Source organism: Megascapheus bottae, chromosome X, assembly GCF_031878675.1.
Source record: "Megascapheus bottae isolate mThoBot1 chromosome X, mThoBot2.hap1, whole genome shotgun sequence".
Taxonomy (NCBI): Eukaryota; Metazoa; Chordata; class Mammalia; order Rodentia; family Geomyidae; genus Megascapheus; species Megascapheus bottae.
The window spans coordinates 71,657,023-71,924,448 of NC_143547.1; the positions used below are offsets into that span (position 1 = coordinate 71,657,023).

General features: G+C 40.0%; 4 protein-coding genes across 6 annotated transcripts in view; 3 read left to right on the plus strand and 1 right to left on the minus strand.

Moving 5' to 3' along the window:
• Positions 1-48,552: 48,552 nt before the first annotated feature.
• Mid2 (midline 2) lies at positions 48,553-144,553 on the plus strand. 2 transcript variants are annotated; one of them, XM_090326920.1, is made up of 10 exons: positions 48,553-48,628; positions 65,680-66,395; positions 82,484-82,579; positions 121,116-121,223; positions 122,268-122,416; positions 130,554-130,681; positions 132,475-132,618; positions 138,417-138,578; positions 141,046-141,253; positions 143,200-144,553. In XM_090326920.1, the coding sequence occupies exons 2-10, from the start codon at positions 65,736-65,738 to the stop codon at positions 143,600-143,602; spliced, it is 2,058 nt and encodes a 685-aa protein (XP_090183046.1). In that variant the 5' UTR covers positions 48,553-48,628; positions 65,680-65,735; the 3' UTR covers positions 143,603-144,553. The 2 variants fall into 2 exon arrangements, with proteins under 2 accessions (XP_090183046.1, XP_090183047.1); XM_090326921.1 differs by lacking the exon at positions 48,553-48,628 and adding an exon at positions 49,261-49,284.
• A 15,394-nt stretch (positions 144,554-159,947) lies between these two features.
• Positions 159,948-211,442, plus strand: LOC150041315 (NACHT, LRR and PYD domains-containing protein 12-like). Of its 2 annotated transcripts, XM_090325695.1 has the most exons (13): positions 159,948-160,016; positions 172,536-172,623; positions 173,851-173,895; positions 179,788-181,465; positions 183,846-183,935; positions 197,100-197,270; positions 197,389-197,559; positions 200,205-200,384; positions 201,091-201,261; positions 201,370-201,540; positions 202,062-202,232; positions 202,357-202,527; positions 209,859-211,442. In XM_090325695.1, the coding sequence occupies exons 2-13, from the start codon at positions 172,554-172,556 to the stop codon at positions 209,938-209,940; spliced, it is 3,171 nt and encodes a 1,056-aa protein (XP_090181821.1). In that variant the 5' UTR covers positions 159,948-160,016; positions 172,536-172,553; the 3' UTR covers positions 209,941-211,442. The 2 variants fall into 2 exon arrangements, with proteins under 2 accessions (XP_090181821.1, XP_090181820.1); XM_090325694.1 differs by lacking the exons at positions 159,948-160,016; positions 172,536-172,623; positions 201,091-201,261 and having other exon boundaries at positions 173,855-173,895.
• Tex13b (testis expressed 13B) lies at positions 189,904-191,464 on the minus strand. Its single transcript, XM_090325696.1, has 3 exons — positions 191,389-191,464; positions 190,757-191,250; positions 189,904-190,649 (listed from the first exon to the last, which is right to left on the minus strand). The coding sequence occupies exons 2-3, from the start codon at positions 191,213-191,215 to the stop codon at positions 189,933-189,935; spliced, it is 1,176 nt and encodes a 391-aa protein (XP_090181822.1). The 5' UTR covers positions 191,216-191,250; positions 191,389-191,464; the 3' UTR covers positions 189,904-189,932.
• A 37,057-nt stretch (positions 211,443-248,499) lies between the features above and the next one.
• Positions 248,500-267,426, plus strand: part of Vsig1 (V-set and immunoglobulin domain containing 1) — a 29,897-nt gene continuing 10,970 nt past the window's right edge. The window contains exons 1-3 of the mRNA XM_090326487.1: positions 248,500-248,703; positions 256,233-256,396; positions 266,505-266,703. Coding sequence (XP_090182613.1) covers positions 248,652-248,703; positions 256,233-256,396; positions 266,505-266,703 — 415 coding nt within the window. The 5' untranslated portion in view covers positions 248,500-248,651. The remainder of the gene's footprint in view (positions 248,704-256,232; positions 256,397-266,504; positions 266,704-267,426) is intronic.

The following is a 267,426-nucleotide window of genomic DNA, read 5'->3' on the forward strand; positions in this document are numbered from 1 at the left end:
GCCGCAGGGGGAGGGGCTAAAGAGGAAGTGAAGTGGCACACATATTGGGGAAGCTGCCTAGTGCCCTAGGTTATTATATCCCAACCTGACAGGTTATAGGAAGAAGAAGGTAGTTGCGGAGTGGACAAGTGAGAGACTTCTACAATGTTTCAGAACTTGGACATATGGAATGGGTAGAATGCATAAGATTTAAACATTATTGCTTTCTACAAAAATGTTAAATCTTCATTATAATCCGTTTTCATATTAAATTCCAGATTTCAATGAATTCATTTTCCCCACCCCCGTCACTCCTTTGCTTAATTCACAACCCATAGTACTTTAAAAAGCAGTATATACTGCCATCTTCTGGAGGAAACTTCTCCAAGGTGCTTGGGAGACACAAGAAGTGCCTCCTGCTGAATCCCATAGTGCATGGGTTCTGAGCATACAAGAGGGAACAGCAAAGAAATGGAGGCAAAACTCATCAGAGTCCCATTACCCAGAGGCCCAATGCCCATGTCTACCCTAGAGCTGCTCTCTTTTTAAATGCAGCTTCATTTGTCTAAGTCCCTGATGAATGCACTTTATAGACTTAATTTTCCTACAGGCTCCAGTGATTAATTAGGAAAAAAAACAAGGGTTGCCAACATATTCTTGTTACTAAAGGCCTGTGAGTGTTGTATGGGCCAAATCATGCACCAATGGGGAAAATGGCATACCCTTCATTAGAGTAGAGAGAGAAAAACAGAAAGGACAACCAAGCAGCATCCTTTGCTGGGGGTAGCAGGCGGAAGCAAGGCAAATGTGGCTTTCATGCCCACTGAGAGAAAATAGTGGAATGCAAAGAATGATCCTTGTTTTATCACGTACTGCTAAAACCAGATTTCTTTTCTCAAAAACCAATCATTTCCAGTCATGCTTCACTGGCTCAAACCTAGGATCCCTGCGTTTATGGAGATAAAAGTAGAAGGGTAGGGGAGGAGGGAATTACATAAAAAGCTTCAAAGTCCACTAGAAATAGAAAGGTAGGATAATAAGCTCAAGGACAGACCAGAAAAGGCGTGACACCCCACCAAAATAGGGTACAGGGACAAGACTCAAGACCACATACGAAAAACCCTGAGCGCACCCCCCCCAAGTAGGAGCAGGGAGGGAGCTCAAGCCTCTGCTTAAAAAGGGAGAACAGGTAGTACTGCCAGTGGAGTGGCTCAAACTTGTCATCCTAGCTACCTAAGAGGCTAATGTTTGAGGTCAGACTGGGCCAGAAAGTCCTTGATACCCTTATCTGCAAATAACCAGCAAAAAGCTGAAAGTAGAGCTGTGGCTCAAGTTCTACAAGGCCAACCTGAGTGTGAAAACTTAAGAGTCTGAGTTCAAAGCCCCAGCACAACCACAAAAGAAGATCTGGTTGGGTGCTACTAGTTCATGCCCATAATCCAGCTACTCAGTAGGCTGAGATCTGACTACCACAATTCAAAGTCATTCTGGGGAAGCAAAGTCCATAGGATTCTTATCTCCAGTTAATCATCACAAAAGCCAGAAATGGCACTGTGCCTCAACTGGTAGAGTGCTTGCTTTGACCACAGAGACAGTGCCCAGATCTCAAGTTCAAGCCCCATGACATACCGCACCCCCTCCCCACCAAAAATAGGATCTGGTGGTTTGACACAAGCAGTTCAGGACTTACCTAACAAAGTTTGGGTTCCCAAATTCAATACCCAATACTAGGGAGAAAAGGCCCAATTCTATACGTGTGTTATTTCTCCCTTCTTCTTTATTTAGAAATGTTCTAGGGAACGGCCAACGAAAAAGTAGAATATGAAATTTCATCTGCAATGTATAGACTTATAGACTGCTGAATTTTTTTTCTTTTTGACATCCTCTCAACATAGGTGCTGTCTCTGATCTCTTCAGCTCAACGCTACCACCCTATCCCTTGAGCCACAGCGCCACTTCCTGTTTTCTGGTGATTAATTAGAGATGAATCTCACAGACTTTAGTGCCCTGGTGGGATTTGAACTATGATCCTCAGATCTCAGACTCCTGAATAGCTACTTTTATAGGCATGATCCACCGTGCCCAGCTTGAATTATTTTTAATTACATTTTATCCCTTTTTTATAATAATTTTATATTAAGTATTATAATACAATGTATTAGATCCATAAATGTTTACTTAAATTGTGTATTGAGAAGTGCTAGGCCTTTTGCTCTAATATTTCCTTGAGTCCTCTTATCTTTGTGCATAACCTTGGGATGAGGTCCTGGTGGAAGTATTTTCTTCTTGGCATTTGGTACCATTAAATTCAAGATTTTGTCCCCTTGACATTTTCCTTGTAGTCCTTGCTCTCAAACACTATTGTTAATAATTCAGTACTGCTTTGCATTCCATATCAAGGCTGATCAAGAGCAAATATAATTGAGATATAGAAAAATCTAGATAGTTTAGAGGAAGAGTTCAGAGAGTTGTCATATGTTTGTGTACAGGTCCAACCTGTATTGACATATTGCATACCTTTGTGTCTGACTGGTCAGGGCCACCTTGGGTCTCTACTGTGAAGCCTTCCTGTGCTGACATATATTATGTTAGATGCAGAGACACAAAGCAGCAAAATGTTCCTGCATAAACTCAGAGAGCAGATGGGATGGCTCACTTCCAGACAGAACTGGGGGATTTTTAGGTAGAACTAAATTAGAAGAGAAGGAGCAACATCTTCTCAGATGAATTTTATTTAGTGTTCACTTATGGTGCAGTGCTAGGTGTAGTATTAGTGAAATTTTGAGGTAAGGCCAACACAGCTCAAGTCCCCAAAGAACACATATCCTAACTAGAAAAACAAAAACATAGACAAAGCACTATGCCTGGTAAGTGATAATAAAGGTTTGGTGGCATGGCAGGAGATTGTGGAAGAGAACTTTAAAAGGTTGATAGGACAGCCTACTGTAGATGCTCCTTGATTTACTTACAGCCATTTTAATGAACCCACCATGAGTTGCAAATTCTATGTCAGAAATGCATTCACTATGTCTAACCTACTGAGGGCCATCCTTCAGCAACATAGAGTGCCAGTCTTTTACCCTCCTACTCTCATGGCTTACTGGAGTTGCCCAGTATCATGAGAGGGTATAGAGCCTAGGACAAGATCTAAATTCAAAGTTTGAATTAGTTTTAAGTTAATGCATATTGTTTTTACACTATAATGAAGTTAAAAACATGCAAGGTGAATCAAAAGACAAGGGCTATTTTTAGATAGACTATAGTGTGTGTGTGTGTGTGTGTGTGTGTGTGTGTGTGTGTGTGTTTGAGGCCAGTGTGGATTAATTTTTTGTGTGTTTTTGATGAACCAAATGTGAAAGATGAAATATTCACAGTTGAGACTGAAAAGTGACTTGGGAACCATATCTCAGGGGATCCAATGTAAAACATTAAAGAAACTCTCAATACAATTGAAGTACTTAACATACATGCATAAAATATAATAATGAAACTCATTAAAATTGTTAAAATGAGAAAGAAGGGGGACATGAAAGAGTAATAGTGGAGGTAAGTTTGATCAAATACATTATATGTGTGGAAGGAATATCACAATGAATCCATTTGAATAATTAATATACATGAATAAAAAGAATTTTTGTAGAATTTTAAATTATTATAAAATAATGTACAGTGGGGTTACAGTTACAGAAGTCAGATTAAAGAGTACATTTCTTTTTGGACATCATCATCCATTCCATCACTCTCTCCCAGTTTATCCCTCCATCCTCACCCACAAGTTGTATAGTTCGTTTTCAACATAATGTTTAGTGAGTACTGCTGCTGCATTTGTTCATCCTGTGTCCATTGATTTTTCTGTGAAGAAATTAAAAGTAAAAAGAAAGAAACATTCTCCTGAGCCAGGGATGGTGGTGCACACCAGCCTATGCTGTGAGAATGTGGAAGAGAGTTCAGGACGTGAAAGCAGGAGAATCTCAAGGTCAAGGTCACCTGTGGGCTATATAGTAAAAACATATTTAGAATAAAGAAAGGGATGAGAGAGCAAAAGGAAGAAAGAAATCTCCCAACTTCATGTCTCCCTTCAATTTGGTAATTATTAATATTATTTTCTTTTGCCAATCCTAGGGCTTAAACTCAGGCCCTGAGCACTAGCCTTTTTTAAGTATGTGGTACTGAGAAATCAAACCTGGGTCTTTGTGCATGGTAGGCAAGCGCTCTACCACTAGGCCAAACTCCTGACCCCTTTTGGTAATAATTAAGAAAAAGAATAGGGAGGTGCTAGTAGCTCATGCCTATCATCTTAACTATTGAGGAGGCTAGAACTGATGATCGAAGTTCAAAGCCAGCCCAAGAGAAAAGTCCATGAGACTCATATATTCAATTAACCTGAAGTGGACCTGTGGCTCAAGTGGTAGAGAGCCAGACTTGAGCCAAAAAGCTAAAGGTCAGCACCCAGGCCTTCAGTTTAAGCCCCAGTATCAGCACACACACACACACACACACACACACACACACACACACACACACACACACACACACAAATAGACTCCAGGCTTCTGTAACACACACTTGTAAAATCAGCTACTTGGAAGGCAGAGGCAGGAGAATCTAGAATTGGAGGCCAGCCTGGGCAATGTTGGTGATATTTTTTTGCCATAGGGCTTGAAATCTGGGCCTGGGCACTGTCCCTGAGCTCTTCAGCTCAGGATGGGTGCTCTATCACTTGAGCCACAGCACCAATTCCAGTTTTATGGTGGTTAATTAGAGATGAGTCTCACAGGCTTTCATGTCCAGGCTGTCTTTGGATCGTGATCCTTAGATCTCAGCCTCCTGAGTAGCTAGGATTACAAGCATGAGCCACCAGCACCCAGCTTAATGTTGGTGATATCTTAATCTCAAAAACAAAATACAAAATATTCTTTGTTTTTATGGACATTTTTCTAAGAAGGTAGGCTTTCTATAGGTTTCTCTATACTGTCAAAAGTGTTCTGACAAAAACAAAAACAAAACAAAACAAAAAAACCAGCTCTTGGAACTGGTGCTATGGCTTAAGTGGTACAGCTCTAGCCTTGAGAAAGCCCAAGAACAATGCTCAGGCCCTGAGTTCAACCCAAGGACTGACAACAAAACAAAACTAAAGTGTCTATGACACTGGGGATATGGCCTATGCAAAGACCTAGGTTCAGTTCCCAGTACTTCAAAAAAAAGTCATTTATTGAGTCCTCACTATATATTACACACACACACACACACACACACACACACACACACACACACACACACACACATTTTTATTACTAAGAACAGCCCAGAAATTAGGTCTGACTTTAGTGATGCTATAGCCTTGAGAAAGTTGAAGAAGTTTTTGACTCATGTAAGTGATGGAGTCTAGATTTGAACTTACAACTTTCCAAATTCAAAACTTGTGCTGTCACTAGGTGACTTTTAAAGTAATTAATTGATGAAGTACCAACACTGGAGCACAGGAAGAGATACCCTCTATGCTAACATTTCAGTTACTTAGGTTCACTCAAGACACACAGTGATTTTTAGGCAAATTCATTTCCCTATAATCAATATTTTAATTTTATCCAACTTCCCTAATTGGGCTAATCAAATTTTCCTTCCTGAAAACTTGTGCAACTTTACTTGTGGGCTGTTAAAGCTGGTGGAAACTTGGATACTGGTGGCTTACAACTATTATCCTAGCTAGTCAAGAGTCTGAGATCCGAGCATTGCAGTTTGAAGTTAGCCTAGGCAGGAAAGTCCATAAGATTCTTATCTCCAACTAACCACCAAAAAGCTAGAAGTGGAGCTGTGATTCAAGTGATAGAACACTAGCCTTGTGCAGAAAAGCTCAGGTTCATTGCTCAGGCCCAGAGTTCAAACCTCAGGACTGATGCACACATTCGCAAATGTATTTACACACACACACACACACACACACACACACACACACAGAGCTGATAGAGATATAAAATCTGGATCAGGAGTTCATAATCATTTTTATGTGTGTCATAGACACTTTTGATTTAATACACTAACGTTCAGACTACCTACCTTCTCAGACTAATGTCCATAGATAACACAAAATGAAAGTGATAAAAAATCATAAAGGAAATTAGTTATATTGAAGCGCAATTGTTGAAATAGAAAAACAATATGGTATAGTTACATAAGTGCTTGTTATTAATGTAGTAAAATAATAAGCTTTGATAACCATGGTAACTTAAAAGTAAAAACTAAATATATCTAAAGGTATCTATAATAAGGTAACATGTGACTATCAGTAATGTCCATAGCTAATAGTACTGTGATCTGTTTTCTTCATTTGAAATGAAATTCAATCTTAAATTTGAAGTTGGTGAAAATAAAATGGAATATTTCTCCATTTCAGTTGTGATTGCCTGAACATTTCATACCTTCCGTTCCTAGGCCAACCCCTAATAATATGCTAAGCACTATGCTGTAGGCTTTCAGAGGATTTTTCCATTTACATCTCCTAACCAGCCCTGGAGGCAGGCTTGTTTTATAGCTCTGACAGATAGGGACTGTTTTCCAAGTTATACAACTGGCAAGTGGGAGATGGGACTGGCCCCTAAGTCAGTGTGATTCCAAGCCCCACCCTTGCTCTTAACCAAACTCCAAGCCTTAACGTTGGCAGGATAGCTACTTTAGGAGCTTATTTTGAAAACCCAGGAATTTGGGAACCTGTGTTACTATACTCCCACAGAGTGAGTGAATTAAGCAACGGAAATTTCTTTCCTCATAGTTCTAGAGGTTGAAAGTCCAAAATCAAGGTGTCTACAGGGTATGTTTCTTTTGAGGCCTCTCTTTGGATTGGGGATTTTTAAAAATTTCAAATAGTCATACCCAGAGTTTTCAATTTAGCATATATACAATTTGTCTTGAATCAGTATCATCACTTTCTCTGCCCCAACATTGTGTGTGTGTGTGTGTGTGTGTGTGTGTGTGTGTGTGTGTGTGTGTGTGTGTGTGTGTGTGTGTTCTGGTGCTAGGGCTTGAACTCAGGGCTTAGGTGCTGTCTATTAGCTTTTTCACTCAAGCCTGGCACTCTACCACTTGAACCATTCTGGCTTTTTGGTAGTTAATTGTGGCTTGAGCCACCAGCATTCAGCTTCCTCCCTAATAGCTTGGCTGTCCTTTTGAATTTTCCCAGTCTTTTCTTTGTATGTGTTTGTGTCCATTTTTCTTCTTAAAAGTACATTGGCCATTAGGGGTTTACCATAATGACCTTATTTTAAGTGAATTACTTCTTTAAAGACTGTCTCTAAACACAGCTACATTCTGAGGTCTGGGGACTTAGGACTTAATCATAGGAATGTTGTGGCCAGTGACACAAAAATTAGTTCATAATAGACCTCATGCACAGGATTCAGACTGTAAGTTTCATATGGGGAACAAGGTATGCCTGGTGATGCTTACACACTGCCAGGTTGCAGAAATTTTAGCTTCAGAGTAGGCTCTAACTAATCTCTCCCTCCCAAGTAGTTAGGAATCCCAAGTAACTACTCAGGAGGCTGAGATTGAAGATCACAGTTTGGAGCCATTCAAGAAAAGAACGTCCATGAGGCTCTTATATCCAATTAACCACCAAAAAGCTAGACGTGGAGCTGTGGCTTAAGTGATAGAGTCACACCCTTGAACAAAAAGCTAAGAGAAAGCACCTTGGACCTGAGTTCAAGCCTCAGTGTCTGTACAAACAAAAACAAAAACAGAGGGTGATATATATGTGGGGGTGTCACCAGAAGGAGGCGAGGTTTGGTGAAGCTTCCCTTTAAATATAGGAACTCTTTATGTAGGATCCTTGACTTCAATTGCAGAATAAGAATTTCTGGACAAGTCACTATGGTAAGAATATTTGGAAGAGCTTTACTCAGTAAATAAACAGGCAATCAAACAAATAGACAAAAAAAACCCAGACAAACAGAAGGGCAGAGGCATTCTCTTACAGAGTGTGGGTGCTTTCATGGGGAGATAGAGAAGCACACAGCTTCTTGGGCTGCTGGGGTACTGATAGGGTAAATGCAAAAATAGGTACTTTGTCTTTGTTCTAATTACACCTGGTGTTTTGAGTTTCCAAGTAAAAAAGCATCCTGCCTTAAAAGAGAGGCTTCAGACAAGGGGGAGCCCTGATACCTGTATTTTGGCCAGGTAACTTAAGTTTTCTCAAAAGGCAAACATTCTGTCAGCTGTTGTTAGGTAAGATATGCATCCTTCAGGAAGAAATGCATTCTGTTGTCTCTCTTTAAGCAAAGATAGCACTAAATAGCATAAATATCATATTTTTGAGTTGCCTTCACCAGGCCTCAGTTTCCTTAAGTTATCCTGCTTCATTTCCCCTAAAATGACTTCTGTTCCCTTAATCTTAAGGGAAATACGTGAAGGAATATCTCCTGTATTTGTTGTAAGCTGACTATATCTCATTTTCCCTAGTCTATCCAGCTTCATTTCCCTCATAATGGCTTTGTTCCCTTAATCTTAAGGGAAGTTGATGGAAAAACTTTAATCTTGGGTCTTTGCATCCCTGTATATCATTTTCCCTAAGCTATCCTGCCTCTGAGGTACATGCTTTTAATCCTAGCACTCAGGAGGAAGATGCAGGAAGATTTCCAGTTTGAGATCAACCTGAGTACATAGTAAGTTCCATAACAGCTTTGGCTGGTGCACAAAGTGAGACCCTGTCTCAAAAAGAAAGCAGGAGAAAAAGAGAAATCGAGAAAGAGGAGAATGCAAGTGATAAATATGTTAATTCACGGGTTGGGACTTTGGCCTAGTGGTAAAGTGCTTGCCTAGCATGCACGAAGACCCAGGTTTGATTCTTCAGTACCACATACATAGAAAAAAAGCTGGAAGTTGTGCTGAAGCTCAAGTGGTAGAGCTATGGCCTTGAGAAAGTCCAAGGACAGGGCTCAGGCCCTGAGCTCAAGCCCAGGACTGGCAAAAAAATATGTTAATTCACTTGGCTATGATGATCATTGCACAGCATACAGATATAACAAAACATCACTTTGAAAAGTAAAAACATCACATTGTATATCCCATATACAATTTTAGGTCATTGACACCAAAATAAAGCTAGGAATAAACCAACAAACACATATGTAAATGGAAAAAAAAACAAAAAAATGCAAAAATAAAAATAAAAAATAATTTTTTTTTTGCCAGTCCTGGGCTTGAGCTCAGGACCTGAGCACTGTCCTTGGACTTTCTCAAGGCTAGAGCTCTACCACTTGAGCCTCAGCACCACTTCCGACTTTTTTCTATGTATGTGGTACCAAGGAATTGAACCCGGGTCTTCATGCATGCTAGGCAAGCACTTTAACCACTAGGCCAAACTCCCGGCCCCCCAAAATAAAGAAATTTATTGTTGATTTCTGTCTTAGGAAGCTTCTGGGAATGCAGGCTCTGCATCCACAGGGAGCCCAGAGTTCTGAAGTTTCTAGTGTATGTGGCTTCCTTATACAGCTGGCTGAGTCTGATGTTCCAATCTGTATCCCTGTAAGACACTATCATGAAAGGGGTGTGCAAAATCCTAAGAACCCACCCTCTACTTAGGAAAAGGCAGCCAGAAGCGGTGGCACACGCCTGTAATCCTAGTTACTCAGGAGGCTGAGATCTGAGGATCAAGGTTCAAAGCCAGCCTGGCACAAAAGTTCCTGAGACTCTTATCTCCAATGAACCTCTGGAAAACGGGAAAAGGAGCTAAGCTCAAGGGTAAGGTGGTAGCCTTGAGCTGAAGAGCTAAGGGACAGCGCCCAGGCTGAGTTCAAGTCCCTTGACCCACCAAAAAAAAAAAAAAAGAGGCAGATATAATGTGGTTTCTGGAGCAGCCTCACATGCTGGATTAACAGTCACAGCTAATCTGATCTGAGTATTCTCACCTACTCCTAGAGCCTCAGCATGGACACTATGTCACAAAAGGGGTCACTGCTACATGGTGTATAAAGGCAAAAGGGATGAATGTAGAAGAGGTAGGATATCAGCAACACTACCTGGATGTTATTCATGCTCTTATGCTTGGAACATAAACATTCATATAGAAAAAAAAGGAAACTATGATACAACTTGGTCTTAGGGGCCAAGAGCATATCCTAGTGGTAGAGTGCTTGCTTAGCATGCATGAAACCCAGGTTCGATTCCTTAGTACTATATACACAGAAAAAGGCAGAAATGGTGCTGTGGCTCAAGTGGTAGAGCACTAGCCTTGAGAAAGCCCAGAGAGTGCCCAGCCCTGAGTTCAACTCCCAGGATTGGCAAAAAAGAAAAGAAAATTTGGTCTTAGGATAAAACTTTGGCACTTGGGTGGCTTAACTGTAGGTGTCTTGTAAGACTTCATTATATCAACCTGCAGTATCAGTTCTCTAAAATCACTTGGTATTACTTTTCTAATGAAATCATGTCTTTTATACTGGTAAAATGTACTACTGTTTAGCAAATGAGAAAACTGGAAAGTCTCCCTCCTTCACTCCTTGCCTCCAATACTAACCCCTCCCTAGAGGTAAACACATTCAACACTTTTAGTTGGAATTATTCCACTGGAGGATCTATTTTAATTTAAGCAACAGAAACATGTGTGAATTTTGAGAAAAATCTCAGTTGTGACAGAAGGATGAAAAGCCAGCTATGACAAAATAAATGGTTTAAAGAAGATTGAGGCAGGCCTCTCTGATAGGTATAACTTTATTCTAAAGTCTGTTCTCCCCATACAGAGGTGAGGGGGGAGGGGAGGGAGAAGAGGAAAAGAGGAAGAGGGAAGGAAGGAGATACAGAGGGAAGAAGGAGGGAAAAGTCCAGGAGAAGTGGTGTAGGCAGAAGGGAAGGAGGAAGGGAAGAGAAAGGAGAAGGAAGAAGAGAAAACATATTAGTAACAGTTTCAAGAAGGAACTCATTACTAGTATTTACTAGTGCTGCTAACTACTTCCTTTTCTTTTTGAATTAGTGTACATTAATTTACGAAGAGTTCATTGTGGTGTTTCCATGCCTTCTATTCTAATAATGTACTTTGATCAAATGCACATCCTCTGTAACTCTTTAATATATTTCTATTTTTATTTTTTAATTTATTTTGCCCGTCTTAGGGCTTGAACTCAGAGCTTAGACTCTCTGTCCATGAGCTTCTCTGTGCTCAAGGCTAGCGCTCTACCACTTGAGCCACAGCACCACTTCTGGCCTTTTCTGAGTATCTTACTTGAGATAAGAATCTCATGGACTTAGGGGGCCGGGAGTTTGTCCTAGTGGTAGAGTGCTTGCCTAGCATGCATGAAGACCCGGGTTCAATTCCTTGGTACCACATACTTAGAAAAAGCCAGACGTGGAGCCTTGAGAAAAATCCAAAGACAGTACTCAGACCCTGAGCTCAAGCCCAGGACTGGCAAAAAAAAAAAAAAAAAAAAGAATCTCATGGACTTTCCTGACCAGGCTGGCTTTGAACTGTGATCCTCAGATCTTAGCCTCCTGAGTAGCTTGGATTACATGAGTGAGCCACAGGCATCTGAATTCTACTTTTATTTTTTTAAATATCATCATGACAACCATTTATGGACTTTTATGATAAGTAAAGAAAATACCCTCAATAGAAATTAAGAAATTTGATACAAGTGCATATTTACACCTTTTCACATATTCCTCTCATATTAATATATAATCATATTCAAACACTATCTTTAGCAAACATAATGTCTACATGTAGACAAAACTGGTTAATTTCATCCCATTAAAATGAGGTCTTAGTTAATATCCATGTAACACTTTTGTGGGAGTTTGTTCCCTGTTATTTTTTATTAAAGAATTTATTAACATTGATTTTTACATCATATTTCAAATGACATGTTTAACAAACAAGTTTTCAAGAAGGAAATCTCTATGTACAATCTCTGACACTTAGTTTTTAGAACATAATCAAAATTAGGCTAAGGATTTGTATATCATAGATACATATTAATTTATGAAATAAGACATCATGTTTATAGAGTCATAGGTTTAAATTATTCTTTTTGTATACTCCAAAGGATGGAACCCAAGGCCTACTGCACCCTAGGCAAGCCCTCTACTATTTGAGCCAAGTCCTAAATGGGACCTTGTTACTTTTGTGCATAAAAAACTAGGAAATGCTCTGAAAATATGAAGGGATGGACATTGAGACTATCTGGCCCATCTTTTTTTTTTTTTGGTCAGTCATTGGGCTTGAACTCTGGGCCTGGGCACTGTCCCTGAGCTTTTCAGCTCATGGTTATTGCTCTACCACTTGAGCCACAGCACCACTTCTGCTTTTCTAGTGGTTAATTGGAGATAAGACTATTACAGAATTTTGTGCCCAAGCTGGCTTTAAACTGCAATCTTCAGTTCTCAGTCTCCTGAGTAGCTAGGCTTACAAGTGCGAACCACAGGTGCCCAGCTTGCTCCATCTTTTTATCTGAAAATATAAATGTCTGTCCTACTTGAAATCTTCAAACTGTATATTTTCTTTATTACTACTACTATTATGTAGTTCTACAAAGAGGTTTCAATTTTATAAGTCAGGTTATGTATACAATGCATTTGATCAATGTCATCCCTTCAATCAGTCCCTCCCTATTTTTTTCTTTTTCCCTTTCTCCCTTTGTCCCTTTCTCTTTTTCTTTCTTTCTATTCCTTTGCCTCTCTCTTGGTTTCCCTCTTTCTTTCCTACCTTCTTCCTTCCTTCCTCTCTCTGTAACTCTGTGACTTTGTGTCTCTCTCTGTCTCTCTGTTTCTGTCTCTGTCTGTCTCTGTCTCTCTGTCTCTCTCTGTCTGTCTCTCTGTCTCTTTCTTTCTCTGTCTCTCTCTCGGTCTGTCTCTCTGTCTGTCTCTGTCTCTGTCTGTCTCTCTGTCTCTGTCTCTGTCTCTGTCTCTCTCTCTGTCTGTGTGTCTGTGTCTGTCTGTCTGTCTCTGTCTCTGTCCTCTCTCTCTCTCTCTTTCTCTCTCTCCTGCCATTATTGGGACTCAGGGACTCACCCTTTCCTTTAGCTTTTATCACTCAAGTGTGACACTCTACCACATTTCCATTTTTGGCTTTTTGCTGTTTAATTGGAGATAAGAGTCACTTAGATGTATCTGCCTGGGTTGGCTTTGAACATCAATCTTCAGACCTCAGCCTCCTGAGTGGCTAGACTACAGTTGTGAGGGATTGATGGTCCCAAGGATAACTTAAAAATTCCCCATTGCACATCTCCATAGTTTATTTCCCTAGGGTCAATAAACTGACAAGCATTTACTGATAATTTACCATGTGCAAGCACTATCCATTGAAATTTTGGTTCTTTGTATGTATGTGTGAGTGTGTGTATGTGTGTGTGTGTGTTTGTGTGTGTAATATTCGGCCTTATAAAAGAAAAAATATGTTAGGTGCTAGTGGCTCATGCCTGTAATCCTATCTACTCAGGAGGCTGAGATCTGAGGATCAAGGTTCAAAGCCAGCCTAGGCACAAAAGGACCTGAGACTCTTATCTCCAATTAACCTCTAGAAAATGGGAAGTAGGGCTTGGCTTCAAGAGTAGGATAGAGCTCAGGGACAACGCCCAAGCCCAGGGGTAGGGTGGAAGTCTTGAGCTGAAGAGCTCAGGGACAGTGCCCAGGCAAAGTTCAAGCCCCATGACATCCCCTACACACAAAAAACCCCAGCAAAACAAAACCAGGAATCTGGGACATATGTTGTGAGGGAGGAGGTCAAGGTAGGACAAGGTGAATGGAAAGAGGAAGGTGGACGAATACAGTTATAATGTTTAATGTACATATGTAAAATACAACTAGGTAAATTGAATGCATGGGTGGGATTGGGAGAGATGGGAAAGAATGATGAACAGGGTGAGTGACATTGATCAAGATGTATTATAATCGGCGCCAGGAGTTTGGCCTAGTGGTTAAAGTGCTTGCCTAGCATGCATGAAGACCCAGGTTCGATTCCTCGGTACCACATACATAGAAAAAAGTCGGAAGTGGTGCTGAGGCTCAAGTGGTAGAGCTCTAGCCTTGAGAAAGTCCAAGGACAGTGCTCAGGCCCTGAGCTCAAGCCCAGGACTGGCAAAAAAAAAAAAAGATGTATTATAATCGCAATTTGACATGTCGAATCAAAACTTTGTAGAAGTACTTAAGGATAAAAAAACAAAAATAAGCAGCAAAAATAGAGCTAGAGGTATGTCACAGTGGTAGATTGCTTCACTAGCAAATACAAGGCTTTGAACCCAAAGTCTGAGTACTGCCCAAAAATAAAACTTGAAAAAAATTGAATCAGGGTCTCGCTTTGTGAGTCAGGCTGGCTTCAAACTCAGCATCCTGAGTAGCTGGAATCATAGGCATGAGCCACCACACTTGGCTTTCCAGAACGTTTTCAAATGACATTTACTTACTGAGATGGTAGATTATGAAATTAAGTATCTAGCATATAGTAAGTGTCCAATAAATGGAGAGCAGTCATAATTACCTGACCTTTCTAAACAAAATTTCAATGACAAATTCTATTTGCTATGAGATATAAATAAAATAAAGCATGGCATGTAAAGTACTTAGTATAGTGCGTGGCATATGATAATTGCACAGCGAATGGTGACAATAGTGTTAATGTCAGTGCAATTATTATTTTTAGGTTCTGGTGGCTTGAGATGGAATTTTCTGCTCCAATCTCCTAAGTCATCTGACTCTGCAGTTTGTTACATTGCATTATTTCATATATGATGTCTTAAAGCATGCTTGTGTTTAAAGCCTCTCCTGATAACAACCTTAGGCCTTAGCCACCACTACCAACCACCATTACCAGACATTTCCCATGCTCAAATTATAGTCTCTAAAAGAATATAAAAAATAGAGAAGCTGATGATGGAAGGATTGCAGCAGAACTCTGATTATCTCCAAAAATAGTTTCTGCCTAAGTACATATGAGACACTGGTTTTCTTATCAGTTGCAAAGCTTAAGATAGCTGGAAGAAGTGAGTTCTACCAAAAGATTATTCCATTTTGCTTGAGCACTCCCACTGTTTTAAATAGAGAGTAGAGTAGAATAGAGTATGGATTTGAAGTATCCTCTTCAGTCAAACTCCATCCCTCCAAAACAGCTTGCAGAATTTCCTTCCCCACTAGTAATGGGTATCACTTTCCGCCCCTCCCCCCCCCAATTTCCTACACTAGTAAAAAATAATTGTTAGTGTCTTTGCAGAACTTCCTGGATATTGTAGTGGTCATTTGTAAATGGTAGTTTTTCAGACAGTGCTACTCAGAGTTTCCTTGGCTATAAGTGATCTTCTTGCTAATGGCCTCAGTGAGAAGGCCCAGAAGCCCTGCATGTCTTTTACAGCACTTGTAGCTTTCTCTCTTCATCCTGAGAAATCTTTGACCAGCCATCTAATTTTATCCAAAACAATCCTCTTCCTTTTGATGTGGAAAAACTCTTATACTTTCCTGACATCATAATCTCTCTGCGAAGAAGGAAGTCGATAAAGTAAGTTGGCTGAATCTGAGGGTTGAGTATGGGGATAAAGAGGTAAATATCTTCCTCTCTGAGCTGAGAATCCAGGCAAGATGCAATAAGTAGAGCAGAAAGAGGGTGATCATCTTGGAGAGTTAACTTAGACGGCTTGTGGTATTGTTTGTAGATCCCAGGCTACTGATTAGGGACCTCTGTCCTAATATAGTAGAAAAATGGTTTGTGTTGTCATTGTTGTTCTTTTTAATATCCTTCCCAAGGCATTTCTCTCTTCCTGCATGGGCTTTCTTAATCTTGATACTGTGCAGTGAAGATTGATCTTTTTGCCCTACTTTATACTTGTAGAATTTCTTATTTGCTCTTCAGTCACCTCTGAAATTGTGGACGTAGTTTATCTAGCCTTTTGTGGCCACTCCATATGTTGACAGACAGGCAGCCTCCACCTTAAAGGGAGAGTGAGTTCTCAAAGTTCATTCTCAAGTCAATTGTTTGGAAGGTGACATGCATTTTTCCATAGGAAGAAAAATGTTATAAATGGAATTATATTTCCAGGCCAACCCACAGAAGAATTTTTAGCTGTAATGTACTAGAAGTATGCACCATTTGTAATGAAAAAAATAGGAAATCTTGGTAATTCAGCAAAAAACAGAAGACAAACCAATGGAATAAGAAATACTTTCGCTTGACTGCTGGCACTGCATTCCAAGTCAAGAATTGGACAAGATAAACAGGGCTTTCTGGAATCCTGAATTCATCTCCAAAAGACAAGGATTTTGAAAGGCTACAGAGGGTCATAATAGTTGTTTTTTTTCTCAGTCCTGGGACTTGAACAATGGGCCTGGGCGTCATCCCTGAGCTCTTCAGGTCAAGGCTACTTCCGTGAGCCACAGCACCACTTCCAGTTTTCTGGTGGCTAATTGGAGACAAGAGTCTCACAAACTTTATTTAGTGCGCGGGTTGGCTTTGAACTATGATCCCCAGTTCTCAGCCTCCTGAGTATCTAGGATTACAGGCATGAGCCATTGTGCCCGGCTGGTCATACACAGTTCTTCTGAATTCCTAATTTCATGCCAAAATGTGTGTGTGTGTGTGTGTGTGTGTGTGTGTGTGTGTGTGTGTGTGTGTGTGTTGGCACTAGGTTTTGAACACTGTCTTCATTCTTGCTCAGCTTGACTTTTCTACTTCACACTTGAGTTATGCCCCCACTACTAGCATTTTGCTTCTTAACTGGAGATGTCACTAAAATTTTTCTACCCAGGCTAGCTCTGAAGCAGATCCTCAGATCTCAACTTCCTGGTTAGCTGGGGATATAGGCTTTAGCAATTGTTCCTGGATGTTTTTTTTTATCTAGCTCTGGGACTTGAACTCAGGGCTTACACATTGTCACTGAGCCTCTTTGTGTTCAAGGCTCTACCACTTAAGCTACAAAGCCACTCCTGGGTTTTTTTGAGTGGTTTTATTGGAGATAAGAGTCTCAAGAACTTTCCTTCACAGGCTAGCTTTGAACCACAATCCTCAGTTTTCAGCCTTCTGAGTAGCTAGGATTACAGGCATGAGCCAGCAGTGCCCACTTGGATAGTTGGATTTAGTGCTTATTATATACTGAGCACCAACCCTGTGACAGGTACTGTGCTAGGCTGGTAACATAATTTCACTTCAGTTTTCCAACAGCTATTAAATCTTTCAGTGTCCTTCATTTTCATATTAGGAGACTAAAGCTCAGAAATGTTAAAGAGCTGGACACATGGATAGCACATGAAAGCTAGTCACTACTTTTCCATTATTCAACCAGTGCTTTATAGCATGTACTTGGCCATACTTATGTTTATCTAGGTATTTCAGGAAACCTACTGCTAAGGCTGTTGACCATGATTAGACTTGTTTGCTAGTTCATTAGGAAACAAAGATCAGAGAAAACAAGAGAGGTGGAGGAGGTGAGAAACATTTTACTAGGCAAAAGTTCAACTAGGAATCTACATACAATAGTAATTCTCAAACTTTAATGTGTATGCAAATTACCCAACCCTTGTTAAAAGGCAGATTATCATTCAGCATGTAAGAGGAGAAGCCTGAGATTCTGCATTTCTTTTTTTCATATATTTTTATTGTAATTATATTCACCAGGTAGAAGGTGCATTACTTCACAAACATTGATACACTTTCTCATGTCTTAGTCCCCATTTCCCTCCCCCAACCCCCAGAGATTCTGAATTTCTAACAAGCTCTCAGGTAACTTGCTCTGCTTGATAAAAGGACAATACTTTAAATTGCAAGGCATGAAATGCAAGCAATAAAAATCCATTACTACATGGCTCCTAATTTAATTGAAATCAGGTTCTACACTACACAGTTATTTCATTTTTTTCCTATGGGCTATTCTAGGGCACTGTTTTTGCTTGGTGCTGCCAGTCTGTTTCAGCTTATGTTTAATTACTCATTCAAATGCAGGTATTAAATATATATGAGCATTTTCTCTCATTCTAAGTTCTAACTGGTCCACAATTAACTAGGCCATTTAGAACTTAGACATTATCTTTTGACACAAACTATATCTCTGACCATGGAGTTCCAGGCCCCATTAGTTGCACTCTTCTGTTTCCTGGTCTTCCCTCCTCCCTCCATCCCCTTCCTCCTTCTCTCTTATATGGGGTAGTCTTATAGAAGTAAGGCATGTAATACTACTATCCTAACTATAATTTCCTTTCTCAGAGTTCCAGCTTTCATCCAGAGCAGAAAACAGCCTAGCCTTTTAAAGAATCCAAATCCTTATTCCTTTCACATAGTTGAAATGATACCAAGCATTAGTTTAAGGCATTTGCTTTTCCTTGCCACCTTCTCTCTTTGCTTCCCATAGGATTTTGACTGTAATAAATTCGAGCCATTCTTTAAGTTTTCTTCTATTTTTGGAGTCTATGACTAATTCTTCCCCAATAGTAAGACTCAAACTGGGCTCTAAACTCCAACCAAGCTCTTCTTTCTGGTAGGGAAAAGCCTTTTACAATGTTTATGATGTTTACAATGTTGATGATCTGTGGTCCCCAGTGACTGGATTGTTTTTCTGTCTTCCATTTAACCTTGAGGGAGAGATTAAACTTGTGAGGTGGCCTTTCTAACACCTTTAGCAAGTGGCATATATTCCTCACTCAAACAGACTAGGTAAGTTCACATTTCATCACTGGATGAATTAAAATATGAGCTAACTAAGAATGACAATCATTGTAACTTCTGTCCATTAATCCTATTTTTACCTTACACACATTAATGGTGCCTCAGATAGTTCATGATAATTGTCATATCTTCCTTAGCCATGTTTTCTAAATATTAAATGTACCCAATTCCTAATAAGCTCTTGGTGATTTCTTCTTTCTCTCAATTATACGCTTTTCCTTCCCTTTCCTTTCCTTTCCTTTCCTTTCCTTTCCTTTCCTTTCCTTTCCTTTCCTTTCCTTTTCCTTTCTTGTCCCAATCCCCTTCCCACTTCCCTCCTTTCCTCCATTCCTTTTTTAAAATTTCCTTCTAAAATCCTGGGAATTAAACCCAGGAATTAGCATAAGCTAGGCAATTGCTGCTAAGTGCTCTTTGTTCTTTGATAATTTCTTAGTCCTTTTACTTATGCACTAAGGTTTGCAAATATTCACCATAAAATAAGACCCCTAGAGATAAAGCATACTCTGTGTGTGGTTTGGCCAGTGCTGAGTGCATAGGGGACTTTAACTTCCTGTGTTTTTTCTTAAGCAGTTTTATGAGCATGTGTAAGTCATTTCTATATATGTTTTGAGCACCTACATTGGATCAGGCCTAAGATCTACCAAGTAAGTAACTTTCCTTAATGTTCCATAGTAGAGAATGTCTGGTTTTGTTTTGTTTTGTTTTTGTTAGTTGTGTGGCTTGAACTCTGGGCCTGGGTGTTGTCTCTGAGCTCTTCAACAAAAGGTTAGTGCTTTACCACTTGAGCCACAGCACCACTTCCAGTTTTCTGGGGGTTAATTGGAGAGTCTCATGAACTTTAGTGCTGCCCGCGCTAGCTTTGAACTGCAATCCTCAGATCTGAGACTCCTGAATAGCTAGGATTACAGACATGAGCCACCCCTGCCTGGCTTGTCTGCATTTTTTTTTCTTACCCTTATGAGACTAGGAGTGAGTACAGCCACTTTCCTTTTATCTTTTCTGCTGTTCTCCAGTTCTTTCATCTACAGAGGACTTTAGCACCTCATTTATTCTTTATCTATGTCCTAACTCTGGCCACCATCCTGAATGATTTCACTATCATTCTGGGTGATCCATCATATACTTTATTCTTTCAGTCATTTTTACCTCTCCTGTACATCACCAGGCTGTTCTCATGATCCTCTTTATTCTCCACAGATGACCTAACCTCTTATTCTATTCTAAAAATCTAGGCCATCACATGCTAATACTCATTCTCCTACTTTCACCCCACCCTCCCACATTGTTGTATTCCCTACATGCCTCAGCCTTTGTGTGTGTGTGTGTGTGTGTGTGTGTGTGTGTGTGTGTGTGTCTGTGTGCATGTGCATATGCATGCATGTGTGTGCATTGCTATTATCGCTTGAAATCAGAATGTGGGCACTGTCCTTTAGCTTTTTCACTCATGGCTGGCACTCTACCACCTTAGCCACAAGTCAACTTCTGACTTTTTTTTGCCAGTCCTTTATTTGAGCTCAGGGCCTAAGCACTGTCTTGGACTTTCTCAAGGCTAGAGCTCTGCCACTTGAGCCACAGCACCACTTCCAGCTATTTTTGAGTGTATGTAGTACTGAGGAATCGATCCAGGGTCTTTGTGCATGCTTGGCAAGCAATCTACCACTAGGCCAAACTCCTGGCCCAACTTCTGACTTTTTGCTTAATTGGAGAAAAGAGTTTCATGGATTTTCCTGCTTGGGTTCGCTTCAAATTGTGAACAGTGGATCTCAGCCTCTGAATTAGCTAGAATTATAGGAGTGAGTCATTGGCACATGGCTGCTTTTTTGTCCTGAAGGAAAAGACTTATTTGGTGAGCTGGGAGTGTGGCCTAGTGGTAGAGTGCATCCCTAGCATGCACAAAGTCCTGGGTTCTATTTCTCGGTACCACATACACAGAAAAAGCTGGAGGTGGTACTGTGCTAGCCTTGAGAAAGCCCAAGGACAGTACTCAAGCCCCAGGATTGGCAAAAAAGAACAAAGAGACCTGGCTCACTAGTCCATCTGTCTTTGCTTGCGAGCCTGTGACCTCCCATCTTCTTGGGGAACTTTCTTTCTTACCTTCTTTCTCATTTACAACTTCATCCATTCCTCTTTTTGTTAGTTTCTTTCCAACATCATTTTGATATGCTCAACTTTTATACCTTAAAAAGGGACAAGCACAACTGTTCTCAGAATATATCCTCAGTTGCTATTCATTTTATTTCTTATCTTCCATGTTCATAGAGGCTTTTCTGAAGTGGAGACATTTGAACCATTTCTACATTTCCTTTGCAAAACCTTGCCTGTACGCTGTCTTTTCTATCTCCAGAGCACCAATGTTACTCTGGTTAAAGGAACTAATGATATCTTATTTACCAAATCCAACAAACAATTTGAAGTATTTTATTGGGGACTTTCCCTCTGTTGCATGGAACATTATTAATCAGTTACCCTATTTATGCCTTCATGCTTCCTTTGAATGTGCCTGTTCTTGGCTTTCTTTCCTGAGTTTCCTCATTTTTCTCTGGTTACTGTTTTCCATCCTGTTTTGGTGGAATCTTCCTCTGCTACCCCTTAACTGCTTTCCTTTACCAGGATTTTTCTCATTCTATGCCTTTCCCCTAAGTCTTTTCATCCATCCCTATGCTTTTATTAACCAAGGCATTGATCCTTAGATCTCTTTCTGAATGTCCAGGGTTCTCTTTGAGCTTTAAATTTTGTATGTTCAGTTGATATAGAACATGGTATTATTCCATAGGAACCTCTAGACCAAATTCAATATGTCCCAAATTTATCTTCCTTACTCAGATCTGTTCCTCCTTTCTACTCTTCTTCCCCATTTGAGTGACTCATACCTTTAGCCACATAGTTTTCTAGGCCTGAAACTTGGAAGTAATCCTATATTCCTCATTCTATCAGTCACCAAGATCCGTTAAGTCTGTCTTCTAGGTATTTTCTACTAGGTATCTCTTCTATGTCACTGTGACATATTAGTCTTACTTTTCCATCCTCTCTTATAAGCTATTCAAATAGTTTTGGAATTGGTCTCCCTGCTTCTTTGCCTACTTACCTTAAATTTGTCTACATTGGTGCTTGGATGCTTTTTTCTAATGTCAATTAGATCATATCCTTTCTGTTTAAAATCTTAGAGTGGCTCCCCACTGCTTAATATCCAGGCAGTTATACACGCCTTACAAGTCCCTTTACAGCTGGGCCTTGTCTACACTTCTGATATTATCTCTTTCCATTCTCTACTCTCTTTTTCCAAATAATGTCAAGTTCAACACTCCATCATTCCTCTAGACCTTTGTACACACTCTTCTCTCTGCCTAGAATGGTCCTTTGTGTTCTAGCCAAACTCTTATTTTGGTTTCAAAGTTATAGTATGTCTGGAGAGATACATAAGAAATTAGTGACAATAATTTGTCTCTACAGAGCTGGGTGGCTGAAGATTTACTTTGCTTCTCCTTTGTACATTTTGTACTTTGGCCCATAAATGTGAATTAGTCATTCAAAAATTAATGTGATGTTTTTAAGCCTTAAGAATTACGTCCTGTAGAAAGTTGCCTCCCCATTAACCTTCTCTTCTACAGTTTTACATGCCTTTCTTTTCTTCTTTTCCCCTCTGTCCACAACTAGAACTCAAACTGGGTACCTGTGGCCAGTTTTGCTAATTGACTAGTGTTCTGCCAAGCGATCTATGCTTCCAACTCCACTGCATTCCTTTTTATATGCTGTAGAGATTAAGCCCCATGAGACTACTACTTGCACCTAAATAATTGTCTTGTACAGTAATGTATCTCTTTGGGTTTTTTTTTCTTTTCCTTTTTCTTTCTACTTTTTGGTGCTTGTTCTAGGGTTTGAACTATGAGCTTCCCGCTCTCTTTTGTTTTCCCTGTAGGATTTTTCATTTCTGGTTGAGGCTATTCCACTTGAGCCAAAGCCCTACTTCTGACTTTTTGGCCGATCAGTTGAGGATTTGTCCTTCTGGGCTGGCTTTAAACTGAGATTCTCAGATCTTACCCTCCACAGAAGCTATGATTATAAGCATGAGTCATAGGCACCTGGATATCTACCATTATAATTTATCTTAAGTTGCCTGTCTCCCCTATTGTGAGTTTATTGATGAAAACAGTTGAAGCTTATTTCTTATTATTTCTCCAGAATCTAGCACGGTACTCCATCTAAAATGGTACTTCATCCACTCCACCGAGTGGATGAAGAAATGAGTGAATAGCCAGGTACTGGAGTCTCACGCATGTAATTCTAACTACTCAAGAGGCTGAGATCTGAGGATCATGGTTGAAAGCCAGCCTGGGTAGAAAAGGCCATGAGACTCATCTCCAATCAACTAGTAGAAAACGGGAAGTGGTGCTGTGGCTCAAAGTAGTGGAGCACTAACGTTGAGTAAAAGAGCTTAGGGACACATTTGTAAGGAAATGGAAAGACTTAGAAAAAATCATATTAAGTGAAGTAAGCCAGACCAAAAGGAACATAGGCTCAATGGTTTCCTTCATTCATCATAACCAGTAGAAACCTTGGGCTCTCCTAGAAGAGATTTACAATAGAGCAAAACCTAGATACATAAGGCCATATAGTATGACGCTAAATGAAAGGACCTCTAGGATAAGGATATAGAAACAAAAGCCATATAATGAGTGATTGTTTTCCTTAATGTACTATGTTATCTTTCATGTCTTTTGGTGTCCCTTGGTTATCTCATATTGTTACAGTATTTCACTTTGTTATCTGATATATTGGATAAATGCGTATTTGGTTATTTGAAGTTGGATAGGGAAGGGGGGAAAACAAGATGAGGGGTGGGGGTGGGGGGGAGGGAAATGGGGACCAAGACATGAGAAAGGGTATCAATGTATGTGAAATAATGCACCTTCTATCTGGTGAATATAATGTAACCCTTCTATTAATTACAATAAAAAATATATGAGAAAAAAAAAAGAGCTTAGGGACAGTGCCCAGGCCTCAAGTTCAAGCCACATGACTGACCAAAAAAAGAAGAAAGAAATAAAGAAACGAGAGAATAAATGTATGATGTATAGAAATAATCCAGTGATATAGGAATATTACAGTTATATAGGAATACTTCAGTTATTAAAATATATCCCTAGCCTGTGTTCTTTCCATACCTTTCTCACTCAGTCCTTTCCCATGTGAAAGTGTGCTGAGTTTAAAAATAATGCTTTACACTTATTCCTAAATATTACTCATCGCCTGGTTAGTTTAGGCTTGACAGTTTAGACTAAAATTACCCAGATTATTTCAAAGTCCCTCTTACCTTTGTGTCATCAATATATTTCTGATGTATCTGTAATGTCTTATGTGGCGTTACTAAATCAGAATAATTGGTATTTATTGAATACCTACAGTATATCAAAGAGTGTTTCATGCTTTTATATACATATATATATATATATATACATACAATGTCACAGTGCCTTTTGCTTCAGGAAGGTATTTTGATCCCCAGTTTGTAGATGAGGAATGAAATCAATATCATTAAGTGCTTTGCTCAAGGGTCCACTGATGGCAAATGGTGAAACTGAGATTTGAACCAGAGACCTTTGATTTCAAAAGTCATGTTTTACTCCTAATTCCACCCTGATTAAAGAGAGCCTATCTTAGGGCTGCTCTGATCACTTAAAGAAAGTCTGGTTACAGTAAGATACAATTACAACAGGGCTTGTCCAAGAACAAGTAAGGTTGGTTCTCCAGTGAACTTCCCTTCCAGGTTCACCAAACTCTTCTTTGACCACAGTTGTTCAACTAGTTACAGGCTTATCTCAACAAACAGCTCGAGCATTCCGTATGTATGTATGTATGTATGTATGTATGTATGTATGTATACATATATATATATATATACATTTTGCCATTTCTTCTATAAGGTAATTATGGGAAATCTTATCCAATGCCTGAATGAAATGAAATATCCTGTAGCTATCATATACTGTGATCTGTCAATCTAGTAACCATCTCAAAAAAAAAAAGGAAATGAAATCTGGAAGGCGTATTTGTTTTTTAACAGGGCAATTTGTCAGTGACTCAAGGTAATGAGTTTCTAGTGGCATCCTTTCAGAGAGCATTGATTGGCTGTCAAGAAGATGGTTTGGGGGGTCAGTGGGCTTCCTACTGTGCTTCAAGTAACATCTAAATAGACAGGGCCTCTCATTTTCACTACTTTGAATTGAACACTGATTGTGCCTTTTTAAAGCTTCCATTTTAGTTTTTCCTTTATACATGTTTCTTCTGCCCAGCTCATTCCCTAAACCACTTCACTGTAACACTCCTCCCTATAAAGCTCACCACCACCACATCTCTTCCTTGTCCTTTGAGAATCAGTCCATGCATCTAGAAACATTTCTTTCTTTTTTTTCTTTTTTGTGCTAGTACTTGACCTTGAACTCAAGGCCACTTGCTCTCTCCCTTGGCTTTTTCACTCAAGGCTGGTGTTTTACCACTCGTCAGAGCTCCACTTCTTGCTTTGAACTGGTTAAATAGAGTAAAGAGTCTTGAGAATTTATCCTCCTGGCTAGCTTTGAACCACAGTTATCAGATCGCAGCCTTCTGAGTATCTAGGATTACAGTATGAGCCCTCATTGCCTGGCATGAGTTAGAGTCTCTTAAGGGCAGGCTTCATGAATCTGTATTCTAATCTAGTTCTTTAGGTATTTCTTTTACATTATAATTTGAAAATCACTGTATAGGAGAAAGAGAATTAATGATTGTTTTTGAAAAGTGTGTCTGAAACCAAGCCATACACAATTGATTGGTTGTTTATGATAAGATCTAGATAATTATTCAGGACGATCTTAAATTCTTGATCCTCTCTTGCCTCTGCCTCTGAATACTTGAATTGCAGGATTGTATCACCATATCTGCCTCAGATGAATTATTTTTAATGTTTCTGACTTCTCTAAAACTTTAAGAAAACATTAGGTAAAATTCTCTATTGAAAAGTTGTAAAAGAATTGGCTAGGAATATTTATGTAATTAAATAACATTCTTTAGTCGAGCACAAGTGGAACTACTGCTAGTAAAATCTAATCTTAATTTATGTCAAATTTATATTACTAAAGAGTTTCCATTTTTATAATTACATGTGGTGTAACTAAACAATGCGCTATTTAGATTCAACAATATATATCATTATATATAGCTCAACAATGTTTGTACTTTGATACAAGCTATGTGTTATTTATCTGATATCTAGTCCTTAATCAAAGATAGTAGTTCTTATTGTCCATGAGAATTTGATCCATTGACATTCTTTATGCTGTATTTTCCAAAACTATGCTGGAGTATGTAGTGCACGTGTGTGTGTGTGTGTGTGTGTGTGTGTGTGTGTGTGTGTGTGTGTGTGTGTGTTGATTCTGGGAATTGAACTCAAAGCTTGGGCATTGTCTCTGAGCTTTTTTTTGCTCTAGTCTAATACTCTTTGCCTGAGATGACTTTGAACCAGTCTTCAGATCTTAGCCTCCAGTGTGGGCCTTCAGTGCCTTGGTTGGCAATGTCAGTTTTAAGAAGTGATCATCATGGGTCATACACTGTAATGGAAAGTTTAAAACACAGTTTCCTTTATCTTAGCAAAAACACTGTCCATCACATAAATGAGATCACATAGTAAGTGCTAGACTTGGAATTCAAACCAGAAGGAAAATAATTTAAAGCTAGTGACCTTAATCCCGTTACTTTACTTTTTCGTCCCCTTCCCTCACTCTGGCCAGTAAGTCAAAATTTCTCTCTGAGTTTCTTTTTTTATGAGGATGTAGTAAGGATTGAGGTGTAGTCAGGAAAATCAAATCCTCTCTCTCTCTGTGTCTGTGTCTGTCTCTGTCTCTCTCTCTCTCTCTCTCACACACACACATACACACATGCACACGCACGCGCACACACACACACACACACACACACACACACTCAAAAAAGCTTTTCAAGCGTGTTCCTGTTTCCTACTTGACTTTTAGTCTCTTAGATCCCACATCCACTTCCAACCAGTCACTGATGTCCTTAATCTCTGGGAGAAGGAAGGCCATCTGTCCTGTGTTTGGGGCCAACTTAGCTTACTCTGAAAACAGCAATGGAGTTACTGATTTTGAGTATCTCCTTGCTGAAACTTCCCTAAGGTAGAAAAAAAAATATTTTTAAAGTCACAAGACAAAATTTTGTTTTCATCACAAGGTGTTTAAGAATAGGTAACTTCTAGTGTTTCTCAACTACTCCTCCTAGTGGCTTCCCATTTGAACTGCTCCCAAGGCTGTCCCCTTAGGCTCAGAAACAGCTTCCTGTTGGTTAAGGAACTTTCTCACTGTATAGCTAGAAGATTCCTCCAGTAGTCATTACAATATACTCTTCCAATTCTTGCTAAGGCCATTAATAGAATAATGGATAAAAGCCATATAACCATCCCAATAGACTCAGGGTATTGAAAAAAATTCAATACTCTTTTTCCTGATGAAAACCTCTTAACAAACTAAAGAACAGAGCTTTTTCAACCTGATAAAGTGTTTTTGAAAAACCTCACAACTAATATTATCAGTGATAAAGACTGAAAACATTCCCCCCAAGGTCAGGAATAAGAGCGTTCCATTAAACATTCTACTGAAGGTTCTATCTAGGGTAATGAGGTAAGAAAATATAAAGAAAGAGCATTCAGTTTAGAAAAGAATAGGTCAAATTGTCTTTATTTACAGGTGGGGCAGTCTGTATATAGGAAACCCTATGGAATCTACAACTATTTGAATTAATAATTCAGCAACATTTCAGAATACAGTCTATCTACATAAATCAATTGTTTTCTTTTTTGTGGGTCATAGGGCTTGAGCGCTGTCCCTGAGCTCTTCATCTCTAGGCTACGGCCCTACCCCTGGGCCTGGGCATTTTCCCTGAGCTCTTCAGCTCAAGGCTACCTCCCTACCCTTGAGCCAAGCCCCACTTCCCGTTTTCTAAGGGTTAATTGTAGATAAGTGTCTCAAGTCTTTTTGTGCCCGGACTGGCTTTGAACCTTGATCATCAGATCTCAGTCTCCTGAGTAGCTAGGATTACAGGCATGAGCCAGCATGCCCAGCAGATCAATTGTTTTCTAAACATAATAAAAATCCAAAATGAAATTAAGAAGGCCATTTGATATAATAGAAAGAAAAATCCTTAAAACATTTTTATAAATGGCAAACATGCTTTTAAATACTACAAAATGCTGTTGAAATTAAAGAGCATATAAAGAAATGGAAATGTATTCCATGTTTGTGGATTTGTTGATGCAAAACTGGTAAGGGCAATACTCACAAGTTGATGTATTTATTCATCCAAGGATGGGGATGTTATCCAGTGGTACGGTGCTTGTCTGGCAGGCACGAACACTGTAAAACAGAAATTCCAGTGAGCATTTTGTTCGAAATTGGCAAGTCAACTTTAAAATTCATGGGGTTATATAGCCAAAATAATCTTGAAAAGGGACATCCTGATTTTAAACTTAGTAGAAAGTTATGAGACGTAGAGAGGCATGGTATGATATGGAGATAGACATGAAGATAGAACAATGAGATATGATAGAATTAAGAGTTCAAAGTAGCCATATGTATAGTTAGTTGACTTTGTCAAAACCCTTCAGTGGAATCCACAATAAACTTTAATTTTATGCACCTAAAGACGTCACAGGTGATTTTTTTAGTGGTATTGGGCTTTGAATTCAGGACATTAGACATGCTAGACAGGTGCTTTACTTGAGTTATGCCCCCAACCCACATTTTTGCCAGTCTTAGGGCTTGAACTCAGGGCCTAAGCTGGGCTTCCCTCAAGGCTAGCACTCTGCCACTGAAGCCAAAGCACCACTTCCAGTTTTTCTACATATGTGGTACCAAGGAATTGAACCCAGATCTTCATGCATGCTAGGCAAGCACTCTACCACTAGGTCAAAGTCCTGGCCCCCATCTACACCACTTTTGTTCTGGTTACTTTTTTTCCTATATTTTTATTGTAATTAATAGAAGGATTACATGATATTTGCCAGATAGATGGTGCATTAATTCCCATACATTGATACCCTTTCACATGTCTTGGTCCCCATTTCCCTTCCCCCACCCCCACCCCTCATCTTGTTTTCCCCCGTTCCCTATCCAATTTCAAATAACCAAATACAAATATATCCGATATATCAGGTAACAAAGTGAGATAGTGTAACAATATGAGATAACCAAGGGACAGCAAAAGTGATGAGAGATAACATAGTACCTTAAGAACAACAATCATTCATTATATGGCTTATGTTTACATCATATTTTAAATGACAAGTTTAACAAACAAGTGTTCAAGGACGGAATCTCTAATTACAATCACTGGGACTTAGTATTTAGAACTTAGTCAAAATTAGGCTAAGGGTTTTGTATGTCATAGAAACATTAATTTATGAAATAAAACATTATGTCTATAGAGTCATAGGTTTTTATGTCTATATAGTTATGTTTGTATTTCCATTACCATGTCCATAGCTTTGGGTATGCAGTTATTGAGTCCTCGCTCTTGTACTCTTTGGATTTAATAGCCGCATATTAAGGATACCATGCGCCTTTTGTTCCTTAGGTCTTGACTTGTCTCACTCAACATGATTCGCTCTAGATTCATCCACTTCCCTGCGAATGCCATTGTTTTATCTTGTCTGTTGGCTATGTAGAATTCCATTGTGTATATATGTTCTGGTTACTTTTGAAACAGGGTCTTGCTTTTTGCCTAGGATTTCCAGAGCCATGACTCATATAGTTTCACTTCCCATCATAGCTGAGATGAAAGGTGTGAACCATATGCCTAGCTTTTCTGTTGAGATGGGATGTACTAAACTTTATTTTATTTATCTATTTACTTTTTGCCTTGGCTGGCCTGAAACTGTACTTCTCCTAATCTCAGCCTCCCAAGTTGGTAGAATTATAGATATGAACCACTAGCATCCAGCTTGATTTAGATATTTTTCAGATTTGACCTAACAGTTTTATGTAGGACTGGCCTTGAATCACACTCCTTCTACCTTGATCTCCCACCTACATGAGATTTAAGGTATATATCACCATACCTTGCTTATTTGTTAAAATTGGGTCCTAGTTTTTAATCCAAGATAACCTTGAACTGTCATCATTTTGATCTCCACTTTATGAGTAGCAGCTCAGCCTATTGGCAATGGTCCCACACCCCTTTTTTTGCCTTTTGAAGTAAGGTCTTTGTCAAGCAGCCTTGAACTTCTGGATTCAACTGATCTTCCTGTAACGAGGAAAAATAGCCTTGTAAGCAAACTGTACAAAACTGGATATATACATGATGGACATGCTCTGAGTCTCAATACTTGACTACATAGGAGAAGATGAAACTGGTTGCGATAACTCATTCCTGTAATCGTAACTACTCAAGATCCCGGCATCAAGTAAAACAAGAGACCCTATCTGAAAAATAACCTAAAGAGAAAAGGGTTTAGGACTTTGCTCAAGTAGTAGGATCCTTGTCTAGTATGCATGATCTATGGAGGGAGGGAGGGGGAGAAGCGGGAAAGAGGGAGAGAGGGATGAAGGGAGAGGGAGAGAGAGAATGCAGAGAAATAGAAATATCCGAACTGGGGAGAGAAATTCTTTGTCTTAGGCTTTGCTTGTACTAGTTTCCCAGATTTTAGAAAAGATGAAACAAAAGCCAGGCCATGTACACATGGTGGTAGTCTCTCTCTTGGCCTCAGGGCTCCTGCAGGTGGGCGGCCTGTTCTCACTCATAGCATGGAATTTCCTAAAGGAATCCTAGTTTCTGGGCCATTACACTAGGACTTGCTCAAAGCCAGATGGAAATGGTCCAGAGGAGAGAAAGAATAGATGTTGCCAAAGAAAAATAAGATAACTAAAGGAACATTTTTTTTAAAAGAGAGAGAATGTTGGAATAGGATTCAGAGTTCAATAGAAAACCTGAATTCCTTCTTGATGTTTAAGTTCGTGTGTGTGTGTGTGTGTGTGTGTGTGTGTGTTTATGTGTGTGTGTGCACCAGAACTTAAACATAGGGTTTCATGTTCTCCTTTTGCTTTTTCATTCAAGGCTAACTTTTTATCACTTAGACGATACCTCTACTTCTGTCTCTTTGCTGCTTAATTGGAGATAAGAGTTTCTCCCAGCTGGGTAGGGAGAGTTCTTCAGCTCAAGGCTGAAGGGATAGTGCCCAGGCCAAGAGTTCAAGTCCCACAAGTGACTTTAAAAAAAGGAGTTTCTCCAATTAGCTTAGGCCTTTGACCCTCAGCTCTCAGCTTCCTGAGTAGCTAGATGTTGTATGTGTGAGCCACTGGTGCCCATCAGTTCAGTACCTTCAAGAGGGACAAATCAGATGGGTTATGTGCAAACTCTATGGATGTAGGTTCATCCAAGGCTGGAGTTTTGCTATTAGAGAAAACAAAAGGAACAATGGTCAAAGGAGCAGAATATAACTGTGAGGATGAAACCTGCATTCAAAAGTGCTTGAGGAGTAGTCACAGGGAGGTTAATGAAAAGAGTAACAGGCAGTAGATGTGAGGTCTTACACATGACGCCATGTATGTGACAATGGTGGTAGGAGAATGAGATAGTCAAATAAAAAATGGCAGAGGTGATAGAATTTTTTTTGATGACAAGGTCACCATGGGAACAGGTAGCTGAAAAGGAGTTGAGATTGTGGGAGACAAATAGGTCAAGGAGCTGAATGTAGTGGTTCAGCTATGTTAAAAAAAAATGAAGCAGTAACTTTGTGGAGTAGGAATCAAAGCCATTATAGAGGGTGAGCCAACTAATGTGTTTGCACATTTGCAAACTACAGGCTTTTGCACTTGAATTTTAACTCTCATGAACATTGGCAGGATGCTAAACAGTACTAGATAATTCAGCATCTACCCAATTAGATTCTTTGCCCATCCCTTACATCGGTTATTTTCATTGCATACTTCGTTCTAAATAGGATACTTCTCCTCCCCTGTCCTTATAGTTCTTGGCTGACCTTGTCTCCTATTGTATAAGTAGGCCATCCTACCAATCCTTGCTACATAGACACTTACCTACATAGGCATACTTCCATGTTTTCTATCTTTGAAAAGGAAAACCTATTCATTCTCCTTCTACAAGTATACCCAACACCAACAATATCCCCTCTGTAGTATCTGTCTAGTGTGTGTGTGTGTGTGTGTGTGTGTGTGTGTGTGTGTGTGGTGAGGCTAGAACTCTGTAGCTATGTGCTATACTCAAGCTTTTTTTGCTGAAGGCTGGCATTCTACCAGTTTAACTACACTGCACTTTCAGCTTCTTGGTGAAATTTCAACTGTAGAAAAGAGTTTCATGGACTTTCCTGCCTGTGTTGGCTTTGAACAATGACCCTCACGTCTCAGCCTCCTGAGTCACTAGGAGTCATGGATCACTGAGGATTGAGACTGAAGTCAGCCTTGGCAATCAAATCCAAAGCCAGAAGTGGAAATGTGATTCAAGTGATAAAGTGCTAATCTTGCGTGCATAAAGCTTATAAAGAGCCAGAGGGCTTGTGTTAAAGTTCCAGTACCAAAAAGAACCAGGAGTGTAATTCAAATGGTAGAGCACTTACATGACATGTGCAAGACCTTGGGTTCAATCTGTAGTACTAGAAAGAAAGAAAAAGACAATAGCAGTAATTTCATGCCAATCCTCTAATTTCAATTCAACATCACAGATTCATTCTATCCTTTCTCTGCTTTATACCTTGACTTTTTCATCAACAATGAGAAATCTGACTCCATTATCCATAACCTTTCAGGTTCATTTGTGTCTATAAAGTTCTGAGATTTGAATTTAACACTTTGGGCTTGTTCTGTGGGTGTCCTACCACTTGAGTCACACATCTAGCCTGTTTTTCTCTGACTTTTTTGAGGTAGAGCTTTGCTTTATCCAAGGCTGGCCTGGACAGTAATTCTATTTCTGTTTCCCACTGTAACTAAGATGACAAGCACATGCCGTTATACCCAGCTTTTTCTGTGAAGGCCTCTTGAATTTCTTTTGTCTGGGGCTGGCTGGCCTGGAAGCACAAGCCTCTGGATCTCAATTTCCCTTGTAGCTATGATGACAGATGTATTCTACTGTACCCAGCAATTGTTTGAGATGGGGAGTCTCAATCGTTTTCATCTAAGCTGCTATTGAACTGGGTTGTTCTGGATGTCTTTTTCTCCAGTGGTTCAAATTACAGGCCTGAGTTATCAGTGCTCGGTTATAGTCACTTCTTTTTTGAAAACTTGTTTTTACATTTCTGTCATTAAGTAGTTGTACCAAGAGGTTACAATTCCATAAGTCAGGATATGAGGAGAAGGCTTCCAGATGGCCGTCACTACTTCCATTGTTCTCCCCTATTTTTCCCTCCTCCCATTCCTACCTGCAATTTATATAGTTTAATTTTTGTGTGATACACATTTGTCATCACTTCTTAACCTACAATACTCTGGTTTCCACCCTGCCAATTCATAAAACTTAATATTGCTAAAACCACAATTGTTTATAGTAACGAAACACAAAGACCATCATTTGTTCCTGATATTCCCTCGCTTCTCCCTGATTCCACTCTTCCTTGAAAGTCTCCACTTCTTTAGTACAGTCAGCAGAACAATGTTTTCCCAAACATGTTCATTGTATCGTCACAGGAGTTTGTGAATGTGTTGCTTTATATAAAAGATCACACTTTATGGGCTGGGAGTTTGGCCAAGTGGTTAAAGTGCTTGCCTAGCATGCACGAAGACCCGGGTTCGATTCCTTGGTACCACATACATACAAAAAAAAAAGCCGGAAGTGGTGCTGAGGCTCAAGTGGTAGAGCTCTAGCCTTGAGAAAGTCCAAGGACAGTGCTCAGGCCCTGAGCTCAAGCCCAGGACTGGCAAAAAAAAAAGATCACACTTTATGTGATTAAGATGAGATACTGAACAAGGGAAGTTATTACAGAGTATTTGATTGGACCTGATATAATCCCAAGGAATTAAGAGGGAGGAAGGAGGGCAGTCAAAGATGATGTGATGACAAAAACAAACATGATGGAGATTCAACAGCAATATATCTCTGGCTCTGATGGGACAAGGGCCTATGACCAAGAAATGCCATGTGTCTCCAAAATCTGGTAAGCGCATGAATATGAAGCGGGGCACCGGTGGCTCATGATGGTCATCTCTGCTACTCAGAAGGCTGAGATCTGAGGATAACAGTTCCACACCAGTTAAGACAGGAAAGTCCATGAGACACTTATCCCCAATTAACCACCACAAAGCCAAAGTGGATCTTTAACTCAAGTCGAAGAACACTAGCCTTGGGTATGAAAAGCTAAATGATAGTACCCAAGCTCTGAGTTCAACCCTAAGTACCAGTGCCCTCACCCAAAGACATGGATATTAATCATTTTCCAGAGGCTCTAAAAGGAACCAGCTCTATTGAGACCTTGACTTTAACTGAGAGATACTGATTTTTGGTCCCTGATCATCAGGACAAGAAAATTCAGTTGTTTTAAATCACTACATTTATCATTGGAATCTAATACAGCTAGCTTCCCAGATACGCCACTGTCCAACTTTTCTGCCTCTCTGCCTCCTTCTTGTCTACCTCCTTCCAGAAATCCTCTTTCTCTGCCATCCCTTAAACGTTGATGTTTCCCCAGGACTGGCTCCTCAGTACTTCTCTCATCTCACTCTGCAGCCCCTTCCCAGGTAAACTTACCTTTTCTCAGAATCCTAGTATACTTTCTCAGGGTCTGCAAATCTTTGTCTTTCAGTCCTTATCTCTCTCCTGAGTAAATCACCTACATTGACATTTGTCTACTCAGCATTTCTGCCTAGTTACTCCATAGTCTCAAACACAAGAAGTCCCAAAGTGGTCTCATTGTTCTTACCCCACATTTCTCTATTCCAGTTTCCCTTGAAAGCCTGCTCCTCCTGCATTCCTTAGAAGTTCATGGCACCACTCTCTCCTAAACCCAGATAGAAATCCCACTATTTCCTCTTTCACGTGTTTCATCACTTAGCTCTGTTCAAGTTTTCAAGTGCCTCAAATGTAATCTTCATTTTGTTTTGCTTAACACATTGCAGTTGTTTCCCTCCAGCTCTGTTGCTTTATGCTCACCCCTGCAAATATATCCTTCCTCGAGTATTCCAGGAAGTTTTCTAATATGCAAATTTCATCATGACTCTCCTCTATTTAATACAACTCAAAGATTTGAGTAATGTTCAGAGTCCTTGGTACCTCTTATGGAGCTTGTGTGATCTATCCTGGGGTTACCCCCATCAGTGTCCCTTCACTGTGGTTCACATTCAGCCTATGTACTTACAATATTATTACTTTACTGAAATCACTACATTATTTCTTTTGTCTCTGTGTTATTGTGTTGTGATATCTTTTTGAAATGCCCTTTGTCCTCTGGATAAGTTCTACACTGATTTTCAGAAACATCCTTTTCTGATTACCTTCTTTGTGTAGGGGAGGGAGGTGTACATGTGTGGGTGTGTACATGTGTGGGTATATACCGGTACTGGGCCTTGAACTCAGGACTTCTCACTCTCACTTGGATGTTTTGCTCACAGCTGCTCCACTACTTGAGCCATGCCTCCACTTCTGGCTTTTTGCTGGTTACTTGGAGACAAGAGTCTCTAGGATTTCTTTCTACCAGCCGGCTTTGAATGGTGATCCTCCTTAGTAGCTAGGATTACAGATGTGAGCTACTAGACTCCAGAGTAGCTAAGAATACAGTCATGAGCCACCAGCACCAGTTCTAATAACCCTTTTTACCAACTGCACTGTCTATTATGTCCTGTATTTGTCATTTCTGAGTACTTTATTAAAGCTTACTGTTATCATCTTTCTACTGTCTACTAGGTTGTGGTCTCCTTGAGAAAAGGAACTCAATTTATATTGGGGAATTAAATTCAAAATAATGATTTTGATTTCTATAAGACACCCATGAAAACCAGTCAAGTTGTTTTTGTGTTCATAGGCTTCTATCTTATGTTATTATATATGTATACTTTGATAATTCTTTGAAATAACAGATTGATATATTATTTTCATATATTTTCTAATATTTTCATTTGGCCCATTTGGACTCTATTTTCACACTTTGAAACATATTTTTCTTAGGAAACTTAAAGTCCTTTCTAAATGACTATCTCCAGTGAGCAGGTAGATAATTTTCTATAGTTGCACGTAACTGAGTTCTTCATCCTGTCTTGGAAATGTGTCAAAATTAGACTCACAGGGCTGGAAAAAAAATCTATCTAGGCCTAATTTTCCAGGTGTTCTCAGCCCTGATAGCTCATATGAAGAGCCTGTAAATATACAGATTCTCAGTTCATATACCAGAAGCACAGTGCAGTACAAACTGATATAAATATTTTGAAAAAATTTCCTCAATAAATTTATATTAATCACATTTTTGTTTGTATGTATATTTAATTTTATTGTCAGGGTAATGTACAGAGGGATTACAGTCACAAATAGACGTGAATAAATTTCTTGTCCAACATTGTTATCCCCTCCCATGTTTTTTTTCCCACTTGCCCTCCTCTGTAATCCCCCCTCAAGTCATAAAATTCATTGCCAATATATTCTCTTATGAGTATCACTGTTGTATTGGATTACCCTTTTTCCTTTGTCTCAACTTTTTTTTTGTCAGTCATTGGGCTTGAACTCAGGGCTTGGAATCTACCTTTGAGTCTGTCTGTGCTCAAGGCTAGTGCTCTACCACTTGAGCCACAACACCACTTCTGGCCTTTTCTGTTTATGTGGTACTGAGGAATCGAATACAGGGCTTCATGCATGCTAGGCAAGTACTCTACCACTAGACTATGCTCCCAGCCACTCTCAAAATTTTGGTATTAGAGATTGGACTCGGGTAAGGCCTCAAGCTTGCTAGGGAAGTACTATAACACCTGAACCACATTCCAATTCGTTTTACTTTTAGTTTGATTTTTAGATAATACCTTGTATTTTTGCAAAGTCTCTCCTCAAACCATGATCTTCCTCTTATTGCCTACCTAGTGCTGGGATTACATGCTCAGCTAATAACCCATTTTTAGAATGTTTAATCTACTTTAGTTATTCTTTCAGGCCTGAATTATAACATACATAATTCCTTTTCAATTTTATTTTGCTAGTCCTGGGCCTTGAACTCAGTGCCTTAGCACTGTCCTTGGGCTTTCTCAAGGCCTAGTGCTCTGACATTTGGGCCACAGCACCACTTCGGACTTTTTTCTATGTATATGGTACTGAGGATTGCAAGCTGGGTCTTTGTGCATGCTAGGCAAGCACTCTACCACTAGGACAAACTCCCAGCCCCTCCTTTTCAACTTTAAAACAGATTTTCATAGTGGTCTGGGTAGAAACCTGAGGTTTTTGCATTTCTGAGGTTTCCTGCAACATGATGCTGCTGATCCTTGGACTTCATTTTGGATAGCAAGGGGATTAGAAATACACAATAATGGATTCAGAAAAACCTGAGGTGGGAATCCTATTTCTACAACTTAGTGAATATATACCTTTTTTCTTCACTTGTCTCATTCTTACATTCTCCATTTCTGAAAGAAATATAATAAAGAGGAAAAGAGATGTGCTAATGAGTTGCTGAGCTATTGAGAGCGGTGTGTGTGTGTGTGTGTGTGTGTGTGTCCTGGGGCAGGAATTCAGGGACTAAGCCCTGGGCTCTGTCCCTGATCTTTTTTTTTTTTTTGGTCGGGGTGAAGTACAGAGGGGTTACAGTTACATTCATCACGTAGTGGGTACATTACTTCGCGTTACCCCTTTCCATGTCTTTCTCCAACTTTCCTTCACCCCCAGAACTTTATTTATTTATTTTTTTTGCTCAAGGCTAGCATTCTATCAGTTGAGTCACAGCTCCATGTCTGGCTTTTTGGTGATTAATTGGAGATAAAAATGAACTATACAATTTGTGGGTGGGGATAAAAGGGGGAAAGTAAGAGAGAGAGGGAAGGGAAGACATTGTTAAAAAAGATATGTACTCATTACTGACTTATGTAACTGTTACCCCTCTGTACATCACCCTTGCAATAACTATATATATATATATATATATTCATGTAATTTCCTATCCTGGCTGGCTTCGAATCGTGATCCTCAGATCAAAATTTCCTGAGGTGGCATGAGACACTGAAGCCCTGCTAGCAATAGCTTTTTTAAAATATTTGATTTTGAAAAATGTCAACACAAGATAGGATAATTTAAATGAACTCTTATCCTCCTTCAAGGCGTACCAATACGTGCTCAATATTGTTACATCTGTATATCAATCCTCCTGTTCTTCCTCTGAACTATTTGAAAGCAATTCCTGGAATCCATATAACTTCCTCCATCAACACTGCAGTGTATATTTCTAAGGCATAAAGTATCTCTTTTTCCTTCTCTTTTCTAATCATTTTACTATTGCTTTCATATAAAACGTACATAAATTCGGTAGTATAAACAAATATCCAGCCAGCATTCAAAAATCCTCAGTTGTATCATAAACATCTTTTTGAAGTTGGCTTGTTCAGGATACAGGTGGTAGTTGTGTTATTATTAATATTATCCTTACAATCTCTGCCAAGCACATCTCTAATATATACATGAATTTCATGTGATGAGGAGCTTGCTGGTTCCCTGCAGCTCATTTTAATCTTTGGATACCAGGTCTAGGAAATTTCCATTCAACATAAACTATTTCTATCTCCTCTACCTCATATGCATTAAGTCTTACACGAAATAAAAATTGCTCCCTCAGCTCCATGACAGCTTGTATTAATATCCTGTGCCTGCCATAAGAAAGAACCAAAAGTTGTGTGGCTTAAAACAACTAAAAATTTAAAAACCAGGCATCAGTGGCTTGCACCTGTAATCCTAACTACTCCGGAGGCTGAGATCTGAGGATGGCAGTCCAAATCTAGGCTGGGAAGGAAAGCCCATGGGGCTCTTGCCTCCAGTTAACCACCAAACAGCTAGAAGTGAAGCTCTAGATCAATTGGCAGAGGACTAATCTTGACCAAAAAGTTCAGGAATAGCATCCAGGCCCTGAGCAGAGGCTCCAGGACTGTCACAAAAAATATTTCTTGTAGTTCTGGAAGTTAGAAGCCTGAAATAAGTTGCTGACAGGACTCAGTTCCTTCTGAAGGCTCTAGGGAAGAATCCTCCCTTGTCTCTTCTACTTTATGGTAGTCATGTTTCCTTGGTCTGTGACAGTATATTTCAAATCTGTCTTCATCTTCATGTTCGTGGTCATTTATTTTCCTTCAATATAGTTCCAAATTAAAATTAACTAGAGTAAGGGTCCACCCTAATCAATAGGACTCATTTTAACTACTCACATCTGCAAAGACCTCAGTCTAAATTAATGCCACATTCTGAGTTTCTTGGAGGTTTGATTTTCAGTTATTCAGCCTATAACATAGTTCTTGAAGAATTTGAAGGAAATCATAAAACCCTTCACATTTTTCTCTTATTCTTGCAAAATATTCCCTGTTCCTTCAACGATTTCTGAGAATTGGCTTATTTTCTTCCAAACCATTGAAATGTATTGAATGATGGAATGTACTCTTGTTAGAGTATAGTTTACTGACACGGATTAGATCCATACTATCTCTACTCTGGGTGCACATAGACTAGTTTTATTTTCAAAGTCAAAGTTGAGTTGGCACATTTTCTGTATTGTAAGGATAATATTAATAATAACACTACAGCTACCAACAAAAATAAATAATCAACAACAGCATTAAATACCATGGAAATATTTACTATTTTTAATCTTGTTTAATTCTTTTTTTAAAATCCAAAGAAATAAAAATTATACACTATTGTATGTAGTCTCATCAAAGAAGGAAATCAGGTTAATGTGATTTATACATAGTGCATACTGTCTCCCTTCAATAGAGTGTCAGCATTTTATTAAGTTAACAAGTCTTGATTGAGCATTTATTCCATGGAATGCTCTGTTGTAGGATCATCAGTAAATAGGACAAATAAGATCCTTGCTCTATGAGCACAATGGCTATGAACTATCAGCTAAGCTATATGACCATGAACAAACTACTTAATCTCTCAGCTTTCATTTCCTGAGCTATAGAATGAAGAGATTAAGTAAAACCTTCAGGAGGTTATTAGTCAGATTAAAAGATTCAATGCAGGGCCAGGAGTTTGGCCTAGTGGTAGAGTGCTTGCCTAACATGCACAAAGGCCTGGGTCCGATTCCTTGGTACCACATATATAGAAAAAAGAAGGTGGAAGTGGTGCTGTGGCTCAAGTAGTAGAGCACTAGCCTTGAGAAAAGTCTAAGGACAGCACTCAGGCCCTGAGTTCAAGCCCCATAACTGGAAAAATAAGATTCAATGCATGAGAAGCACTTAGAACAGTACCAAACATATAAAAAAAGAGGTTAATGAGTACTTTTATTCCAAAGTGGTATGTTTGTATATGTGTGTTGGGGGAGGGCAGTAAAGTCAATGAACAAGCAAATACAGTTAGTGCTAGGTACAATGGAAATTATTAAAATAGCAAGTAAGTGCATAGCTGTTTTAAATGAGGTCATATATTCAGAGACAATGATTTGAATTGAATTCTGAACAAAAAGGATTCTCCAGACTGAATCATTGTGGCCCTTAGGCCAAAGTTGATTCATGGTCTGATTTTGACAATAAATTTTTATTGTTTATATCTTATTTATGGCTACTTTTGCACTAACAGCAGAACTGAATAGTTGGAAGAGAGATCATATGGCACATAAGGCCTAACATATATACCACTGGCTTACTACAGAAAAAGTTGACCAATCTCTGTTCTAGGAAGAGAGAACAACAAAGGTCACAGGCATAAATGAGTACAAATAATTCAAGGAAGTGAAAGAGGTACTGAAATGGATGAGAACAAAAATGGTAAGATGTTGCTTTCAATCACTATTTAAGTCAATTGATCTTCCTTTGCAAAATCCACCTTTCCTCTTTTGGAAAGCTGCTCATCTGCAGCCTTTGAATCTGATATTGATCCTTCTCTTATTTGTATGTTTTTCCAAGGATCACTGACAGCACTTCCATCGATCTTATATGTAGGTTCTCAGTAGCCTAGGGGTAAGTCAGTGAAGCCAGAATACTTGAACTGATTTAGAGTAACACTTTTCACCCGCAGTAGGCCAGTTCTCTCCTGACAGGTCGATATTGGAAGGATGCACTGTCTCCAATCAAAAATTTATTATTTATTTGCTTGTTTATTGTCGACACTAGGGCTTGAACTCACAGCCTTATTCTCTCAGTGGATGTTTTTTGTTTTGTTTGTTTTGTTTTTTTCTTTTTTCTTTTTTTTTTGCCAGTCCTTGGCTTGAGTTCAGGGCCTGAGCACTGTCCTTGGACTTTCTCAAGGCTAGAGCTCTTCTACCACTTGAGCCTCAGCACCACTTCCGGCTTTTTTCTATGTATGTGGTACCGAGGAATCGAGCCTGGGTCTTCGTGCATGCTATAAAATCACTCTACCACTAGGCGAAACTCCCAGCCCCTGTTTTTTCTTTTTATCATGGGTCATGCGCTACCATTTCTGACTTCTTGCTTGTTAATTGGATTTAACAGTTTCGTGGGCTTTTCTTCCCAGGCTGGCTTCTAAACTCAATCCCAGATCTCAGCCAAGTCATTTATTTTAAGCTTGCCTCCTACTCTTCTCACAGGTGAATATTTGAGTTGGAATTTATTCTTGTGAAATCTATCTATCTATCTATCTATCTATCTATCTATCTATCTATCTACCTATCTATCTATCTGTTTTTGAATGACTGGAGATTAAACCCAGAGCCTTTAGATTGCCAGGAAAGGTTTCTGTCATTTCAGCTGTGCCTCTGGCTCTTTTTGTGTGTGTGTCGGGGGTGGGGGGGGGGAGTCATGTAGCTTGAACTCAGTCTGGGCATTCTCCCTGAGCATTCCAGCTCAAGGCTACCACCCTTCCACTGGGCATTGTCCCTGAGCTCTTCAGCTGAAGGCTACTGCCCTACCCTTGAGCCAAGCCCACTTCCCATTTTCCTAGGAGTTAATTGGAGATGAGTCTCAGGTCCTTTTGTGCCCAGGCTGGCTTTGAACCTTGATACTCAGATCTCAAGTCTCCTGAGCAGCTAGGATTATAGGCATGAGCCACTGTGCCTGGCTTTTTTTTTTGCCAGTCCTGGGCTTGAGCTCAGGGCCTGAGCACTGTCCTTAGACTTTCTAAAGGCTAGAGCTCTACCACTTGAGCCTCAGCACCACTTCTGGCTTTTTTCTATGTATGTGGTACCAAGGAATCGAACCCGGGTCTTCAGGCATGCTAGGAAAGCACTCTACCACTAGGCTAAACTCCCGGCCCCTCTGGTTCTTTTCTTTTTATTTTGTGTTTGGGATAGGGCTGGCCTCCAACTCATGATGCTATTGTTCTACCTACTGAGTGAGATTTATGGGCATGTACTACCACACCCAGTTTGTTGCCATGTGTCTTAAGTTAACTCTGAGTAATATCCTTCACACACATGTACATTAACCTTTATCTCTGTATATTTATGACAATGTTTCTCAAGCTGTTTTGAGAAAAGCTTGTGTTCACTGAGATATTTAGTAAATACAATCTAAATGTGCCAGGACAAACGTATTTGAGAAATTCTAAGTGACCTTTCAATAGATTTTATTTCTAACAAGTCTTCTTAGAGCTTTAGTATGCTGATGGGTACTGCTGAGTCTCAGCGAGATTCAGTCTGCAGCATTTCCTACACATATTTGATCCAATCCTTTTTCCTCAGAAAGCCAATTTATATCTTCAGGGACACTAGTTGTTTTAGAGCCAGTTTAAGAATTCTTGCTGGAATAGAGGAAGTTGAAGCTCTGAGTAATGTGTCTGGCCTTTTAGCATGAGCCTGTTCTGAATGCATTAGTTCTGCCAAGAGATCCTCTCCATGTGTGATATTCTCATTACAGATTGAAGTTTGTGGTAAATCTATGTTCAATGGCAAAGGTTATTTCTGGACCATAGTAGTTCTTGTATTTACTGTCATCTATCCAGCAAATATTAGCATGTACTATGATCCAGTACTGTTCTAGGTGTTGAAGCTATACCTGTGATAGGGACAGATGGATGCATGCATATATGCACACAGGCATATAATAAATACATATAAAAAGAATAGGGTATTAAAGAATAACGCAGAGTGGTTCGTGAACTCAGGGTCTAGTCATTGTCCTTTCAGTTTTTCTTTCCACCAATCTAGCACTCTATTACTTGAGCCACAGCAACATTTTGCCTTTGCGGGGGGGTTGAATTGGACATGTGAGTCCAAGAGACTTTCCTTCCTGGGCTGCCTTTGAACCTTAATTCTCCAACCTCAGCCTTCTGAGAAGCTAGGATTACAGGCATGAGACACCAGTGTCGAACAAGAGTTCTCTTTGTTAGCGATATCTATGAGCCAGCCAAATGGAGATGTCAAATAATTGAGTAAATAGGCAAGTCTAGGAAAAATAAAAGATAATCTGAGCTAGAAAGATAAAATTGAGGTCCATCAGTTTGTGGATTATCCCCATCCCCTGCCCTCCAACTGAGTTAGTGTTGAGAGAGAAGGAAACCAAGGCCTGAGTTCTAGGGTTTGCAAACCTTTAGTCATAGCAAAACAGGATGAAAAGGAAGAAATAGAGTCTGAGAAACAGGCGGAGAGACAAGAGGAAAACTAGCAAGATGTGTCACAGAATCTATAAAAGTGAAATGACACAGATGGTAAGGAAGAATTGGCCAGTAATATGCTTTAAGATTGGACCTGATGACACATTAATACTCCAGAAAATATTGATCAATGTAATGCAGATATCAACATACATGTTTATTGTAACAAACACTATTCAGATAATTGATAAAAGTAAAAGGATAAAAATCAGAGGAGAATAAAGTGTCCAGGCATGCTTTTTCTCCATACTGGGAATGTATTTATTTTGAGCCACTCTCTCTTAAGCAGCCTTCAGGGCCCATTCACAACTTGTGTTTTAGAACAATGTCTTATTGGTGAGTTCATGCCAAAAGTGCTTTTCTTCTCACCATCCTGTTAAGAGCCCCTTTAGTTAGAAAAGCCTTTGGTCAACCTCTGGATTTCAGACAACTAGCTGCTTCTTTTCAGAGTAGTATGAAGGTCTCCTTCTGCAGAAGCAATGATTCTCTTGCACAACAAAATCAACCTTCTGTGATTTTTTTTTCTTTCTGGAACAGACTGGGCTCTGTGCTTCTTTCTGTAGAAAGTATCTGGAGCCATTCTCCCCCCTCCTACATTCTTAGCTGGAAAAACTAGTTCATGAGCTGTCCCTTTCATAGTGTGGGCCTATGGTGTGGTGAGTCTGCCTCAGATTAATTCAATTAAACACCTCAAGTTGATTCTGTCAAACATCCTTTTTTTTAATGGGTGAGATTTATTTTGCTAATAGGATCAACATATGTTACATACAAAGGTAACCATTAAATAATTATAAACAAATATTTCATCACATACTCCCAGCCAATTTTGCATCTCCTGCCAGATACAAAACATTTCTTTTAATAAATTTACAGGGTGTAATTTACATAAAACCGTTGAAAGTGGGAATATTTTCAAAGCAGCTGCTTATGTGATGTGATTAGCAAAATCACCCCATCCCCCATCCCCACCCACACAAGCTATTAGTCATTCCTTTGAATTAATACATTGAAGGCCTCTGTTAAAATTAAAATATTATCTACTAATAGAGAGACAAATGAAGCTATTAACATTTACCTCGAATAAGTTGATTGAATTCCTTAATCACTTAGCAAAATCCTTTGTGAAAGAGACCCAGAAGCAGTTAAGTTTGGAGGATGAAAGAAAGGGGTCTAGAACTGGATTGCTGTGTGGGGAGGGATGATAGTGGTGGGGCGCTCTACTGTAAGTCAGGGACTAGTTCAAAAGCACTAGAAACTCAGGTGGAAGGGAGTTGTTAGAAGGTGAAGCATATGATAGTGAAGGATGAGGAAGAACATGGAAAGCGAATCTCCTTTACTGTTAGTTCTTCCAAGAGGTAGCTAACTTTGTTCCAATATGTCCCTGATAAAATAATCACTCCTTGGGCAGGGAGTTTGGCCTAGTGGTAGAATGCATGCCTAGCATGTATGAAGACTCAGGTTTGATTCCTCGGTACGATATACATAGAAAAAAAAAAGCCAGAAATGGTGCTGAGGCTCAAGTGGTAGAACTCTAGCCTTGAGAAAGCCCAAGGACAGTGCTCATGCCCTGAGCCCAAGCCCAGGATTGGTGAAAAAATACATTATAGAATTTAAAATAATCACTTCTTTACACTTTAGGAAACTCTTAGTGGAATCAAGTTCTTAATGAGGTGCCACGGGATACACCTGTAATCCTAGATACTTAGAAGGCTGAGATCTGAGAATCGAGGTTCAAAGCCAGTCCAAAGTGTATGACACTCTTATCTCCAATTGACTAGCAAAAAAGCTGGAAAAGGAGCGGTAGCTCCAGTGGTAGAGTAACAGCTTTAAAAAAGAAATCAAACAAGAGAGTGAGGCCCTGAGTTCAAGCCCCAGTATCAACATAAAAAGAAAATTATTTAGCTGTCTGTGGGAATTATATCAGATGTAACTGAAGAATTCTCGGGGATCAATTGACTTTCAGAGTCAATTTTGGGTTCAACATTGTGGGCTTTTTTTTAGGTATTTTCGTACCTTAAAATTTGTTTTAAGTTCATTGCAAACATTTAGTTATGAAATAAATAGAATCAAATCTAAAGATCTCAAACATCGACCTGGATTCCAGGGCTGCACTGTTAATGATATGCTATCAGGATCTTTTCTATGCAATATTGGCATCTATGTTAGATGGTAGTGTATTATAGTACATATTTACATTTTAATAGGTGCATATATATTTTTCATCTTACATAAATACAATCATCTACACTCTGCCTACCTCTTCCTTTTTCTCTTTTATTATGATAAATATGTTACACACTATTTACTCTTTTTTTTTTTTGCCAGTCCTGGTCTTGAGCTCAGGGCCTGAGCACTATCCTTGGACTTTCTCAAGGTTAGAGCTCTACCACTTGAGCCTCAGCACCACTTCCGGCTTTTTTTCTATGTATGTGGTACCGAGAAATCGAACCTGGGTCTTAATGCATGCTAGGCAAGCACTTTAACCACTAGGCCAAACTCCCGGCCACTATTTACTCTTTTAATCAGTTTTATGTATACAATTCAATGGCACTATGCCCATTAACAGTGCTATATAACATTACTTTCAGAAAATTTTCGTGCAGACAGAACGTCTGTATGCTTTAAACAACTATTCATTTCCTATCTCCTGGTAACCTCCATTTTGCTTTCTATCGCTATGCTTCTTGCTCTTTTACATTTTTTGAAAAAATTAATCTATAAACATTGAAGTTCAAACAAGGGCCTGGAGCATAGACTAGTGGTAGAGTGCTTGCTTAGCATGCACGAAGCCCTGGGTTCAATTCCTCAGTACCACATATGCAGAAAAAGCCTGAAGTGTTGCAGTTGCTGAAGTGGCAGGGCTCTAGCTTTGAGTAAAAAGTATCCAAAGACAGTGCCCAGGCCCTGAGTTCAAGCCCCAGGAATGGCAAAAAAAGTTCAAACAATACAAACCAATATACACAATATTTCTCTGCTATGATTTGGATCTGAAATGACCCTCAAAAGTTCATGTAATGAGGTGAGCCCTTTGGAAAGTGTTTGGATCATGAGAGTTCTGACCTCATCAGAAGGGTATTGGGAGGTTTTGGAAACTACTAGGTAGAGTCTAGTTGGAGGAAGTAGATGTGGTTTTGAATAGTGTATTGGGACAACTCATCTGTCCTCTCTGTTATAATGGGGTCAGCAGACTTCTGACTCACCAACTTAAAAAAATAACCAAAGATTTTATTGGGGAAAAAGTCACATGACATAAAATTTATCCTCCCAACAAATTCCAAGAATTACAGTATAATAATGTCAACTATGTGCACATTGTGCAGCAGGTCTCCAGAACTTCCCCCGTCCATCCTGAATGACTGAAATTGTGCACTCACTAAAAAGCTATTCCTCACCTCCCCCAAGCCCCAACCACCATTTTAGATTCTTTTTCTATGAGTATGACTATTTTAGAGTCTTCATATGTGTACAATAATGCAGTATTTTTCCTTTTGTGATCGATGTATAATAATTAATATAATGTCTCAGGGTTCATCTATGTTGTAACATGTGACAAGAATTTCTTCTTTTTTAAGGGCTGAATATAGTATTCAATTATATGTGAACACATTGTTTTAATCCTGTATTTAGTGAAAGGACAATTAGATGGTTTTTATTTCTTGTTTATTGTAAAGAGTGCTTCATAAACATGGGAATATAGGTATCTCTTTTATATGCTGATTTCATTTCCTTTCAATACACACCTATAAATGGGCCTGCTGGATTTTATGATAGTCCTACTTTAAATTTTTGAGGAACATCCACATTGTTGTCCACAGTGGCTACACCAGTTTACAGTTCTTTGCTAAGTGGTGGCAACATTTTACAACAGTGAGCATTGGCTCCAGTTTCTTCACAACATTGTTAATACTTATTATTTTTTATCGTGGGTATCGTGTTTTGAGTTGCATTATCCTAATGAATATTGATGTTGAGCATCTTATCATCTAGTTGTTGGATTTTTAAATCTTTAGAGAACGTCTATTCAGTCTTTCGCTCAATTTTAAATAAAACTGTTGTGTTATTGAGTTGTAGACATTCCTTACATATTCTGAATGTTAACTCCTTACTAGATATATTGTTTATAAATATTGTCTCCCATTCTGCAGGTTGCCTTTTAATTGTGTTGATTTTATCTTCTGTGATGCAGATGCATTTAAATTTTATGCAGTCCCATTTGTGCACTTTTGCTTTTGTTGACTGTGTTTTTGATGTGACTCATTAACTTTCACTTGTCTTAAGGTTGGACTTTCATCAGGGCAGCCTGGTTGTGATTTTTGCTTTCATTTTCCACCTCAGTACTTTCCAGCACATTATTTAACATGGGTGTTGGCTGATTGCTGCTGGTTCCCTGACAGGATACACCCAGAGCTACCTTAATTTTTCTGGATTTGTTCCCATGTACAGTAACTGAAAGCCTGTGAGATGGATTACTTTCTGGTTTCTTTCTTTTCCCCTTTTGCTTAGTGTTAGAGACAGTCTCTTCTGGGGCTTTCTTTTCCTTGTCTAATACATACACCTTGTATGTCAGGCAGTGGTCTCTGAGCCAATGATGGGCCTGCAGGAGGGCTGACTACAGACCAATGGGAGGTTCCTGAGTTCCAAATGGACCAATCAGCTTATTAGGGAGATTGAATACCTGGATAGCTAGCATCTGCCCATTGTCCTCTTAGTAATGACCCTCTTGTTTTGCCAATCAAGGATCGGAAGTCGCAAAAGAAAATCCCCTTTGGTACCTTTAATCCAGCCACACAACTTCTGTCCAAGGCCCAATAGAAAATAACCATTCGGCCTTTGTCAAAAAAAAAAAAAAGAGGGGTTGGGTTTCCTTCAATTGTCTGCCTTTTTCTGTCTCCTCTACTATTTTTGTTGTGGTCTGTAGTTAAGTTTGCATAGAGTGGTTACATCAGGAGGACCTGTGCGGAGGAACCAGGCACTCGTCTCATTGACAGCTGCAACGACCTTTTCCTTGTTCGAATCCGATGCTTTGGAGGGCCACGGGGGGGTGACACTGGCTGTGGGAGAAGAGTTTGACTATAGTCTGTCCTCCTTCTGTATTTCACACACGTCCTGTGGTCTCTCTCTCTCTCTCTCTCTCTCTCTCTCTCTCTCTCTCTCTCTCTCTCTCTCTCTCTCTCTCTCACACACACACACACACACACACACATACACACACGCGCGCGCGCACACAGACACACACACACATACAGACACACACACACTCCCACTTGCTCGTGGTGTGTCTCGCTCAAGATGACAGGGCGCTGGAGGAAAGGCTGCTGGAATCAGCTGGTAGGTACAGTAGTAACCCGAACCCCACCCACCCCACTGCCCTCGCTTGCTCAGGTTTCACCGGTCACTCCAGCCAGGGGAGAAAACGTGTAAAAGCGCCTCCAGAGGAGGGGCTAGGGGAGCTGGGAGGGGCTGGGGTGGTGGAAGGTGAGCTCGGGAAGGTAGCCCAGCACCCCTTCTGCTGGGGCCACTCCCAGTACTCCCTCGGGGTGTCAGTCTCAGCCCATTTGCCCCTACTCCACACTCCCCCCCCCCTTCGAAGGGATTGCCTTTTTTTTTTTCCTCTGCGGCGGCGGAAATGACAGTGTGGTGCTGCCGTGGTGTCATGGTGCTGCCTCTGGACAGAGGGACGAAAACTCTTTAAGTTTAGCCTGAAAGACCCAGTGGTGGTAGCGTCGCAGTCACCGTGCTGTCCCCTGCGGGGCGCGCGGATCCTGGTAGCTGCGCGGCGGCAGCGGCGTCGGCGGCAGCAGCAGCGGCGGCGGCAGAGACTGCGAAGGCGGGCGGCGGCCTAGAGTGGTGGCGGCAGCAGCGGCAGCAGCGAAGGCGGCCCGGGAGCTCGCTCTGGAGCCCAAGCCAGCTTGCTGCGGAGGCCGGCGAGCGCCCCGCGCTCCCAGGCGCGCATAGGAGATGGCTGGCACCCGGGAATGCTTTGGGTAAAACGCGCCCCCTCGCCGCGGCCCTGGGGCTCGAGCTTTGCCGCCCGCACAAGGCTCGGCCCGGGCTCCAGCTGCTTTTCAGGTGCCGCTGGGGCTGGCTTTGGTTGAGGGCACCCGGGCTCGGCGGGAAGGGGTGACGGGAACCACCAAGCTCAATGCGGGGGCAGAAGGGGCCCTGATCGGGCCCTGGCTCTCGGTCACGCCGTTAGGGCCCAGGTTCCTACCCTGTCCCTGCCCTCCTGGGACAGAGTTTGCACTGGCGGGTGCCGAGCGGGGACGGCCCGAGGCCTCCTGTGCGGCCGGGCGAGCGAAGCCGGGCAAGGGCAATCAGGCAGCTCTCCTGGCGCCGGGAAGCAAGTCTGGGAAAGGGCACGGCCACCTTCCCACGCTCCCACGACCAGCAGCGTCCTCGGCCCGGGCGGTGCCCCTCAACCGGCTGTCTGCCGGAGCTGGCGCAGCTGGCAACAGCGAGCGATGCGTAGAACACCCTGTCGGTGCGGAGGCCCTGCGAAACTTAATCCCTTTTTTGCTGGGGGAGCAATCCTCAAGTCTCCGTCTGGGTGGTTCCTTATTTCTGGCCTAGCTGCGAAAGCAGCTCTGTGGGGGAGAGGGAAAACTTACAGATGTCCTCAGGACACACTGCGACGGAATCGGGGAAAGGTGATTTTTTTCTTCTTTCATTTCTGACTCGTAAGAAATAAGTAAATAACGGCAGGGCAGAGCAGATTTTAATAATATGTGTAATGATCGGGTTTGGGTTACTTCACAATTCGTGTGCCACACATTTTTTTGGACAAAATTATTTCTTCTTGAAGCAGGAAATTGGGATCCTACGGTGGTTGGGCTCATCACTTTCTCTCTGTCTCTGTCTTGGTCTCTCTCCTCTCTGTCTCAAATTCACCGCTCACCCTGTTCCTGCCTGCTTCATACCACGTACTTGCCCACCGAAATCTCCCTTCAGAATCCCTCTGTCCCAGCCTTTCTCCCATAAACCTGTGTGTACTTGCAGCTACGCAGCTTCTAGCTTCTCAGCCACGTTGCCTTTTTTGAGGATTTCTGAGTGTAAGGCTGGTGAATGGTGAATGTGTCCCTGGGAAGGTATACTTAGGAAGGAATATGTTGGAAACTGTAAACAGACAAATATGGGAGACATTAACTCATCTTACTCTTAAGTTGGGCCAGAAAGACTGCCTTTAACCCCATTGTGTTCCCTCCCAGTACTTGAGTCAGTTCCCCGGCAATGTTCCAATGGAAGGGGGTTGCCAAATAGGGAGTTCTCCTCCCTTACTTTTCTTCTGTTTGGGAAGCTTTAGCTCTACCCTAGATGATTATCCCTAACTCATCCTTCTTTCTACCTCCTCTTCATTTACAGCCCCGAGGGAGAAGGAGCCTTTTTATATATTCTTGCCCAATCAATTAACTTAATGCAGATTTATAATGGAAATTAGATTTCTCTTGACTGTTCCTCACAATTGGAATTATGTGGTTGAAATACAGGTTTAGGAGCCAACATGATCAGAGAGTTCGTCCCAATGACCTTTCTTTCATAGTTGGTACACTTGTATAAAAGACTTAATATTGTGTACTGAGTATTGTGACTATTGGCTTGGTCCTTTGAAGATGAAAGGATTCTATAAACACTTAGCATGATGTGGTCTTTTTTTTTCAAAGAGAGCACTTCATTTACCTTTTATTGGGTGATGGAATTGATTGGGTGTAAGTAGGTTTATGAAAACTTAATTTGCCATTATTGGTCCCCCTCGAATCCAAATCAATCATTGTGTTTAGTTCTTGAATCTGTTTTTCTCCCCACTGAATGAAAATGTATATACAAGTAGACAGAGAACAATGGTGATGATTTTAAGTTCTGAATTATGTCTGCTGTACTCTAACCTATCTGAGTCAGACTCATTTGAATACATAACCTCACCCATTTTTTAGCCTGTGTGTGGGGAACTTAGTTGATTTCTAATGAAAAGTGGGATAGATAATTTTAGGCCTAGCAATTTCAGCATGATGAATATCCTATCTAGTAGCAGTGAGTCTGTAAGTACCTATAATATGCAGAGTCTTGCTGGATGCAGTGGCTCATGCGTGTAATCATAGCTACTCAGGAGGCTGAGATCTGAGGATCAAAGTTCAAAGCCAGCCCGAGCACAAAAGGACCCAAGACTCTCTAATTAACCTCTAGAAAATGGGAAGTGGGGCTTGGCTCAAGGGTATGGCAGTAGGCTTAAGCTCAGGAGATCAGGGACAGTGCCCAGGCAGAGTTCAAGCCTCATGACCCACAAAAATAAATAAATAAATAAATAATTTTTAAAAAAAATGCAGAGTCTTTTGCTGGCTGGACCGAGTCCCTACACTTGGCCCAGTATTTTGGATTCAGGCTTGTTTTAGGATAGACTCCATACCTGAAACTCCAGGATTAGGACAGGAGTTGCTATATGGGACAGGAGTAGAGGCTGAAGATTTGACAGGCTGGGTTGCTCCCTCCAATTTATTTTCATGACTACTAGAATTCTCATCTAGCATGTTGTACCTTGTAAGGCCACCTCAGGGAAGTACTACTACAAACCAGAGAGACTTGGTTGTTTCACAAACATATCATATGAACAGTGCAAATTGATGTAGATAAATTGGTTTACTTAATTTCTCCTCAGAACTGAGCAACGTGCTCTAGCTTGCAGATGTTAAAATAGTGCCAGTGGCGTCTCATAATTGCATCCAAATATTGCACTGGGTAACAAGCCTGTTGATTCCTTCATTCCTCCTCCCATAAAACTTGCTGACACCACAACTGAGGGAAAAAAAAAACTACAGAGCATGTACATCAGCAAACCTCATTGGCTTGGTGAAGAAGAGAGAATGCTGTTTCTTCATTTTCCTCTTGGAACTTTTTCTTTCACAACAGAGACATAGAACACTATAAAGGTGAAGACAGGTCCGCCACTCACCATATATCTCAAATGACTCTACTTGGAGGTACCTCTTTGGCCTTGTGTGTCTGTCAGGGTAAATTTCAGGGCATTAGACAGTGCCATTCAGCTACTGTAGGAGACCCGAAGTTGCTCCATTTCCTTATAGCATAAGTTTGTCCTTTTTTCTGTGTAAAAGAGAAAAATGAGAGTTTGTGTTTATGATGCTCCTCCTTATTGAAGCTAGATGTCTTGACTTGGAACCTTGCATCATCAAAACATGAGATGTGACATGTTTGTACTTGATGTACCATAGTTTAGGAGGGTTTATAATTATTCACATTTTGGTAAATGAAACCTTGGTACCAAGGCAGTATTACGCTAATGTTTGTGTTTTATGACTCTCAAAGCAATAACAGTAATAGAACAAACACCAATGTGTTCATTACTTGTCAGTGTATAGAAGAGACTAGCAAAATGTTTTTCAATTAATGTGTAAGATCACACTATCATGTAAGCAAATCAGATAAGTAATGCTGAAATTCCAACTTCAGTTACCCCTTCCCATCCCAATTCAGCCTGCTAGTCAACTTTTGTTCCCTCTTCCCTTCCAGAATTTATCAAAATTATGATAAGAGTTTTTTGTGGACTATAAAAGTCTCTGCTCTGTAGCTTTTTATACATCTTACTCTGCTCTTCTCCTTCTTACTAAGTAGAGGCATGTGACATTTTTGGTAATCTCCCAGATCCTGCATTTTTCCTTAGAAATCCTACAAGCTGGTAAGACTCCAATATAGTAGAATATATTTGACAATATAGGCAGTAGTGGGATTTTGAGTAATATGCCAATATCCTATTGTTCCCCTTTGCATGTGAAATTCAATTGAATATACACTAGAATGTTGTTTCACTGTAAGTGGGTTATAGCAAAGTATCATCACTGCAGTGCTCCGACTGCCTGACCTCAGGCATTGTCTCAGCCTCTTTTCTGCAAGTCAGATACCTCTGGTTCATGAATAGTATCCCTAGGCTCTCAATCATCTTCTTACTAAGACCAGATGATATGATAACAAGTCCATTATATAATGGAAAATCCTTCTAAAACATATAATCACAGTATTTGGAATTTACTCTGATTGAAGCATAGTGTATAGGCATGACAAATAATGATAACTTGGGGCACCGAAGTGTATGACTATATACTATCTAGTTTACAGATATCAAAATGGTGTAAGGTCGAGAATCCTTAATCATTTTGTCTATGGCCCTTTCTTTGTTCAACGTTGCTTGGATCCATGTGGTTCCCTTGAGAGTAGAAGCCTGATTTCAAAAAGGCCTCTGTTCTCTGTCCCTTGTTTCTGACCTGAACTTGGGGTCTTCTCAAGCCTAGTATTCAGAAGCATGTCCTGTATACACATATTGGCAGTTTTATTTTGTAGAAGTAGAGATGAATATCCACACGTCTAGACTACAGAACGCTTAAAAATTCACAGATAATTTCATTGGGAAACAGAGGCTTGGAAAATAGTCCTAACTAGAATAGATGAAAAACTGGATTGGAACCTGGTGTCTGTGGCTCATGCCTATAAACCTAGCTACTCAAGAGGCCTAGATCTGAGGATCATGGTTCAAAGCCAGCCCGGACAGGAAAGTCCAGGAGACTCTAATCTTCAAATTAATCAGAAAAAAAAAGCTGGAAGGGCTGGGAGCGTGGCCTAGTTGTAGAGTGCTTGCCTAGCATACATGAAGCCCTGGGTTCTATTCCTTGATACTACAAACACAGAAAAAGCCAGAAGTGGTGCTGTGGCTCAAGTGGCAGAGTGGCTAGCCTTGGGAAAGCCCAAGGATAGTGCCCGGACCCTGAGTTCAAGCCCGAGGACTGGCAAAGAAAAAGCTGTGCAAAGAAGAGTAGCTGTGGCTCAAGTGGTAGAGTACTACCTTTGAACAAAAAAACCTCAGTAACAGCACTCAGGCCCAATGTTCAAGCCACATCAATATAAAACAAAACAAAATGCTGAATTGGTAGCAGCATTTGTTTTCCATTTTTTCCCTAACCTTACCACCTTGCCAATGTAATGTGAAATAACATGAAGGTGTTATGAATTGTACTTGGGATTCTTGCCAATGATGTTATCTTGGCAAGTCTGTTTCTTTGTTACTTAATTTTAGCATTGTAACAGATTCTTTTATTTTGATATTCACTTTAATGTATATGATTACTACATTGTATAAAGATACACCAAAGGGCTGGATTTAGGTACTAAATACTGAAAGGAAAATATCTTTATGTACTATAAAATATTAAATATCCCTTAGTGACTGATAAGGCAGGAAGTGGCTCTGGCTTTCTCTGGCAGTCAGTAATCAACCTCCAGAGATTATGGAGCCCTCCCACTGTATGATGAAAGCTTGAGAGTTAAGAAGGGATAGTTCTTTTTTTATTGTTGGTATAATGTATAGACGAGTTACAGTTACATACATCAGGTAGTAGGTGCATTACTTCTCACACATTGATACCCCCTCTCATGTTTTTTTTCAAGATTTTTATTTAATATTTACTAACTTGACTACATATAAAATTGTATTAAAGCAGATTCAATGCCCCTCTCATGTTTTTGTCCCCATTTCCCTCCCCTGACCCCTTCCCAATCATCTTGTTTTCCCCCTTCAGTTAAGGGATAATTTTCACCTTAGAAAGAACTAAAAGAGAAGATACATGAGCATAAAAAAAATGCCATAGTCAAGCTAGTCATAGTGATGCATGCCCGTAATCCCACCACTAGGAAACTAAAGTTTGAGGCCAGCCTGGGCTATATAGGAAGACTGTCTTAAGCTAACAAATTTTTTAAAAGAAATATCACATTCAGATCCATGGTCTTCCAGAAATCTTGAGGAAAAGTGGGATTTTCCTCTCTCATGTCAACCATGTGTTTGAAGTGAATTTCCAGATTGTTCAGATTTTTTTTTTAAACGTGCTTCATGTTTGTATTGTGGAACAGGTTACAAATCCTGTTACAAATGATACTTGGCTAACCAACTTAGATTACAAACATATTTGTAAAACAGATTAATATTTTTGTTTTTTCCTCATCTGATTTCCACAAGAGCCTATAAAATGTGTGGGGCAGGTATTTTTAATCCAATAGATGAGTAAGCTGAGACCTCAAAACTTCAAAAGTTTTGAGACCTCAAAACTTTAAATGTCTTACCAAAACTTCTTAGCTAATTTGGTTTAGATCTAGGACTACAGTCAGGTTCTATTATGAGAATAAAAAGAGATAAAGGCTCTGATACGATTTGTAAAGTATAAAATGCTATACAAGTATAGGGTCATTATCAATATTCATTATGAGTATTGATCACTGAGCCCCATGACCTGAGTTTCTTTTTTCAATCCTTATCATACAGGATGAGAATACTATTGTAATGATTACCTTTTATGATCCCAAATGATTGTTTTGAACTACACAAAGCCCTTTGATAACTATAGTGTTCCGGGATTTAATTGTCTTCTTTTTTAGTTCCAAAAAGTGTTCTAATTACTTTTTAGTTACAGTGGCTTCCCCTCTCCATTAGTTGCCCACTGGAACATTCATTGTATCTTCCTTGAGATACAGCAAGCAAAACCATCCACTGTACTTCAGCACCTTGGCTCAGAAAAAGGAACTCTGTACATTTTGTTTATGCTGACTTCCTTTGGTAATGCTGTCCATCAGTTGGTAACTTTTCTGCCTACGCTAATAAATAAGATTTGAGCTGGGATTCAGTGATCCATACCTGTAATCCTAGCTAGTCTGGAGGCTGAGATCTGAGGATCAAGGTTCAAAGTCAGCCCAGGCACTAAAGACCATGAGACTCTTATCTCCAATTAGCCACCAAAAAACCAAAAGTGGTCCTGTGGCTCCAGGGGTAGGGCTGTAACCTTGAACTGAAGAGCTCAGGGACAATACCCAGGCCCAGAGTTCAAGCCCCACGCCCCAAGATTGACATAAATAAATACATAAATAAATAAAGATAGATTTGAGATTTTAGGAGCTAGTTTGCAAAAAATCCAGGTGTCCTTCATATGTGGCAATAGATAACAAGAGATATGTATGAATAGGATGTCAGATCTAGACAGCATCTTAAAGAGATCTAGTGATTCGAGTCTAACTTGAAAATGTTTACACTTGAAAAAACAGTGTAGTAAGCCAACATCTGTTTGTTCATCCTACAAGGAAGGGGGAGAATTTTTACTATCTTAAGGAATATCCCATGGGAGATTAATGTTTATATTATGAAAAACATTTATTTTGTATTAATTAAAAAATGAAACTCCAACTCTATTCAATTCTCAATCTATAGTCTAAAGGTCAGGCTTGGTTTCATATAATTGGGTTTTTCTGGGAAGAAAGGGAGACTATAGCTCCTTAGGGAGATGGTGAATGCCCAGCACTACACTTGGCAAACCTAGAAGAGGAAAACAAGATAGAATATCAGCTATTGAAATAAGTGGAAATTTAATTATGTTCAAATAGCATTTGAAATAATAGATTCTGCCAAATGCAGATCACAATTTCTCTGGATCAGAGTTAGCTAATTCTGGATTTGGAGAGCATTGTTGAGATTAGTCTTGCCCCTTATAAGAGTATAATGCATTATTTTAAGAAAATTGGGAGCAGAGTGTGATGGCTCATGCCTGTAATCCTAGCTGAGATCTGAGGATCAAGGTTCAAATCCAGCCCAGAGACTAAAGACTGTGGAGACTCATATACAATTAATCACTAGAAAAGGAGAAGTGGGGCTATGGCTTCAGGGGTAGGGTGGTAGCCTTGAGCTGAAGAGCTCAGGGACAGCAATCAGGCCCAGAATTCAAGCCCCATGACCCCCCAAAAATAGATTGGGGCCGGGAGTTTGCCCTAGTGGTTGAGTACGTGCAGGAAGACCCAGGTTTAATTCCTCAGTACCACATACATAGAAAAAGCCAGAAGTGGTGCTGAGGCTCAAGTGGTCGAGCTCTGGCCTTGAGAAAGCCCCAAGGACATGCTCAGCCCCAGGACTGGCAGAAAAAGAATCTTGATCACTTTTATTGAAATTCTTAAGGGTTTTTTCTCTTTGTACCCAGTCACAGAGCTTTCTGATGCCTCACTGATAGTTTTTCTCAACGCTTTTTTTTCATAAGCCTCAGCCTGAATAGGAGTATAGGATGAAGATAAACCATACAGAAACAATAAGGCAAATACATAAATAATGCAAATATGTATCTTACTATACATTAACAACTAAATTTCAAAATAAAATTGAGTGTATTCACATGTATCCTTTCTTCTTTTTTTCCTCCCTTCTTCCTTTCCTTTTCCCTTCCCTTTATTTTGGCATTCAGGATTCTGCACTAGGCAAGCAGTTGCTCTACCATTCGATTTAGGCCTCAGCATGGCTATTTATTTCTTAGTATGTTGATTGGTTCTACACTCCCACAAAACTCATTAATGCATTTCAATCACTACTCTGGCTAATGAGTTTTTATTGTACTTGTCTGTTCTGCGTAGAGCAGTGACTCAAAAAGCTTCTGAAGGGGCTGGGAGTTTGGCCTAGTGGTTAAAGTGCTTGCCTAGCATGCATGAAGACCTGGGTTCGATTCCTTGGTACCACATATAGAAAAAAGCCGGAAGTGGTGCTGAGGCTCAAGTGGTAGAGCTCTAGCCTTGAGAAAGTCCAAGGACAGTGCTCAGGCCCTGAGCTCAAGCCCAGGACTGGCAAAAAAAAAGCTTCTGAAGTTGCCACTCTATCATTGTTTAATTTTTGTAATACTACTTCTTTCTGATGAAAATATTTGGAAGTATAGCAGTCAAATGATTTTCAGGAGTCACTTAAATAATTTTAAGTAAATAAAGTGTCAAATTGAGAATTTTCTGATACTTGTTGATCATTGCAGGTATTTCAGAGCATAGCAAAACCTAGACTGGGAATCACTGACCTAGAAATACAATATAAAGAAGTAAGCAATCAGTTTATAAATATTATGTAATTACACAATTGGCAATACAGAATATTCGTTAACTATACTCTGGAATCAAGCAGACCTGAGTCCTTTTGTGTGTGTGTGGGGGGTGTCATGGGGCTTGAGCTCAGCCTGGGCGCTGTCCCTGTGCTCTTCAACTCAAGGTTACCACCCTACCCTTGAGCTAAGCCCCACTTCCTGTTTTTCTAGATGTTTATAGGAGATAAGAGTCTCAGGTCCTTTTGTACCCGGGCTGGCTTTGAACCTTGATCCTCAGATCTCAGACTTCTGAGTAACTAGGATTACAGGTGTGAGCCACTGTGCCCAGCTGAGTCTTTTTATAATTGAGATGTATTGTACTCATTAGGTGATATGTTGAATGAAATTGAGTTATAATTCACATATCATACTATTTACCATATTAAAGTATACAGTTCGGTGATATATTAACAAAATTCTACAATTATTACTGCCATGTGATTCTAGAACATTTTGTCACTCTTCTTCCAGTTCCTCCCTGATCCTTGGCAACAATTAATCTACTTTCTATTTCTGTGGTGCACCTATTCTGGGCATTTTATATAAAGCAAGTTAACCTTCCATGATTGGCTTCTTTCATTTATCATAATGACTTCAAGGATCATCCGTGCTACAGTATGTACAAGCATTTAATTCCTTTTACATTTTCTGGGCTGGTTCTGGGGCTTGAACTCAGAGCCTAGGGTGCCACAGTATGCCACACTACTGGCCCTTTTATGTTTTAATTTTTGTTATAAAGTCATTGTACATAAAGATTACAATTGCATAAGTGAGATTGTGAGTACAGTGCAGCCTTGATCAGTGTCACACTTTCCATCATGCTCTTCCCATTTTTCGTTTCTTTTAATAGCCAAATAATATTCTTTTGTGTAGTCGAACCGTAGTTTGTTTATCCATTAATCAGTTTATGGAATTGGGTTGTTTCCCTTTTGGCAGCTACCAAGACTGTTGCTATGAACATTTATGTGTATGTTTTTGAATGAGCACATTTTTCAATTCTTTTGTCTGTATATCTAGGAATGGAATTGCTTGGTCATATGGTAATTCCAAATTTACCATTTTGAAGATGTGCCAACTATTTCCTGAAGCAGCTGCACCACTTTACATTTCTAATAGCTTTGGATGAGGGTTCTCATTTCTCCACATCTTGGCTGCTTTGTGCAACTTTCTGGTTTTTGTTTGTCCACTTTGTTTTGTTTTATTATAGCTATCTGTGTTGTAGCAGTATGGCTAATGATGAGATATTGTGTGTGTGTGTGTGTGTGTGTGTGTGTGTGTGTGTGTGTGTGTATGTATGTGCCAGTCCTAGGGCTTGATCTCTGGGTCTGGTCACTGCCCCTTTGCTTTCTTGCTCAAGGCAAACGCTTTATTACTTGGGCCACACCTTTATTCTTTGGTTTTCTGGTGAATAATTGAAATAGAATCTCAAGACTTTTCTGCCTGGACTGGCTTCAAATTAATCCTCACATCTCACATCTCAGCCTCATGGGTATCTAAGATTATAGGCATGAGGCACTCATGCCTGGACCATGCTGGATTATTTTTTATGGGCTTAAGGATATTTGTATATCTTTTCTGGATAAATGTCTACTGACATAATTTGTCTTTTTTTCTGTTTTTTATTTGTGGTTGTACAAAGGGGGTACAATTCAACATGTCAGGATATTTTTCCCTTGAGGCAACGTGTTGCTATGTTACCCTGGCTAGCCTGAGATTTGTGATTCTTTCCTGTATCCTCCCAAATGCTGGGATTACAGGTATGAATTTCCATGTTTTGACTCTTTTACCCACTTTAAATTGGGTTATTTGTGTTGTTACTGTTGAGTTGTAAAAGTTCTGCACATTTCTAGCTATTGAGACCTTTGTCAGATAGGAATTACAAATATTTTCTCTCACTCTGGGAGTTGTCTTTGTTGATAGTGCTGTTTGTCACACTAAAGGTTATGTTTGATAAAATTCTATTTTGTATTTTTGTGAATATTTTATTATCTTTCAGTAGTTGTACAAAGGAGTTTCCATTCAACAAAGCAGCTTATGAATATAGTGCATTTTGATCAAAGTTGTCCCTTTCAACATTCTCACTCACTCTTCCCAACCCTTCCCTTCCCTTACTTATCCTAATTTTAGGTTATATATTGAAAATTTTTGGCTTTTAGCAAAGCAATTTATGTGCACTGCATCTTGGTTTGTGTCATCACTTCAACATCTTCACCCCCTTCAACCCACCCTTTCCCTTATATTTCTCAGTTCTGTGGCATATACAATGAATTCTTGCCTGCATTCTCTCCTTCTTCTCTTCATTATTCTACTGTTCTCTTGACTCCATCCTATACTCTTGCCATGTACTCATTCCCTGGTACTTATTTTGTTGGGCTGGTTGCTTATGTGTTTTTGGTGTCATCTAAGAAACTGTGCCTAATCTAAGTTTATGAAGATTCACATTTCTTTGTTTCTAAGTATTTTATAGTTACAGCCTTTATGTGTAAGTAATTGATCCATTTTGAATTGCTAGTTTAAGGCCTCACTGTGCAAATGTCTTGCTGTATAGGAAAGTGTACCACTGAATTCTCAATTCTCCTGTCTCAGCTTCTCAAGTGTTGGGATTAAGGGCTTGAACCACCATGTCTGGTGTGAATTTATTTTTACATGTTTTCAATGTGGAGATGAATTGTTCAGTTTGTTGAGATTGTTCTTTCTCCATTGAATGATTTTTAAATCTTGTCAAAAGTATGTTCACCAGGGCTGGGAGTTTGGCCTAGTGGTAAAGTGCTTGCCTAGTAGGCACGAAGATCTGGGTTCAATTCCTCGGTACCAAACATACATAGAAAAATGCTGGAAGTGGTTCTGTGGCTCAAGTGGTAGAGCAATAAGGACACTGCTCAGGCCCAGAGCTCAAGACCTGAACTGGCAAAAAAGTATGTTCACCATAAATATGTGAGTTTATTTAAGGAGGTTTAAGTTTTAATATTACCGTTGCTAGTCATAAACAAGTATGACTCTGGACAAATTACTTTTTGTCATGCTTGTACCTACCAGCCTAAGCTACACAGCAAGATACTACCTAAAATATTTGTAGTTACCTTTTAGAAAATTGGACAAACTGTGAACTAATTCAGCAGTGATACTCATTAGATGCTATGTTGGAAATTAACTATACAACTTGGGGGGAGGGGGTCAGGAGGGGAAAAAAACCACCTGGGAGAAAATGAGGGAGATGTGACAGCATTCAAAAAGAAATGTACTCAATACCTGACTTATGTAACTGCAACCCCTTTGTACATCACCTTTACAATAATTTGGTTTTTGTCAGTGCTGGGTCTTGAAGTCAGGTCTCCTGGGCACTGTTCTTGAGCTTTCCCAAGGCTAGTGCTCTATCACCTGAGCCACAGCATGACTTCCACTTTTTTTTCTGTGTGTGTGGTACCAAGAAATTGAACGCAGGGCTTTGTGTATGCTAGGCAACCACTGTACCACTAGACCACACTCCCCGCCCTAAATTTTTTTAATGGCAGTATTGTAAAGGTACTTAGTTAATCATGGAAATAGAGAAAACAGAGTATGGTTAAAAAGATGATGAAACATCAGGAGTAATCAGAACATGGAGACCTCATAATGAGTAAATAGATGTTAGAAGTTGGAAAAAAGTATTCAGTTCTCCCAAATTTGCTAAAGCAGTTACTGTATGTTAACAAAATAAAACAGAAGAGAAACAGTACAGAAAGCTTACAATAAACAACAGACTGAAGTCATTATTCTATATGGAACTGAAGTCAGCTGAATGAGTTACTTTACAATACTCTTGCTTACTTTTCTGTCAAAAAATATTTTTTGGAAGGGAGGGTCCTGGGGCTTGAACTCTGGGCCTGGGCACTGTCTGTGAGCTCTTCAGCTCAAGGCTACCAGCCTACCCCTGGGCCTGGGCATTGTCCCTGAGCTCTTCAACTCAAAGCTACCGCCTACCCCTGGAGCCACAGCCCCACTTCCCATTTTCTAGAGGTTAATTGGAGATAAAAGTCTCACAGTCTTTAATGCCCAGGCTGGCTTGGAAGTGAGATCCTCAGTTCTCAGCCTCCTGAGTAGCTAAGATTACTGGTGTGAGACACCATGCCTGGCTCAAAGACTCTCTTAAGAAAGTTATAGTTGACCCTTTTCCTATATTCGACATATACGACATTCACACCACATTCCATGAACATTTGTAGGAGGTTCAGAAATCCCTGGTTAAAGATCTTATTTTGACTTTACCTAAAGCAATCCTGATCCATAGCATGTTTTCTCATGCTCAATTTTATAGTGAAGATCATACTGACTTGGGGAAAATGTTTTAGGCTTCAGGCAGAACTGAATATTTTTTTTCTGTATAAAAGAATGTATATGACAACCCTCCTAAAACACATCGCACTCTTCTTGATTTTGTATAGTTTTCAACACACAGACATTTCTTTTACCAATGCTTCTGAACAACTCAGGTAGCTTCCACCATAGACATTGAAAAATGCAGACATGCAGCTCTGGAACAGTTAGCAATAGACATTCAATGTGAAGTGGAGATGTGCCTAGAGGGAAGAGATATGATTCTGAAGGGGCTCAGAATGAGGTAGACAGATTCAGACAAAAATAGAAATGGAAACATGCCACTTAGAAACTCTCTTGTAAATAGTCAAGATAAACTTGAGTGATGGAGGTGGGATGACTGAAATAAGGTGTAGAGGAAAGAGCACAGACTCTAGAATTAAACCAACCTGTTCTCTGGGTATGTATGTACCTGGCTGATTTATTTATTGGCACTGAGCTCCACTTTCTTAACTATACAATGAGTACAGCAATGATGCCTGTTTACAGGCTCTCCGAAAGAGTTTAATGAAATGTATAAAGTGTTAATCATCATACTCAGAACATAGTAAATGAGTGCTTCATATTTGTGGTCTAAGTAATTATTGAAAACCTATTTGGAGGAGATGCCATACTGTGACTAAAAATACCAAATTGTTAGCTGGGCACATATGCCTCCCACCTAGCTACTCAGGAGGCTGAGATATCAGAATCCCAGTTCAAAGCTACCTGGGCAAAAAGAAAGTCTGTGAGACTCATATCTCCAATTAATATCCAGAGTCAGAAATGGAGCTGTGGCGAAAGTGGTAGAGTGCTAGCCTCGAGATTGAAAAGGCTCAGCAATATTGCCTAGACCCTGAGTTCAAGCACTAGAACAGGCACCAAAAATGGTTGATGCCCATGAGGAGCAGCAAGAATAGCTACAGATACATCTATCTATCTATCTATCCATGAAATAAAGCAGAATGTTCTAAAAGGCACTGGTGTTTGAAATGATAAATGAGATAACTCCTAACTTTCTAAGCTTGGGTGCTAATACTTACCAGGTAAGGAAATTTGAAAGTGTGATACATTTATTTTTATGGCAGTATTGGTGGTGTATTAGTTCATTTATGGACATGTTGAATTTGAGTACAGAAGGAAATAACTTGAAGGCAACATTTCTGCCTTCGATGAAAGTTGTGATTTTTCCCCTTTAAATACTCTTCCCTTCCAATTCTAGGTATCTATTCAATGCATTACATATAATGTTTTCACCTTTGCAGGTGAATGCTGATAGATGTTACTTGTCCTTATAACTTGTAAAATAAAAGCATTGAATGGCCCACTTTTTTTTATTAAAGTGGCTATACAACCTTTTGAACCTACTAAACTGAGAGTCATGGCTTTACAATGAGATCCTTCCCTATTATAGACAAATTTCCTGTAAATTTCATTAAATAGCTAGTTAGTTCAGTGCACATAAAATGTTTGATTTAGAAACAGCTTTTAGATTATGTATTCATTGTACTTTGCGTTGAATATAATTGTACTCCATCTCTATGCATCCCATAAAAACGTTATGCAGCTCTCACTGATAAATGGTAATATCTGAACAAATACCAACACTATAGTCAAGCTTTCAAACCCTGATGAGGGTTCCTAATGCCAGTGAGATGACAGATTAGAGCTACTAACAATCAAAAATGCTTTTCTCTTTTCCATAAATAGGATGAACATTCTCCATCAATATTTTTATATTTTTCTTAGTTAAGTCTAACTTAGGATATTTATGTGTATGGATGGAAAACTAATGGCAATAAGTATCTATGCAGATCAGTCTCGTTTTTAAGTTTATCTGCTTGGGGAGGGTAAGTAGGGGCCCAGAAAAGGTGGAACAAAGGGTGATCAAATGTAGCAGTGGTACTCACTAGACACTAGGTTGAAAATGAAGTAAACAGTTTGTGGGGTAGGAAGGAAAAACTAAGAGAGAGCTAAAGTAGCAATGAAACGATTCAAAATGAAGTATACTCATTACCTGGCTTATGTAACTATAACTCATCTGTATATCACCATTACAAAAATAATTATATATTATAAAAATTTGCATGGATGAACAGATTGGTTGACTGAATGCTTAGTTTCTTATCAGTTTTTTAAAATTTATTTTACCTTCTGATGCACACTAAAATGAATATTACCAGATCAGAAAAGTTCTAGCCTCTTGCCCTGCTAAACTCTATGTTGAACTTGACTTGTGTCTTGTAACCTAGAAAGTATGAAAAGACACATAATTTATCAGGCTTGTGCTCATTCAGCAGGCATTTAATAATGACACCAAACTGAAGCCACAGATAATATGACTTCATGATTGATCAGCAAATATTGCTTAGTAAGTAAAAAGAGTTAAAAGTATTCCTCATTCAGCTCAATGAAATGAAAAATTTTCCGAAGGTGAGGGAAGAAAGTGAAGGTGAAAACTATCATCTTTTCTCTCTAGTAACTCAGTTTACTAGAAATGAGATGGAACAGAAATTTCCACATGTGGTAATAGGAAGTAATTTAAGTTCACACTCTGGAGAAGAACTTATTATCTTGCACAGAGAACTGAATTTTTCAAAGCTCTCTCTCTTTTTTATGCAGACTCTCAGGATGGAATCATTTCAGGAAGTAGTGAGTTAGTTTGAAATATGGCTTTGTTTTCCTTCTACTGTATGTGAAATAGGAGCAGCCCTTATACTTTCCTTGAAGTGAAATAGAGAACAGTGTTGGACAAAGGAGATTGAGAATTTTGCAGGGCCTCTATCTCATCACAATCCAGGAGAAGAGATGTCAGTGGAGAATATGTGAAAGAATGATCCATACCAATGCTGTGAGCTGTAATGGTAATGTTAATAAGGAAACAGATTCAGAGGTGGCCACTCAGTTCTATTTATTAGTGCAGGAAAATAAACTCAAGCATTTGTCAAAAGCAAGATTTGAAGGAGGAAGAAAGGCTTTCTGACTAATACCTAAATCTCTTTTCTATTGCTCAAGCATCCCTAGGGAGTCCAGCATATATGGCCTTTATTGGTTAGAGTACAATTAATTCTATATCCACTTTTCCTTTGAAAATGCTTAATGACTCTTGCTTTGTATTCCTTGTAGGTGAAAGCCCAGCCTCTGTGGTTCTTAATGCCTCAGCAGGATTATTTTCACTAAAGATGGAAACACTGGAGTCTGAATTGACCTGTCCAATCTGCCTCGAGTTGTTTGAAGACCCCCTTCTGCTCCCTTGTGCTCATAGCCTGTGCTTCAGCTGTGCCCATCGCATCTTGGTCTCAAGCTGCAGTTCTGGTGAATCCATTGAACCTATTACTGCTTTCCAGTGTCCTACGTGCCGGTATGTTATCTCGTTGAACCACCGGGGCCTGGATGGCCTCAAGAGGAATGTGACCCTGCAGAACATTATTGATCGCTTCCAGAAGGCTTCAGTTAGTGGGCCCAATTCCCCAAGTGAGAGTCGCCGGGAGAGGACCTACAGGCCCAGCTCCGCCATGTCTAGTGAGCGAATTGCTTGCCAATTCTGTGAGCAGGATCCACCAAGGGATGCTGTGAAAACATGCATCACCTGTGAGGTCTCCTATTGTGACCGTTGCCTACGGGCCACTCACCCCAACAAGAAACCTTTCACCAGCCATCGCCTGGTGGAACCAGTGCCAGACACACATCTTCGAGGGATCACCTGCCTGGACCATGAGAATGAGAAAGTGAACATGTACTGTGTATCTGATGACCAATTGATCTGTGCCTTATGCAAACTGGTGGGTCGTCACCGAGACCATCAGGTCGCCTCCCTGAATGATCGCTTTGAGAAACTCAAGGTAAGACTTCTGAGGAATATCCTTCACATGACTGACTCAATGTAATATGTAGTTAGTAAGTTCCCTAATGGATCATGAGTGAGTTAACTCAAGTTGTTTTTGTGAGGCATAATCTGCTCACCAGAAGCTCTTGCCAGGATCCATCTCATTTATTGTATAAACTTGCTTTCATTCATACACTTCTGGAGAATTCTGGGCTGTTGGAAAATGACCAGATCCACTGGAAGTCCATTCATTGAAGTAGCAGCCTTTCTCCTGTCAGTAATATAGTATACATTATCTTTTGTATTATCATTTCACCTCTTCTTTTAAGTATGTGAATACCTGTGTAGGTGTACTGCAATTAGCATAGGTGATGGTTTGCATATGCTAGGGTGTGGCACTGTGTAGGTGTGGGTGGAGGTGTCTGAGTGTATTTTTGTAGATGACAGATTTTCGTGGATGATATTAGTGTATGTTTGTGTTTTCATACTCAGTTTAGTAACGAAAGAAATGTTTGTCATTGGTCATTATGGTCTGCCATTAAGCACTTAACTCAGGGCTAAGCCAAGCCTGCCTTAAAAAAAGAAATTTCAGTACATTGCAATAATGGGAGTTATAGATGAATATCCAAAATAAAAATTTAAACTGAAGATAATAAATTCACCCAATATCAAAGTTTGTGCTCAAGTTGAGTGTTGCTGGATTACAGGCTGAAGAACTTGCTTAAAATTCTCACTTTGAAGGTCCAAATCTTTCACTTATTTTCATTGGGCAGCTTTCTAAAGTTGTTGTGATATATAATATTCTTCCTAGTCTTTTTTTTTGTGGGTCTGTGGGGCTAGAACTCTGGGCCTGGGCGCTGTCCCTGAGCTATACAGCTGAAAGCTAGAAATCTACCATACTGAGCCACAGCACCACTTCCTTCCTATTCTATTTTTGGCATGTTAATTGTACAAAGGGGCTTTATTGTGATATTTCTATATGTTTTACCATATAATATTTATGTTCAAATCAAAATGGCTAGTTTTAAAGTCTCCCTACCTCACATTGATGTTAACAAATGTCAGATCTACCAAAATGTTTTATTCTCATTGCCTAGCTTCTTTGTGGCATAATTTCCCTTAAGAAGGAAGCCAATTAACAAAGATTCCAGAAAAATAAAACCTTGAAATCAATACTAAGATTACCACTCCCAAATACTATCTGTATACGTATGCCAAGCTAGAAGATACAGATAGTATGGAAGCAGAGAAAAAAAGGAAATAGAGATTTTCTTTTTTCCAGATTCTGAAAAATTTTGAACTCATGTAAAATGTTGGTATTGGGGATAGCAGAATTCAGTATAGCATGTATTTTCCTCTGTAATTTATTGTAGGGAATATTAAGAATAGTAACATTGACAATGTTTGTGCTTCTTTTGGTAACTATTAACATACAAAGTAGATAAAAGTCAGTGTTTATTTTTTTTATCTCACTCAAGGTGACCTGCTCATTTTTATCAAGGCTGAAGAGGGGAATACTCCTATTGACCTCAATTCTTAGAATCAAATATGGTAGGCTTTAGATCTGGTCTAGTCAAATGGGCTTTGATAGGTTGTTCCGTTAAAGTCACAAAATTGCTTGGAGAGAACTGTAACTGAAATTCAGACTCTAGATAGTGACTGTCCTTTCTCTTGTAGCCTGCTATCACTTTGTTTGGGACCTAAATTTTTCCCCTGAAATGCAATTTAAAACTCTTTTTTTCTGCTCCTGCAACTGCATATTGCATTGGTTGTAATTAAATGATCAACAACCTCAAGAAAAGGAAATATTATATAGATTTACAGCTACATGATGGCAAAAAAGGGTGGGGTTGCAGGAAGAGTAAGGGATATGAACAGGATGAAACTATCTGCCAAATATTTGCAGGTGTTAGGACTATTACAAGGCATTGGCCTTGAGAAATATTCCAAACAGAAATCTCTTCATCCTTATGTACTGTCGAGATAACAAAAACACTGCATGGAGTAGGCCTGTGTCTATTTGGAAACATCTGAAAACATGAAAACACTGGATGATTGATTGGACATTTGGCATCATGTACCTATAGCCATCATCTCCAGAGATGGAAAGAACAGAAAAGTATTTTATCAAAAGATACTTTAGTCTGCAGCTAAGCAGTAATTTTTGGAGGAAAAAGGCCAGATTTTAAAATAGTTTCCCTTTAATTTTTAAGGATATGTGCAGAAAATTCTGATTATAAATTAAATGGAAACTATTTTTCGCTCATATTTAGATGGAGAGTGGAAACATATGAATCACTTCCAAATGTGTGCTTTCTTATATCGTCTGGAACATCTTGGACATCAGAGAGGAGAAAGAGGTTCTGGGTTTGTGAGTGTGTGTGTGTGCATACATGTGTGTGTGCACATGCATGCGTGTGTGTGGTGCCAAGTATAAAAGGATATTAATTCTCCACATTAACCACAAAGGAAGTCTGACTTTTAGTGTTACATATACTCAGTTCTTTGCATTAATTTTAAATTAGAAAAGCATTTAAGATACTCGATATGCTTGAGTCTTTTCTAAAGAGAAAAGAGACTGCTGAGTGACAGAAGCTCTGTGTGTGTGTGTGTGTGTGTGTGTGTGTGTGTGTGTGTGTGTGTGACTGAGTATATTTATATCAAGGATGTTGATTCTTTGGTCTGTGTCTGAGGTAGTACTTATTTTTATTTATATATGTTTATTTTGACTTGAATTTCATTTAAAATTTTTATTGTAATGAGGGTTACAGTTACATAAGCAAAGTAATGAGGTCATTTTCTTATTTTCTCCCATTCCCTCCCAAACCTCCTCCCCCCAAGTTATAAAGTTCATTTCAAACATTGTGTCTACTATCACTAAATAGCCTTTTAGGTGTTAACCTCTCTTATTAGGATTAGTAGTCTCTAGTATATACACGTTCAACAAAGAGTAAACCAACTGCATTATAGGAGAAGGGTCAGAATTGCTAGAAGTTGTCTCTTTAACACATATTCAAAAGAGATACACATCGCAAAAGAAATGAGAGCCGGGAGTTTGGCCTAGTGGTTAAAGTGCTTGCCTAGCATGCACAAAGACCCGGGTTCAATTCCTTGGTACCACATACATAGAAAAAAGCTGGAAGTGGTGCTGAGGCTCAAGTGGTAGAGCTCTAGCCTTGAGAAAGTCCAAGGACAGTGCTCAGGCCCTGAGCTCAAGCCCAGGAGTGGCAAAAAAAAAAAAGAAATGAGAGTGTTTAGGGTATTTACATCCTATTTAATTTTTTAGTCTACCTATAGTGTTTAAATATAAGAAACACATCCTTCAAAAGACTATAACTGGTCAATTAATTGTTTGATTTAAAAGAATACTAGTGTTCCTGTACCATAAGGCCTATCAGAGTATTTATTCTATCATTACTCTGTTTTTCTCAGTATGTATGTATGTATATATAGTCAAAATAGATGCCACATTTCTTCAGCTGCTTCACATTTCAGAATTTTCAGCATCACATCCATGTTTTCTCTTCAAAAAAGACTGTTATTTGTATTAATAAATAAATACTGGCTTCATAAATCGAGATCAACTTTCTGAGGCTCTCTGTTGCTGATAGACTTCAACTTTATATTCTAAATCTGTACAGATTAATTTCTGTGATGTTCCTTTCTATTTTCCCTTACTACTCTCAAATATTCTACTTTCGTCTACCTCAGTGAGTCTCCTGTCTGCTAAACATTCCACTCACTTTTTGTTTTTGTTATTTTGTGCTGCTCCTGGGGCTTGAACTTGGTCTGAGCACTATCGCTGAGCTTTTTTGTTCAAGGCTAATAGTGCTCTACCACTTGAGCCATGGCTCCCCTTCTGGCTTCTTAGTAGCGAAAAATACAGTTGTGAGCCTTTGATGCTCAGCTTTTACTTTTAACTTTTACTATTGCTGTTCATCTGGCCTACTTAGAAATTCTGCCCATTCTTTAATTATCAATTCAAACTCCACAAGAGACTAGATACCCCCTTCCTTTCCAGCCCTGCCCCTCCCCTCCCTTCTCCTACTCTCCCCTCCCTTTTTCTTCGATATCTGTTGTGTCTGCCTGTATATCTATCTACCTATTTACCTATCTATCATCTATCTATCTATCTATCTATCTATCTATCTATCTATCTATCATCTATCTATCTATCTATCTATCTATCTATCTATCTATCTATCTATCTCTTTCTACCTGCCTACCTAGGTTCCCAAGCTCTAGCACACCTAGTATGTATTTAAGAGAAATCCATGGACTGGAAATGTGGCTTAGTGGTAGAGTGCTTGCCTAGCATGCATGAAGCTCTGGGCTTGATTCCTTAGTACCACATAAACAGAAAAAGCCAGAAGTGGTTCTGTGGCTCAAGTGATACAGTTCTAGCTGTGAGCACAGAGAGGCTCAGGGACAGTGCCCAGGCCCTGAGTTCAAGTTCCAGGACAGACCATGGAAAAAAAAAGAAAAATAAAAAGAAAAATCCAAATAAATTAAGCTGTCATGATTGTGGGTTTTTTTTTTTGCCTTTTTTGGTGCTAGTGGGGTTTGAACTCAGGGCCTTTTGCTTTATAGATAAATACTCAGCCATGCTCCTTCTTTTTCAGGCAGGGTCTTGTGCTTTTTGCTTGGGTGAGCTTCAGACCTTGATCCTCCTCCCTAATGCCTCCTACATAGACTGTTTTGGGTTTTTTTTGGGGGGATAAGATTTTCTTCTTTAGTTCATGTTGTCTTGGAACTGCCCTCAAACTCAAAATCCTCCTGCCTTCACCTTCTGCTTGCTGGGGTTATAAGCCTATACTACCTCACCTAGCTTTGTAATAGTTTTGCAGAAGGTACATTAGCTAGCTTTGGTTCTCATATTAGAAGATATAAATCAGACTTGCCATTATGAATACTTTAGAAGTCTGAAAAATGCCTCCTGTGAACGACTGGCAATTTTCCAAACCAGAATGTTAGCAAAAGTATGGCATAACTTTAATTTTAAGTGCCTATTCATTCTGATTGCTGGATTTTCCAACTCTCTAACCCTATGGTGACATCTGTATAAATCAGATGTGATTATTACAATTCTCATTGAGAGTGATGCCCTCACATTTCCATGCCCACAGCCTGCCAAAAATAAAGCTGATGAAAATCAATGAGACTAGGGGAATTTCCTGAAAGAAATAAACAAGTACATTTTCTTTTTTCTCATTACATTTCCACAAATTCATTACTAATATAATTTTAAATGGAGTTATATGTATATATCAGGGACTTCATTGTTATAAAATATTACCTGGAACTAGAGTAGCTATTGCCATGGGAAAAAATACATGTGTGGGTACATACTTGCAAGCATGTACCCACATACATACAAATAGATAGTAAGACAGAGAGATAAAGGTTGACAAAGAAACAAGAAATATGAGACTTGGGGAATGTTCAAAGGAAAGTTTTGACAAGAGTTAAAGGTTCAAAAATCTGATATTCTAGAATCTTATCGCAGTTGATTACTTGCCCTTCCTGCTCACTCATTCTGTCATCCATTCTCCCATTCTCACTCAGCTGCCACCTTCTCCCAGTCATTTGTCTACTCACCCACTTGACACCCACTTCTGTTGGCTAAGACAGGTACCCTCTTAATTATGTGTCAGTGATCATTTGACTATTTCTAAATCAATAGGAATATGAACAAAGACTTAGTTGCTTAGGGAACAGAGAACAGTCACGAATTTCTGCCACCTGGGAAAAGTCCATAGAACCCTATCTCAGAAGCGAAATATGAAAGCAAATGGCTAGAGGAGGTATGACTCAAGAGGTAGAGTGATTATCTAGAGTTAGGGAAGCTTTGGGTTCAATCCTCAATACTCCCCCTCCCATTAAAACAACATCTTTAGAGTCAAGGCATGGTAGTTTACACTTGTAATTCCAGTACTAAGGAAGCTGAGGCATGAGTTTGAGGGTAGCCTGGGCTGATTAGTGACATCTTTTTTTGTTAGTCCTGGGATTTGATCTCAGGGCCTGGGTACTGTTACTGGGCTTTCTCAAGGCTAGCACTCTACTACTTGAGCCACAGTACCACTTCAGGCTTTTTCTGTATATGTGGTACCAAGAAATTGAACACAGGGCTTTGTGAATGCTAGGCAAGTGCTCTACCACTAGGTCATACTCCCGGCCCTTTAGTGACATTTTGAATGGTTTCTAAGAAAGAAAGACAGAGACATAGACAGAGAGAAACAGAGAGAGAGAGATTTTCATGAGACACAGGGTTGCAAGAGGATATCTTTGAAGATATATGTATCATATATAAGCATGTACATTCATGCATGTACATTCATGAATCAGTGGCAAAGAAGGACTCTGGGGCTGTATATCAGTGTGTCCATAAATGTGTGTCATTGTATGGTGAGATGAGAAAGTGTGTACAACCTACTAAGTCAGGATATATGTGTAAGGCAAACTTGCTGGGGGTGCCCTTGTTGGGGGTAGAATTCTCTCAGGAGAATTTGCTCTAAAGCTAGGCTAGAGATCATTTTAATAAATGAGTCTTATTATATATACTCATAATAAGAAAAATCTTGGGGCCGGGAGTTTGGCCTAGTGGTAGAGTGCCTGCCTAGCATGCATGAAGACATTGGTTCAATTCCTTGGTACCACATACATAGAAATATCCAGAAGCTCAAGTGGTACAGCTCTAGTCTTGAGAAAAGCCCAAGGACAGTAATCAGGCCCTGAGTTCAGGCCTCAGGACTGGCAAAAAAAAAAAAAAGAAAGGGCCGGGAGTTTGGCCTAGTGGTTAAAGTGCTTGCCTAGCATGCATGAAGACCCGGGTTCGATTCCTTGGTACCCCACATACATAGCAAAAAGCCAGAAGTGGTGCTGAGGCTCAAGTGGTAGAGCTCTAGCCTTGAGAAAGTCCAAGGACAGTGCTCAGGCCCTGAGCTCAAGCCCAGGACTGGCAAAAAAAAAAAAAAGAAAAAGAAAATAAAGAAAAAACTTTGGTGGAGGCCAGCTCGTTTTCTCCAAGTGAAGGAACAGAAAAACATACTTTTGACTCTTGTTCATTTAGATAAATGTAACAAGAACAAAATATTTGAATCCAGATTTGTACTCTCTCAACTATGGAGATTATTGTGATAGGCATTCGTGGATAGTAGTGGGACCAACAGCTGTCTGGCAGTCGATGTCTCAGCTAAACTGGCCTTCAGATCATAGTCATAATGTCATTATTGTGGGCCAGGAGTTTGGCCTAGTGGTAGAGTACTTGCCTAGCACGCACAAAAACCCAGGTTTGATTCCTCAGTACCATATATATAGAAAAAAAAAGTCGGAAATGGTGCTGTGGCTGCAGTGGTAGAGCTCTAACCTTGAGAAAGCCCAAGGACAGTACTCAGGCCCTGAGTTCAAAGCCCAGCATTGGCAAAATATAAAAATACAAATGAAGTCATTATTGTTTGTAGCACTGCCTTCTCTGCTCAAGAATTGATCCCTGTTACATCTGTGTATAACCCTTAACATGGCCCTTGTATGTGTGTGTGTGTGTGTGTGTGTGTGTGTGTGTGTGTGTGTGTGTGTTGGGGGTAGGTGAAACAGTTCATTTATTTTCTACTCAATTTTCTCAGGTTCAATTGAATCTTCATTTTTTTTCAGGACTTCTGTTGAATTTTCTGGTTCTGCACTTAGTATCAATAGAACCCTGTGTTGAAAGATGTTTTCTGCTGCTGCTTTGGTTTGAGAGCAAGTTCAGCAAGTAGATATTCTTATTATATGTGCTTATATCTTTCTGGGCGTAGGTTATTTTGTCCCACATCTTCTCATCAACACGTGAAAGTGGTAAAGATCATTTGTTTATGAACAAGCTGCAAAATGTTGATTCACGTTGTTACTTCGTTGATGAAATTCCTGTCTGTCTGTTATTGTTAGGCAAAGAAACAAAGTACAGAAATGTAATATAGGTGAGGAAAGATTAAGGAAACAAGGATTATTGAACTCAACACAGTGAAGTTTAAGGGGGAAATGTGATAATGGCTCTTATGTTCATGGAAGATTGATATAATGAAATAATGCTTTATCCTTTGTCTACCCTGAAACTAGAACAGTCAATAAGTTCAACTATAACATAAGAAATTTACATTAGGGTCAGGAATGTGGCCTAGGGGTAGAGTGCTTGCCCAGCATTCACAAAGACCCGGCTTCGATTCCCTGATACTACATATATAGAAAAAGCTAGAAGTGATGCTGTGGCTCAGGTGGTACAATGCTAGCCTTGAAAAAGCCCAAGGACAGTGCTTAGGCCCTGAATTTAAGCCCCAGGACTGGCAAAAAAAGAAATTTAGGTAAATATTTCATCCATTCATTCTTTTAAGAAAAAGTAAACACTTTGTTTACAATTTATTTTGGACATTGTGGTAGGAGCAGGGATCATAGAAAACTAGACATAGTCATTGCCATGATCCATTTTGACTTAATAGAGGAGAGAGAAAAGTAATTCCAGAATTCATATGACAAGTTCTATGACGGAAATTTGAATAAAATGCTCTGAAGCACAGAGGCAAAGGGTGTCATCAAGCTCAAAACCAAGGAATCATGAATGAACTTGTTGGAGAGATGTCAATTAGAGAGTTCATGAAGAAAGAATTGGCAGGACTTGAGAATGAGTATACTGGTTATAGATGATGCTTTGACTTTACATTTGAGATCATTGTGGTTATGGGTCATTCATTAATTCATTCATCATTTATTGAGGACTTCTTACATGCCAGAAGAGGTGCTCGGATTACTGTGATAAAATACAGCATAGTGTCAGATTTGGTGGTGTTCTTTGCTTGGTATCAGGATTGAGAAACTAATGACACATTTATAAGACAGAATAAGCACAAAGAATCGTGAAAGAGTATAGAAGGGATAGTAGAAGAGACTTTAGGTGGGTTTGTGCAAACCCCAGTCAGGGGATATCAGTGGAGTCATGGTAGGGAGAGTTCTAACCAGGAGAGAAATTGTGCTCAAACACGTCAAAGAGAAGAAGCACTCTAATACTAAATACTCTAATACTAAATACTCTAATAGTAAAAGGATAAATGCTCTAGAAAGAACTGAAATTCACACTTCTCCAGGGCTAGAAAAATGAATTTGAATGTCTTCAGCACTGAGGCAAAGCTGTTCAGTAATGAGCTGAGGTGAGGTCATCTCAGTAGATTGAGTTTTGCAGAAGAGCGTGGACTAGAAATTAGACGTGAATGGAGATCAGATGAAAGCCAAAGAAGAGGATGTATATGAAATGATGGCACTAAAGATGAACAGTGCAAGTAGAATACAACCCATTGCCCCCAGGGAAAGAGTTGGCTTTGGCTTACTCTTCTGGGTGGGTGTAATCAAAATAAACACTGGATTTAGATTTTCTTTCTGGAGATCTAAATAATAACTTACCAAGCTAAGCTGGAGGTTTAATTGTTACATATACATCTAAAGTGGAGATAGAGAGGGTGTGGGATGGTTTAGGTAGCACTCTGAAGATGAAAAGGCTGGGTCTTTGCTCAAGAGTTGTAGAGACTTTCTGAAACATAGGGTATGCCAACTTGTTTCATTTTGGCTAAGAATCTGGCAATTTTCTTACAAGCCTCAAGTAGAGTAGACCTATATGATATACATCCAGTGTATCACACGCATCTCATTCTGGGATGTAGCCTGTGTCTATACAACAGCAAATAAATGTTTGGGGAATGAATAAACTCTGGCATAAGGGTGTGGGCTTCAGTTTGTGAACCAGATGGTGTGTTCTGTTGTTGAAAGGCCATATGTAACTGATACATAAAGTGACAGACTGAAGCAAAAGCAAAGTAAGTATTTTAAGACAGGCAGTTAAGAAAGAAGGTAGAATGTGACCCCCACCCCCCAAGAATATGATTTCTGGTTTTTGGAAGACTGGATGATATCAATGTGTAGATTGTATGTCAATAAAGAAGATACCAAAAGAGGAAATAAGGTCAATGATTCAGATTGTTTTTAAAGACGAGGTTATCTATCAATTGAGATGAGTGACTCATAAATGAGTATTCCTTTCCTTCTTCATGTTTCTCTCCCACCCACTACTCCAAGGTTCAGTTCACACATTAAAACCCCAAGATTAAATCTTGCCTAGGTTTAGATAATGTATTCCTGGTACTTTTTGGAAAGCAGGGGAAAATACAGGCATTTGATAACAATACTAGATGTTTCAGTAGAACAAACAGAAAAGCTGCATCCTTTTTTCAGCTTTAAGACTTAGTGTCAGGTCAGTGTGTATGTAGGTATGCAAGCTGTGTGGGAATGCATCTGCCTTCCCAGAACATGCAAAATGGAGATTAGAGTCCATTTTGTGCCATAAGAATAATGAGCTGATGTTTTGACATACAGCTAGGGTTCTTAATAGAGCCAATGAGAAAAGTTACCAGAAATAACCTGGGTCTAGAGAAGGGGAAAAAAGCGAGCAATTATTTGAGGGCTAGAGAGGCCATTTATTTTTTTAAATGGGATGCTGTCTGGAAGAAGAATGGCCTGTTCCTGGCTTCTCCGATAGCAAAACATGTTCATCCCTTGGAAAGATAACTACAGAACACAAAAGGCTGAATCTATATGACATAGATGAAATGGAACTTGGTAAAAACGGAATCAGTGCAGACTGCCAATTTAGTTAATGCAGGCATTCTAATATCTCAATTATGAAAGACAGCCAAATCTTCCTCTCATTTTGTGCTGTTTAGACACATGCACATTTGGTGTGATTGCTAGAATGGTGCCATCTGAAGGTGAACAGCTTCTCACAGTGTCATAAGCTAAAATGGCTTCTCTAGCCCTTACAGAAAGGAAGCAGAGAAGGACCCCAGAGGTTACCTCCTACAGCAGGAAATGGGAGCTTCATCCTGCTCACCCTGCCAATCTCCTGTCCTCATTTCCTCCCAGCAGATATCTCCATTCCAATCTCTCTGCCACTTTGACTAACTTGCTGTTACAATTTAGCTATTTTGAGAAAGTTGTACTAACCAAATTTGAACAGAGGGAATGAAGCCCAATCATTAACTGGACTGTACAAGAAGAAGAAAGCAAAACAAACAAATTCCTGAATAACATGTTTATTTTGTCATAAAAGGTTTTACACAAATTCATATGCAACACACACACACACACACACACACACACACACATCCTCAGCCACTGTATGGACAAGATAATTACTTGACCAAATCAATCAAGTCATTCATTCAAATGTAGAGTGGCCCAGAAATTTTAGTTCTGAATGATTTGTCTGTGCTAGGCATGATAAGGAATGGGTTGGGAAATAGACTACATAATTGCTTCAATTCTGCGTCCCTTTGCATATGTTCATTATTGAGAATCAATTCCAATTTGAGACAAGACTTTAATTCCTTGTAAATGAATAGAAAGTGAGTAAGTAAATATTCGGTGTTTTCCTCAAATTATGTCTCATAATGTAAGAAAACAGTGGCAAAAAGCCATCAACAGATGGTGTTTTCATTAGCCAAAGATCTATTTTTCAAAGCGTTTTCATATTAATGAAGCAAGGTTGAAATTAGAGTCATCTTGTCAGTTCTAGTTCTATGTTGTTAAAACGTGCTGGCAATCTGAAAATTGCTAGGAGGCCACAGCAAGCTAACCATTTGCCATAATTTTGTGATGGTAACCCAAGGCCCATAGTCTGACCAGACCCCAAATTATGTGTTCAGCCCTAATTTTTGCATTCAGTAGATTTATAAAAGCCATAAGTCTCAGTTCAGAGCCATAAATGAGGAACACACAGCAGGAATCTTAGCCCTGCTATGCACATGAATAATTCATAAAATATCAATTTCAGGACCAGTGTTGCAACAGGTTGCATGTACTTGTTAAGAACATCTTCCCTGTGGAATCCCACATTTGAATGGAAACATATTACAGTTGGCAACATGGATTTTCAATATTGTTGCAGCTCTGAGTTCGTCAATCTACATTCTCTTTACCTAATATGTCAATATAGTCATTTTGTGATACATCAAATTTCATTGACCTGGGAATTTGAATTCCTCTGCCAGAGGAAATCATTAACTGATTGGGTCTATTACTAATTCCCATTATCTAATTTAAGCTAGATTATTTAATTAGACCGAATTCTGTCATAGTCACCTAAGAAGAGCCACTTCTTTCCTTTCTCTCTCTCCCTCCTCCCCCCCCCACCTTTCTTTCTTTCTGCCAGTCCGGGGACTTGAACTAAGGGCTTGAACACTGTCCTTGGGCTCTCTTAAGGCTAGTGCTCTACCCACTTGAGCCATAGCATTATTTCCAGCTTCTTCTGTATATGTGGTACCAAGGAATTGAACCCAGGGATTCATGCATGCTAGGCAAGCACTCTACCACTAGGCCATGTTCCAGCCCAAGAGCCACTTTTTCTACTCCTTACATACTCTTAAATTCTGTGTAATATGGCAACTGTTTCTAAAACCATACTGAAATTCCCTTTTCAAAGATTACTGTGCCCTCAAATTACCAAATTCAGATGTCTTTTATCTATACACACCGTCTTTATATTCTCTTCATATTTCACAGCAGCAAATCCTTTCTTAAAACATGTCTTGCACTCATCCTCTTAAATTGGTCCAGATCTATAATAGCAACCACCTTAACTATTGCTGTCTCTATGTTTCCAACATCTCTGCTTCCATGTTTTCCTGTTTAAGTTTGCCACACATGCTACTGCTAGGGTAATGCTTTATATGTGTAATTGCCTTGTTTAACAGCTTTTGATAAGCCCCCACTACAAATAAAGGTACATATCCAAAGTCTTCATAACAGAGCTTTGATCCACATTTCTAGCCTGTCACCACTGGTAATAGTACTTTCTTGAAGCTGAGGGAAACTGCCATTTCTTGACCATGCTTGGTATTTTATTAACTTTTTTGAGACAGAGTCTTGCTGTATTGCTCAGGCTGGCTTCAAGTTTATGGGTTTAAGTGATTCTCCCACCTTAGTCTCCCAAGTAGCCAGGACTACAGATGAGCTAGTCATTGTGGCTGGAATATTTTGCCATCTTCAATTACTGCCCATTAAAATTCCTTTTCTACTATGCGAAGTTACTACAGCATCCTGAACAAAGTAGTTGTTCATTAAAACTTTTGTTGCTTTAAATCTCTGAGCTTCCAATTACTTTCTTCTCTGACATCAATTTAGCATACAGATGAAGACGAAATTATGACTGTCCTTCCTTTTTCTTTTTGTGGGTCTTGGGACTTGAACTCATCCTGACCATTTTCCCTGAGATATTCAGCTCAAGGCTACTGCCCTACCCTTGAGCCAGGCCCAATTTCCCCTTTTTTTCTAGAGGTTAATTGCAGATAAGAGTCTCATGTCGTTTTGTACTGAGGCAGGCTTTGAACCTTGATCCTCATATCTCAGCCTCCTGAGTAGCTAGGATTACAGGCGTGAGCCACTGTGCCTGGCTCTGTCCTTTTTCCTTCCCTCCCATTATGTTTGCGTAAGCCACTGTGCCAGGCTCTGTCCTTTTTCCTTCTCTCCCATTATGTTTGCTAGGGAGACCCACAGATTGAGATGGTACTAGGATAAAAGAAATTAGAGAGCTGGGTGTGGTGGCTCATGCCTGTAATCCTAGTTACTCAGGAGGCTGATGTCTGAGGATCCCTATTCAAAGCCAGCCTGGGCATGAAAGTCCGTGAGACTCTTATCTCTAAGTAACCACCAGAGAATTGGAAGTGATGTTGTGGCTCAAAGTGGTTAAGTGCAAGCCTTGAGCTGAAATGCTCAGGGACAGTACAAGGCCCAGAGTTCAGAGTTCAAATTCCACAACTGACAAAAAACCCCCCTATGATCACCCCGTACACAACAACAACAACAACAACAAATCACAGAGCTAGGCACCAGTGGCTCGTGCCTGTAATTCTTAGCTACTTAGAATGCTGAGATCTGAGAAGCACAGTTCAAAGTCAAACTTTGCAAGATATTCTGTTATTCTCTTATCTCCAATTAAATAGCAAATGCTAAAAATGCAATTATGCCTAAAGTGGTAGAATGCCAGCCTTGAGTGAAAACAGCTAAGGCTCTGCGTTCATGTCCTTATACACCTGCACAAAAGCAAATATATAAGATAAAGAAATCAGGGAGACATCCCCAAGCTGAGAAAAATGAAATAAATTGTGAAAAATTACTCCAATTAGGGAGAAAAAAATCAAATTAACCAAGAGCAGTCTGGCAAAAGTGAAGCAAGAGTTAAACTGGACTTCAGAATCCAGTTTAAGAACAGTGAAATCAGATTAGTCCATAGAAATACATTGGTGTGAATGTGAATAGATCCTATGTGACATCATCATAGGAACAGTGCCAAGGTTATTAGGAAACTACAGCTACTTAGTAGACAGGAAAGAGGAAAAAGCATGAGACTCTTCTCTTTTTCCATGTCCCCTTACTCCCCAGTAACTTTTCCATCCTCTCTTCCAAATGTATAAACTTTGAACAACTACCAATTACGGAACTGTGGAAATTGAAATGAAGCAATGAAGGGAAGGAATCTTGAATAAGGGCCAGGATGTTGGCATAAGACATTTGAAACAAACTTTGTAGGGTGTTGGAATGGTGAGTGTGAAAATTTAAGTAGACTACTAATAAATATATAATATTATCCGACAGGGGCAATGGCTCATGCCTGTAATCCTAGCTACTCAGGAGGCTGAGATCTGAGGATCAAGGTTCAAAGCCAACCTGGGCACAAAAGAACCTGAGACTCTTATCTCCAATAAATCTGTAGAAAACAAAATAGGAAGTGGGGCTTGGCTCAAGGATAGGGTGGTAGCCTTGAGCTGCAGAATTCAGGGAGAGCGCCTAGGCCAAGTTCAAGCCCCAAGACCCACAAAAAAAAATTATTCACAAAAAAGGCAAAAAAAAGCCCACCAGAATAACTAAGTTAAAATAGGGAACTGGAAACATAGACTCCAGTCCTAGCTTTGATGAATATTAGTTATATTACTATAAATCAATTAAATTTCACTCCAGTTCTCTCAGTAGAATGCTAATCTCTCCACCATGAGATGGTTAAAATTATTAAATAGTATGCATAGAACTACAATGGCAGAGTGGCAAATAGTAATCATCCAATAAATCATACTGTTCCTACTGCACTCACCTATAAAAGAGATGATAATGCTCATTTTTATAAGTTTTGGGATTGCTTGAAGGAAAAAAAAGAGATATTAACAAATGAAATTACTTTAGGAAGTCAAATTTAGTATAATACTATAAAAACACTAGATTGATTTAATGTCAGTAAGTTCTTATATCCATCTACAAAGTCATGAATATCATCTTTCCCTCAGTAATGGCAGTCTGGACCATCATGGTTAAGTAGTACCTACAACAGAGCTTGCTTGATGCATAGTGTTTAGAGACTCTTTGTAAGATTTGTCTAATGAAAGATAAAATAATGGCATTCGCAGGGAAGTGGATGAATCTAGAGCGAATCATGTTGAGTGAGATAAGTCAAGACCAAAGGAACAAAAGGTGCATGATATTTTTAATATGTGGCTATTAGATCCAAACAGTACAAGAGCGAGAATTCAATATTTGTGTACCCAATGCTATGGTATTGGAAATATAAACACAACTACATAGACATAAAAACTTATGACTCTGTAGACATAATGTTTTATTACATAGATTAATATGTATCTATGACATACAAACCCTCAGCCTAATTTTAATTATGTTCTAAAATCTAAGTGTCAGTGATTATATATAGATATTCCCTTCCTGAATACTTGTTTGTTAAACACGTCATTTGAAATATGATGTAAGAATTAATGTTAATAAATTATTTAATTTAAAAAATGAAAAAAAAGATTTATCTAATGATGCATAGTATTTTGTCTTTTGTAATATTTGTCTAATGGGCTCGGTTGAGATTAGTGATAGAGCACCTTCTAACACATGTAAATCTCTAGGATCTATACCCATCACTGAAAAACAAACTATCTACTGGCTGATTGATCATTACATTGGCTGTCATGCTCATTATTTTTGTCCTTTTTTTCTCTCTGTTTCCTGCTGGCTTCACACCCTCTACGATGACAGCAAACTCTGGAGATGAACCTCACCAACCTGGTTAAACGCAACAGTGAACTAGAAAATCAAATGGCCAAATTAATACAGATCTGCCAGCAGGTTGAGGTATGTAACAGGAACCCTCACAATTCTTTCAGAGGAGATGGTTTGGGTGATCCTTTGGGGGGAATTAGGTTTGGTCAAAGTATCATTTATAGTCATTTGAAGTGATGGATAGTCTACAAAGTCTCATTTCTTTATGGTCCTTATTCTAAGGAAAGGAACCAATATTTATCAGTTTTTAAGAACTATGCAGTGGTGATGGATTAGGGAAACAACAGTCTGAAGGACACTCCCTTCTTTCTAAGGAACAGGCATTAGGAGATTCTGAAAGGATATGTAATTGTTCCTTCCTCAAACTGGAAATGATCACCCCTTAGAGAGGTTACTGGTATATCAAAGGCAAGTTGTAAATTCTGTGTCCTTCAGATAGGTTAAGGTTCATTCAGTGTAATATTATTTTAGTAATAATATAATCAGGACTATCTTTTCTCTTCCTAGCCTCCTCTTTCTTCCTCCTTTTCTCTTCATCCTGGCCCTGTCTAGACCATGCTCTTTACCTAGTGCTTACCACCTTTCCACTTATTCTTGACATCAACAAGTCATATCTGTTAAAGTGAATTATAATTACAAGTGAAAGGTTTTTAATAAACTGTTACCAATTTGAATTTAGAGTACAGATTAGAAGAGGACTTAAACTCTGTTTCTAAGCATAATAAAAGAAAGATATTATACCTTTTTTCTCAAGAGCATGTGTGAAAATTAACTCTATCTGCTTAGTTTTGTGTGAATTTCATGGAAGAACTAAGGGTAAGGTCTAAAGTCTAAAAAGGATTAGAGAACACACTGTGTAACTCTTAGTGGACTTAGACTGGGTAAAAATATTTCTAATTCTATTTAGATCCCTATAGTCTAGTTCCACTATTACTTAGGTGACAGATAAATGTAACATATTGAGTTTATTGTGCTTATTTTGCTCTTCTTTTAAATCTGCGTTTATTTATTTATTTATTCTCGGTAATACCTGGGCCTAGAATTCAAGACATTGAGCTTTCAAGACAAGTACTCTCTCTACAGCTTGAGCCATACTTCTAGCCCTTGAGCTGATTTTGTTTTAAACAGTAAAATAACTTTATTGTTATTCCAGTTGATGATTCCTATTAAAGGACTGTGTAGAGTCTTCTATGAATAACTATATATTCTTTCCTCCCTCCCTCCCTCTCCCCCTCCCTCCCTTCTTCTTCTTCCTCCCTTCCCTCTTCCTTCCTTTCTTCCTTCCTTCCATCCTTCCTTCTTTCTTCCAGCTGCACTGGGGTATAAAAGCCTTGAAAATACTAGTCAAGTTACTCTATCACTTGAGCCAGAGATTGACCCTTTTTGCTTAATTTGTCTTTCAGATATGGTCTTGCATTTCTGCCCAGGCTTCAGTCCTTTTCCCTCTACTTCCCAAGTGGATTATAGATGTTTACTACTATACCAAGCTTGTTTGTTGACATATGGGTCTTGCTAACTTATTACCCAGACTGGCCTGGAATGAGGATCCTTCTATCTTTGTCTCCTAAGTAGCTGAGATTACAGGCATGATTCTTCATACCCATCCCTTATTTGGATTTGTTAAATCTGTTCCTTCCTGTTGAGTATACATACTTGCTCGATGAGTGTTTCTCAGCAATATAATCCCTGATTGTGCACTAAATTTGCCAAACACATTGCTTTTCTATGTAGAATACATAAAGTAATCATTTGGCAGAATGGGTAGGGGTTGAGAAGAAGCATAAGGAATGGGAAGGAAGAATATTAGAATGTAAGCTGGAAGACTGGGTTCTTGACCTACTTCTTCTACTAACTAGTTGTATGAATGTAAGTCATTTAGCTTCTTAGCTTTAATATCCTTTACCTACAAAACGAGCAGTTGGACTGACTCTTGTGACCTTCAATGACTTTGCAGATTTCATAGACTACAATTCTGTGAATAATTATTTTCTGAGTTCTGTTCCTTTTCTCCACTGCCTGTCTCATGCTTTCCAAAAGAGGAGGAACAAAACAGAAAGTATTTCTGAGTGGTTTTCAGCTCATCAGAATCTCTCATGTTCCACTTATCAAAGATTCTGATTAGGCTGTTAGATTACAGAATAAGAAATCCACACTACTGAAGGGACAAGGCAGTATTGTAAGTAGGAGACTAGATAAGGGATTCCTAGGTTTAGAATTTGCATGATTGAAGGTAAAGTAACAGCTAGAAGTGAATAAAAATATGACTAGGAATTTAACAATAATTTTCCTCATTCTAATCAAAAGGACATTAAGTACAGAGCAAGCTAGAGCCAAATAGCAAATCTAACAGTTTGATACTATTGTTCATTAATATTAGAGTCTCTTTTCCCCACTCTGGGAAACTCACAGCCCTGTCCAGCCTCACCTACACATAGCCCTGTTCCAACCTTTTGGAGCCTATTCTAGTAGCCAATCCCTTATGTTCTGTTCATGTGGCAAGAATTAGTCTCATAAAACAACTCAGCATCATGTTAGTAAAAGACTCACTCTGGTCTTTTGAGTAAATTTTTCAGTCATGGGACTTGAAATCTGGACCTAGGCACTGTCCCTGAGCTCTTCAGCTCAAGACAAGTACTCTACCAATTTGAGCCACAGTGCCACTTCTGGTTTTCTAGTGGTTAACTGGAGATAAGTGTCTCACAGACTTTTGTGTCCAGGCTGACTTTGAACCATGATCCTCAGATCTCAGCCTCCCGTAGGTAGGATTACAGGCATGTTCAGCCAGGTGATGTATTAACAGTGTCTTTCTGAAGGTAGCCTTCCTTCCTGGGCCTTAAGGAGGTGACACCAATGTTGTCACATATAAAGAAATTAGAAGAAAGAATAGGCTCATGAGAGCCAACAAAGTAGAAGCACCCTTAGGATTGTTTATTAAATCTAATCATGTAAATCACTGTCTTTCCTGGCTACACAAAAGACCAATGTTTACTAATATATCTTTATGCATGGCATTATGCAAGAAAAAAAATTTAAAGGCATGAGTACAGTATCTACTCTTTGAGGGATTACACAATGAAAAAAAATCCACCCAAATGTAGATATATTTATGTAGGAAATACTGACAGTGGAATAAAAATATGAAATAAGTCTGGGCGAGGTGGTTCATGCCTGTAATCTTAGCTAGTCAGGATGTTGAAATCTGAGGATCCCGGTTCAAAGCCAGCCCAGGCACTAAAGTCCTTGAGACTTATCTTCAATTAACCACCAGAAAACAGGAAGTGGTGCTATGGCTCAAGGGGTAGGGTGATAGTCTTGAGCTGAAGAGGACATCACCAAGGCCTAAAGTTTAAGTGCCACAACCAACATAAAAAAATATGAAATGAGAACTGAGAAAGAATAGTGAGATAATATAATAAGGTTGATCACAAGAGTGTATTTGGGGAGTTAGGATTTTGTCCTTGACAGGGACCCTTCAAGATGGTTTATGGAAGACTATTGCTGTCACTTGTGACATCATCCCTTCTGAATGGTTAGAGATGCATCTTCCCTTAACTTCCCCTTAATAATAGGATGAATCCAGCCTGCTTATTACACTCATTCAGCATTGAGCCTATGTGCCCAAAAGGCTTCAGGCAGTTTAAGAAGATGCTTAACATTTTGTATATGCTAACAAATACTTTATAAAATGAAATAAATAGAATGCTGTTAATCATGAGAGTCAGACATTGAATGGTGATTTGGGTTTTTCTTTTCCTCTAATCCAGGTTTAGGTGTTTACGGAATGGCTGTAAACCTTTTCATTTCACTTTGGGTGGGGATGAATGATACCAGCTAAGGCACTTCTGAGAAATCTACTTTCCTGCCAAACCTGTTCCCCTTCCTCATTGTCTGGGAATGTTTTTGTCACAGGTTGACTTTTCATCTAGAGGCCATGAATACTGCCACTCCATTTTAGTTCTTTCTCCCTGTTCTCTATTCTCCTCAGAAAGTAAACAAAGCTGCCGTCTTCCTATTATTACAGAAATAAGAGATTAAGATCGCCATAGATTTATTAGCTGAATTGTAGCTTATACTTGCTGCTCCACTTTCAGAATTCAGTAAATGGACAGTTGGAAATAATTTCTTTTGTGGCTGGAAAGCATGGGAAGGAGGTAAGAGGCAGACACAAGACTCCCTTTAATCTGGTTAAGGAAGGACACACTTCGACCTTGCTATTCTGGCCAGTTGATCTCTATATATAGTTCTTTGTCCTGGCTCATCAGGCATCCTTTGTTTATATTTCCAAAGGAAATCTCTGTATAATGCATATCTAAGGGAAAATGTATACCAGTAGATGGATACTTCCTTTTGGTTTCCAAGATTCCATGGTTTTATGAATACTAGGCATTCCTGAAAAATTGCCAAAGGGAAAATAACTAAATACTTAGTAATCAGTTGGTCAACAATATTTTTGGAGCATACAGTATGTACCCAGTATGTTGTGCAATTTCAAGTCTACAAAAGAATACTGTGGTTGAGAAGCCTAATGGTCTATTTAGGGACTGTACAGCCTCTAGGGAGAAAGAAGAGTGTTTATAAAGCAGCATGGAGATTAGGGATTACTAATGAATGAAATGTAGCCCTTCCAATTTTTTCTCATTTAGTTTTGTTCTCAGCTTTTTGAGTCCTGAAGAGACAAAAGCATTTTTCTGAATATCTGTTGTGCTGCCTTCATTTTCTCTTCCCCAGAACTGCTGCAATACAATGATTAATCTATCCAAAAATCTTCCTGGGCAGGTCAATATCTCTTTCTGGCTTTTCTGAAGCTTTTTAAGGGGCTGGAACTGGTCTTCAGCCCTAGGCAAAGGGGAAGTGGTAGAGAGGGACAATAGGAGAGGAGACAAGAGACAAGAGAGAGAAGAAAGATTACAATTTGAAAAGTAGCTTCCCATGCCAGGCACAGTGGCACACCTGTAATCCTAGCTACTCAGGAGGCTGGGATCTAAGGACTGACGTTCAAAGCCAGCCTGGGCCCTAAAGTCCGTGAAATTCTTGCCTCCCATTAAACACTAGAAAACTTATAATGGAGCTATGGTTCAAGGCGTAGGGTGATAGCCTTGAGGTGAAGAGCTCAGGGACAATGCCCAGGCCCAGACTTCAAGCCCCAAAACCGACAAATAAAAAAGAAAAAAAGAAAGAAAAGTAGCTTCCTTTGATTTGGGAAATTTACTCTTTCTGTCTTGTCACTAAGGCTTATTATCTTCATCATTTTTCAAAGCCTTTGTACATTTCAATCTTAAAAAATAAATAATTATTGTAAAGGTGATGTACAGAGGGGTTACAGCTACATGTCACGTGCAGAGTGCATTTCTATTTAGACAACGTCACCCCTTCCCTTGTTCTTTCCCAGTTTTTTCTCCTATCCCCACCCACAAGCTGTATAGTTCATTTTCAACATAGTGACTAATAAGTATGATGCATTTGTTCACTCTTTGGCTCTCCATTTTTGTGTCTCTATTACCCTTCCAAAGATGGATAAATGAACAAATAAGATGAAAAGAAAAGGTAAACAAAAGCAACTTCTTTCTATTTCCTGGAGTTAATTTCAGTATTGTTTTGTATGAATAGATCCACGTAGGCCTTGCACCTTTGTGTTGCTCTCCTAAGAGTTTCCTCCTTTGGTCTTACACTGTGTAAATGCCTGGAGTCCTGTATAATTGATCATATCCCAGTTCATTTTAGATCTTGCTTCCACATATGAGAGAAAATATGTGGAATTTGTCTCTCTGAGCTTGGCTTACTTCATTTCACATGATTTGTTCTAGGCCCAACCATTTCCCTGAAAATGACATAATACTATTCTTAGTAATGGCTGTATAAAATTCTATTATGTATGGGTACCACATTTTTGGAATCCATCCATCTATTGCAGGACATCTGGGCTGTTTGCACAACTTTATTGTGAATAGTGCAGCAATGAACATGGATGTGCAAGTGTCTTTATGGTGTCCTGGCTCATGATGTTCTGGATAGATGCCCAGAGTTATATGGCTGGGTGGTAGGGAAGATCTATGTTTAGTTTTTTGAGGAACCTCCAGAATGCTGGCCAGAGTGGTTGTACTAGTTTATATTCTCAGCAACAATGCAATAGGGTTTCTTTTCCCCATATCCGCACCAACATTTGTTGCTGTTCGAATTCACAAGGTTGACCAATCTAAGTGAGGTAGAATCTCAGAGTTGTTTTGATTTGCATTTCCTTTATGGCCAGGAATGTTGAGCATTTCTTCTTATGTTTCTTTGCCATTTTAACCTCTTCTGAGAATAGATTTTAATTTTTAGGGGGCTGGATATTTCTACTCTTATTGTTCAGTAGAAGGATATTTGGGTTGGGTAAGACAAGAATCTTTGAGTTTCTGTAACATATGTCAGACTCCTTCTCCAACTGCAAGAAATACATATGTCTTTAAAAATTAGTTATAAAGGCTTGGCACCAGTGACTCACTCCTGTAATCCGAACTATTCAGGAGGTTGAGATCTGAGGATCATGGTTCAAAGCCTTCCTGGGCAGTGAAAACCATGAGACTTTTGCCTCCAATAAACTACTAAAAATAATACAGTCTAGAGCTTTGATTCAAGTGGTAGAATGCTATTCATGAGGAAAAAGGAGCTCAGGGACAGTGCCCAGACCCTGAGTTTAAGCCCAAGGACTGACATGAAAACGTTATAAAATCTCAGACTACATTCAAAATTTAAAGTGAAAAGTTTAAGTTAGGAAAAAATAAAAAACATAAATAAAACAATTTTTGTCAGTACTAGGATTTGAAGTCAGTATCTCAAGCTTGCTTGGCATCTTTGCTTGAGTTAATTAGATATGGAGTCTTTTGGACTTTTCTGTCTGGGGCTGACTTCAAACCTCAGTCCTCCAAGTCTAGCTCCCAGAGTTGCTAGGGTTAAACATGTGAGCAACTAGTACCCAGTTAAAAAGTTAATTTTTAATAAAGCATTCCTGTGATGATTTTTAGTATGTGATGCTTGAATGTTTTAATTGGCTAGCTAGAAAGAATGGAGTGTCTAGCAGAAAGAATATAATCTAAACGATTCAAGCACAAATATATTTGTGGAAGACACCTCTAGAAGCACTGAGGACATGATAAAATGAAGGAGTGATTATAGTAAAGTGAATCAGGGGAATTTTAATGGAGAAAATGCATTTTAGCCAAACATCATGGGAAGAGAAATTAATTACTCCTTCTGTTGCAGCAGACAGCAGAGGTATTAATGATAAGTTATATGGAGAAAATGGTACCGTAAGACCCTACATATATAGCAATAAATAGAAAATGGTTGCTGCCTTCAAGGAACACACAGATAGGCTGAGAATCTGTTAGGCAAAATGACAAATGAAATGTGGAGTGATTGCTGTTTTAATGAAGATAAATACAAGATGACAAGCTAGCATGGAGAAAGAAACATCCACATCTGCTGGAGGGATTTAGGAAAGGCTGCAGAACGGAAATAAAAATGGAATTATCTTGAAAGATGAGCAGAATTTTGCCAACAAAAATTGGGGCAAAGGACTGAGAGAACAACACATAAGAGTACAGAAGAGGGATGAGCATAACAGTATTCAGAGAACCACTGGAAGTCAGAATTATTGCAAGAGCGGAATCTAGAAAAGTAGCTTGGGCCCCAGTAACAATGGGCCTGGTATACCATTATAAGTGTTTGGACTTTATTCTGGGGAGTCTACAGAACCATAGAAAGATTTTAAGCAGGGAGATAACTATATAAGAGTGATACTTAGGAAGCATTGCTAAGCTGGGCACTGGCGGTTCCTGCCTGTAATCCGAGCTACTCATGAGGCTGCGATCTGAGGATCACGATTAAAACCTAATCTGGGCTGGAAAGTCTCGAGACTCTTGTCTCCAATTAACAACCAAAAGGCCCAAAGTAGTGCTGTGGCTCTTGTGGAAGAGGAGGAGGAGGAGGAGAAGGAGGAGGAGGAGGAGGAGGAGGAGGAGGAGGAGGAGGAGGAGGAGGAGGAGGAGGAGGAGGAGGAGGAGGAGGAGGAGGAGGAGAAGGAGGAGGAGGAGATCGAAGAGTATAAAAGGAGAAAGATGGAAAGATGATAGGAGGGAATGGAGGAGGTAGTGGAGGAGGGAAGGAAGGAAGATGGTACATTGCTAAAGCTATAGAATGAAGGATGGAGCAAGAGTTAGAGTAAAGGTGAAGATTTTTACTGAGATATATGAAGACCCAGCCTGAGGCAGTGACTGTGGGATTAGGGAGGAGGGCATATATTCAAAACATTTCTAGAAATAGAATTAACATTACTAGATGCAATGTGTGAATGAAGGAAACTAACAGAATGACCTGTAGATTTCTTCCTTTAGTGCTGCCTTTAACTAAGAAACACAGAAGTAGATGTGAGGTTTGTGGTGCATGGCGACTTCCAGTAGAACCAACAGACTAGATCTAGAGGCCAGGAGAAAGGTTAAGAAAACTCATAGACATGGGAGGAATCAGTATCTAAGTGACACATCTAGCCACTTGAATATGCTGAAAGAGAAGAGGAGCTAGGACAGATCTCCAGTCTATATTGTTTGTCACTCAAAATGCAATAAAAAATCTGACCTTCCAAAAATAAAAGACTGTGGAGCTTCTGATAAGATTATGAAGTGTAGTATATATTTTAAGAATTAAATAGAGGAAGTAAATTATTCATTTGTGGAATTAATCAAAGGTTAGATAGTTCATCTGTAAAGATTACAATAGTAAGTGCCACTAAGGATTTCTCTTGTTCCAGGTAAGATGTTAACCCATTTAATCCTCACAAACTCTACGATATAGACACTATTATTCCTGCTTTATGGATAAAGAAACAGATACAGAAAGATTTAACAATTTCCCAAAGTCATGCTTCTAGCTAGTAGCACAATAGGGAACTGGATCTAGACACTTTAGCTCTTAACCAGAGCCTGTGTACCTAACTACTCTATTAACCTTCCTTTTCTAAAAAAGAAAAAAAAGAATACACAGCCAGGAGTTTGGCCTAGCGGTAGAGTGCTTGCCTACCAGGTTCAATTCATCGCTACCACATACATAGCTGGAAGTGGTACTGTGGCTCAAGTGGTAGAGCTCTAGTCTTGAGAAAGCCCAAGGACAGTGCTCAGGCCCTGAGTTTAAGCCCCAGGACTGGCAAAAAAAAGAAGAGAAAAAGTAATTAAAGAAAAGAATACACTACTTTATTGTCTCTCATTCATTACTGGTGCTTCCTGCCCATTTTTGAGCTATACTTGGGGAAAAAAAACTAGCTAAGTTTGGTGGCTTATGTCTGTAATCTTAGCTACTCAGGCTAAACCAAGAAGACTGTGGTTCAAGGACAGCCCACACAAAATGCTAGCAAGTCATCCCATCTCAACAAATAAGCTGGATGTAATGGTATACATCTGTGGTCCCAGGTACATGAGAAGAGTAAATAGAAAGATTATGATCTAGACTAGCAAGGGCAAAAAGCAAGACCTTATTTGAAAAACAAGAAAATCAAAAAGATTGGGGAGTGGCTCAAGCAGTTGAGTGCTTGCCTAGCACATACAAGGCCCTGAGTTCAAACCCCAATATTGCAACAACAACAACAAAACCCTAAAAGTCACATGTGATGGCATACATCCATAATTCAAGCTGCTTGAGAGACAGAAGCAGGCAGACCATGATTTCAAGGCCAGTCTGGGCAAAAGTAACAGCAAGGCCCTTTGCTAAAAACAAACAAGCAAAGAACATGGTTAGACTCATGACTCAATTGCTAAAGAGCTTATCCTGCATCCCCTGAGTTTAACAGTACTACAATAAATAATTATACATAAGTACATATAGGGAAAGAGGGAGAAGGAAAAGAAGAGAAAGAGAATGCCTGTTGTCTAGGCAAAGCTCAGTGACTGATGGTGGGAGGAGGAGAAAGAGGAAAGAAAGATGGAGAAGAGAGAAAATGGGCAAGAGAAAGATAACTCATAGGTAGGGATAGTTACTGGTCACATTACTGTATTAGTACTTATCGGTACATCTTTTTACCAAAGATTTCTATCCCTGACCATTGCTTTTCCAATTACATCTGTTATTATTTCTTTTTTTGCTCAAGGCTAGTGCTCTGCCACTTGAGCCACAGCACCATTTCCAGCCTTCTCTCCCTCCCTCCCTCCCTCTCCCCGCCCCCTCCCCCCCCCCCCCCCCCGCCATCCTCTCTGTAATCTTGGAATTGAACCCAGGGCTTTGCACCATTTCCAGTCTTCTCCCCCTCTCTCCCTCCCTCCCTTCCTCCATCCCTCCCTCCCTCCCCGCCCCCCTCCCCCCCCACCAGCCTCTCTGTAATCCTGGAATTGAACCCAGGGCTTTGTGCCTGCTGGGCAAGCAATCTACCAGGAGACCACACTCCTGGCCCTTCTCTTGTTATTTCTTTTTTTTTAGGATTTTTAAAAAATTTATTATAAAGGTGATGTACAGAGGGATTACCAAGTGTCAGATGAGTACAATTCCCCGCCCCACCCCCCACACCTCTGTCTCCCTCTCTCTCTCTCTCCCTCCCTCCCTCTCATTATTTCTGAGGGGAGAGAAAGATAGTAGTTCTCAAATTGTCCCAATCAATTTCAAATTTTGCATGTATGAATCAGAACTTTCCTTGAAAAAGGGAGGGATTATAAAATTGGGAATCTCAGTCCTAAGGCCCTTTAACAACTTACCAGTTACTTATGCAAAGGTGACAAACAATAAAAGTTTGTTTTTGTTCAGTGCACTGCTAGTCTTTAGTTTAAGTTTTACTTAGTAAGGAAAAGTTTATTGCCCTTCTGCAGGAATATCGAAAGGGTTCTTTGCATTGATACTCAGGTAAACTTGCCTATTATACTGCCCAAATTCCTCTCGATTACTGCTTCTAAGGAAAAGCAAAAAGTATGCTTTCTTCTCAAGTGGCTTAAAAAGGAGTTTTTTTTGAAATTTTTAAATGTTTGTTAGCAAAAATGTTCTGTGAATATTTTGTGGGAGATGAAAGAGTAAAGAAAATGCATTCAATAGCTCAGGAGAAGGATCTGGGCTACTAAGCACCTCGTGAGAATGAAATACCTATTTGGAAACCACTGTGGAATTGTAGGTGGAAATGGTTTTCATGAACAATGAAAAATAAGTGCATATTGACCTGGTCTATTCATTTATATTGCAGTAATGACTAATTCACTCTATTCCATTCAATCTTATTAAATATATAGCAATTGACATTTAATGTAGATGAAAAGCCTCAATCAATTGTGCAATCTGAAGTGTGGGCATAACCTATTTTTATACTAGAGCAGAAAACACTCAATAATTTTTCAGACACCTAATATGATTCAATCCTTTTTCAAAAATACTCTGTTACAATTCTGATAGCTACAAAATAACCATTTTTGAGGCCATGAAATATTTCAGTGAAAACATTTACAAGCTGTAAATGGGATAGGTTTTAAGAATAAAATAAGATTCAGGGGCTGGGAGTTTGGCCTAGTGGTAAAGTGCTTGCCTAGCATGCACGAAGACCTGGGTTTGATTCCTTGGTACCACATACATAGAAAAGCCAGAAGTGGTGCTGCGGCTCAAGTAGTACAGTGCTAGCCTTGAGAAAGCCCAAGGATATTGCTCAGGTCCTGAGTGCAAGCCCTAGGACTGACAAAAAATTAGATTCATGTTGTTTGCCTTCTGATCCTCCCCCAGATCTGCAGGACAGATGAGTTTTCAGGTATGGTCATGCCTTCTTAGCCTCAACAGTACATATAGATGTGCATCTGCAGTGTGTGTTTGCACACACCTTTTTTGATGAAACAAACCTCTTCTTATAGTTCCATGTCCCTTTGGCTGCCTTCCTCCTCCATTTCCCATTTCTCCACATTTAATTTTCATGTTGCACTGAGTGACCAGAACATTTGCCTAATTTTGCTCTCTCTTGCTGGCTCCAGTTTTCTCCATCTGCTCAGGTTCTCCATTCCCAGTGTATTATTCAAAAGTTAATGAATTCCAAGCGATTCAGCTTTAGACATATCAAACCTATCTTGTATGTTGGAATGCTTTTTTGTTGTTGTTGTTGGTCATGGGGCTTGAATGCTGTTCCTGAGCTCTTCAGCAAAAGGCTACCATCTTACCACTGAGTCACAGCACCACTTCTGGTTTTCTAGTGATTAATTGGCGATAAGAATCTCACACTCTTTAGTGCCCGAGATGGCTTTGAACTGTGATGCTCAGATCTCAGCCTCCTGAGTAGCTAGGATTGCAGGCATGAGCCACTGCACCTGGCTGTTAATTCCTCTTGTGTCTTTAATCTCTCTTACTGTCAACCCAATCAAAACAAATAACCAAGTAGAACCAAAAATCTTCAAACTTAAACTGAAAACAACCACTACCACACCACACACGTGCTGTTTTGTCACCCTTTGTATCTTATCTCTGCTAGTGGAGTAGAGTTCAACTCTGTAAAGAATATGGATATAGTTAGCAAGGACTGGGAGGGGGAGGGAATCATATTTGAATAATTTATTCTGGGCATTGTGCTAGAGGCATTCTTGTTTCGAATCTTATTTATGACGTCCTTGTGATACAGTTGGAGATATTCCTATTTACAAACGAGGAACTGAAGAATAAGAGCAATTAAATGCCTTTCTGTAGGTCACACATAGACTAAGCTGGGGTTGAGTTGAGTTCCCCATTTCTCCAGCTTCAAACTCCATATTCTCTAGACTGGAATCTGCAGCCTAGAGGATACCTACTGTTTTTTCTCCATTAAATCGCTCTGGTTCTATTTTTTACTTTCAGATATTTTTTGTTGTAATTAATAGAAGGGGTACATTTTATTCACCAGATAGAAGGTGCATTACTTCACAAACATTGATACCCTTTTTCATGTCTTGGTCCCCATTTCCCTCATCTTGTTTGCCCCCCTTCCCTGTCCATAAATCGCTCTAGTTCTTTAAAAAAAAAAAAAAAAAAAAAAAAAAAAAAAAAAAAAAACGAAAAAGAAAACCATCGTTTATTTAGGACTTGGTATCTGTGAATCCGTGGTAAGCTTCTAACTCCTCTCTTGTGTAGCCCATTATTGACAGCCCAGAGCATATCTCCACATTTCCACATCCTAACAGCCCTTCTTGGGGTAGGAAGGATAGGGAGAGCTGCTAGATTTGGCAGAAGGAAGTTGCGATGCTCACGATCAAGCATTTACTTGCTCAGATTATTTTTAGGCTATGTAGGTGGTGAAAATGAGGTAGGCAGCTCCAGGTAGCAGCCCTGTCATCAGTTCCACAGTCTGTTTTTTTTTTTCCGGTTATGGTACTTGAACTCGGCCTGAGCTCTTCAGTTCAAGGCTACCACCTTACCCCTTGAGCCATAGCATCATTTCCTGTTTTCTGGTAGTTAATTGGAGATAAGAGTCTCACAGACTGTAGTGCCCAGGCTGGCTTTGAACCGTGATCCTGAGATCTCAACCTCCTGAGTAGCTAGGATTACAGGCGTGAGTCACTGCACCTGGCTCCCACAGTCTGTTTTCTATGGGACCTGTCCTCCTTTACCTAAAGTCCTAAGGCTGGTCTTGACTGTGGTACAGGATTATGTGGTTTGTTTAACAACTTCCAAGAGTTTAGTGTTTTCTCCAATAAGGTCTAAGAGTGGGACACAACTGGAAGACTTGGCTCTTTGCTTCTACTGGTTAAAAGCATTGTCTTTTCTTTTTCACAGACAGAGAGCTGACTTTTCCTAAGGGGGGTTTAGTTCAAAAGGGAGACCCTTGCTTCAATCCCCTGTACTCAGAAAGAAATGCTCTCCAATACTCCCCCTACAAAAAGGAGAGCTGACGTTTCCCCCCTTTTCTGCAATATATTTTTACTTATGCTAGTACTGGGGCTTGAACTCAGGGCCGAGGCATTATCCCTGAGCTTTTTGGCTCAGGGCTAGGACTCTACCACTTGAGCCACAGCTCCACTTTTGGCTTTCTTGTGGTTAATTGGAGATAAGAGTCTTGGGGACTTTACTGTGCCTCAGATCTCCAACTTCTGAATGGCTAGGATTATGGGCATGACTTCCTTTCCATTTCCTTTTCTTGAGCCCATTTCAGCTTGTACTTAGTGAAATCAAAGGCTTGAAATAAGAATAAGATCTAAACAAATAAAATGTTAGCTCAAATATTATTCTATACTAACAGGGTTCTTTGTCAAATAGAGCCATGTTAAATCCTTCATGGCAATCCATAATTGAGTATGCACTAGCATAGAACAGCAGGCACTCAACTGCCAAAAGTTATCTTATTAGAAAAATCTCAAGTACACAGGCAATCCCAGGATATGAGAGGAATTGCAGGAGAGTATAGCAGTGGAGAAGAAGAGAGTATATGAAAAGAAAAGAGAAGCCAGGTACTGTTGCTCACATCTGTAATTCAAGCTAATCTCAGGAACTGGAGAGCTAATGATCAAGATTTGAAGCCATCCCTGGCAGGAATGTATTTCCCATTAATTGGCAAAAAGCTAGAAGTAGAGCTGTGACTCATTCGATAGGGCACCGGTCTTGAGCAGAACAGCCAAGCAAGAGCATGAAGTTATGGGTTTAAGCCCCAGTACTGGCATACAAAATAGGAAAGGCACCAAGGTGGGGATACCAGTTTACTCTGTTGCACATACTATGAAATGCTTGCAGAATTTGTGGGATGTGCTAGTTATTACGAGCTGTGAATCTTCAGATTCCCTGGGACTGTTCTGAGTTTCTGATTGCCATCTGGTCTTCAACCAGGAACTCTAAAGTATTTCAGGAGGGTTCCATTGGTTTTCTCTTGAAATAAAACTCATTTTATTTGGTAGCTCAGAGAGGAAATTGATATTTAAGAGCAAAAATCTGATATCACAGATGAGTAGGCAAATTCTATATGGTGTGCATGCCAGTGAGCAGAACTAAATACCTTTATGCTTTTGCACTCCATTTCTACCAGAACCAGGATACTGGCAGCAAACAGTCTGAAAGACATCTCACTGACCTACAGTTAGTACTGCCAAGTCCCATGCTAACACAGTGATACATCATTAGGCTGGAAAGTGAAAGCAAATGATGTCCCCAGGGTTTTGACATTTATTATTTATGGTCTATAAAAACCTACCCTTGCCTGGTGCTGGTGGCTCATGGCCTGTAATTGTAGTTGGCAGGCTGAGGCCTGGGGAGCATGGTTTGAAGCTAGCCAGGGAAGGAAAGTCCTTGACACTCTTACCTCCAATTAATCAGCACAAAGCTAGAAGTGGAGCTATGACTCAAGTGGTAGAGGGCTAGTCTTGAGCAAAGAAGCTCAGGGACAGTGCCCAGGCTGATTTCAAGAACCATGATTGGCACACACAAAAATGCTGTCTTTAAGCTCCATTGTATATTTAGCATTGTGCCAAGTGCTGCAAGGGATTTATTATTAGCCAGTCTTATATTCATGAATTTTAGATTGTAGTTATCATAATATATACTACAAAGGGACAGCAAGCAATACAAATAGGTGTTCTTTTTATATGGGACTGAAGAAGGCTAACGTTACCATCACCTGCAGAAGTTAACACTTGACATTTAGTTTGCACAAGGTACTATACTAAGAGCTTTACAAGCATTATCTTATTTAATTCTCTCCACTACCTCCTTGAAGATAGGCACATGGCTATATCTCAGAGGAGGAAACTCAGTTGAGATAAGGGGCTTATACCAAGAGATGGGATTAGAAATTCTGTGCGGAACCTGATCACAAAAGATCGTATAAGCATGTAAAGGGGGGGGTGGAGGGGAGGGTAATGGGCACCAAGACATGTGAAAGGGTGTCAATATATGTGAATTAATGCACATTCTATCTGGCAAATATCATGTAACCCTTTTATTAATTACAATTTAAAAAAAAGCATGTTAAGGAGTATAGAACTTCCCTTCACAAGAGAGAAGCCAACTGCAATTTAGCCCAAGCATTTTAAGCATTGGAATTTCATGTTTTTAAAACATGCTGCCTGCCTAGTAGAAGAATGTAGCAGGAAGGTACAAGACTGGACACCGAGGCATTCAAGAGGGAATGCTGTGGCACAGTGTTCAGCACACAGTAGGCACTCAGCATACAGTTATCCAATGGGCCAATTGATTTAAGAAATGGGTTTTGGTGGACAGATCTAATCAAGTAATTATAAAGGGATTAACTTGAATTACACTTAGTAGGTAACATATATGGCATGTGATGATTTACCAAATATAGTGGTAAGACAGAGTGTTAATAATGACAGTATTTCTGAGGAGTCAGTCATCCCCTACATTCATTTAGAGAACATGAGAGAAGACTCAGATCTAAGGAAACCATCTAAGAAAGAGAGGAATTCGACTTTGGAAGCACTGAGTTTGTGGTGCCTATGGTTGTACAAGTGAGAAAGCCCAGAAAACAATTAGATATATAGGTCCAAATACAAAGTTTTTTCAATTTATTTTAGGACATGTAGTTTTTTTTCTTCCAGGTAGTTAGCTACTATACCAAGGTCATTTATTAAAATTATAATTTTCCCCTTAATTCAATAGCTATGCTATTTTGCCATACATGAGTTTTTCATGTATACTTACTTCCAGGCTCCATTCTGTTTCACTGTTTTTTTTTTTTTTTTTTTGCCAGACCTGGGCTTGAGCTCAGGGCCTGAGCACTGTCCTTGGACTTTCTCAAGGCTAGAGCTCTACCACTTGAGCCTCAGCACCACTTCCAGCTTTTTTCTATGTATGTGGTACCGAGAAATCGAACCCGGGTCTTCATGCATGCTAGGCAAGCACTTTAACCACTAGGCCAAATTCCCGGCCCCTGTTTTCTTTTTTTTTTTAATTTAATTTAATTGTCAAAATGATGTACAGAGGGATTAGTTACATACATTAAGGTAGTGAGTACCTTTCTTCTAGAACCTTGTTACACCCTCCCTTATTTTTTTCCCCGCTTTCCCTCCCCCAACTTCCCTCCCAAATTGTAAAGTTTATTTCCAACATATTATCTTGAGAGTATCACTGTTGCATTGGTTTTAGCTTTGTCTTTTGTCTCATCATTTTGTTGTTCCCTTTCCCTTCCATAATTCAGATAAACATAGATAAACATATATCTGCATTTTCCATTTTATTTTGTGTTTTTTTATTTTTGAAACCCTTTAATGTTATTTTCATTCAAATAGTTACAGTGCCATTTTTTGTTAAATTGATTTCTAAGTTATTTTTTCTTTTTAGTTTTGTACCCATTAGGAATAAGTTACTTTTCTGTTTCCATTTTTTAAAAGCATACAGAAAAAGGTCTTGATTGTATGTATCTTATATAAAATAATCTCATATTAATAACATAAAATTTATGATAGTCTGGAGAGGACTTAAATGATGGAATTCCTTAGAAAAAGTAGCTAGGATTTTAAGTGTGAGCCACATGAACCTAACTTTTTATTTTTATTTTTTTTATTTTTAATTGTATTTTATTGTCAGGGTGTTGTATAAAGGGCTTATGGTTACATTTGTTAGTTAGTGGGTACATTACTTCTTGAACATTAATACTCCTTCCCATGTGTTTCTCCCACTTTCCGGACCCTTGAGACGTTCTTACTTCTTATTGGAGAAAAGTAGGTAGTTTTTAATAGATTTTTTTTCAATTGCATGTCATAAACCTATATTCCCTTATAATTAGTATGTACTTGTCAATGTACTTGAGCCAGCTGTGTGCATTTCTTCCCACCTTGGGTTTAAGCTATAGTGGTAGCTTGAAGTCCACCATAAGGGAACACTTTACACCATGGTCAGTGATCTCTATATATTGTGACTGATAATAGTGTTGTCCACACACAATTATCTCTGCCTATACGTGTAGCCTTTTTCCACTCAAAATATTGTATTTTTTCTAATTTTCTTTTTCTTTTGCCTTAATCAGGATTTTCAAAGAACCATGTTGTATTTTAATTATCTTTTTTGTGGTAATTTAGATTTTATTTCATTAATATAAGCTTCAAAAATATTCTATTCTAATTAATTTAGTGTATTTTATTGTCTTTTTCTAGCTTCTTAAATCAAATGATTATTTGCTTTCAGTCTTTACACATGGTTTTTGTTATCTTTAAGTAGTTGTATATAACAGTTGTCATTTTACAACACTGTATGTAAATATAATGAATCTTGGTCAATGTCACCTAATTCAACATTCTCACCTATCCCTCCCAACCAACCCATACACTCATTTTTCTTAATTTTGTAGGATATACATTGAATTCTTGATCTTATTCTTTCCCCTTCTCCTTTTCATTGGTCTGCCCCTCTTACGACCCTAACTTCCTCTCAACTACCTGTTTCCTGTTGTTGAGCTTTGACCTTGCTTTCTAAGACTTATGCTATTTGAGTTTTCCCTTCAATCTACCATCTTTCAGTTAATAAATTTGTATACTCTTCAGCTGGGTGCAGTGGCGCTACCCAGGAGGCTGAGATCTGAGGCTCGCAGGTCAAAGCCAGCCCAGGCACTAAAGACCGAGAGATACTTATCTTCAACTATGCACTAGAAAACCAAAAGTGCTACTATGGCGCCAGGAGTTGGGCAGTAGCCTTGAGGTGAAGAGCTCAGGGACAGCGCCCAGGCCCAGGCACTGTCCTTGGGCTTTTTCAAGGCTAGAGCTCTACCACTTGAGCCACAGAACCTCTTCCAGCTTTTATTCTATGTATGTGATACCAAAGAATTGAACCCAGGTCTTCATGCATGCTAGGCAAGCACTCTACAGCTAGGCCAAACTCCCCACCCTATACCACTTTTTTTGCACATCTTAATTAGTGCTTTGACTGAATCCCATAGACTTTGCTATTGAGATTGTTCCATTGTATTATATTTAATGAGCTAACAATCTTCAGTTTTGATGCAGCCTTTGAGTTCAAGGTTCCTTAGGAGCATGTTTCCTAATTTTCCAGTGGCTGACGATTTGAAGGTTATCTTTTTATAATTTTATTCTTCTACAGGATACTGATCAGAGATGGTAGATTGCAAACAAGGTTTTTAAATGTATTCTTTATGGCTGACTACTGTATGTATAAATTGTGAGTGTTCTGTGAATGTAAGAGAAGCATGCATATTTTCCAGAAGGTACAAAGTTCTATGCATAACTATTGCATTGATTTACTAATAATTTTTATTCAAATCTTTTGTATGCTCTCTTACTTTTTTACTTAGTCTCTTGGAGTCTATGACTGTATCTTTTTACTTGCTCCTTTCTTTTTCCTTGGTGGTGTTAGAATGGAACCCATGGCCTTAACCTGGTAGGCAAGTGTTGTACCACTGAGAATATTTGGTTCCTGTTTCCTCCAAGTGAAACTGTCAATGGAAAGTTATTAAGATGTATTGTTAACAATCTCTGATAACTGAAGTGATTTATACTCCCACACCATAAATATACTACGGAGGAGATGAAACTTTATTTTGTGTTTTACTTTACAAAGCAGTTACAAAATGCTGCTGAATTATTCAAGTATACCTTTGGTCACCTCTAATACAATCATTATTGAATGTGGCTAGTACCTTGAATGAGAGCTACAGCAGTAATCATTTATTAGAAATTCATGTGGTAATTTAAAAAAAATCAAAGCCAAAGTCAAGCACTGGTGGGTCATAACTTTAATCCTAGCTACTCAAGAGACTGAGATCTGAGGATCACAGTCGAAAGCCAGCCTGAACAGGGAAGTCTGTGAGACTCTTATCTTCAATTAACCAACAAAAGGCTAGAGCTGTGGCTCAAGTGGTAGAGTGGTAGCAAAAAGCTAAGCGCCAGTAGTAGTGCACATGTGCACACACACACACACACACACACACACACACACACACGAACCCAAGAAGGAAAAACTGGGAGAGTACAAGGGGAGGAGTGACATTGTCCAAAAAGAAATGTACTCTTTACCTTAACTATAATCCCTCTGTATATCACCTTTATAATAATAATAATAATTTTTATTTATTTATTTTTGTCATCCACAGGGCTTGAACTCTGGGTCTGGGTGCTGTCCCTGAGCTGAAGAGCTCAAGGCTAGTGTTCTACCACTTGAGCCACAGCACCATTTCTGGTTTTCTAGCAGTTAATTGCAGATAAGTTCACAGTGATTTTAGTGCCAGGACTAGCTTTGAACCGCTATCCTCAGATCTCAGCCTCCTGAGTATCTAAGATTATAGGTGTGAGCCACTGGTGCCCAGCTAAAATTTTTAAATTAATGAAACAAAACAACATGAAATAAAGCCAAATACTTCTTCATGATAAAACTGATGGATGTCAATCTTCCTGTGGACTCCCGTAACAAGGAATATTTTGAGTCTTTGGGACTTGAGAAAGCCAGAGAAATTAGAACCAGGTGATTTTGTAGTTGGTTTGGTTTTTGGCGGTACTGTGATTTGAACCCAGGGCCTTATGATTAAGCCTCTGCCATTTGAGCCATGCTCCATGCCCTTTTTGGTTTAGCTATTTTTTAGGTATTATCTTATGGCTTTGTCCTGGCCTACCTCAGACCAGGATTCTCCTGTCTATATCCTGCTTAAGCTAAGATCATAGACACGTGTCAATGTTGTAAGGAAACTCGGTCATGAGAAACAGAGTAGCCACATTTTGAGAGGTTGAGTTGGAGTCTGTATGAGAAAGCCAGTGACTACAGGTGGACTCCTGTAACAAAGACCTGCAGCCCCTGAAATACACTTAACAATATCAGAAAACTGAGCCATGAGAGCAGGAGAAGAAAGAAAAGCAAAGAAACAATACCAACAAACCAGATCAAATCCAATGGAGAGCTGAAGTGGGACACCATGGAGACCAGAGGAGAGCCAGGAGACAGTAGACACAGGACACAAGGCATTGGATCATGACGCCTGAGCTGGTCTGGGTCTAAGTAATGTCAGAGTCAGGGGATAGGGCCACAGGAAACTCTCAAGTTATCTAAGGTCAAGACACAGGACTGACAGTTATAGAAACTATCTCCTAGTTTCTGCCCTTGCCTTTAGGCATACAGGCATGCACATAACCTGGGAGGTGAGACTTACCTGCCTCTACTATGAAGATGGCACCAGGTAAACCCAATACCCTCTCATCTACCACGTGGCCAAGATGGCACCAGCTAGATCCAGTGTCCCTATTTCACCACCATGTCTGCCTTATTGATTGAATTAGGGTTTCACTAACCTTCTGCCTAGTCTGTCTTTGAACTATGATCCTCTCAATCTCTACCTCCCAAGTAACTGGGACTACAGGTATCAGCTACCATGCCCAGCCAGAAACCATATTTTGATTAAAGTACTGAATGACTCTTATACTGAAGAATTTCCCTGCACAATATCTGACATCCCTGCAATCCCAGAGTTTCTTCTTCTCTGTTCTATCTAGTAATGGCTTTTTCTTCTCCCCATTATCCACTTCACAACTTTTTTTTAGCGACTGCCATTTGTGATACTGTTTGCGTGAATGAAAACCATTGTATAGGAGTCTGCATTTACACAGAGGCCAAACATTCTTGAAGGTAGATTTTTTTTGTGGGGCATGGGGCTTGAACTCCAGGCCTGGGTGCTGTCCCTGAGCTCTTCAGCTCAAGACCACTGGCCTACTCCTTGGGCAACAGCCCCACTTCCCGTTTTCTAGTTCTTAACTGGAGATAAGAGTCTCACGGTCTTTAGTGCCTAGGCTGGCTTTGAGCCACAATCCTCAGATCTCAGCCTCCTGAGTAGCTAGGATTATAGGCATGAGCCACCGCACCCGGCTTCAAGGTAGATTTTAAATGTCCATGATTAAGGTAAAAGAGGTGCATACAAGTGATGAGGTACTGTATTGAAATAAATCAACAGTAAATGTATTTTCTTTATATAATTGGGAAAGTTAAATATGGAACAAACATTAAAGAAATGATTATTAAGGAATTATTAATCATTTGAGCCAGTCATTTGTAGTTTATACCTGTAATCCTATCTGCTCAAAAGGCTAAGATCTGAGGATTGTGGTTCAAAGTCAGCCCAGCTATGAAAGTCTGTAAGATTATCACCAATTAACCACCAAAACCCAGAAATTGAGCTGTTGTTCAAGTGGTAGGGCATTAATCGTGAGTGGAGAACCTAAGGGAGAGTGCCCAGACTGTGAGTTAAAATCCCAGGACCAGCATACCCCAAAACTGGGATTATGCAAAGAATTTCCTTTTGCTTTTGAGATGGAAACTGCAAAAGTAGGGATAAAATAGCACAATCTCTTGCATTTGCTTTCTAAAACTAGTGGAAAAGGGAGGGAATAGATCAAACACATAAAGAGAACTGTTTATGGCTTTTGAAGCTGAGCTTGGACACATGGGGTTTCATAATATTCTTTAGTGTTAAATATACTTAGACAATTTCATAATAAAAATGTTTAAGATGGTAATAATAATGTATTTTCACTGCAACCAGTAAAAATGTCAGATGTATAAAGCAAGCATTTTAAATCTTTCCCTATTCTCTCTTCAGTCAAAATCTACAGCATACTTTATTTTTTTGTCTACCAAATCCATTTTTATCAAAGTCTTATATCCTCACTCCTAGGACTAGCCCAGTTTTCTCTCTTGTCCAGTTCATCTTCCTTTTTGACATGCTGTTTGACACTGCTTGGTGAGGAGAATGTGATATCAGGGAAAGATCCAGGTGCAAGTTAAATCATGTGACTGTCTAAATTCAGCTCATGGGAAGCTGGCTGCTAGTAGATGCATCTTTTGTTAGAAAATGAATTTTGGATCTGATGCTGAGAATGTGAGATCTGAACGGGGTAGCCCTGAACTGAAGAAACTGAATATGTTAGCTCACTCTACAGATAAGGACAACCAGCCTTTTAGGTTGTAGTTAATTTAGCTTCAGAAGAAAAAAAGTGGATTTTATGTCATTTCTGAGTAAGTTTCACTTAACTCTCTCCCTCCCTCCGTTCGTTCATTCCTTCCTTCCTTCTTTCCTATCTTTTTTTTTGCTAGTCCTGGGGCTTGAACTCAGGGCCTGAGCACTGTCCTTGGGCTTTTCCCACAAGGCTAGCACTCTGCTACTTGAGCCACAGCACCATTTTTGGCTTTTTCTATGCATGTGGTACCAAGGAAGCAAACTTGAGTCTTCGTGCATGTTAGGTAAGCACTCTACCACTAGGCCAAACTCCTGTCCCTTCCCTTTTTTTTTAGAAACAAATTCACATATACATAGGTGTATGCTAAGTGTAAGTCCTAACCTATCTCAAATAATGAACAAGAGGTTGTGGCAGTATCCCTTGGGATGCAGCAAAAGTTGAAATGCACCAGGCACTGGTGGCTTTCACCTATAATCCTAGCTACTCAGGAGGCTGAGATCTGGGAAATGTAGCTCTAAGCCAGCCCAGGAATGTCAATGAGACTCTTATCTCCAATTAACCCACAAAAATATGGAAGTGGAGCTCTGACTCAAAAACAGCACCCAGGCTAACTTAAAAAATACCAGCCCTAGGGGATGTGGCCAGGAGGGATCACTACTACACTGTTGGTGGGAGTGCAAACTCATTCAACCACTATGGAAAGCAGTATGGCAGTGCCTCAAAAGGCTAAACATAGAACTCCCCTATGACCCAGCAATCCCACTACTTGGCATCTACCCAACTATCCAGAAACAAGGGCATACTAAATCCACTAGCACAACAATGTTCATTGCAGCACTATTCACCATAGCAAAGATATGGAACCAACCTAGATGTCCCTCAGTTGATGAGTGGATCAACAAGTTGTGGTATTTGTACACAATGGAATTCTATGCTGCTGTCAGAAAAAACGACATCGCCCCATTTGTTAGGAAATGGAAAGACTTAGAAAAAATCCTATTAAGTGAAGTAAGCCAGACTCAAAAGAACTTAGGCTCAATGGTTTCCCTCATTCGTCATAATCAGTAGAAACCTTGAGCTCTACTAGCAGAGATTTGCAATAGAGCAAAATCTTGATACATAAGGCCATATAGTATGAAGCTAATTGAAAGGACCTCCAGGATATTGAAACAAAAGCCATATAACGAATGATTGTTGTCCTTAATGTACTATGTTATCTCTCATCTCCTTTGCTGTCCCTTGGGTATCTCATATTGTTACAGTATCTCACTTTGTTATCTGATATATTGAATTTATTTGTATTTGGTTATTTGAAATTTGATAGGGAAGGGGGGAAAACCAAGATGGGGGTGGGGGGGTGGGGGGAGGGTAATGGGGACCAAGACATGTGAAAGGGTATCAATGTAAGTGAATTAATGCACCTTCTATCTGGCAAATATCATGTAACCCTTTTATTAATTACAATAAAAATATATTTTAAAAAATTCCAGCCCTTCTATGATACAGTAAAAGCTGTGAATAGATAGATACATGAGTGAACACCTGAATTTTTGCTTTCTAGAAAACAAGTGTTTACTGCTTTCAGAGTGGCATAGTAAGTTGAGGGGGTGAGAAGTGGGAAAGGAAACTCATTTTACTCAGTTCTTACTATATTCCAGAGTATATACATTATTTACTTGCATTAACTCATTTGCTTTTTACAAACTCTTATAATATTATTTCTATTTAAATGATCTTAAAGATAAGCTCAGAGATGTTAATGGTTGTGACAAGGCTAGACTAAATCTTAAGCCCGTTTGACTTCAAATTTAGAGTTCTTTTTGCTATATTCTGTTGCCTCCTGGGAGACAAAAAATGCTGAGAAGGAATGGAAACTCAGAACATGAAAATCCTCAAAAGAAAGAGAGAGTGGTTTTCCTCCAAATAGCTTTTGCAACAAAGAGAGTGATCAAATGGCAGGGCTACTTTGGTGGTTTGTATGGAACATGGATAAACTGCAGGAGATCTGGCCTTGGAGTTAGGCAGCCCACTTTGGTCTGTGACTCTCACACTTGCTAGCTTAGGACTTTGGCAATTCACTTTACTTCTGGATTCCATTTCCCTTATCCAAACAATACTGACAGTCATGCTTACCTTACCTCAAAGGGTTGTTGACAAGATCAAATGTATTTGAAAGCACCAGGCACTGATGGCTCACATCTGTAATCCTAGCTACTCAAGAGGCTGAGATCTGAGGATAGCAGTTCAGAGGCAACCCAGGCAGGAAAATTCCTGAGACCATTATCTTCAGTTAACCACTCAAAAGTTGGAAAAGGAGCTGTGGCTCAAGTGATAGAGTGCTGACCAGTGCCCAGGCCTTGAAAGTACTCTCAGGGCTAAATTACAGCAATTCAACAGCAATTATCATTACACAACTTAATTTGTGAGACAAGTGCTCACTGTGTATTCAGGTGGGCCCTAATCTTCCGGCTCTTCCAACTCAGCCACTTGATTATGGGCAAGTGTTACCATGCTTCGGAAGGAAGGAAGGAAGGAAGGAAGGAAGGAAGGAAGGAAGGAAGGAAGGAAGGAAGGAAGGGAGGGAGGGAGGGAGGGAGGGAGGGAGGGAGGAAGAAGAGAGAGAAAGAGGAAAGAAGCAAGGCACCAGTGGCTCATGCCTTTAATCCTAGCTATTCAGCTGAGAGGATCATGGTTCGAAGACAGGAAAGTCTGTGAAACTCTTATTTAGAGTTAACTACCAGGAAACTGGAAGTGGCCCAGTGGGTCAATGTGGTAGAAGGCTAGCCTTGAGCGAAAAAGCTCAATGACCACACCAAGACCCTGAGTTCAAGCCTCATGATAATGATATAATGATGCAGTTATATTATTGGATCTTTGGACTCAGAGTAGATTTCTCTAGACTCTGTTGGGCTTTCCAAAGTGGGGAACCGTAAGCCACAGGAAGAAAGTAAGGGCCTGAAAGATATAATACCCTATGTCCTCATGCTCTCCTTGGTTAGATATAATTGAATCAATTTAAGGTAACATTAAAGGAAGATTTGTCTTGGAATGAGACTCTCCCAAAGCTAGCCTTTAGGGGGTAGGGGGACACAGACTTGCCTGTTTTCCCCTAGTGATGGAGAAGAGGGTCTTGAATACATAAGCACTTATGCATACATAGGCAAGCCTAGCACTTGTCAGCATCAGGCAGCACCCATCAGGATCCCTGGTGGAGCCTGTGTAATCTACTGACTCTACTTTTTTTTTCACAGTACCAAACTTCTGCCTATTTTTTTCCACAAATGTCACTTCTCCACTGTTAACAACAAGCAGGCTAATAGGTGGATACCCTGTTATACAGAACAGATATTGGATAGGGGAAGATGCATATACATTAATGCATGAACAAGTGTTTTTTTTTGTTTGTTTTTTGGGGTTTTTTTGCCAGTCCTGGGCTTGAGCTCAGGGCCTGAACACTGTCCTTGGACTTTCTCAAGGCTGGAGCTCTACTACATGAGCCTTAGCACCACTTCTGGCTTTTTTTTCTATGTATGTGGTACCAAGGAATTGAACCTAGGTCTTCATGCATGCTAGGCAGGTACTCTACCACTAGGCCAATCTCCCGGCCCCATGAACAAGTGTTTTAATGAGCCTCCAGTGTACAGAGATCTACTGTGCTTGGAACTCAGAGCACAAAATACTCTCCTGGAGGAAGCACCATAGAAGAGAATAGAACTGAATGTAATTGTGTTATTATAGATTTTAAAGGGGGGAATTGTGGCGTTAGATATCTTTCTTTCACACCTATTTCTTCTAGACTCAAGCTAACGCCGTTTGGGCTCTGAGCCTGAGAGACAGTGTTAATTATGGGGGAAACTCAGAGCAAGAAAACAAGCTCAGGCCAGCCAAATTCCTTCCCAGGCAACCATATGAAATGTAATCTGTGTTTTGTAAGAAATCAGCAGTTCACCTCCCTTTTGACATTGACCTTCTAATTTTGAGTGAAAAGCAGATGATGATGTGGCTCCTGGTAGGAAGAGCATCCATCTTTTGTGTAGAAGCAGAGCTAACTCTGCCCAGCAAGGAGAAATGAAGTCTAGATGCTTAGATGGGGAAGGTAGAATAAGAGAAGGGCATGGAAATCACAAGGAAAAACAAATCCATGATCCCAGTTGCAGAAAGCAAACTATATTGAAAAAGTGAAATCAAAAGTAATACCGGTGATTTTTTTAAAAAAATACTTGTAGTCGGGCACGGTGGCTCACACCTGTAATCCTAGCTACGCAGGAGACTGAGATCTGAGCATCACGGTTCAAAGTCAGCCCAGGTACTAAAGACTGTGAGGCTCTTACCTCCATTGATCACTAGAAAACTGAAAGTGGGGCTATGGCTCAGAGGTTTAATAGTAGCCTTGAGCTAAAGAGCTCAGGGACAACACCCAAGCCCAGGGTTGAGTGGTAGCCTTGAGCTGAAGAGCTCAGGGACACCACCGAGGCCGACTTCAAGCCCCATGAAAAACAAAAAAAAACTTTTGTTGCTTCTATCAAAAGCCCTAGTACTATATTGATAGAAGTAGTAGTTGTCATCATTGTTATGGTAGTGGAAATAGTTAAACAAAGCAAAGTAAATGAAATGACAGTTATTTAACACCTATCATCTAAAATTACATTAGGTACTCATGTTATCTAATTTAATCAATGTGTATAAAATTAGTGACATCTAATTGAATCAATATATATTAAATAGGTTTTTGCATTATCATCCTTATAAGAAAGGGGATGGGCTGGGAGTTTGGCCTAGTGGTAAAGTGCTTGCCTAACATGCACAAAGACCCAGTTTCGATTCATTGGTACCACATACATAGAAAAAAGCCAGAAATGGTACTTTGGCTCAAGTGGTAGAGCTGTAGCCTTGAGAAAAGCCCAAGGACAGTGTCCAGGCCCTGAGTTCAAGGCCCAGGACTGGCAAAAAAAAGAGAGAGGGAAAACAGATCACTTACTCCAAACTGGGGTAGGCAGTTAGTAAGTAATGTATAGAGGGGTTACAGTTACATTCACCAGGTAGTAGGTGCATTACATCTCGCACATTGATACCCCTTCTCATGTTTTTGTCCATTTTCCTCCCCTCACCCTCTCCCAATCATCTTGTTTTCCGCCTTCCCTTCCCTATTTCAGATAAATAAATAAACGTATATACAATATACCAGATAATAAAGTCAGATACAGTAACAATATGAGATTAACCATTTAGGCAAAAAAAAGAGAGAAGAGAAATAACATAGTATATTAAGAACAACAATCACACAAGATAAACCTCTTGTTTCCATATCTTAGAGTTCATTTCAGATCTTGTTCTTTCAACTATTCCAACTTTAATTTAATTTTGACTTTTGACTTAGTAAAGATAGATCCTCCCTGGGCCCCTTGGCCTTGACACTTTCCTTAGGAAGTTTGTGCTAACAGTCCCTGCTTTCCCCTCGTCCCTCTCTCCCTTCCCCCTTCCCTCTTCTCTCTCCTAACCCATCCCCCACCAAGATAATCAGCCCAAGAGCATTAGTCAGGATCCCCTCACTTGTGGACTTTTCCCTCATAAGCATTCCTTAGCTCTAGTCTTCTTGACACATGAAGTAGTTGAGACCTGTGGAACTATGTCCTCAAGGTATCTTGCTACCTAGTCACAGATCTGGAGATTATTCTGAGCTTCCCTTCCCCCTGATGCTCTCATACAGAATGCCCAAGTCTTTGTCCATGGGTTATTTCTCAGCACTTCTCTCCTTACAACCTTTCCCTTAGCACCCTACTTCTGTAGCGCAGGTTGTATTTTTATTTCTGTTGTCAAAAATCCTGCTTCAGATTGAATGTTTTCTTTCTCAGAATGCTGCTTTCCTTGAGAGTGCTTTGTATGTATAGATTGTAGCAGGATTCTGTATCCATCTCCTAGAAACAAAGATCTTGAGGAATATACTTCATATAAGTATATGAAAAGAAGCTATATTTTTTCCTGCAGCCCAGTTAGAGACTAAAGAACACATATTCTGTGACCTCTCATCTTGTTCCATAATTCTCATAATTCTGTGGCTATGGAAAGCAATGGAAAGAGCAGTTTTGGGAAACAGTTGCTAAGCTAGGAATCAGGAGCCTGGGTTCTGTCACTGGCACTGCTATCTATTAAGCGCCTGAACTTAGGCAGAGCAACCAGTGTACATTTGTGCTACTCTATTGTATTGGAAATTCTTGATTACATGTTAATTTCTTATTTGGATTGTAGCCTTCCTAAAGGCAGTGGCTACAGATATGTCACATTCATTTTCTAAACCATAGTTCCTAAATGTTCTTTCTGATCCATTCTATCACCTCCATCATCCATTTTCTACAAGCTGTGAGACTAAGCTTTGAAAATTCGAAGGCCCATTATCATGTCCCTCCTCTTCCACAAATCCCTCAATGGTTCTCCATCATCTGTGAAATACATTTTTATAAGACCCATCTTACTTAGCACTCCAGCATTTTATAACTTGCTTATTAGCTTTGCAAACAAGAAGCATATTTCTGACTTGGACCAGGCACTGGGAACACAAAGGTGGGCATGGAACTTGTCCTCACAAAGTTCGTTCTTCTGGCTGACAACTACTGTCCTATAAGGATCAATTCAGGTGTTACCTTCTGCCAGAAATCATGATGCATATGTCTCCATTCCTGAGGTGTCTACTTCCTTGTCGCTGTGGTATTCCTTATCTCTGTATTATAGCATTTCTCTTTCTTTTTTTTCCAATTCAACCTGTCAGTTTTTGAGTACAGTACATCTTCATAGCACTTCTATGTACTGACTTTTCTCTCCACCATAATGAACTGGGTATTGTGTCCTGTACATTTTTTGCCAGTCCCAGGGCTTGAACTCAGCGCCTGAGTACTGTCCTTGGGCTTTCTCAAGGCATAGTGCTCTACCATTTGAGCCACAGCACCACTTCCAGCTTTTTCTATCTATGTGGTACCAAGAAATTGAACCTGGGTCTCCGTGCATACAAGGCAAGCACTCTACCAGTAGGCCAAACTCCCGACCCTGTGTTGTGTTTTTATACCCAGCACATGGCTTGATACACAACTTACACTGAGAAAGAATAATTGTATAAACAGTACCCTCTAGTGGCTGGGTTTTGTAAGTACAATATTTTATACATCTAAAGGGAACTTGGCTTTCTTTTGACAATAAGAAACATTTTAGAATATGTGGTCTCCTAGCACCTAGGTTTCTATTCCAACATCTCTCCAAATTCTTCACAGTTCATCAAACAGTTATGAGATGACACATCAGATGAGAGAAAACCATTTTGAATAACTGTGTAGGAAGCAAGTGAGCTGGGCATGGTAGCTCACGCCTGTAATCCTAGCTACTCAGGAGGCTGAGATCTGAGAATCATGGTGCAAAGCCAGCAGAGGCACTAAAGACCAGACCGAGAGACTCTTATCTCCAATTAATCACTAGAAAACAGGAAGTGAGGCTGTGGCTCAAAGGGTAAGGCTGTAGTATTGAGCTGAAGAGCTCAGGGACAGCACCCAGGCCCAGAGTTCAAGCCCCATGACCCACAAGAAGAAGAAGGAGGAGGAGGAGGAGGTGAAGGAGGAGGAGAGGTAGCAGCAGCAAGTGGAAGGGATAATTGTCATATTTGTGAAGAAATCAAGTGTTTAGTCAAATTTCCCCACTATTTTCTTGCATGCAATAGACTATGAAGAAGAGAGTAACTCGCCCTAATTAAGACTATAAAGGTTTGCTGTAATCCCTGGAGAGAAGTATTCCAAAACCAACATGGAATATCCATTTGGTAAAAAGAAACATTCCTAAGGCAGATATGCACAACAGACAAACTTGCACCAATATTTTCACTAGTGAGACTAGACTGAGGCAAATATGGACTGTGCTTACACAAACATATAGGCACACTTTTTATATTTTCTAAATACATTACATGTATTTTCATACTGGTAAGTCAGAAGAAAATACTTAAAACATTTGCAATGGCTAATTCTAGGGAATGTTATTACATTGAGATAGAAATGTAAAAGGAAGGAAGTGGCACTGTGGCTCAAGGTGACAGAGCACTAGCCTTGAGCTGAAGAGCTCAGGGACAGTGCCCAGGTCCAGAGTTCAAGCCCCATGACTGACAAAGAAGAAAAAGAAATAAATCTAAAAGGAAGAGAATCATATGTATGAATATAGATTTTGTCTGTTACTTTCTTCTCTCGAACACATAGAGAGAGAAAGAAGAAGAATTAAAAATCATAAACATCTGAGGCTCATGATTCAAGGCCAGCCTATCCAGGAAAATCCATGACACATTTATCTCCATTTCCTGGCCAAAAAGCTGTAAGTGGAACTACTGCTCAAAATGTTAGATTGTTATTCTTGAGCAGAAAAGCTCAGGGACAGTGCCTAGGTCCGAGTTTAAATCCCAGGACCGGAACACACAAACAATTATAGACATGAGCCAGACTGTCTAGTTGAAAAGTTTGGCTTTGACATTTATACACACTTGGGCAAAGTTCTATAACCTCTGTGATTTTTAGTTTATTTTATAGACCAAGAATGGTAAGAATTAAGTATAGGAATTGGAGGCTTGGCTCAAGTAGTAGAATGCCAGCCTTCAGAAAAAAAGCCATGTGAGAGCATAAGGCTCTGAGTGTAGGCCTTAATACTAGCACATACAAAAAACACAAAGCAATTAGAACAGTATCTAGAACATGGTCCATACTACTTGTTCCATAAGCTAACAGGAACTTTGTCAGTGTCTGGAGACTTTCCACAGCCTGAGGCCATTTTTACACTGCTGGCTATGACTTAAGAGCTGCTTTAGTTGTCACTCCTCCATCCTCTTTGAATCTCACAAATTCTATTAAAGGGCTATCTCTCCCTAATCTAAAAAATTGGATCAGACCAGATAAAGAAATTTCTGCTCCCTTTTGTTATTTTTATTTAAAGTTGGTTCTATCTTTGAAATTCCATGGTGTCTTGAAAATAATCCTTTTTTCCTTTCGTTTAATTCATTTGAACCTTCCTTCTGCTTCTGATAGTGCCTTGTGAGTGTTCACATACACCTTGTGCAATCTGAGTTAACACTTTAGCTTTGATGCATCCACAGTGACTGTTCTGTCTGCTTCACAAACATGGAATTTTCTTTAAGGCATCATTGTAAAAAAGTAATGAACTTTTTGCAGCTTAGTAAGATGACAAAGCTGTTCATAACAACTTCTCAATAATTCATCAGCTGTCCAATTTACTTCTCACTTTTCTTTTTCATCTCTCTTGCACAGAAAACAATTTCATGTTGAATGAATTCCAACTCAGCTTCTCTTCTAGTGTTACAACCAGAACGAGATGTTGGTGTGTCTCCTCTACGTCTTTGAGAACTGTGCCTGCTTTCTCTTTCCACCTTGTTCTTAACAATACTTCAGGTATTATTACAGTGCTAAGACTTTGACATTTTTCAGATAGGATTTTTGTGGTTTTCCTAGAGAAGGACTTGTACCTCCACCTCTTTTTTTCCATATATTTCTATTGTAATTAATAGAAAGGTTACATTATATTTACCAGATAAAAGGTGCATTACTTCACAAACATTGATACCCTTTCTCATGTCTTGGTCCCCATTTCCCTCCCCCCTCCACCACTTAAGTAGCTGATTTGAAGTGTGGACCACAACAACTGGCTTATTTTTAGATAGAGTGTAACTAACTTTTGCCCACTTTAGCCATGAACTATGATTATCCTATCTCTTCCTGTCAAAAAGCTGGGATTTCAGACATGTGTCAATTTGCCTGGGCCTGGGTTACTTAAACATCAAACACTGTCTCTCCCAAGGTCTTTTTTGAGGTGGATAGATTGACAAGATTTGCCTAATGATTTTTGTAAGGAAGATCTATTTTTATATAGACATAAAGCCATCTATTAGTGATTTAGTTAAATCTATTAATTCTAATCCAGAGCAGAGGTTAAATAAGGAGATGGGGTCTTTCACAAACCAACTAACTTGATAATTCCAGTTGTTTTCAAGTTAGAGTTAAAATACATGTGAAATATCTTACAACATTTTCAAACAAAACTGCAAACAAAACACTAAGGGCCTTCAAGTACCTTCCAGGCAATTTGAGTTGTTTTACTTGCATCGTCAAGACAGTTTTTCCCTGGAGTATTTCATATTCAGAAAACACTTCAAGACTCTGTTCTTTCTAGCTGCTTCTTGACATGGAAAGATTTTAATGTCACTGCTTTACCTTTAGCTAGGGATTTTGCCTCTTCAACCAACTTTCCGCTCTACTAGTTCTACCTGGCTGTGCTATATCCTCAGACATGACTGTCCACAACCCCCTTTCCACACTAGCTCCCACACTTCCACTTACATTTTCTCTACATCACTACAGAAGGGATGGGGAGTTTGTGGAGTGTTGGGGGAGAATGATTCAAAAGGTGACATTGATTCAAATGCTTTGCAGTCATAAAAACCCCTTTGAATATCTATTTGTATATAAAAATTATAATAATGAAAATATATCACTATAGCATAGTGTCTAAGGCTTGCCATTTCTTATTTTGATATTTTATGGTGCCAAGTCAATCAGCAAATGTTTCACAAGTGTTTGTTGTGGCAGGCACTTTGCCAGGTGCAATGGGAGAAATAACTTCTCTTCTTGAAGCTTGCTGTGTAGTTGAAGATTTTTGAGCAAGGGAAGACTTCTACTTGACCGTTCCTTTTTGTTCTTCCTAGCCTCCTTGCCTAGGTCATGAATCACATTATGTGAGCCTCCTAAGTTGTCCTCAAGCATACTAATATCCCATCAAGTCAATCCCAGTTCCAATTTTTCTAAAAGTTAAATGGGTAACCCTCCCCTGTTCCTGCCTTCTCTCCTCCCCATTTTTTGTGAGTCATGGGGCTTGAACTCTGGGCTTGGGTGCTGTTCTGAGTTCTTCAGCTCAAGACTAGTGCTTTGCCACTTGAGACACAGAGCCACTTCCGATTTTCTAGAGGTTAAGTGGAGATAAGAGTCTCAGGTCCTTTTGTGGCGGGGTTGGCTTTGAATGTTAATCCTCAGGTCTCAGCCTCCTGCAAAGCTAGGATTATAGGCATGAGCCATCAACATCCAGCTTCCAAAAATATTTTTAATTAAAAATACATTACATTGCCAGGGGCACAGTAAAATTCCTTTAGTCAGTGTAGGCTAAAATTTTAAAAATATTTTCAAAGATTTCAAAATGCCTATCAAATACAGTTGGAGAATGTGATATCTTATACAAACCGTATTGCGTGGCTTGAAATGTCTTTCACTTCTACCTTTGAAATCTAAGTCGTATTACATCTTTAAAGTTTAATGCAAGTTCGGTTTCATCCATGTATCTATTTTCTGCTTGTTCATAATATGATCTTCCATTTCAATTTCTGTGATTACAGTCTACATGACTCAATTGCTGTTTAACTTGTGCTACCCTGCCTGGCTTGTTTCATAGGTATATGGTGCTTCACAATCTAGATTGCAAATTGATTGAGGTCAGGGCCCCAGCAAACGCATCATACAAAAAGATGCTTTATACATGTTTGCTGATTAAGATGAGGATGATTTTCCCTGGCTTCTGGGTCAAGGAAGAATTGTTCAGATGCATGACAAAATTAAGATTCTAGACATAGGGAGATTAATGAAGGAAGCTTTTAAAATAATAATCCAAAGTGTAATAAGAGTTATTTCCTGTCTTAGATCCTCATTGTATTACCAGAAGAGCTTTAGTAAAATCAAAAAGGAAAGAAGGGGGAGCCAGGAGTTTGGCCTAATGGTAGAATGCTTGCCTAGCATGCACAAAGACCCAGGTTCGATTCCTCGGTACCACATACATAGAAAAAATCTGGAAGTGTTGCTGTGGCTCAAGTGGTAGAGAACTAACCTTGAGAAAGTCCAAGGACAGTACTCATGCTCTGAGTTCAAGCCCCACGACTGGCAAAAAAAAAGGAAAGAAGGGAAGAACTTTGGAATTACTGTGAATTTATGTGGCTACTAAAGAAGACACAACCAGTGTTACTGAACCTGAGGAACTATAGTAATAATAGTAGCATTAAAAAATAGTATACCAGAGGTGGAGGGCAGATTTAAAGAGAAGATAATATGTTTTAAAATTTGGTGTACAATAGTTTATTGGAATGTAAGTAATTCAGTGGCATGTCTACCAAGCAATAAAATAGGTTTTCACGATTCATTAAAATGTAAAACTATTTATTTAACATATACTATGTTCAAGTCATCATGGTGGAGATAGACAAATAAGACAGTCTTTCCACAGAGAGAGAGAGAGAGAGAGAGAGAGAGAGAGAGAGAGAGAGAGAGAGAGAGAGAGAGAGAGAGAGGGAGAGAGAGAGAGAGAATCTCCAGAACTCATGTTTAAGAGAGGAAAACAGATTAACACAATTACTGTGTTATAAGTTAGTAAACAATATTTCCAAAGAAGGTGCTCTGGAGACCCGAGATTTGGCCTGGCGGTAGAGTGCTTGCCTAGCATGCATGAAGACCTGGGTTCAATTCCTTGGTACCACATACACAAAAAAAGAGCTGGAAGTGGTGCTGTGGCTCAAGTGGTAGAGCTCTAGCCTTGAGAAAACCCAAGGATAGTGTTTAGGCCCTGAGTTCAGGCCCCAGGACTGACAAAAAAAAGGTGTTCTGGAGATATAAATAAGGGAGCAAAAGATTGAGATGTTAGACATGACGATCACTGAGTAGGGCCTTGAGAGTTAAGTAAAATATTGTTAAATAATGAGGAAATGCCTTTTGTAGTGAAAGAATGATCTCAGGTAAGCATATAGGACATGATATTTCGTGGGAAAACAACAGAGCCTGAATTAACTAAAGGAAAAGGGATATCAGAGTAAAGAGATGGTGAAACTGAAGACAAGTACATTCTCTACCATACTGAAGAGTAGGTATATATAATGGTAAAATGTGGACCTTTCAGTTAAACTCCATGGATCCAAATCTCATCTCTGTCACTACTAGCTATGTAGCCTTGGGTAAGTCACTTAATCTCTGGGCCTAACATATCTGTTAAATGGGGAAAAGGATACCTGCTTCAAGGGATTGCTTTAAGGATTGAGATAGCTGGGATATATAAATTGATTATTATGACTACCATACAATAAGTGCTGTGTAATGGTTAATGTAGGGACTAAATTACAGGGAACTATACCATGTGTAGTACACACCAGTACCAACACGAAAAAGAAACTGTACATGGAAAACTATAATCTCTGCTTACAAATACTCTAATTGTTGGGCCAAGGAAAACTAGATAACTCTTATTCTCAGAGGAGTGAGAATTACTTGAGATGATGATATGTCTATCTTGGTAAGGTAGCGCTGAATTAGGGGAAGAGAGAGGAGGCCGAGGGAAAAAAAAAGGAGAATGATCAGAGAAACTTTATTCAGAAGAAAAACTCTCATTTGGATGTTCTTCCTGGAAAATGAGAAGGTAAAATAAGGCTGCCACTCACCAGAAAAAGTATTTTGTTTTAGTAAAGTAAACAAGAGTATAGTAAAGTCACCCATACAAACTTTGTTTACTGAAGCACTGTTCACCATAGCCAAGGTATCGAATCAGCCCAGATGCCCTTCAATGGATGAATGGATCAAGAAAATGTGATATACATACTCAATGGAATTTTACTCATCCATCAATGAGTGATATTGTAACATTTATAAAGAAATGGAAAGAATTGGAGAAAACTATGTTGAATGAAATAAGCCAGGCCCAGAAAAACAAAGGATCCATGTTTTCCTTTATATGTGCAAGTTAGATTTAGCTTACAAACTCATGGATGATATGTAAGTATATAGAACTGTATTTAACAGAACTCTGGTGAATTCAAGGGAGAACTCAAAAAATATAATTCCTTAGTCAAAGTTCAGCAAACATAAAGAACCAGGAAATGGGTAGAGCTGTGGCTCAAATGGTAGAGTGCTAACCTTGAGCAAAAAATCTCAAAGACAGTGCCCAGGCCCCAAGTTCAAGCCCCAGGACTAGCACGAATAAAAAGAAAGGAAAGTATCTATTAAGGACTTTAAGAAGCAGAGAGGAGGCAACATGGTTCAGAGATGGACATTTTACTGGGCTTAAAATATGTACAGGAGGCCAGGAGTTTGGCCTAGTGGTAGAGTGCTTGCCTAGCATGCATGAAGTCCCGGGTTCAATTTCTTGGTACCACATACACAGAAAAGGCCGGAATTGGTGCTGTGGCTCAAGTGATAGAGCTCTAGCCTTGAGAAAACTCAAGAACAGTGCTCAAGCCCTGAGTTCAAGCCCCAGGACTGGCAAAGATATATGTACAGGAGGCCTGTGAAGAGAGATTATGGCTGAAGATACAGCCCTCCCCTACTAATGAAGCATCCAGCCCCTTGAGTTTGAATGAGTTCAAGCAATCCATTCTCTATTCCTCAGCCTTCTAGAGCTCTACTCAAGTGGTCCTTGAACAGACTCTCAGAATCATTGTGCTTCTCTTTGTGACTGCTCTGTGTGCTGCTGCAATAAAACTGAACCTCATCTGCCTCCTCAGCCAGCCTAAGGGTTTCACCTAACACAACTCAGTTTGAATTGTAGTTTTACCATTTATCCGGCTATATGACTTGAAGTAAGGCACTGAAATTCTCAGAACCTCAATTTCTCTGATTTTGAAATGAGAATAAATGTGGTTACTATGCCAGGTGCCAGTGGCTCATGCCTGTAATCCTAGCTACTCAGGACATTGAAACCTGAAGGATTGCAATTCAAAGCCAGAAAGGGCAGATATACCTATGATATTATATATCCAAGTACCAGCAAAAAAACAGACTGGAAGTGTGGTTCAAGTGGTAGATTGCCTGCTGTGAGCAAGCAAGCCCAGCAAAAGTTCAAGGCCCTGAATTTAAAGTCTAGTGCCAATAAAACAAAACATGATTGTTGTATGATACAGCTAGAATGATAATTTAATTACATTAAGTATCTATAAAGTGTCTGGTATGCTAAGTCCTTGCCTTCCTTCCCTTTTATATTTAGGAAGCCCAGAGATTTGTTTCTCTAAATTTAGTCCCTTCCTGGATGCTCTGTACCATGGATTATCGGTAACAGAGGGATGGGAGAAATCAGTTTGGACTAGAAATGATGAGTAGAATATCTCTACTCTGACTTTACATTAGAGATATTTTTATAGAGCTAGTATTGCAAAACAGGAAAGGTAGTCAGATACCGAACAACAATACCAGGTATGAAATACCAGTAAAACGTATCACCTTTCTGAAAACAATACCTACACATTTGTATAACTAATGTAAAAATATAGCTGCACATTCATGTATTTGAAATTAGGAAATAACAAGGAAAATGGAAAAAAATGTGAGGACAGTAGAAATATTATTATTGTGTCTGTGGAGGGGCCTCTCTTCCTGACATTTGTAAATCTCCTTTCCCTCGTTTCAAATGAACAACAGCAGGACAGGGTGCTGGAGTAAAGGGAATTGCACAGTGGGAATAACATGCCCCCATCTCATCTGTCCTTCTGCCCAGCCTTCCATTAACCATCATGATCTACCAGAGGCCCGGAGAGCTTCCTATCTGTGGTGCTTCAATGCCCTTGCATCATTAATATCATCATCTCTACTCTTCTTCTAGGAGTGGATCTTATCGAGGGAGGTATGGAAGAAGTTGTGCATGTTTAGCTGTCAGTCCAAACCTTTTAGAGTCAGCAGGGGACAAAGGCAACAATCACTGTGTAATACTCTGGACTTTCTTGGCAGGTGAATACTGCTATGCATGAGGCAAAACTTATGGAAGAATGTGATGAGTTGGTAGAGATCATCCAACAAAGGAAGCAAATGATTGCTGTGAAAATCAAAGAGACAAAGGTAAAGTATGGCATTTCAATGAGGCCAAGGAAGAGCTAACTTTTCTCAAAAGGTACATTGTGATCCTGATGATTACAGTTTGAACTTGGGTCAGGAAATCAGAAGAAATATAGGGAGACAGGTAAAGAAGCAGAGTTTGGCCTAGTGTTATGAATCCAATAAATATGATGACTTAATGGAAAGATTATAAATTTTGACCTAGTGGTTACTTACATGGACATATGAATATGAAATATTCACTGATTTGTACATGTAGGATTTGGGTGTTTTGCTGTAGTATGTCATCGTTATAAAGAAAAAAAATGATGGTAGATATTAAATATGAGCTAGGGTTGTAGACGTTTCTAATCAGAAAGCTGAAGAATTATGGCCCAAAAGGTCAGGTACGAGCATCCATACAGATATAAGATTTTAGGCCTGCTGGTCAAGGTTACTGTTTATAAGTTCATGCTGTGGGTGCAGTGTGAAACTTTATGAGAACCTGGTTTGATGACCAGCACTTTATACCATGCTGGGCACTTCCAGCTAGCACAGAAATTGAAATTTCCAAGGAAATAGATTTGGAAACAGCATTATGAATAAAGATACTTACAAATATGCATACATGGAGGGGTTGCTAAAGATAAAGAAAAATTGATAAAGGTGTTGATAAGGAAAAATAAGATACTTTTTGTTAAATGTATGGACAGTAAGATGTAGTAAGCAACGGTGATTTCTAGCTGGTAGAATTTCTTTTTTTATATATTTTAAAATTTTCTATAGTGAGCAGGGATTGCTTTCATACAAAATTAATGTCATTAATACAAACATAACAGCATATATGACTATGCAATGTAAGTGAAGGAGCTATAAATTGGAGAAGGAAAAGTTGGCAGGAGAGACAGTGGATACAGCAAGAAGTTAAGAGGTTATTGCAGGGACCGCGTGACACTAAGAAGCCTGATTTTTAGGATCATTGTAGCAGAGCTCCTTCATGATGTTTTATTGTTTTTAATTAAGCACTGTATGGTTTATCTTTTCTTTTCCTTTACTAATTCCTTTAAGGTTATGAAACTGAGAAAGTTGGCACAGCAGGTGGCTAATTGTCGCCAGTGTCTTGAGAGGTCAACAGTCCTCATCAACCAAGCGGAACATATCCTTAAAGAAAATGACCAGGCACGGTTTCTACAGTCTGCAAAAAATATTGCTGAGAGGTGGGTTCCCTATATTCTTTTGGAAATGCCTGATCTTATAAAAAGGGCTAACTTTAAGCGAAAGAATTCTGTTCAAGTATATGTATCGAAGCTGCCACCTGAGGACTTTACCAGCTAGGTAACTATGGAGCTCTGGGGCTTTACTCTGTGGGTTTCTAGACCGTTCTCTTCATCTTTTCAGCCTGCCAGTTCTTTTAGTGTTCAGCCCAACATGAGGCCTTTGTTCCTTGCTGTTTACGCAGGGCTTGTGCTCTCTAGATGGTGATGGTGTAGGGAAACACACAGTGACATTGATAAAGTGTACCTTTCCTAAGTCTGTGTGCAATTCTTATTGTTTTCATTTAGTTCATCTTTATGTAGATTCTTTTTTATGTTTTCCCCCCTTCCCTATCCAATTTCAAATAACCAAATACAAATAAATTCAATATATCAGATAACAAAGTGAGGTACTGTAACAATATGAGATACCCAAGGGACAGCAAAAGAGATGAGAGATAACATAGTACATTAAGGACAACAATCATTCGTTATATGGCTTTTGTTTCAATATCCTGGAGGTCCTTTCAATTAGGTTCATACTATATGGCCTTATGTATCAAGATTTTGCTCTATTGCAAATCTCTGCTACTAGAGCCCAAGGTTTCTACTGATTATGACGAATGAGGGAAACCATTGAGCCTAAGTTCCTTTGAGTCTGGCTTACTTCACTTAATATGATTTTTTCTAAGTCTTTTTATGTAGATTCTTTACAACAGCAATTCTTTTACTTTTATTTTCACTCATTACTTTGAAAATCTGATGAAAATCATAAAACATTTCTTAGGTAGCACATAGGTAATTTTGTATACAGCTTCAGAGGACTCCTGAATTCTTAGAAACCCATCCATAAACCATAGGCAAAGAATTCATGGTCTAAAAGTTCAGTAAAATTACGAAGGCCTCTGAGGACTGAACCAGATCATTAAGCCAGACTTGTCCTCCTTATAATGCCCTCTCATCCATTGAAGACTTGGGATCTAGGCTCAGATCTTTTTTTTATTGTTCTGATATCATTTTGGTTGACTTCAACAGCACCCATGTAGCTGACCCATATAATACTCTACCAAGCTAACCTCCTAGACCTCGTTTCATCCAGAGACTCTCAACTGTGTACCACTTCATCCACTCACTTCCATGACACATTCAGAGCCATATCATCACCCAGCATTGCAGTGAGATCCCAAAACAAGGCATCCTACTTTTGAAAAATCACCACGCTTGTAAATATTTGTATTCAAATGCATCTAACTTTAGCTTTATTGTGATCCTCATTCCTAAAATAATTGGTTGGTTGCTTCATAATGAGTTTAATATTGGTACTGTAAAACTTTCAAAACTAGAAATCCAGTTCTAATCTTTTTAAAAAAATTCATCTGAAAATGTACACATCTATATTGAATGTCCCTGTCCCTTGAGGATGGTGAGAGGATTACCTTAAGATCTCAATTTCCATGCAAAATCACAGGTGTTTACCACGGGATTTCTCATAAGTTTGCCTGAATTGGCCTCAAACTCATAATCCTCCTGCCTCTGCTTCCCAAGTAGCTGTGATTAAAAGGCTGTGCTAGGGGCTGGGAGTTTGGCCTAGTGGTAGAGTGCTTGTCAAGCATGCACGAAAACCCAGGTTTGATTCCTCAGTACAATTCAAATAGAAAAAAAGCTAGAAGTGGTGCTGTGGCTCATGTGGTATAGCTCTTGCCTTGAGGAAGCCCAAGGACAGTGCTCAGATCCTCAGTTCAAGCCTGGGACTGAAAAAAAAAAGGAAAAAGAAAAAAATAAAATAAGATAAAATTGTTATTATAAAGGTAATGTACAAAGAAGTTGCCATTCCTTTTTGGAAAATATCATCCCATCCTTCACTCTGTTCCAGTTTTTCCCTTCTGTCCCCACACACAAGTTGTATAGTTCATTTTCAACATAGTATCTACTGTGTCCCACTGCTGCATTTGTTCATCTTTAGTCCCTCCATTTCTGTGCCTCCTGACCCCCCCCCGCTTTCATCAAAGAAAGGTAAATGAACAAAGACAAAAAGGAAAAAAATGCCTCTTGTTTCTATTTCCTGGAATTCACTTTCATAAATATTATTTTATATGATCAGAGGCACAGAGGCATTGTGCCTTTGGGTTCCTCCCTTAAGAATAGCCTCCTTTGGTCTCCCTGTGTGTGAATGTCTAAGAATCCTGCATAATTTATCATGCCCTGGGATATTATAGATCTAGCTTCTACATATGAGAAAGAACATGTGTCATTTATCTCTCTGAGACTGGCTGATATCACCTGACTCCTAACTGTAATTAATCCCTCTGTACCATAACCTCTATAATAATAATAAAACAAATTGATATTTAAAAATTCCACTGTTCATGGGTACTACTATTTTTTAAATCCATTCATCTATTGTAGGACATTCGGGCTGTTTCCATAACTTGGTTATGTGAATAATGCAGCATTGAACATGGATATGGTAGTGTCTTTACAGTATCCTCGCTTATGATGTTCTGGGTAGATACCCAAAAGTGATATGACTGGGTTGTATGGAAGATCTATGTTTAGTTTTCTAAGGACTGCTAGACAGAGTAATTGTACTAGTTTACATTCCCAACAACAGAGCTGGTTCCTTTTCCCCACATCCCCACCAGCATTTGTTGTTGCTTGAATTCTAATATTGGCCAATCTTTACTGCGGTGAGATGGAACCTCAAAGTTGTTTTGATTTGCATTTCCTTAATGGCCAGGGATGATGAGCATTTCCTCATGTGTTTCTTTGCTTTTTGCTTATTTTTAACATTTTATTGGTTTTTTTTAATGGACACAAACTATATGCTTGTTTTCCAGAGAATATTTTTTTTATTTAAAAAGTTTTTTTTTCCTTCAAAACTCTATGTGCCTTCTGTTTTAGTTTCTATCCTTCGATTCCCTTATCTGGTAAGTTTTTGCTTACATTTTAAATTTTTAATCACTAAAAGGTGTTTGGGAAGCTCTCACTAAAGTTGGGACAGACTTAAAAATTTAGAATACTCTGTGTGTGTGTGTGTGTGTGTGTGTGTGTGTGTGTGTGTGTGTGTGTGTATGCCCGAGTATGCATGCATCATGCACGCATGGTCTAGTATTGGGGTTTATACTCAGTCCCAGACAGTGTCTTTTAGCTTTTTCTGCTCAAAGCTGGCACTTTACCACTTGAGCCACAGCTTACCTTCTAGCTTATTGGTGGATAATGAGATGAGAGTCTCACAGATTTTCCTACCTGGACTGGCTTTGAAGCACAGTTCTTCAGATCTCAGCCTCCTAAGTAGCTAGGATTACAAGCATGAGCTATTAGCGTTCAGTGAAACACAATTTTTTTCTCATTACTTGGTAAGAAGTGGAGAATAAGGCCTGTCTGCTAGTATTCTGGGAGCCAAGCATGGGGAGCGAGCTGATGGCTTTAAGACAGCTTTTAGTATAATGTTGAAACTTCCAAAAAAGTAAACCTCACATCTGTTGCCAGAAAGTGGAAACACAATTTTGAGTGGATCTGGGGGTCTAGTTATTTTTCATGCAAACTTTCAACTCTGTGCCATTAAATCAGCTTGATGCTGTTGGCTTTCTGGTCCAACTTTCTCTGTTCTGTTGTTGATTACCACACATTCATCCAAACATTTGTTGACAATCTCTTAATTGCTGGCATCTCCCTTTTTCCATTTTCTTTGTCTTTGTGGGGTTTATGACGTCTCATTCTTTGTCATTTCAGAGGGATTTCATAAAAGCAGAGCTAAAACATACAATTAAACCATTGTATTTAATTGTTACCACTCAATCTTTAACCCTCTGAAATATTTTTCCCACCTCTTTGAAAGTTCTTTTGAAAGTCACCAAATAAAGACCTTGTTGCTAAACAAAACAAATTCCTTTGTTTCATCTGTCCCTTTCATCTAACTTTATCCCTCTCTGTAGTATGTTTCCTGATTGACCATTTTTGTTTGTTTGCCAGGCCGAGGGCTTGATTTCAGGGCACTATCCCTGATTTAGTGCTCTACCACTTCATCCCCAGGTCCACACTGTCTTTTTGATAATTAATTGGATAAAAATCTCACAGACTTAGCTTCCCTGGGCCCCCCATTCTTCTGATCTCAGCCTCCTGAGTATCTATGATAGTAGGCATGAGCTACGGACACCTGACTCTAATGGACCATTTTCACTTGCAGTCTTTCTGCTCTTGTCTTCTGTGAACACTCAAGGTTTCCTTCTTATCCATCTGATTGCCTTTGCCTTTGTGATCAACTTTTCATTGATCTATTTCCTTTTTTTGCCAGTCCTGTGCTTGAGCTCAGGGCCTGAGCACTGTCCTTGGACTTTCTCAAGGCTAGAGCTCTTCCACTTGAGCCTCAGCACCACTTCCGGCTTTTTTCTGTGTATGTGGTACCGAGGAATGTAATCTAGGGCTTTGTTCATGCTAGGCAAGCACTCTACCATTAAGCAACACTACCAAGCCCCCCAAAATCTTCATTTCATAGATTCAAGGAGATGGATTAGATGACAATCTATGCAGTCTGACGAGAATTACATAACCAAACTAAATATCTTTCTCACTGGTATCACAGAATTGAGACTTCCTCCCTACCATTCATTTTCATTGTATTGTGTTAAGACATCATGATTTCAGATAAAATGAAATTTTATGTCCCATTCCCATAACAAATGGCATTTATCATATTATTCCTAGCAGAGACTGCAGCAAGATGCTAATTTTGTGTTTTTCATAAACACAAATATACAGACAGATGCAGGAGGACTGTGTACATATGTCTCACAATGTCACTTTTAATTCATTCTTAATCTTCACAGCCACATTAGCATTTGGGAGCACAGAATCTCTATCTTCTAATTATATATATATGTATGCATATACACACACATATAGATGTGTGTATGTGTAATCCTAATGTATATATGTGAATATATGTACATACATATTTCATAAACACAAGGCTGTTCTGTTTATTCTCTATTCTGTGTTACATTTGGAACATAATTTATCACAGAACTTTCCCCATATCCTTGTAAAGTCTAATTTCCAATGACCATATAATGTTTCATATTTTGATGTATGAAACTTAACTTGGTCTTTATTGCTAGACAATTAGACAATTAGGTTACATATGAGATGTCGAGTACCCTTGTAGTTGTATTTGCATACATCTATTATTTCCTGAGTAAGAATTTTATGAAATAGAACTGTGATGTCAAGGAATATTTAATTTTAAACTATTTTGATATTTAATGTTTAATTGCCTTCAAAATGTCTGTTGATTTCAGTCCTAATAAAATGTGTAGGTATCATTTAAGTAGGCATAGAAAGTTCTTATATTACATTATTTATAATCTAATTGCCATCTCAATTTGTATTCCTTTGATTTCTCATGTAATTGGATTTTAAAATATATTTGTTGGTTGTTTTCATGTTTTTGGACTCAGTTCTTTCTGTGTTGTCTACATTCTTATTACTACTTCACTTGCTTCTTATTGCTTCACTTTTGACCCTTTCCCTTTTCCTTTGCTAAAATGATCTAGTGGCTCCTATTTTTCTCAGGATAAGGGTCAAGGGTTTGTAGGATAGCTTATAAGGCCGTGCATGACTACAGCTATAAAATTAGAGAGGATACACATTTGTATATCCCTTATTTAGATAATTGCTATTCATTAAACAGATTATTCTTAAAATTAACGTCCTTTGTAGAGAATGAAGGGGTGATGTTTTCCAAAATGAAATGTACTCATTAACTGACTTATGAAACAAATATTTCCTCTGGGGAGTTTATCATTACTTTCCAAGTCTCTTGTTCATACTCTATCCTCTTTATATTGGTTAATTAATGTATGTTTTTCATGGTCTGGACCACTGCGAGGGCCAGGATCATTATAAGAATCTATTTTCCCTGTGTGCCTCCAGTGTCTAGCACAGAGGCTAGTACATTCATTTTTTTTGCCCCTCCCTTCCCCACCTCTTCCTTCCCCTCCACTCTTCTTTTGTCATCTTTCTTCTCTTCTTTCATCTTCCCCTCCCTCCCTCACTATTCCTTTGTTCCTTTGTTTTTCTGTGATTCTAGGGTTTGAACTCAGCACCTCACTTTTCTTAGGTAGGTGTTCCACAACTTGAGTCAAGCCCCCAGCTCCTTCTAGACACAAGTTATTTTTGAAATTGAGTCTCGCTTCCTGCCCATAAGCACATATGTATTGTGAACTTCCTGTTTTTGCTTTACACTATAGCTAGAGTGACAAGCATATGCCATTACAATCAATCAAAATGAAATCTTGCAGATTTTTCTGCACAGGTTGACTTTGAACTATGATCCTCTTGATTCCAGCCTTTCATATAGTCATAATGATAGGTATACATAATGCCCAGCTATTATTTGAGAAGGTAGTTTCATAAACTTTTGTGCCCAGATTGGCCTCCAATCATTTTCTGGTAGATCTCAACCTGGCAAGTAGGTAGAAATATGGGCATGAGTCATGGGCATCTAATTATGTTAGTGTTTCTTATGGGATGGATAGATGGATGGATACATCATAAAAGAATGAAGATTAAGGAGTCTAGGAACAAATTTCATAAGCCATATTTCTTCCTTAAATTTTACTCTAAAAAAGTTATTTGCTTACTCATCTAATCCCAGAAGACTGAGTGTTCAGTGTGAGACCTTAAGACAAGTTTTGCATTTGTTTCTACTGGCTTGTAGTTTATTCTTTTAACAGCCGCATTTTTTTGCCAGTCCTGGGCTTAAGTTCAGGGCCTGAGCACTGTCCTTGAACTTTCTCAAGGCTAGAGCTCTACCACTTGAGCCTCAGCACTACTTCTGTTTTTTTTCTATGTATGTGGTACCAAGGAATTAAACCCATGTCTTTGTACATGCTAGGCAATCAGTCTACCACTAGGCCAAACTCCCAGCCCAACAGCCTCATTTTTTTGAACAGCCAAAAGTTGCGCATCTACTATCTTGCAAGATTGGAATATCATGTAACCCTTTTATTAATTACGATAAAAAATATCAAAAAAAAGATTTGGCTTATTCAGTATTTCATCCCCTTGCAACCGCTTCATCAGGAAAAAGGTTCCTTTCTGATCCTTTTCCATTTCATGCCTCCTTTTGCCATTCTAGCTTACATGTTGTCGCCATATTAGTTTCCTTTCTTGTCATTTTCATATGCATGATCTAAATTGGCTCTGATTCAAAAGGCCTGATACAGGACTCAACGATGAATATTTTGATAAAAGCTCCCCAAGATAATTCCGATGTAACCATGTGTAACCATGATTAAGAATTGATTAAATATACTGGGCATCGGTGGCTCATGCTTATAATCCTAGCTACACAGGAGGCTGAGATCTAAGGATCACAGTTCAAAATCAGCCTGAGCAGGAAACTTTCTGAGACTATCTTGAATAAACTATTTTTTTTAAAAAAGCCAGAAATGGCAGTATGGCTCTAGTGGTAGTGTGCTTGCATTGAGCAAAAGAAGCTCAGGGACAGTGCACAGACCCAGGGTTCAAGCCATAGGACCCAGAAAAAAAGAATTGCTGAAATATAAAAAAGTATTTTTAATAAAAGACAGAAGAACAGTATAAATGGATATAGGTACATAATTAGAATTAAATGTTCATGAATTCAATTATATCTTGCTCTTTACTAGTTGTATGATCTTGGGAAACTTACTTAACTTTTTAATGTGTCAAATATCTTATTACAAAATGAAAATAACATCTGACAGAAAAAAATCTTAAATTCTTAAATTGCTCTTACCAAGCCTTCAGAGGTCTAGTTTTGAGGCTGCCTGCCAGATGGAAAATGATGCAGAGAGGAAAAAATTCTGTATTTACTTCTCAAAATTGAGACAGGATGTGAGAGTGTGTTTGAGGGGTGAACATATGTGAGCAAATATGGTATAACTCTTAGTTGGTTCCTGACAATTAAAATTGAAATGATTTTCATTGTAAAAGAACAGATATGATATTTTCCCCTTGGAAGTCACTTATGTTCCTATTGTTAAACCAGAAATCAAACACTGGATGAAGGTTGCAAGCTTATTTTGATGTACATTGATGTTCTTTTCTCTTTTTTTAGGGTCGCTATGGCAACTGCATCTTCTCAAGTTCTGATTCCAGACATCAATTTTAATGATGCCTTTGAAAACTTTGCTTTAGATTTTTCTAGAGAAAAGAAACTGTTGGAGGGGCTAGACTACTTAACAGGTTTGAAACTATTGCACTTTCCTGCTTGTTTAAAATAATCTGAAAAGAACAATATTTATTATGATGTTTTTATAAACTTAGACATGATAGATGTATCTTTAGGTAAAATGTGTTTTAGTTCACCTCCATTATAACAGAAAAGAAAGATGATTCATCAAATATTTAACTCTCCAAAAGTTTCATATGAGGTGTCAGAAATAATAGTAGTCAGCATAAGTTTTCAAGACAGACTGCTGGTAAGAAGCAGCTGCCAGAGAGGATAAGGGTACCCTCACCAATCACATCAGTTCCCTCTTATTTGAGCCAATCATGGTAGTGGACAACATTAAGGAGGAAGACATTAACCCAGTTTGCTGGTTTGTTGATTAGCAGAAAAGAAGAGAGGGACAAAAGAATTCAATCCTCTGTTGAACATAAGTGCTCCCTTGGGTGGCCTGGGTTGGAAATGATCATTATGGTGGTTGATCTTTTTTTTGTTGGTGGTGGTAGTGGGGCTTAAATTCCAGGCCTGGGCACTGTCACTGAGCTTTTGTGCTCAAGGCTCATACTCTACCACTTGGAGCTACAGCTCCACTTCTGTTTTTTGGGGTGGATAATTGGGGTCGCACAGACTTTCCTGCCTCGACTGGCTTTGTACTATGATCCTCAGATGTGAGCCACCTGTGCCAGTGCCTGGCCAAAGTTGATCTTCTAATGAACCAAAACACCTTTCAAAAGGATGCTGCCAACAAAAGCTTACCAGTAACAGTATTAAACTGAAAAAAATATCAAAGTGCTTAAAAAACAAGTAACAAGAGTGAATGAGAAGCCAGGCACAGTAGCTCACGCCTGTAATCTTAGCTACTTGGGATGCTGAGATCTGAGGATCAAGGTTCAAAGCAACTTGAGACTGTTATCTCCAATTAAGCACTAGAAAACGGGAAGTGGTGCTGAGGGTCCTGTGGTAGGGTGGTAGCCTTGAGCTGAAGACCTCACAGATAGTGCCTAGGCCCAGAGTCCAAGCCCCACCCATTAATGACAAAAAAAGATGTGTACATATACATATAGTAATTATCATTCCCATTTTACTGATATTAATTTGCACTTCATCTTTTGTCAAATATGTATAATAAAAGTTATTTTGAAATAGAAGGAAGTAGCTGGGTACTGGTGGCTCATGCCTGTAATCCTAGCTACTTAGGAGGTTGACATCTGAGGACTATGGTTTGAAGCCAGGAAACGCACAAAAGTCCATGAGACTCCTATATCCAAATAACCACCAGGAAACTAGAAGTAGAACTGTAACTCAAGGTGCTAGAGCATCAGCCTTGATCAAAAGAGCTCAGGGACAGTGCCCAGGCCCTGAGCTTCACAACTGACAAAACAAATTAAAAAAGAAATAGAAGGAAATACATTGAGGTCCGTGTTCAATAAAAAGAGCATGTGACTATTTTGCTGTAAAGTGTACATATGTGTTTATATGGGCCAAATATGCAATGGCAGAAGTAATCACAAAAGCTAAGGCAAATATATTTGCCTTAAATCTTCATTATTGAAACAAGTGGTTCTGTCTCAGATTACATGGGTCTTGCATTCTAAAATTTCTCCCCTAAGACTTCTCCAGGACTGGAAATATATCTTAGTAGAATGCTTGTGAATTATGTGTCATTTTCTGGGTTTAATCCCCAGAATTGAGAAAAACAAACAAATGACTCCTCCACTCCAAGAGATGTTGAGTTAGAAAGAGCTAGGATTGTAAAATTCCAAAGAGTGAGTGTTTCTTACCTGTCTCTTCCCCCTATTTTTTCTTACAGCCCCAAACCCACCATCTATCCGAGAGGAACTCTGTACAGCCTCCCATGACACCATTACAGTCCACTGGATCTCGGATGATGAGTTCAGCATCAGCTCCTATGAGCTTCAGTACACCATATTCACTGGCCAGGCTAACTTCATCAGTAAGTCATGGTGTAGTTGGGGCCTGTGGCCAGAGATAAGGAAATGTAAGGAAGCAGTAAGCTGCTCAAGATTGGCCGGGGCGCCACGAGGCAAGTGTTTGTAAGACATGTTAGGTTGTTTAGTATAGTCTTTCATAGACAGTGTAAGCTCCCCGGGGCATTGTGAAGCTCTTACTGCTGGGTGATATGCAACTTGTGCATTTCCCTGCTTGACAGCCATTGAGCTCATTCCCATTTGTTTGTCACTCCACTGTCCCAAAGGAGAGCACTGCTCAGTATTTGTTCCTAGATAGCCAAGCTGCCATCATTTCTTTCCCCATGTGTGTGAGCATCTCACTCCCTGACTCTTCTTTCACTTCATTACCATGATATAATATATTATATTTCAAGAATATTTCTTCCTTTACCATAACTATAGGTATCAGTAAATATGGTGACAAGCCTTCTGCCTCTGTCACTCTTTTCTTTACTCCTTCCCTCTTGCCACAAAGAATTACAGTAATTTTTTTAAAAAATGTGTTAGCATCAGACCTAGTGGTGCATACTTATAATCCCAGCACTTGGGAAGCTGAGCCAGGTGGATCACAAGTGTAAAGCTAGTCTGGGCTACATAGCAAGACCCTCTCTCAAAAAAACCCACACAATAACAAAAACACTAAATTTTAAAAAATACTGATAAACTGGGCCAGGAGTTTGGCCTAGTGGTAGAGTGCTTGCCCTGCATGCACTAAGACCCAGGTTTGATTCCTCGATAACCCATACATCGAAAAAAGCTGGAAGTGGTGCTGAGGCTCAAGTGGTAGAGCTCTAGCCTTGAGAAAGTCCAAGGACAGTGCTCAGGCCCTGAGCTCAAGCCCAGGACTGGCAAAAAATACTGATAAACCACAAATTGAAGATGTTTAAAAAAGCAGTTGTTTAACTCACATATGAAGAAGAATTTAACTCCCAGTGCATTGGAGGAGAATAAGGCTGAGTAGGAATGTAACTCATTGATCAGCACTTGAAAAGCCTTGGAGGTTCCCTTCAAAGCAGTGGGGATCTAATCAGAATTAAAGCTAAGTTAAATAGTCATGTGCAAGTGGCCTATGCCTGTAATCTTAGCAACTCAGGAGGCTGATATCTGAGGATCATGGTTCAAAGCCATCCTGGGTAGGAAAGTCCATGAGACTGTTATGTCCAATTAACCCACTGAAATCCTGAAAGTAGAGCTGTGACTCCAGTAGCAGAGCAATAGTCTTGAGCAAAAAAACTCAAGGACAATACCTATGCCCTAAGTTCATGCCTCAGGACACAAGCTGAGTTCAAGACTGAGAGTGATTCCTACATTATAGTTATATCTGCATTGGTGTAAATGAATTACGACTCTCTTTTACCTTTGCACTTTTCATTTATGTTTGGCTTCACAGGCTAACATGAAAAGAGTTGCCCAACTAAACTCTCCTTATACACTTTCTTTCCTTTTTGTAATAGTAAGGGCAGAATTCTGGTTTGTGTCAATAGTAGAGAGGGGAGAAAACATTGGAAAGTCAAGCATTAAAAAAAAAAAAACACTTGCCTCGTGCAGCTCCAACCTAAGCCAGTTGGCCTAGGTAGCAGTGTTCCTGAGTGTTTTGTTTTTGTTTTTGTTTTTTCAGACAATAAAGTCACAACCTCTACAGCCTCATTCACATACTTTCTGTGTAAGTTCTGGCAAGTCCTAGAGCCAGTCAGTATCTGTGCTTCCTCCTAATGGGAGGAAGGCAGTTTTGTCTCAACAGCCGAGAATAAATCCAAGAAGTGACAATGATCAAAAGGTTGTCACCTCCATTTTCAAGGCCATATAGTCATTTGTAAAGAACATCCCCAAGTGTGATTAATAGTGATAAAAATCTTAGTGTCTTAGAGTTGAACTGGACCATAGGCATCATTTAGTCTAATCTTCTCTTCTGCCAGACGTGCAATAAATGCAGTAAATGAGCCCTGTCTGCTTGAGCATTGCCAGTAAGAGGATGCTCATTCTTAATAAAGCAGCCCATTGGTGGTTATATACTACTAATAATTGCCAGTGATTCATTATAAGAGGATTCTTTTTCTTAGTAAATACTAACAATTCAAATATGGCTATGCTTCACCATTTACAAACACATTATCTCATTTAGTCCTCATGAATATTTACTGAGACTTATGAAATAGATATTGATTCTATAGTAGAAATGAAGACACTGAATTTCAAGTTTAGTGAGTTTCCCAGGGTCACAGAGCTACAAAATGATAGAGAAGAATAGAATCCCTAGCCCATCAGATTCAAGCTTAATTGCTCCAGCTACCAGTTAATCCTAGGTCTGGCTTTCTTTGTTGCATTAGCAGGTCTAATTCATCTTTCACATGACAGTACTCTAGATAATTTTAGGTAACTGCTCTGTCCCTTCTAAATTTTTTTCTTGCTAGACATCACACAGACACACACACGCGCGCACACACACACACACACACACACACACACACGCACACACAAATGCATGCATACACACATGCACACAGAAAGCAGAGACCCGAAGGAAAGTTTTAGATAATTGGAAACTTACTAGCCATAAATGTTTTTGAAGACTCAAGATACCAATTTGACAAGTGGTTCATGCCTATAATCCTAGCTTCATAGGAGGCTGAAATCTGAGGATCATGGTTCAAAGCCAGCCTGGGCACAAAGATCCATGAGACTCTTATCTCCAGTTAACCACCAGAAAACTGAAGTGGCACTGTAGTTCAATTGGTAGAGTACTAGCCTTGAGCTGAAGAGCTCAGGAAGAGTGCCCAGGCCTGAAGTTCAAGCCCTATGACTAATAACAACAAAAAATACCAATTTGTCCTTCATGTGTCATATCTGGAGGCATAGGATGTCTACTTGTGCTTCATTGTTGTGTCAGTGCTAATTCTGATCACCTTGTCAAAAATGTTGTCTGGTTTCTTCATAGTGTATTTTCTATTTTCCGTTTGCTACTAATAAACAGTATGTTTGGTAATCCTTTAAGGTCCTGAAAATATCCTGCTTCCTCATTAAACCTATCTCACCCCATCTCTACCTTTGTGTTAGCATTACTGATTATTCTCATCCTGCCAATCTTCAGTATAATGATTATAAAATGATTGCTTTTCTAGTTGAGTACTCCCTCTCACATTTACATGTTTACAGTCAACCTACTGTAAGAACCTGCTCCTTATTTTTTTGTTTATCCGTATGAATTCCCCAATTCCCTTTTATCAATGGTTTATAATTCTTTACTGCCTTTATTTTTATGTTTAATCCATCCAGATTTAGTCAGGGGGAGTCTTTCAAGGTAGCTCTCCTCATCATGAACACTCACTGCTTTCTAGCCTAACAAAATGTGCTAGGCTTGTTTTGTCCTTAATCTGTCTCAGCCTGGAGGTCTGCCATTTTTTTAAAGTGGGAGAATGATATTAAAGACTCAGAACTTTCCATTTTTATTTATTTTATTTTATTTTTAAATTTGAATTTTGAATATGTTGATTTTGTTTCAATTTTTTTAATTTAATTTTTTTGCCACTCCTGGGGCTTGTACTCAGGGCCTGGGCACTGTCAGTGGGCTTTCTCAAGGCTAGAGCTCTATTGTTGAGCCACAGACACACTTCTAGCTTTTTCAGTGTATGTGGTACGGAGGAATCGAACCCAGGGCTTCATGCATACTAGGCAAGCACTCTACCACTAGGCCACACTCCTGGCCTGGAATTTAATGTTTATGCTAGATAAATAGCTCTTGAGGTATACCCGAGTGGTTTTCTTTTTAATGTTTTTAATGTTCTAAGAGAAGGTCTCAGTGATTTTGCTTCAGCTGGTGTAGAACTCAAGATCCTCTCTCCTCTGCTTCATGAATGACCAGCATTACGTGTGTGTGCGTGTGCGTTTGTGCGTGTGTGTGTGCATGTGTGTGACATGCCTGTCTTATATAATTTTTAAGGATGTAGCAAGATTCCTAAAGGGAAAATTATGGAAAAGGTGTAGTAAGACAAGCATTCTTCCCTCTCATATATTTTTGTTGTCTTTGTTTTGTTTTTGAAGTGCTGTGAATTGAACCTAAGGTCTTGCACTTAGTAAAGCCAGTGCTCTACCATCAATCTGTAGCAGTCCTCTCCCAAATGCTTTTAATCCTTTTTGTCTACTCTAATCCCCTGTAGGTAACCAACCTCATTCTTTCCTAGGTTATCCTTTCTGTTGTAAATCTAAACAAATACAGTTTACTTTCTTTGCATTTCCTTTCTTCCAGAATTATTGCATATAATATATACTCTCATGCAATTAGCTTTTTTTCAATTAATATGTTCTGGAAATCATTCCATATCAGCTCATGGAAATTGCTCTCCTCTTTTCTCATATTGTATTGTTACTTCATTGTGAACTTCATTTGTCTTTATCTGTCTTTTTATTGCTTGAAGGATATTTTGAAAACCATATTTCCCTCTTTGTATTAAAATTCCATGTGCAATTTGTGAGATATACTGTATATAGATACATAGATAGGTAAGATCTCAAACACTGTTCCTAGCTTTTATCCTTACTTGTTGATAAAAATCACTGAGCATCTCCACTAATTCTTATTCTTTCTGTAACACTCCTTCCATTATACTACTTCTTCTAGTATTCATTTAAGTTTTTATTCCACCTTCTCCAACTTAATCATTAAACCTTTTGAAAAACGCTCATCACATTATTTCAATTTTCACCTTCACTTAGTCTTTTATTAAAGATGCATGGAAGTGACAAAATCCACTGCTCATTTTTCTTGCCTTTCCCTTTCCACCCCGTTGGTAGGACTGTTGTGTAAAAAAATAACAACAACGAAGCAGATAACAAAAGAAATTTGTCTAGATAATCCAGTCTAATATGTGCATCTCTCTTTTACTGAAAACTGCCCAAATACATGCTTTTGGTTATGTGTGTCTTCTGTTTTAAGTCAATGTTTGCAGTGGAAAGCTGAAGCCTAGATGTCTGATCCCTTTCCTACTTGAGAAGGAAAATTGTTCAAGTTGACAGTGTGTTACTGAATCATTTGACCCCAGAAGAGATTGGGAATCAGAGCTAAAAAGGAGTAAAAATGTGCAGTATTATATCACCTTGATTCTGTTGGGTTCCAGAAAATGTGGGAATTAAGGATAACAATGAGGTAGAGGAGTAGAGCCATAAGCCCTTATTACCTTATACAGAAACAAAGGAAGCTTTCCAATCACCTCATGAATTGTGGTGTCATAAAGAGAATACTGGCCTAGGATTAAAAGATAGAAGTGTTCTCTCAGCACCATCATCAACTCTGTGGACTTCTCTTCCCTCTAGTCTAGTTTTCCATTTGTAAGATGAGGGAAGTTTGATATGTAGGTACCTGTTCTGCTCTGAATTTCCATGTTTCTATGCTCTGCACAGGACTGTTCCACTCTTACAAGGCCAGATTCGGCTCTCAGAGGAGTGGACATTGGGGTAATGATGCAAAGACTCCATAAGGGTGACCATTCTATGATTTGATGTACTGACTATTTCTATATTATATGGCACAAAGAAGACATACTGTAACTTCTGCTTAGTACCATTCATTCAATTGCTAGAAGCAAGGAGCCATGCAAAATCTTAGCTCTGTGGGATAAAATAAATAATGGTTTCACAATCGCTGGTTCATTTCATTATATCTCTTCTAAGACTCAAAACAAAGCAAAATAAATTTGTTTTGGGGAGGGAAGCTTGTGACTGAATTTCAATGTGTTTTTCTTCAGTTTCTTTTTGTTAATGGATATCCTTGTCTTTGCCCACTTTACAGGCCTGTATAATTCAGTGGATAGTTGGATGATTGTGCCCAACATTAAACAGAACCATTACACAGTACATGGACTCCAGAGTGGGACACGCTACATCTTCATTGTTAAAGCCATAAACCAAGCAGGCAGCCGGAACAGTGAACCCACTCGACTAAAAACAAACAGTAGGTTGTGGTGATCCCAACAAGAAAATCCTACTTCAAGCTCCATACCAGGGAGGTCCTTATCCTGAGCTGGCACACCATCAGTGCCTGAGGGCAGTGGCACTGGGTAGAGGAGTGTTGCTGCTGTGCTTTGTATTTTACATGAGGTATTTGTTGGTGTCCATGGGTGGGTAGGGGTGTGGGTTGAGTGTACAAAACCAAAACCCAGAATAACATAGGAGGATTTTAATGATGAGGTTTTCTGTGATTTTTACAACCAGGTTTGGGAGACCATTGAGTGAGAACATTATTTGTGATAATCTAGCAATAGGGACTATATCTGTTTTTTTGTTTTTGTTTTGGGGTTTTATTTTGCCAGTCCTGGTCTTGAGCTCAGGGCCTGGGCACTGTTCTTGGGATTTCTCAAGGCTAGAGCTCTACCACTTGAGCCTCAGCACCACTTCTGTTTTTTTTCTATGTATGTGGTACCAAGGAATTGAATCCAGGCCTTTGTGCATGCTACGCAAGCACTCTACCACCAGCCCAAACTCCCGGCCCTCTGTCTGTTTTTGACTGTAAATTAACAGAAAGTGCCACTTACATAACTTCACTTCTGTCTCATGTAGTAGGAAGTTTGTAGGCAGGCAATGAGGACTAGTGAAGCAGCTCTGTGATGGCAGAGAAGACACAGGTTCCACCTCCCTTGTACATTGCTTGTTGACACATGGCCACAAGATAACCACTATAATCTCCACATATCACATTGCTTTTTTTGTGGGTCATGTGGCTTGAATTCAGCCTTAGCACTGTCGCTGAGCTTTTCAGCTCAAGGCCACCGCCCTATACTTGGGCCTTGGCATTCTCCCTGAGCTTTTCAGCTCAAGGCTACTGCCCTACCACTGGGCCTGGGCACTCTCCCTGAGCTCTTCAGCTCAAGGCTACCATCCTACCCTTGAGCCAAGCCCCATGTCCCATTTTCAAGAAGTTAATTGGAGATAAGAATCTCAGGTCCTTTTGTGCCCAGGCTGGCTTTGAACCTTGGTCCTCAGCTCTCAGCCTCCTGAGTAGCTAGGATTACAGGTGTGAGCCACCATGCTCGGCTACATTGCTTTTTAAGATATGACATTTGGTATTCCTTTTATCAGAAAAATGGAAAGTTTCTGCTACTGTGATTTGTTTCCATTTTATTAGCTTACCTTATAAGGAAGGGAGGTTAGGAGATTGAATGGGAGAGATAAATTATGTAAAGGCGTTAGGTTGGCCAATAATGCCTATTACAGAAGCATTTGCCATAATAATGCAAATATTGCCTTCTCCAATATCTGACCTCAGGGAACATTTTTTTTGCATGCCAGTACTGGGGCTTGAAATTAGGGCCCAGGCATTGGGCCTGAGCTTTTTTACACAAGACTGGTGCTGTACCCTTTGAGCCACAATTCCTTTTCTGGCTTTTTGCTGGTTAATTTGAGATAAGAGCTTCACATATTTTCCTGCTTTGGCTGGCTTTGGACAATGAACCTCTTCCTACAGGTTGAAGCCACTGGTGGTCATTAGGGAACAATACTTCATTGTTTAAGTCTCTCTATTGTGAATGAGCCTATACAACAAATGTTTGTCTACCATTGATGAGGCAGTGGTCACTCTAATATGCTTGCATTCAAAATTTTAGAAGGCAGGGCCGGGAGTTTGGCCTAGCGGTAGAGTGTTTGCCTAGCATGCACAAAGACCCAGGTTTGATTCCTTGGTACCACATACATAGAAAAAAGTGCTGAGGCTCAAGTGGTGGAGCTCTAGCCTTGGGAAAGCCCAAGAACAGTGCCCAGGCCCTGAGCTTTACCCCAGGACTGGCAAAAAAAAATTAGAAGGAAAAAAAGAAATCAAGTTACTGATTCCTCAAGGTTTTTTTTTCTTTTGCTCTGCCACCAAATACTGTTAACTTCACCAGTGTCTCTCACTTTCTCTCACTAACACTCGTTAGAACCTACTCAAAGGAGCAGGGATGGGGAAACTGATGAAGGGGGGCAAGTATGATCAAGGTATATTATATGTATATATAGATGTCAAAATGAAACCCTCTCCTCTCTTCTACAAGTAAAATTGATGCTAATAAAAATGGACCAAAAAATCTACTCAATCTCCAAAAACACCCAATGAAATAAACTACAAATCATATTTGAGTACATGAGCGATCTCACTTAATTTGCAAAAATATGGTGGCAGGCAACTCTTGTATACAATCCACCTTTTCCCCCTAATGAGAAAGGAAATAGTCCATGGAGGTCATGCAATTGGTGAATGACTTCTGTCCTTACTTTCTTACACACTATGTCTGCTGGCCTGTTCCTTTTATATAATCTAAACAGAAGCCAGCTTGCTCTCATTCCAAAATGATTTTCCTCTTAAAGCTCCCTGCTGTTGTTGTTCCTGGAGGATTAAAAAGACCATTTTTTCAATGCTTTATCAAATTTCCTCTTTTTACCTTCTTCAGGTCAGCCCTTTAAATTGGATCCCAAAATGACTCACAAGAAGTTGAAGATTTCCAATGATGGATTGCAGATGGAGAAGGATGAAAGCTCTCTGAAGAAAAGCCATACCCCAGAGAGGTTTAGTGGCACAGGGTGTTATGGGGCAGCAGGAAATATATTCATTGACAGTGGCTGCCACTATTGGGAGGTGGTCATGGGTTCCTCAACATGGTAAGTAGATCACAATTTTCTTTTTCTTTTTTTTATTGTAATTATTAAAAGGGTTACATGATATTTGCCAGATAGAAGGTGCATTAATTCACATACATTGATACCCTTTCACATGTCTTGGTACCCATTACCCTCCCCCCCCACCCCCCACTTTGTTTTCCCCCCTTCCCTATCCAATTTCAAATAACCAAATACAAATAAATTCAATATATCAGATAACAAAGTGAGATACTCTAACAATATGAGATACCGAAGAGACAGCAAAGGAGATGAGAAATAACATAGTACATTAAGGACAACAATCATTCGTTATATGGCTTTTGTTTCAATATCCTGGAGGTCCTTTCAATTAGCTTCATACTATATTGCCTTATGTATCAAGGTTTTGCTCTATTGCAGTAGATCTCAATTTTCTTTTCTCTTATCTCCTCTGTTGTTAGTTTCCCCAGAGATTGGATTCTATAGCTATAGCACAACCCTAGTCAAAGATAAAATGTGTATGATGAAAAACAGTCTAGAAGATTTTGCCTGCTAGGCATAGTGGCTCATACCTATAATGCTGGCTACCAGGATGCTAGAGATTGGGAAGATAACAGTTGGCAGGCAACCTGGGAAAAATGTTTGTGAGAACTTATCTCAACAAACAAGTCAGATACAGTGGTTTACACTTGTAATCCTAGCTAGGGGGGAGAGGGGGAGAAGGGTATAGTTAGGAGGATTGTGATCTAAGGCTGACCCAGGACAATTGAACCTGATGTCAGCCTAGGATAAAATAAAACCCCTATCTGAAAAATAAGTAAAGTAAAAAGGGCTGAGATTGTAGCTCAAGTGGAAGAACACCTGTCTAACAAGAGCAAGGCCTTCAGTTCAAGTCCCAGTCCGACTCTACCAAAAAGAAGAAAAGAAGAATTTACCAGCACTTAAATAAAATAAAAATAAGCTGGATTCCCATGGCTCACACCTTTAATACTAGCTATCTGTGAGGCTGAGAATGGGAAGATTACAGTTCAAGGCAAGCATAGACAGTAAAAGTTAGCACAATTCCGGGGCCGGGAGTTTGGCCTAGTGGTATAGTGCTTGCCTAGCATGCACGAAGACCCGGGTTCAATCCCTTGGTACCACATACATAGAAAAAAGCCAGACATGGTGCTGAAGCTCAAGTAGTAGAGCTCTAGCCTTGAGAAAGTCCAAGGACAGTGCTCAGGCCCTGAGCTCAATCCCAGGACTGGCAAAAAACAAAAAACAAAAGTTAGCACAATTCCTTCTTAACCCAAAGCTGGGCACAGTAACGTACACCTGTAATCCTAAATTATATGGGAGGCTGAGACTGGGAAAATCAACATTCCAGGTCAGCCAGGGCAGATATCTGTGACATTCCCTCGCCATGGAAGGAAATTGGATATAGTAGTGTGTGTGTGTGTGTGTGTGTGTGTGTGTGTGTGTGTGTGTGTGTGTTTCTGAAATCCCAGAAACTACAGGAAACCTAAAGTGGACAGATCATAGCTCAAGGGTGCCACCTGTATGAGAAGCAAAGCACTATCTGAAAGTCAGCCCAAAAAGGGCTGGCTCACTGATATCACACCTGCCTGTATATCAAGTATGAGGCCATGAGATGAACCCCTAATACTGCCAAAAAAAAGGAAAGAAAAGAAGAGAGGAGAGGGAAGAGGAGTGGAGGATTGTGAGGGGAGAGCAGAAGAGAGGACGAGGAGAGGACAGGACAGGACAAGACAGAAGAGGAGAGGTAAAAGAAAACAGACCTGGCTAAGAGATGGAAATAATTATACAACTCTACTTACAATTTAAAGCTCTAGTGATGACGGTATTAAATATGTCTGAACTATTTTAGGAAGAAGCAATTTGTTCCATTTCTTATATATCCTGTGTAATGTTAAGCACAACAGATCGTTCATAAACCATGTCTCTGTCTTTCTCACTTCTCACAGGTATGCAATTGGTATTGCCTACAAGTCAGCTCCAAAGAATGAATGGATTGGCAAGAATGCATCCTCCTGGGTCTTCTCTCGCTGTAATAGTAACTTCGTGGTGAGACACAACAACAAGGAAATGCTGGTGGATGTGCCCCCACAGCTTAAGCGTCTTGGTGTTCTCCTAGACTATGACAACAACATGCTGTCTTTCTATGACCCAGCTAACTCTCTGCATCTTCATACTTTTGATGTGACCTTTATTCTTCCAGTTTGTCCAACATTCACAATCTGGAACAAGTCCCTAATGATTCTTTCTGGCTTGCCTGCTCCCGATTTTATTGATTATCCTGAGCGGCAGGAATGCAACTGCAGGCCTCAAGAATCTCCCTATGTGTCTGGGATGAAAGCTTGCCATTAAGTTTCCAGAGAGCAGAGAATTCACTGGCTCTCCAGTTCAGCACTTCTTTCCCTCTCAAACGTGGGTTAGTGCTCAATAATATGAGACACAAAGTAAAGTTTATTTGAAGCATCCAAAAGAGCTAGTTATTGTAGATTTAATTTTTGTGCACAAAAGCTTGTATTTGAATTAATATATTGAGTTTCTCAGAGCAAATTATCTGAGTAGTCTGGGTTCCAGCCACTGGAGAAGAAACTTAGACTATGCCTCCATTGTCACTGGAGAATTAAAAATTCCCAGTGATTTTAGAGTGCAAATGATAATAGAATGAATTAGAATAACTCTAGGTAAATAATATACAAAGATACTCTGAACAAGGAGCTAGCTAGCCAGAAGTGGGGCTGGTGGTCAGCCTTTCCAGTACTGGCCTCTTTGGCCAAATAGAATTTTGTAATAATTCTATCAAATTATTGCATATTGTATGTCACTTTGAATGAAAAAACTTACAATTGAGGGTTTATTGTAAGGAAATCATGTGTGTGTATATAATATATAAATGTTGTTTTATATATTATATATGTACAATTAATTTCTTGATTTGCTCATTTATTTTAATCTCCTCAAAGAAACATCAAAATAAATATTTCTTGCCATCTCTCCATCCATCCTCCCTTTTCTCTTTCTTGTCACATACAGTCAAGGCATAAACAGGGCATGGAAAATGAGAAGAGCTCTTGATTAGATTAAGAGAGAACTGGGAACAAAATTGCAAAAGAAATACTGTTGGTAGATAGAAAGCTGATCTAGGTAGAAGTGTGGCAGTTTCATTGAGGCTCTTAATGTTACTTAAAATTCTGTTGCACACCTGCATATCTTTGCTCTTTGCTACTCTGTTCACAATAGCCAAGTTAGGGAAATAGCCCAGAAGCACTATAACTGGTGAATGGACCAAGAAAATGTGATACATGTATATGTAGATATATATATATATATATATACATATGTGTGTGTGCGGTGTGCGTGTGTGTGCGTGTGTGTGTGACACACACACACTAGACACTAGAATGCTAGTCATACATCAGGAAAATAAAAGTATATCATTTGCAGGGAATTTGGTTGCCTTTGAATATGAAATCATGTTGAGTGAAATTAGGCTCAGAAAGACCAAGAGTACATGTTTTCTCTCACATGCAGGTGGTAGACCGAAAATATAAACATATATGTAAACACATATATGTTAAATATACATGCATATATAGGATCAAACTGACTAAAATATGATATATATCCAGGAGTGAGATTCGATGGTGTAAACTTTGACCAATTAACAGCTTAGTGGAATGAATACCAGGAAACTGAAATGTATCTTGACTGAGGGGCTCTAGGAGCTATAAGGAGAGGGGCAGATGAATGGAAAGAGGAATGGTGGGAAAATACGATGTAATAGTCAATGCACATATGTGAAAATGGAACTATGAAACTTGAGTAGACAGATGGAGATGAGATAGATGGTAGGAGGAAAATGATGGAACACATGATTCTGATTAGGATTCATTAGATACACAAATGCACATGTTAAATACAAATCCTCTTGACAATTATTTAAAGACAATAAAATTTTAATTAAAATCTAAGAAAAATTCTAGCACAACCAGTTACCGGTATCTCACCCCTGTAATCCTAGCTACTCATGAGGCTGAGATCTCAGATCCTCAGATCATAATTTGAAGCCAGCCCAGTCAGAAAAAAAAATCCATGAGATTCTTATCTCCAATTAACTACCAAAAAGCTGGGAGTGGAGCTGTGACTCAAGTGGTAGATGAAAAAGGAAAGCGACTGTACTCAGGCCTTGAGTTTAAATCACACTACCAAAATTCTATCACAGGATGTTTTGAGGAAATATATTATTAATCTCAAGTACATCAGTTACTAGAATTATGCTAAAAGAATTGCATAATGGGGTTTCTTTAGAAAGTGGCTTTATTCAATCTTTAATAATGGATTGCTTCAGGTGCAATTATTCGTATATAAATGTACTTGTACTTTCACATAAAACATTCTGAAGTGCTGAAGAATGCCGAGTATAGTCTGTGAAACTCATTTACTTAGCCACTTCTTCATGAAAAATGCAGACATAAATCACATCCTAACCCTAGTTAGGGTTATAGAAGGCATTGAGCTTCCTGATCTAGGTTTTTATCAGTTCCATTGCAAAGATTTGAGATTTCAGTGAGCCAGAGCTTCTTCCCTTCCAGTGGCTAAGTGTGCTATAAGGAATCTACTCATTGGAAGTTGTGAAAGTATTTCTGGTGTGGGATTCTGAAGTGAAAACTGCAGCAACCTCTCTCCCAGAGAAGGGCTGTTACAATGTCAAATCGCTCCATCTTTCCTTTCCACCAGCTTGCTGAAATGCTTCTTCATTAATTTGTTTAGTAAACTATTAGATGCCAGGCAATCTACTTAATACAACATAGTCATGGGGCCGGGAATGTGCCTTAGTGCTAGAGTGCTTGGTTAGCATGCATGAAGCTCTGGGTGTGACTCCTCAGTACCACATACACAAAAAAAGCCAGAAGTGGCACTGTGGCTCAAGTGGTAGAGCAAAAGAAGCTCAAGGACAATGCCCAGGATCTAAATTCAAGCCCAAGGATAGGGAAAATAAATAAGTAAAGCATAGTCTTTGCTGCCAAATGACTTGCTATTTTGCAGAAAAAGACAAAGTTTATAAATCCTACCACATAGTTGTTATGTATTGTTTGTTTACCTAACATGAAAAATAACACTGATGGAGAAACAAAGGAGAAAAAAAATTGTTGTATGTGCTGAGGCCAAACCCTTGGCCTCATGCACACTAAGCATGGTTGTTAACCACTGAGCTACATCCCTAGCCCAACGCAGAGTACAAAGAAAGGCTCAGATAAACATATATAATAGTAGTCAGTTTTTGGCTTTAAAAAATTTGTGTACTTAACTAAGAATCAAGAAATGAGACCTGGACTTTGTGTCTTGTGTCTGTAATCTTACCTACTCAGGAGGTTGAGATCTGAAGATTGAGGTTCAAGGCCAGCTTGGAGACTTTTAAAAAAATCTTTTCTTAAAGTAGTTGTACAGAGGGGCCAGGAGTTTGGCCTAGTGGTAGAGTACTTGCCTAGCATACAGGAAGACCTGGGTTCGATTCCTCAGTACCGCATACATAGAAAAAAGCCAGAAGTGGTGCTGAGGCTCAAGTGGTAGAGCTCTAGCCTTGAGAAAGTCCAAGGACAGTGCTCAGGCCCTGAGCTCAAGCCAAAGAGTGGCACACACACACACACACACACACACACACACACACACACAAATAACATAGATGTACAGAGGAGTTGCCATTTAACAAAGCAGTTTATGAATAAAATATCTTTTTTGCCAGTCCTGGGGCTTGCACTCAGGGCCTAGGCACTCACTGTCATTGTACACTTTTTACTCAAGACTAGCTAGCTCTTAAGCCACAGTGCTGTTTCTGGCTTTTTCTGGGTATGTGGTACCAAGAAATCGAACTGAGAGCTTCATGCATGCTAGGGGAGCACTCTACCACTAAGCTATGCTCCTGACCCTGAATACAATATCTTATTATCTCCAATTAACTTTCAAAAAAACATTGGAAGTGGAGCTGTGGCTCAAGTGATAGAGTACTAGCCTTGAAGAAAAAATGGCCCTGAGTTCAAGACCCAAGTCCTGGAACAAAAAAAGAAAGAAAGAAAGAAAAGAAAAGAAAAGAAAGTAGAGCATAGATAAGATTCTGTAGTGCTCAGGCCTGGAGTTTGGCCTAGTGGTTAAAGTGCTTGCCTAGCATGCACGAAGACCCGGGTTCAATTCCACGGTACCACATACATAGAAAAAAGCCAGAAGTGGTGCTGAGGCTCAAGTGGTAGAGCGCTAGCCTTGAGAAAGTCCAAGGACAGTGCTCAGGCCCTGAGCTCAAGCCCAGGACTGGCAAAAAAAAAAACAAAGCAAAACAAAAAACTTCCAATTAAAATGACATTTAAAAAAAAAGATTCTGTAGCGCTGATAGTTTGATGTAATAGAAAGCTCAGAGCCTTGAAATTAAAATAATCCAGCAAAACACCAGCCAGTAATCATAGCTACTCCAGAGGCTGAGAACCAAGAACAGTGTTTTGAAGTCAACCCAGGCAGGAAAGTCCATAAGACTCTTATTTCCAATTAACTACTGAAAAGCCAGCAGTGGAGCTATGGCTCAAGAAGTAGAGGACAGTGCCCAAGCCTTAAGTTCAAGCCCCAAGACCAGCACACAAACATACAAAAAAAATGATGCATGTATAAACTGTTTAGCACAGAACCTGGCGTTTAGTTTAACATAAATAGTCATCTGCTCCTATAATCATTAGGGGTCAATAGAATGTTTTAGGTTAATTTTTAGGTTAATTTATCCACCTTACCTTTGCATGTTACCTGTCCTACCTTCTATCCTCCTTTGCCTTTCTCAACTAGATCTACTCCTGGCTTCTAACCTGGTTATGGGTTAGGTGTCCCTTTTTGGAGCTCCTCTGAGTGCTCCAGGCATGGCTTTCTCTCAGCAATAATCACACTGCATAGCAGTGTTTTCCAAATTGCCATCCTCAGAACACCAGTTAGAATCACCTTTGTTGATTCATTTGCTTCAACAATTGATTATTGAACCCCAGTCTAGATCTGTTTAATTTGGACATCTAGAAACATAGGAGGGAAATTCATATAATTTTGACAAGCTCCTCAGGTTACTCTGATGCACAAAGAAGTTTGATGTATAATGATTACCTTCCCTACTACACAGGGAATATGTTGCGAGCAAGGATTTTGTCTTTTATTATTGTTGTTGTTGTTGTATTTTAATACCTAGCACATTGCCTGGAACACAGTACTTGCCTGGCTAATGTTTGTGAGTGAATGTATGAATGAACAAATGAGTAAATCAATCTCTCTTATATGTTGATGTCCACAGTGATATTTCGTATTGGACAGAAAATGTTGGTTGCTTCTCCATTTGGCCTATATTGATACTATTTTGCACATGAACCAGAGCTCATACATAAAAATGAGCATTGTTCTCCTAAAAACCTTTTTTGGCAATTATCGTGGAGAATTACTTGTCTTCAGAACTAGTAACACCATTCTTTTCAATTACATTTCATTTTTTCCCCAAAATTTGGTCTTGGAAAGTGGATTTAATTTTTGATTGTAGGAAAAAAATGACTCAGAATTAAGCCTCCTGCATAAACTGGGAAGTTAAACAGGGTTTGAGGTAAGTGATGACATTTGACTTTAAATTCCCAATTTCTGAGCCAAATAAAGAAGTGGCTTCCAAAATACAATGTAGTGACAAAGTACTTAGTAGAGGTGTGGTGAGTCCCAGAGATTTACTTCAATAAACTAAAGACTTCCATACAGCCTTAGCCTTGCCAGGGATCTGGAGAGAAGTCACTGACTGACTACCTCTGGTGGAACTCACCCGCACACAGGGAATGGGACCTATAATTAACCCCTTTAAGGATGGGGCCTTCATAATCTTTGATGTTGGTGTACTCTGTTCTCCACAACTCTTTCTGCTAGAAAGTCATTTTCTGTCTACAATTTATGCTTGTTTCCACTTGTATATGTCTTATTGAAGAAAGCACAAAAATGTAAGCGTGTTTTGAGAATATGGAAAAAATCTGAAATGCTATGTTGAGTGAGGGTCTGGCTACTTGTAAGTAAGCAAACTGCATCTGGCTGTGTTTTTAATTATATAATCTCCTTGTGAAATTCAGATCGCAGTGAAATCACTTAGGCATTCTTTTCAGCTAAAATATTTTAGGGAAATTTTCTAAGCTTCCTTGGTTTACATATTTATATATGACTACCTGGATGGAGCAATCCATAGATGGACTTTTGGATAAAGTCGAACAGATATTTGAACCCTTTCTTCTAAGGAATGGAAAATAAGGCAGGTAGAAATGAACCTCTCCCACGTGTATTTCTAGCTCCTGAAGCCAATTGCAGCCTCAGAGCCAATGAGCTGTGTTTAGCTGCATATTTCAAGTTGGCCAGACTTACTGCCATTAGGTTAGACAAAATTGCCTTTTATGGTGTGGTCTGCCAGCTTCAGACATATGCTGTGTTATTGTTATTGGCTAGAATATTTATTAGACTATTGTTGAACTATTTTTTATCAAACGCTTTACCCCAGGCTTGTTGGTACTGGGAGCTCGGGACCAATAGTGTCCCTCTTGGTGACAGAAATATGAGCACCTCTGGATTATACAGTCTCATCCCTCTCTAAATATCCCAGCCTATCCAAAATGCTATATTATGAATTAAATAAATATATATGTATTCATGAGTTCTTGGTTGTCTCTCATTGGAATTTGGTTGGGGGAGGACTAAATGGAAGGTGCCCCTGAATCACTGGAATTGGGAATACGAATTATATAATAGGGTAAGAATTTGGGCAGTGAAGATCTATCAGATGAGGAACTCAAGATCCAGACATGAAAACTTAAGGAGCAGAACAAAATCAAAATTCCAAAGAAATGAATATATACTGATCCCAACTACATAGCCATTTTCAAGGACTGGACTACAATGGAGAAATTAAAGAAGAACAAATAATATCCATTGATATCCATTGGAGCAGGACCGCTGAGCAAGTGAGTTGACTTGCTGTTGAACACCTGAAGCAGGCCTGAAAGAGTTACAAGATCCTGATCCCTGACGGCTGGCATTTGAGTTGTTGCCCTCAGACAGGCTTATGCAACATGAAGTGAATCAAGGCACTTAGGAGTAGCCATTAAAGAAGTGACCTGAAACAAGTGATTAGACCAAGGTGTTCTAGCTCAAAGGCAAGAGGATTAAGTAATAAAACGGGAAAAAATTTGGCCTATCCGGGATTTAGTGGTACTATTAGTAGCCTGGACAAATATCAAATATGAGGCTATTGTTTTCAGCTAAGGTTTCAATATGTTTTTGAGTGTATAGTGTGATATTTGGAAAGCTCCAGGCAAGGTACCAACACATAGCAAACAGTATTTATTCACACACAAACCTGCCTAGGAATAGAGTTGACCTTGAAGTCCCAGTGAGGCTGAGCCAGTAAGTAGAAGTGAGATGGGTCTCAAGCACAGATGTGAGGAGTAACAGAGACCAAAAAGGCATTTCATATGTATATTGGAGTGTGCTTTGTATGACAGGTAAAGAGATTGACACCTCAGTGAATTTCCAAAAGGGAAGGATCAAAGTAATTTTATAACCATTGGGCAAATATGCAAATTATAGTTATCACTAGTATGTCTTGGTCATCCAAGAAACAGCCCCAGGACCTGCATGTGTACGTGTACGTGTACGTGTGTGTGTGTGTGTGTTTCTGAAATCCCAGAAACTACAGGAAGCCTAAAGTGGGCAGATTATGGCTCACGGGTGCCACTTGTATGAGAAGCAAAGCACTATTTGAAAGTCAGCCCAAAAAGGGCACACACACACACACACACACACACACACACACACACACACACACACAGACACACACACACACACACACACACACGCACTCCTACCCAAGTACTTTTAGGTCTCTGAACTCAATGAATTATTTGTATGTGAGTAAAGTAATATTTACCAAAGACAGAACAGTGGAACCTCTTACCAGGACCTAGTATGGATTCTTGATCCTAGTACATCTTAGGACATAGTGTTCCACAGGGCTAGCATTCACCAAACTACCACTTGTCACTGTTAAGACTAGAGTCCTCCAAAGAAAACAATTAGGAGACATAAATAAATTAATTATTAGCATATACTAAAGGACAGTCTAAAATATACATGTCTACCAAATACTTCCTCAGCCTCTTCCTTCTCTGAAAATAAAAAGACCCTCTACAAACAGCATCTAACCTAAGGATGGCAGAGTGTATGGGAATGAGGAATGGAGACCTTTGTATTTTCAGCTTTAGAAGGATCAGCAACATGTTAAAATGCTTTTAGAACTTTTTCTTTGCCAGTCCGGGGCTTGAACTCAGGGTCTGGGCACTGTCCCTGAGCAGAATGCTCAAGGCTAGCACTCTATCACTTGAGCCACAGCACCGCTTTTGACCTTTTCTGTTTACATGGTAACTGAAGAATAGAACCCAGGGCTTCATGCATACAAGGCAAGCACTCTGCTACTAAGCCACATTCCCAGCCCTGGAAACCTTTTTTAATTGTAATGTATAGAGGAGTTACAGTTACATTGGCCAGATAGTAGGTGCATTACTTCTCACACATGGATACCCTTTCTTACGTTTTTTCCCCCATTTCACTCCCCCCACACCTGGAAACTTTTTTTAACCAAGAGGAATGTTTCAAATAAAGGGATAAAGTTGGCTCACACCTATAATCCTATCTACTTAGGAGACTGAGATTTGAGAATTTCAGTTTGAAGCCAGCTCAGACAGAAAAATGTGTGAGATGTTTATCCCTAACCAGCAAAAAGCCAGAAGTAGAGGTGTAGCTCAAGTATAAGGTACCAATTTCGATAGGAAAAGCCAGGTTTGAATGCTAGGCACTCAGTTCAAGTTCTAGCAACAGAGCACACACAAAGTAATAATGGAATATAAATGCAAATTCTACTCTCTGTGGGATTGGCCTTGAATAGACAAAGAAGAATCTGCTAATTCTTTGGCTGGCTAGAAGTCCCAGAAAATGCAACTTGGACTGATTTTTCCTTTGGTGACTTTTTATCCAGTCATAAGGGAGGATATTGGGCAGACTAGAAATGTGAAATTCAAGGAAGTGGTTGTCAAACACACAAGACAAAGCTAAATCCAAAATTCAAGGTCTGACTGATTGACCCTGTAAAGAGAGGATGCATCACTTTTTTTTTGGCCAGTCCTGGGCTTGAACTTTAGACTTAGATGCTGTCTCTGAGCCTCTTTGTGCTCAAGGCTAGTGCTCTTTCTGGCCTTTTCTATTTATGTGGTGCTGAGGAATCGAACCCAGGGCTCCATGCATGCTAAGCAAGCACTCTACCACTAAGCCACATTCCCAGCCTCATGAAACACTTTTATATTGAAAATCTAGGCTGGTGGCAGACGCCAGTAATCTTAGCTACTCTGGAAGCTGAGATCTAAGGATGGTAGTTCAAAGCCACACCAGACAGGAAAGTCCCTGGGGCTTTTCTCTCCAAATTAACTACCAGAAAATGGGAAATGCAACTGTGGTTCAAAGTGGTACAGTGCTAGCCTTGAGCAAAATAGCTCACAGTGTGCAGGCTCTGAGTTCAAGCCCACAACTGACAACAATAACAAGAAAAAATTTCATGAGCTTTCCTACCTAAGCTACTAACTACTGTTCTCAGACCACAGCCTTTTGAGCAGCCAGTGGAAGAAAGTGTTTGTTTTTGGTTTGGTTTTGTTTTTTCTATCAAAGTAATTTGCTTCCTTTCTTTTTTTCGCATTTTTATTAAATTTGACATTGATTTTCACATCATATTTCAAATTGCTTCTTTTCTTGTGAGACTTGTTCTTCTGAAATTCTTACTTTGGCAAGGTGGCTTGTCCTTTGTTAATTACATTTTTTTCCTGCTGCATAATTAAGGTAGAGGCTAGACCCCAAGCTCATCCCAAGTTGGAATGAGTGAGATGTTACTTGTTGGAGGTAGATGGGGCGGGCTGGTAGGATGACAGGTCCAAACTGGTAAAAGCAGTGGTCCGGTGTGGTAGACTTCAGAATATTGGCTAGGACAGCAGTGATGAATGTGTAGGGATGAATCCTGTAGGAGTGGTCTTGGACCTACATGGCTGTAGAAGTATAGAGTATTAAGGTCTTCAGGAGAACTGAATAGCCCATTAAATGACAGGCCTTTGTTTGAGTGGAGGATTTAAAAGGCAGAGAGAGAGAGAGAGAGATAGGTATTGAAGGAGGAAGGGCAGTCTCAGTGGAGAAGCCTGGAGCCTGAAATGAGAGAAGTATATGTGAAATGAGAATTAAATCAAAAGGAAGTAAGTGAAAGGATTAGAAGGTGAGTGAAGAAGTGAATTTTAGAGGTGTTTATCAGGGCTCTTGTATACCCGTGAGGTATAATACCAGGTCAAACAGGTAAGCTTGGTTAGGTAGAGATCAGGTCATGGTCTGTGAGGTGAGCTAATAGGGATGGGGGAGCATTATTGGGGTAGAGGACAGGTTTCTCATTAGTTGGTGGGTGGTTGTCCTTTGGAACAGGAGCCACAGCTGATGTGCTGCCATCCTCCTGAGGAGATGTGTCTATAGTCCCTTTCAGGTGAACTGTGAGGGGTCCTATGTGAATTGCCTTATAAGAAGGGACATTGTTGGGCTGAATTTGGCTAGTGTAAATTCAGGCTGTTATATCCTTTAATTTGATTGCTGTGGGGGTGGTTAGAAGCCCCTTATCAGGGCCTGTCCATTTAGGCTGTGGTTCTCCTGAAGAGTGGGAGGAGGTAGGGAAAGTAGAGGCTAGATATACTAAATCCCCTCTCTCAAAAGGGGCTGTGGAAGTCTTTTCCCGGAGATGGTTGAGGACAGCGAGGAGGAGGTATGAGGGAATTGTGGGGAGTTGAGTGAGAATTCCAGGAGGACCATAGGGTGGCCATACATTATTTCAAAAGGGGAAAGGTTGAGAGGTTTTTCTTGTCTTTTTTGGAAGTGCTCAGAGGCACAGGAGGGCAAGGGGACGTAATTTTACCTGGTTCCAGTGGAGTTTTAGGGCTTTGCCAAGTGGGTAAAGGGATTATAGTAGACTGGCTGGGAGTAATCAGTCAGAGGCTAGGACTGGACTGGAAGTGCTTAGCAACTATTTTTCCTGGTCTCCTGGCTCTGATTAGTTTGAGAGGGCAGGTGTAAATTTATTCCATAGAATATGACATCACTTCCTTACTCCACTCCATGGTTCCTCATCATCAGGGCTGGTCTGGGGGTTCAGGAGATCGCTGCTGGGATGGCTTGTCCCAGTTGGCACTTATAGGAGTCAAATCTCCACTGTTCCCAAGCACTTCTGCTCAAGGCAAGTGACATACCACTCTGAATCACAGTGCTACTTTCAGCTTTTGGCTGGTTGGAGATCTTGAGGCCTGCTTCCAGCCTATTTCTTTGCTGGTTAGTTAGGAGATGGAGTTTGGAGAGATTTTCCTCTGCCCTGGCTGGCTTCGAACTACAATCAAAGGAGTCTTTGCTATGCAAGCCTTTTAGTTTGATTAAAGCAACAAGGAGACCAATAGGAATAGAGCTCACCTGGAATTAGTTTGTGATGAAAGATTTAGTAGATGTGTTGAAAGTTCTAAACAGCAAGTGATTAGGATTTTTATTTTTATGTTTTTGTTTTTTAGTCTGAGTTAACTCTTACAAAATCTTTGAAATAGGATAACATTTTTTTTAACTTTAAAGGGTTACAAGCACTAGCACTGTTCCAGAAATTGGAATTTGGTGCAGTTTGTTACTTGACATACCTGGCAAGATTTGGTATTTACCAAAATGCATCTAATTGTAAGATAGGATAGAAACCAAATTACATTTTTAATGCCCCCCTCTTGGTGTACATGGGGGGGGGAAATCAACATTTCCCACAGGTGGAAGAGAATAGGAATGAATAGTAGTTAAGGGGGGCAAGAGCTGGGATGATGTAACAGTCTCAGCTTTAACGTGCCTTTTGCCAGCAGGCTTTAGTCATGTGTGATGGAGACGGGCAGGGATCCACTTTTACCATGGTGGAGAAAGTCAGAATGGTCCCGGCAGAAGAGATGGGCTACATATAGGCGAGGCTGCAGTAGCATCTTCCAGTATCACTTGGATTGATTCTCATTCTTCCGCTGGGTTGCCTGCAAATTTCTAGAGACTGGTTAATGACATTTGAAATCAATCTCCCAGGATTTTCCTGGTTGCCTTCTCTAGGTGCACTGGATTTCACAAGCTGGTGTACTGCTGGTGAACTAGATATACATCAAACATAAAAAATGACATGCTGGTTTTATACCAGTATTTAAATCACAGTTAACTTAATAAGCTTCACCTTATAAGAACTTAAGATATACCCATACCATCTGATACCTACTTGAACTTTCTGGGGTTTGTCTTCTACCTTTGGAACAAACCTTTAAAACAATTCTTACTTTCCAAAGTCTTTCCTCAGTTTCCCTTTTCAAAGCTTTCTTTACTAACTTTCCTCTTGGTTTACATTTTCCCCAACTTGGTTTTTTTTTATCATAGCTGGTTAGGAACAGAGCAGGGTCTTATCTTCTCAGGGCTTGCTGGTGTCAGCAAAGCATTTTAGCATATGAAATAGTTGGAGGAGGGGATTTTTACAGAAACTGATCTCTTAGCCAGGCAGCCTGACTGCCTAAGCACATAGCAGGCTCTGATTTTAAATCACCGAGTGAGCCACTCCCACTCAGCATAGGAAGAGGAAGGGTGGGTCTGGAATACATCTATCTGCTCACCCTACCTCTTTAATTTCTAGATGGATCCATTTCCAGGTTTCTGAAACACATAAACATAAAACAGGACAGAGAAACTGAAATTTACTTCTCGAGGATTTTTGAGTGACTCCAAAAAGATTTTAGATACTGTTTTTGGCATTGGCAAGTTGGATGCTGGACTCACAGAAACGTTACAGGGCCCTGGAAATTCAGAGGGGGCATTCCTTCCCTGTTTCTGTACCACCAGCCAGTGGTTTTGAAGGACTGAATCTTGGAGGTTCTATCAGAAGGCTCTCATGACTGCATGGTGGAGTCCTGTCTAAAAGACCAGCAGCCTGAAAACACAGTTAGGAAATAGGCCAGACAGTAAGGAAAGAACAAGACAAATCTTGGTTCCAATGAGGAGCTGAAGTGGGATGCCACTGTGACCAAAGGACACAAAAATAAAGATAAATGCAGGAACATGAGACAAACAATAAATGGATGGCTCAACCAATTTTGAATAGACATTTGTGCACAAGAGTTTAGGTTTGGGGGCTGGGAGTTTGGCCTACTGGTAGAGTGCTTTCTAGCATGTGTGAAGACCCAGGTTTGATTCCTCAGTACCACATGCATAGAAAAAAGCCACAAGTGGTGCTGTGGCTCAAGTGGTAGAACATTAGCTTTGAGAACTCAGGCTCTGAGTTCAAGCCCAGGACTGGCAAAAAAAGGTTTAGGTTTGAAAACTGAAAAATCAGCCATGTAAGCTTTCTGGAATTCCAATGGTAAAATGGTGTTTTTTAACCAGTTTGATGGAACATGTGGTCAATGGTAGAAAATAAATAAAACAAAAAAATGGAGGGCAGAATTTTGACAAATGGAATTTAACAGGATTTTTATGGTTAGGCAATTATTGGTAACAGGAATAGAAAAGCCTGTCAACAATTTGATGATAAATCAAACTAGTATATGGTTTTGATCTTTAATACCTACAAGAGCAAAAAATAAAATAAGTCTTGTAGAAGAGTGGTGGGGTTGCAGAAAAAAACCCAGGCGGGTGTCCTTTGTCTCCTTCTTGGTGTTAGTCTCAAAAGCCTGTTGAGAGAACTGGGAGAGTGTGTTAGAAAAATGGAGGATGTGGCACTGAAAGTGAATGTTTGAAAAATTGGATAGAGCTATCAGACAGGGCAGAGACTGAGAGGGATTTTACCTTCTGCAGCCTCCTAGAGAAATTAAGAATTCAGATTTTTGATTTGAGTGGACTCAGGAAAGAGAAAAGGAATGGATTAGTGTCCAAGTATTGTTTGGGATATACTATCTAACTGCTCCCAGGCTTGAAAGAGGCAGAGGTTTTTACTTAGAGAATCCAGACCAGCTGCAGATAGGAGGGATGTAGTTATAACTGCAAGGATAGAGAGAAGATTTGGGCTTATGGAACTGCTGATACTGGATGGCTAGCGTTTAGGTGGGAACGTAGGGGAGGGTCGCTGGGACCCTGCCTGCATCTCACTCTTTTTTTTTTTTTTTGCCAGTCTTGGGCTTGCGCTCAGGGCCTGAGCACTGTCCTTGGACTTTTTCAAGGCTAGAGCTCTACCACTTGAGCCTTAGCACCACTTCCAGCGTTTTTTCTATGCATGTGGTATCAAGGAATCGAACCTGGGTTTTTATGCATGCTAGGCAAGCACTCTACCACTAGGCCAAACTCCCGGCCCTCTGCATCTCACTCTTAAGCGCACAGGTGGAAAGGCTGTCAGTGGAAATGGAAGAAATGTAATGGTAAATGATCTCTGGTCTGGAGGTCATTAGAGAGAAAAGGGGGTGAGATGTAGCTTGTTGCTAAAGGCAAAGAAAGTTCCGTTTCAAATGGAGATGGTTAGGAGGCTTATGATGGAGAGGGGGTTGGTAAGCAGGGCAGGCAGGAAAGTGTAAAGGCCATTAGGTCAAGGGAGGTGGGGGGGCTTTGGCTGGAGTATGGAGGCAATTTTTAAAGTGATCTAGTGACCAGAGGGCTGGGAGGAGCAGGAGAGAAGTCAGAGCCCAAGCAGCTGTGGTGACAGGGACTATGGGGGGAGGGGGACGAGGGGTGATAAAGAGGCTGGGACAGATTAGTATAGCAGGGTTTAAAGCAGCGGTTTTGATTCCTGCTGCTTGCTCAGCTGGTCAGTATGAGAGACAGAGTTTGAGAGACAGAGTTCTGGATAGGCCTGTAGGAAAAGAAAGAAGCTTGACTGTATCTGGTCTCACTATACCGAGCGCTCATAATATAGTGCCGTTAATTGGAGATTCAGAGAGATTTTCTAGATCATAGCTGTGTTACGCTGGAGTACATAGATAAATGGATTGCTGACGCTTAAGAGCCGGAGTTAAGTGGAGAGAGTGCATATCGGCCAGTGTGCACCTAAGGGTGAATCGGGTGAGATTTTATGTGGGAGGCTCTCATGGCGACTACAGACTAAGGTCAGGTAGTTCAGGCATGCCTGAATGTACTTGGCCTTAGGGAGAGAACGACTAGGCACAGTGGAAAAGGTCATCACCTTTACCTTTGTGTCCCAGACCTCAGGCTTGGAGTCTTAGGCCTGACTTTTGGGCCCTTGGTTGACAGGAAGCAGTGCCATGGCACTAGGGTTTTCAACCGAAGAGGAAAGCAAGCACTGCGAGCCAAAATAAACAACGTCACCATGGAGTTCCCAGTCCACTTACCCTGGGTGAATGGAGGCCGATGGAGTAGAGGCGGACAAGCGCTGGGGGCAGAGAGTCCCGCCAAGACCATTGTTGGTGTGGCAGAAGTCCGGGGGTTCGGGAGGTAGGTTCCTGGAAAAGCTCGGATTCTCTGAAGGGAAGAGCGAATTCCCAAGAGGACACTAGGCCCACGTTGGGCGGTAATGTTAGATAATATGCAGACTTTGCTAATAACCATGCAGGTGTCCAGGTAGAGGGAACAAAGGAAGAAGTTTAATGCCAGGGGGAAAAGGGGCCAACTATGGGAGTGGAGGCTCCTGGGCCTACACCACCAGCAGTATATTACTTGACCCAGCCACTAAAGGGATCCTTTGGCCTGTATCTTCCCCAATGGAGAACTTTTTTCCCCCCAAACTCTTCAAGATATACTATAGAGAGACTCTTGGTATAGCCAGTAGTCCAAGTTATGAAATACTCATTTATTTGTTTAATCCAAAAGTTTGATAGATTTTTCGTTTCAGGTGATAGAGTTTAGTCGTGATTAAGATACATAAATTTCTGCTCCAGGTGTCTGCGGCTCATGACTGTAATCGTAGCTTGTCAGGAGACTTGAGATATTAGGTTGCAGGTTTGAAACCATCGCGGATAGGAAAGTCCATAAGCGTCTTATCTCCAAGCACTAAAAATCCCAAAAGTGGAACAGTGGCTTAAGTGATAGAGCACCACTCCTGAGCAATAAAGCTTGGGGATAGCATCCCAGGCCTTAAGTTCGAGCCCCAGGGCTGGCAAGCGCGCTGGAGATGACCGTATAAACACACAGACACACATGTACACAGAAGTCACTATAGTCATCAGTGTGCATTTGTAATCGGAAGGGCTGTCATAGCTGAATTAGCCGGCTGAAGCTATGCCTAACGCCGCGCTAAGCACTCGAGTTGGGGGTGATTCATGTAACGTATCCTGCAGATGTATTAAAGACTTTTTACTGCTTTCCTAGCTCACCAGTAATTCCTAAGTCCTCTTGGCAGATCAGCAGATTCCTATTAGTTTGCCTAGCTGGGAAGGGTCTTAAGTCATAGCTGCCCCTCCCATGGGGACTAGTTAAGGAAAGCTCTAGAAGCTGCTGCAGTGAAGTGGGCGAGATTTGCCATTAGTAACATTTTATAAAAATCCTGGCGGGCGCGCATAGCTTTCCTCTCTTTTCCCCTCCCACTCCCCTGTGCCGCCTCCTTTCCTTCCCGGTCCCTCCCTCTGGGCCGCCTCCTTTCTAAGTCATTTCCCCTTCCCCGCCCCGTAGACCTTTGCTCTCTCGTGGAATCTCTTTCCTGCCGGCAAGGAGTGAAGAGCTTTCTGGCGTTGGGAGTCAGGTGAGTGCTTTCATAAAGGGAGAAAATGTCTCGGGGATTCGGTGGGATGGGAAAAAGAGAGGAAATTCCCTTGGGTCCGGCGTGCTAGCGATCCAGCCAGCTGTTGGGTATAGTGGCTAAGTGTGGGAGGTGCCATGCACGCGCCCGCTCATTTTTTTTTCTTCTTCTTTCTGGGATGCGGCCGTACCTAGGCACTCGCCTTCCAGAGCTACGGTGAGTTCGCAGAGCGGGTGCGGGTGTGGGAGAAGGATGGGGGGGAGCTCGGCGTCACGAGGAGGGACGTCGCTGCCCTTGGAACTGCAGGGCGGGGCGGGCCGCCCCGATTCCAGCCGTTGCAATGGGCGAGGTGTTGGGGGGGGGGCCGTGGATGCCTGCAGCGTATCGAGTGCAAGCGCGCTGCTTCGTGCACGGAGACAGTGAATGTGTGTGGCGAGGGGTAGACTGGAAGCACTGGTGTGGGGGAAGGGAGAGTCGCAGATTCGGGGACTTTTTCCGCAGGTGCCTCTGTGTGGGGGCGTGCACGTGGTAGCCGCGGCGCGCTTGGATCTCCAGGAGGTGTGGGTGTGTTCCCACATGGTGCTGCGTGGGAAGAGTGTACTTGCGTATGCGTGGGATGCGTGCGTTGCGTGCGCCGCGGGGGGTCAGTACGTGTGGGCTGCTGCGTGCGTGGGGGGAGGGGAGAACCGCTGAGAAGACTGACCTGCCTGGGGAGCTGGGACTGAGACTGCATGCTCGCGCAGGCGAGGTAACAAGGTCAGGGCAGCTCTTGCTGATCAGATCAAGCTCAAAGTTACATTTTTTTTCAACTCATTTTCTTTGAGGTTGGCAAGCTTGTGCACTTGGGTCTATTGGAAATGTGTGAATAACTATAGACTTTCATTTCCCCCAAGTACCCCTTCCTTTTTCTTTTTTTTTTTGTTTGCATGGATGTGTATTTATATATAGGCACAGAGATCGCCACTTGTAGACCCCAAGTTACGGTTTTTCAAGCGACGAACAAATACAAACAGGTTGCTTTCTTTGCTGTTCTATTAATATGACTTAGAAATGAAAAGGTAATGGAGATATCTAAGCAGTTTTTATTTATTCAGTTTTTGTTTTTTTTTTTGCGGAGGATGTGCTGGGTTTGAACTCATTGTCTTAGATTAGACTGACACCGTACCATTGAGCAATACCCCAGATGCGTTTTCTGTTGTTTAGTTTTACTATTCCGTGTAGGGCATATCTCATCTTGGCTGTCATCACAAGGTGTGTGTGCCACAATGTCCGGCTGCTCTCCTTTCACTCTTTTGCCTGCATTTATTTGGCACTGCGTTTTACTAACTGCAGCTTCTCTTATTTATGTACACTGACAGGCCCTTACTACTGTAACCAGCTGTAGCTTAAGAAACTCTCCAAAACTTTTCTACTTGGGCCAGCCCAGAGCCATGATCCTCTCCTCAGCCACCCCAGTACTTAAATTAAAGGCAGTTAACACTGTCTAACCTTGTGCCCTATTTTCGGTTTTGTATGGCTTCCTGCACTGGTGATTCTTTGGTGGGATGTGGTGTGTTCAATGACAGAATAAGTACACACGAGATTACGCCAGGGATAAGATTGCAAGCTGATGTCTTGAGGCATTCAGAACTTCACCTGATTGCAGGGTATGTCCTTTCCTTTTCCTAACCTGGTCCTGGGATGACACTAGCCTCCGGACTCAACTGGTTACCTGCTTATTAAATGAGGCTGGACTACATATTTGCAGTGTTCCCCTGAGTTGCACTCTCCATTTCTCCCACAGGCAGCATGCATTTGGGGTGAAGGAATGTAAAATTGGAACTTTGCTAGGTAAGGGACTATAAGAATCTTCCTGTGCCTAACTGCTTATTTATAAAAAAAAGAAATAGGATATCAGAGCAGGGCCCTGTAATCCTAGATACTCAGGACTAGGCTTCAAAGCCAGTCCATACAGGAAATGCTCTGTGGGGACTCTTAATCTCCAATTAATTACCAGCACCACCACCACCAACAAAAAGCCTGAAGTGGCTCTGTGTCTCAAGTGGTAGAGCACCCACATTAAGTAAAAGAACATCAGGGACATCATCTCGGCCCTGAGCTCAAGTCCCAGGATTGCCACAAAGAAATAGGATAATAGCTAGGTACTGGTGGCTCCTACCTATACTCCTACTCTGGCACCTGAACTCTTGACGATCATGATTTGAAGCCAGCTTGGATAGAAATTCAAGAGACTCTTAACCAAAAAAAAGTTGGAATTGTAGGCATAGATCTGGTGGTAAAGTAGCAGCCTTGAGCAGAAGAGTGAGAGTGTGAATTCAAGCCCCAGTACAAACAGAGAAAATGAAAGTTACAGGATTGTTGAAAGTGCAAATTACTAGAATGTGGAAAGCCTTTAATGAACTGCACCTTCCTTAGAAATATGTGTGTGCAATATAGATCCTCCTGCATATACAAAATGCATTAAAAGGCAAATCTTTGGATGTCCAAGTCCCTTTAAAAACAAATGTCTTGGGGCCGGGAGCATGGCCTAGTGATAGGGTGCTTGCCTAGCGTGCATGAATCCCTGGGTTCAATTCTTCAGTACCACATACACAGAAAACACCAGAAGTGCTGCTGTGTTTCAAGTGGTACAGCACTAGCCTTGAGAAAAAGCCTAAGGACTGTGCCCAGGTCCTATGTTTATGCCCCAGGACTGGTAAAAGCAAAACAAAAAACACCCAAATGTCATTAGTTGTTCAAAGGTGTGTGTGTGTGTGTGTGCGTGTGTGTGTGTGTGTTTATGCCACTGGCTTTCAAAAGCAACCCTCAGATCTGAGCTTTCTGAGTAGCTAGAATGTCAGACCTGGGGCTTGAACTCAAGGCTTGGGTGCTGTACCTTAATATTTATGCTCAAGGCTAGTACTCTACCACCTGCGCCACATGCTTAATTGGAGATAAGAGACTCACTTGGGGCCAGGAACTTGGCCTAGTTGTATGAAGCCCTGGGTTTGTCTCTGTTACCACATACACATTAAAAGCCAGAAGTGGCACTGTGGCTCAAGTGGTACAGTGCTAGCCTTGCATAGAAGCAGTTCAGGGACAGTGCCCAGACAACGAGTTCAAGCCCCAAGAGTGGCCAACAAAAGGGGGGCTGGGAGTGTAGCCTAATGGTAAGAGTGCTTGCCTAGCGTGTACAAAGCCCTGGGTTCAATTCCTCAGTAACACATACACAGAAAAAAAAAAACAGAAGTGGTGCTGTGATATAGCGGGTGATATAGTGTTAGCCTTGAGAATACCCTGACTTTAAGCCCCAGGACTGTGAAAAAGAATCTCACTGAATTTCCTGCCTGGGCTGATTTCAAACTGGGATCCCCAGATCTCAGCCTTCCGAGTAGCTAGGATAACGTTATAGTCGTTAAGTCACCAGTACTTGTCTCCACACTGTTTTAATTATGCCAGCTGTTTGATATTTAGCATTATAAGCCTTTTTCCCTCCCACTTATTTGTTATTCTGGCATATTATTTTATATAGAACTTAGAAATAAATTAGCACGCCCCTTGTGGAGTCTTACTGATATTTTTGTTGACATTGAATTGTGCTTACAAATTTATTGGGCATCTTTAGGTTGATGAGTCTTCCTTTATATGAATTACATGGTGTGGTTCTATATTGGCAAAATATTAATATTTTAGTACTATTCCATACTTTTTCCCATAATTGTCATGAACATATATTTTAGTATGTGTATATGCATGCACACATTCTTGTGTGCCTGTGTGTATGTTAGCTTGGGGCCTGAGGCAGTCCCCAAGCTTTTTTGTTCAAAGCTACCAATCTTGCCACATGATCCATAGCTTCACTTTTGTCTTTTTGGTGGTTAATTGGTGATAAGTGTCTTCGACCTTTCCTACCAAGGCTGGCTTCAAAACATGGTCTTCAGATCTTAGCCTCTTAAGTAGCTAGGATTACAGGTGTGGGCCACTGGTGCCTGGCTTCTAGATACTAAGTGTGTGTGTGTGTGTGTGTGTGTGTGTGTGTGTGTGTGTGTGTGTGTGTGTGTGTGTGTCTGTGTCTATCTGTCTATATATTTTTCCATATATTTTTACTGTAATTAATAGAAGCGTTACATTACTTCACATACATTGATACCTTTTCTCATGTCTTGGTCCCCATTTCCCTGTCTATATTTTTATTGCTACTATTATGATTTAAAAAAAATTTATGGCAGGGGCCAGGAGCGGAAAGTGTTCGCATAGCATGCTTGAAGCCCTGGATTCAATTCCTTGTTACCACATACACAGAAAAAGCTGGTAGTGGCGCTATGGCTCATGTGGCAGAGCAGTAGCCTTGAGCAAAAGGTGTCCAAGGACAGTTTCCAGGCCCTAAGTTCAAGCCCCAGGACTGTTAAAAACAAACAAAATTTATGATCAAATTGGTGTTAGAGTGTTAGCCTTGAGCTGAACAGCTCAGGGACAGCACCGAGGCCCAGAGTTCAAGCCAAATGACCCCCCCAAAAAAAAGCTAGAAGTAAAGCTATGTTCAGTTGGTAGAGAGCTACCCTTGAGCAGAAAATGCTAAGAAATAGCACCTAGTCCCTGAGTTAAGTTCTAGGACCAGCATGTACACACACACACAAAGTTGCTCTTTTTGCATATGAAATTTTGCTTAAAACTTTTTACTATATATTCTTTTCTAGTAGTTTGATCATAGATTCTATTGAATTTTCTTTCTTTCTTTTTTTTTGGTGGGTCACAGGGCTTGAACTCAACCTGGGCACTGTCCCTGAGCTCTTCAGGTCAAGGCTACCACCCTACCCTTGCGCCAAGCTCCACTTGTCTTTTCTAGAGGTTAATTGGAGATAAGAGTCTCAGATTCTTTTGTGCCGGGCTGGCTTTGAACCTTGATTCTCAGATCCTCAGATCTCAGCAGCACCAGCCCTATTGAATTTTCTAGGTAGAAAAATTGATTGTGTGAAAACAGTTGACTATTGCTTCTCTTTGTTTTTAGCCTGTATACTATGTGTGCCTTTATTGTCTTAATAAGTTGGCTGCAACTTGCAGTGTAAATTTGAATAATGGCAATGATGTTAGAATACTCTTCAGTGAGAATGCTTCTGAGATGTTATGTATTGTGTTTACTGTGAGTTTCTAATATGTGGGGAATAAGTGAATTTTCTTTAACATTGGAGCCTTTTTTTTTTGTACTAGCACTGGGCTTGAACTTTTATTCACAGCTGGCCCTTTACCCCTCAAGTCACTCTTACATTCTACTGGTTAATTGCAGATGCTATCCTTGAGCAAAAACATTGCATGGCTGCTGGGCAGGTGGCTCATGACTGTAATCCTAGCTATTAAGAAGGCTGAGGAGCTGAGGATCAAGATTTAAAGCCAGCCTGGCACAAAAGGACCTGAGACTTATCTCCAATTATCTTCTAGAAAATGGAAAGTGGGGCTTGGCTCAAGGGTAGGGTGGTAGCATTGAGCTGTAGAGCTCTGGGACACTGCCCATGCCCAGGGGTAGGGTGGTAGCCTTGAGCTTAAGAGCTCAGGAACAGTGCCTAGGCCAAGTTCAAGTCCAAAGACCCACAACAAACAAACAAAAACATTTCAGGGACAGTACCCAGGCCCTGAGTTCAACCCAGGACTAGTGCACACAACGCCAAAATAGGTATACAACTATTTTTTGACTTTTTTTTTGTTTGTCAGTCCTGGGGCTTGAACTCAGGACCTGAGCACAGTCCTTGGGCTTTCTCAAGGGTAGAGCTCTACGACTTGAGCCACAGAAACACTTCTGGCTTTTTCTATGTATGTGGCACCAAGAAATTGAACCTGGGTCTTTGTGCATGCTAGGCAAGCACTCTACCAGTATGCCATACTCCTGGCCCCCTTGGACACTTTTTGCCCAAAGCTCTCACACTGCCACTTAAGCCATAGCACCACTTCCAGCTTTTTCTATGTATGTGGTTATGGGGAATCAAACCCAGGGCTTCATGCATGCTAGGCAAGCCTGCTACCACTAGGCCACACTCCTGGCCCTATTTTTTTTTAATGAAGAGGTTGTGATTCCATAAAATCAAGTTATGAGTATAATACTTCTTGATCAATGTTCCTCCCCACCTTCCATCATTCTTCCACATTTTCTTCCTTCTATCCTCCCTCAAGTTATGGAGTTCAATTTTTATATAATATGCATTGAATATAGTGGCTACATTTGCTTACCATTCCTGTGTCCTTCATTTCCCTTCCCTCAAGTCATATAGGTATGACAGTTGCTTTCACATCTCTTACATTTGTATAGCTTAAGCAGTTTCTATTATGAATTTTTTAAAAGTCTGTGAGACTTTTTTCTTTCTTTCTTTTTGGCATTCCCAGGCCTTGAACTCGGGGTAGAGCTATACCACTTGAGCCACAGAACCATTTCTGACTTTTTTCTATGTATGTGGTACCAAGGAATCGAACCCTGGACCTCATACATGCTAGGCAAGCACTCTACCGCTAGACCAAACTCATAGCCCCTTTATTATGAAAATTTCAACATGTATACACCCCCCCCACATATCCATGCCTATGTTTTAGTAGCCATCGATATTTTGCCATACGTTGTTCATCTATCTCCCCTTTCTCTGTGTGTAAAATAAATCCATTAGTAATATCATGATTTTCCACGTCATATATACTGAATAGCATGATTGCATTTCTTCTCCTTTTTTGCTTTAAAAGCCTAAACCAAAGAGTATTTCCTTCCTTTAACTTCAGGCTGTTGTCTTTTTTTTTTTTTTTTGCCAGTCCTGAGCTTGGACTCAAGGCCTGAGCACTGTCCTTTGGTTCTTTTTCTCAAGGTTACAGCTCTACCACTTGAGCCTCAGCACCATTTCTGGCTTTTTTCTATGTATGTGGTACTGAGGAATCGAACCCGGGTCTTTGGGCATGCAAGGCAAGCACTCTACCACTAGGCCAAACTCCCAGCGCCTGTTTTATTTCTTTTTGTAAGGCCTATATTTCCTGTGGGCTGGTAATTGTATCTAAAGGCTTAATAAGATTTAGATTCTTACCTGGGCACTGGTGGCTCACTGGTGGCTCATGCTTGTAACCCTACCTACTCAGGAGCCTGAGATCTAAGAATCACGAGTCTATGCCAGCCTGGGCAGGAAAGTCCAGGAGACTCTTACCTCCAGTTAACCACCGGAGAACCAGAAGGGGCTCTGTGACTCTAAAGTGGTAAAGTACTAGCCTTGAGCAAAATGCTCAGGGACAGCACCCAGGCCCTGAGTTCAAGCCCTAGGTTTTGACAGAAAAAAAAATTAGATTATTTCACAAGAAAGATTTCATGGTTAATACTGTTTATTTTTTTACAGAGTACTATCAACTATTAATATGCTTTCTTTTGTAAAAACATCTCTTCAAGCTGGGAAATCAACACCTGGCTTGAAGATGTAATCTTACCTACTCAGGAAGCTGAGCTCCAGAAAATTGAGGTTCAGAGTCAACTTGGGAGGAAAGTCCCCAAGACTTTATCCCCCAAATATAATCAGCACAACCCAGGGCCAGAGGCACAGATGCCAGTCAAATGAATCAGCAAGCTAAGCAAGGACAAGGCCCTGAGTTCAAATCCAAGTACTGGCAAAACATTAAATTCTCTTCAATTTGAGTTTTGATTTGGTATTATTTTCTGCCTTAAAAACATATCAGTAGTGCATTGTGAGGGTTTTTTTCTGTGATTGTTGTCTTTTGTTTTGTTTGGTGGAACTGATATTTGAACCCAGGCCTCATGCTAGGCAGGCCCCGCTTATCAGTTGAGCCATTTCCCTCATCCCCCATCCCCCACATTTTTGGAGTACAGAGGTTTTTTTTTGTTTGTTTTGTCTTGCTTTTTTTTGCCACATTGGGGTTTAAACCCAAGGCCTCTACCACTTGAGCCATGCCCCCCACTCCATGCCTCTGTATTTCTCATAAGACATCAGTTCAGTCATCGCTGCCCCTAATGTAATGTACAGTTTTTCTTTGAGTGTTTTCAATTATTGTTGTTGTTTTTCAGAAATATGATGACTGTGATCTGTCTACACAACTTACTTAGACTTCACTGAGTGGATAGAAATCTGTCTTTCCTCATCCTTAGGAATGTTTAGCTATTATTTATCCATACCATACTAATGTAGATTATATATTTTTATATATTTTTTTGTTCTAGTATTGGTGTTTAAATTCAGGACTCTTGCTCAGCTTTTTCACTCAAGGCTGGCATTCTACCATTTGAGCCACAGCTCCATTTCTGGATTTTTGTTGTTTAAAATGCAATAAGAGTCTCTCAGGGGGCTGGGAGTTTGTCCTAGTGGTAGAATGCTTGTCTAGCATGCATGAAAGCCCAGGTTTGATTCCTTGGTACCATATACATAGAAGAAGCCAGAAGTGGAGCTGTGGCTCAAGTGGTTGAGCTCTAGCCGTGAGAAAGCCCAAGGACAGTGTTCAAGCCCAGGACTGGCAAAAAGAAAGGCTTTCAGATATGACTGTCTAGGCTAGCTTTGAACTTTGATCCTCATATCTCAACCTCATGATTATAGGCAGAAGCTACCAGCACCTAGCTTAAAATATTTTTTTCAGAGCCGGGCACTGTGGCTCATGCCTGTAATCCTAGCTGAGACTCTTATTTCCAATTAATCACTAGAAAATGGGAAGTGGCATGTGGATCAAGGGATAGGGCAGTAACCTTGAGCTGAAGAGCTCCAGAACAGCACCCAGGCCCAGAGTTCAAGCCCCATGACTGACAAAAAAAAAAGTCAGGTGAGGTGGCTTACGCCTGTAATCCTAGCTTAGGAGGCTGAGATCTGAGGATCGAGGTTCAAAGCCAGGTTCAAAGCCAGCCTGGGCACCAAACATGAGACTCATATCTCCAATTAACTGCTAGAAAACGAGAAATGGAGCTGAGGCTCAAGGCAGAGTGTGATAGCCTTGAGCTTAAGTGCTCAGTGACGGCGCCATGCCCAGAATTCAACCCTCATGATCTGTTCAAATGCATAGCTTGTTATATTATTGTGACACAGATGCATGCACACATAACCCACCAAATTGCAGGTTTTGTGCTGGTCCTGGGGCTTGAACTCAGGGCCTGGGTGCTATCTCTGAGCACTCTACCACTTTAGTCACAGCTCTACTTTGGGTTTTTTGGTGGTTAATGGGAGATGAGATTGACTTTAAATCAGGATCCTCAGATCATGAGGTCCTGGCAAAATTAGCCTTTTTTTTTGGTTGTGGGACTTGAACTTTGGGCCTGTGCCCCTTTTGCTCAAGGCTAGCACTCTACCACTTGAGTCACCACAGTGCTTCTTCCCATTTTTTTTCTGTGATAAATTGGAGATAAGGGTCTCGTGGACTTTCCTGTGTGGCCTAGCTCCAAACTGATTGTTAGACCTAAGCCTCCCGAGTAGCTGAGATTACAGGTGCCCGAGGTACCCAACAAAATTTTCCATTTTTAGATGTTGAGCACAGTGGCATTAAATAATTCAGTACTACAATCATCCACTTAGAGAACTTTTCATTTAACCCCAACAGAAAGCAATAATGTGGAAAACTTAGTTTTTAATTGTGCTTTTCCCCAGCTCCTGGTAAAAACTACTCTGTTTTTTATCTCCCCATATTTGATTACTCCAGGTATCTCATATGATTAGAATCATATAATTGTCCTTTTCTATCTAAATTATTTCACTTGTCATTATATCTTAGAGGTCATTTATGTTAGCATGTGTCACACCTTCAGTCCATCTGAAGGCCCAGTAATACTCCATTGTATGTATGTATACATCACATTTCATTTGTCCAGTAATGGATATTCAAATTGTTTTTCATTTTTTTCCTCTATGTGTGTATGTGCACATTTGTGCCTCTCCCTCAGCTTTTTCATTCAAGTCTAGCACTCTACCACTTGAGCTACATCTCACCTTCTGGCTCTTCGTAAGTCTTCATTTTTCTGTTGGGTTGGCTTCAAGCTGCAGTCTTCAGATCACAGCGAGGATTAATGGCTTGAGCCTTCACTCGTAGGCCTGAGAGGCTTGTTGTTATATCACCAGTGAACTGGTGGAATGCCATCCATGTTGGAAGTCTGAGTGAGAGAATTAGGCCCCGAGTTCCGGCTGCAGTACTGGCACAAAATAAAATAATATCACAGAGCAAGAGGAAAGTAGAATAAGCTAATAAAAGAAAGAAAGATAAATAAGATAAGGTCTGGGGACATAGCTTGTTTTTCTACTTTTTTGAGGATGAGTTTGCTATTGTGTGTGCTGATTGGTTCTTCCTGAATTAATTCCTGCTTCTGCCAGTGTAGCAGCTTCATCTAGCAGGAGTAGTACTCTGCCTCTTTGAATCTTGCCCTTTGCCCTGTTGAGGTTGCTCTGTGGGAGTGTGAGTGGCACCCTAGGGTAAGAAAGAAAGGAGGAAGTCTCTAGGTTTTTTTTTCCTTCTGGCATCTCTATTGAAATGGTGTCCATAGGGGGGTAGCCTCTTGTGTGACTTTTTATTCTGCTGCTAGATTTCTAATGTAGGGAGGAGGATTTTCTGCCTTAGGTTTGTGTTGGGAAGTTCTCCCAGAAATACACTAGTACATTAATTTGGAGGAAAGTACCTGCAGAGCGTTAGCTTAGACAGTCTTGTAATAATAGTTCCTGTGAAATTGCAGACTGAGAACTATCCTTGTCAGTCATCAATTGAGTATGACCTTATAGGATGTTAAAGGGACCACTTCTGTGTCTTACTGGAATTGAACTAAGGCCCTTTCTCCCTGCAGTGCTGTTTCTTCCTGAGACTTGGTTGCTCATGAATGACTTGAATCTCTGGGGACAGAAAGAAGACCAGGGCATATGAGACAGATTCTAAGAAATTTCACTTTATCTCTTTCCTAGGTCTGATGTCTGCAGAGGGTCTTGCTGTTCTACCTCCCTGGGAAGGACTAAACCTAGATGTATATATAGTAAACCTCATGTCCCGGAGGGAGAAGTACAGGGTAGATCTGTTTCTTGGTAGTGTTAGGAAGATCACCTGGGGAGCTTTTAGAAAAATCAATGCTATGCTTCATCAAAGATTCTGATTTGCCAGGAATATGGGGGTAGTCACTGGACTATTCTCTTCATTTAGTTTATTCAGTAAATATTTAATGTGCATCCAGTCTGTGCCAAACATTTTCTAGGAAACTTTTGTCCTAGCAAGATCTGTCAGTTAGATATTGCCACAGTGACATGTAATCCAAACCAAGATTTCTGTGTCATGAAAATTAAATACTTAGCACTTACTGGCACAATTCTGGAGGCTAGCCAAGAGCTGATTGGAAGAGCTCTGTTGGCAACTGATTCAGGTTGAGGTGCTTCTTGCTTTGTTTGCTAGGTTGGCTAGGCCTCATGCATTTCTCAGTTCTTTTCCAACCCAGGGACTGGGCTTAACTTTCTTGTGCCTTTTCACATGACAGTGATAAAATCACAAGATGGGACACTTCCAATTTGGAATATATGGTTAGTCAGAGCAAGACTCATGTCTGAGCTCAAAAGATGAGATTTGAAAATGAGTTCTACTTTTTTTTCTGTATGAAATTGCAGAGTTCAAGGCAAAGGCTCAGGAATTTAGTTTGTGAGAAAAGCAAGTCAAGGTGGGCACAGTGGCTCACACCTGTAATCTTAGCTAATCAGACGGCTGAGATCAGAGTATCAAGGTTCAAAGCCAGCCCAGGCACAAAAGGACCAGAGACGTTTATCTACAATTAACCTAGAAAATGGGAAGTGGGGCTTGGCTTAAGGATATGGTAGTAGCCATGACCTGAAGAGCTCAGGTACAATGCCCAGGCTCAGGGGTAGGGTCTTAGCCTTGAGCTGAAGAGCTCAGGGACAGTGCCTAGGCCAAGTTTGAGCCCCATGACACATGAAAAAAAAATAAATAAAAAATAAAGGAAAAACAAAAGAAAGCAAGTCGATTATTAGGTGATTATTAGGTGATAAGTTATATTGCAAGGAAAAAAGTAAGTCATAGAGGATAGTATGAAAATAATTCTACTGTTCAGGTAGGAATGAGAACTATGTTTTTGTTTTGTTTTATTTTTTAAGTTTTGATCGGTATTATAGGTTCAGATCAGAGGCACCAATTTTTTTTGCCAGTCCTGGGGCTTGAACTCAGGGCTTGAACATTGTCCTTGGGCTTTCTCAAGGCTAGTGCTCTACATCTTGAGCCCCAGCACCACTTCTGGCCTTTTCTATGTATGCCATACCGTGGAATTGAATCTGGGTTTTCATGCATGCTAAGCAAGCACTCTACCACTAGGCCAAACTCCCAGCCCAGAACCATGGTTTTAATAGTGGGAAACCTAGAAAGAGATCTAGATTAGCATTTCTTCAGCCATTTTGAAAATATTGAAACAGATCTGCGAAAGAGAAGAATCTTCCTCAGAGTTGATGGCAGATACAAACAAACCTATAGTCTAAGCCTCTTCACTTTCTATTCTCCCTTTAAGAATGGCACCCAAAATACATCATGTAATGGTATTATAGTCATTATTTGTGTTGTGCATTACAGTTCTCTACATTTTCTGAGATGTGTAGTCAGAAGAAAAGAAAAGATATGGAAGCTGCTTGTACCTGGAGTTTATTATCTGGGAAGAAAGGTAAGTAATTTAAAGTAAGAGAGCGCATAATCTTTAGTCCTACTCCTTCTCCACATGGCCTTTGGGTTGCTTCTGATTGTGTACATTTTTTTTGCCAGTCCTGGGGTTTGAACTCGAGGCCTGAGCACTGTCCTTGGGCTTTCTCAGGGCTAGAGCTCTACCACTTGAGCTTCAGCACCACTTCTGGCTTTTTCTATGTATGTGGTACCGAGGAATGGAACTTGGGCCTTTTGCATGCTAGGCAAGCACTCTACCAATAGGCCAAACTCCTGGTCCCCTGATTGTTTACATTTTTGGTAAATATCTATGTGCATTATTTGAATATAACATTAACTAGTTAAAAGTTCTTGAAACTTATGCCACAACTTTTATGTTATTTAAAGTGATGACAAAGACACATCAGTAAAGTAAAAACTGTGGGTTCTAATGGTTTGCATAATCTCTAAAACATTTGTCATCCTAAGGTGCTTTTTCTGTTGTTGATTATGGAGCTTGAACTCAGGGCTTAGACACTGTCTCTGATATTTTCTGCTCAAGGCTAGCACTGTACCACTTGTGCCCTAGCATCTCTCTGGCTTTTTCTGTTTATGTGGTACTGAGGGATTGAACCCAGGGCTTCCTTCATGCATGCTAAGCAAGCACTCTAGCACTAAACCACATTTCCCCCGGCACCCCACTAAGGTACCCTTAAGAGTCTCCATGGTTTTGACTACAGCTTTTTCACAGGAGATAACACAGAAAAGCAGATTCCTGTGGGGAACACAAACCAGTTTTTCTCCCTCAGTCTGTCCACTGCTTGCTTATTTCCAGTGACTGTAATTTCTGTCTCTCCAGATCCTGCTTCCTCCCCTTCACCTTCACCTCTCATATTTTGGTCACATCTTCTCCCCAACCATAACTCTCATGCTTTTGAAAGGTATGCAAATGGAAATAAACATTCTACAGGAAGGTAGGAGAATTCCAAATTTGAGGTCAATTTTGACTAAGTTAGCAAGTTCCAGGCTATCCTGGGCTTACATAGTATGACCCTGTAAAAAAGAGAAAGAAAGAAAGCAAGAATATTTTGTAGGGAAGTTAGAAAAGCTATGAAGTGATGTACTATTTCATATGTACTTCTGAGGCATAAAATGAATGAGTGTAGCAATGTTGGTAAATTTCTGTTTATGTCTTGTTTTGGTATTATGGTGTATTCGTGCTTCTCCCAATCTCTTTTCCTCTCACACACAGCTGCTTCAAGTTCTCTGGCTTCCTCTTCAATGAAGGATCCTGCAGGTAGATATCTTAATTTTTTAGATTATGTATTGTATTTTATGGCATTTAACAAAGCAGTTTGTGTACAATGTGTCTTGATCTGTGTCGTCCCTTCAACATCTTCACTGCTCTTTGATCTACCCCTTTCCTTATTTTTCTCAGTTCTGTGGTATGTATACAGTGCATTTTCCCCTGCATTCTATACACTTTCCCATTCATTTTTCTACCTCTCTCCTCTCCCTCCACCCCCCCCCATTGCAAATACCAAATTTTCCTGTTAACTTACTTTATTGGGCTTTGACTTAGTCTTTCAAAATAAGTATAGTATTTTTGCTGTCCATATAATCAATTATACTTAAGTGAATTCATTTATAAACACTTGCATGCCCATGTAGTATGTTTGTTTATAGGTTTATAGGCATATTCTAGCTCCCACAAATGAAGGAAACCATGCAACCTGTGTTTCTCTGGGTCTGGTTTATTTTACTGAAGTCTTTCCCATTTCCTTACGAATGGTACAGTATCATTCTTTCTGATTATTCTCTATTTCTCTTTGGGAATTTAAATATCTCATGAATCCAGCTTCTCACCCTCACCCTTCTCCATTTTCAGTATTCACTGGGTTAACAACTGCTGCTAGTTCTGTGGCAGTATCTATGAAACTCTAAGAAGCAAAAATGACATATAAAACATGTAGGGTATAGTCAAGTGAGTATTGAAATACTGGAAAGATTATTTATGGTGGTCATTAAGAGCAGATGTAGATTTTTTTTCCTTTTGTGCCAATCCTGGCACTTAAATCTGTCTGTGTACTATCTGGGTATTCTCCCTGCACTGTTTTTCTCAAGATTACCACTTGAACAACAGATCCATTTCTGGCTTTTTGTTGGTTAATTATATATAAAGTGTCTCAGGGACAGTTCTGTGTTTGCTGGTTTTTAACTGTAATTTGCAGATCCCAGCCTCCTAAGTAGCTAGGATTACAGGTGTAGGTGACCAGCAGATATAGATATTTTTATAGCTAAAAAACCCCCAATCCTCTTTAGGAGTAGTTTTAAATTAGAGCTTCTGAACAGTACCCAGTGTGCCAGACATCCACTAGTGGCCTGTTTCTATAAACAAGGTCTTCATGTAATATTGCTGCTATTCTTCTGCATGTTGTCTACGGCTGCTTTTATGTTACCATGTCAATATTGAGTTATTGAAAGAGACTGAAAAGCCCAAACCACTCAAGAAAATTTCTGGAAAATATTTGCCATGTCTTATCTAGATCAGCAGCCAAACGGAGTTTTCCAGTTTGCTTGGAGTTAATAGCTTTGCTGTTAGAAAAGTGTTCTGCGGTTGTGAGATCAGAAAGTACCAGATTAAACAAAGTTAAGCAGCTTTTAAAAAGCATTGTAGGAGAGTAAAGATTTTCATGCATGTCCGTTCAGATATTTTTTTAAGAGGATTGAAGGTGCATTCCCCCCATCTTACTTGGCTGCTAAACACTTTCTCAGAACAGCTTTCATGTTAATAATGTTAATGCCTTGCAGAGCAGTGTTCCAAAAAAAATGCTGATTTGGAAAATGTCAGCTTTGATAATTCTTTTTTTGGGGGGGGAGTCCGTGGGGCTGTCCATGAGCTCTTCAGTTCAAGGCTACGGCCCTACCCTTGAGCCAATCCCCACTTCCCGTTTTCTAGAGGTTAATTGGAGATAAGAGTCTCAGGTCCTTCTGTGCTCGGGCTGGCTGATTATTCTCTTAACAAGAGGTTTGAACTCAGTGACTTACTCTTTGATTTACTCAGACAAATCTAAATCCGAATTATGTCTGCCATTTAATATAATTGGATAAATTACCAAAGGCAATTAGCAGGAATGACTGTATCATTTGTTGGGATTTGAGTTCAAAATAAAAGTGCAGGAACACTTATTCAGTGATTTAAGAATTTCAGGACACTATCAGGAGAACATTAAAGCAAACATGGTCCTATTGAGCACAGAACGCTGTGACCAACTGCACAGACTGCATTTTCATGAAAGCAGCCCTGCTTGTACGCTTGAATATCCCAAAGCGTCAAGGGTGGAGCATACCTGCGTTATGCAATTATTGTACTTAAGTATGTGTGAAGTGCCAAGTTCAGTGTCTGATCCAGAATACACAATAATAAGTGACTTTTTTGAATGCAGAAAGATTTATAACCATAGTCAGTAAATAGTGAGGGTTAACTATGTTCTGGATGCCATGCTGAATACCCAGTGTATTATGGTACAACAGACAGGTAAGTCCTCTTGTCAGGATCCATAGTGTTAAAGAGACAATACAAACAATAAAGCAACAAACAGTATAGTTATAAACTTGCCATAAGGGCTAGAAAGAGAAAGAGAAGATAGGATCTGCTTTCATTATTAGTAATCACATATTCTTCTGGAAAGTAATTTTTCAGTTGAGGTCAGATGGTTGAGAAGGTGGTCTCTATGGAAAGAACAGGAGGAATTGTGCTTCAGGCAGAGAGAACATGCAAATTATTTTTTTTAAATTCTTTTTTATTCTTGCAAGGGTGATGTATAGAGGGGTTATAGTTACATAAGTCAGGTAAAGTATACATTACTTTTTGGACAATGTCATCCCTTCCCTCGCTTTCTCCCAGTTTTTCCCTCGTGTCCCTGTCCACAAGTTGTATAGTTCATTTTTCAAAAAAAATATATTGCTATTATAAAGGTGTTGTACAGAAGGGTTATAGTTTCATAAGTCAGGTAAAGAGTACATTTCTTTTTTTTCTTTTTTTTATTATTAATGGGTACATTTCTTTTTAGACTGTGTCAACCCTTCCATCTCTCCCAGTTTTTCTCTCCTGTCCCCACCCATAAGTTATAGTTCATTTTTGACATGATGAGTAGCACTAGTGAGTACCACTGCTGCATTTGTTCACCTTTGTTCCTCCATTTCTATACCCCCTTATCCCCCAAACACAGATAAATGAACAAAATAAAAGACAACAACAAAGTAAAAAAACTTCTTGGTTCCATTTCCCGGAGCTCATTTCAATAAATATTTTTATATGATCACATATAAAAATGAGCACATAGGAGAATATGGCATTTTTTTTTGTTCATCATGGGGCTTGAACTCAGGGCCTGGGTTCTATCCCTGATCTTCTTTTGTGCTCAAGACTAGGGCCCTCCCACCTGAACCACTGTACCACTAATGGTTTTGAGTGGATAAAAGTCTTTCCTGTCTACACTGGCTTTGAACTATGATCCTCAGATTTTAGCCTCTTGAGTACCTAGAGGTAAGCCACTGGTGCTTAGTGGATATGGCTTTTTTTTTTACTAGTGCTGGGGCTTGAATTCAGCCTGGGCACTTTTCCCTGAGCTTCCGTTGCTCAAGGATACACTCTACCACTTGATCCATAGCACTACTTCTGCCCTTTTCTGTGTATGTGGTACTGAAGAATTGAACCCAGGGCTTCATGACAGCAAGCTGATCACTCTACCACTAAGCCACATTCCCAGCCTACTAATATGGCATTTTTAAGACATAAAAGTAAGCTAATGTTGCTGGGTGCCAGTGGCTCATGCCTATAATCCCAGGTACTTAGGAGGCTGTTTGAAGCGAGCCTGGACAGGAAAATGTCTGAGACTCTTACCTCTAATTAACCACAAAAAAAAGAAAAGCTGGAAGTAGAGCTATGGATGAAATGGTAGCGTACCATCCTTGAGCACAAAAGCTAAAAGGGGCTGGGAGTTTGGCCTAGTGGTAGAGTGCTTGCCTAGCATGCACGAAGACCCGGGTTTGATTCCTCAGTACTACGTATACATAGAAAAAGCCAGAAATGTTGCTGTAGCCGAGTGGTAGAGCTCTAGCCTTTAGAAAGCCCAAGGACAGTGCTCAGGCTCTGAGTTCAAGGCCTAGCACTGGCAAAAAAAAAAAAAAGCTAAGAGACAGTCCTTAGTACCAACACACACAAAGTAGGCCGGTGTGACATTATCAGAGGCACTAAGAAGAGTGATTTAAAATAGGGCTTTGGGGAGAGGAGGAGGTTTAACTCATGAAATACCTTGTAGGATAAGGTAAGGATTTTAAATAGCATATCAACTATAATTAAAACTTTTAAGGGGATTTGGATGGGATAATGATAGTATCAAATTAATATTTTCAGAAAATCTTTTGGGTTTCTTGGAGTAAATGGACAAGAGGGGACAAGTAAGGGGCTGATTTAGCAGTCCAGAAAAGAGAGTTTGTAGAATTGGAAGGCATATTGGTACATAAACGAATTTTAAGGGCTCGGAATGCGGCTTAGTGGTAGAGTGTTTGCCTAGCATGCATGAAGCCCTGGGTTTGATACCTCTGTACCACATGCACTGAAAGAGCTGGAAGTGGTGCTGTGGCTCTAGTAGAATTTTAGCCTTGAGCAAAAGAAGGTCAAGGACAGCACCCAGGCCCTTTGTTCAAGCCCCAGGACCGGCAAAAAAATGAATTTTAAGCTTATTTTTCTTAAAGTGATTTATGAATACAATGTACCTATCCTTCCCAATCCATCCTGTCCCTCAATTTTCTTGGCACTTGAACTCAGGGCCTGGGCTCTATACCTGAGCTTCTTTAGCTCAAGGCTATTGCTCTGCCACTTGGGCCACAGCGCCACTTCTGGCTTTTTCTGTTTATGTGGTACTAAAGAATCCAACCAATGGCTTTATGTATGCTAGGCAAGTACTCTACCACTAAGCTACATTCCCAGCCCGTCTATTTTCTTCATTTTTTAGTCTATACATTGATTTTGAAGATGTAGGTGGTAGTGTTTCTTTGATACAGAAAGTTGAAAGTAATAATGAAAAGAACTACATTTTCAGAGTAACTAGTTAGCAGCACTTAACGGAGATAATATCTGGGTAGAGTTGTCTTGGGTATTTATGTGTACATGTGTATGTATGTGTATACGTGTTGTATGAAGAAGTGTTGAAACCATGGGCTTAGATTTAGATATACAAAAGTTTGTATTTTTTTTTGCCAGTCCAGAAGCTTGAACTCAGGGCCTGAGCACTGTGCTTGAGCTTTCTCAAGACCAGAGCGCCACCATTTGAGCCATAGCACCACTTCTGGCTTTTTTTCTATGTATGCAGTACCAAGGATTCGAATCCTAGTCTTTGTGTATGCTAAGCAAGCACTCTATCACTAGGCCAAACTCCTGGCCCCCTTATAAATCTTATTTTTTTGCCAGTCCTGGGCTTAAGTTTAGGGCCTGAGCACTGTCCTTGGATTTTTCTCAAGGCTAGAGCTCTACCACTTGAGTGTCAGCACCGCTTCCGGCTTTTTCTAAGTATGTGGTACCAAGGAATTGAACACTGGTCTTTGTGTATGCTAAGCAAGCACTCTACCACTAGGCCAAACTCCTGGCCCCCTGAGTTTTTTTTAAGACTAATACTACTACCACTTTGAGCCATAGCTTCCCTTCCAGTCTTCTAGTGGTTAATTGGAGATAAGAGATTCATGGACTTTCCTTCACAGCTGGCTTTAAACCACTACCCTCATCCTCCGAGTAGCTAGGATTATAGGTGTTATCCACTGGCATCTGACAGTTTGTAAATTTTTTGTGTATCTGGTCCTGAGGCTTAAACTCAGGCCTAGGTGCTGGTGCTGTCCCTTAGCTTTTTCACTCAAGGCTAGAGCTCTACCACTTAAGCCGCAGCTCTTTTTCCAGCATTTGTAGATAAGTCATAATAGATTTTTCTGCCTGTGCTGGCTTCAAACTGTGTTTCTCAGATCTTAGCCTCCTGAGTAGCTAGGATTTGGGTGTGAGCCACCAGCACTCGACTTGAAATGTATAAAATTTGAGGAGCCTTTGAAGCATCCAAGGAGAGAGATGGTGGTTATGGTTGTATAAGTCCTAGTTGTTGCTTTCATTGACTCTTTATTTACTCTTTGTTGCTATTAGATTATCGGGAAATATACCGAAGACATCTAAGAGAAAAATACCTAAAAACAGGACCTGATAAATGCTTCCACCATTGTAAACATATAGATACACGTTTACTTCTCGTCAAAGAGTATGGTATATCAGAGAAGACCTCCTGTGGCGTTCCTCAGCAAGATTGTTTTATGGAGATGGAGCACATGTTTGATCCTGATGAACCGGGCTGCAACTCCTCCAAGACAGTGGTGCTTCAGGGATGCCCTGGGAGTGGGAAAACAGCGATGGTGCACAAGTTCATGTTTGACTGGGCAGCAGGAATGGTTACTCCAGGCAGATTTGACTATCTCATCTATGTCAACTGCAGAGAAATAGGCCATAATGGTCCTCTTAGTGCTATTGATTTGATTGGCAATACTTTTCAAGATATCAAGGAGCCAATCCTAGACATTATCATTGAATATCCAGAGAAGCTTCTGTTCATTCTTGATGGGTTTCCTGAGCTGCCGTACATTTTCTGTGACCATGAAGAGGATCTGAGTGATAACCCTCAGGAGAAGAAGCCAGTAGAATCTCTCCTGTGTAGTTTTGTGAAGAAAACACTATTTCCTGAATCCTCTCTCCTGATAACTGCCCGTCTTACAGCGATGAAGAAGCTCCATTCTCTGTTAAAACAACCTATTGAGGCAGAGATCCTGTGGTTTAGAGATGCTGAAAAGCGAGCATATTTCTTGAGTCAGATTTCAGGTGCTAATAGAGCAATGAGTGTCTTTTATGACTTAAGAGATAATGAACACCTTGACATTATATCTTCACTGCCCATTGTCTCTTGGATGCTGTGCCGGGTCCTGCAGTCACAGGATGACGAAGATAAGAATCTGATGAAGTCACTGAATACCATGACTGGTGTGTATCTGTTCTATTTTGCTAAGTGCCTCCGAACCCTTAAGGGCATCTCGGTGTGGATGGGACAGAGTTGCCTGAGGGGCCTTTGCTCTCTGGCTGCAGAGGGACTGCAAAACCGGCAGGTTCTGTTTGCAGTCAGTGACCTCCAAAGACATGGGGTAGGAATTCATGAGACCACTTGTGATTTTCTCAATCACTTCCTGAAAAAAGTGGAAGGGGATGTTAACATGTACACCTTCCTTCACTTCAGTTTCCAAGAGTTCCTGACCGCTGTATACTATGTCCTGAAGAATGACAACAGCTGTGCGGCTTTTAATCAAGCCGGGAAGACATGGCAAGAAATATTCCACCAATTTGGAAAAGGATTTTCCTCACCTACCATTCAGTTCCTATTTGGACTTATACATAAAGGGAAAGAAGAGGTGGTGAAAAATGTTTTTGGAAGACAAGTCTCTCAAGAACTTGAAGAAGCGTTGTTGAAATGGACTGAGATAGAAATAAAGGATAAAACTTCACGGTTACAGATGGAGCCAGTGGACTTGTTTCACTGTTTGTATGAATTGCAGGACACAGAATATGCAGGGAAGATCGTTGATCACTTACAGTCACTTGTGCTGCTCCAAGCTACCTATACAAAAATGGACACACTGGCTATGTCGTTTTGTGTCAAAAACTGTCACAGTGACCTGTCAATGTCTCTGAAGTGTCAGCACCTTCTTGGGTTTGAAGAGGAAATACATATGTCAGTATTCATGCCATCATCCATGCCAACAGCGTCGAATGTATCATTTAATCAGTGAGTATATTCATATCTTTTCCTCATTGATGGCCTTCACAGACAGACAGTGGGGCACTTGGTTATGTCATATAACATCTAGCATTGTTGGTAAAGAAGTTTCTCTATTTTATGTCAGTCAGTACAATAAGCATGTATTGATTATCATGCATTGATCACTAGATAGACTCTGAAGGAAGCTAACATTTTTGAGCACTTATACCTGTCTGAACAAGCCATCATTTAAGTACGCATGTGCATATGTGTGTGTGTGTGTGTATGTGTATGTGTGTGTATGTGTATGTGTGTGTATGTGTATGTGTATAAAATCTTCATTGGCACTCTGTGAATGTGCTATATAATCATCAAGTGTTAGGAGCATTTAAAATTGTCAAGAATGTCGGTGAAGACTGTTCTTTTGGTGTAGATGACTGTTCTAGAAAAGATTGTAGACCTAACACCAGATTGGTTGTCAAATAGCCTCAAATAGCTTCAGGTTAGTATAGATCAGAATTACATTTCTGTGTATCTTTTTTTTTCTTGGTGCCAGTCTTATGATTTGAATTTTAAGGCTTATATACTATCCCTGAGATTTTTGTGCTCAAAGCTAGCACTCTTAACAGTTGAGCTACAGTTCTACTTTTGTATGTATATTTTATTGGAAAGTCTGGGATCTTTCCATGAGACCTTTTGAAAGGGACAAGTCTAAAGTTCAGAGACTTAGGTAAACCTCTTTTATAATGTGGACTGTATATTCTGTAAAGAATGATTTTACTGACTTACCGATAAAAGCCACAAAGGAATCTTATTACCTGTCTATCCTTAGTATCTGAATTAAGATAGGAAATACCTCTCTTAGTTGTCAGGCCAGGTGATTGGTAGGGATAAGTCGGAAAGGAGAGTGACACTGGTTGTAATGGCATATGTCTGCAATCCTAGCTACTCTGCAGGTGGAGGCAGGAGATAATGGCCACTTCAAGTCCAGCATGGTAAAGTTAATGAGACCCTATTTTGTAAAAAAAAAAAAAAGGAAAGAAAGAAAAAAAAACTAGACAAAATGAAAAGGTACATAGCTGAAGTACTAGGGCACTTTTGTAGGGTACAAAGGCTCCAGGTACTGCGAAAAGACTATTTGTGGACTGCACAAACCCATGTCTATCCTGTGGTTGTGTATCACTGGGCAAGAGCACAGAGGTGAAATTGAGCACTGTGAGTGTTTTAAACAAATGTGGAGGGAAATAAAGGTGAAGCAGTAGTTTGACATAGAACTGGAGGGGAAATGGGTTGGAGAGGTTCAATGGATGTAGAATTATTACTATTTTACCAGTCCTGGGGCTTGAACTCAGGGCTTGGGCACTATCCTTAGGCTTTCTCAAGGCTAATGCTCTACTACTTGAGCCACAGTACCATTTCTGGCTTTTTCTTTGTATGTGGTACCAAGGACTCGAAGCCAGGGCTTTGTGTGTGCTATAAAAGTACTCTACCACTAGTTCATACAGTCTTGACCTGCATTCAGAATTATGAAGGTCTCTTAAGCATAAAGACAGCTTCAATTTACCTGTATATTATAGAACAAAATAATGAGTAAATCAAAATATTGATTGAAAACAAAAGTGATAGTGATCTCTTCTCTTACTCTGTATTTTTTTTGAAAACTAGTATCCACCCTTAAGTTGGTTGGTTATGGGGTTTTTTTTGGTGCCAGTCTAGGGTCTTGAATTCAGATTCTGAACACTGTACCTGAGCTTGTGTGCTTAGGGGTAGTGCTCTATGACTTGATTCACAGTTCCACTTCTCACTAAGTTAATTGGGAGTTAAATAGGAGTCTCAGACTTTCCTGTCAAGGCTGTCTTCAAATCATAATTTTCAGATCTCAGCCTTCTGAGTAGCTAGAATTACAGGCGGGAGCCATCTTGTTCCCACACTTAACATCTTAATGTCTTCATGGGAGAGATTTAATTGCCTGCCCGAAATTTTACATAAAACACTCCTTTCCCAAGCATCCTGGTGTTCAAGTATAGACATGACTTCTGTTAGTACAGACAACACAAATTATGTTACGTAGAAAAGGTTGCTTTGTCATGTCATGACCTCTCAGACCATCTATACAATAGTGATTCTACTACATTATTGTGCCTACCTAGCACATAGGAAACAGCACAACTATAATCCTAAGCTTTTTTCTGTCTTAATTTTTTATTTATTTTTATTAAAGAAGTTATTAACATTGATTTTTACACCATATTTCAAATGACGTGTTTAACAAACAAGTATTCAAGAAGGGAATCTCTATTATAATCCTAAGATTGTAAGTGATGAATTATTACTAGTATGACAAAAAACTAAAAGGTAGCTTTTACTTAAAATTTAATACTAAATTCTGTTTTCTTATCTCTCTTAGCTCCTTTCAGCTACATAATTTGTATTCATCCCAGCTACATTTTCTCTGCCAAGCACTGCGTGATCCAGCCTGTAAAATCAAAGACCTGAAGTAAGTTGAACTTGGCTTTATTATTTATGGTAGTGAAAGTAAAAAACTAGGTCACTAGAAAGCACTCTCTCAGCTGACTGGACCTGATAACCAAGTATAACTAGTGCTTAGCTTGCCCTTATAGTGAAAGAGCAAATGAAAAGATGAGATGCTGCTTAGAAAAGGATGTAAGGAGTCACACACATCTCTATCCATCCCTACTGCCCTTTCTGCCTTAATCTGTAGAGTGCTTTATAGTGATTGATGGCTACTTGTAATCCTGAAAGATTTTTCCACTCCTGGGTACCACAAGATGAATCCTTTTATTTTTTTTTAATTTAAACATTGTTATTATAAGGTATGATGAATAGAGGGGTTATAGTTATGTAAGGTAAGGAAAGAGTACATTTCTTTTTCTTTTTAGTCAGTCATGGGGATTTGAACTCTGGGTCTGGGCACTATCTCTGAGCTTTTTCATTCAAGTATAGCATTTTACCACTTTGACCCACAGTGCCACTTGTGATCTTCTGGTGGTTATTTGGTGGTTAGAATCTCCCATATTTTCCTGTCTAGGCTGTCATGCAATCTTGACCCACAGATCTTAGCCTCCTTAATTAGCTAAGATTACAGGCATCAGCCACTGGCGCCAGGCAAGAATACATTTCTTTTTGGACATTGTCACCCCTTCCCTCACTCTCTCACAGTTGTCCTCTCCTTTCCCCACCCACAAATTGTATAGTTCATTTTCAACATAGTGTCTAGTGACTACCACTGCTGCATTTATTTATTCACCCTTTGTCCCTTCATTTCTGTGCTCCCCCCTTACTCTCCCCAAAGACAGAGAAATGAACAAATAAGACAAAAAGGAAACAAAATCCTCTTGTTTTCATTTCCTGGAGCTAATTTTGATAAATGCTATTTTATATAATGAGAGGCACATAGGCATGGCCACTTTGTAATCCTCTCCTCAGAGGATCCTCCTGTGGTCTGCTCTCATTGTGTGTGAATGCCTAGAGTCCTGTACAAATTTTTTCTTTTCCTAATTCAATTCCACCATCTTCCCCCCTACCCAAGTTTTCTTTCAGTTGGTTCTTACCCTACTTAATGCTGTGTGTAGATCCTCTCCACTCCTTACCTTCCACCCTCCCAGTTATTTCTATAAGTGCCCAAAGAAGCTCCTTCCCCACCCCACCTCTGACCTTGCCCTGGGTCCTCACTTTCAGGTCTTTGTCCCACCTCACAGTCACAAAAGCAGGTGTTCTCCTGGCTTCTTATTCATTTCTATACACATCTGTATCTATGTCCTTGTCCTTCATAATCCAGAGGAAGCAGTAGCCTTTCCAAACCCACTCGAATGAGGAAATTCGTTCCCTTATATAGTGAATTTTGTGGACATTAATTTTACCTATGTAATATAGAAATAGACACATAAAATTCATCTAAATGCCGTGTATTCCACCCCACCTCCCATTGCAGGCTCCCCATCTTTGGATAACACCTTGTTTACTAAATATGATTTTCATTTTCAACTCAAATATAAGGCAAGTAAAAGTGTATGTTATGGTAACCATAGGTATACTTAGAACTTTTGGTGGCTTTGTTTTACATGAAGGAAAAGTAATCTTGTTGCCAAGTACCAGTTGTTCACATCTGTAATCATAGGTCTAGATCTGAAGAATTGGGGTTCAAAGATATCCTGGGCTGGCTCAAGTGGTAGAGTGTCAGCAAGCCAAGAAATCTTGAGGCTTCTGAGTTTAAGCTCTGGTACTGGCAAAAACTTATCTGCCTATCTACCTACCTACATCTTACAAAACTACAGAGTATCCAGTACTACAGAGTATCCTTTCTGGGACTGCCAACTCCCTTTCCAATGCCCTTTCCTGGACCCCTGCAACTTTCCCAAACCAAAGAGGTTTGCTTCACGTGGTCCTATTTGAGTGGATTTGTCTGTTCAGTTTCATGATCCTTTCCTTTCACCTATCTATTCCTCAAACACATTTCCACAGTTACTTCAAAATATATCATCTCTTAGAATCCTGCATTCTGCCTCCTACCATGGCTACCATGGGGGTGCCTTGTGTGACATCCATGTGCAGTCAGGACTCTCCCTCCCTTCTTTTCCCACATGCTACACACACAATTGATGCCCTTTCTGTCCTAGGAGAACAAATACTCTTTCTAAGTTCATCTCAGCAAATAAATTTACATTTTGAATGTTTGTGAATATTTTATCTTTTCTTTTACAAAAGTGTGTAAAAGGTTCTATTCTCTTCCACACCCCTACCATAGTATCTTACTGACTCTTATCCTGCCTCTGAAACTACTCTCCCATTACCTCTAGACTTTTCCTGTGTATAAACACAAATCTATAAATATGTTTTTATATGTATATTATAGAGAATTTTATTCAGTTATTTTTTGTTAATCCTGGGGCTTGAACTCGGGGCCTAAGCACTGTCCTCCTTGGGCTTTCTCAAGGCTCTACCACTTGAGCCACAGTACCACTTCCAGCTTTTTCTATGTATATGGTACCAAGGAATTGAACCTGGGTCTTTGTGCGTGCTAGGCAAGCACTCTACCACTAGGCCACGTTCCCAGCCCAATAATTTATTTTAAAGGGATTTTTGTTTTTAAAGAAAGTGAAGGATGGGTACTAGTGTCTTGTCTCCTATAATCCTAGCTACTCAGGAGGCTGAGATATGATGATCATGGTTTGAACCTGACTCAGGCAGGAAAGTCCATAACATTTTTTTTTGCCACTCCTGGGGCTTGAACTTGGCCTGAGCACCGCCCTTGGCTTTCTCAAAGCTAAAGCTCTACCATTTGACCCACAGCACCATTTCTGGCTTTTTTCTATGTATATGTGGTACCGAGGAGTCGAACTCAGGTCAACATGCATGCTAGGCAAGCACTCTACCACTAGGTCAAACTCCTAGCCCAACATTCTTATCTCTAATTTACAAGCCAAAAAAAAAAAATACTGAAAGCGACGCTCTGCCTCATGTGGTAGGAGGCTAGCCTTGAGCAAAAATATTTGCTCATAGACAGCACCTAGGCCCAGAGTTCAAACCAAGGTACACATATAAAACAAGTAACCTTGTTAGATGACTTAAAAAGTGTTGTGAAAGAGCAGCCACACTGCTAATGTAATTCGCAAGACATTTCTTTCAGCCTTCACTTGAGGCTTCTCTAATGTTCAGAATTTCCTCTGTAAACCATACTTCTCTTTTCCTACCTTCACTTCACAGTCAGGTCCTAGAAGAAGAGCTCCCCTGGGGTCCTCACTTCTCCTCACTCTTAGTCCTGACAGTTTGGCTTCTACCCAGTCATTGCTCTGAATTTGCTTAAAGAGCCAAAGGATATGCCAGACCCACTCACTGACTTTCCACTCCTGCGTCACAGTGCCTCTCAGCTTCACAGCTCCATTTCTGGTTTTTTACTGAGTAGTTTATTAGAGGTAAGAGTCTTACAGTATAGATATGGGGCTAAAGTAGTAGAGCATTAGCCTTGTGCCTTGGCCCTGAGTTGAAGCCCTAGGACTAGCACACACAGAAAAATTATCGTTAGGCACTGGTGGCTTGCATTTATACTTCTAGCTAGTCAGGAGGTTGAGATCTGAAGATCACAGTTTGATGACAACCTGGGCAGGAAAGTTTATGAGACTAATCTTTAGTTAACTACCAGAAAACTAGAAGTGGATCTGTGGCTCAAAGTGGTAGTATGGTAGATACCGTTGAGTGAAAATGCTAAGGGACAGCATCCAGGCCCTGAGTTTTAGCCTCCTGACCAACAAAGAAACAAAGAATCTCATGGACTTTTCTGCCAGCCCCTCCACCTTGGCTTGGAATCTCAAACCTCAGATTTCAGTGCCCTGAGTCGCTAAGATTATAGGCATGAGCTACCAGCAGCAGCTGACCTTCTCTTTTGATTCTTGCCTATTTCAGCTTTAAGTTCTTCATTACCTTTCCGGCTCCTAACCTGGGGGGGGGGGAGACTGGTCCTCAAGTGGGCACATGGAACTATCTGGAGGCGTTTGTGGGCGTCATTAACTGAAGCAGTGGGGAGGGAGCACTATTGGCATCTACTGAGTGGAGTGTGGGGATTGTGCTGAACATCCTGCAGTACTCAGAACAGCGTCCCCAGCCCTCTGCAGCAGAGAAATCTCCAACACCTCAGGCCACGTGTACTGGGCTAAGGAAATCCTGTCCTCCCCACAGGGGGACATACAGGCCCAATGACATAGCTGGAAAATGCATGGTGGAGTTCTCACCCTCCTCTTTATGGTTGTTTACCCACAGTCAGCATGATAGTGGGCAGAAGGAGAGAATCCCACAAGATGGCACTATGCTTTGGACCAACAAGCACTCTGGGCACTATCACTTGCTGACCAATCCTGGCTGTGTTGCAAATTCCGAGATCTGTCTCGGGTTCTGCTGAGGATTTCCTGTGGTGAATCTCTACAGCCACAGCACTCCTCCCCTGCTGCGGGTGTTGCCATCCTCTGTCCACAGCCTCTGGCAGGGTTAGAGGTGGTCAATCTCGACCATGTTCACTTGGGTCAGGCAGAAAACTAAGGTTGCCCCAGTCTTATTTTGGTTCTTATAACTTCTCCCAAATGAGCCAGGTATCTAGTTAATTCTTGGCGACTCTTGGGATGCAGGAATCGGCATGGCTTGCCCTATTCGCCGTGACTTGCCCTAACATAGATACAGCATTCTTACTACTTGCAGTGTTTCCTTTGATGGTTCATTGATTGGAAACCAACTGGCCCTCACCTGAAATTGTAGCTGATAGGAGGCAGGAGTTGGAGCAGATCACTGGAGCAGGCCAGCTTGGGCAAAAATTTCACAAGACCTCAGCTTCTTTTTTTTTTTTTTTTGCCGGTCCTGGGCTTGAGCTCAGGACTTGAGCACTGTTACTTGGGCTTTCCCAAGGCTAGAGCTCTACCACTTGAGCCACGGCACCACTTCTGGCTTTTTTTTCTGTGTATGTGGTATCAAGGAATCGAACCTGCATCTTCATGCATGCTAGGCAAGCACTCTACCACTAGGCCAAACTTCTAGCCCAACCTCAGGGTCTTAACAGAAAAAAGCTAGATGTAGTGGTACATGCCTGTCATCCCACCTGTGGTGAGAGCATAAAGGGGATCATGCATGGTTCAGGAGATCCTAGGCAAATAGTGAAATCTCAAAAATAACCAAAGCAGTGAGCCAGATGTGGCTTATGCCATTTATATTCTAGAAGATGGTGGTTTGAGGCTATCCTAGGTATCAAAAGTCTGGTAGACTCAAATCTCTACAATAGCCAGCAAAAAGCAGGACTGGAAATATGGCTCAAAAAGAAAATGTTCTCTTGATTCCAATTTGCTTGCCCTGAAAAGGAATCCCAGTTGAGTTAGATTCTAAGTTGATCTTTCACTTGGAAGAAGCGAAAAGTTGCTGAGTCACTGCATTAACACCTGTGCTTTTCTGTTCATCTTCTTCCTAGTACCACAGACTGGTATCCTCTGAAAGATACCAGGGTCAGATGTGTGTAGCCTTATTTTCCTTGTCAGTGACCCTGATCCCAATCCCAAGTGACCCACGGTGTCATTACCCAACTCATTCCTGACCAGAATTTGCCTTGCCCTTGAGATTCTCAATCTGGCTGACTCAGAATGGGTGTAGTGACCACTTCTTCCCAGATCACCTAAGGCCCATGTGTATGATGAAGGTGGGGTTTTCTATACTAGCCACCAGGGTTCACCTGACAGCAGGATGGGGAGATGCAACACTTACACTCCATGACAGAAGCTCGAGTAGTTATAGGGTGTGGAATGCTTATGATCTAGAATAAGGAGTCTTGTTCAAAACATGTCTCCATTCTACATCCTCCCCATAGGCCTCTCCCATTCTCTTGACCCCATTCACCTCCTACCCTCCTTCACCTCCACCCAAGACGCCCATCTCCTCACACAAAAGAAACTTGGTCCCATTTGATGTATGCATGTAGTCTTGTCTTATTCATGTTCTGAATACATTAAGAACTTTGCAGCCAGATTCCCTTCCCACAGCAGATGCAACTTTCTCTCTGGGAAAAATTCACTTCTTTACACCATGGACAATCCCAGTCCCCAGGCTGGCGAAATATGGGAAGATTATTCTCTTGCTGGGTTTCAGTGTCTGTCTTGTCCTTTTGGAGTTCTTGAGTGTCATTTCCTGTAGCCCCCACATCAGAAAGCAGATTAAAATCAGAAGTCAGGAAATAGGAAGGCAGGGGAGGTAAAGGTGTTATGTCCCTGGGTGGGGGTGGAGATGGGGTGGACATTACTGGGAAGGGGTAGTCGTAGGAGTATGTGAATGATGCAGGGAGCTGGACAGTTAGGAATTCAGGGGAGGATGTGCCCTCTGGGGTTCCCAAGTGAGAAATGGTGGCCTTTTCAGGGGTTTTGACAGTTCCCTCCCTCTGCCCACCCAAAGGGAAATTTTTCCACTCCATAGTTCCCAGGAGCTGCTGGAAGCTTCCTCCTGGCTCCTGTGTGGTGTTGGTTGTCATCATCATTGCCGCTGCATCCTCTGCAGCAGCATCCTCTCCAACATTTGTGGTAGGAAGTTGTATCACTGCTATATCTTCCTTGTCGCTTGCTCCATTTATAAAACTTCCTTCCCCTCCACCAATGACAGAGGTAGTGGCCATGGCCATGGTCATATTATTGCCCAGGCCTGGCCCCTCTGCCATTGGCGGGGCACTCAGCTCCTGGAGGGGGAAGTAGACTTGTTAAAAAGCTGTGTGGGAGGGGGGATTTGGGTGAGGAGGGGGGAATTGGGTGAGGTGGCAGTGGGGGGGGGGAGTGGGGCTCTTACTGCTCGCAGTAGCTTCCACCTCAGCATGTCACGTTCCTTCTGCACCTCTGTCAGTTTGGTCTGAATCACTTTCAGTTGAAAGGCAGCCTCCCTGCGCTCCATATCCTGTTGCTCGGAGAGCTGCTTCAGGTCTGAGGCCAAGGCATTGGCCGCAGACTTGTGCAGTCTAGCAAAGTCGTGAAGCCACTGCACCCGGCGCCCATGTAAATAACCCTGCCTGCGAGCGAAGCGCATGCCCAAGGCCAGGCTGCTCCAGGCACAGGCCTCCTGGACCTCTCTGGACACTGTGCTGTCCTCTAAGATGGCCCTGAATTTGTCCTCTATCTCTTCCCAAGACAGAGTCTGGTTTTCATGATAGAACTGAGGCCCTTTAGCGTGCCTTGCCATTTGCTCGTTGATAAAAGCCAAGACGACGTCATGGTGAAACCCATTATTGGGGTCATCCGGTCTCAGGGTCATGACGGTGGAAGGATTCACTGGCTTTGACTCTGTCCCTGAGAGAACCCGGATTGAACCGTTGGTGGGCCTTCCCTTCCCGTCCCTTCTAGATAACGCCTCCACCCGCCCTAGACACTCCTCTCCTGTCATCTTAGACACACCCCCTCCAGGACACACCTCCCGCCAGGCCTTACCTGGCTGGCAGGGGACCACAGATAGTACAGGCCTACAAAGCTGTCTACTGTGCCTCAAGAGAGAGTACCTGCTGGCTCGACTGCTCCGGGGGAAAGGAAAGAACGACCCCTCGGGCTTGGAGCTTTATACTTTAGGACTGTTCCAAACCCACATTTTGGTGGGGGGGTGCGCAACTGCTCCAGAGGAACAAACATAAGTGTCCCCTCCATCCCTCTGGGAAGTAAGGAAACCCACTACGGTGAAAAATTCTTGAATGGGAAAAGAGGCAGGACTTGTCCAAAGAGACTAAGAAAAAAATGAAGTTCTTTTTAAGCCGCTCTATAAAGTCCAAACCCCACCCTAATGGTTTGCCCCATACCCAGCTGCAGATGATGGCAGGCACAGAATATTCTAGAACACAAGATGGATACAAAATAACAATAGCATCACAGGTTGAAATAAGCAGTCAAGGAACGGCTCTTTCCCCCACTGCTTTCAGAAGGAAACTATATACAAATAAGCTCCAACTTCTTTCACTTTCAAAATGTGTTTTGAATCGTTTTTTCCCAGTATCCCATCCTACCCAGACCCATCATTTCATGTGTTAATGCAGTCTTCTGACAAGGTCTCTAGCCTACCGAGTCATTAGAAAAAGACACAATTTGTCTTTTGTTTTTATGCTAGTCTTGGGGCTTGAACTCAGGGCCTGGGAGCTGTCACTTGGCATTTTCTGCTCAAAGCTAGCATTATACCCCTTGAGCCTCTGTTCCATTTCAGACTTGGCCGCTGTCATGGAAGTGTGATGCTCAGACCTCACACTCCTGAGGAGAAAGGATTGCAGGTTTGAGCCAGCGTCTCCCAGCCCAATTGTGTCTTAACCTCATTTATTTTTATTTTATTTTTTTGCCAGTCGTGGGCTTGAGCTCAGGGCCTGAGCACTGTCCTTGGATTTTCTCAAGGCTAGAGCTCTACCACTTGAGCCTCAGCACCACTTCCGGCTTTTTTCTATGTGTGTGGTACCGAGGAATCGAATCCGGGTCTTCGTGCATGCTAGGCAAGCACTTTAACCACTAGGCCAAACTCCCGGCCGCCTCTTTTTGTAGGTGTGTGGGTGGGGGGGGGCGGTCATGGGGCTTGTACTCTGGGCCTGGGCGTTGTCCCTGAGGTCTGCAGCTCAATGCTACCGCCCTACCCCTTCAACCCCAGTGCCACTTCCAGTTTTCTAGTGGTTAATTGGAGATAAGAGTCTCACGGGGCCGGGAGTTTGGCCTAGTGGGAGAGTGTTTGTCTAGCATTCATGAAGACCCGGGTTCGATTCCTCGGTACCATGAACATAGACAAAAGCTGGAAGTGGTGCTGTGGCTCATGTGGTAGAACTCTAGCCTTGAGAAACTCCAAGGACAGTGCTCAGATACTGAGCTCAAACCCCAGGACTAGAAAAAAAAATTAAAAAGGTCACACAGACTTTCATGCTTTGGTTGGCTTTGAACTGTGATTCTTACATCACAGCCTCATGAGTAGCTAGAATTACAGGTGTGAGCCACAGGTGCCTGACTTAACCTCACTTTAATGTCTATATGTTAAACTAGGGAGTTCACGATTGAGTCCTATTTTGCCAATTATTTGTCTTTCTGTCATACTATGTCTAAGTTTTAACCAGTGAAACTATGATGAAGCCTAATTATGGCAATGCATATAAAATTGAGATATTTCCTATGACTTCATTTTGTAAACAATGTAATGTATGTGTGTATGTGTTTGCATATGTTTCTATAATCTGAGATAGGGTTGGATGTAAAGTGAGGAGAAAGTTTTCAATTAAAAAAATGTATCCTTGATTTCACTGCAACAGCATAAAACTCTGCATCCATATATTAAAATACAGAAAGTTACATACTGGTGTTTTAGTAGTGATGGCGGGCACTAGGAATTCAGAATAAAAAAATTATATTTTCCTTAAAAGAATGTTCAGAATAAGTGTATTGATTTTGTTTTTTGTTTCTGTTGTTTGTTACTGCTTTTTGCTAGTCCTGGGGCTGGAACTCCGGGCCTGACCACTGTCCTTCAGTTTGCTCAAGGTTAGAGCTTTACCACTTGAGCCATAGCATCACTTCCAGCTTTTTTATGTATGTGGTACCAAGGAATCGTTCCCAGGTTATCATGCATACTAGACAAGCACTTTGCCACTAGTCCAAACTCCCAGCCCTCTACTGTTTTCAGTTGAAAAACAAAACTGGATTTATGATGGTTCACAGTAGTCTGCAGGCAGATATTTGAGAGGATCAAAATTTTAGGTCAACCCATAAAAAAAAGTTATTGAGAATTCCATCTCAAGCAATAAGTTGAGACTTGGTGATGCATATGCCTATAATTCCAGCTGCTTCTGAAGCATGATTTAGGAGGATCACTGCCTGAGCATGACCAATGACAAAAATATGAGACTTATCAAAACAAAAACCAGACAAAAAAATAAAGCTGAACATATTTGGGAATATGACCCAAATAAGTAGAGCTTGTTTTAAAGTACAAAGGCTTCAGTTCAAACCAAGACTTAAGATAGTATTGGCCAAATTTTTTATCTGATCATTTTAAATCATTCTCAACTTCCTATGAGGCATATATATTCCTATAATCTACCCTTAAAAATATCACCCTGGGGGAAAACCATTGTTTGATATATATCCTTCTGGTCTTTTTAAATTCCCTCCCTACCTCCCTCTTTCCTTCCCTCCATTCCTGTCTCTGTAGTTTTCTCTACACTGAGTGTTGAACTCAGACAAGCCCCAGCAATTTTTGTTTTTTTTTTTCTAATTAGTCTGCCTTTTCTCTTATTTCACTTTCTGGCCTTTGTGCAGGCTGCCCCATGTGTGTTGCCCTTAGCCTTTTCTCTTCTCTCTCTAACTAGGTCCTCATTCATTTAGCTCTGATCACTTTCTCTTTCTCTTACATAGGCACTCAAGTATCTTCCTCCATACCCAGTTTGGGATTAGGTTTGAAGTGTGCCACTTTACCATATCCCCACAGTAAATTCACACCCTTTCACAACACCTTTTTTTTTTCCATGCTGGCATTTGAACTCAGGGATTCATGCTTTCTAGGCAAGAGGTCTGCTAATGAGCCACATGTCTAACCATTTCTTCCACTAGTTATTTTATCTTTTTTTTTTTTCTTTTGAAATTAGTATTACGGAGGGGTTACTGTTTTATAAGTTAGGTAATGAATACATTTCTTTTTGGACAGTATCACCCCTTTTATGCTCTCCTAGTTTTCACTCCTGTCACAGGTCACAAGTTGTATAGCTAACTTTCAACATAGTGCACTGGTTATTTTAAAGAGAGGCTTTTAACTCCCTGGCCAGTGTACTCATGGACTGATTCTCTTTATTTGGTGTGCCAGTACTGGTCTTGGACTCAGCCTCATAGTCTCACTTGTCTGTTTTTCTCATGGCTGGCACCCTACCACTTGAGCAATGACTTCAGTTCTAGCTTTTTGCTGATTGGTTGGAGATAAGAGTCTCCAACAAGCCAGGTGCCAGTAGCTCATACCTATAATCCTAGTTACTACGGAGGTAGAGATCTGAAGATCTTGGTTCCAAGCCAGTCCAGGCACAGAAGTCAGGGAGAGTCATTTCCAATTAACTACCAGAAAACTGGAAATGGTGCAATGGCTCAAGCAGTAGAATGATAGCCTTGAACTGAAGAGCTCAGGGACGATGCCTAGGCCCAGAGTTAAAGCCCCATGACTAACCCCCCACCAAAAAAAAGTCTCCAACAGATTTGTCTTTCATCATTGCTTTTGAACTTTAGTCTTTAGAGCTCAGTCTCTGAAATAGCTATTGTATAGGTGCCACCACTGTCCTGTGAGCCTCATAGGTTTTTGCACCCCGTGGTAACTGGAATGACCAGTGTGCACCACCATATTTCTTCCATTGAGACGAAGTTTCTCAGACTTTCCTCCCTCGGCTGGCCTGGCACTGCAGTTTTCCTACATAGCTAGTGTGTGGCACCGAGTTCAGCCATTGGTTAAAAAGGGGACCCAAACTGGTTTTCTCTGATCTCAACCTTCTAAGAACCTAGGATAAGGCACCTAACTTTCTCTGCAATACGTTTCACACTATTATAAATTCTTGGTTTGATTTTCTTTTTTTATTTTTAGTGGGTATTACTTAAGGGTATATATATTTTTATTTTTTTCATATATTTTTATTTTAATAGAAGGATTACCTTATATTTGCCAAATAGAAGGTGCATTAATTCACATACATTGATATCCTTTCACATGTCTTGGTCCCCATTTCCCTTCCCCCACCCCCACCCCTCATCTTGTTTTCCCCCCTTCCCTATCCAATTTCAAATAACCAAATACAAGTATATCCGATATATATGATAACAAAGTGAGATACTATAACAATATGAGATAACCAAGAGACAGCAGAGGAGATGAGAGATAACATAGTACATTAAGTACAACAGTCATTCATTATATGGCTTTTGTTTCTATATCCTAGAGGTCCTTTCATTTAGGCTCATACTATATGGCCTTATGTATCAAGGTTTTGCTCTATTGCAAATCTCTGCTAGGAGAGCCCAAGGTTTCTACTGATTATGACAAATGAGGGAAACCATTGAGCCTAAGTTCCTTTGAGTCTGGCTTACTTCACTTAATATGATTTTTTCTAAGTCTTTCCATTTCCTAACAAATGGGGCGATGTCAGTCTTTCTGACAGCAGCATAGAATTCCATTGTGTACAAATACCACATCTTGTTGATCCACTCATCAACTGAGGGACATCTAGGTTGGTTCCATATCTTTGCTATGGTAAATAGTGCTGCAATGAACATTGATGTGCTAGTGGATTTAGTATGTCCTTGTTTCTGGACAATTGGGTAAATGCCAAGTAGTGGAATTGCTGGGTCATAGGGGAGCTCTATGTTTAGTCTTTTGAGGAACTGCCATACTGCTTTCCTTAGTGGTTGAATGAGTTTGCACTCCCAACAGTGTAGTAGTGATCCCTCCTGGCCACATCCCCTCCAGCATTGTGGGTATATTTTTGTCTTAAGCATCTTTGTGCTTTAAATGCCAAGCACAGTGATAAGTACCCAATAAAGTAATTGTCCAATGAGTTCAAAGAATTCGTTCCTTCTATACTGGTACTTTTCTAATATTTTTTTGCCAGTTGTGGGGCTTAAACTCAGGGCTGAGCTCTGTCCTTGGACTTTTTCTCAAGGCTAGAGCTCTACCACTTGAGCCACAGCACCACTTCCAGTTTTTCTTCTATGTATGTGGTACTGAGCAAACAAATCCAGGTCTTTGTGCATGGTAGGCAAGCACTCTACCACTAGGCCAAACTCCCAGTCCCTACATTTTAATTTTCAAGAGAGCCATATTTTCTTTTTACTTTTTCTTTTTTTTCGGTGGGTCATGAGGCTTGACCTCAGCCTGGGTACTGTCTCTGAGCTCTTCAGCTCAAAGCTACCACCCTACCCCTGGGCCTGGGCACTGTCCCTGAGCTCTTCAGCTCAAGGCTACCACCATACCCTTGAGCCAAGCCCCACTTCCCATTTTCTAGAGGTTAATTGGAGATAAGAGTCTCAGGTCCTTTTGTGCCAGACGTTGGCTTTGAACCTTGATCCTCAGATCTCAGCCTCCTGTGTAGCTAGGATTACAGGCGCGAGTCACTATGCCCGGCGAGAACCATATTGTCTTAACTGAATTTTTTTCCTTCATGCAGATTGATTTTCTGTCACCTCACAGATGCTTGTGGTAGAGACCTCTCCTCAGTATTTGACACCAACCAGTGTCTGACAGAGTTGGAATTTGTAAAGAATACACTGGATGATTCAGGAATGAAACATTTTTGTCATGGATTAACTCACTCACACTGTACGTTGCAGACATTGAGGTAACTCTTCACAGGGTGGTTTGTTATTTATGTTCATATTTTGTTTTTAGACAGTTTCAGTTTCTGTGGGTTTAGAGCCACAACTAAGATAGTTGGATTATTCTTTGGTTCTCTGCAGATTGTACCGGTGCCTTATTTCTTCTGATTCTTGTGGAGTGCTGGCTGCTGTTCTCACCACCAATCGGTGCCTCACTGAGTTAGAGTTTAATGAGACAAAACTGGAAGCCTCAGCTTTGCAGATGCTCTGTGAAGGCTTAAAACATCCAAACTGCAAAGTACAGAAGCTCAAGTAAGTATTTTTCATTATACAGTAAGGTTTTTAAAATAATACAACTTAACACTAATAACTTGTGACCAAAATTTACAATTCAAGGAGTCATAGAGAGGAAGGATAAAAGCAATGGTCCCTAAAATTGTCTCTAGGTAAACAAGCTTAGGATTAGAGTTTTTAAGTGACACTTATCAGCAAAAATATTAATAGCTCACATTTTTGTTGAGCTATTTCTGTGTACTAAGCATTATGGCGAATGCTTGTATAATTTCTTTTAATGTACAGATGAGCTCTAATAAGTCCAGATTATTATTTTGATTTTACCAAAGGAAGAAATGGAAGCATAACCTCATTAGCCTAAAGAAACATGGCAAAAACACAGCTCAAAACTCAAATGTATGTGACTTCAAAGCCCATGATGTTCTTAGTAATTTGTTATATATGTCATAGGGTTGTCCAGACAAAGAACCAGTAGAGTAGTGATAGGGGAAACAGAATTATTGTATTAATTCCAAAGATTGGCTTATGTGGTTATGGAGGCTGGAAGGAAGGTAAATTTGTAGGGTAGGCTAGAGACCTAGAGAAGAGCCTATTCTGCAGTTCAAGTTCAGATTCTGGCAGCTGAAGAAATATCCTCTTCTGAGGAGAAGTCTTAATTTTCTATTAAGGCTTTCAATTGATTTGACAAGGCCCACTTCATTCAAGTCAGCTGATTAAATGCTTACTGCAATCTGAAACATACCGTCATAGAAATATGTAAAAAAGTGTTTGTATATCTGGGAAATGTACCCTACCCAACTTGACATATAAAAGTAATCCTCACAGTCTTTATGTTTGGAAAAAAAGAAATAACAGTACCCGTGAATACGTGTACATATTCATGCACATACCAGTTCCAGTACCAGGGATTGAACAAGGGCCTTGGTTTTTTCACTCAAGTCTGGTATTCTACTATTTGGGCTACACCCCTACTTTATGCTTTTGTTGTTGTTGGTGGTGGTTGTCATGGGATTGAACTTGCAGCCTGGGTACTATATCTGAACTCTTTTCCTCAAGGCTAGTGCTCTACCACTTTGAGCTTCAGAGCCACTTCCAGTTTTCTGATGGTTGAGTGGAAATAAGAGTCTCATAGATTTTCCTTCCAGGGGCTAGCTTTGAACTGTGATCCTCAGATCTTAACCTCCTGACTAGAATTACAGATATGACCCACCAGGACCCAGCTACTTTCTGCTCTTTTGATAATTAATTGGAGATAAGTGTTTCATATACTTTCCTTACTAGCTTTAAATGGTGATCCTCAGAACTCAACCTCCTGAATAGCTAAGATTATAGGTATGAGCATTCAGTGTTGGATTTTCTTTTCCTTCTCCTCTTCCTCCTACTCCGTTTCCACCTCCTCCTCCTTTTCCTCCTCTTCCTCTGCTTCTTCTTCCTACTTTTTGTAATGCAAGGCTCTTCAGTATTAAAGTTTTCTAAAGATGAAAATTCATTGTATACAAAATGCTGTCTTTAAAATTGCTAAATTATAGCCAGGAACTGGTGGTTCATGCCTGTAATCATAGCTACTTAGGAGGGTGAGATCTAAGGATCTCAAAGCCATCCTAGGTGGGAAAGGCTATGCGACTGTTATCTCTAATTAAGCACCAGAAAACTGACAGTGGAGCTGAGGCTCAAAGTTGTAGAGTGCCAGCACTGAACAAAACAGCTCAGAGACAGTGACTAGGCTTGGCATTCAAGCCTATGAACGTTGCTAAATGCCAGTAGCTCATACCTGTGATTCTATCTATATGATAGACCAAGGTTGTTAGGATCATGGTTCAAGGCCAACCAGAAAACAGTTCTTCAGACCCATTTTGAAGGAAAAGTTGCAATAGGTGGTGTGCACTTGTTAGCTACCAATAGGTAGATTGTGGTAGATTGTGCAGGAAGTGAGCCTGTCTAAAAAAATAACCATACTGGAGATGTAGCTTAGTGGTAAGCGCACCTGCTTATTAGCAAGTGTGAGGCCTTGAATACAGATCCCATTACCACAACAAATACAAATAGGGAGATTATGAATATATCTTGAGTTTAGAACACGTTAAGAAGAAATGAAGCATTTAAATGCTGTGGTATCTAGAAATTTTTGCAGTTGAGGGGAAATGGTTGAAGGAATTCCACCACTTAATGTGGAAAAACAGGAAATGAGAAGATAGAGTAGGTAGTAAGAATAGCATTACTCTTCATGCCAAGAAGAGGGATTCTATGTGGGTGATAATGGGCTGAGTCTCTCTTAAGAATGGCAGAGTAATTAGTAATAAGCATTTAGATAGAGGGGAAAAAGATCTGACTATAACATTTACTAACAAATGATTATAGAATTTCCTTCTTGCAATTTAAAAGAAGCTGTGAGATAGAGTGCTATATTAATATAAGAATTTTAAATGATATTAAATGATCAGTATTCCCTCCTGACCCTTTTTTCAGGCAGTCAATATTTTTTTTGAGTTCCCACTGTAGGACACATTGTTTTGGAAGCATTTTACAAGTCCTTCCTGTGGTAAGAAGCTGGGTCATGCTCAAGACTGGGATCATGTATCTGTGGATCTTGATTTCTCTACTTATATATAATTGTGGAAATGAGCACTACACTTAAGTGTCCAATTCTTTCTCTGCATCTGTAGGTTGTGTGGTAGCCTTCTGCCAGAAAGCTCAGAGATTGTTTGCAAGTATCTCGCCTCTGTTTTTATTTACAATCAACACATCACTGAGTTGGACCTGAGCGAAAATCCCCTGGGGGACCAAGGGGTGAAGTATCTTTGTGCAGGTCTCAGAAATTACAACTGTAAAGTGGAAAAATTAGAGTAAGTTTCTTAGTATTTGATATCATCTAATAACTATTAACTTTGTTAAGTGTCTGCTATGTGCTTGGCACTTGCCAGGAGTCATCTCCCTTTACTCATTTCTTACAATAATCAGGTAAGGTAAGGTTCAAGCACAGGTGATTGCACTTCTGGCCTCAGGATGCCTAGGCAGGTTCTCTATCACATGAGTCATGCTTCCAGCCCAAGATGGATTTTCTTATCACCCTTGTCCAGGTGAAGAAACAGGATGGAGAAGAAATGACTTGTCCAGCACCACAGAACTAAGTGGTGCACTCATGACATGACTTCAAAAATCTGTCCTGTGTCTCCTATTATTTATAGTACACCACAGCTTAGCATTTATTGGGATGACATTAATTAAATATTAACTATAAAAAATGCCTGCTATGCACCCATAGTAGATGTGGGGCTAGCTGAGGATAAAAAAGTTACCAGAAGTTCTTCCAATCACAGAGCTGCCCTTAAGGATGTGTAGATTTGTACTCCATTCTATGAAATCATTTAAAAGTCATCAGATGAGCCCAAGGAAAAAGACAGATCACTGTAGGCTGGTGACCTCACGAGGAAGATGTATGAAGGACGTGGGACAGGAACTGGAACTCACAAGAAAGAGGCAGGGTAGAAGAATATCAGGAAGCCAAAATGATGGCAGAAGCTGATTTTTCTTCTCTTTTTTCCTGGGTAGCTTGAGCAAATGTTGCCTCACAGATGCTAGCTGTGTGGAGCTTTCTTCCTTCTTGAGAAGGAGTGTGACTTTAAAAGAATTATTTGTGTTTGCCAATGTCCTGGGGGACACGGGAGTACAGCATCTCTGTGAAGGTGTGCTGCATACAAACAGCATAATTGAGAATCTTGTGTAAGTCTCTGCTGATCCTTGTCCTTCTCACAGACATTGGCATTTGGGGGTCAGTGGGACTCAGTGCCACTGTGGTTAATAGCTACCTTGATGATTTTGTCCTTGCAGGCTTTCTGAATGTTCCCTCTCTGCAGCTTGTTGTGAGACCCTCGCCCAAGTCCTTTGTTTCACCCACAGCCTGACAAAGCTACTTCTTATTAATAACAAAATTGGAGATTTGGGACTGAAATTGCTGTGTGAAGGATTAAAACAACCTGACTGTCAGTTAAAGGATCTGGCGTAAGTATCACGGGCGGTAACCATAGGCAGAGGGTCCTGCCATTTCAGCAACTCCAAAAATTAAATGAGTATTTCTTGGCCTGGTGATTCAGGCTCCCAAGGAAATGAAAAATGAAGCACCAAATAATTCTCCAAATAATTTAGAGATAAGTTACCCTTTTTCCACAGTTTCTGCTTAGCTAGGCAAGGGCAAAGGTTATTTTTTTTCTTTTCTCTTTTTTTGAACTCAGAACCTGGGTGCTGTCCCTAAGCTCTTTTGCTCAAGGTTATTGCTCTACCACTTTAAGCCACAGCTCCACTTTAGGTTTGTTGGTGGTTATTTGGAGATAAGCATCTCAGTCTTTCTGCCCAGGCTGGTTTTGAACCATGATCTTCAGATTTCACCCTACTGACTAGGATTACAAGCATGAGATACCAGCCTGTGACTGATACTCTGATTTTTCTAATGGGCAAACACAGTTTTTAATGTGAACCAGTGCTAACGAAATGACTTCTGCCTTCTCTACCTCACTTACCCATAGGTTGTGGACCTGTCACCTAACCGGGGCGTGTTGTCAGGACTTGTGCAATGCATTGTACACCAATGAACACCTGACAGACCTTGACCTCAGCGACAATGCCTTAGGCGATGAGGGCATAAAGGTCCTGTGTAAAGGATTAGAACACCCTTCTTGCAAATTACAGACCTTGTGGTAAATGCCTGGAACCTCTTTGTGTAGTAGTGATTTTTTATTCCAGGATATGTATATGAAATTGAGGGCCACTGGGAACTTGGGATGAAGCTTATTTCTTTTTAAAATTTTTTATTCCTTCCAGGATAGCAGAATGTCATCTAACAGATGAGTGCTCTGGAGCTCTTGCATCTGTCCTCAACAGAAACGAGAGGCTATTATTGCTAGACTTAAGTGGAAATAACTTCAAGGATTTCGGAATACAAATGATGTGTGATTCACTGATCCACTCAAGATCTAATCTCAAGACATTCTAGTAAGTCACTGTGGTGAAAGGAAGTAGGGAGGGAGGGGCTTGAGACAGGTGAGTTGGGATTGGTCATACCCCGTTACATTGAAGGAAGAAAAGAAAACCTGTTCTTAAACATTGGGCATGGGACAAAGTAGAAAACAGGTAAATTGTACCTCATTGATAGGAGAAGCAACATCGTACAGGGAAAAAGAGCATAATATCTAGATTTATTTGGCCTGGCTCATATGGTTAAGTCTATGCTTACTGCATTTCCCTGAATGTATACTTAGCCTTGAAATAGAGCTAGCAGGGCTGGGAGTGTGGTAGAGTGCTAGAGTTCAATCCCCAGGACTGGCACAAAAAGGAAAAGAAATGAAAAAAAAAAAGAACAACCAAAAATAGAACCAAAAATAAAACAAAAAAAAAACAGGCTTACTATTACAGTACTGGTTCTTGACCACTTGAGGCTAGCATGGGGATTGAACTGAAATAGCAGTTGTACTTAGTTAATATAACTCTTAGTTTACCAAAAACACTTTATAAAATTAAGTCTTTCGAGTTCGCTATTATCTGTCAGAGGGTTTTGTGTGTGCATGTTTTTGTCTTTTTAAAAACAATACTTTTATTATCTTTTCATAGTTGTTTTAACGTTTGTATTATTATAGAGGTAATATACAGAAGGGTTACAGTTAGTATGGACATTTCAAGAGTATTTACATCTTAAGGAGATGAAGCCATAGTGGTAAATTTTCAGAAGATGGACGTTTTAACCCTCTCTTCTCTGATAAATGCCCAGCTGCCAACTCAGCAGACTGGCATGACACACAGAGTATTTGTAATTATAATACAACTCTGCTCTGTTGGCAGCTAACCAGTGGCTAAAGGCCCATTTGTTTTTGGCATTCAGAACTGGAATGCATAATGGAAAGTAAAGGCCAAGCACAAAACCAATCTGATAGTTTGAAGTGTACATGAAAACAGTATAAAAGCCTGATTCCAAATGTGGCTCAAACAGAAGCTTGTTTTGCTAGCAGAGTGAAGTCTGTTTCAGAACTGGTGATTGCTTTCCAATGCATCTTTCTTTCTTTTTTGTGGGTCATGGGGCTTGAACTCGGCCTGGACGCTGTCCCTGAGCTCCTCAGCTCAAGGCTACTACCCTACCTTAGAGCCAAGCCCCACTTCACGTTTTCTAGGGGTTAATTGGAGATAAGAGTCTCAGATCCTTTTTGTGCCTGGGCTGGCTTTGAACCTTGATCCTCAGATCTCAGCCTCCTGAGTAGCTAGGATTACAGGCGTGAGCCACAGCACTCGGCTTCAGATGCATCTTTCTTTTTTTCTTTTTTATGAGACAGGATCTCACTTATTTTGCCTAGCTGACCTTGAACTCACAATTTCCCTGCCTCTGAATCTTCAGTACCTGGGATTACATGTGTGCACCACCAAGCCTAACTTCACTATATATATATATTTTTTTTGTTTTGTGTCATTACTAGTGCTTGAACTGAGGACCTCTCAATTACAAGACTGGGAATCTTTTGTTTTCTTTGCCAGTCCTTGGGCTTGAACTCAGGGCCTGAGCACTGTTCTTGGGCTTTCTCAAGGCTAGTGCCCTACAATTTGAGCCACAGCACCACTCCTGGATTTTTCTATGTATGTGGTACCAAGGAATTGAACTCTGGTCTTCATGCATGCTAGGCAAGCACTCTACCACTAGGCCAAACTCCTGGCCCCTCAATGCATCTTTCTTAGAAAGGTATAGACACAGGTTTATTGTCAAGAGATTTCAAATAAACTTGGAGTCATTAGCATTGATAATCCTCCCACTATGTGTGCTACAGTATAAATTCTAAATAACAGCAAGGAGAAGTATCTTATAGGGGATGGATGGCAGGATATTATTATTTTGTGTGCTGACACTGGGGCTTGAATTTAGAACCGGCCCAGGCACTGTCCATTAGCTTTTTCAGCTTTTTCACTCAAAGCTGACATTTTACCATTTGAGCCACACTCCTACCAACAGATATTTTGAGATCAGATTAATGGAGTCTCTTGGGGACTTTCTGCTTGGTTTGGCATTACATCACAGTCATCAGGTCTCAGCCTCCTAGGTGGCTAGGATTATAGGCACCAGCCAACAATTTCACGCTCCTTATTTATTTTGTTAAATTAAAGAATTTATTAACACTGATTACTACATCATATTTCAAGTGACATCTTTAACAAACAAGTCATTATTTCTTTTGTAATTGTAAATTGTGGTACCATTTTCCGTTCTTTCTTGCTTTGTCTATAAACCCAGCATGCTTCCATTGTGCTTTCAGATCAACATTCACATCACTGTAATTTATCAATCAGTAAATTGGTAGTGTACAAAAAGAACATGGAATTCAAAGTAAAGGATAAAGAGTAGATACAATTTGAGGACCACAAATATGTTTTTACTGTTAGGATGTATGTAAGACATATTTATTTCAGTAAGGTGAAAGGAAGATGAAGATTATTTAATGTGATGGAGAGCAGTCAATCCAGGAGAACACCCAGGACGAGTCCTCTTGTGGAGATGGTAGTTCAATGAAGACTGGGAGTTTAGATATTCAGGGCAAAGGAAAAGAAGAAATTGTGTCCTTAAAGTGACAAAAGTTCACCCTCAGTTATTACCCAAACATAAGTGTCAGGAGTTATAGAAACAATAAGACTTGAGACATGTTCTGTGCTTCAGAGGACTCAGTACTAGAGAGAGGCAAATAAGTTAAGATGGCATTGAAATGACCAGTCCTAGGGTATTTAAGAAACTATGGCAGGATATAACCAACCTCACCTTAGGAGCTCAGAATATTCTTGGAGGAGACACCACCTCAATCACTTCCATCAAAGAAGATGGGTGGAAGAATGAAGAATGGTATGCCAATCCTAAGTGGTGACATGAGCAAAGGTACCCAGACAAATAAACATGGTTGATGATATTGGATGAAAATACAGGTGGGGAATCTTCAGGAAGATTAGTATTCTAAAAAAGAAAGACCAAAGCAGAGTATCAATAAATACTAATAAATGAAACTAGGAGGTAATCAGGATATCATATATGCCATGTGTGCCAATGAATAAGACCTGTTAGTCAAATTCCAAGTGAAAATTCAGTCATTTCACTTTCTTTTTTTTTTCTTTTTGCCAGTCCTGGGCTTGAGTTCAGGGCCTGAGCACTGTCCTTGGACTTTCCTCAAGGCTAGTGTTCTACCCTGAGCCACCACACCACTTCTGGCTTTTTCTATGTATGTGGTAACAAGGAATCGAATTTGGGTCTTTGTGCATGCGAGGCAGGTACTCTACCACTAGGCCAAACTCCCGGCCCCTCATTTCACTTTCTTACATGTCCTAGTAATAGGACCCCAAAGGTGGGGCCAGTTTTTCTTCCAAAGCTAGATGAATGTTTCTGCTACTTCTTGCTTCTTTATGGGCTTGACACAGTCCAACCAAAGCTTGTTGACTGGACATTGATGCCTTGGCTTAAACAAGATCCCTATACCTGTAGTGACACTGTATTTGCACTCCAAGGTAGATGAGTCTACACACAGAAGTGCAGTCATTATGTAAAGTGTCCTTTGTGTTCAGGAGGCTGAGTGCAGAATTCTGATGGTCAGCAATAGGTGTGTGTGTTTGCATGCTGATATATATAAATATGTGTACACATATATGTATACATACATACACATTTACATACACACATAGATATATGCTAATCCTGGCTATGCTCACAAAGAGCCAGACTTTAGCCAATGATAACACTAGAAGCTTCCTTTTGAAGGTGTGTGTGTGTGCACGCGTGCACCTACCTGCCTGCCAGTACTAGAACTTGAATTTAGAACCTCATACTCTTTTTTTTTTTGCCAGTCCTGGGCTTGAGCTCAGGGCTTGAGTACTATCCGTGGGCTTTCTCAAGGCTAACACTCTACCACTTGAGCCACAGCACCACTTCCGGCTTTTTTTTTTTGCTGTGTATGTGGGGTACCGAGGAATCGAACCCCGGTCTTCGTGCATGCTAGGCAAGCACTCTACCACTAGGCCAAACTCCCGGCCCGAAACTCATACTCTTGCTTGGCTTTTTTGCTTGTTTATTAGTCTCAGCCTTCTCTGACTGGGCTAGCTTTGAAACTCATTACTCAGATCTCAGCTAGGATTACAGGCATAAGCCACTGACTGGCACCCACCTCTTCAAGGTCATTTTATTTTAGGGGATTTGATACTTTTCTTTTGTACTTACTTGGCCTTATATAACTTCTTAGCCTATCCTACTACGTGTTCCTAATTCTAAATTTAGAAACACGGGTTTGAAAGTATCTAATTTAACTCTCAGAAGATGTCTGAGCTTAGCAAGAAAATTGGTCTAACTCCCCCAGTATACTATTTTTTAAAGATTTTATTAGCACTGATTTTTTACAGCCAATGTAATTTTTTTATATGAAGGGAAAAGGTTCCTTTTGCTACATTCCTCAAAAAAATCCTAAATATTTTATTACGCTTTTTTTGTGAGTCATGAGGCTAGAACTTGGCCTGGGCACTGTCCCTGAGGTCTTCAGCTCAAGGCTATTGCCCTACCCTAGAGCTAAGCCCCACTTCCCCTTTTCTGAGGGGTAATTGGAGATAAGAGTCTCAGGTCCTTTTGTGCCTGGGCTGGCTTTGAACCTTGATCCTCAGATCTCAGCCTCCTATGTAGCTAGAATTACAAGTGTGAGCCACCGGCGCCTGGCTTTATTACACTTTTATATCATTAAATTGTCACCTAGAATTATATAAATAACTAGGATACTTATTTACACTTGTCTAGATAAAAATTAACTTTTTTCCATTTAAAAACAAGGAACTGGAGACTTCCCCTCTTTGGAGCCCCTTCTCTTTGGGGAGTCTCAATACTTTCTTTTCACTTTCAATTAAACTTTTTTTTTTCTGCCAGTCCAGGCCTGGGCACTGTCCTTGTGTTTTTTTCCTCAAGTCTAGCACTCAACCACTTGAGCTACAGCACCATTTACGGCTATTTTTTCTGTGTATGTGGTACGAAGGAATCAAACCCAGGGCTTTGTGCATGCTAAGCAAGCACTTTACCTCTTGGCCACACTCCTGGCCCTTCAAGTAAACTTACTTTTTAAGTATTAAAAAAAATACTAGGGGGGCCGGGAGTTTGGCCTAGTGGTTAAAGTGCTTGCCTAGCATGCATGAAGACCCGGGTTCGATTCCTTGGTACCACATACATAGAAAAAAGCCGGAAGTGGTACTGAGGCTCAAGTGGTAGAGCTCTAGCCTTGAGAAAGTCCAATTACAGTGCTGAGGCCCTGAGCTCAAGCCCAGGACTGGCAAAAAAAAATACTAGGGCATTTCTACCCCCTCCCTCCTATGAAGGAGGCTCTTAGCTATTCAAGAGGCTCATATCTGAGGATCTTTGTCTGGGCAGAAAAAAGTTCTGAGACTTTTATCTCCAATAAATTACCAAAAAGCCAGAAATGGTGATGTGGCTCAAGTGATAGAGCAATAGCCTTGAGCAAAACAGCTCAGGGACAGTTCCCAGGCCCTGCTTTCAACCCCCCAGACCAGCTTCCGCCCCCCCCCCAAAAAAAAATCCCTGAACAAGCCCTAGGAACTGTTCTTTACTACATACTTGGAAGAGTTTGTACTTTACCTTTGTAGTCAGGATACACATACTGAGTTTGAAGTATCCATGTTCCACTTGGGGAAAGCTTCCTAGTAGGTAAACATTTGGATGTAAAAATGTGTACTTGGGCCAGGCTCCAGTGGCTCATGCCTATAATCGGTTACTCGGGAGGCTGAGATCTGAAGATCATGGTTCAAAGCCAGCCCAGGCACAAAAGCCCTTGAGACTCTTAGCTCCAATTAACCACCAGAAAACCAGAAGTGGTGCTGTGGCTCAAGGGATAGAGGGTAGCCTTGAGTTGAAGAACTCAGGGACAGCGCCCAGGCCCAGATTTCAAGCCCCATGACCAAGATAAATAAATAAATAAAATTTAAAAAAAGAAATGTGGACTTGGATGGAACACCTATGAAAACATAACTGTAGCTATGACCATGGATATGGTATTATAAAGAGTGAGGAAAGCCCCTGAGGAAATTTGTTTGGGACATATACCATGGTAGTGCCACTTTTAAGGTGGGGGTATGGAAAGGAAATCCACAGGAAGAATCGGGAGCGAGTCATGTTCTGAAATCCAAGGAAAAAGTGAATTTGAAAGGTGCCATCATCAACACTATTGAGTACCGAACATGTCTATTGGATTTAGCAATTCAGTTCTGTTGGATTTAGCAAGGCTGACTGGTGTGGTGGGGCTAGAAACTCAATATTTGCGTACCCAATGCTATGGACATGGTATTGGAAATATAAACACAACTACATAGACATAAAAATCTATAGACATAATGTTTTATTACATAGATTAATATCTATCTATGACATATAAACCATCAGCCTAATTTTAATTATGTTCTGAAATCTAAGTGCCAGTGATTGTATAGAGATTCCCTTCTTGAATACTTGTTAAACGTCATTTGAAATATGATGTAAAAATCAATGTTAATAAATTATTTAAATAAAAAATGGGAAGTGAGGTCACAGTGTCAGCTCCCGAGTCTGCACTGTGTCCCTGGCCGGTCAGTTCTCCATCTACTTCCCCAATAAATTCAACTTTTTATATGAAAAAAATAGGAAGTGAAAAAAGAAACTATTGCAATGACTTGAAGAGGTAGAGGATAAGTAAGTGAAAAGTTTATACAAATAAGAGGCGAGGAGTGGGCACCAATGGGTTATACCTCTAATTCCAGCTATTTAGGAGGCTAATAAATAGAAATTGTGATTTGAAGCCAGCCCCAGCAGACAAATCTTGGAGATTCTTCAACTAACCAGCAGAAAGACCAAAGTAGAGATGTAGCTTAACTTGTAGAGGGCCAGAAGTGAGCAAAAAAGCTTAAGTGGGAGCTCAAGACTCTTGAGTTTCTGTCCCAGTACCAGCACAACAAAAAGATGTATGAAGTCATAAATGGAGGGAGTTGTGGGGTTGGAGAATACAGAGCTTATTCCTTTAAAAATCCTTGTTAGAGAGGGAGAAATTGCTGGTATAGGAGTGGAAATTAATGAAACAGAGTGTTGACAAGACTGAGGATTATGGGAGTGATGAATCACAAGAGGAAATTCACTCATGGCAAGGAATTAAGGCTTAGAGAGGTGTAAGATAACTGAGGGGTGCCATGGAGCCAAGTGTGAAGGGAATTTTACCCTTATAAATAGGAAAGGTACTGCAGACAGACATCAGCTGTTCTGACTTTGTGCAAAATTCTTTTTTTTTCTTTTTTCACAGTATTGACACAGATAATTTATGTGAAGCAACGATGAGCAAAATGGAGATTTTAAAAATAAGCAAGCCTGGAATCACCTGGTAGTTTCCAAGGAGAGTGCCTGAGGGGATTGCACAAACTCTCTCCCCATAGAGTACCATGTTTAAAAACTGTTCAGTATTATTTTCCCAACTCCTTTCACCTTTGCTGAAGATGCTGATAAGAAACAAGCTACAGTGATTGCTATTTCTTCCATAATAGCCTTCACTAAGTACGCACTTTAGTTCAAGTGTTTTCAGCAATAATTCTTTGCATTCATTTATTGTGTTATTGTGTTTACTGTACTGTTATAAAAATCCTTTAAAGTGAAAAGATAAGGTTCAGAGAAATTGGTGACAAGGATATTGTCACACACACAGCTCATTAGTAGGAGCTTACAGATTTGAGTCCAGGTGGGTATTCTGATATTGATTTAAATTAAATTTTAATTCATGAATGGGAGTGGAAGGGACTCATTTCATGGTGGAGGTGAGCCTTTATATGAACTTTGAAGAAGTAATAGGTTTGAGGTAGGCAAAGATTACAATGGCCAGTGCCTTTAAGTCTGCCGGCTTCCAGGGCTGTGTTTGGGAACAGCTCACTGGAACAGGAAAAATGAATGTTTGCATTAGGATTTTGTGAGCTGCCACAAAATCAAATTTTCAGCTTCAGCTCCATTTCTGAATACCTAGTATTCCCCAAATGTATTTGTATTACTTCATAGGTCCCTAGGATTCTTGCTGACAGCATCTTGCTGAGCCCAATACAATTCTACATAATCCTGTTTCCATTTCTGCGTAATTTCTCCCAAACCGTAGATGAGACAAGTAGGGAGAAAGAAAACCGCACAGTCAGTGAAACAGGAGCAAATGTACTGTGGAAGTAGAAGAAAGCAAGCTAACCATATTAAAGTGTAGAATTGTCTATGAAATCTATTTGATAAGCTGTGTAACCCAGAATAAGGCACTTGAATTCCTGAAACCTTAGTTTTCTTGTCTATAAAATGGGGATAGGTTGACATTAGTTTTGCCAGGGCTCTTTCCCAACATGTTTCCTATGCCACACTAGGCATTACTTTAATTGTACCTGGTTGTATGAGTGTGGTGTGTAGTGTATCATTCTGTACTGTAGTGTAGTTGTTGAAGGAATATTTTCTTGTTGTTGCCATCAACTGCATTTGAACTCTGTGTGTGTGTATTTGTGCGTTTGTGCGCATGCGTGCTGGAGGCAGTGAATCTAGTAGGGGAAGAGATCCAGAGTGACAAGTTACTCCATATGAAGAGACTGATAGAATGCCCCTAGCTGCCTCTGGTTCTCATCCATCATTAGGGTCCTCCCTGGTCCTCCTTACCCTGGTTTGAAATGCTAACTCTCAGTAAGAACCCAAGATCTGTTCTAAAAGAAGAGTCAACATAGAATTTCCCAGTTTGTTTCAAGTGCTTTGTTACCTTTAGTTATTTATCATGTATTTATTGGACATTTATTGTGTGCTACGTTTTGTGTAACGTTTTGGATTTTTAGAGATGGACATACCTTTTCCTGGTACTTCCCCTATGATGTACTCTGACTAGTCTCTGTCAGTCTGTTAAAAAATTCAGTAACATTAGGAACTTAAAAAAATACAGGACTGGAGGCATGGCTCAAGTGGTGGAGTGCCTATCAAACATGAAGCCCTGAGTTCAAATTTGAGTATCACCCCCCCCCCAAAATGCTTGAAAGTAAAAATTAAAGGGGAAACTGAAGAGCTATGTGTGTAGAAGTATATATATATATATATATATATATATATACATACACACACACACTTCTATGTGTGTAGAATGTATATGCATATGTACATGTGTCCAGAAAATAAATACAAGAAGCTTGTGACTGATTACTTCTGACAAGGGGAATGGGCAAGCAGGAGTGGTTGGTTAGGGAGAAAAGGAAAAGAATTTTCATCTATGGTCCCCCATTTTAGACTTCATATTTTTTTAATGAAACCAGCATTTATTGAGTTTAAAGCTTTCTTAGCAAAATACATATCTTAAATAATATTCCAGATATTCTGCAGAACCCAGAAAATTCTTTTTTTATATATTTTTATTGTAATTAATAGAAGGGTTACATGATATTTGCCAAATAGAAGGTGCATTACTTCACAAACATTGATACCCTTTCACATGTCTTGGTCCCCATTTCCCTCCCCCCACCCTCACCCCTCATCTTGTTTTCCCCCCTTCCCTATCCAATTTGAAATAACCAAATACAAATATATCCGATATATCAGATAACAAAGTGAGATACTGTAACAATATGAGATAACCTAGGGACAGCAAAAGAGATGAGAGATAACATAGTACCTTAAGAAGAACAATCATTCATTATATGGCTTATGTTTCTGTATCCTAGACATACTAAATCCACCAGCACAACAATGTACATTGCAGCACTATTTACCATATCAAAGATATGGAACCAACCTAGCTGTCCCTCAGTTGATGAGTGGATCAACAAGATGTGGTATTTGTACACAATGGAATTCTATGCTGCTGTCAGAAAGATTGACATTGCCCCATTTGTTAGGAAATAGAAAGACTTAGAAAAGATCATATTAAGTGAAGTAAGCCAGACTCAAAGGAACTTAGGCTCAATGGTTTCCCTCATTTGTCATAATCAGTAGACTTCATATTTTTATCATGTGCATATTATGTTTCATTTATAATTAGTTGGCTTGATGCTAAAAATGAAACTCAGGCTTCCTTTTGGCTCAGAGCCTCCATCTTCCAAAAATAATTGTCAGGGCCAGGAGTTTGGCCTAGTGGTAGAGTGCTTGCCTAGCATGCACGAAGACCCGGGTTCAATTCCCCGGTATCCCACATACATAGAAAAAAGCCAGAAGTGGTGCTGAGGCTCAAGTGGTAGAGCTCTAGTCTTGAGAAAACCCAAAAACAGTGCTCAGGCCTTGAGCTCAAGGCCAGGACTGGCAAAAAAATTGTCAAAATGATCAACATAAAAGTAAAGAAGAGACATACCCACTGCATGTTCTATAGGCCTTTTAAAGTAGTGGGTCCTGTTTAGAAAGGCATGCCCCCCCAGGTGTTACCATGGCAAAATTGGAAGCATCTATAATGTTACCCAGCATACTTTTGGGATTGTTGTGACAAACAAGGGCAAGGTCCTTGCCAAGAGGATTAATGTGTGTATTGAGGATTTATTAAGTTCTTTTAAGAGTGAGATAGCTTCCTGAATTGGGTGAAGGAAAATGACCAGAAAAGAAGGAAGCCAAGGCAAAAAGAAACTGGGTTAGACTGAAGTGCCAGCCTGCTTCATTCAGAGAAGCATGCTTTGTGAGAACCAATGGAGCCTGAACTTTTGGAACCTATTTCTCTGCACTATTAAAACACACACATACAAGCATACACACATACACATACATAAAACACCTCAGGGCTGAGGATGTACGAAGAAAAGGAAAGGAACTTTCAACTATGGTCCTCTGTTTTCTACTTCATGTTTTTACCTTGTGCATGGGTTACTTTTATAATTAGTTGACTTGATGTTAAAAATAAAACTCAGGCCTGGGGATCTAGATCAGTGGTGTGTACAGCATTTGCCTGGTTTAAATCTCCAGTACTGGGAAAAAAACCAATAAAACATTTAAAACAGTATTGGAGAGTTGTTCTTTTTAACTTTTTTTGACAATACTGGGATTTGAACTCAGAGCTTTGCACTTACTCAACTTTCTTGTATGGCTGGTCCTCTATCATTGAGCCAGGCCTCCATCCAGCCCAACTATTTGGTTCAGAAGATGAAAGCTAGTAAACTTTTCTGCCTACACTGGCCTTGCACCATAATCCTCTGGATCTCATCCTCCTTAGCAACTACAGTTACGTGTGTGAACCTGTGGTGCCTGGCTTTTATGTGTGTTGGGAGGGGAGGGTGTCACTATGTAACTTATGCTGGCCTCAGACTTGATTCTCCTGCCTCAGTGTCCTGAGTGCTGGTTTTTACAGATTTTGCTATCAAGTAAGAAGTAGAGGTGTGGCAGACAGTGTTATCCTTAAATGAACAAGCTAAGGGACAGCACCAAGCCAAGTTCAAGCCTAAGTATTGGCACAGATATACAAAACTACTTTGGTCATAATCACCCTCCCCACTTATGCAGGTACCCCTCCAAGGGTTTTAATTTCTAAAAGATATATTTAGAGATCAACTATATGGAAATAACCTGGAATTGCTCAAACAAAAGCTTACTACATTTGTTAGAGTATACTAGTTCAAAGGAATTTATTTACATGTGTGATGTTTCCATGCACACATGTAATATACTTTTCATTGAATTTGACCACCCCCCTTTTTTTTGCTAGCCTGCAGCTTACACTCAGGGACGGCATCCCCCCTTGAGTCATAGCTCTACTTTGAGATCTTGTTCATAGTTAATCGGAGATAAAGAGCCTTAAGGACTTAACCTGGTTGAACTGGCTTTAAACGCTGAGCCTCAGATCTCAGCCTCCTAAGCACCAAGGATTATAGGCATGAGTTACCAGGCATCCAGCTTCAGTTTTCTTTCTTGTCCCACATCCCCCATTTAAAAATCATTCTATTTCATCTTGTTTGGTTTTGGTTTTTATTTTTTGGTCATTGGGCTTGAATTCTAGGCCTAGGCATTGTCCCTGAGCTCTTCAGCTCAAGGCTACAATTCTACCACTGGAGCCAAAGCACCACTTCCTAATCATTCTATTTCTTTTTTTTTTTTTTGCTAGTCCTGGGATTGAGCTCAGGGCCTGAGCACTGTCCTTGGAGACTTTCTCAAGGCTACAGCTCTACCACTTGAGCCTCAGCACCACTTCTAGCTTTTTTCTATGTATGTGGTACTGAGGAATTGAATCCGCATCTTCATGCATGCTAGGCAAGCACTCAACCACTAGGCCAAACTCCCGGCCCATAATCATTCTATTTCATATGTGTCTTATAAAATACTTGGAATGTGGGGCCGGGAGTTTGGCCTAGTGGTAGAGTGCTTGCCTAGCATGCACCAAGACCCAGGTTTGATTCCTCGGTACCACATACATAGCAAAAAAAAAAAGCCAGAAGTGGTGCTGAAGCTCAAGTGGTAGAGTTCTAGCCTTGAGAAGGTCCAAGGATAGTGCTCAGTCCCTGAGCTCAAGCCCCGAACTGGCAAATAAATAAATAAATATATATATATATATAAATAATAAAATACTTGGAATGTAATTGTCCCCTTATTAACTTCTTTCCCATTCATACCTTTTCCCAAAAAAGCCCTACTTTACATTCATGCCTTTTGTCTGAAATCTACATAACACATCAGAAAACATGACATTTGTTCTAAGTCTTTTCTATTTTGCTTAGCATATTGATTTCCATTTTCATTTTCCTGTAAGTGATGTAATTATAGCTGAATAATATTCTATTGTGTATACATGCATTTCTTTATCATATGACTGAAAAATAATGAAGTTAGGAAATGCACCCTGACAGCAAGCCTTCAAAAAGGCACACAAGTGTGAACAAGGAAGCTGAACAGAGTCTAGAAATCCACACACATGGACGGTAGATTTTGTTTTATATGGGTTCCAAGGCAAATCCTACTGAATATCATTTTCAAACAATAGTCTGTAGCGATTGGATCGCCATTTGCAAAAGATGGTTCTCAACTCACCTCACTATATAAATATTGAATCAAAATGGCTTAGAAACAAATAATTATGATCAAGCATCTAGAAATAGGAACAACTTAGTTTTAAAAGTATTTAATACAAATTCTGTGAACTGCAAAAGGAAAAAAGCCAATACATTTGGATTTTATCGAAATTTAAAACTGAAATCTTTCAGAACATGTTCTTCAAAGGGGCCAGTTACAAAGATAAAAATACAAGCCAAAAACCAGGAGTTAGTATTTGAAATATATACAAATATCTGATAAAAAAGAGATGTGTCTACAATATATAAATAACATTTTTGTGGTACTCAGGCTTGAACTAAAGGAATTTTCTTGTAGGAACTCTTAAGAACTTAAAAGCTGTTAATCAAAGGGACTAGACACATGGCTTATACGACTGATTGATTGCCTAGTGTGAAGCCCTAAATTCAATCCCTCAAACTACACAAACTAATTAAAAGGTTATCAACTCAAGTTTTTGAAATTGCAAGAATTTGAGGACTCACCCAAAAGGCACACTTACATGAGCAAATGAAGACATTTAATGTTAGTCTTTAAAGTGAAATTTTAAACTACTCAGATGGCATTTTACACCCACTAGAATGACTTAAAAGGATAGGCCATGTCAGTTTTTATGGAGGAAATCTGAAATATTAAGAGTGTTAAACCATACATCCACTTTGGAACATTTTTTTTTCAGTTGATCCCAATGTTAAATATATTACCAATCAACAAACCGTTTCATTCCCTGGTATTTACCTAAGAGAAATGAAAGCTCTATCTGCACAATGATTTATACATGAAAGCTTAATAGTGCTATTTGTAGTGTGACATTTGGGAAAACCTCAGATGCCCATAAACAGCTGAATGGGTAAAGTACACTATACCCATACAATGGAATAAAGAAAAAGAACACACAATTGGTACAAAAATATAGATGCCTAGCTGAAAAAAAGCTATTTAAAGGGCATATGCCAGATGGTTTCTACTTCTCTCTAAATTGTAGGAATTGATAAGGGGTATTCTTCAGTGACAGTAGGTCAGGCATTCCACAGGAATACAGACATGAAGACAGGTATTCATACCAAGGGGCATAGTTGAGGTGATGAGTATGTTCATTATTTGAGTTTTGGTGATTTCAGTCAATAGTGTCAAAATTCACACTTTACAATGTGTCTAGTTTGTTGTATGTCAATTATACCTCAATAGATCTATAAATACACGGATGCACATTCTCTTTTTTTTTTGCCAGTCCTGGGCTTGGACTCAGGGCCTGAGCACTGTCCTTGGACTTTCTCAAGGCTAGAGCTCTACCACTTGAGCCTCAGCACCAAGTTCGGTTTTTTTCTATGTATGTGGTACTGAGGAAGCGAACCCGGGTCTTCATGTATGCTAGGCAAGCACTCTACCACTAGGCCAAACTCCCGGCCCACCGATGCACATTCTCACAAAGATAACTGAATCACTTCAGAACACCAGTTGTAGCTGGACATTGATAATTTATGCCTAAGTCCTCAGGAGTCTGAGATCTAAGAATCAAAGTTCAAAGCCAGCCTTAGCAGACTAAACCTCAATACTTTCTTTTTTCATTAAAAATACATCTTTAGGGCCGGGAGTTTGGCCTAGTGGTAGAGTACTTGGCTATTATGTACGAAGGCCTATTTTCGATTCCTCGGTACCACATACATAGAAAAAAGCTGGAAGTGGTACTGTGGCTCAAATGGTAGAGCTCTAGCCTTGGGAAAGTCCAAGGACAGTGCTCAGGCCCTGAGCTCAAGCCCAGGACTGGAAAAAAATCGAAGTAGTTATACAAAGGGGTTTCAAGTCAACGTATTAGTTTATGAATACAATGCACTGTGATCAAGTCACTCCTTCCATTGTTCTTCCCAACCCTTCTCAACACCTGAACAAGTATCAGCCCCTGATTCCAAACCCCAGTACTGCCAAAATAAAAGACTCTCCCAAAGCACAACAGTTTTTTTTTTAATGATGACGAATAGGGAGGAAGGAATAACTCATACACTGCTGCTGGAAGTGTAAATTACTGCATTTATTATGGAAGTCAATATAGAAGTTTTTCAACAAACCCAAAATAGACTTACCTTATAAACTTTCTATACCACTTTTGAATATATATTCTAAGGAGTTTGGAAGAATATAAATTGATACACAAGAGAAATTTCCACATGCCCACTTTTTTTCAGCTTGTTCACAATACCCAAACTAGAATCAGTTTGTGTACTCAACAATCAATGAGTCGATAAAGGAGATGTGGCATATATACCCATATACATATGTATGTATATCACATACCTATTATCATTGAGTGACAATACCATGCTTTTTTATGGTTGCTACCACTTTAAATACACCAACATAATTCATTTCATTTGGCTTTCCTTTTGTTCAAGGCTTACTTTTGTTCAAAGGGTTTTGCAAAGAGGTGCCTGCATAGCATAGGCAAGTTTCCCCCTGCCCATAGGCCTTCCTTTTAGCTCATTCTCAAGCCTTTGATTCTCTCTACCAGTCTCTATCATGTGTTAAGGTGTTGGGTGTGATGCCTGGAATCTCAAGTATTCAGAAGACTAAGACAGCAGGAATGTAAACTGGAGGCCAGCCTGGGCAACATAGTAAGACCCTGTTTCAAACCAAAGCCAGTATCAGTGCTTATGTCTATAATTCTAGCTGCTCAGGGGCAGAGATAGGACAAATGTGGTTCAAAGACAGTCTTAAGGAAACATTAATGAAATCCCATCTCATCCAATAAAAAATCTGACCACAGTATTACACACCTGTCACCCCAGTTATATGTAAACTGCAAATAGGAGAATCATAGTCCAGGCTAGCTCTGAAAAATTACTAAAGCAAGAAAGGCTTGGGTGTCTCAAGTGGTAGAGTGCCTCCCCAACATGCACAAAGTCCTGAGTTCAAACCTCAGTACTGTTATTTTTTATTTTTATTTATTTATTTTTTGCCAAACCTGGGCTTGACCTCAGCGGCTGGGCACTGTCCTTAGGTTTTCTCAAGGCTAACACTCTACCACTTGAGCCACAGCACCACTTCTTGCTTTTTTCTATGTGTATGGTACTGGGGAATTGAACCCGGGTCTTTGTGCATGCTAGGCAAGCACTCTACCACTAGGCCAAACTCCCAGTCCGCGTACTGTTATTTTTTTTAAAAAAGCACTGAGCATGTAGTTCAGTGGGAGAATGCTTGCCAAACATGGCTTAGATTCAGGGTTTGATCTCTAGCACAAAAAAACCAAAGGCAGAAGAAAAGGTGCTCAAAATCACCATGATGTAAAAAACAGAAAGAGAGACAAGAAACTATTAGTAGCCTGCTAATACCCTACCTTTAATTAGCTTGGAAAACTATCTTTGGGTTGATTCTTTGAAGGCTAGAAGACATACAGCAAGTGAGTTTGGGAGGTAAGAAGACAAGGAAAGAAGATCCTAGAGCATCAGTAGAAAACATGTTATGCCTGGTCTATGTACATAAGTGCCTAAACTTGGGAGATAATAACTTGGGGCAAGTAGGGAGAACTGTAAACAAATGTTAACTCCCTTGCAGTTTCATTCATAATTGATTTATCTTTTTGTTGTTGACCACATGGCTTTTCCTTCCATTTCTAACTCTAGGGCATATTCTCCCAAAATATTTCATAAAAGCAGTGATATGCTCATTTTCTTTTTCTTTTTTTTTGCCAGTCCTGGGCTTCAGCTCAGGGCCTGAGCACTGTCCTTGGACTTTCTCAAGGCTAGAGCTCTACCACTTGAGCCTCAGCACCACTTCTGGCTTTTTTCTATGCATGTGGTACCGAGGAATCGAACCTGGGTCTTCATGCATGCTAGGCAAGCATTTTAACCACTAGGCCAAACTCCCGGCCCTCATTTTCTTTTTTCCTTTCTTTTCTTTGTTTCCCTTCCTTTCTTTCCTCCCTTCTTACTTTCTTCCATCCTTCCTTCCTTTTTTGTTGGTTGTGGGACTTGAACTCTGGGCCTGAACTCTTCAGTTCTACAGCTCAAGGCTAGTGCTCTACCACTTGAGCTACAGTGCCACTTCCAGTTTTCTGGTGATTAATTAGAGATGAGTCTCAAGGACTTTTGTACCTGGGCCCGCATTGAACCTTGATCCTCAGATCTCAGCCTCCTGAGTAGCTAGGATTACACGCTGGAGCCACTGGCGCTCAGCGATATGCTCATTTTCTAATGTGAATGTGTCATTCTCCATCTTGCCAAGCTATTATTTAATCCTCATCACAATGAGCTGGGGATATGCCCAAAAGAAGCCCATGATCATAATAGTAATAGGAACTATTACTGTTCGAAAACTTACTTTCTGAAAGGATTTTGTGATTTACTGTATGTTTTATTTGGTTCTATGAAATAAACGTGTGTGTGTGTGTGTGTGTGTGTGTGTGTGTGTGTGTGTGTATACATACCAGTCCTGGGGATTGAACTCAGGTCTGAGTGTTATCCCTGAGCTTTTTTGCTCAAGGCTAGCACTCTACCATGTCAGTTATTGGGGTCCTTTGTCCCTGGTCCCTCTCGACTAGTAGCAGGGATGGGGAAAAACACACCCCGACCATGACAAGTCCCGAGAGGAGAGGGCCCACGACCTCCCGCACTCAGCCTTCCTTCCCCGGAGCACGAACAGAGACACCACGCAGCTTCATCAAGGCAAGAAAATCTCTCTCTCCAATAAACCCCCCTCCCGAGGAAGTCCTCCAGCTAATATACCCTCCCTCTAGGTCCCAGCAGAGAGTGATAAACAATAACACATTTGTAACCAATGGTAATCAAGTCTTGCGCTCTGCCTCTTGCACCTTGCCTTGTCTCAGCAGAAAGTTATTAGACATGGCGTTACTTGGCCCCCAACAGGCAGCCGAGTTTCATATCTGGCTTTTTGGGGGTGTTTGGAGATAAGATTCTCACAGACTTTCTTGTCTGGGCTAGCTTTGAACAATCCTCACATTTCAGTCTCCTGAGCCACAAGTACCCAGCTAATGTAAACAGGTTTTAATGATATCATATATGGAACCTAGCACTATCAGGTAATTTTGTAAAGGCCATACAGGTTAGCAATTAAGCAATGCCTGATTTAAAGACCCACGCTCTCGACGACCATCCATATCAATGTATACACCAGTTAAGAGTAGAGGAAGAAGGAATGAATATCAAAAAATGATTGTTTGTCAAAGGTATATATACTTCCTAGTATTTCTGGGTTTATAGAGTATAAACAGATGTATGCACATAACAATGGCAATAGCTACCAATTATTGAGGACATAGAAGATATTATACATTATGTATCCTAATATATATATATATATATATATAATCCTTATTATAACCCTGACACAATTAATTCACTTCAGATAAAAGTAAACAAGACTAGTAGAGCATTAAATTCTGTGGCTCAGAATATTGTGTTTCTTGGCCCCTAAGAAAAAGAGGAGAGAATTGGACTCAGTATTAATTGAGCTTCTATTTTTGAGGATAATGATAATATCTGAATATAATTAAATGATTATAAGCCAGAACCAGAAGCAGCTTTCATATCATCTTTAGTAGCCTAGCATTAAATCTGAAACATCTGACTTCCATTTCATTTGGAACTATCAATACTACCATAAATGCCAACCATCACTACCATGCATGTTCATTTGGAACCATTTACTCAATAGCAATATACTCTGTGTTACTGAATGGTATACTTTAAAATGATTCAGATGGAAAATTTATGTTATGTGTATTCCATTACAATAAAGAAATCATTCAAATTCAAATATACTGCATAGTTACTAAAATGACATTTCTTCAAAAAGTTTTGAATCTATATTATGAGGCAACCATGCCTTTTTCTAAATATACCAGCTTATTGCCACTTCAGCATAGTCTTGGAGAGTAGCCTCATCTCAGTCATCTCTTACATTCTTATACTATTGTGTACCCTTCTCTGTGCGTGTGTGTGTGTGTGTGTACACCAGTTGGAAGGTTTGCACTCAGGGCCTACATACCTAGCTTTTTCAGTCAAGGTTGGTACTCTACTACTTGAACCACAGCCACTTCCAACTTTTTGCTGGTTAGTTGGAGATAGTTTCACAAAGTTTCCTGCCCATCCTGACTGAATCATGAGCTTCAGATCTCAGCCATCTGAGTAGCTAGGACTATAAGCATGAGCCATCAGCTCCAGGCTGTGACTCATTTTGTCACAGATATTTCCACTGTGTCCTAGATCATTTCTAATGTGTGAAAGAATCTTTCCTTGTCTCTGCATGTGACTTGCATCTCTTTTACTGACTCAATCACATTTCCCCAAGGATACTCCTAATGGAGTGAGGATGACCATTCTACTATAGCATCTGGAGGAGGAACTTACACCTTAATTTTAATTACTTAGGATACCTCATCTCTGTTGCCTAGACACTGGTCATAAGTTTGAAGTAATAAAGACCATTTGGCCTTCAATACATGTCCTTCCTTGCTAACATTTCACGCAGTTATCCTAGGGGATGGACTTAATGCTTATCTGGTTTACTCATCCAAACCTTCGACCTAATAGTTCTTGACTTCTTAAAAACCAAAGTCTCTTACTAGCTTCTACTTAACTGTTCTCTTTAATGGCTGATCTCTAGAGCTGACAGGTCAGTGAAATAGTCTCCAAGTGCAGAGTTATGTCAGATGAAAATTTTCTATTAGGTTTTACAATATGCAGGCCACTATAACCCAAGCAAGACCTATTTTCCGAGTAAAAGAAAACCAATTACAAAACCAATTAGAAGTGAACTGCAGTACAACCAAGATTAAAAAAAAATAATAGTAACAAGAGACAACTTTTTTGGGGGGATCGGGATAATGTATAGAGTGATTACAGTTATATTCATCACATAGTGGGTGCATTACTTCTCGAACACTGATACCCCTTAAGAGACAACTTTTTTAAAAAAGAAACTTAAAATGTAGCCTGGTTCCAGTGGTTCACACCTGAATTTTAGCTACTCAGGAGGCTGTGATCTGAGGATCATGGTTCCAAGCCAGCCCAGACAGGAAGAATTAGAGAATTTTATCCCCAATTAACCACAAAAAGCCAGAAGTGGAATTGGGGCTGAAGTGGTAGAGCACTAGCTCTGAGCAAATACCTCAAGTACAGTGGCCAGACCCCAAGTTCAAGCCTCAGGACTCCACCCCCCCCAACTTAAATATAAAGCAAAGACTGGTATTTTGAGCAAAGTGTGTGCTTTATCAAATTTTGGTGTTTTTTTCCCTTGAGATAAAGTCTCCCCACATAGCTTAGGCTGGCCCCCAAACTCATGACCCTTCTGCCTCAGCATCCAGAGTACTGGATACCTAGTACTCTAGCCACTGGCTGACTATATTTTTACTAGTACCCTCCACTGGATCACTAATTTGTCTACCTTTTGTCATAGTAGAATAACAGTTTTTACTTTCTCTTCATGTAGACAGATGAATGTAATGGGATTAATCAACCCACCATCATAGGCCCCAAAATAGTATGAAGTATAAATATAAATATATTTAAGTATATAATATTATTGAAGTATAAATATAAATATACTCAGCCAGTGGCTAGAGAAAATAAGGGAAAAAAACCTACTGACTTTATAAAAGAAACAAAAGATAAAATCTTGCTTTGGTGGAGCTCTGAGCAAAGCCATAGAAGTAGGACCTGGTCTGATCTATCTGTCGTGTATTTGTGGCAAGGCCCATGTCAACATAGGCCAGTAAGCATTGCCCAGTGAATGTGTCACCCCACCCAGGGCAAAAGATGGGCACAGGAATGATTAAACCTGGCAGAATTCACCCTACCTGGTTACAATCCTAAGCCCACTGACCAGCTCAGTGTATATATATATATTATATATATAATATATATACATATATATGTATATATATGTATATATAATATATCTATATATAACTATTATTATATATAACATATGTTATGTAATATGTTATATATAATACACATCTCTCTCTCTTTCTCTCTCTCTCTCTCTCTCTCTCTCTCTCACACACACACACACACACACACACACACACACACACACACACACACACACACGTGATGACAGGGCTATCTGTTACCATTCTGCAAATAAAACATCAACATGAGTCCTAGGCCAAAAATAAAAAGCTTGCTTTGAATAAGCCTGGTGCAAGACAAGGCATAGACTGCAATAGAAGGCACACTTGGAAGAGTCTTTTCTGATCTAATTAATAACTGTGCCAAGCCTGCCCCCTCCATCTAATACTGCACTTGCCTGGAATTGCCATCAGCATTATTTTATTGTGTGTGCTGGCCCTGGGGCTTGAACTCAAGACCTGAGTACTGAGCTTTTTGCTCAAGGCTGTACCACTTGAGCTACAACTCCACTTCTAGCTCTTTGGTGTTTGATTGGAGTCTCACAGACTTTCGTGCCTGGGCTTCAAACCATGGTCCTCAGATCTCAGCCTTCTGAGTAGTTAGGGTTACAGGTGTGAGCCATTGTTACTAGCTATGATGCATGGATCTAACTGGCCACAAAATATTGTACTTGTGATTTACCTAGAGGGGAATCTCAGACAATTCTGGGCCCAAAAAGGTTATGTGAGTAAGCACAACAGGAGAACTGCAGATAGAACACTGAGGGCCAGAGAGCAGGAGAGCATCTACTGTACTAATGGAGTTCATCTGCCATACCCTTTCCTCTTCAACAAGGAAGAAATACTGACTTTTATTTATTCTATTTTTCTTTCATATTTTTTCTGCTGCTAGTTTACTCTACCTCCTGTTTTGTTTTGCTGTTTTTTTAATTCATAATTGTTCTATATTTTTGCAATCTGTTGTGAGGATATTTCTCCACAATAATTACACTGTTATTCCCACACACAACTCTTGTTTACCTTTATCTTCATATATCATTCCATTTCTCTCCATCTTCCTTTCCTCACCCCTCCCTTTTTTTACTACTTAATTTAAAAATCCTTCCTCTAACTTCTGCATTTCTATATACCCCTAGCATATGATATAAGAACCCTAGTTCTGCTGGGTGTAGTGGCTCATGACTGTAATTCTAACTACTCAGGAGGCTGAGATCTGAGGATCGTGGTTCAAAGCTAGCCTGGCCACTAACGTCCATGAGACTCTTATCTCCAATTAACCACTAGAAAACCTGAAGTGGAGCTGGGTCTCAAGGGTTAGGGTATTAGCCTTGAGCTGAAGAGCTCAGGGACAGAGTTCAAGCCCCATGACCGATAAAAAACAACAACAACAACAAAAACCCTAGTTCCTTACATATATCAAATTATTGGGGTGTAAGTGATGTCTACAATTGATTTTTTTCTTTTGTAAACATCTGGCTTGGTTTTAAATTGGTCAATTTGTTATATCCTGGGATCACTTATGAGATAGAGCACATCAGTCTGTCTAGAATATAGAGACTTTATTCAACTAAACCTTCAATCCCTTGGCCACAGATGAGTAAATTTCAATACCAAAAAACCCACAAGAAATATGATAAAAACAAGGCAACATAGTGATTCAAAAATAGCCATACAGAAGAATGAGATTACATCATATGCAGGAAAATAGATGGAACTGGAGAAGATCATGTTAACTGTTATAAATCAGGCTGAGGAAAATGAATTTTGCATCTTCTCTCTCCCAGGCAGAACCTAGATCTTAAAAATGAATGACAGGTTGGGCACTGGTGGTTCACTCCTGATATACTAGCTACTTAGAAAGATGGGATCTGAGGATCATGGTTTGAAGCCAGCCAGGGCAGAAAAATCCACTACACTCTTACCTTATTTAACCAGCAAAATGCTGGAACTAGAGACATGGCTCAACTGGTAGATCCCCCTCCATAAGCAAAAAGCTAAGCTAGAGCATAAGCCCCTGAGTCAAGCTCTGATATCAGCATGCTCTCCCTCTCCCTCCTCCTTTCCCTCCCTCTCTCCCCCCATTTCCCTCTCCCTTTCCCTCCCTCCCTCCCCTCCTCCCTCCAGGTATGAACATGCTCAATTTTCATTCAACTTTAGTAAATGAATTCTTCTTTCAAAAAGTCTTTCATGTTTTTCTTCATTAATGATTAAGTCTATTTTAACTGTATTAATCATAACTGTACTGTATAATTGCTGTGAGGGATCAGAGAGAAGGAAAAGTAAAAGTAGAAAAGAGGGGAAGGAGTTGGAAGAAAGGAAGAGAAGAGGGAGGAGTATTAAGAACATCAGAGATGCCGCAAAGTAAAGAAATATTTCAATACAGCACATAGGTATATCATTATGCTTGCACAACACATTTATCAGCACACCAAAGTGTTTACAATATATTTCAGGTGCAAAACAAGTTACAAAATAGTGTTTGTGTTTTGACTTTATTTTTCTTATTTGTGCCAATTCTGGAGATTGAACTCAAGGCCTTGGCTCTGTATCTGAGCTGCGTCTGCTCAAAGCTAGCACTCTACCACTTGAGCCACTGCTCCACTAGTTGAATGACTGAGCTGACTTCAAACCATGATCCTCAGCTCTCAGCCTACTAAGTAGTTAGGACTAGAAGAGCGAGCCACTAGTTGAGCCACTGGTACTTGGCTTGGCTTCATTTTTTTAAATAAATATATGCAATAAATAGAGAGATAGGTAGATAGCTATAGATATAAATAATAACAGATCAGAGAGAAAAAAATACCAAAATGCCAACCATGATTACTTCTTGCTTGTGTGAATTCACCATTGTTTTACAAAGGTGCAATATTTGTAATAAGAAAATATACCTCCCTAGATAGTTTATTTCTTCATGTCTTAAAGTTACCACTTTATCTCTCGCTCACATTCTTCCAATCTAATCTTTGTTCAGAGTCTCCACTAACTGTTTCCATTTGTTTCTTTCCCAGAGCTCCTATCAGCCATGGAAAGTCCTCATCAAGGTTTCTCTTGAGCATCTTGTTGCTAATCTGCTGTGTATTTTTTTGTAGTTATCTGACTTGGTCACACTATTGGACTGGGATTGATATTGTCCTACGGATAACTGTGTCTTTCTCACACTCCCTTGGCTCCTAGAATCACTCCTTTGTAGGTTTCTTAGCAAGAAGCATGTGAATTTCAAAGACAAATCTGATATCAAACCCTGTCTTTGTCCATCAACCAACAGTATAAACTTGAGCAGGTTGCCTCTCATCCTCAGTTTCTTCTTTAGTATAGTGGGTATAGTGTTTACTTCATAAAGTTTTGTTTGGGATTAAATAAGATGACACTGGTCAGCTGTTTAGTCAGGGGCACATGGCAAGTAAAAGTAAATTATGCTAATTGGTAGACATTATTATTCCTCTTTAAATTTACTTTTTAGCTTCTCTTTTTTTTTTGTCAGTCCAGGGGCTTGAACTCAGGGCCTAATTATTGCTCTTGGACTTTCTCAAGGCTAGCGCTGTACCACTTGGGTCACAGTACCACTTCTGGCTTTTTCTATGTATGTGATTCCAAGGAAATGAACACAGATCTTCATGAATGCTAGGCAAGCACCCTACCACTAAGCCAAACTCCAGGCCCCTTAGCTTCTCTTGAGAAGTCGTTTGTCTCTGGGATTCTGCTCTATTTTTTTCTTCTAGTACTGTGCACAGTCCATCGGTGATCTTCACAGTCATGGCTTCAGCTACCAATATATGGTGATAAATATAAAATATGTTCTTATTTATACATTTCTCCTGAGTCCTAGACCCTGCTACTCGCCTAGAATTCATGGCCGGGAAGATTTTATAGACAAGTGGTTAGAAATAAGGGGCCATTTGATTGCCTGTGGAGACATTTGGTAATGTTTAGACTTATTTTGATTGTCATAACAGCAAGGTTGCTAGTAACATCATATGAGTTGAGGCCAGATGCACAAGACACCACACTTACACCCCTCACATACACACATATTATACTGCCCTACAAATCACTATTGTTACAATTGAGATAATCTAATATAAGTAATTTTCAAAGATCCACCTCTGACATTCTTGTTAGGGACATCCAAGTAATAATAAATATGGCCCAAGAGACATAACAGAAGTTGGTGGCACAATCAAGAACCTAGAGTTTGACTTAGGTCATTAAAAAAAAATAACTATTTGCACTCTCTATAGACTCTATTCTATTTCAGTTAATTCATTAGTAAACACGCTGAGTGGATTTATAGGTACATTTTAGCTACCACAAATGAGGAAAACCATGTAATCTATATTTCTCTGGGCCTGGCTTACTTAATATAGTTTTTCCCCAACTCTTTCCATTTTGTTACGAATGGTACAATGTCATTCTTTTGCATTGATGAGTAGGATTTCAACAAAATAATTACCAGGAAATGGGTACTTGCAAGAGGGAAGGGTAGAGCCAAGGGGAGGGGGGGCACAATGAAGTGGAGAAAAGGGGGAGAATGCAGGCAAGAATTCATTATATATAAAACAGAATTGAAAACTATAAAAGAAGTGAGTGGTGGGTCAAATGGGAGAGAAGATTTTGAAGTGATGACACAGATAAAGATGCCTTGTACAACTTTGTACTTTGTTAAAGGGAAAAAATCAAATGCATAATCTAAAATTATGGTATGTAAGGGAAGGGGAGGGTTGGGAGGGGTGGGTGGTGATGTTGAAAGAGGTGACATTGATCAAGATGCATTGTATTCATAAACTTCTTTGATGGATGGCAACTCCTTTGTACTACTTAAAGATAATAAAAATACCCTAAAACATGGTTTCTCTGGGTATAGAAACTGAAAGTCAATATTACTGCCTTTCAGTAAAAAATAAAGCATTAATCCTACTTTTTTCTAAAAAAATGTAGGCCTAGAGTGTGGATTAAGTGGTAGAGAGGCCTGCCTCACAAGGGTGAAGTCCTGAACGCAAAACCTAGTACACTGAAGTAAAAAAAAAAAGTTCACAATAAATCTTCTGTTAAGGTTCATGTATACTAAATATTTCATGGGACAGTTCCATGCTAAAATATTACTTGTATTTGTTAAAATCCAGTGCGTGTCATGCTTCCAGATCAGAACAGAATAGTTGTAGAACCAGTGTTTTTTACTCCACATGGACCTGTTTTTGTGTGGTATTTGTTAGGTTTTTCTTTTTGCTTGTTTTCTTTGGATTAACTCTAAGGACATAATATTGCAGAGTTTTATTTTTCTATTGCTTCCTATGCTCTCTACAAAATTATGTATTAGAGAATGCTAGACTCAACAGCTCTTTTGTTTGCTTTTATTTTTATTTTGGTCTGTCATGGAACTGGAAATCTGGGCCTGAGCATTGTCCCTGAGCTCTTCAGCTCAAGGCTACTACCCTACCCCTTGAGTCACACCCCACTTCTGATTTTCTAGTCGATAGTTGGAGGTAAGAGCCTCACAGACTTTGTAGTGCCCGGGCTGGTTTTGAAATGCAATCGTCAGATATCAGCCTCCTGAGTAGCTAAGATTACATGTTTAATCTCACTGTTTTGTAAAACCAGTAGTGGGTGTGGTAGGACGGCATGTTTTATGCTTCTTAAATAGCATTTGTTATATCAAATAACTGTGCATATTGTTATTGAGTACTAACATTAGTACTCAACCTTGAGTTTAGCACTTTGTTTCAAAGTGCTCTATAAAATGAAAAACAGATTTAGCATCCCTGACAAGGAGAGAGGGGATCCCTTCAGAGATCCTTTCTGCTATTTCTATGACATTTACATATTCAGAGAGGGTGGAGGTAAGTTTCAGAAGGAAGCATTGCTTAGCTGGGCACCGGTGGCTCATGCCTGAAATCCTAGCTAATCATGAGGCTGAGATCTGAGGATTGCAGTTTGAAGGCAGCCCAGACAGAAAAGTATGTGATACTCTTTTTTTATGATGTAGAAGTTTTCAATAGAATTTTATCGCTTTATTGAATGCCATATTTCTGAAAACATGCGAGGTTTGTTTTCGGTTTCTGCATCCTATGGACTGGTACAATCACATATGATGGGTAAATGTTCCTCATTGACAGATTCAATTGATTCCTAAGGATTCTGGATGTGTTCATTATTTGAGAAACAAATGATCACTGGTGTATCCTGAACCGCTGCCATCTTCTGCCAATCCCATCATGTGATATTCTTATCTCCAAATAGCCACTAAAAAGTCAGAAATGATGCTATGGCTTAAGTGGTGAACTCAAGCAAAAAAAGCTCAAGGACAGTGCCCAGGCCCTGAGTTAAAGCACCAAGGCTAGCATACAGGCAAAAGAAGTGAGAGAACGCTGAGAAATAGAAAGAAGAGGAGAAAGAACAGAAAAGAGGCCAACATGGAGTACCATGGAGGAGATCTTCCAGGCAGAGAGAAGGCTGAGGCAGGTTTTTTTTTTTTTGCCTTTTCTGGGAGTTGAACTCAGGGCCTAGGCACTGTTCCTGAGCTTCTTTTGCTCTACCACCTGAGCCTGAGCCACTGCACCCCTTCTGGCTTTTTTCTGTTTATGTGGTACTGAGGAATAGAACCCAATGTTTCATGCATGCTACGCAAGCACTGTACCACTAACCTACATTCCCATCCCCTGAGGTAGTTTTAAGAGAGGACTCCACACATTGGAATCTTACATTGTCTACCAATGTAAGATAGCTCCTCATGAAAAATCAACTATCCTAGTTCCTAAGTCACCATAAAAAGCAAATGAGGGCCGGAAGTTTGGCCTAGTGGTAGAGTGCTTGCCTAGCATGCACGAAGACCCGGGGTTCGACTCCTCGGTACCACATACATAGAAAAAAGCCGGAAGTGGTGCTGAGGCTCAAGTGGTAGAGCTCTAGCCTTGAGAAAGTCCAAGGACATTGCTCAGGCCCTGAGATCAAGCGCAGGACTGGCAAAAAAAAAAGCAAATGAGCTTTGACATACCTCACAACTCTCAAATAGACCACTGCAGTTCAGAATGGCCAACCTCAAAGTCATGCCTTTTAGCCTACTATAAACAAGATCCAGCACAGAAAATTGGGTGAAACGCCATGTCCTATTGTACAGTTATCTAATTCTGTGTTCCCAGGGATATGAAAGACTGGAAAACCCCCAAAAGACAAGACAACGGAGGTAATGGTATCAGTTAGACAATAGTTCAACTCTTTCAAAGTTTCAAAATCTCCAGCTTTAGTGCTGCAAGAAAAATATTATCAGAGTACATGGGTGGGAGTAATGGGGGCCTCCGTAGGGAAGGTGCTTTCTCAGCTTGTTCTGGCCTTCCCTGAAATCTTAGTTGGCTTCAAAACCTATCCAGACTCAATGTGAGTCACAGCACCCAGACTACAAAGAATACACAGCGTGAAAATGACTCAAATAGAGGTTACAATGTACATTCAGTTCTGCGCGTGATCGAATGAGCACCTCATCATTAGGTGACTTCTTGAGCCAAAGTACAATGGAGGTTTTTATAGGTAATGATTCTGGATTTTTCATGAGATTTTCCCCTTAGGATCATTGATGCAATCTCATTTTAGCTACTTTCAAAAGTATTCTTTCAAAAACTTTGTAAGAATATAGATCATCTAACAACTGTTTAATGTTAGTGAAGGTATAAGAAAGGAGGGGTTAGAAGGGAAAGGAGAGAGGAAAAGAGCAAAAAAGAAATGGTAGAGCTTCCACTATTTGTGAAGTCTCTACTTACAGGCACAGATTGCCAAGTTCAAACTTCAGATGTTACTCCTCACCTACAGTCCAGTTGGAACTATTCCAGTGCTTCTTCCAGTTCCATTCACCTCATATCTAATATACCATAGCTACAGAAGAGGGCAAGCTATGGGAGCATGAAATTGGAAAAGGCTTCAGGGAGGAAGTAGGTATCTGAGCTGAGCTTTGAAAGGGCAAGACTTGCCATCAGTAAGACAGGGGGAACAACTTAGTGGTATGAGAAAATTATATATATATATATGTATATGTAGATGTATATATAGCATACATATATATACATCTACATATACATATATTTATATACATACATACAGTCTGTAGAATGTTATGGAGATGGAGTGCCTTCTTTGTGCCACATTGTTGATTGTCTCATGGATTTGAGTCTGGGTTTTCAGGAAAAAGAATCAAGTCCCTAGCCCTGCTACTTCCTGCTGTACCTAGGGTTTGGTATCAGTTACAATTAGTGAGATAGGTTGGGTGGACAGAGGGCATATATAGCCAGGAAGTCCTGGCCTGGTATGGTGTTCAGTAATTTTAACAAAAGATAAAATTCTGAAATTTATATGAACTATTTAACTTTTAAAAAAATACTAGGGTGGGGGGCTGGGAGTTTGGCCTAGTGGTATAGTGTTTGCATGAAGACCAGGGTTCGATTCCTCGGTACCACATACATAGAAAAAAACTGGAAGTGGTGCTGAGGTTCAAGTGGTAGAGTGCTACTCTTGCGAAAGTCCAAGAACAGTGCTCAGGCCTAGAGCTCAAGCCCAGGACTGGCAAAAAAAAAAAAACTAGGGGCCAGGATTTTGGCCTAGAGGTAGAGTGCTGGCCGAGCCATAGAGTGCTTACCTAGCATGCACAAAGACCCGGGTTCTATTCCTCAGTACCACATACATAGAAAAAAGTTGGAAGTAGTGCTGTGGCTCAAGTTGTAGAGCTATAGCTTGAGAAAGCCCAAGGACAGTGCTCAGGCTCTGAGTTCAAGCCCTAGGGCTGGCAAGAAAAACAAAAACAAAAACCTAGTCACTACCTAGTGCTGGTCACTCATGCTTGTAAACCTAGTCACTCAGGAGGCTGAGATCAATCTGAGGATGATGATTTAAAGCCAGTCTAACCAAAACACACTCATGTTAAATTATGTACATCTCTAGGCATTCACACACAGTAAGACCAAAGGAGGTTATTCTTAGGGGAAGAAAGTGCCAATACCTAAGTGAATCTGATCATATAAAATAATATCTATCAAAATGAACTCCAGAAAACAGAAATTAGTTTTTTTTCCTTTGTTGCTGTTTTTGTTTTCTTTTCCTTTTGTCTTATTTGTTCATTGATCTGTTTGGGGGGAGGGTAAGGGTGACACAGACATGGAGGGAGAAAGGGTGAACAGATGCAGCACTGGTATTCATGTTGAAAATAAACTATATGACTTGTGAGTGGGGATGGGAGGGAAAAAGTGGAAGAGAGCAAGGGAAAGGGTGACACTGTTCAAAAAGAAATGACTCTATGTGACATATAATTGTACCCCCTCTGTACATCACTTTTGCAATAATAAAATGCATTAAAACAAACTCTTACCTCCAATCAATTAGCAAAAAGCTAGAAGTGGAGGTATGGCTTTAGTAATAGAGTGCTAGACATGATTGAAAAAAACTAAGTGAAAACAGGAAGCCCTGAGTCAAATGATACTACCAGCATAAAAATACTAACCACTGAGTTTAAAAGAATAATGTTACAAGCCCAGCTGCATGTTTCCATGCTTGATGTCATCATTCTGACTTAAAGACTTCATTTTGGACAGTAGTCCCTTCCCCCTTAACCATGGCTTCACTTCCTGAAGTGTCAGCTACCTGAACTCAACATGATCTAAAAATTAAATAGAAATCAATTTCCAGAAATAAACAACTTATAAGTCTTAAGTAACTTTTTTTACATTTAACTAAGTGTTTTAATATTAGTCATCATTCTTAATCTCTTTCTGTGACTAATTTATAAATTAAAAATTCTCAGAGGTGTACACATAGGAAGTGACATAGTTCATGTAGGTCTATTAGTCAGACTTTCCATAGGTGTAGCAACTAAGAGAAGAAATATAGCAAGTACTTTGAAGCTGCTTTTGCTAAAAAGCACTGACTCTACATGGGTCCACATGTTACCAAGAGCAGGATACCATCTTGACATCCTTATGTCCATTTTCTGTCTACTTGTGCTCTGAACTATTTTTTCCATTTGCAGTCATCCTGTAATCACCTTGGGTTCCAAAAAAGATAGGACTGATGAATAACATCTTTAAGATGTGGGAGGCAAACTACCCTTACAGAACAGCAGAGCCTCAAAAGGCATTCCCTAAATGAGGACAATTACTTACAATGAGGCTATACTCTGGAGCAGTAAGAATATTTTAAACTAAAACCAAATTTCTCCCCTCAACTGATGACAGCATTCATTACCATTTTCTGTAGCACCCTTCGTAGAAGCAGTATGGAGAGAGCAATCAGTGGGGCCCAGGTCACATTTTGTCTGGAATTCTTTAGTTGTGTATTCATCTTCCCCACCCCCATCCCAGTTCTTCCTTTAAACTTAAAATGTATGTGTGTACCCCGATGGACTGAAATGCCTCCTTTGCCTCTTCCCAAAGTGCACCTATGGCACATAATAAATCATTGTCTGTCACTTACTTGGTATACTGGGGCATGTTATGGGCCTTGACATTTTGAACTCCCCAGAGTCAAGCCTTTGGCCTTAGAGCTCATGGATACAGCAAGATTTAGTTTGGCTCATGCTTTCAATTCATACTCACTTGGCTCTGTGTTTCTGAGCAGTATCTATTTTGGAAGGTCATGGTGGTGGAAAACTGCTTACCTAAGGGCAGCCAGGAAGCACAGAGCTGAACAGGAAAAGCCAAGGACAAAATAAATTCTTCCAATGCATGCTCCTAGTGAATTACTTCCTTCATCTGGGCCTCATCTGCTTTCTCATTTCCTCCAAATGCCATAAGATTATGAATCCACCAAAGGGCTTAATCTACTCTATAGGCCAGAACCTTCATGCTCTAGTCACCTGTTGACAATGGGATCCACTAATCCTCTAACATGTAGCTTTTTGCAGGACACTTCGTATTCAAACTACAACAGTAAAGCTCACCATTATCCATGGTTTCAGGCATCCATTGGAGGTCTTGAAATATATCCTGTGTGAGTAAGCTTACTAAGAACAGCAGGCCAGGCTCTCAAACAAGGGTGTTTGCTTGGACTCCAGCTGGGCTTCTATCTACATCTCTGCTTCCTTGTTATTCTGTGGCTCAACATGGCCAGATGAGCCATGTCCTTGCACATGTTCTTTCTGCTTTTTTGTTCTCTTCATCCTTGTTTTGATTTTTTCTTCTCTGATGTCTATTCTTATAAGGACCATCACCTTTGAAAACCCTTCACTGATTACTTCCAGAAAGCTTACTATACTGTTTTGTCCTTTTGTGTTTACTCATTTTTTTCTTTTCTCCTGAGCTAAGTGGAGAGCCTGAATCATAAAAGCATGGGAGAAATATTTGGAAAAATGAAAAAATAAATATATGGATCATCTACTATTTGTAAACAAGCACTAAAATATATGGAAACCCTCTTCTCTAGCCATTCATCCATTTATTCTGTAAGTATTTATTGGGCACCTATTATGTACCAGGCACTGTTCTAGGTGATGGAGATACAGTATGAATCATGCCAAACTCCCTACCCTCCCAGACTCATACTTTAGTGCAGGAAAATTCTAAACACAATATGCATTATGATGTAAAATGACAAGAATGGCTTCAAGGAGAAAAGAGCATCTGGATAAAAGGATATGAATTGACATTTTGTAAGAGAGTAGAAATCTCTGAGATGGTGCCATTTGAGTGAACACTTGAGGGAAGGAAAGGAGCATATCATACAGATTGTTTAGGAAGGACATACCAGGAAGAAGGCACAGCAAATTCAAAAGGGCCTGAGATTGAATTATACTTTTCATGTTTGAGCAGTAGCAAGGAGGACAGAGTGGCTACAAAAGAGTGAGAAAAAGAAGAGAAGTGGGAGATGAGATCAGAGAATTTGTATTGAGGGCCAGACCATGAAGTTCAAGAACTTACTTGCCATTAAGCACATAGCCTCACTGAGTAATGGGAGAAGGGCTTTCAGCCTTTCGGGTGAGTAGTCACCACTCCAGGGAGATATGTATAGGTCTAACTATCTTCCTTTGTACCTATGTGCGCCCCTTAGCTGTATCCCTGCTCAGAACTCTTCCCATGGGCTGTTGGATGTAGATCCCATAGCAGAATAGGCATTGTTTGCCTTGGGAGGATCATGAGCTCGTGGAGATTGGCCAAAGTTCTTTCCTGCTGGTTGGGTCTGGAAACAGGCTGCACACCTCCACCCAGTTGGAAAGGGCTCTGAAGCTCTTATTCATCAGATATGTTGCTGTGTAGACCAAGTCTCAAGTTTCCCACCATTGTACCTCTCCCTTTCCCAGAAAGTCACAGCAATCAGAAGATCATGTCCCACTCAACTACTGGAGATCTCAGGCAAGCTCAGCCCAATGGAAACAGAGGAATTAGGCTCTTGGTTCTAATGCTATGAGCCCAAATCTTTCTGCACAATGTGCCTCTGATGTCCAAGCCCAGAAGTGGGCCTTTTGTGTCTCTCCTTTTTCTCATCCACCCATGAGTAAGCATAGACAGGCTGCTTGTTCAAAAGCAGGAAAGATGATGGCATTTTAATAGACCTCAAAGACTTTACTCCCAACGATTCCCCTCCCTGGCTTCTCTCCTGAATGTCCTGATATTCACCACTGTTAGTCATTTCCCACAAAGATGGATGCCACCTCCAGGATAACACCTAGGTAGCTAATAGGCTTGTGTGCTCACACCACCCACATTCATTCATCTTCCTAGAGAGCAAGAAAGAAGGACTTCCTTCTGCTAGGAGCGAGTGGCTTGTGCCTCTTCCTAGCTACTCAAGACGCTGAGATCTGAGGATCAGAGTTCAAAGCCAGCCTAGGGCAGGAAAGTCCATGAGAACTATCCAAAACACCAGTAGTGGAGGTTTTCTGAAGTCATATTGTGCTAGCCATAAGCACAAAATCCCAGGGACAATGTCCAGGTCCTGAATTCAAGCCCTAGGCCTGGCACACACACACAATGATTTTTCAGAGTAAAAGTCACTCCTGGGAATCCTTGAAAAGCTCAGGAGATAGACACACAGACACACACAGACACAGACACAGACACACACACACACACACACAATGATTTTTCAGAGTAGAAGTCACTCCTGGGTATCCTTGAGAAGCTTAGGAAATAGATTCAGGAGATAGAAATTTCACCACCTAGGAACATGTTAAAGACTAACGTGGTAGATTCTAAAGCTTGGACTAGAGCTAACTATGATAAGTAAGCTGTGAAAGTTTTGGACCAGGAGGCACAGTTTCATTTAGTAAACAAGTCAAAAAAGAGGATGTAACTTGTCAAGGTCGAGCAACATAGAAAAAGGCTGCATGTTGTTCTGCTGATCTTGGCTTTAACGTTCCTTCACTGTTTTTGACAGTGTCCCGAAAATGATTGTGGGAATCCTAAATCCCCCATCACATCTGAAGAACTGAACTAAATAAAGCCAGGAGATCATGAAGGAAACTTTTTGGATAGGGAGGCTTACTACTTGAGGTGAAGTAGAGACCTAAGCCGATGGAGGAGGACAGACCTTTCCAGAGTCAGATTGCTCTTTTGAACATTCTTTGCAAATATAGAGGCATAATAAGAACCAGGAAGTCCATTTTACTTGATATGAGGACTCTGAAAAATCACAAGGTATGGGCTGGATACATATAAGCAGTGGGGAGAGGTGAGATCTGTGGGAGCAAAGGGCTGGTGCCCCTTCTGAATGCGCTAGGTTCTACCCAGCTATCCTCAATCGCTGTCAGACTGCATGCATGCCCTTCATTGAAAAAGATACTATTTCTCCTAAAAGGAAAACTATTAGGCTGTGGTTGTAGCTCAGGGGGAGAGAGCTTGGTTAATACACCTAAAAGAGAGGAAAGACTCTATTAAAAATTTACCATATTTCGATATTGGGAATGAGTTGCATACATAGTGATACAACATATATGCCAATGGAGGCGCTAGTCTAAGTATTTTGTAGATAATAACTTTTGAGTATCACAATTCAAGGCCCGTCTGGGGAAAGAATTGTGAGACTCCCATTTCAACAAGTAGCTGAATGTAGTGATGTGTACCTGTCACTCTAGCTATGCAACAGTCCGAGGTTGGGAAGATCATGGTTCCCAGTCAGTATGGGCAAAATTGTCATAAACTCCATCTCAACAGAAAAAAAATGAACATAGCATGGTAGCATTTGCCTGTCATTTCAGCTTCCATGAATATATAAGTAAAAAGATTAATGTCCAAACCAGCCTGGGCAAAAAATGGAGACCACTATCTCAAATATAGCCAGAGCCAAAAGGGCTGGAATTGTGACTCAAGCAACAGAGTAACTGCCTAATGATCATTAAGGCCTGGGTTCAAATCCCAGTGCCAAAAATAGATGGAAAGAAAGACAGAAAGGAAGGAAAGAATGATGGAATGAAGAAAGGAAGGAGGAAAGGATGGAGTAATGAAGGAAAAGGAATAATTACAAGAGCAAATCAAAGGTAGTAAAAAACAAAGCACACACAGCACTAACAAACACATATACAGACAAGCAATTTAAAAAATTTTAATGTATCGAAGGGTTACAGTTTAAACAAGCAAAATTTAAACTAAAACAAACCCTAAGCCAAGGCCTTTTGTTTACTTCCTCTGCTTTATTTTATTTTATTTTGCCAGCCCCGGGGACTGAATTCAGGGCCTGAGCACTGTCGTTGGGCTTTGTCAAGGCTAGAGCTGTACCACTTGAGCTACAGCAATACTTCTGGCTTTTCTATGTATGTGGTACTGAGAAATCTTCGTGCATGCTAGTCAAGCACTCTACCACTAGGCCAAACTCCCTGCTCCATCTCTCTTAATTCTTTTTGTGTAACTTTGTTGTCTCAGAAAGAGCATGAGCCTGGAAAGTTGGTATGTGTTAACTATGCATGTTACCATCTTTTGGCCAATGCCTGGAGGTCTTCTTACATCTTGACATGAGCTTTGGAGCTTGGACCTAAATCCTGGTTCTGACAATTAAAATCTAGGATACCACGGCAATTCATGAACTCTTTTTCTGCATCCACGAATGATTATAACCAATACATCTTTCATGGGATTATTATGAAATACAATGTATATAAGTATTTAACGCAAGGCCCATCATTTGGTAAGATTTCAGCATTACTATGTCATTGGTAACATTATCCAGTAAGGGAAGGTATGAAATGTTTCATCTCTCAAGTTTAGTATCAGATCTCTGGTTTTAGCCAGGTGCCGATAGCTCACACCTATAATCCTAGCTACTCAGGAGACTGAGATCTGAGAACTGCGGTCCAAAGCCAGCCTGGGCAAGAAAGTTCGTGAGATACTTACCTTCAATTAACCACCAGAAAACTGGGAGTGGCACTGTGGCTCAAAAGTGGTAAAGCTCAGGAATAGTGCCCAGGCCCAGAGTTCAAGACCCAGGACTCACAAAAAAAAATCTTTGAATTTAGGGATAATTTCACTCGGTGTGATATTTTAGTGAGTGTTGGGTGCAATGGATAAAAGTAAAAAAAAAAACAGGGCCCTAGAGTCATGTAATAGAGTGTGATTTCTTATAGTTTAGGACAAGTTTGATGTCTCCTGAATGGAAGGAACTGGAGGACCTAGGATGTCTTTGGGTTGAATAGAAATGTGTGTGTGTGTGTGTGTGTGTGTGTGTGTGTGTGTGAATGCACACATGAGCACTGTGTAACTGCCCATACATATGAAGTTTTTCAAAGCAGACTTTATGACATGTGTTTGTACAGTGCGTCAACACAAATTGCCTAGGAGTAGGCTTCCCCAAACACTTCAATGTACACAGCAAGTTGAGTCACACTATCGGTTAACATAGAGTTCCTGGTACTAACCCTTTCCAGCCTTCTACTATCACTAGGTAAGCAATCACAGGCTACTCAATGAAAGCTGACTCATTGTTAAAACTTGATTTACCAAAGGAAAATTTTCTTCATGGTTCTTCCCACTAGTACAAGAAAGAAGGATTTCCCAAATTCAAGTGGAGAAACCCTTTTTGGTCTTCCTTAAATACATGCCTAAAGTTCCCCTGACTTCAACAGACATATTGCAATCCCTTCTGGCATTTTGTTAGAAGCTTCTAGAAGATTCCTAATAAGATGTGCCAGAAGGGATAAGACAGCTGCCAATATAATCGGGTTATTTGAGACAGGTAAGGGGGTGAAAATACGAGTCCTGAGTCTACCTATTGTCATTTATGACATTTGTGCAAATTGCTTAATTTCTCTGGAGTTCCATTTCTTTAATTACAAAAGGAGAACAATAAGACTACCTACCTCATCAGGCTGTGAAGAGTATTAAGTTGGATGATGTATAAAGCATGTAGCACAATGCCTCACTTCCAACAAGCATGTGAGTGTGCATAAAATCACCCAGACCCCATCCCCTCCTTCCTCCTTAGAAGTTTGCAGTCTTGGAGACATAAGGAGCACAAGTACATAAATAGGTAAGGCATATTTTTTGCCAGTTCTGGGGCTTGAACTCAGGGCTTGACCACTGTCCTTGGGCTTTCTCAAGGCTAGAGCTCTGCCACTTGAGCCACATCACCACTTCCAGCTTTTTTTCTGTGTACGTGGCGCTGAGGAATCAAACCCGGGTCTTCGTGCATGCTAGGCAAGCACTCTACCACTAGACCAAACTTCCGGCCCAAGGCATACTTTTTTTGTGCTAGTTCTGGGGCTTGAACTCAGTGTCTGGGCTCTCTCTCTAAGCTTTTGGGCTCAGTCTAGTGCTCTACCACAGAGGCCACAGTTCCATTTCTGTTTTTCTTTTTTTGTATTTAATTGGAGATAAGAGTCTCACAGGCTTCCCTTTTGAGACTGACTTCCCACCACAACTAAACCTCCCAAGTAGCTAGGATTATAGGTATGGTTCCTGGTTAAGATATACTTTAAGAACCATGTGAAATACCATAACTGAGTCTACAAAGATGAGATCATATCGTCTAAGGCTCCATAGACACTCCATAGAGGTCTTAGCATTTATGAGAGCCAAATAAGATGTGTACATTTGTTGACAATTAGGCTTGGTTTGTAACTGTTCTACAAGAAAATAGCTGATTGCTGCAGAAGCATGGGAGGGGGATGCAGAAATTTGAGACCTATATTAAGATAGCAGAACAATTCAGTTTTGTTTGGAAATCACTTGTAAGACTGGCTCATTCTTTGTTGTTGCAAATAATAGAAAACAGAACAGAAAAGGCAGTCTATCAACTGGATGCCAGATAAAATACTTATATCTAATGCCAAAGGTGATGGGATTGTGGAAGATTTTTAAACAAAAAATGATATTATTGGACTTTAGGAGAAATTGTCTGTTAGGCTTACAAAGGGACAGATTTGAGAGAGAGGAAGTACTTAGAAGTTAGTAGATGGGCTAGGAAGATGCAATAACCATCTAAATGAGAAATATTGGACACTGAGCTAGAGAGGATCATAGGCGATGGTAAGGAGAGGATGGACTGATGAGAGGTTTCAGAATTGTTTTCAATAGAGTTGGACCGAAGGGAAAATATTGTCCCCATGGTATCTTACAATGGAGGCATGAGCAACAGTGCCAGGTAAGGAGCATAGGTTTGGAAACAATGATCTATATGAGAGTTTGAAGAGTTGGTGGGGTTGATCAAAAGATGTTGCTGACGGGATTGGTGTCATGATCCTCTTAAGGCATTTTAAATCCTCTTTGGCATCATCTCAACAGAAACAAAATATTTAGACACCGAATACTGATTAGATGGTGCTCATTCATGTGTAATTCAAGATTTGTAGTTCATACTGAACTACAAAATGTACACAAAGATGTCCAATAAACTCTAGCTTTTCCACAGACAATTTTGATGATCAAAAAGCATATATGGAAAGCATCTAACTCCAGGTTGTCTGCTTCTCTCATACTTTCTGACTCTGGCTCTGTTTCTGTCTCATGTTGGTGCCATGATAATGATATTGGTCTGTTTTGGAACCCCAGATTTTATTCTGAGCCAGATCCAAAGCCACACAAACAAAATAATCTCTTTATGATTACATTCCATTTCTCTTTCCCCCCCGCTTTTTTGTGCAGGTTGGCACTGGGGCTTGAACTAAGTGTCTGATGCTCTTGTTTCAGCCTACTTGCTTACAGCCGGCACTGTACCACTTGAACAACACCTCCGGTCCATCACTTTGCTTGGTAATCAGAGATGGAGACTAACAGACTTTTTTGCCTAGATAGGTTTTGAACCATGGTCCTTGGGGTCTCAGTCTCCCCAGGAGGTAAAATTATAGGCATGAGCCACCAGTATCCAGCAAGAACTACTTCCTTTTGGTAAATTTAATTTTATTGTCAGGGTGATATACAGAGGGGTTACAGTTACATGCATAAGGTAGAGAATATATTTCTTGTTGAACATTGTTACCCCCTCCCACATTTTTCTCCCACTTTCCCTCTCTTACCCCCTTCAGTTTGCAAAGTTCATTTCCAACATATGTCTTGTGAGTACTGCTGTTGCATTGGTTCATTCTTTGTCCTTTGTTTCATCATTTTGTTGTTCCCCTTTCCTTCCCCAATTCAAATAAACATATATACAATACGCCAGCTACTAAAATCAGATACAGATAGGAGATAAACCTTATAGGAGAAACAAAAGGAAAGAAAAAAGAAATAACATCACATAGTACATTAAAAGCAACAACCACAAAGAAAAACTACTTGTTTCCATATCCTGGAATTCATTTCCTTTAACATCATCTTATATGTTTATCTGTATATAGCATTGAGCTACTTGTGATTATCTGCAAGGAAATTCCTAAACATATACTAGATATTACAAATGAGGGAAACCATGGAGCCTATGTTTCTTTGGGTCTGGCTTACTTCAGTTCATATGATTTTTTTCCAAGTCTTTCCATTTCCTTATGAACGTGGCGATATCATCCTTTCTGATAGCAGCAGCATAGAATTCCATTGTGTATAAATACCACACTTTTCTTGATCCATTCATCTACTGAGGGGCATTTGGGTTGGTTCCATATCTTAGCTATGGTAAATAATGCTGCATTACTGCGAGAGACAAGGCTACTGCTATACATCCTGTCCAGCCTGGCTCCACAACTCTACAACTGCTTCCTGACTGGAACTAAACCCTTGGTTGGTGGGACATTCTATCTGTGCTAAGTTTAAAGTCCCCTAGATTTTTGCAGCCATTATGGTGACTGGATGGGTGAAGGGAATTTTCCATCCAGTACTGAACAGCCTAGACGTGAGAGGTGCTAAATGTGAAAGAGGGCGATAGTCAGGTAAAGAAGAGAAAAAAAAGTTTAGTAAAGAAAACCTTTGGAAAGGAATTGAGGAAACAGAAGAATAGTTTATGGATAAGGGAGGATCTGAAAAGAATTGTCTTATGTTTGTTCTACAAAAAGGGAGAAAGACAAATCCTAGAGATTTCCTGTACGTAGTAGATGGTATGAGCATTATCTTAAAAATGGAGATTACAAGTAGAATTGGTAGGTATGTAATTGAGTTAGCCATGATGCAAGCTGAGTCAGGATTGGTACACTTATGTGGAACTAATCTTGGTGCCCACCTGAGGGATTGTTAAGCATGCTTCCTAGTTGTGAGAACTTTTTCTTGGGTGCAAAACTGGGAGGGCACGCTATATGCCCCTCCAAACCAAAGAATGCTGTGTGCCCGACTCTGATAACAATTGTTGCCCCCCTCCCAAGTCATGTGTTATCTCAGCTGGCATTGTTAACCATGATTCAATCCAGTCCTTACAGGCCTTACAAGCTGATCTGGGGACATGTTCATCGTCTGGTTTCCAGTACCCTGGCACTCAAGTGAACCTGCGCTGTGATTCCCAGCACTCTGACCACTGTGAAGGTAGCAGGAAAGAGCTACTGGGTTCATCACTCCTAGGTGAAGCCAGCGTGTGAGGATCCTGGACTTTCAGACTCCCAGAGAACTCACTGAGGTCCCTAGCTAAAGTCGTCCTCCAGAACAGAAGTGAACTAGATGTATTTATTGTTCCTAGAGGTTTGAGTGTCGCCCTGGGAGGAGAATGTTTCTGTTGATTGGCCCATGTGTAATTACTGAAATGATGTCTTTAGTAAAAAAAAGGATCAGAGTTATAAAACTGATGATCCTACACACCTGGTATAACCCCGTTTGTACTAAGGTAAACTAGTCAAGGATTTGACTAGACTAAAAGAAAAGCGGGGAGTTTTAAGGGGAGCAGGGACTGGCATCATTCAGAATGCCTAAGAGTTCCCTGCCCCATTGTGGAAGGTCGACAATGGTACAGCCCAGCTACCTTGACCTCCCCACCCCCCCCAATGTGGAGGGATATCTGGTACAGCCCAGCCACCTTTGCCCTTCTAGGGAGGGGCAACCTTGACCTTCTCCCCACCCCCCATGAGGAGGGATATCCGCTTGGGTGGGGGTGGGCCTGCTTTGTGTGGAGACCTGCCCAATTGGCGCGCCAACTCCAACTAAGGTGATAGGTAAATTCAAACACTGGGCTGTGACCCTATTGGCTACCTGTGTGTGGCCAGAGCTGGCAATGGTCCTTCTGTGTACGTGACTATCCCATTGGCCACCTGTGTGGCCAGGTTCGACAGCATGGGTTTTGCCCTTAAAAACCCAGTGTGAGAGACGCTCGGGGTCACAGTGTCAGCTCCCGAGTCTACACTATGTCCCCAGCCAGTCAGTTCACCATCTACTTCCCCAATAAATTCACATTTTTATATGAAAACAACAATGCTGCATTAAACATGTTCAATGGATGAATTTGTGCATCTGCATTTAATCCACTTGAAATTCATTTTTGTGTGTTTTTTGAGATATGGTGAAATGCATTCTAATTTTTTTCATGTCCTAGATAGTAGTAAATTATTACCTTTCAACTGAGATTCTTTTTCTTTGGCAATAATTCTAATTCACATGCTAGATGATCAAATTCAATGATTCTATTTTTGTTGTTTAGAAATGAGGAAGGTACTGATGGTTCACCTTAGTCATCCTGTGTGCCAAGATTGGGCAAAAAGTCTTCATGACTCTTGGAGAAATAGAAAGGATTCTAGAACTGACTTTAGTAAACTTAGGGACTTATGCTGGTCCTCTTTATACAATGTAGAAGATGTCAAACAAAACATTTAACACATGGACCTATTATAAAAGCCTCATTTTTTTTTACTATCAGAGATATTGTGAAATTGTGGAAAATCTAGGTAAAAGTGAGCCCTGATGTGATTTACATATTAAAAGGATCCTTGTGGCAGATATGAGGAATAGACAGAGAGAATACAACAGAGGCAATAGACCAGTTACAAATCTATTACAGTGCTCTGGGCAATTAGTGATGGAAGCTCAGACTGGGATAGGGGCTGTGAAGATGGAGAAAGTTGTCAGAATATGGACAGCTTGTTTAAAAATATTTTTACTGTTGTTTTAGAGGTGATATATAGCAGAGTTATCTTTCCATGTATCAGGTGATATGTACATAGAGAAAAATTGTTAATGCATTGGATATGGTATAAGAGAAAAGAGGACTCAATGCTTGTGTTCTGAGCAACTGGAAGGATAGGATTGGTATAACTGAAATGGCTACAGTCAATTTTATAGAAGCATTAGAAGGATAGCTAATGTTATACATTATTCAATAATAGCCTGGAAAAATCCTGTAGTCTTGAATTCAAGAAGTCACAAAACTCAGAAGCTACAAAGAAAAAACGGACAGAATGAAACAACCTTTTTATTTCCAGTTCTGGGGCTTGAACTCAGGGCTGTCTGCTGTCCTTGGGCTTTCTCAAGGCTAGAGCTCTACCACTTGAACCACAGCACCACTTCTAGCCTTTTCTATGTATGTGGTGCTGAGGAATCAAACCCGGGTCTTTGTGCATACTAGGCAAGCATTCTACCACAGGGCCAAACTGCCGGCCCCTGAAATAAACTTTTTATAAGGAGAGGCATAAAATTAAAAAAGAACAGTGATGCATGAGGGAAAAGAATTATAGACACAAATCCCAATTGGATAACAGGTTGGAGAAATTATACCTGTAATCCTAGTTACTTAGGAGGCTAAGAACAATCTGAGGTCTTCCTGGCTATATCTGCCCTCATATGAGCCAGACTTCTCCCAGATGTTAAAGCTAAGTTCCACTATCTCACTAATTATAACTATTACCCCAACCTAAGTAGAACAAGAAGTAGCATGGCTCAAGTGGCTAGTATTGTAGATGTACTGCAATTTTCCTTTTTGAATGTACCTTGGCGTTATGCTGAGTACACTAAATGTCTCAGTGCTCATTCTGTGAGACATCATTTTTGTAGTACTTAGTGTTAAACAAAGGGCCTTGTGCTTTCCAGACAAATGCTATGTCAGTTGAACCGTGCTCCCACTCCAAGTATCGAAACTTGCATTGTTAGCAAGGCTGTGTAGAAAGAGCATTCTCATATACTCTTAATGAAGCTGTAGATTCATAATTTCTGATGGGCAATTTTCAACCTACCAAAAGTTTAAATATTCATGTCCTTTGAGCCATCAATTCTATTTCTAAGGGTCCAACTAGAAAATGGATCACACAAATGAGCTGAGCTCTAGAGAGAACAGTGTATAGAATAGTGAAAAACTGGAAACAAATTAATAACTCACCAAAGGAGAATGGTTAAATAAGTCACAGTATTGTCATGCTATGAAATACTATGCAGTTTTAAAATTGGGGAGTATTGCAAATATTGGGCATGACAATAACAGAAATGCTTTTTTAACAGGAAGTCAAACTATAATGAAATATGTATAGTATGATTATCTTTATGTATCAGAATCATTGTGTACAAATGTGTGTGTGTGAGGGCATAGAAAAGGGGCCCAGGAAAATGCTGACATTCTGTTGCTTATGCCTGCATGTGGAATTGCATTTATGTGCTCATGACTGAAGTTGGACAGTTTACCCCCGGTGAATACTTCTTTGTTCTATGAAATCTTTTTGCCTTACAATTGTATTAATTTTGTACTTTTTTAGGTTTGAAAAAGAAGAAATCAGATGTCATGCATTTCTTAAAATTCCCAAGGGAGAATCTTGGAGGCAGTAGCATATTTGTTTCAGTCCAATCTCACAGTGCTGCTGTCATGTTTTCGCTGTGTGCTTTGTGGCCTTGGAAAAAACACATTTCTTAGCTTCAGTTTTCTTACAGATAAAATGTAGATTATACCTGCCCTATTTATTTTATTAGACAGTAATGAAGGTAAAATGGAAAAATAGTTTAAAAAGTATAAAGCCTTATAAAAATATAAAGGGTAATGTTTCATGTTCTAGTTAATGACCTACTTCATTAAAGAAATAGTCAATCAACATTAAAATACAGATGACCTCTTAGAGTTTGTTAAAACAGAATTCCTCCTGCCCCAGATAGGTTTTGCATAAAGGCAATTTAGGTATTTTGCTTAAATGTTCTACACTGTTAGGATTTGTTTAAGACATTGTGATAAAGAAGAAGCAAGGGGAAATTAGCTTCTTTTAGTTAAGATGGGTTCTTAATTTATAGGAAAGATAAATTTCCTGTGAATTAAAGTTCATAAAGCACATCACTTGAAAATGTATGATTTCTTGAGACTAAATACTGAGCAATAAATCTCGGCAACATTTTTTAGGTGGATAACTAAATGTGGCTAAAGTTCAAATGTGGAGCAGACCAGATCATGGAAGGCTTAGAATGCTGATGTAGGACTTTGGACTTGCTGGAAGAGTCTATAAAGGATATTATTTTTTTTTGTGGGTCATGGGGCTTGAACTCTGAGTGTGGACGCTGTCCCTAAGTTCTTCAGCTCAAGGCTACTGCCCTACCCCTGTGCCTGGGCGTTATCTCTGACATCTTCAGCTCAAGGCTACCACCCTACCCTTGAGCCAAGCCCCACTTCCCCTTTTCTAGAGGTTAATTGTAGATACAAGTCACAGGTCCTTTTGTGCTCGGGCTGGCTTTGAACCTTAATCCTCAGATCTCAGCCTCCTGAGCAGCTAGGATTGCAGGCATGAGCAAGTGCAGCCACCAGGATATTATTGAAAAATGCTTAATTACAACATTGATCTGTGGGAATGTTGGTCTGTGACTGATAAACAGGATGAAGGAGGAAGAAATCTGGTAGACCATTTAGGAAGCTGCTATAAGCCAGGGGTGAAGTGCTGAGTATCACAATGGAGGAAGATTAAAGAAGGGACTACTCTGAGAGTATGTTGAGATGAAACAACAGAATCTAGAGTTTGTATGGGAAGAGTCAGTGGCCCTTACGTTGCTCCGGTTAACTGGATCATGAGAGGACCTCTAGAAAACTCCCCACCTATGCAATCATCTACAACCTCCTAATAAACCTGCACTTCTAAGGAAACCCTATCCATCAACTAAGTAGGCTCCATCCGAAAAAAATTTAGAATCATCTAATGGAAGTTTTGAAGCATTTATTTACTATTCTGCTTTTGTAAAATCATGGTAAGGTCTGGGAGACAGGAGTATGCAGTTCATTCTCATCAATTTTTGTGTAAAATAGTGACCATTGTCAGGTCTTCAAATCAAAAAGTGACATGTTCTGATTTTGTTTGTGTAGAAATGAATGAATTTATTTTTTGCTTCAATCCCCTATGCCCTTTCTGAGAACCCAATTTTTCCAGGAAACCTCATAGCACCAATTTACTAACCTAATTTGTGAAAGGATTGAATAGGCTCTATTCAAACTGTGTCTTCCTCCTCCGTGTACAATTTTTTTTGGCCAGTCCTGGGCTTGAGCTCAGGGCCTGAGCACTGTCCTTGGACTTTCTCAAGGCTAGAGCTCTACCACTTGAACCTCAGCACCACTTCCAGCTTTTTTCTATGTATGTGGTACCAAGGAATCTAACCAGGGTCTTCATGCATGCTAGGCAAGCACTCTACCACTAGGCCAAACTCCCGGCCCTCCTTGCACAATTTTTAAAAAGATTGATTTGAAACAATGAGACTCAGAGAATCTGTGTCCAAAGAGCTTGAAGAATTTAAATATGTGGGTTTATTATTAACACAGTAGCAAATATATCAGCGACACACCCCTTGAAAACTGTTGCAAAGAAACACAAAGCAGCTCTGGGAAAACTCTGTACCCAATAAGTAAGCCTGAGGAGGCATATTTGCTCCGTGATGCCCAGCAGATAAGCCTGGCAAACCTCGGTGCGATTGAAGAAGCCAGTTGGAGACTCGGCTCAGTTGAGGCAAGCCACAGGCACCTGTTGCTCTCCACTAAGAACTCTACATGATGGCGTTCGCATTTTGGAAGTTCTTCCTCATCCTAAACTGCCTTATAGGTAAGAAAAGAATCTCTAAACTGGAAATGGAGTTTTTTTTTAGACTGAAAGAATCATTTTTTCTCCCCTAGACTTAAAAGGGATTGTAGAATATTGAGTCATTTACATAAGTTTTGCTTAGCAAATTGTGTCATATTGACATTTGAGAGGCCAGACTGTATTGAAATTGTGTTTTTTCAAAGGGGAACAAATACATTTTCTCAGAAATGGAAATTTCTGTTTTACTTCAATGTTTCTTCTAAGCTCCTTGTGATGATTGTGTTCTGTTGTTATAGCAGGTAGAGTCTGGGTTCGAACTTGCCGGGGCATAAATGTGAGAACAGAAATATATTAAGTGCTTTAGTATATTGTATTTCTTAAGAGTTGTGCTTTTCCAAACTAAAATTATTTCATATTTTGTGAGTGATTTATCACAGGGTATAATATGGGTGGTTTTAGGGAATGTGAAGAGAAGAAAGTCACTTTTTTAAATTCAAAATTCCAACATTAAATTCAGGAAAGATGATTAATACCGAAAAATTTTTGGCCTTTAAAAATACCAGATGTACAAGATGATTAGTAGGGGGTTGGGGGAGGGAAAGGGGACAAAAACATGAGAAGGGGTATCAATGTGTAAGAAGTAATGCACCTACTATATGGCAAATGTAACTAACCCCTCTCTATACATTATTCCGACAATTTAAAAAACTATTTAAAAAATACCAGATGTGTCTTTACGATAAGGCTATGTCTCTGAAACATATAATAATGCTGTTAGTCGAGATATTTTAAGCCAGCTGCCCATGGCTCATACTTGTAACCCTAGCTCCTTGCTGGGATCAGAGGCCTGTGGTATGTTTTCAGTCAGGAAGCTGGAAGTAGAGACTCAAATGGTAGAGTGTTAGCCTTGCATAAAAAGGAGGCTATTTTAATTCTGGGAAATGGTGGCTCATGTGTGTAATCCTAGCTTCTCAAGAGTTTGAGATCTGAGGATCGGAGGTTCAAAGCTAATCCCAGGCAGGAAATTCAATGAGACTCTTACCTTTAGGTAAACACCAAAAAAAAAGAAAAGCTGAAAGTGAATCTATGGCTCAGTGGTAGAGCACTGGCGCTCAGGCCGTGAATTCGAGTCCAAGGACTGGTACAAACATACACACACACACACACACACACACACACACACACACACACACACACACACACACAAAAGAGGGTATTTTAAGTTATTAGTAATTATAGACATTCCTAAGTGATTCCAGCATATTTAGTGAAATAAGAATATTCTTAGGATAAAATGTTTTGTGAAAAAGCAAGATACAGAAACAGCTAGAATAAATTAATAAAAGTTAATGTAGGGGCCGGGAGTTTGGCCTAGTGGTTAAAGTGCTTGCCTAGCATGCACGAAGACCCGGGTTCGATTCCTCGGTACCACATATAGAAAAAAGCCGGAAGTGGTGCTGAGGCTCAAGTGGTAGAGCTCTAGCCTTGAGAAAGTCCAAGGACAGTGCTCGAGCCCTGAGCTCAAGCCCAGGACTGGCAAAAAAAAAAAAAGTTAATGTACTAATGGTGGTTACTTCTGGATAATAGGCTCCTAGATGATTTTTATTTTTTGTTACAAATTTTCCATTCTCAAAAGGACTGTTATATATTAATTTTTTGCACTTCAGGGTATATACAAACACAGAGCTTATGCCTTTTTACAATTAGAAAAGTTGTTAATTTTCAAAATGATATTGCAGTTGGTAACAAATATTTGAATATTCATTTCTAATTTTTAAACACACATATCAGGAGAAGTCAAGTCACCAGAAGGCAATATTGCAATCATCTCATGACATAAGCCATAGACACACATTTTTTTCTTAACCCACATAATATACATTTAAATGTAATTTTGAATAGTGAAAGTCTTTGTCTCTTTCTCCAGTTATTAGCCAATTGGGTGAAGCCCGGGCTTTATCACCAGCTTTCCGGGACTACCTCTATAGCTCACAATTATTTCCTTGAATGAGCCTTAAACTGGCCTATATTAGACACAGGTTTTGAAATATGGGAAACTGTGATTTTTTAAAAATATATAGGTGCCAGTCCTGGGGCTTTAACTCAGGGTCTAGGTACTATCTCTGGGTTTTTTTTTTTCTCAAGATTGCATTCTACCACTTGAGTTACAACTCCACTTCTGATTTTTTGGTGGTTAATTGAAGATAAGAGCCACATGGACTTTTGTACAAATGCTGGCTATGAATCATGATCCTCAGATCTCAGCCTGCAAAGATTATAGATATAAGTGACTAGCAACTAGCTGGGATAATTTAAATGTAATTAGCATATGAATTTTTTCTGATTAGGCACACATAATAAATGATCATTTTAGAATAGTTGAAAATAAGAAAATGTATAAATAAAGTAAAAAATTCCTGAAATCCTACTACTACTCAAATTTGGGTGAATTTCTTATCCGTTTTCCTCTGCAACTATATTACATTAAAAATGGAGACTGTAAGTTGTATGCAATCTTTCTGTAAAAATAACTTAATAAGCTGTTGGGTTTGTACGTATGACTTGTAGAACAAGAACAATCAGAGTGCCCAATAAATACATCTGTATATTTTGTGAAACTACTGTGTTCCACTATGTGTAAAATATGTTGTATATCTAAGTGTATATTACTAAACTGGCCCAAAGCAAAATGTGTTAGTCAGCCAACAGATGGAATGGAAATAGACTATAATATATTTCCAGTTGCTGCATCTTCATATGCAGAGAAGTCAGAGAAAGGAAGATTTGGGTAAGCTATATCTACCATTCCCAGCTATCAAATCACCTCAGTGACTCAAGAGCCCCCAGTTGATCCAAGTAATGCTGTGGAAAATCTGACAGTGTTTCCGTCAGTGTACACTTGGATTCTCACCTGTATTTGTTTTAAAGAGAAAGTCACATGGTGTCATACATGCTGCCTGGCACATGGTGGATACATAGCAAATGTGTCTTGGAAAAAATGAATTATCTTATCAAAGTCCAGATGTCAAGAAATGAGTATTGCATATATGTTTAAAATTAAACCAAGAAAATAATTTATGTATGTATGTATGTATGTATGTATGTATGTATGTATGTATGTATGTATGTGTGTCAGTTGTTGAACTCAGGAATTGGGGTTCTCTTCTTGAGCTCATTTCATCTAAGGCTAGTGTTCTACTACTTTGAGCCACAGCTCTACTTCTGGTGATTAACTGGAAACAGGAGTCCAATAGACTTTTTCTACCTGTGTTGACTTAGAACCATGATCCTTAGTTCTCAGTCTCTTCAGTAGCTAGGATTCTTGGCACGAGCCTCCAGTGTCCAGTGGAATATTGCATTTTTCATATATTTTTATTATAATTAATAGAAGTTACATTATATTCACCAGATAGAAGGTGCACTACTTCACAAACATTGATACCCTTTCTCATGTCATGGTCCCCATTTCCCTCCCTCCTCACCCCCACCGCTGGAATATTGCATTTTAATGAAAATATTTTCAATGAATGCTCAGAGGTCACAGTTTAAATTCCAATTCAAGAAAACTTAATTCCAATAAAAATCATTTTGCAAAAAATGCACGTGTATTATTTTAGGCAGTTTTAATAGGTTGTTATTACCTTTTGGAAATGTTAATGTTGTTTTTATATATACTGTGAATTTGAAATTAATATAGTTGGAAACCATATTTTTCCATGCAGGCACAAGGCCCTGAGTTCAATATTAACTGCTACTTCAGTAAACAAATAAATTATAATGCAAGAATCAATTATAAGCTGGCCAACAATGGCTCACAACTGTAAGCTACTCAAGAGGCTGAAATATGAGGATGACAATTCAAAGGCAGTCTGTATAGAAATCTCCATGAGACTCTTATTGGCAATAAACCACCAAAACAGCTGGAAGTGGAGCTGTTTCTTAAGTGTTAGAGAATTAGCCTTGAAAAAAAAGCTCAGGGTCAGTGCCTAGGACTAATCCACATGCACACACAAAGAATGAATTATATGTAGATTTGAGTATTAGGAATCTGGGCAATAATGTAATAGCTAAAATATATATTGTCTCACTTTAAATTTTGAAGTTCCAATTTGAAATCTCGTATGATAGTACAGTTTTGCAGATCTCATTAGTTAATACATCTATATGTCTTTTATTTTAAAATAAAATGTTTTTTTTAAATATAATGGAAATGTTTGAACCAGATATCATTCTCAAGTTATTATCATTTCCTCCATTCTGGTCTGTGCTATAATTGGCTTCTGGCTACATTGATATGGCAGGCAGAGATTGTGTCTGACTTCATCATTGTATTATTTCTTCAATGTTTAATAATGTTCAGGCACAAGATAGGTTGATAGATATTTGTTGCCAGACTCTTGCTTTACTTGTGACTTGCCTTGTATGTCCTTTTGCAGTGAGTGGCCATAAGGTGTTTTTGTTTTTGTTTCACTTCATTTTGTTTTTACATGTTAAGTAAGCATTCAACCACTGAATACATCTCTAGCACTGAATACTCTAATATATGTTTACTACCAATTTCCTTCTTTGTCCTTGGGATTACTTTGGGAGGAAAACAGAATTATTTGCTTCCAAGAAACAAATAGAAATATAGAAATGAAAAAAAGTGAGAAATTGCTGGGCGCCTGTGGCTCATGCCTCAAGAGGCTGAGATCTGAGGATCAGGGTTCAAAGCCAGCACAGGCATAAACGTCCGTGAGACTCTTATCTCAAATTAACACCAGAAAACTGGAAGTGACGCTGTGACTCAAGTGGTAGAGCGCTATCCTTGAGCTGAAGAGCTCAGGGATAAATCCCAAGCCCTATGACTGATCAAAAAAAAAAGAAAGAAAAGAAAAAAGAAATCTATTTTCTGTCATTTTTGTTCTACTACTGAATTCATCAACACATTTCTCACTTTTTGGGGGTCAGTTGTGTGGCTTGATTACAGGTGTGAGCCACTGGTGCCCGGCAGAAAATGGAATTTATATCTGCTGAAACTATTCTTTGAGAATTAAGGAAGCAATAATTAGATTCCTAGTCAACAGAAACCCAAAAGATTTATAGCTTACTGAAATACACTTAAAGGCCTTAAAGGATATAAAATGTAAAGGAAGTGATTAGGTAAGATCACTTAATCCTGTAATCCTAGTTACTTTGGAAGCAGGTATTAGGGGATCACAGCCTCAGACCAGCCTGGTCAAAAAGTAGCCATGATACTCCATCACAGCCCATGAATAGGCTATAGTACACACTTGTTATCCCAGCTACATGGGAAGCATAATGGCTAGGCATAGTGACACATACCTATTGTCCCCAGAAATAAGGAGAATCGCAAGTAGGAGGATTGTAGCCCAGGTGGTCTCGGGCATAAGGTGAGATCCTATCTTGAAAACTGAGACATGGCTCAAATAGTGTCTTGTCAATAGAGCAAGCACAAGCCAGTTCAATCCCCCATACTAGATTGACATATATAGAGATGACAAATAGATTGATGATAGATAAAGTAAATGGTAGAATAAAAATTCATATAGCACAAGGAAGACAGAAGGAAAACGTAAAGAACAGAAAGATGACTGTATGCAATAGACAATGCTTTCACTCATGAGTTTTACAAATTGTGTGAGGATTGAAACAGAAAACTACATCATTCTAGCTGGGCACTAGTGGCTCACAACTGTAATCTTAGCTATACAGGAGGCTTACATTTGGTGGTCATGGTTTGAAATGAGAGACCTGAGACTCATCTCCAATTAAGCAACAAAACTGGAAGTGGAGTTGTGTCTCAAGTGGTAGAGCACTAGTCTTGAGCAAAACAAAGCTTAGAGATAATGGCGAGGCCCAGAGTTCAAGTCCCAGGATCAGCAAAAGCAAAAACAAAACCAGAAAAACTCAATAGCATTCTTATACTCAGAAGAAGAAAATTTAGAAGAGGAGAAGGTAAGTGAACTTAAATGAAAGAGAGATTTATATACTTTTCTCAAAGTGGGGAAATAGTGGTACTGGTTAACTGTTATGACTCATTTATTTATATTGTAGTGCTCAGAACAACCACTATGGAAACTACATAAAGAATATACGTGTTAGCACATTGATGAATATTTTTGTCATAAAAAAGTGTTCAAGTGACTAATAGGAAAGCAAGAACCAAAAGAAACAAATGGAAAACAAACAATAAAATGGTATACTTAGGAATTAATCTACCAAGATTTACTTATTAAATGCAGTCACATTGGCTATAACTACAATTATATATTGATCAAAAGAAATTCACATTAAATTTAAAGATGCAGGTAGACTGAATATAGGAATATGAACATTTTTCTAAAACCTAGAGTAGCTTTATATTGAATAAACTGGATTTTAAAACACAGAAAACTACCAGAGACAGTTACCACACACACACACACACACACACACACATTCCCTAGGTATAAAAAATTCAATCCAACAGGACAGTAAAGAATTGCAAAACCTCAGAAACTGATAAGTCTATTAAACAGAATATCAACAAGGATGTGAACTAACTGGAAACGATAATGAATAGGATCTCTGTTGACTTAGTCACATTTTTTTTTAAATCGTAGAACATGTCACCCATAAACACGCCATAATGAACTTTCCTTCCCAAGTTATTATGGAACGTTCACATAGAGAGACCATGAACTTGGCCATAAAACAAATCCAAGAAAATTAAAAATAATCGAAATATGTATGTTCCCTGACCATAATTGGCTCAAACTAGAAATCAGTAACAGAGGGGTGGCAATAGAGCCTAGTGATAGGGAGCTTAAATACCACATACAAGGCCTTATGTTCAATATCCAGCACAGCCCTCCAAATTATTAAGGATCTCCCAAACATTTCCTCTGTGTGAGTTATTTCTTGCTGTATTGACTGGGAAATTAAAATGGAAAAGAAGTTAAAAATATATACAAGGATATACTGCATTAATTACTAGAGGAATAGCATTACTTCTCAGTCATGTCAATTTTAGAAATTTCTGCTGTATACTCATGAGAGGATGAGAGTACCAATGAAAATTAATGTGGGAGTATTATTTATTATGAATATAATGTTGATCTTTCAACATACCATCCCATTCATGGTATTAGATATCAGATCACCACTGATCTGTTTGCCTGAAATCTTTCTGGTTTTAGTCCTGAAAGGCTTAGGAAAACTATTATGAGACTTAGTTTTTAAACCAAAAGTCACAAATTCAAGGAGCCTTTTTGATCCTGAGCAGAATTAGTTTTCTCAACATCATGGATCTTTTTCTTTCTTCTTTTTTCTTTGAGGGTTGCTGGACAAGACTCTAAGAACCTATGTGTAAGGTTTTTACACAGAAGAAATTTGTAATTGAGAGCTATTATTTCACCTAGGATTTATACCTCTACATTGTTACTTGTTCAAAATTTCTCTTCCTGCATCTATTGCCTGCTTAGGTTTTCTGTATTTTTCATTCTATCATCTCCTCATCACCTTGAATGTGAATGTGTATCATTATTTTCTGATGATTGTCTTTTCAGGTCAAACTAGTATGGTACAAGTGACCATCCCAGATGGCTACGTGAATGTGACTGTTGGACATGATGTCACTCTCATCTGCATCTATACCACCACTGTAACCTCTCAGGACAAGCTCTCCATCCAGTGGTCTTTCTTCCATCAGAAGGAGATGCAGCCAATTTCTGTAAGAATTTTGTTCCTAAACTCTTCCTTTCTGGTAGTTCTAACTGAAAACTGTTGAGGTAAGTGTGTGAAGGAATATGATTGTAAAAAGTTACAAAACCTGAACTATAGAGTTTGAAGACATGTTTAGTAAAGACCATCAGCTTACTAACTTAGCCTTTGTGTTCTCTTCATATTTATTTATAACTGTTGTCTCACTTCTGTGTAAGTCAACATTAGGTATTTTATATATTTCAGAGTAGAGAAGTATCCCTTTTCACGGGTGAAATAAAAATAATTCTGAAACAAGTTCCATAGCAAGTATGTCTCTATTATTTCCAGAAGATTCCAGTTCAAATGCCAGTCCTGATTGATCTGGTCTAACAATATTTGGCCTCTGACTGTTAAGTTAACTGGCTCATGTGCCAGACAGAGTCCTAATGGAATGGAATCTCCCAGACTATTGGAGATAGACTATGGTAGTAAAGTTAGCGGGGAGAGGGTGGAGTATGTTAGCTAAGGGTCTGGGGAAAAAGATTGCTAGAAGATGGGAGAACATCAACAGGGTAGGATTCCAAAGACAAGTTGCCATGTTCTGACGTTGAGGGTAATTCTTTCTACACATTTGCCCTATAATTTCTCAAAGGCATGTTTGTTGATCTGTTCACGTGTGTGTGTGTGTGTGTGTGTGTGTGTGTGTGTGTGTAAGCATACACACTATGCTTATTTATACACTTCCCGTGAGGTAAAAGGCCTAAAGCTTGCATCCAATTCTCAAAATGATGCCTGAATTCAAATGGAGTTTAGAGAAGAGACCAATCAGCATTGCTGGTAGAGTCAGATGTAACTGATTTGGACTTTGAAGGAAAGAAAGGGTTTGATTAGTAGACAGTATCTGGAGAACAAGATGAATGGGATTGGGGAAGCAGAGGTGAAGGACAAGGAAAGCATGAGCTTGGAGGAGTCACCCTTGTATAGTGTCATTTCACCCCTCACTGGGCCTTCGCAGGTTCAGAGTCCATTCTTTATAAGAGATTTTAAACATCTGGTTAGTGGGAAACACCATTTGGGGGAGAGTCTATTGATACTAACCTTTAGTCAAAGTTAAACAGTTTTATTCACTGATGACTTTCTTTGACAAATATTTAAATCACTCTGTGCCTCCTTAAAATACAGTGGAATGAGCCGGGAATGGTGACTCACACCTGCAATCCTACCTACTCAGGAGGCTGAGATCTGAGGATCTCCAATTAACCACCAGAAAACCAGAACTGGCTCTATGGCTCAAGGGGTAGGGTGGTAGCCTTGAGCTGAAGAGCTCAGGGACAACACCTGATCCCATGACTGACGGGAAAAAAATACAATAGAATGACAGTACTCATGGGGAATCAATTGACAAATGCCTGTGAAAATATTCAGAATATAAGTCCCTGTAAATTTTATCCATATAAACACTGTTAGATCATCAGTTGCATTGGTAACACCAGTAAAATTACAAGAGCAATTCTACCAGATTCCATTACTCAAAATGTCCTAACCCAAGGCCTTGCATGAAATGATCACTTAGAGGGTGGATGGCAATAATCATGTGATCTCTCATTCTCATAAGAAATCTAATTTTCTGACTAGTGTCTTTGACACATTCTTTATCTGTAGCTCTAAAATCATTCTCATTTCTTCCAGTAGGGGGGTGAATTTAAAAAGACCTTTCTCACATATACTGAGAAATGCCTTATGCCTGACATTCAGATCAAGATGTACTCAACTTTCTGGAGGTCAGGCAAGGCCAGCCTGAGCTCATACATCGTAAAATCTTCTATTTACCTCCTCTGACATCAGTATCCAGGGACATCTCCTGGTTTAACTGTATAGTTAGCAAGGGATTAGGAGGGAGCTGCAGGCTGGAGAGATTTTGTAATCAACAATAAGCTTTTACTAGACCTAGGATTTTCTGGGGAAGAAGTAGTACTGATTGAACTGAATATGGCTTAAGCTCAGGACTTGTCTTGGAAAAATTTTGAAAGGAAAACTTGAATTACAAATCATGTTTAATGAATGTCTTGTTTACTTGGCATTTACTTTTCTTCAGAATGTTGCATACAGTTAGTTACTCTTTTGGGTTGTCCAAATTAGTATAATGAGCATCAACACTCATAAAATATGATCTTGCGAAATTTTTTATCACACTCATGCACCTGGTATACCAGAGGTATTGAAATGTGTACTAGGGGACCCATCCCAATAAGTCATACATAGTTTAACTAAAGAGCTGAGATTGAGCTCTTTAGGACTTGCTTGGCCCAAGTTGGCTTCCAGTTCCACTGCCTGCTAGGTCTATATGGCTGGAGGGAGAGCCCAGATCTCTTCTCTACTACTTATGTCTGAAACAGAGCCTGCTTTGCCAATGGGTGGCAGACCTGCTTAGTTGATATACTATTTTTCCAACTAGCATTTGCCTTGTATTTCAAGCTTTTTCTCTCTTTGAGCCTTTTCATGCCCTCAAAATTATGTAGAGCATATTGTGTGTTAATCTAGGGACTGCTGGTGGGACATTTTGAGAATGTTCAAGAGACTGCTGTGTTGATAGACAATCCTGTGATTTATAGGAGTATGATGTTGCCAGGCAGACCATTCATTGATTCAATTCAACTCTTGGGTTGATGTGGCAGTATACCATGTAGTGTTCAGCTCTCAGATCCACCCATTTCTGCTCAAACACAGCATGGCTCGTGCCTCAGTATTGAGGGTATGGAGAAAAAGACAGTCAGTCAGTGTCTTAAAATGGCGCATGCAAGAGACGCTCGGGGAAGATGTAGCTGGACTTCTCAGGTAAGAACACTGATTGGGGTACTATACTCCTTCGCTGTTTATAGTCTCTAAGACACTGGCAGTAGAAGAGTCTGAGTTTGGTAACAATCCACATCAGATACACTCTTGACAAAACAGGAACAGGTGGGTTTGGTTTTGGTTTGATTTGGTTTGGTTTTCTCTACCTAGTGAGATAGTAGCAAAGGCTGGCCTGGAACTTGCTATGTAGTCCAGGCTGGCTTCTTGTCTCCATCTTCCAAGTGCTAGACTTACTCGTGTATGGCAATACACCCAGCCAAAGATTTTTGAAGATTTTGTGTTTATTTTCTCATTTCCGTGTCTGGAAATCCTTTTGCCTCCAGTAAATGATCCAGAGCCCTGCTGCCACTCTGATCATGATAGAGACCACTACTTGCCACATATTTCCTCTGCAAATTATTGTCTTAAAGTAGCAACTGACCCTTGGGCCTGAGTATTTTTTAGTAGTCTGGGGCAGATGCTACCTTCTATTGAATGTATTCTCCAAAGGATTCCTCTGGTGAATGGAGACCACAGAAGTATCCCACAAGTCTTCTGAGGGTGAGGCCAGGATCATCATTAGCATGGCACTTTTCTCAGATAAAATTCTCTCTCAGGAAATAGTAACAGCTTCAGACAGTTAATCCCTCAGCAAGGAATCTCTACTGTACTTGAGGCCTGCTCTAGGTAAGTTTGAATGGTCTGATGGTCTGGTACTCTTCCGGTCACACAGATAAACCTTCTTTTACCCGGTCTGTTATTGGTACAACTATGGAGAACTCACTTGCTCACAAAGAGGATGTACAGTGACCTTGTCTAGTGCGAATCTCTTAGCCATCCTCCTATCCCCAACACACAAATGATTTGGACAACCTCTTCCCCATGGTCTAGTGTCTTCATGTTCCCTAGTGTTATCACTTCAGAAAGATTTGAAAGTAGAGATTTTATTTGATTTCTGAGACTAGGTGCCACTACTAGCATTTAGTACATGTTGGATAGAGATGTTAAATGTTCTGTGATACACACAACAGTCCCATACAACAAAGTACCTACCATAAATATCATTGTGACCTTTGTTGAGAAAAATTGTAATTATTCCCTCTCTTTATTCCCAAAGCATATCATTCTGTGTGCCATCCCCATAAATGTCTATACTTGCTAAATCTGGTAAAAAAATTAATTCAATGTAAGGGAAAGATGATAGTCTATTTATCTTGAGCTCTTCCAAAGAAATGCACTTAAGCAGGGGTCTTCCAGTAGTGGGAAGTAGTAACTGAGATGGTGGGTAGTGCAAGCATACGGCAGGCTGTTCAGTGGGTGCTACGTGGGCAGAACTTTTCTTATGGAATTCTGCTGTTCCATGTGCAATTCAGCTGTTATAGAGTGGATCAGAGAATATAGGCTTCAGATATTTGCCACCATTTACCCCATTGCTAGATCCTCTGTAAGTAGTACCAGAAAACAAGAAGCTGGAAGGGGAAAAAATAGATAGTTTGTTATGGACTTCATGCCTCCCACATCTTCTAAAGGGATCCAAAAAGCTGTTCTGGAAGCTAAAGAACATTTCGTATCTCCAGTTTCCAGTCAAATTGAAAGCAAATGAAATTCTTCCAACCCTTCTTTTTTATGCATCAAGCCTCTAGTTTGGAAGCAGTGGCATAAAGCTGAGGAAACAATGTTTTAGGACAAATCTGGCTCCCAGCTGCACAGCCTTGTGTGACTGGGAACTTGGCACAGTAGGAGAAGCTGCTTTGCAAAAGAGCCTGGGAGTCTGCAATGCAGCTGGCACATGTCAGGAGCAGCATGCTGTAAACCTGCTCAGAATCAGGCAATTGGCAGGAGGATTGTCAGATTAAAACAGGGATGGACAGGCAAAGGATAGACATTCATTGTCTCTGATAGGACCAAGAATGCTCTCTTAACATATTCCATGGGAATCAGGAGACCTGGACTTCAGCTCTCATCATTTTTCCAAGGTCAATTGATTGTTTGGCCTTGGGCAAATCATTTCCTTATTGGGGTGTCATTGTCCTTCTTTGCAATAGACAAGGATCAATCAGAGTTTGCAAATTGGAGACCTCTGGGCAGGATTTGGCCAGTGGATGTGTTTTGGTTGGCCAGCCCAGCATTTTATTTATTCCCACAGTTTGGACTGTCTCCAGGTCACCTCAGTTCCCACTACCACTTAGGAAGCTATCACTCCTCACCAATTCCTCTCAGCCATTTCCCATATTTCTAATACCCATCTGGTTTCAGAAGGCTCCTTAACCCTAGAAACCCTGAACTGTAAAATGATTGTAAAGAGGGTCTTACAATTAATGTGCTTTTGTGACTCTACTCATCAGTTTTTATCATTACCAAGTGAATAGCAGACAGATTATTGTGAGTAAACATGGATAAGTAAGGTTGGGGGGGGGCAGATTAAGTACTTCTTATTTCCAGTTCTGGGGCTTGAACTCAGGGCCTAGGCACCGTCCTGAGCTTCTTTTGCACAGTGTAGTACTCTACCACTTGACCCACAGTGCCATTTCTGGATTTTTCTATGTATGTGGTACTGACGAATCAAACCTAGGGCTTCATGCTATGCAACACTTTATCACGAAACCACATTTCCAGCATCAAGAGATTAAATACTGCTTGGATTTTCTTTTCGTTCCTTTTTCTCTTTTTGTTGATTGTGGGGCTTGAACTCTGGGCCTGGATGCTGCCCTTGAGATCTTCAGCTCAAGGCTACTGTCCGACCACTTGAGCCTCAGCACCACTTCCAGCTTAATTGGCGATAAGAGTCTCACTGTCTTAAGTGCCCGGGGTGGCTTTGACTCGCTATCCTCAGATCTCAGCCTCCTGAGTATCTAGTAGTATAGGCATGAGCCATTGAGCGCCGCTGCATGGATTTTTTTCCCAGTCCTTGGCTTGACCTCAGGGTCTGAGCCCTGTCCTTGGACTTTCTCAAGGCTAGAGGTCTACCACTTGAGCCTCAACACCACTTTCGGCTTTTTTTCTATGTATGTGGTACTGAGGAATCGAACCTGGGTCTTCATGCATGCCAGGCAAGCACTTTACCACTAGGCCAAACTCCTGGCCCTGCATGGATTTTCTTAAAGCAGCAATTCCACTCACCTCAACCTGGGGTGTAGACTGTTGGACAACCCAAGTTTTCCTGGCCTTCAGTTCCTTTGATCTCTAAATTGACAATTTTTGAAAAGTATATATATATTATCTATGATTATAGATTGAACCTTAGCCATTGTTCAGCTTTGATCTTTAAAAATAATATTATTTTGTGTGAATGGAACCTAGTTGGAGTCCTTCCTGTGTAATTTGATAAACAATTTCAGGGAACTATTTCTGTTTTTTCTTTACAAGGACAGTGCAACAAAATGAACTTCCCCTATCAGAAATCCTCTTCATTGATGTGTCTGACTGCTTGTAACACTGGGAATTTTCATTCCCACAGAGTACTCTGAGAACAAAGCCTTACTTTTTTGGGTTTCCATTGTTATCCCTCTTTACCCTCTTAGTGTCACTTATGAGAGGGGACATTAGAGTGAAGAGCAGCAAGCTAGGGTAAAATGTGGTGAAATCCTTATCATGGGTAAATTACAAGGCCAGAGTCTCACTGCATATTTGTTAATTTTACCTTGATTAACTCCTAATAAAGAGATTTTCTTGCTTTTTATATCCTAGTCCTGATCCAAACCACATTCATAGTCCTTTAATCTTTGTAGAAACAAGGTGCTTCCATCTGCATTCTCTGGGATTTATTGTGGATCTCTGATATGGCTGATATACCTCATTGTGATGTTACCAAACACCAGTATAAAACAGAGTTAACCTGAGCAGGGCACCAGTTGTTCACACTTGTAATCCTAGCTACTCAAGAGGCTGAGCTCTGAGGATCACTGTTAGAAGCCAACTGGTACAGGAAAGTCCATTAGATTCTAATCTCCAATGAACTACTCAGAAAAAGCTAGAAGTGGTGCTGTGGCTTAAATGGTAGAGCATTACCCTTGAGCATAGAGAAGCTCAGGGACAGTGACAAGGCCCCGAGTTCAAGCCTGAGAACCAACAAAACAAACAAGAAGCAACAAAAGAACAGAGCTAATCTGTCGACAGTTTTGCTGGGAAGTGGATAGATACTTTTATTTTAGAGTGATTTTCTAATGGACACCAAGCTATATTCCAAATGAGAGACCATAGGACATCAAATTGTCCATTAGAAAATGAGTAGGCCTAGTATTGACTATTAAATAAAAGTAGAAGATATTTGATGAATGGAAACTTCTTTTGTTTAACTTGAATGTCATTAGTTAATACTGGCTTTCTGTTTTACAAGTCAAACCAGACCATTCAGGCAAAATTCTGTGTTGTCAATAGGTATTAATGAATTATAAATGGCTACATTTAGGGTAGGAAAGAAAGTATGTTAGGAAATCCAAAGGAGAGAACCAAGTAATTTTGTTTATTGCTTTGATTTTTTTCCTTCAAACTTTATCTTTCTGGGTCTTTTTAAAATACATTGCTTTCCTTCTTAAGTGACAAGACATTTACATTTATCTAGATTAGTGTCTTTTGGAGTCTTCTGGTTGTCTTGTCTTTAATTGATCAATTAGGCAAGTAACATTGGACAAAGAATGCATTTAATTTTTTTCTTCTCTAGACTTTAACTTTTCTGTAAAGTGAAGGGGTGAATTAACTATAGATTTTGATGAAAATAGCTAGCCTCATTAGATTCAGGCGATAATTATGTGTTGAATAAAATAATAAGCACTGGGGCCGGGAGTTTGGCCTAGTGGTAGAGTGCTTGCCTAGCATGTACGAAGACCTGGGTTTGATTCCTCGGTACCACATACATAGAAAAAAGCTGGAAGTGGTGCTGAGACTCAAGTGATAGAGCTTTAGCCTTGAGAAAGCCCAAGGACAGGGCTCAAGTCCTGAGTTCAAGCCCAGGACTGGCAAAAAAACCCCAAACAAATAAAAAAAAAACAAAAATAAAAAAAACAAACAAAAAAAACAAGCACTGAATGACAGATTTTTTTTCCTCTTCCTGGGGCTTGAATTCAGGGCCTAGGCTCTGTCCCTGAGCCTTTCTGTGATCAATGTTAGTTCTCTAGACACAGTGTCCCTTCCCATTGTTTCCGAGTAGTTTATTGGAGATAAGAGTCTCACAGCCATTCCTGCCAGGGCTGGCTTTGAACCATGATCCTCAGATCTCAGCCTCTTGAGTAGCAAGGATTACAAGCATGAGCCACCTGTTCCTGGTTGAATGGCAAATTTTCATAAAACTGAAAGTGTGCACAGGAATTACCTACATCCCAAGCTTCAATCACTTGTGTGCCATCTTCATTATTTTTGTCTTTTTGTATCATCAAAACTATTATTTTTGTGTTTCCTATCCTGGCTTCATTTCTTTTCTTTTTTTTTTTTTGCCAGCCCTGGGCTTGAGCTCACTGTCCTTGGACTTTCTCAAGGCTAGAGCTCTACCATTTGAGCCTCAGCACCATTTCCAGGTTTTTTTTCTATGTATGTGGTACAGAGGTATGGAACCCAGGTCTTCATGCATGCTAGGCAACCACTCTACCACTAGGCCAAACTCACAGCCATGGCTTCATTTCTTACTGTCCTAAAAATATCTACTCTAGTCTCATCTAAGCAATAATTATTCATGTAGTCGTATATTTGATGTTCTAGATACATCTCTCAAATACATTAAAATTAGTAGGTTTGATTTTTACATATCACCTAAATCATTTTCATAATTTGGGAAACGTGGCTCTGGTTCCTTGTTCACATGCGAAAAATAAAGGTTAGAAAGATTAAATATCTTTGTTTCTTATCTCAAAGCAGGTTTCCATGGAGGGGTGACTAGAGGACACCTGTCACAGTCAGAGACTGAGTTGGGGCCAAAACCTAGGTCATTTGACTCCTAGATCAGGCTACTTTGTAATGCAGTTCTCACAGTTGCCATTCAGATCTAAAGTTCTTTCATGGAGCAGGGATTACAATCCAGATCTTTCTTAGGTGTAATAAATTGTAACAATAATAACAAATGAATATTTATGGCTTCAGATGAGTCATTCAGTCTCTCAGGATCTAAATTTTCTTATTTGACAAGAGGAGAAAGATGTAGCTAGCATTGATTAAGCACTTTCTATGTTTTTCATTGAGTCATGTTCCATCCTCATCATACTACTAAGAGAGGATGATTTTACAGAGAACTTTCTGCTCTGAATGCATAAAGGGATTTTTTTTTGTCCATCTTGAGGCTTGAACTCTAGGCCTGGGCGTTGTCCCTGAGCTCTTCAACTCAAGGCTACTGCCCTATCCCTTGAGCCACAGTGCCACTACCACTTTTCTAGTGGTTAATTGGAGATAAGAGTCTCTCGGTCTCTAGTGGGGCTGGCTTTGAATCTTGATCCTCAGATCCTGAGTAGCTAGGATTATAGGAGTGAGCCACCGCGCCTGGCTCATATAGTTCTAACAGAAGAAATTCAACCTGGCTGATCTGAAAGTGTATATGTGTTTGAGCTTTTGGAAAACCAGACAGTCTTAGTAGGTTAGATTGACTGGAATCACAAGTTTATAAAATAGTTTAAAAAATGATGAATTTCCCATTGGACATCCATGTCCTATACGAAGAGTTCCCTCATGTAGATTCAAGAGGGAGAGTCTTAATCTCCAAAGCACAGTATAGGAGTTTTTTTTTCAGTTCTAGCTGTCCCTTCCTGTAGACATTTGAATTTCTCTAGATAATACCTTTGGTTTGCTGATTGTTTTCCATCTTTAACTGGCCAATTAAGAAAGTAACACTGGATGAAGAATGAGATGAGCTGAGTTACACTCCTATCTCAACTATTCATTTTTTTTTGCCAGTCCTGGCTTGAATTCAGGGCCTGAGCACTGTCCTTGGGCTTTCTCAAGACTAGAGCTCTACCACTTGAGCAACAGCACCACTTCTGGCTTTTTCTATGTATGCGGTACAGGAATGGAACCTCAGTCTTTGTGAATGATGGGCAAGCACTCTCCAGCTAGGCCAAATTCCTGGCCCTCAACTATTCATTTTGTGTGCATTCTTAAAACTTCTCTGGGTTTCAGTTTGTTCTGTAAAGTGAGGGGAGTAAATATGAAGGGATTGGCCTACCCATGTCATACTGAGTTGAATCGTGGCCACAGAAACTTGTTCTGTGTGGATGAACTATACTGTTTCTTATTAAAGGTAATATGAACGGGAGGAACTTTCAGTTAGCTTATTTTTGTTCTGGACACTCTGCACTTCTCATTTCTGTTATTTTCTTCTGTCTTAGATTTATTATTCTGAAGGTGGACAAGCTTCAGCCATGGGGCAATTTAAAGATCGAATTGTAGGGTCTACCGTTCCAGGTAATGCGTCTATCACTATCTCGGATATGCAGCCATCAGACAGTGGAATTTACATCTGTGATGTTAACAATCCACCAGATTTTGCCGGCATCAACCAAGGCATCGTCAACGTGACTGTATTAGGTATGAGCTTTTTTTTATCTGCCATCACCCCCCCTTAGAACAACTTACAACACTTGTATGAACTAGGATATTAATTATACCAAAGAACTCTCTGGGAGTAAATATTGTTTTTCTTCCCTTATTATTGGGTTAAATAGATATATGTTCCTGATTTAGCTACAGGGTACATCACTCATGAAAATTATAGAAATAATTGCCAAAGCAATAGTACCACCAAAATGACAACAGTAGATGATCCAACCACCAGGGGTTGCTCTGTCCAAATGATACAATGAGATAATCAACCCACTGTCTCAATAAATAATCTCTAATAACTTTCAGAGGGAACTTTCAATGATAGCCAAACTTACTTGGAGGAGTTGACTATCAATTTATTGCCTTTTCCTATCATTAATTCTTTCAAGTGGAGGCAAGAGAATACTTTAAAATGCTAATATTGGAATAGAGGAATGGCCCAAACTCAATTTGAGTTCAACCTCTCCCTCCAAAATGCTAGTGCTATTTAGGACAGGGAGGCACACGTTAAGCCATTGCTGAAGGTCAAATGATCGTATATTCATTTTGTAACATTGGGTAAATCATCACTGCCCTTAAAATGAGTTTGGAATACCTCCTTTATTTGATAATTGCTGAGTGCCTACATTGCCAGGAGAAATAAAGTTTATAGTGATGGAGGTATGGTTTCTGTTCTTGGAGGATTCCCAGTTTGAGCTGATTTTAGGG

Excerpts from the sequence above, each read along its gene's own strand:
- Mid2 (XM_090326920.1), top strand. The coding sequence starts at position 65,736 with ATGGAAACACTGGAGTCTGAATTGACCTGTCCAATCTGCCTCGAGTTG. Across the intron at positions 66,396-82,483 it reads ATCGCTTTGAGAAACTCAAG|CAAACTCTGGAGATGAACCT; the intron begins GTAAGACTTCTG and ends CTACGATGACAG. Across the intron at positions 141,254-143,199 it reads GTCATGGGTTCCTCAACATG|GTATGCAATTGGTATTGCCT; the intron begins GTAAGTAGATCA and ends CACTTCTCACAG.
- LOC150041315 (XM_090325695.1), top strand. The coding sequence starts at position 172,554 with ATGTGTAGTCAGAAGAAAAGAAAAGATATGGAAGCTGCTTGTACCTGG. Across the intron at positions 172,624-173,850 it reads TTTATTATCTGGGAAGAAAG|CTGCTTCAAGTTCTCTGGCT; the intron begins GTAAGTAATTTA and ends TCTCACACACAG. Across the intron at positions 173,896-179,787 it reads TTCAATGAAGGATCCTGCAG|ATTATCGGGAAATATACCGA; the intron begins GTAGATATCTTA and ends TGTTGCTATTAG.
- Tex13b (XM_090325696.1), bottom strand. The coding sequence starts at position 191,215 with ATGACCCTGAGACCGGATGACCCCAATAATGGGTTTCACCATGACGTC. Across the intron at positions 190,650-190,756 it reads GGTGGAAGCTACTGCGAGCA|GAGCTGAGTGCCCCGCCAAT; the intron begins GTAAGAGCCCCA and ends TTCCCCCTCCAG.